The sequence below is a fragment of the Cydia strobilella genome, chromosome 2 (assembly GCF_947568885.1).
Source record: "Cydia strobilella chromosome 2, ilCydStro3.1, whole genome shotgun sequence".
Classification (NCBI taxonomy): Eukaryota; Metazoa; Arthropoda; class Insecta; order Lepidoptera; family Tortricidae; genus Cydia; species Cydia strobilella.
This window is the reverse complement of record NC_086042.1, coordinates 7,065,549-7,353,906: the sequence shown is the minus strand read 5'-3', so window position 1 is coordinate 7,353,906 and position 288,358 is coordinate 7,065,549. Positions and strand designations below refer to the sequence as shown.

Sequence of the window (288,358 nt, the reverse complement as noted above, 5' to 3'; positions counted from 1 at the left end):
ATTGAGGTATTACCTTGTAACCTATCCTTTGTTCATGACCATAGTCGAATAGGTAAGGTACTTTAAAATAATTAAGCCCGACAGATGACATAAAATAATCGTCCACTATAAAGAAGCCTTTCTGAAGCTCACATAGGCGCCCCTCGCCGGAACTTTATAAAAACGTTATCATCTTTTATTTCTCACACAATTTGCATGTTCCCGAGATGATGTACTCAGGAATTATGCCGCTTATTTATGAACCATAAGCTAATTAGGTTCATTAATATTTTATGGTCTCAGCTCCTCCGCATGAGGGACTTTAGGTTCGTTAAGAGGAGAGCGTTTTACAACCTTTTGTTTTACTATATCCTTGTATCCAAATTACATTTGAATTTGTTATTGCATTTCAAAGGAATTAATCCTACTATTTATTTTTTATTGTGTTTCTGTCTTACTGAACTTTAGAATAAAAGTATGTACATAGTTTATTTTTTTAACCATAGCATAATGCATAATAAAATAATAGTTGTAATAATATGTATAATCTAATTCCATTCATTCATCAAAACTTTAGACATTGACTCTTCGATCGACTTGATGCTAGAAGGGATCGTCTAGCTGTCAACTAATAGTATTTATACAGATCTACGCAGAAGTGTGTAAGATGTAGTCTCCCTAAATAAATACAGTCGAATAGATAACTAATCCTAGAGAAAAAGGCGCGATATTCAAATTTTCTATGGGACGATATCCATTCGCGCCTAGAAGGGATTATACATTTTTTAAATTTGCCGTCTTTTTCTACTGACAAGATTTGCTTGACCAACTATAAAAGCAAATCTACGCATGTGAAATTTGATCATTTTACTCAATAAAATAATATTAAATAAATATATTTTTTTTATGTTAGAGATTTAGCACACAAAATGTATAATAGATTTAAGCACTTTTTCTTCTTGAAATAAATAGAATTAAATTTATTTATTTTTTAATCAATAAAATTCACACCAGACTTGAGAAGATTTTTCTTATTTCACATATTTTGTAATTAATAGGTACTTAATAAATATTGATTTTACACTTAAGTACTAAAGTCTCTGTAAAATGCTAAGCTTCTATCTTTATGCAATTGCGTATTGTGCCATTTGTCACACAATTAAAATATAGAATTACACGCAGGGACAATCTCGACGATTCATTAATAATATTATTCGTTAGATATGTCAACCCACTTTTTTGAGCGTTTGCAGTCCAGAACCAATAATAGAGCGCATATCCTTTCTTTGTCCCCTTCTCCCCTTGTGATATTAATGAAGCAAAAAAGCAGGTAGAAAAGAAGTGCCAAAAATTACGTAAGTAATGTATATCATGGTGCATGTTATATGAATTATAATATGATACGACTACTAAAAACATAACATGGCATGAATGCCTATAGTGCAACGGAATGTAAAAGCAGTAGGTACATGCATTGCTTAAGTCTATCATAGAGTAACTTATACTAGAGCGGTACTGTCATAGTAAATTTTGTAACCCCAGTAAATTCACTGCCATCTGTCGACACACTTTAAAACTAAAAATGAAGATTTATAAAAATACGATAGAACGTATTTAAATATAGGTAAATGATTTTTTTTATTTGCATTAATTATTTTTATGATTTTGACCCATGTTCTTTCACTGATATGCGTTAAAATTGTTAAATAACAAACGAAACCGTCAACGCCATCTATACGACTGTAGGCCAAAACTAGTAGCGCCCTCTGAACGAGAATCAAATTTTCTTGATTTTCGAGGCACGTTTTTTCCTTAGACTGTATCCATCTATTACGGAGTTATATCTATCTTTGAGTCTATTAATATAGTTATTTTAAGCTTTTCAAAACATGAATGACATCAACAGACGTTCTGGATGGAATTTGTTTAGGTATTATGAAGATTTGTAAATTAATAAACATAACTGTAGAACGACTCATAAATCATAATGCCATACGAATAAATAAATTATGAAGATATTTAAATATTATATTTACCTACATTTTATCATTCCCTTCATTACACAGGAATAGTCTGTTAGGGTATGAGTACCTAGGTACCTATACCTATGTACATGAAGGCATGAGCCCTAGCAGACTATATAGACAGAGTACCTACTCATGCCCTAACAGACAACCAGTATCAATTTAGAGTATGTATTTACTGTAGTTGCACTTCCTTAACCCGGCGGCTACACCACAACAAAATTTAAAAATATATTTAGAATCGGTTAATATTGTCTGGACCGCATCTACCCTTGTGTTCATCTCCGTTAAGGTTTGGACCATAAATCTGAGACCGTAATTTTAAATTTATTCGCAAGTAAAATGTTCAGTTTGTTATTTCGTGAATCACCGGTGGCCTATTTCGGTGATTACTTTCGTGACATTACCGATTAACTGTTATTTTGTATTAATGGATTTGTTTTTAGGCTCGTAAACATTTGATATCTAAAAGAGCATTCTCATTCGTAAAGTTAAGTTTAACTCAAGTTATGTATAAGTATTTAAACCACCCATGTCAGTTTTGTGACATAAGTGACAGCTTTTGGAACATTGTCAGTTTTGTTCAACCTGTTAAGAATACACCAATAACAACAGTATTATTTGAAATGAAAATAATTGGAAATAAAAATGTGGTACAAGAACATCTGAATTACACTAAAAAAATAACTGAACTTGAGTAATAAGGAAATAAATTTTGCTAAACATTCTAAAACCGATATTGTAACAAGTAACACATAGTTCGTTAGTCCCATTTTTTGTGTTAGTAAGTAGTAACAAAATAATTTGTTAGGTATGTAATATTAAAATGCAAACATTTCTTACAGTGTAGAAAAACAGCAAATTTAATTACTTACTAACTGACTTTTAGTTACTTACAAACATGTTCTTTGTATAACAATACTTTTTCAATAAAATAAACTCTTAGCTATCGCTATATTTGGATATTCTAATTAAACTTATCAACATACAGCACGTAACACATCGAAAACTCTCCGCGACATGTACCATTAAGAAAACTGTCTGTAAAGCGCATACGAATGAACAAACAAACGAACACCGCGTTCCAAATTTAAAATTTATTACCTCTCAGCATAACCTCACCACTCACCTTGAGTATTCGACTGGTTTTAATGTAAGGACGTGACATGGCGACTATATATTAACTGTTGAAAATTGGCAATGTGACAATAGAGAACTGTTAAGTATTTTGGATCGCGTATTTGAAGTTTCTAAGATTTGATGAGTTCAATAACTTGACAGTTCTCTTAGGTTTGCAAGTACTAAGGTGGAATCATACCGTTTTTTTTGGCAAAGGTACCTTAGATGCTTCTTCTTCTTCTTCTTCTTTGTGTTAGGGACTATATAAGGCTCCAAAGCCTATGTATCACTGCGACCATCCCTGATCTATTGTGATCGCCACCTACTACAAATCTCGATCCAAACCTGCAACTTCAAACAGCTGCAGGACCTTAGATGCTTAGTCGGTTACCAAAAATGTGGCATCTTCTCTGTCAGTTTTTGAGAAAACTTGACTTTATGATAATATGGTGAGAAAACATTACCTGAAATTATGATAATGATAAAGTCTAGGCCGATTTTGTTCACAGTACTGCGTGTAGACTTGGCTTTAAATATTATTACATTACATATTATTTAATCTACGGGGTAGCAGAAGCGGTAGTGCAATTTGCAACGACATTAAGGTCAATGTGGCGAAGATTGTCTATAAGCTTTTTTGTCGCTTCTAACTTGCGTTAGTTACACATACTCGAATCCACTTACAGAAGATCGGTAGAGAAGAAGGAGCGAAACTTTTTCTTTCTGTCTGTGTCTGAGCGAAGTTCGAGAGTTCTTGCCCTATGACGGTTTTCCCCATCAAAAATCTTATATGCCGGTCTTCACCACATTGACCTTCTTCTTCTTCTTCTTTTCCTGTTACCCCCTGCTGGGGTGTAGGGCCCGAATCTTGTCTTTCCATTGACTACGGTCTTGGGCAGCTTGGGTAACCTCCTCCCACCCCATCCCCATTACACCCAGTTCTTGCTCCACAGAACGACGCCAAGTGGATTTAGGGCGACCATGTTTCCGCTTGCCGGGCATCTTCCAGGTCAGGGCCACTTTGGATAGGTGGGTGTCAGGACATTGACCTTAGGTGAAATTTATTTATCGAGTCTATTTATCAAAAGTCGTCTACCAAAATCGAACACCGCTTGTTTCTGACAAGTTGTCAGTCAAGACAACAGTCACGAAACATCAAACATTCTATTTATATCGTCCTCAAAGGCGGAACCTTCAAAAGTCACTTACTTAATATTACAAACCGGCTCGGCTGTAAGTAACCAGGACAAATTATCTCCCACAATTTAATCTGAGTCGGTTTAGCTGCTGCATGTGCACCATAAATTATTATGTGCGAAGAATCTTAATAAAGCGAGCACTGGCTATTTATAATAAATGACGAAACAGAAATAAGTGCGGAATACTTAATGCGCTTAAAGAGGTTACGTTTGCTTGGGCTTGTACGGGGACATACTTAGAGATAGTTATTTGTCATGAAGAATAGAGTTGGACTAAGATAACTCTGCATGGCTTTTCCAATGACAAAGTGTGGACAAAGTGTTAATAATGACACTCCCTCACATTGTTCTGGTGCAAAGTTAGCTTAGACAGTCTACATGTACACCTTGTTACAGCAAAGTTAATAGACCGCAGTACTGGGCGGACATTTAACTGTGTCTTTACGACACTTTAATTGCTTTGTTTGTTTAGCTAAGCGACGTCTGGTCACTGCGGCCGTCTTAGGCTCATTCTGGTGCAAACTACTCTTGTGGCCGAAGAAAAATAATGTCTTACCATGCACATACTTTAATATTTGATTTGAATATTTAGTACCACTGACTGGGCTTATTTGAAACTGTTAGATTAGCTCCTAAGTATTGAAGCCACGGGTTGTTTAAATTATCAAAAAGTTAAAAAGCTTATTTATCTGACTCCAATCAGTAATCATTAATTTCAATTCATATCCTTGTTTCTGAGAATAAGTACGTGAAAATCGGCAAAATAACGCTGCAGAGTCAACCGGCGTAAACATGTTTACCGTTCCCGCTATGAAAACCGACACATAAACAAGCTCAAGCTCAGCTACTTGGCTTCTAAAAGTGATGGACAAAACTATCTATACACGGTGAAATTTTATCGGTGATCAGGGAGCCGATTTTTGAATTTCGGCGCTCAATTTCGTCACTCTAAAATCTGTGGAAAACGGCGAATTTATATATTTTTTAAATACGAACAATATAAATTAGGAATCTAGTGGTATCGACCACTCGTTTTCAATTCTATTAGTAGAATTTAAATGTTTAGTAATAGAGATATATTGAACGGAGGCACGCGAAATCGAGCGCTCGAAATTAAAAAATCCCCCCCCAGGAACCAATTGCAAATTTGCAATTTATCGAATTCAGTAATCGATGACGATCATATTTAAGTAACAAACTAATTTTTTTATCATACCTAATTTTTAAGTTGAAATTTAATTTTAATTGAAATTTATTGTCACCCTACCAATGGTTTAGTCTAAAATGTTTAAAACTTCTTTCCAAACTACTTAAGAGTCCGCAGCAGACTCGGCCGAATTTAACCTTCCTATACAAACGGAGTTTCGTTTTTGCAAATTTGCACATTACAATGACATGAGGTATAGGCCTGTAATTAGTTTAATATAGCTCCAGTTTATTAAAACAAACGAAAAAGAGCAAAAACAAGTTTTGTATGAAATATTTAAATTCGCTGTATTTTTTAACTCTGGTATTAATTTGACACACAATCTTTCAAAATAGCCTTAAGTTATGTAGGACTTCTATTGAAAATCCCCAGATACCTGAAAAAAGAAATTTCATTTACAACCTTTATTTAAAAAAAACATAAGTAATGCTTATCAATATAAACAATGATGATTACTTTTTAAAAATTGAAAACCTTTTTCGCTCGTTCCATTAATCGGCTTATACATTATGGCCTTTTTATTTTTCCTATCGCTCCCGAAGTCACTTTAGGTGTGTACACAAATTTAGAAACAAGAATTTAATTTGTAATAAAGTATAGGGTTTTTAGAGGAATGTTACATGCTGTATTACTTATATTCGTGGGAATTAATGTAATCTATTGGTTGTTGTTATTTGGAAATAAATTATACCTAATCTGTCGCTTTTGTCGTCTTACCTGACACATATGTCTGCATTGACCATTACTTTATTTTTACCATTACTTTTATTTTTATAACAGGCATTGTCACCCTATTTATAGGAGATAAAGATGTCTGTGAGAAGTATAAATTTATTCGCTATTAGTGCATTCGCTGATCTGCTCACATTTTATGAGCCACATTTCTTTCGCATTGTTAAGGTGTATTCACTGAATAACTAGACTGCGATAAAAATGACAGTCGAGGTAGTTAAACCGACAAATGGCACTTTGCCGTTGACAGGAAAACTAAACAGTTGGCGTGCGGATTTAACTGCACTTGATAGTATTAAAATTTTGGTAAAAAATGTGATTATTAATTTTCTCAATGTTGCAGTTGTTGGTCAAAGTAAAAAATCTGTCACAAGGCAAGGGTAGGTAGATGTCCAATGTCCATCTATATTTCTATAACTATTATAGTTATAGCCAGCATGCTAAAGGAATATGGTCGGATGGTTCTAAGAAGACCTTGGTTCTTAACTTTTAAGATAGTTTAAATTTTTTTTTGGTGTCATATTTCTAATTACCTATTAAACCGATATTCATCTATTAGTCATGTAAGAGATGAAATTTAATAACATGGTTTATACTTCAGGCGATATTTTACAAACGGCTTTAGATTTGTTAGAAGAAAGAAACAAGAAAAACAAACATTAATAACAAATAAATACAATTTTATGTGACCTGCTGTAAGCTATTAATCAAAGCCATGGCTCGAATCTAATACGCGTCCCCTAAATACAATATTTATGTATTTTCAGACAGTTTCATACTTTGCTCGCGATGTCCGCTCAGAGTTCCACTATTCGACCACTATAGCTGGAGCCTAGATGAAGCTTCGTTCTAACCCGTCGGACTCTCAGTTCAAGGCTTAAAGGGAGGGTTGATAGTTCAACTTGGCATGGTGGTACTGGTACGTCGAGTGGCGAGTATGAATAATGCATTATTGTTTTGGATTTTTATGAGCAAAGTTATGATTATTTTCAGTTCGGTACGAAATAGGTAGGGATATATCACAGGGGAGCGCAAGACTCTTCGATACCGGCGAATAATTGCCAGAATTCTGCGTAGAAAAGGTATGGATGCTACGTAATTTTCCGAGGAGAAAGTAATTTGTGCTTGATATATTGACGTAAGTTTCTAATTAGGTAAATTATGGTTTCTTTGGGTTGGAATAATTTACCTATATTGCCATAAATTCATTTGGGCTGCGGAATACGCACAGTGAGAAGTGGAGGAGTTGAAATTATCTGGTTTGGTTAACGTTTCGTTATTTACAGCTTGTTTACAAACAGCATCTGTAGTTGCTGACGCAAATTATTATTTGTCTTGACTAAGTGTTAATTGGTTCTCATAAGAAAAGGAAAGACATTATAAAAATATGGGTACGGTGGTTTCATATAGTGAGCAAGATCAATGCAATTTTTCTAATTTTATTTTATTTTTATGTAGGTTAATTACGATAGCAATAGTCCCAGTCAGCCTTCTTCGGTCAGTTTAGTTTTGACGTTAGTAACGAGATGATTCGAATTTCTGTCACTCTTTGCTGACAGTTACGTGGTTCTCGGTCTGGTACCGGTCCAACGACGAATTCTCAGAATAAACTCAACTTGATATGCAGCTTTCGAAAGTACATATTTTGTCGGTGAAAGACGAGGTTATCCTATCCTTTTGACGAATTAATATAACGATGGCAGGGTAGGTACTTACTGATTAAGAAAAAAAAACATGTTGCAGTAAGGTCAATGCGGTCATTTCCGTCAACGGGGCATTTCCGTCAAACGGCGTTTGCGGCTATACAACAACAGTACACACTTACTGACTCGATCGGTAAAACAGCGAGAAAATTTAATACCCGCAGTCAAAAACAGTTGGCGCTGTCTAGCCAGTGAAGGGAAAAAAAACCGCTTTCAAAGTTTAGTTGCGCTCCGAGCTCGAACGCGAGTGTAGTATGCTACTGTGTTTCGTGACGGTGCGATGAGAAAATGTAAGTTACGGCTTAGTAAGTAGGTTTATTATATAGTTCGATATGCATGCTTGCTGGTAGTTTTATCAATTTTCAATTATAAGCTGTTTGTGAGAAACTATGGGTGGTTAAATATTCGTATTAACAAAATGATCGAGCAGACAAATCCGTCAATTGCGAAACGGGCAAAATCGTCATGTGCCGGAATTTCCCCATTTCATATATTGCCAACCTTTTTGATTTGACTTAAACATAAATAATAACTATGAAACTAAATACCGAGTTTAAGTCTCGATTTAATATTAATATCGTCGGCTAAAGTCGCAAACCTCGTAACTCAACCTGACCAAATTTTACAGGAGGCACAAAAAACTTCATTGTCGATTTTTTTTATGCAGACGCTTAGTGTTTTTTTTACAAAATGTTAACTCAAATGAAGCCGTCAGATTTATTTATGTATTTATTTAAACTTTATAGCACAAAATACAATTTTTTTTACTAATGATTGTTCACATTTATTCAATAAAAAATGTAATCTGAACCCAGAAAATATGGAGTTACGAGTTTTTCTTAAGGAAATCGTAAAACTATTATTTGTATATAATGGGAGTCAGGAGTTTTGCCCAAAAAATTGATGAACATCTTTTAATCCGAACAAGTTAGGTATTGTAGATTTGTAAAATAATAAAAATAATTCAAATTTGTGGGTTTGCTTAACACAGCTATTTTCATGCATGTCTACATACACATCTGGTATGACTGTATACATCTTAGCATGTGTTGATTAGTCCATATACGATTATCATTATTTTGTGGACTTTTTATAATATACCGGATTATATCGTAAATATGAATTACGGTTCAACAATCATGTCAGGGGAGTTAAGAAAAAGAGGTGTAAAACTAAGCAGGTCGAAGGAGAAAGTTATTAAGATATAGTGTTATTGTATGTATTAAATATGATTTGTAAGTAATCGAATTTAAACTGTTGTGAGACATACTAACATTAAATAATTAGGAGACCTAGGCTCTCCGAAACATGTCGCGCGAGTGACTAAAACAAGTGAATCTAAACCGTGAAATTATTTAATGATTTGTAAGTAATTAAATATATTGTCGCGCCCATAATTACTTGGACACTGTACTTCAGACCTTACTCAACAGTGGCACCAACTGGTGATCACAAAAACAGTAGTTATTAAATTTTTTTGGGAAGTTGTTTTAAAAGGTTTACTACTCCTGATCGTAAAAATAGGCCGGAATTGCCCCAAAAAATATACTTTGAAATACAATCGAAAATAAAGCTTATATTGAGTTCGCTAAGGTTTAGTTTCGATTAAGAGTATAGCGGTATTTGTTCACTTGAAGGATATGTTTGTAATACGTCACGATACAAGAAAAATCGTTGGTTGACGGAATAGTCCCAAACCGTAGGGAAAATCCGTCAACTGACACGTTTTAAGTAAAAAAACATATTTAAATAACCAACGTTACTAGCATTTTAATATGAGTACCTTCATATAGTTAAAGAAATGCTTAATCTATTACAGTGATCAGGTTTATTAAAAAGTAAATATCATCATAGTTATGACCGGCCAAAGTGAACTAATGAAAAAGTATGACGGAAATGCCCTCATTGACCTTATTTAATTTTGTTTCAGTTCAGAGACGACGTAATAAATCATATTGGTATTTGTAGACGAAATAAATCATACAGGTATTTTACAATGTACATCGATGCATATAGGTAATCAGATGATATTACTATTATTAGCATATAGGTATACATATCAGTAAGATCGACTAAAAATATCTATATTTTTAGTCGATCTTAATGATGTAATCAGAAAATATTAGTCAACAACGTCAGTAATTTACCACGTGGAAAGCCTCTATAGCATTGCACTCATAAAAAAGAATAGGGTAAAACATCATCTAATTGGATAATTAGTTTATGGCGGATAGTAATCGGAGGGGTGCCAACATTAGCTACATCCCCAGGAACAACAGGCCGTCAAGCCCACGTCAGCGCCCACGCACGCTAAACATCGCGTTCTCGTTCCGGTATTCGTATGTTAAGTCTGTTTGTCTGTTTATTTGCTCGCCGGTAGTCGTGTTAAGTGTTCGTACAAATCTGATAAACATTTGAGCTCGCTCACGCGATTCGCGCGATTGAAACTGGCTAGGTTAGCCGTGAAGTCAATACCTTTCGTATCGTATCGTATCGGCTTCAGAAATGTGTGTTTGTCTGTTTATGAATCAACAAATTGTAATTTTATGAAAGGTTTAGACAATTATTGTCTTAAAGGAAATGTTCCATATAATAATAGTTTGCTGAGGTTAAAGTAATAAGTACAATTATTATAGTTATAATCTTATAATAAATGGTGCTTGTTCACTTTGTTAATCATTGGTGATTTTTGTAAATTATTATGCTTGATTATATTTTAAATTGTTTTTGTATTAATGAAAATGTAATAAACAATTTTATTCCAGAAATTAATTAACAAAATTTTGTTAAGAGCATGATATTAATTTGTTTTTTAGGAAAGCTACAGTTAAACTGGTCATTTGGAATTAAATATTTTATTTATTTCATTGCAAGTACATACAAGATTAAATCAATATTCAATATATAATCATTCAAATTTTTTACAATATACACCTAACACCACCTTAAATGATACAATAAAAAAAACTACAATTAATCCAAATAAAACTTAACCTTATGTTATTTGAAATTACAGTTAGAATTAGGAATTTCGAAAGTCATAAATATTCTTTAGGGAAAATATCACGTCTACTCGTATAAAAAGAGATTAAATTAAAGGAACAGATTTTTTCTCTCAAAATTATTGACCACAATCCGGTTCAATATTAAAACTACGGTCCAGCATCCACCCACTTTAATTCACAAAGATTGAACGATTAAACAAGTAATTAAGTATCGCCGCTGATTCTGTACGCTCTCAAATTTGCATGTTAAACGAAGTTCACTTTTGGTTTATTTTTGACCCCTTATTGAGACGCGCTCGCGTGCGTAGCCCGGGGACACTTGAAACCAATTCGGCAATCTTAATCATGCCAACAAAATAACCTTAAAACCATTGCATTTAAGCTTAGAATTCGGCATTTGGCTAGTAAATGTCTCTTTGCAAAATGACAGTTGAGACCAAACCAACCACCTTATTTGGACATCCAAAGTCTAAGTTAAACCGTGGTGATAAAGCTCAGAACTGGAACTGGCGAGTGTATTAGGCAATTGGCAGAGTAATCTACTTTTTAATTGTGTTGTTAATGTCAGTGTTAAGGCGTAGAGATCGCTGGCTCCGATTCGAGGCGTGTCGATTATTTGAATTCGATAGCTGTTTGAAGACCAGCTCTTTAGTACTGTTTGCGCTATTTCTATGTTTACAAGCACATTCATATCCGAAAACATATGTTAATGCACTCCTACATGGAATAACTGATAAGCAATGTACATTCGTTATTATGTAAGCAACAGTATTCCACAAAGCATCATTATCTTGGGAACTACTACTAATAAAGGATACGTGAAATTATGAGTAAGTCCTGAGTTGATTAAAATAAATAAACAAATCTAAACTTACATCACTAAAAAGAGAAAATATTTAAACGGCCGAATAATTTATCTAAATCACATTTTCGTTTGAAAATGGTCCACAACATTAAACTTGTACTGGAGACGTATTCTGACTGTAATAACAGATTATGAATTTGATCTCGATTTGTTATGGATATGATCTGCCAGTGCCAAAACTCAAAAGTGACATTTATTCAACAAAAAACTTCACTTTTTACACTGACATATCATATCCTTAGCAAATTCAGTTTACATTCAGAACCTGTTATTACAATCAGAATACGACTCCTTGCCTATAAATAATCGTACCTATGTAACGAATCTAAACCGCGAGCTCACAATATAACCCGGAAATATCCAAAGCACGTACCTATTAGAAACATTTCAGCGGCTTGGTTTTTACTTGCCTTTACTTAACGCTGTTTCAGCCACCAAGAAACCATGTACCTCGGCCATAACTCTCCAGCGAAGGGAAATAAATTACCTACTTACGTCGGTAAGCCATATTAAGCGACCCCAATTAGACACAAAATATACGTAGTTATAAAATATACGCATTGTTTGGGGCCTACGGTCAAGCATTAAAATATTAAGGGGCCGCTAATCTACCGTGATTGAATTTGCGTTTCCTGCCCCATGTGCTTATATAAACCCTATGAGTTATGTTTTTTTGGACTGTACCATGATTTTTCGGTTTGGATTCGACCAGTGCTTTTGAATCAGTCAATCACGAATTTAATCAATTGGAAATATTTGTCAAAGTCAAAGTAACAGACGCGAGGTAGCGATTTTGTTCTACGACAGACTATAACTGTTGTCATTGTTATATTATTGAGCACTTACGATCGCAAAAATTATAACCCGGGTGCCACATATTTACAATTTGCTTTAAAAATTATTAAAATGTAGTTTGAACCTGCTAGTAATTAACCTTTCATATGTGTGTGGTGGTAAAAAATCGTGGGTTCAAACTTCAAACCTCGGTTGTGATGTATAAAGCAGAAAAAATGGCTCTCGAGAAAAATGCAAAATTATGACTACAAATTCGACATGACAGATCGAGATGAAGAAGATGGGGTTATAAGATCCTATAATAAACTGAAACTTAATTCAAAATCAAGCCGTAAAAGCCCATAAGATGTACATATCTCATGCACTACCGGCGCTATTTGACTTCGGTTTGAGCCACTAATTCGTGGTTTGAGCACCGAACAGCGCTGTTACTCACCAGGCTTACGTCCACGTCCGAACGAGTACCCCGGGTAAATCGAGTCAGAAACGAGTACCCGGAGTAAATCTCCGCCATACGGTATAAATCTACAGGCTGTACACAAAGCGTGCGGCGCCCCGATAGCGGTATCTAAAGCCGGAGGAGAGTACGAAAATTTGCATTTTAATAAATACACACCCTTTGAAACGCGGGTACCCCACATAAATCCAACGGGATCTTTATAATCAAATTCAAACACATAACTTTTATTCTGAATGCCTACATAAGTGGGTTAGGTTTTGGGAAACAAATTTACGAATGTAGGTGTACATTAGTTAGATTTAAAAAAACTTTTTCGTATATTTTACTAAATCGTACTCTTTTATTTGACTTACTTAGTAATGTTTAAGTTAAACTTATACCAATATAGGTACCTAGAAACGAATTCGTAAGTTTCACTAGACAACTCCCCTGAGACCCCCCTGAGTAGGTCGTCAGTAGAGACGATGCAGTCGGTGCCCCAGTTGAAGATCCTCCAAAACATCTTCAATCATTCAATAATTTTAAAAGAATTTGCGTCTAACAGTATCATGTAAGCCAGCGCGTATCAACGGGAGTCGCGATGTCACGAATTTCCGTAAGAAAAAAATAGCAGAGGTGCTATTTTTTTATTTCTTATGGGGGTTGCGTCAGGACAAATAATGAAAACTATTATTGAGAGGTATGAAAACATTGAAAACGTTTTTTTTGAGCTCTGTCGGACCGCGGACGATACATTGTCCAAATCAAAATGTATTTATGTTTAACATAATTGTAATAATCTTTCTTTCAATTAATCTTTTATCGGCCAATTCCTTCTAATCAACCTTACATATATATACATATATATACGTGACGCAAAACCAAAATAGCTTAGAGCTAACTATTAAACTAAGCGAGTGGCGCGGTCATCGTAATCTTGGATAAGGGCGGGTACATAAATCAGGGTGACGCAGCCCCGCGGCCTTTATCTACTGTAACACAGATTGGACCTACAGATGGCACTGGAAGAGGTAAAATACCCAAGACACCTTACTTAATTCAGCATCCTAAATCAGTAGGTAAGTTATGAAATAAAACTATGAAAACGGATTATATCGCGTATATTGAATTTAGTCGGGATGTATTATAAATTCAATATACGCGATATAATCCGTTTTCATAGTTTTATTTCATGAGTAACTATCGCGGTAACCGAAGACAATATTCAGTAGGTAAGTTATCAAGTTTAATCGTTGCTAAACGAGCAAGTAAGGCTGCCTTTATACTGAGGCGGAGATGAGAGGAGACGTGCAGGAACCAACTAATAGTATTGGTTGTAGTCCAGCGGAGCGGAGATGAGAGCAGACGTGCGGGACGAATTAACCAATACAGCATTGATTGTAATCCAGAAGAGCGAAGTTAAAACCAATGCTTTTGGTTGATTGGCGCACGTCTCCAGCTCATCTCCACTCATCTCTGTCACTATAACTAGTACCTTTTTTGTTAGGATGCTATTGCTAGTTAGGACGACTAAATTAAGTAGGTGTAAACGCGAAAGTTGAAGCGCTGGATCAAATCCAACCTCGACCACCGGTGGCTTCTGTCTTTTGTCATTTTTTTCTTTAATATGACAGTTATTTTCAATTCATGACCTGGATCAGGAGCCGTAGCAAAGATGATACTCGTAACAAACGCCAATCGAAAAGTAAAAATTTATCTTTTCATTTGTACTTTGCCTCTTTCGCATGTAATGTTCTTAAACGTGATGGTTTTTCCTTTTGCATACTTCAATTATCTTTAAGCGTGCTCGTCATTTAGATCTATGAGTTGGACATCCATTGTCGATACATCCTTGTTATATAATTGCTGGCCGCCCCCTCCACTGTACACCTCTGACCCGTCCTGAAACTTACAGCCAATCGCGATTTAATCAAGTTTCTTATTTAACTTAAATAATATCATTAGTTCTCTTCCGTTACTTTGTTTATACTATCTTAATCTTTTGGCATGTTAGTTATGGTACTTAGGTATGGTAAAACGGGGTGGTCTTTTAATTTTAATTTTTAAGCCACAATATGTTTTCATGCGGGATTTTTGTAACTAGTTATAATTCAAGCATATAATGAACAGCCGTTTAAAAACTATTAAAGTAACGTTAAAAGTTACGTTATAAGTTGGCATACTTAAAATATTTAAGAACTATTAAATTATTTGATTTGAATATAAATAAGTGTACATCTGTATTCATATATTTTTTATACCACGTCGGTGGCAATCAAGCATACGGCCCGCCTGATGGTAAGCAGTTACCGTAGCTTATGGACGCCTGCAACACCGGAGATATTACACGCGCGTTGCCGACCGTAACACTCCTCTCCCTCGTTGAGCTCTGGCAACCTTACTTACCGGCAGGAACCCAACACTATTTTCAATTAATGGCTGAATATCTGGGAGACCAAGCTTTGCTCGGAAAACATATAAAAACTCAAAAATGCGCGCTTTCCCCGAGATAAGACCTAGCTCAATTTTTCGCCCCCGAAACCTATAGAAAATTTCATCGAAATCATTGAAGCCGTTTCCGAGATCCCTGAAATATATAAATATACAAGAATTGCTCGTTTGAAGGTTTATTTGTTTGTTTTTTGAAGATTTATTTACAGTTTCGCCAAAAAGATTGCAACCTGAAATATAGTTTTCCTCAGTTTCTAAGCGCCACTTGCACCATCCCAACCCGGGGTTAACTCGTTAAACCGTTAATCCAGTGTCAAATTGTACTGGTAACCATGGTAACTCCGGGTTTCACCGGCTAACCCCGGGTTAGTGGGATGGTGCAAGTGGCGCTAACAATCATATGTAAGGGAGGTAGGGGAGCATTGGGCAGTCGGGAGGTTCGGGCGCCACCTTGCACTCATAACCGCCTATTTTTATTTAAAACTACTTCGGCCAATTTTATTTTTATTTTTGGTAGAATTAAATACAAGTTTTTGTAATATAATCATTATGACACCGCACCGTACCCGCCGTATCTTTCGTACCAACGTCTATGCCAGAGGGTCACAGGACATATTTTTCTGCAGCAGGTTGTAGGTATCTATCTAATGACAGCAAATTAAGAACTCCAAAGTACTTTCCTTGTTTCAATTTTGCCTCAAAACACCTGCTAAACTAAGTTCGGCGCCACGTTACAGCCTTTAAAAAGTTTAAAAAATTAAAGCTAATACGGAGCGATAATTATGTAGATAGTCTTCTTCTTCTACCTGGCGTTATCCCGGCCTTTGCCAGGGTCCGCTTTCCTACTTGCCTTTCTCCACTGAGTCCGTTTACGCTCATATCGGCTTTCACGACATCCAGCCATCGCTTTTTTTGTCTGCCCTGGGGTCGGGGGCCGTCAAGGGCTAGTTTAAGGGATATGTTTCCTACGTAGTCAGCTGCCCTGCGACAAACGTGGCCAAACCACCGGAGGCGACATTCTTGGAGCTTCTCCGCTACGCCACAGACTGCGAGACTGCCACGGATCCGGATGTACTCGTTACGGATGCGATCAGCGCGCGTAACGCCGCACATCCACCGCAGCATCTTCATCTCTGTAACGTGAAGCTCCTGATCGTGGCTTCGTGGTGGCTTCCTAGAACCGGCCACGTCTCCTCGTCATAAAGTAGGACTGGACGAATAATGCACTTATACACTAGCTCTTTGAGTCTAAGCGGTATTCTGCGATCACAGATGACTCCTGTGACTCCCGCCATTTAGACCAAGCTGCGCTGATTATGTAGATTGTAGATATAGTTGGTCAAACCAAATTGGCAGTAAATAAGAACGAAAAACTATACTCATCCTTTTCTTTTGGGTGCTAGTACTAGTGTAAGACAAAGATAGTATGAGTCTCTCTGTCTTTGGTTGAAATGAGACAGTCCTTTGAATAGTAGAAAATCTCAATTTTTTTAAGAGAGCATCATTATACTTTCTACATATTTAAAATCTCCATATCTGATGGCACCACCAAATTTTAATCCGCCGTTGGCAGAGGCCCAAGGATGAGGCGTGCCGGCGTATGAAAGTTATCGACGCCCGCCGATAGATGGCGATGACTTACCGAGGCGACAGAGTACGAATTCATGTTTGTCCTGATTTCTGGTCATCAAATCACTAAAAAAGGCTGGAAACTAGAACAAATGTGCTATGATTGCTTCACCTACGTTTATTATCGTTTATATATTGTATTTTATATGCTAAATTAAAAGGCGCTTTGAAAAAATAGCATTTGCTTCAAATACTCACATAAACGTAATGGCTTTGTTATGAGGAAGTTTTTAATTACAACCGAACACGTTATAAATACTAGGGTACATAAATGCAAAAGCGTAGACTTATGTTATGGGTTCATCATTAAGGTACCTATTAACTACGCATTATACCCATTAACCAAGTTAAGGCTCAATAACAATCCACTGCACGTCTCTCGCAACTTTTTTCGAAAGGTCATCTGTTTTTATGTTGTACCACTAAATAATTCCTCGATTTATATGTCGTCCATCCTAGTGTGGACTAGCTAAAGGCTCAAAATTAAATATTATACCAATAAAAAGGATAATAATGGCCGCCCCTGCATCCGGGCGCCGATAATTCCTCGCCTCGACGCTCAATAAATATACTTTCGACGTTTTCAAGTTAAACAGAGCTGGTATATATCATAATAACCTGAGGCGAGACAGGAACCAGGCGGGCCGCGGCCGGCAATAAAGGGAATCCCTTCAGACGTGCTGGCCTTGTCCCTTCCACTTATAAATATCAATTTATCCGCGGTGTCAAATACGAGCAAAGCCTGGCCATTTTCACGTTACGTATTGCCCGCGATCCGTCTTCGCCGGGCATTTTATCTCAATTTTTTCTTAATTTTTATGTAAAACAGACCGCTCCGTTCATCTTCAGAAATGACGTTAATGAAAAATGGTTGGCGGGGCACGACCATTTTTTGCTGGAAAAAGTCAACATCAGAATTGTATTTTTCTTTGTGCCACGCTTACTTAATTATGGAATTACAAAATGGAATCGTCCAATATAGTGAACTGAATGAATTTACCTTTCCGAAGCGCCGCAAACCCTTTCCCATGCTTACATTACTTTAGAGAACAAAACAAACGACAAAATTCCAAGCGACATTACACCAATTGCGAACCGCGAATGCAAGTTAACATTAACATTCATTAAATACCTCGTCCTCGCCTTAAATTTAGAGTCAACCAACAAAAATAGAGCGATATATTACGAGGATTTACGGTACAAATATATGTAAAGTTTGCCAGATATATTATTTGGGGTTGGTCCCGAGATGAGGGGCTATACGTGAAAACATTCGGCTACGTGCCCTCGCATAATGCCTTCCTTAGGGCGCTGAGGAGCTAAGCTTCCGTAATTCGTCTTGCAGGAATCCCTAATTTGAAATGTGGATGAGTTTCCAAATATGCCGGAAGTTAAATTGTATGAACCCTACGCCATCTTCTATTTTTGGGTCAGTCCACCAGCACCCTCGCAGGATCGGGCCAGATTTTGAAATTTGTATTCAAACTGTCACAAAAGATATATATGTAGTATTCATTTTTGATCCTTTCCGTTCATACACAGCCCGTTCTCTTGTCTAAAGGGGCCCACTGACTATCAGTCCGCCGGACGATATCGGCCTGCCAGTTAGAACAAAAATTTGACAGTTTCGTACAACTGACAGGCCGATATCGTCCGGCGGACTGATAGTCAGTGGGCACTTTAAAGGGGCCCCTGACTATCAGTCCGCCGGACGATACCGGCCTGTCAGTTGTTCGGAACTGTCAAATTTTTATTCTAATTGACAGGCCGATATCGTCCGGCGGACTGACAGCCAGTGGGCCCCTTCAGAAACATAGAACAATCACTGAAAAATTGAGGAGCCAAAGCCGTGTTATACATTTACAAAATCTTATTTTTTCTATACATCATGCATTCCAACAGTCTTGATGCTATAAAAAAAATCAATATAGCATAAAATTTTTGGGCAGTCAAAAAAGTATAATGAAACATTTTCTTTAATTAATATTTCCAACCAATATTTCCATCCTGCTTCTACCGTTATTAGACAACTTTGATTGGTTAAATGTTATGTTATTTGGGTGTTGCCTCAAAAGTACGTAAATAGAGCAACAAAAGATACATTTTATAGTTAGGGATGCAACAACTTGCATTACTTAACCAAGCATACGTAAAGAGCAAAAAACGCCAAGTTTTTCTTCATTACAACGCTCGTGTTGGATTAAAAATTTTCGCTTGAAACTTGTTAGCAGATTAGCGACAAAGCAGCCCCCGTATCTTTATGTACATCAGCTGTAAACAAATTCTCGCGCTCGCCTCACTTATTTATGAGTTTATTTATCATTAAACGAATTACGAAAGCGTACGGGGAGTTTTTGTCGAGATTCCCTGGTACCGCTTTAGGTTCCGTTTTTCGATTGTTATCAAGCTTAATTGTTTGCAAGTAGTTAAGTTTTGGGTACTTTTTATAATGACTTTTTTGTGTTTTAAATATCGCTTTGTTAACTGGTTTACCTTGCGAAAATTGCAACGCTAATCAACAAATAATTTAGCAAAATATTTTAAAAATTAATGGTTTGTGATTTAGCAAATTTGTTAGTATAACTCACAAATTTAGTAGAAAGTAGGGTAGTAGGTCGGCAAATTTTTCAGAAGCCGCGTTATAAATCGGTGATAATTATGAGATTTTCGAAATTAAAAGAGAAACATACATATACTCGTAATGATTTGGTCCCTTCGAATTGCTGTAGATTGATGACGTCTAAAGCTTAGAATAATCTTATGTTTGTGGCATAATATACCGATACCTTTTTGGTTCAATTGGCGTAAAGGCCAAAATGCATGTTTTCAGGAGACGCGAAAAACAGCGTTTTTTTTTTATGTTGATATATTTTTGTTGTGTATTAGAAAAGTACTCAAAATGTTAAGTCTCTTTAACCGTAAATAAGCAAAATATTTATATATTTTTTTTATATATAAATAAAATTGCTTATTTATTTCTTAGTTTTTAGGTATTTATTATTAATCGTAAAATTTTTGATTTTGACATTGTATTTCTGTGTTTTATTGAGAATAAACAATATTTACAACAATATTTATATTTACGATAATGTCTTTGAAATTCTAATTTATAACTGGTAATTTACGTCTCTTGAGCTAAGCTGTTTTTTAAAGCTCATAGTGTAAAAATTGGGTCGTAAAGGCAACTTTTTAAGAGATATCGAAATTGTAACTATACAGAACGAAAGCGCTTGGAATTTTGAACAAAACTGTATATATCTCATTTTCGCCAAAATGTCCTTTACGCCAATTGAACCCAAAGGTATCGATATATTTAGGTTATAGGTACGTCCACTGGTACATGTATCACCCTTACCTCCTGGTATCACCCTCAAGGGATTTTGCCCAAAAATATTTAAAAACTACTTTTTTAATACAGTTGCTCAAAAAGTGCTACTTTTTGTGGCTGTTTAGCGTGCGGAAAGTTGGTTTTCGCGAACTAGTGCTTTTTACCTTCCCAATTTTTTTAAATTTTGACTTGTTCCAATTGATGACTACTTATTAATAAGTGTTAATATTAGTTTCCTTTAAACGTCGTAATCAACATAAAAACCTACTGTTAATGTAAGAATACGAAAAATATGCATATTTCATATTTTGTTACTTACCTCTTCATCGTTATAAGTATTATAACACGTTTATTTCTTAATGTTAAAAAACCGTTCTTAATAAGTTGTCTGAATGGAACGGAACGCCTGTCAAAGAAGAGGTGTATTTTCTTACTGCAAGAATGTTTTAAGTTTCCAAAGGCAACATTCGATATTGTTTTTATAAATATACGATACACAAATAATCGTAAATAACGATATTTAGGTAATAATAGTACAATGTTTTAATATTTACAATTGTTTCTGTCTTATAGAACACGCATTTGAAAAAAAAAAACTTTCATTGAAGTGGGTTCAATAATAATAACAAAATCTATTCTAGTCGATAAAAGCTAGAAAAACACCTCTTCAGAATGTCAATGTCAATGATGTCAGTGTCACAGAATTAATAATATAAAAGTTTCGAATTCCATTCCTTACTTGTTGCTTTTCTTATTTTTTCGCAACTGTATTAAAAAACGTCGTTCGATACACGTGCGGATATGTCATTCTTCACTCGTCCCGAGATCTCGGTACTCGTGAAGTAATGACATACTTTCCGCACTAGCATCGAAATGTACTATTTTCGTTAGGATGTTCTTTGCAGCACTTTTTTATCGCACTTCTAAATAATGTATGTAATTAAGTAAATAAATAATAGTATGCAAATGCCGAGCCCTATTTCTCTCTCATAAAAAGACGATTTAAACAGTAGTTGTTAAACCTATTTTTACCTGTCCCAGTGCATTATCAGTGTGCTAAGTAATTAAAATTTTTCAATCTAAATCCTATAGATTCATCTTCTTCTTACGTTTATATTAGTCGCTAATGTTTTTCAATTACGCAGCCCGCCCAACATTTTCTTCCGAACAACATTGCCTAACCGTTTACCTCCAACGAACGCGAAGCCCTCTCGAGGGCGAATGTTCGCGATACAAGGAAGCCCCGTTAAGGGCAACAATGCCCCATCTGCTTGCGAGATTCAATTTAATTTTTACTGGAGATTATCACGCGGACGTAAAGCTTGCCTGAGGCATATTACGTGTTGTGAACGTGCTAGAATCGCCGCTAGTGATGCTACAGAAGGAAGATACTACCAAATCTTATACTTGACAACTTAGACTAATTACGCACGTGTAACTAGTGACAAGTGTGGACACGAAAAAATCTTCTCATGGGTGATATGGTAAATCTTTGAAATGAATGTGGATTTCCAAGCATTTTATGTTATTTTTAACTGGATTTTTGTAATTATACATTATTAAATACATTGTCCTTTAACAATTTAAAAGAAGTGCTGCTTGAAAATCCACATTCATTTAAAAGATTAACCATATCAAATCATACATGACCAGATTTTTTCGTGTCCACATTTTATTTAAATATATTGTTATTCGTGCAATAAGCAAGGTGCATCTACACTGCAGTTAACTTTTGTGGAGCAACACTATGCCACACAGTAACAAAAGGTAATTTTCCTAGTTATACTTACTGTTGCACAGTGTTGCTCCACAGTTGCTCCACAAACTGCGGTGTGGATGCATCTGAATATTGACAGGCAGGCTTACTTACAGGCCAAATCAAACCGTTTCTCTTCATAGACAAACATAGTCACCGTCTAGCACATTTTACTGTTTATGATGTACAAGGGCTTTCCAAATTGTGTCTTTTGACAGGTACAAACTGGGGATGGCGAAGCTTCCATCAAAATTCTAAAAATACAGCTTGAATAGGTACAGTATTTTATTTTTCAAGGGCTCTTTCACAAGTCAATACAACATTTACAGTGACATCATATACTTAGTGACATGAAAAATACGCAATATTCGTTTTTTGGTGAGCAGTAGTCGCATAGTCTAGACTGTCTGCAGAACTTGTAACAAGGAAAACAATGTTAAATTTAATAACAGCATATTTAGAATCGCTGATAAGATAACAGAAACCATTAAATCTACACTAAACATTGACGTTAAACTTGTCAATTTTACAATATACAATACCAAAGACAAAATTTTAACTTTCAACATATTTCCTTTGCTAAAAGCTATCATAGACTTCCTTCTCGCAATAAACTCCATCGCTATACTCGTACGCTATGCACACGTAATAAAGCACGAGCTGTTTACGAGGAGGCCCGTAAATGAAAAATAAACATGCGCCGTTAACAAATCTTCGCGCACGTATTAAAACTGTTTGTGTCGTCTAGAGTACGAGGCCGATTCTAAAATCAAATTGTAAACATGTATTCTGTAGGTAGGTCTCAAGAGCTCTTTCACAAGTCAATGCAACATGATATAAATGCAGTAAAATCACATAGTTAAAATGAAAAAATTAAATCATATAAATACAACATCCAATATCTGCGTTAACATTTCAATACATTACAATAAACTTTAAAATTAAATAATTAATACAATATAACAAAGATATAGTCTCTAGGGTATGATAATACTATTACTTTTTCTGTGTCTACGGTCTGTTTTAACAATTTGATGGTTTTCATGTCATTTAGATTTTAGACACACACACAGTACCTACTACTGTTTTTCGTCAGCACTAAAGCTAATTAGTGCTCACGGTCAAGGTCGTATCAAAAGATGATAACCATTTCACTTGTTAAAAACGGGATCGGCCTCTTGGTGGTAGTTAGCGCACTTTGTCGTTATAATTTCTACTAGGAAATATTTGGATGTAGAACGAATTTGTTTTCTTTTTGTAACCCGTGTTATTTTGTCTTGTCCGCCTGTCCGGCTGCAGCTTTTATCACAACCCCTAGTGCAAATATCGGGTCTCTATTATTTGACATAATTATTGAAAGTCATAATGTAATGATTGTCATATTATCATTAGTCATAATTTGGTTTTTCTCAGACACGCGTAACTTTTCAGGATTGCCATAAAACAAACCTAACCAGGAGGTTAGGTTAGGAAACCTATCTATAGGATAACCCGAGGAAAATCCTGAAAAGTTAACGGTTTCAGAATTATGACTAATGAAAATATGACAATCATTATATTATGACTTTCAATAATGATGTCAAACAAAGGGACACCGTAAATCATTCAATAGCGTGACGTGACGTACGCGTTTGCGTTAAGTGTCATTTTGTATGGGATTTTGAACAGCACGCCAAGCGGGACGTTTTGGAAACTTCAAAATCCCATACAAGATGAGACGTCACGTCACGCTATCGAATGAAAACACTAGGGGTATAGTAACCTATACAATAAGTAATCATTAGGTATAGGTATCATAATTATAGGTTTATTGGAAATTTTTACAAAGACGTAAAACAATAGTAGGTACCTACATTGTGCAACATGGGGCGTAAGTTAAATGTTGCAAACGAGAGTATAGTTAAATAGTTCCCGCTAAGCCTGCGTGCAATTCCACATTTACTAAGCGAGTGTGATGAAAAAAAAATTATCGCTCGGGTATGAAGGCTTTTGTTCATATCAAACCCAGTCCAGCAATTAGATATAGGGCATTTTTCGAAAGGCCTTAAAATTGTACGGTTGTAGTAAATTACTTTACGAATCAGGCATTATATTAAGATTTATATTGGCAAATTTTGCTGAAGTTAAGTGTTTCCCACCTCAGAGTCCTCACTCGACTACTAAACTTCATGTATACGTCCACTTAAGTTTATCGTCTTTGTATTATAACTTCGATTCTCTTTTTACAGCGCTGGAGATCATATTTTATGTCTGAAACAACATATACCTAACTTAATACAAACACTAATATCTTTATAAGCGAGCGAAACCCAAAACAAATTACCATAGAAAAGAGATTCAAAAACTTTTCCTACACTCATACCCATTATAAGTTTTCGAAGAAAAACACTTTCTGTGCACACGTCGCTCCGTTTTTTCTCGGCGCACTTTCTAAGTGCCATAAATCTTTCACGTAAATAATTGAAACGATATTTTATGCCAAAACATTCCGCGGGTAGGGGGTTGTCACGGGCCCACCTGCCTCCTCCTAACTTGTACCACTTTCCCACTTTAATTTGGTTTTGTAATGTATTTTCAATTACGTCTAAAGGAGCTCTGTGATTTGTGGTCACCGCTTAAGGAGATTGAAGAACAATTCTTTAACCTAATTTAAAATCGAGGGCGGATAAGGGGAGTAGCTCAATGCCTTTCTGATTTGCGTCTTTAATTCCGTGGGAATTTTCCGTTACATTTCATCACATTGAATATTCACTTCTTTAAATACTTTAAATATATACTGAAATAATAATAATAATTTAATTTGTTCTTAGAGTACTTAAAAATATATATTTTCCCAGTCAGCTCTTTATATTTGGGTACCTACCTATTCTCATCATTCGCTTGCCCTTGTCCCATTCACTTGGGGTCGGCGCAGCATGTCTTTTTTTTCCATACATCTCTGTCACACGTCATCTCATCATTCACTTGCGTTAGTTTCATATCATCTTTCACACAGTCCATCCACCTTTTCCTCGGTTTTCCTCTCCTCGTACTTCCCTCCACATTCATTCTTAATACCTTTCTCGTCACATGACTTTCATCCCTCCGCATCACATGCCCGTACCATGCTAGGCGATTTGCCCTTACTTTTTCTGTTTACCTAATCTACCCAAGATAAATTCAAAGAAGTTTTGTTGCAGTACAAAACATTCAGACATGTCACAGCAAGCGTAGAAGTTGTACGCCATTACGGTTAACTTGTACAATGTGAGAAAACAGATAAATAAACCGATCACTCCTCCCATCTCGATAAGTCAAAGATGGACTTCGGAAAAACTTTGACTTCAGTTTCTTCTTCAGCTTCAGTTTGCAGGGGCGGAATTTGTAATATTAAAGTTAAATATTTTATGATGTCACGAAACGCTTTAGCCACTTTTTACATACGGCAAATAATACTCTATTTATTTACATATCATATGGGATACCAACACAGTATTGGCGGTGTAATTGTAACAGTTTTTTCATGTGTAGTTTGATTAGACAGAGTGCCATAAATTTCATTAAGTAACAGTTTCTTCTGAATACTGCAATCGCATGGAAAGGAAGGACAAAATGTGATAAATATTCGTTTAAAAATACAAGAAGAATAAATTACGTAGGTATTACGGATATGGCACCGAAGGCCGGATGGTCCAATGCCCCCGATGTCAAAGAGCAAAACACACATTATAAATGCAAGCCCAACATCTGATAAACTTCTGAAACCACGATACACTGCCGTGTCATAAATAAACCCACTTTTTCACATCGAGTAGGGAATTTATCATTTCATTCGACATTTTTTTCTTTTACTCCCCCTTTTTGTACATCTTGGATCACACTTTTGAACGCCATTTATTTCTCGATTCGACGTTCCGCGCTTTACGAGGTTTGATGGAGGTATCGTTATGTGATACCTGATAATAAAACGCTTCACTTGCTCCCCATCGATTTGCATGTTGTTTCATTTAAACAATTTAATTTTAGATTTCGTTTTCTTAAATAATTATTTCTTAAGATGAATAGAGTCTTATGATATTTTCTTAAGCTGCATTTTATCATTGTCTACTGTTAAAGGTCACCCTCAGATTTACACTGACTTCTCTTTTTTCACAATATCTTTTCAGCTAAGGAGTTATTTATCATATTATTCATAATAGAGGTTATTTCAAAGATATTTTCTACAGTTCATTAGATTTGTCAAAACACTTTTCATTTAAAATATTTAAGCACGCTCTATTAAGCATTGATAATCGATTCCATACATCTATTAACGCTGCGTTTAGTTTTTTGCTAAGGTTAATCGGCTCATTCATTTTCGAACCCGAAACGTGACTAACGATGCGCAATGCGTTTTGTTCGACGCAGCTTGTTTTTGTAAATCGAAAACTTTGCCTGAATGAGTCGATTCCACTCCTTTGTATCCTATATATAAGTGCATTATAAATTTTGTCTTCTCCGGCCAATAAGTCATACGTGTAATGAATAAGGGCGATTTGTTTTGAATCCATCCAAATTTATGGGCGATATCGGAGCTTTTTACAGGCGTTTTTCTCCTCATTCCGCCATTGTTATCGCCTTTTTCTGGCCCTTTGTCCCGGCTAAAGTTTTTTATTGTCCTCAACACTGACACTTTACGAGTTATTAATTGGTTGTCAAGAGTTTATTTATTTCTCTATTTTGACAGCGGAACGATTTTCGTCGTATATAATTCTGGGGCCGGATTGAAAATCCATCATATTCAGGTTGTCGTAAATTTGCCGTGATGTAGTACGTTACACGGTAATAACTCTGCGAACGCCGCGCGTAGTGCGGACGGCTCGGACACACACTAAATAATGACGAGTTTTATTTGCATCGCTCGATATTAAAATGGCCGCGGAATATGACGTGCTCTTTATATAACTGAGCGTAGGTCATGGGCATATTACATATATGAGTATTTTACTTGATGCATTATTCACTCATATCATTTCGGATTCAAATAATAAATCATCCCGTGTTCTTTAGGTTCGTTTCGTAACAGAAACACATAGGTACTTGCAACATGCGTATGTAGAGAGGCGTTCTATATGCTATTTCCCCGTCTTATGTAGGTTCCTTTTTTCCGCCATAAAGCATTGTTGGCTGCTTTATTCCTTGATTTATACGAGACGTTGGTAAGACAAATAGCTGGATTGTGTTCCAAATTTTTAAAGCCACATTTCGTTTCGCGCGCCCGCACCCTTGGAGTAAATATCTACCTACAAGTTATCCTTTACATCTTATATCTGTAGTTCAATAGTTGTGTTAGACATTTTTTGAAAAGTAATTAAATGGAGTTTAAAATATAGATCAATTATTTTTTGTTTGCATTATAAGTATGTCGAAAAATCATTATATTACAATGAAAAGACACAAATGCCATTAAATTAAATAATATAATAAAAGGAAAAAAAGTCATACTTTAGCACAATTATATAAAATCTAAAAAGTCAAGAAGACATATTTCTGCTATGGCTAAATATTCAATAATCGCGGAAAGTAAGCCAAACTTCCCCTACCTATTAAAAAGCGTTATAAAAACTTAATCTAAAATCTGATCCATCTCTCCCGTAAACATTTTCCAGTTAGCCGTTGATGGTTGTTTCACTACCCTTATTAAAATGTGTTTTCCCGGTCCCGCTTAGGCGAGCGCCACCTATCTGCCACTTGGACAGATTTAGCTGCTCGCGGATGGCCCAAAGAGTGAGCGGAAGCGATGAGAATGGCAGAGGAGTGGGGTGTTACAACATACTTTTGTATATTATTGTGGAAAAGAAGATAAGTGACCATTTTGAATGCTGTAGAATTGTATTTACTTCATTTTTGCGTAGGTATTCTCGGTTACTATACAAACTGATCTCGATAGAATCTTTTAGCTGTAGTTTAATATAATTGCTAAGCAAGTTGTGTTTTGCAACTTCTTTGTGGAGAATAAAGGAGACATGTGCTTGCCATTTGTTCATTAATTAATTGATTGCCCGGTGATAAAACCTTCTTAGATGTTATCATGGTGGTACGTGCATATTGTAATAAAATTACAACTATGTAATATAAAATTTCTGTTTAAAAAACTAAGTCATGAGACGTCAATTCCTTAAAATATGTCTGCGATTGATTCAGATACTATTTTAAATTTTACAAAGAAATAAATATTATTTATTAGGATGGAAACATGATTTTAGAGTTACACCAAGATAAGTTTGCTACGATTTTGATAGCACACGCAGTGCAAGTGTTGTTTTAAACTTCTATGAAATTATGACGTATAAATAACACTTGCACTGCGTATGCTATCAATATCGTTGCAGACTTTTCTTGGTCTAACTCTATTAAGTAAAGATTAATGAGTTTGCTGCGGATTAGAAACTCACTATTGAAGAGAACTCATATTGTAATTAATCACAATACCTAACTTAAGTTAAATGATTAAGTACCTACATAACACAACCAGATTAGATTAAGATTAGAATGTTATTAGTTATACGAACGTTTCGTGTCAGTATTTTCACATTGATTAAGCTATTCTCTCAGTCGCTGTTCAGAATTTTAGTTATAGATTCGCTCTTATAAATAAAATTTTTCAAGCTTTTTGAAATTTATTTAAATAAATGACACTGTTTTTTCCCTTTCTCTTGTTTTTATAATTCTACCGTAGCAAGCCGCAACATCCGTTGTGATTTAAATGATTGACAGGAACGACTTAAAATTGTGTGTTTACTGTGACGCCTGCGCCGAGCATAGAGTTGTAAAAAAAATCCTATTTACGAATTTTGTTATTTTTAATTCTAGTTTGATTTTATTATTTTCACTAGTGTAACCGCTCGCTAACATCTATGTTGGCACATATCCTAGAAAAGTTAGGTTAGTAAGGTCCCCACTAAAAACCAGCGCTATAGCTTGCCGTGGCAGCATGCTGAGATGGGGATCCAGTTTGACGTCCTGGTGTCTTTCATGTGTGTGTGTCTGTGTTGTATGGTCATTCTGTGACGTGAAACAAAACGTAATAGTATGTTCATTCAATTATATCCGATATTTTATATTGCGATTCCATTCCACTTGGGACCACTTCCGTGTCCTGTCTGTGCGTTGTTTGTTTGTGAAATACTTATTAGTAATCCAGTGTAAGCGTATCGGCAAATTTTTCGCACCCGCTACCGCTCTTGTCTCGCCCGCCCCTCCGCATTAGACAGATTTAATGGGGAATTCTCTCATTTCTATCGGGTCTTACCGCTGAATTTATACCGGCTCCGTGGATCTTTTTTCCATACGACTGTGCTTCCTCGGATTTATACGACCGAGCTGAGTTACCGTTCGAAATTTAAGAATAATGTAAGGTTTTTTAACGTAATCCTGCCGTTATACCTTAATACATTAGATTGTTAACTATTTTTAAAGTTAAAAAGCTATTTTTGTACATGAAAATTGCATTTAAGTAAGTAAGTAAGGTTTGACAACAGGTAGCTACGATTTAAAGTCTGTCAGAATGATTTCTTAATTACTCTAGTACCTGTGATTAGACATAAGCACAAAAAATATTGCCAACAAAATAACAGTAAATTATTTACCCATTAATTAATTACCCACTATTTAAGGTACTTATTAAAAAATACTAAAATAATTTATTTCAGATATTACTCTCAAACAAGACACTTAAATTACTCCCCAACACTAAACAACCCCTGTAAATATAGACCAATGTAAAATCGTTTAAAATTCGCAATCAAACCAATTGAAAATCAACACCCGCACTTCGGTGACTTAATTTTTACCCCATAAAGGAGGCCCGCGAATCGCGATACGATATGGAAATACGGCGGCAATATTCGGAGAGACGTGCGGCCCGCACTAAATTGCCTATTTATTCTTAACTTCATATATTACTTTGCGCGTGTTGTCTGCCCAAAGCGATATTTATTGTTTGACCGTTATTGCGTCAAATGACGTATTGGTTAGACGTATTATCGGATGTTAAGGATAGTGCACGCGTGACGTAGCGTGGGCGGCGTGGCACGTAGACAAAAGACGGTCAGTACGAGTGACATATATAATTTTAACACTTACTTTTTAAATAAATCCTGGCACAAACATGTAGATATTTATTAATATCTTGATTTTATAGTTAAGAAAAATACTTGCATCTTTAAGGTAAAATCTGTAGTTTCGTTCAAACATAAAATATTATGATTACTGTAAGTTAATTTATGGGATATTTCCTGTGTAAAAAATAATACTAAAATAGAAATTTCACAAACGTACCTAGTGCCAAGCTATTTATCTTATTTTCTACATTGCCTTAGGTATAGTTAATACCTACAGTAGCAGCAAGTCCAACAAAATCCAATTGTTCGTTAATGGTGACTTATCAACAACGAAACTTATCTCCACCGCTACCGTTATTAAACATTTTTCTCCAACATTGGGGGATTCTAATGAATGCGTGTTATTTACGATCTACTTACAGACGACCGATAGCGGCCCTCCCAATATCATAATACCATTACGTGGTTACTGACAGAAATATTTACTGATTCATCTTAGGGAGGTGTGGATGGCAGTGAAAGTGGCTTCTAAAAATACTGTCTCTGAAGGATATAACTACTTAATACGTTTTCTGTTTTGGGGATACTCGATGTCGATTTGATAAAATATTCGATTATTAAAATGAAGGCCCGCTACTAATCAACACATTCAGTAGAACACATCTCATTTTAAGAATGGTTTGCCCTTTTCATGCCTTTGAGTTTAGGTTGTCAAGTAATAATCAAATAGTCTATTTTTAGAACAGGTACCTACCTACCTATATTTATATGTACTTTATTTACCTACATATAACTCCTAATACATGCCTAAGTAGGATATGTGATGCAATTTGCCACTATCCTCTGAATTCAAATTTATGTGAACATAACTGTAATTAAAATAAGCAATTGCGTATTTTACTCATAGTCCTTTTATGTAGTAATCACAACCACAATGATTTACCTGGCACAGGAGCATAGTGCACATTAATAACTCACTATTAACCGCAATATACATAAACTGCCAAGTGTTAAGCAGCCACCAACCGCTAATCCCACCCCGCCCGTTCAGCGTGTTTACAAATAAACATACATTTTGTATAAAACACACCCATTTCACGTAAAGGCGAAAGAATACGAATAATAAGTTGACATAGTCTTCGTCCCGAGAATTATGTGCCTCAAGATAAACGACGCGGGCGAAATGAACTCGCGCCCTCCCCCCGCGGAGGCTGCTGCCTCACCCCCCCGGCCCCAAGCACAAGCGCCCTCTGGAGGCGACCCATGGACATAAATTTTGAAAGAAAAATCGACGACGGTTACGCTCGGAATGTGTGATTTGGGTTTTAATTTGAATTGCGGTTACGAAGGCTATTTTTCATAGAGGCTGCTTAAGGAATTTAAAAAGGAGCTTTATTGAAGTTACGGAACACGGAACCGCCATTTATCAATCTTAGTTTATCATTTTTATTTTTGCTTAATAGATACTACCTAACATACTTACCAAAAAAAATAACGATTGATAAAACATAGGTTCATTATTCAAGCGAGAAGAAGAAACTTTTCGTGACATTTATTTACGCACCTGACTTTCAAACTTCCAGAGGAACTCAGCTTAGTTTGAATGTTCAGAAGAAATAGGAAAATGTTACCGCCTATTCGCTAAAAGTAGATATGAAAGGAAAGGATATTATCTGTATGGGAATAAAAGAAAGCTTTTATCCTATTGGTTAGTAGGCTGATCAATCACTCCTGTTCTTTCACATTAGGCCATCAATCTACTCTTTCCCTGTTTTTCAACATTAATAACGGGCTACTATCTCCTGAAAGGAATCTATTGCTGAGCTGTATTATTGTCATTGGAATATTTACAGCGCTCATTTATTTGTCGCTGTCCCCTCTTATTTTCCGTTCGGGCCAATCGGATAGAAAAGTCTGTTGAAAATTTTTCGTAAGCAGCAATACATCTTGTTGAGTCCTATCTCTGAGCGAACATTCGACGGTCACCCCGCCGAGTGCCAAAGAATAAGCACGGGCAAGACTATAGACAGATAACCTAAATAATAGCCTAGTCAGTATATTGACCCTGCTCACGAATCAGGAGGTCCCGGGTTCAAATCCTATGGGCATTTATTTGTGTGCGTATCATAAAATGTTTTCTATGTATAATTATAAGTAATTATATATAACTATATTCTATGTATAATATCGTCGTCTAGTACCCACAACACAAGCCTTACTGAGCTTACCGTGGGACTAGACTGATCTGTGTAAAATTGTCCTATAATAATTATTTATAAGTAAGTTTTTGTCATATCGCCAAACAAGTTGTGATATAACCCCCTTGATCATAAACGTCTAATAAAGTTGACAAGCCGCTAATAATCGTTTGTCCCTTTCTGACGTATTGGTATGATGGAAAGGGACAAACGATTACTAGCGGCTTGTCAACTTTAGTAGACCATAAAACTCCCGTGAGACTCAAACATATTAGATTATTTTAAACCGGGTCACTCACGTATTATTAAGTCGAATAGCTCGACATGTTTCGGTCCAATTTACGAGAACCGTCTTCACGGAGACACGACACGTCTTCACTGGTCGAGGGCGCGGCGTGTACTCATGTACTGAGTGACACTCAGTGACCCGGTTTAAAATAATCTAACTTTAGTAGACATTTATGAATAAGGGGGTAAGTATGTATATTCTGTAATTACACAATATAAACAATGCTGTTGGCTTGCGTAGAAACTTAGGGACTCAATGCATATAACTGGTAAGTTGTAGGTGGGACTGCAAATGTAGCTTTACATATAGAAATTGTCATTCAAACAACACAATCACCTTTTGACCGCCATTTTCCTTATCCAGAACTGTCACGAAAAAGCCAACAACAGTGGTACAAGAGTTTAAACTAAGCCTTACTTGAAAGTTTTTTTTTTACAGTATGCGATATACGCTGTACGCCATATACCTAATATAACCAACTCAAGCAAGATCCTTTTTGACTTTTGAGTGTTCTAAGCTAAGATCGATACTACTATTAAAACTTTGTCTAAAAGTAATGATATTAAAATTGTAACCGTGTAATTTTGATCTTAAGCTTCGGTTAGACCAAAATATGACAAAGCCTCGCCTAAGATTTCGCCTACCAATCCCCCTGTATTTATAAAATCTGCCTCATATAGCTACTTCGAACGCATCCACAAACGGGTACCAGTCTTCCGCTTATTCTCTGCCGTCCCCCGCCCCACCGATCCCCGCGCCGCCTGCCGGCTAAAACCACTTGTGCCAATTTTCTCGGGGACTCCTCCACTTTACTTGAGCTCCCACTATTCCAACACTTATCGACGTAATTACACAACACATTCGAATCGATATGAACCCTATTTCGTTTGTTTTAACGTCCATTTTCCATTGGATATTTGATGGGTTTTAGGCGGTTGAAAGCGTTTTCCAGTAGCGGGTATTTCGGGTACATTTGGTAGGCTCACGCATTTCTTTTCCGTCCTCCACTAATGTCTTTCGGTTGTAATGAGATGATATTAGTGCTAGTCCTTTATTTAATTTGATTCGTGTCATGTAGAATTGGTGTTAGTAAAGTAACTTTTTGTGGCCATTAATGGTATTTTCTCGAGGAAAAGTTCGTGTTAACCGCAAAATGTATGATATGAGTGATTTTAGCATTATTGATATTTATAGATTTTGGGAAAAAATTATAATCAGCGACAAAATCAAAAAATTTGACAATATTTTTTGATTCAATCGTTTCAATTTCTACCCAGGATCAAAAGTTTCTTCGAGACCAAACCTAGGTTAAGTTAAGGCACTAGAAGTCGCAAAGGGGACAAAATGTTTTCCATTGGAATGTAGGTAGATACGGGAAATTACATTAAAAATACTATTTTTGAGAAAAAGCCCAAGTTTTTTTATCTAAAACATTTATCCTTAGATAATATCCTGACGGCAGTATAGTCCAAACCTGTATTCTATTTGTTCTTGCTACATAGGTAGGTAAATTATATGGAAGCGTCATAACTCGGGCGACCTTAGGCCGCGGCCACACCGAGCGCACTAAATCTCAGCCGTCAGGATCAGGTGACACCTCCTTCTTTATGTTTTTTCCCAAGCCGTTTTACGGAAAAGATAAAAATCTTAACACGATATATTATTGTGTTTTAGGGCTTATTCTCAAATTACGCGTGGTAATACGGAGAATATTCTAGTTTTAAGAAGTGTAGGAGTTAATAAATAAATGTCGGGGAAGAAATATGATGACAAATCAGTGTTAGATAAGGGACGAAACAGACCTCCAAGTTTTAGCTTAGCGCTTGAAAATTATTTTTGTCGAGATAATCTGCGTTAATTTGTCATTTGAATAGTAAACATTAATCTGTTTCAAGATAAAACAGCGGTGAGTAAAAGTGTAGGTCAGCAACGATTTCCTAAGTTATTATACCTAATTTGTAATTGGAGTGTAAAGGAGCCGCCAATGTCAAAGAACGTACGAATGTTAATTTGTAGTTGAATATACAACATACTTACACTAATTTTGAATACATTGAAAAACTGTAAATCGGTATGATTTTGATTTATTTATTTCAGTAATGCGCACGGATAGGTATTTGTTCCTGAGTCATGGGTGTTTTCTACGTATTTAAGTATTTATATATTATACATATATATCGTTCTCTAAGTACCCACAACACAAGCTTTATTGAGCTTACCGTGGGACTAAGTCAATTAGTGTAATAATGTCCTATAATATTTATATTACGAGTAATATGAAATTATAATATAAATATTTTTTACACTAATTTATACGAATTTATATTATTTTTTATTATGATCGTCAAGGACGTCAAGTAGGAATATAACAATTGATTATAATTATACAAATGTCAAGCAATACACAATTTAAATACCATTAAATAAGCAATCGATGAATTATTATTTTTTAACAATGTAAATTTTTAATAAAATGAATTAAACAATTCACACATATTTATATGGTTATTGGTTTATTTATAATTATTATAGGTATGTATTGTAGGTACGATATACCTACGCATAATAGGTAGGTAACAAAAATAACTGTGCTTTAAAATTTTGTACGTAGCCTTTTTTTTCTTATAAATACTATTTATAATTAGTAAATACTCCAAAACAGTTTTTTGCAAGGTAAACTCTCTAAATAGGGTATTGAATTAAAACTCCTTTACGGACAGCTGGTGATCAGATTTTATTTTTTAATTAAGTCCTAAACTTATTACCAATTATATTTCATTTTTACAAAGTAAAAGGAGGTTTATGTACACGTGGGTATTATGTAAGTAATGTGTTTTAATTAAGTAACAGAACTGTTGCTAATCTTCATACCACAAATGCGCTTTTCATATATTATGCTTCGAATATAAGTGTTGAAGAATAAACTGATTAAGAAAATGCATCACGAATAAATCCGTTATACCAAGGAAAATTTTCAAAGCCAGCAGACTTGACGCACACTATGTATAAAACATTAGTGAATAGAAGTAGCGAACTGGCTGTCTATGTACCGCACTGGGCAAAACGAAAATATATTACTCTCCCGAAGATTTAGGAGTGTTTGGACCGAACAATAATGTCCAGCTTTTGTGGAAAAAGATAGATGGCAGTGCATGCAGAGTTTTTCTTTTATGAACGAATGAAACTTTAGCCGCTGTGGCCGTTATTAATAATATTTATGTAGCGATCTGCCTATTGTGGACGATCAGAGATTTCATGGGGTCGTTTTTCGGAAGCATAAATGCAATTTATCTTAAACACTTAGCGATAACATCGTGTTTATTTAATGGCTGTTGAAAAGGGAATGTTTCTTTTATTGAATCACTTATGCATCCATTTTTGCATGTAAGTTTGGGAAATCATAACTTTATTTTACGTTCATTTCAAGAGTTGGTGCAGGCGGAGGAAAAATTATCCCTACTAATATATTATATGATACGTGAACGTGTCCTGACTGATTGGCTGTCTGTTACCTGTTTACGCTACGGCGGCCGTGCCGATATGGAGATAGTTTGAGGCCCAATAAAGACACATTTTACCTATAGTTTTTATCAATCTTCATTATCATTCCACGCAAACGAAGTTGCGGGCAGAAACGAGTACTTCATATCTCTGTATAATTTCATTGAGGGCTAACTGATTGGAACTGAGATCTCACCAAATGGCATCTAAAAGATAACCGATTTTTTTATTGATATAGATCTTAAGTTTTTACTTGCCGGAACACACTGCAATACAAAATGCACATTGCAAACTGCATAATAAAAACCTATAGGTAAATTTATAAATCTTTAAAAACCCATGGATTAATTTTTTTACTAAAGCGAATCGAATCCGTGGCTGCGTTGCCGCGTGTTTACACACTATTAAACTCGCATCTCAAACAAAAATAACTCCATTGCATACCTAATTCAATTTATGGTTTCCTAATGCGAATACCTTTAAATCTCTCAAAATATACCTATGTAACGAATGGCGTCCGGCTACCTACGAGTATTTCGACATGCAAAACTTCGTTGACGGATATCCGATGTGAATAAATCGGTTCTAATGAACGACTTATTGAAAATATTAGATATGGTTGGATTTTTTCAAGCTTCCCTTGGATATTGAGGCTGGGTCTGTTTTGAAATGAAGCTAGAAAAGTAAGACCAAGAAAAGTCTGCAGCGCAATATTTTGACAGCCAATTAAAAAACTATACCGGGTGTGTTCTGTAACAGGAGCATTCAATTAAGCTGTAGGCTGTACCTACTCCTCAAACTGACCAACGTTTGTTCAGCAACTTTTAAAAATAACTTGTTTTGATTTTCATTATTCTTTAAAGTTTATTCTAAAACGCAATGTATTGCAAAATTTGTTATGTTTTAGGGGTGACTAGCAGCGTACATTGAAAATAATATTTAATTAGTATGAAAAAGGTATAATCTAAAAATTTCATAATTTTAAAAAGTTGCTGAACAGATGTTGGTCATTTTGAGGCGTCCAGCCTCCAGTTAAATTTATTGCTCCTGTTACAGAAAACACCGTGTATATAGCAATGTATTTTAGCAGTCACTAAACTACCATTCACATGGCATGTATATTATTGTCCGAATCGTTTAAATAGTCGTTGTGTTTTATGATAAACGGGACAAACATGGTGAAACCTTACAAAAGCGGCTTGCGGGAGTTACTTTTCCGCATGACGAATAATTTTTCACTTAGTAAAAAATCAGCACGAGGCGATTCAACTTGATTCAAGCTCAAAAACGACAATGTTCACAATATTTGGAGTTGTAAGTGGAATTAAACAATACATTAATATTTGCACCATATGTAGATAATATAATATTCTGTTTAAGGTTTTACAGCAAATTTAACACACCTAATAGGTATACTCGTATGGCATACTTACTTTGCATTATGAACTTCGTCTTTGAGTTCCACATTGATGGTTTAAATGTCGATGCCTGTATAATTAATAAATGCCTTTAGAAAAGTGAATGAAAATCGTTAACATTATATAAGTAGATAGGCTAAAGGTACCATTTCTATTCAAACTGCACCAGCATTCCTGCTGTAGTATTACTGCGGCGCGACATTGCTGCTTCACTGCCGGTCGAAATCAATGTTGACGGACGAATCGTTGACATTTTCGGAAGCAATGTTGCCATACTGCAGCCTGTAGTCTGAATCTGAATCGTACCTTTGACAATTAACAACAGTGACAACTCATTGTCTTTTTCGTGCTTTGTGTCAGCTTAATGCTGGAGTTCACTCGTCAACCAAACCTGATAACTGGTTCGTCCTCCAATCTGACCTCTAATAAACCCTCCCTCACTGGCTAAATATACTCTGGCACACCCACTTCGTCAGTGGAAAAGGCGGCAAATTTAAAAAACGAAGATACTTCTGGTGCTCACTGTATAGACTGCATTTATCACAATTTTTACTTGCTTTGCACTGTTTGCAGGGATAGGTTTTCGCAACCACAATTTGGTTTATGAGTAACTTAAAGGTGATGTGGTTCTTCCTAAATCTTTGCCGTACCTACTGACCACTGTCCGTGTCCACCATCAAATATATACCTAAGGATTAGTGACCTTACCAACAACAACATTCCAGCGCAAGACCAAGACTACCTACCTAAACGTATTCATAGGCCAACAAAAACGGTACACCATAAGAGGCCGTGCGGGCGGATGGAGTTAATAAGTATATTAGTACACAGAGGCGCTCTGCATGCGACCCTGAGGTAATGGGCGATTCCGCTGCAAGTCACGCTGTGCTTGAGTCCACTGGCGACGCAGAAGTGAAACCATGTCTGTTTCGTATGGTATGAACACTATACTGGTATGAATACTGATTTATTAGTGTTATACATGTCTCCAACTCTCCAGCAATATCTAGAAACGCCGGAAGAGAATTCCACATTGAGCCGATGCAAGCACAGATGATCTTCCAAATCAAACAGGTGTGTATAGGGTAGGTACCTACATAAAGGAGCTCTATAAGTAACTCTAGGAGGTAACGGGTGATTCAACTGCAAGTCACGGGGCGCCGGAGTTTTACCGACGCCAGCGCTTGGTGGAATGTTCGGTTGGTAAACAAATAGACGCGACCATCCCAGACCCGCGCACCTATGAATGTTTCGTAACTGAAGGTGTCCTTAGGCGTTTTGTGCCATTCTCAGGTAAAAGATACCGACTTGTTTGTTTACTACTCGTATGCTTAATCAAGTATAAAAGTGAATGAGCTTACAAAAGCCTGATGGTGAAAAGTTTAATATGGACACAATATAGGTAAGTAGCCTGAAAACAGCCGACCCAAAGAAAGAAACTTTGATTTTTTACCTATAAAACTCCCGTGAGACGCAAACATATTACATTATTTTAAACCGGGTTACTCACGTATATTAAGTCGACCAGTGAAGACGTGTCGTGCCCCGTGAAGACGGTCCTCGTAAATTGGACCGAAACATGTCGAGCTATTCGACTTAATAATACGTGAGTGACCCGGTTTAAAATAATTTAAATTTTTTTACCTGTTCAGATATAAGATCTGATATTTTATGGGCAGACAGACGTATTTGTAAACTGCACTTGCAGTCGGCTCGTGAGATGCCTAAGATAATACCAATTAAGGTAAGCGGCTGTTTTATGCTTGTTGCATTTCGTCATATAAATCTTGATAACACCTTAACTTATAAATAATTATGCAATTTTATTGCAAACAAGGTGTTGATTTTTGCTTACGGGGGCGTATTATTATTAAGTTAAGTATGATTAGACAAAAGTATGACACATTAGGTACAGGAGTATAAACAATATTCAGTGTTTAACATCTAGGCAAGGCACCACCAGCAGGATCTTGATGGTCTGCGCCGGAATCCTAAAATTAGTAACAATCTAGGTATAAATATAATAACCTATATACTTCTCATCCAGAAGAAGAGAAGGGAGGAGAGCTTGGAAACAGATTAGGTACATCAATATTGACACTTGTGTTTTCTGTATGTATTTAAGTATTTATTTACATATTATATAGTATAGTACCTATTATAGAGTACACAAGCCTTCTTGAGGTTACTGTGGGACTTAGTCAATTTGTGTAAGAATGTCCTATTATAATATTTATTTATTTTATTTATTTATTATGAAAATCTTTTTCTAATGCCAAAAGGGACAAAAAACGAAATGGATATTGACATTGCCCGAATTGGCGTCAGCAGTATCGTTGCACTAGTACTGCTGTTGCAGTCGCAATCCGAATATGATCTTTACGATTCATTTGGATTGGTATTGGCAAAGACCATCTCTCTGTTTAATCGATTCGACAATCAACCTTATTGTATACATAATAAGATTCAAATATAAATATCAGGTTTTCATAATTAAGTAAGAGTACGTGCACATGTTATTCCAAATATGTAATACCTACTCAAATTAAGTAGATAAATTAAAGTAAATTTACCCTTACCTGATTAGGTATAATCCTTACTGTAAGTTTGCCTGTTGTTTTAATGAGTGAGTATGAAATAGTAGGTATTAGGTATCTGGGGGTTTTCAGAAAAAAATGGTACCAATTACATTTTTTCGAAAAACCATTAACTTTTGGGTTAGGTATTTAGACTCAGAATCACGAGTACAAAGAAAAAAAGTGTTCCCAGTTTTTCATACAAATTTTGGGTGGCAGTTTTGTAACGGTCCATACAAAATGTATGGTTACAAAACTGAAATTTTTTAGGGACACATTTTTTTTAAAACTCGTGATTCTGAGTAGAAATAACCCAAAAGTTGGTGGATTTTCAAAAAAAAGTAAATTGTACTGTTTTAAGTGAAAATGCCGATCTATGACTGCGTTCTAATAATTGATTCTTTATTTATTTTAATTGATATTAGTTTCAACTTAGGTAATTTATCTACAACTTTTCTATTTCAACTTTGACCACCTTATTCATTAACCTAACCCCTAACGAGTAATAAATCCTAATTATCGTAATGAGCAGCCAAGCTAGTGTGGACCATCATTTAATTTACGGCCAGTTGTTAGGGCCGGGTCACACCGTGACACCTGTAGCGTCCGCGCGTAACGAGCTTTACGCGCTTTGTGCGATTGGTGTGAATCTGTGAATGCCGAGGTGAATGGGACTTTAAGGCAGTGAACATAGGGTCGGGTTTTGTTTGGCATTCATCATTCTTTGGTTTTTAATATTGATTATAAATAATTTTAAACGAGTCGATTTTTATTTTTATTTAACTATGATCATCAAGCATTATTGGTATTTACCTTGATTAAATTATTTTATTAAAACTTGAATATTTTTTAGTAATTAAAATTAGATCTCATTACAGTGACCGTGATAATCATATATTTTTTCGTATTTATAAAATCTACAGAAATCTTTTTTTACCCAAAAATCATGCTCGTCCTTCCTTCCCGGCGCCATATTCAAGACTAACTCCCCCCGCACAGCACGCGCCCGCCCATAAACATGTCACTTCTAGACGCACACCGCGAGTTACGACCTCTCACTCTAACGTAGCCATAACTTTACCAAACAAAAGGGAAAGCTATAACATTCATCGGTCCCATGCGGATAGTTTAAATTACGCACACAGACGTAGAGAAATGAGTTGGTATGCTCGCGGTTACAGTATACGCCGAGTTGTGAGATTGTAAACAATTATGAATTATTAAAATTGCTGGTCAGTGTGATACGACTTACTTTTGATATCTGATTATAAATATATGGTCTTCGTACAAATACATTGAATAGTTAACTCGGTAATGAAATGTCAATTAAAGAATATTTTTATCCAATTTTGAAATATTTTTTTATACCAAATTTCCTTATTTTACACCAAGTGCGTATTGAAACTATTGAAGTAATATCCGAATGTATCTAGATCATAAATCAAAATCCTATGTACAGATGTAGTGCATAATTGTGACGTTTTCAACTAAAAGGTAAGTCTATTGCAATGTCGGTTGTCGATAAGGTTGATTTCAAATTGAAGCTTTATGGAAATAGCGTCTTATGGACGACCGACAATAAGTACCCTTTTGGTTGAAAACGGCACAATTATTTTCTATCGTTTTATTTTTACGGAAACGTACGAACGTCTTTGCCATTTCAGTCAGTCTCGGTACAAAAAGTACTGAAAGGTTGACTGAAGTAGCGTGACAAATACGAACGTTTCCGAGAAAATACGATGGAAAACAATTATGCACTACATCTGTACTACGTGCTAGCATGACTCACGACACAGATAAATTATTTTTTTTAATTAATATTTTTTTATAAAGGCAAATTGTGAATTTAGTTTACCTACACACTCATTCTTTGAAAAACATGAGGTCCAAAATGCACTGTGATTATTAATTTAAGGCTGCATTAATTTAAATATGTAATTCAAACATTAAATTTTCTCGCCTCTTTCGCCGTGTACTGTGCCAGCCTTGTCCTCCGAGTATGAACGGAGCCGCTACGCTCAAGTTCGGCGTCGGTGGAGAGTTTAATATTCTTATCTCCCTCTAACACACAATTCCCAGATCGTAAATCTCGAAATGGCCGCTTGTAGGTTACGCACGCCGTCCGCGCAACTCCAGTGGGAGCTCGTAAAGTATAGTTTTCTCTGTTTTATTACGTGTTCCACTACGCGATAAAGGAGACGAGAGTATATCGGGGAAATCAGCTGTTTTAGGCATGCTTGAAACGTGCTGAGGAATGTGGCGAACGAATTGTGCAGTGCTGTCGACAGGAAAGTTGCTCTACTTCGATTTTTTTAAATTGTTTTCGATAAGTAAGTTTATGCTAACATGTTAAATAAAGCTGTTATACAGACAAAGACGAGTTTTAAGGGAACGTAAATGGTAGTAAGTTGTCTAGTTAATAAATTTATATCATGTAGTAGGTAAATTTTACTTTGTCGTTAGTCATAACTCAATAAATTAATTACTGTTATTGATGTTTATGATAGTAATTGTAAGCATTTAAGACGTATACGTATGTAGTATGTACTCCGATGACCTTGACCATATTGTGGTCAGTCCGTCATCGCCTGCGCAACTTCACATTAGCACGTGAAAATGTACTTCTAGCTTTTTAAAATTAATAAACTAATCGTTTTTTTTATTAAATTGCATTACCTAATTGCCTACTTTAGATTAGATATATTTATTTCACAACATATGATTACAGTACAAATTACATTAATGTCAATTTATAAGAATGTACATTGTGATCGTCAGAAATAAATTTAAATAATAGCAAAATAATCCAAATAAATTAATTTCATTAATTATACATTATATAAAATATTTCCCCTGAGAAGGCTCGTCAAATAATAACAATAATTAATAAAGAAAATGTCAAAAATGGTATGCGATTATAAATGATACAGTTATGTCATGTCAAAAAATTCACTTATTGAATATAATGGGTTGTCCACTAAAGTTTCTCAATCGACGCTTGAATGTTGTATCGGATGTTTCCGTCCTTATTTCTGCAGGTAATCGCTCATAATAAGTCGGACCGATGACACGCGCGTTCTTTGCTGCAAGTGCTACTGCGACGTGGAATTATTCGTAATCGACCAGTTTAAACAAAGATAAGTTATTTCTAACATACACAATAATTTCGAATAAATATAATGAGTATAATGAGTAGTGTGTCATTATTTTGTGCGTCGCAAAAAGGTCTGCATGAATGTCTAGGCTTCACACCCGCTAGCGTTCACATTGCCTGTTTTTGCATTATAAACACTCGATTGGCACCCGTAGAGTTTCCCCAAATAAGTACACCATAGGTACGTCATTAGTGAGTGGAAGTGAGCATTGTAAACCGTACGTACGAAATAAGGGGTTTCAAGTAGTTTCAACTTCCGCAACGCAAATACTGCACTACTCAATCTATTGCATAGCCGGTCAACATGGCACTTCCAGTTAAGATTCGAATCCAAAATAAAGCCAAGGAACTTCGTTTCACTGCACATTGGCAAAGGGCAATTTACTACACATGGGCTCACAGTAGTCATCCATCCTGAGAATAACATATAACGTTAGACTTGCTGACGTAAACAGCAACCCATTTGCAGTAAACCACCGTTTTAACTGCCTACATGCCTCGTTGATGTTCTCACCAAGCTGCTCGTACGTTTGCGCGCTGATTATGACCGTAGTATCATCTGCAAATAGTACTGACAGCCCGGTGGTGATGGCAGATGGGAGATCATTGACGTAGGCTAGAAACAGAGTACTTCCAAGGGCTGATCCTTGGGGAATGCCTAGTTTGATGTGGCCAATGTCAGACTGGAATCGCTTGCCATTTGAGGACAGTTTAATCTGTTGTCTTCGGTCCGACAAAAATGAAGCGACTAAGCGATGCGCCTCATCCGTCACGCCATAGCACTTTAAAATAAAAATAATTTTGATAACAATGTATTATGTACAAGAAATACAGATGATTTGCTACAAACTCATAAAATAAATCTAAGATTCTCCTTTGAAAAAATATAAATTACTTAAGTATTCATAATTAATGTCATTACCGGGTCTAACGCGATTAAATTTCATTATTTTACATAATAATAATGGCATTAATGGTAATGACATTAATTATGTGTACAAAACGCGAGAGTTTAAAGTGTTATATAAATTAAGTATTCTTTGAATAAATATAAACACAACTAAAATAACAAAATCAAGTTTTGTGAATCAATTCTTCTCTTTTGTACTTAGTGATTATTTGTTTTAGCCTAGGGGTAGTGCAAAACTGGTTTTCAGGAAGCATTTATTTTTTATTAAATAACTATTAGGTACAAAACGATAGTATTTTTGTTTTACATCGAAGTTCGATAATTCTTCTGTCAAATGAAATTAAATCCATTCGTAATATCTACGTATCTACGTTTATTTCTTTCGTTTTGTGCAATTATGTCTGAAGAAGTTAAATTACGGCACAACCATGAATCTAAATATAATTTAGATTTTAATCCTTCAGTTTTAAATTTTACGATTGAATCCCGAACCGCACTCATGAGCCTATATTATCACGCCTATAGATAGATAGGTACCTACAGCAAAAGGTAAGTAACAACAATAAAAAAAAACATGATTTAGACAAATAAAGGTGCAAATTTCAACTTACCTTTTTATCTTTACAACTAGGTATTTCAAATCCAAAATTAAGCTAAATGAAACCTTGAAAATATATTCACTTTCTGATAAGTTACAAACATAATATAGTCGTACCTTTCATATCAGTTTTCATTTGGTGTACTACATGCTAGCCGTGATGCCCGTGATCCATCTCCCTGTCGTCTGCGCTCATCTGCGCTCGCTGCGGGAGGGGAAAACAAGATGGCGACCGAATAACGCGTTCTCATTGGTGAACAATTTCGCCGCTTTGTAATCTGTCAAACGGTTAGGGTGTTTGGAGCTGAAAGGTTGCTTTTGATTGTCTTGTGATCTTTACAATTTGTCTTTGTCTTCTTTTGATAGGTATTATTCATTATTTTTAGGTTGATAGTAGTAATTACCTACATTTTAGTAAGCATTAGAAATCTCTGACATCTGTGTAGGTAAATTATAACACTTTACTTGTCCATACTTGTTTTTTTTTTTGCTAAGAATTTATATTCTATATCTTACTTATTTATTGTATGTTTTGACCTTAATGTTCTTCATTTGATTTGACCTTTGCATACTTACTTATTTTGTACCTATACCTACTATTGTTCTCAAGCTAAATGTAACAATATCAAATTCGCAATTTAAGTGCCATTTTTTTTTAAATATTATACATAGTAGTTATACCTGTTTTAAATAATGAGTCACGTAAAATAATTTTTATTGTTATCAACTTTAACACATTCTGCTATGATTTTACACCTGACTGAATGTTTACAGCTTTGGTGCAAACGCTTTACCAATAGATATATGTATAAGTATCAATATAATTTTACTTATGTTACGTACCTGCTAGATTAGCTTATTTATGGATTTATCGTGTCCTAATAAGTTAGATATAAGTGCCTATCCCTAGTTAGATAGTTGTTACTAGTATCCATATGTGTGTCACTGTACGTTCCGCCACTTCTCTTATGCCTCCTCTACACGATGGCAGCAATACTTATATCGGCCACAACCATATAACTTCGACATATCTAATACTTAGGTACATGTTATGGTTAGGTAGGTAGGTACTACATATAAATAAATAACTAAATGATATCCATTTGAATATTGCGAACCACACTAATGACAGCTAAACCTACATTTAACATTACCATCCTACGCTTGGCCTTGCCATCGAAAAAGCCGTTTTTATAAAACGGTCGCTTTAAGCTTAAGTGTCGTCGCGCTAGAACCGAGGGCGGCGCGGCGTAAGTCGGCGCGCGCGCCTATTGCTGACAGCTAGTAGTACCCAAAGGTCATTGAACTTTAATGCGATAAGATGCTAATAATTTAAAATGTAAATGTAGTATTATAATTCCAGTTATACTGTGATGATAGATTAACTTTTTATGACTGAAAAAAAAATGGATGTTGTATTTTAGTTAACGAGATTAGATTTCGATATAAGTTTTTAATGTCTCATAAATTTTAATCATTGGTGAATAGCGGGTAGTTCGTGCCGTTGCGAATCAAAGTGGAGTAACATCCCCGCCGATCGGCGTATCAACGTCTGGTGCATCGAACGATACACGAAGAAACTTTACGAGGCCGCACTTGCCGGGACCCGTGCTACCGGCAGCTACACCATCGCGCTGCGACTGGACCCAATTAATCGCTGCGATTATTGTCTTTCCGTCAATGTAACCGTGGCTTAGGGGTGGCGTCGTCAGTCGCAGATTTAGTGCGCCGCGGCGTCGTGCGGGGGGCGTCGCGTCGTAGTCGTAAAGCATCGGCACACGCCACTGACGCGTCGCTCCGAACAAACGCGTTGCGTAACACCATAAACACTTACCACGTGCGATATTACGTATTACACTCATGCCTTAACACACGTGACATAGTGGAGTGCTTTGTGAAGAGTATGCCGTCGGCGCGAGCCTGAGGTGAGTTTATTGCTTTATCCGCGCGAGGGTCCGCGAGTTATGATCCAAAACAAAGTTGCGAGCGCGGCTCTATTGGGCCGGGTTTGGGACGAACCTTTACTACGTGATACAAACGTTTTAGGGCATGTAAACTTAATTCCTTGAGTTGCTTTAACCTGATTTTGAACGAAATTTTGGAAAAAATACTTATAAATAATTGCAAAATTGTAATATGTCAAGTCGAGGATATCAGGCTTTAGTAGCACTTATTTTTGATAAGATTCATTTTAGTTAATTATTAGTACAAGGTAGGTAGATGAAGAGTTTAGAAATTTGTACCATGAAATTGAACATCATAAAAATATTCATGATAACGTCTTAATTAACTAACATCATTTGACAGAGCAGTAAAAATACTCAACTGTTACTGAAGTGCTTACCTACTTTATAAAACAAAAACTCACTGAACTTGTAATATGTTCTCCAATCTACCTATATGTTAAGCTTGCGAAGAAATCTAATATCGAACATATTTATAAGTCTGAATGAGATTTGCAAACATACATACTTAGAAAACAATTTTCATATATGTAGAAAAATATTCTGACAAGAAATTGTAGAAATTAAAAAGTGGCAATACTGTAGTGATCAACCTAAGAAATCGGGACGATATTACAGTATTGTCACTTTTTAACTTCTTGTCGGACTATACATTCCCATCAACAAAAAACTACCATCCTCAATTAGTGTCACAAAAAAAATGCGTAAGTGAGCATTTAGAACAATACGCAAAAAAAAATGAAGTGTTAAAGTTACTACCAGTGAAAATTCGAAAGCTGCAGTTTAAATTTGGACTCTAACCCCCTTGTGTTAAAACACGGATTCGCGCAGCGGAATCACAACCGTCGTAAAATTTAACTGCCGGGCCGTTAAGTTACCACGAGGTGTTGAAGATTCTTCACTAAGGGTGACTAACGATTTAAATGCTATCAAATAATTTACGAATTGCTACCTTTTTGAGATATATTAACTGTTAATTTTATTACTTAATTATTATGTGACTACATCGACATTAACAATGTTCTTTGGATTTAATTGTCCATAATTGTGCCTGTTATCCTGAAGCTAAAATTTTGTGGTTATATGAGTAATTATAAACTCTATATATTTTAATGCATATGTAAGTAATACCTATTAAATATTATTCATGTTCTGATGTCTAATTCTGCTAGCAATAGAATTTAACAATACACATACCTTCCTGACTAGGTTCATAATCTCTTAAGCTTCATGAAATAAATGACAATTTAATTTAATTTAATTTTTATTTTAATGAAATAACTCAGTTCAGATAAATAATAGGGTAGGTATGCCAAATACCGTCCAGTGCCAGTTTCCGTCCACTTGACGGTATAATTTGAATATAGGTAAACCTACCTTACCGCACAATTTTGGACTTATTGCAATCTTTAATGTCTAAACAATATATCTATTTACATAAAAAATATATTTTGCAAGTAGCGAATTAATAAAAGGACTTATTAATTGCAGCTCCGCATCCGTGCCTTTCAGAGGTCATAAAACCAAGAAAAAAGTTTAGGCGGGAAATTTTCATGGTAATTTTATTAACTGTTCTAGCTATTTTAAGTAATATTTTTAGCACGTATGTATACTTAGAAGTATGATAAAATCAAAAATTATCAGTTTTAAGAAGTTTTTTTAAAGAAATCATAGGTCGTAATCATAGTGGACGAAAACTGACATAGGTACCATGAAGTATTTAGTTTTCGTCCACGAGCGGACGGAAACCCAAATAGCTAAGCGAATATTTGGTATGGTGATTTTATTTAAATATATCTATTTATTTAAATAAATACATTTGGTTTTTCCTCTCAATATAATCTGTATCGCAAGCATTTTTATTTACTTTCCTTTGTCAACTGTGTGAACAAAGTAGTATTTTGTACAATTGATTCTGGACCGATTTCTATTAAGGATTGTTGAATTTGGTATGAAAATAGCTTGAGTCCCAAGGAAGGACACAGGTTAGGTTTATCACGAAAATAATCATTACACGTGGTCGAAGTCGCGGGCAGCACCAATAAAACCAACAAAAAAAGATTTATGTATTACATAAGAACTAAAAATGAAATATATAATCTATTTTTAACTCGTATACGTGGACGGAAACTAAAATAACACAATTTTTTCAAATTTTATTTTTTATAAAATAAACCGTAGATATTATTTGAGGTCAAGTAATATCAACCTAAAGTAAACAAATATAACACATTTAAGTAAGAGTACTTTAAGATTTTTTTTCGCATTTCAAATTTGGCGTCACCTACTTATAATAAATGGACGAAATCTGACACAGCTACCCTATATCATTAGCACGCCGGGTATCATTAACATTGAATTTTGTAGAGTACCTAAGTAAAAACGTAAGAAAGGTTGGAAACTATTCATACCTAAATAAAATTAAAATTAAATAGTAGGCACTTATAAAACAATTATTTGAAAACTAACTTTCCCACTTTATTGCAAATTAGTAATTACAAGTTATAACACACATGTCATACAAAATAAAACATTACAAAGATCTTAACCTAAACTAGAACCTAACAAACACAAAAACTATTCACAAAATGCGCCTTGCGCCCCTCCAGATGGAAAGGAGCCCATCACGCTCGCCGCGTTGCCACGTTGAACAGCGATGGAAAACTATTATTATCACTGATACGTTATAATAAAATAAAAATAAAAACATTTATTGCACATGACATTGATCCAGATAACAAGATTATTTGATGTTGACTGATTTTTATGTAACCTTATAGACTAGCATACACAACTTATAACAATAAAACTGTTTTGTTTTGTGCCCCCACAGGCTATCATGAACTAACTTTATGTACATAAATGTAACACCTTATTTTATTATGTACCAATGCATTGCATATAACAATGCAATATTGAATAAATAAATTATATATCGCTATAATTTTTAGAAACACGAAATTGTTAGACATGTTTGATTTATTAGAACGATAAACATTCATATAGTTTTTCTTTTTTTTTTTCAAATATAAGTACAATATATACACCTATTGCAAATAATTAAGTAAGTAGGTACATATAGATAAATGTAACTTTCTGGTAAGGTCACCGTCTCTCAATAATTTATGATATTCAAATTCCTAAATATTTACTTGATTAAGTATAAAATTGCAAGTACTTAAATGCAAAAAAAATATCTTTGTCGCAAATGATAAGAAATTTGCATAAAATTTGACATAACATCTCGAAATATTTTTTTAAATTTTATCTTCAATATTACAACAACATTTGTAATTTTAAACAGCCAAGTGTACCAACTTAAAACCGCTATAAAATTTAAAATCCTTACCGGGGTCTTAGCGTTTAATAGTGTCCAGAAAAAGTAGTGGACCCCCCTCACTATTATCTGTATGTAAAAATAATATGAAATACCTACTACTATTAGGAAATTGTACTACCACTTTTAGTTATGCATTTCTGTCCTGAGTAGGTGTAATTTAATGCACATAATCATTCGTAATTTATTTTAATTTAGATTAAACTGTCATTAAATGAATTGTTAAGATTTTCTTTTGAATTTACTGCCAAATTTTAAACAGTGCATGTAAACCTTCCTGTTAAAAGCACTGTTTCTCCTTGCCATTTCCAATGACTACCCTAATATTCCACTTATACCTATAAAACTTCTATAGGTACTAAATAATACACTATTAGCGTTAGATATAGGTATTACATAGGTATTTTTTTATTGGTTAGTTATTTGTATCTCCTTCTGGATTTCACGGGCCTATAAATCCCGGTCTTTTGATAGGCTTGCGTGGGGATATAGATCCAACACGTAGAGGCCCCTTGGAGAGCTTTAATGTCATTGGTTTATTGGTTAGTTTATTATTAGTTAATTTGGCAAATAGGTAACATGCACTTTGTAAGGTGAGATCAAAGTAATAGAAACATTGGGGCGAGAGAAATTGTTTCTCTTGCCCTGAGCAAAATATTAAACTTGTTTCTCTTACCCCGCGTGACTTTAAATAGAATAGTTGACCAATATTAAATACCTAACAATATATTTTTTCTTCAATATTGCCACAAAAATTGTAGGTTGTTAATTAATGTTAAGCAGTGCAGCCAGCCACTTTCTGACTTTAAATCCTGCCACTTCCTCGATTTTAGAAAAAGCAGTGGATCCACCGACTGTTTGTCATTCCGCTCATGACTCCGCCATATTTGTCTTATTTCACCAGCTTGCTTGTTAGATCTCTATCTCTGTTTATTATTCACTGACGCTTGTTCTGAATTTTTGAAACGAGTCACATACTTAATACCTACGAAATAAAGATCATTGTTACAACATTATTTTAAGTGAATCTGTTTTATTCAGGTTAAATGCTCAATTTTTTACTCCATGTTTGTAATTTGTAATTGCTGCGCTTAACTTAAATTGTAGTAATTATTAACAATTTGGTGTTAATGCAGAATTTAACTTTTTATATTTTATGTTAACATGTAGAGACCACACACAGTTTAAAATATCTTATCTTTGTATATTTCTATACTTTGAAATTTTAACTTTTAATTGTATAGGTAATAAATCGATCACTCGTTCTTTGACCATTCATTTTTAATTTTCTTAAAAAATACATTTATCCATCCCTAATGTTTGCCTCATAGCTTATTCAAAATTAGTAAATTTTATATTCAAATTTTCTACGGTTTATAATGAATATACCTTTGTCCTCTTAAATTAAAAGCCTAATAATGTAGGTACTATTATTATGTTTGAGATCATTATTCATCAAAGTATTGTTGCTGAAATAGGCATTGTTACAATTTTCATTCATCTTTCGAACAAGCACTAATAAATTTAAAAGTGGAAAAAATACTGCCTTGGGTGAGACTTGAACTCACGGCCTCTGGACCCCACCCAAGTCAGTATGTCAGTCATGTCTCACCCAAGGCAGTAATTTTTCCACTTTTAAATTTATTCTAAGCATCATTCGCAGACGTTTCTGCTTGTTAAAAATTAATTTAAGCACTAATACATTCCGACATCTATTAATCGTGCAATTAAAATCGCTTATTGATTAGATTGACGACTATTCGTGAATTTCGTGATGGTTTGATGCATAGTTAGCTTAAAAAATGGCAACGCTTAAGAAAATGTGACTATACCTATACAAGTCTCACGCTTGTACCTATAGTTTTTATCACTTTTTTACTTGTTCAATTTCTAATAAATAAGTAAGGTTGACATTATGTATGATAATATACATAACATGTTCATCATTTTTCCTTTTGATCTACAACTCTATAGGCACATCTATACCAAAGGGTCCCTTCTCCCCGTGTATTTTATTTTTCGTATAAGTAAATACAATTCCATATAAGTAATAAGAATTCACACAAAACACACAATCAATAACTATACTAATTTTATTATTGCCCTTTTTATTGTTCTTGCGTCAACTAGACGCGTAAAAAGCGCAGTAAATTCGCTTAGGTCTTCAATAGAGTGCATGAAATTACCTCCCTTAGGGTCATAAATTATCATCTTAATAAGTTAATGAGTAATTCCTGCGATAGTTGCGTTTTTTGTGCGCGCCGGGGACAAGTGTCAGCGCGCCCGCGCCCGCTACCGGTCCGAGTCGTTATTCCCATAAAAGTCGCGCGCGCGCATCTGCCTTTATCGAATTTGATTAAAGTTCATGTTTATTTATCGTGTATTTATTTAAACAAGGAGTCCGTATTCCAATGCCATTTAGAGTCAGTAATCTTGGCTTTTGAGTGTACACAACGTTTGCGTCAACGGTTTTTTGACAATAATACCTTATTCGGTTATAGAGACAGACTAGAATTCATACAGCTTTTTTCTAATAAGTGGTCTAGACTCTTTTAGTCACGCATGCCAATCTACGTATAAGTATACCCCAAAAAAGTGTTGTAGGCGGTCGCTGTTGTAAAGACTTTCATAATTATAATAGCTCTCTTCGCAACACATTTCTTAGAATGTTCAAGTAAATTAAAATGTAAACACATGGTCATAAATTAGCGGGCAACTGAATTACATTTTTAAATTCACTTTAGCTTTACGTAGTATTATGTGGAAACGTTTCGCGTTATTCAATTTTTGTCTTCTTCGATTCGGCTCACGTACGGCCGATCGGGCGCTATCGAACTTTTAATTTCAGCAAAAAATCGATACGAAGCGTCAAACATTACGGAGTAACAGGTGAACGTCTACCTCCCGCGCGGACCACGCAAAAAACCTACATCTGTTAGTGAGAAATTTATGCAAGCATCGGTCGTACACACGATCATATCTACTTGAAATACGTCGCTGGAGACAAATTGCAGTCACTTCAAACGTGGCGAGCGAGTGTCCCGACGCCGCTACGGAATAAGCAAGCAGCCGATTGTTTCGCTCCGCGGCCCCGGACCGTGCGGAATCGATTCTACCATTTTAGCAACAAAACGCAAAATCGCATATCGTTAGAAACCGTAAAGAACCGTAGAATCGCCCGTAAAGCACCGCGCTTCAGCTTAAATCCGCATAATTATCGTATAGGCAATAAATTGTTCGGCGTGCGGGCGAGTGTCGTTTGTATTCCCTTCGCCTCGTTACCTACTTGCAAATGCATCATATCCGTAATAAAAAAAACGAAAACTTGAAAACTAGCACCCTTTAGTATTAACCAGTGCCCATCGTATATACATATCCGTGGATTACCACACCTTGCGTTGCAGCTTGAATTTCTTATCGATTACTTTCCTTATAGCCAGCAAAACTAGATAAAATTTCGTTGCTAATTAGTTGTAGTTCGAAGAACGAATATAAATTAAAGCGCCAACAGAAACAGTTCTACTTTATTTGCATAGATAAAATAAATGTCGTCGTCATTAGAATCGCGGTAATAAGGTAGGTAGTATTAACGGTACGAATGAGCAGACACGGTAACATTTACTTAAACATTTATCATACTCCATGATTTACAAATGTTATGACCTCAGCGGTTCGATAATGAATGAGCCGCTCGTAAACGTCGGAATCAAGAGAACATTATTGTCAATAAAAAAGCCATAAACTCTATTAGGCGTCATAAACCACACGCATCTGGCCGATGAACAGCGTCGCGAACAAATAATATTAATTATTCAATTATGAGACAGGTTAATAAACTGTAATCAGATTGAGATCGATCAACGAAGTGTTGTGGCAAATAAAACGTCGCCAACTTCAAACATGAGCAAAAGAGCAATAAAATTGAGTAGTATAATTTTGTTTCTAATTTAAATTGAACATTAATACTTTTAATCACATATTCTTGACAATAACTGCGGGATGTATTTTATGGGTCATACAAAAGATATGTATGTGTATGTAAATGCGACTATACTCATGATAGTCTGTGCGGAAAAAGAAGAGTTGTGGAATTTAAGGGAACCAATACATTCCTTGACTCTTCCCTTTCTGCATAGACTACTGTGAGCATATTTTGTTATAAGAATAAACCTGAAATAAAAAAAAACATTACTAATTAAGTGAGACTGTTTTCCAAAAATTGATCTGTAAAACGGCAAGATGAGAAGACGTGCTAATAGAAACCAGTACTTCTTATTTCTATTACGTAACAAAAGGTGTACAATTTCACAGACTAAATCTATCACTTTTACATTTTTGCAACTAAAATCGATAACAGGCTCTTAATAATATTTATGCCCAGCGTCGACCTCAATGCAGTATTACGTAGAATGATAAGCAAATGCCGATAAAAACACGGAAACGAGGTTTTGTGTGAACCTCACAAATAGAACAATAAATTACCGCAAGGTGTTGTTCGCTCAGCCTTTGGCCACAATTCTCCAAACATTATAGGTCCGTATTAATTCGTTGTCAAAGCATTAGCATGATAATTGGGTACCTGCTTACTTAGCAGGTGAATAGCTCTGAGTGAGCTTTTGTCTAAGCCTCCTTTGTCAATTTGTGCAACGCTCGTTGTTCCGTTACATTGTTTCCCGCGTTGCATATTTTAGACCTTTCTTTGCCATTTTTTATAACTTAACGGGCCTTAAAAGAATATCGTAAACATAACGGGCTCGCATTACTTCATATTTGCATCTTTTCTCCCTTTAGCATCACAATAGATGAATGCGGAGTGTTTTGTGCAAGCTCTCGTCTTTTTGTCTAAGCTTAAAGTTGAGCATTGGTTTCGAGAATTCTGTAATTTTGAGTTCTAACACATGTTCTTATTATGACTACTGTTAATTTTTAAAACAATATGAATTTGTTACAGTTTTTCCATAATACCGTTTTTGGGCAATAAAAATTGTCTTTTGTTTTGCTACTGTTTCTTTTTAAATGTCATTCAATTGTTTTATGAAACGTCTTGTCGTTTTTATGATAAATCGGTTTAACTTTGATTCTTGATATATAGTTGTTCTAGCGCTTACTTTCATTGGCAACACATTAACTGTATCTAAGGTGTTATTAAACCGTGCAGATAATAACTCTTGGCTAATAGTTAATTATCGCGACCGTTGAAGCTGATCGTCAATGAATAGCTAATATTACGTTTCAAAGTCATTACCGGACTGCTATCATATTTCAGAAGCAACATGAATAATAGGCAAAGAACAATAGGGAGACCTATTGGTAAGATGATGTTTTGATGTAGGTAATATAAAAATGTAATATACAGTAGAATTCGTACATCTAAGGGAAGTGACAAAATCGTCATACTAAGCGAATGTCACATGTCACATAAAGCATAGTTAATTAACTTTTTACCACACTACTCTTCTTATCAAATCAAATATTTATATATTACATTTACATCACATATGTTAAAATTTATATACATTTTTATAATCATAACACCGAAATATATAATTATCCTCTTATTGTAAACTTTATAGTATGCATTTTTACACACTAACACACACACACGCACACATAGACCCACATACATACAAACAAACACTCGCACACACGCAGCTTAGAAATAATAACATATATGTTAAAGTATGCATAGCTATCTGTAAGTTTCAATGTAACTGCACAATTTGTACCAATATATACCTAGATTAAGAAACTAGTATAACGAAACTGGGTCCTGTAACACAGGGTTTCCTAGCTCAGGACACAGGGCCGTGATTTACTGTATGTTTAAATTTACACAATAAACTTTTTTTCATTTTTTCATTTTCATTTTTGTTAACTTTTCAAACTTAATCTCAAAATCCTTCGTGAGTGATGAGTTTTATAAACCTTGTACTATTATCAATTTGTCACTGAGAATCAAAACTAAAACAACATACACGCACACACCAATCGTCCTCGCAGGGTAAGACGGACGGCCACGAAAACCAGCGAATATGTCCGGACGGAATAACCGGACATAATTTCATGAAAATAGGATTTATAGGTCGTAGTAAGCGATTTGTCACTATAAGTGAAGTCATCTTATCCGACTTTGTCACAAAGAATTTTGTATGAAAACCAAGCTTCATACAGTAATTACGTCATAGTAAGCGGTTGGTCAGTATAAGCGGAGTCATAATAAACGAATTCCACTGTACTCTGTCATTGTTAAAAAAATATCTTTAGTGTCTTTTTGTAGCTATCCATCCCCATTTCACTTCAGTATACCTACACCCAGTTTTTTTGATCTACCAGTACCTATACCTACTATACATTCAGTTCCACCTTATGTCACAGTATAAAAAAATGCCAAATTGTACCTGTTTATTTATAAAGTTTACACCGACACCTATGGGTAGGTGTATAGGCCAGCTTTTCACATGCCGAAGTTAACGCTCAACGATATTGCACAATTTTGCAAGTCAAACATCCTAATTTCGTCGAAAAACTTACAATGTAGTCGCCCAGCACGCGGGCGATGGTGCGGCTCGAAAATTGTAATATTTCAAAATTACTCAAGAGTCGCGTTCGCTTGAATAATGCGATAAGTTTTGAGTTGGGGTGGTTTCCCTCCCGCCCCTCCCCCCTCCGTGCGTGCCGACTTACCCAGGGCCTTGTTTTTGAACTTCTGCCTTGGTTTGATCAAAATATACCCTGGCTTCATTTAACTAAGACGCATTCAAGTTTATTTGACTAGGGAATACTCTGCTTGCGACTTTTAGGCTCTCTCTGAGGGATGTGTAGAATTGTTGCATGCATGACCTTTTAGCTTACCAGGCTTGCCAACTTCTAAAATCTTCTGCTCCTAAGTGCATACATAGATACACACACTGTTTAAAACTAATTGTTTAAGTCCCTACATGTACCTATATCTGATTTACATTGAAGGCGAACAGTCATCTTCTTAAAACGGATGTAATTTATTTAATCTTCAAATTAATATTTGTGTAATCAATGTATTTTATTTGTATATTGTAATCTCCAAATTTAACGTCCGTCTTACAATGCTTACTGATGCAATTTGAAGAAGTATCGGCTAGTACTCTTTTAACAACAATGGAAACTACAAATTTTTTAATAATGGAGTAAAAAGGTGTAAATACATGCTCACTTTTTTCTCGTGAATATGGCGCCTGAGGCGGTAACAATGTTAGCGTAAGCGTCAAGTATTTGAGAAAGCACATGGATGTTTAATTAAAGTACCTGTAGGGCGAGCCTGGCTACTAGATAACCAGTTGATTGCGTCCGATAATGTTGCTTTCACTCGACCGGCTAAAGTAAAGGTTCATTACGAAGCAGATGTTTCAATAAGTTGTCTTTTAGAATCAATTCCCATTTTGTAGGCTTTCAACATATTTGAATAAAATAGGTTGACTGGCCTTTTAATTTGCGTAGAATTATATCAAGCTAAGTCTGCACAGACCAAGTCGCAATGAACGCTTTTTTTTCTATGAAATATATATGTTGTGGCTATCCCACACTTTGCAACGTCAAGGTCAGACAGCTTACACGGGCTCTAGTGAGTTTAGTGGAAGGAAAAAATTAGTACATGGTTATTGGCACATAGGTATGTTGTGTTTTGTCGTAAACTTAAAATCGATATTCTCATTGTTACTGATTTATAAAACCAAATGTTGATAGGGGTTGCTCCAAATGTTCAGAGCTTTCGTTGTAACTACATAATCTTACAAGAAGGCAGAAAGATGAAATTTTAACAATCTGTTGGCCGCTCACTACCAAAGTTGGCAACTGTGGTAAAGTTTTGGCGTAAGTAGTACCAGGTGTCATCTGGTAGGTTGGCTTTGGCTCTAGGTCAACAGATCGGGTTCTGAACCTACTCGATATCATTATCATCATCATTCTAAATTCAATTTATAGGTAGTTATACATAATAGATACACAACATAGGTACGTTAAATTATTACATATTTTCCATCTAATCTTATGCTTAGTATAAATTGTACTAAGTAAGGGTTGCTAAACGATGATATACATTCATACATAATGAGTGCATTGAGATTAATGTACCGAGAATTTAAAAATTCGTCTTAACGTGTAAAAGTGCCCTTGTGGCCAAATAAATGTTTGAGTATTAGTTACACTAAGCTAGGCTACACCAGCTCAAGCCTAAAGTTCTCCTGATATTTGGTTCTACAATACCTACAAACGGGATTGAACCCAGGACCGCTAGGTTCCTAATATATACCTATAGCCAGGATCACTATACCATGTAACTGAGTTAAAACCGTAATCGTTTATTTATGTTTATCATCTTTGTACCTCGATTAAAATGTGTTTAGTTTCAAACGACTGTTTTAAGAAAATTGGTACCTGTAAAAAGAAGGCAGAGCCAAAATATTCTTTAAAAGGTTAACTCCGCATAGCAACAGAAATCCAAAATCTAAAGAATAGAGTATCTATATCTCATACATATGTATACCGCATTATACGCAGGTATATGGCATCAGAAGTTTATTCCGGAGGCCGCACGTGGTTAGGACCATGTGACAAACCGGTCTTGGGCAAGCCTAGTAACCTCCAAACGACTTCATGCCAACACCAGTACCATAACGTCACAAATTCTTTGAGTCAATAAACTTTACGCTGTTTTTGATTAACATTTCCATGCCCAAAAGTGTGAAAGGGCGTAAGTCTCGCCAATCCTTGATTCACTTACATCTTTTTTCAGTTGATTATTTAAATCAACTGTGTTTTAAAGAGTCGTAACGGTTCTAGAATGCGAGTGAATTTTGCACTTTGTTAAATTTGAAAATTGAAAGGTTTGCTGTTTAAGGATTCCGATTCACTCTTAATGTTTTAGTTAGTTGCGTAGTGTGGGAAAACTTGGATTAATGCGTGTGAATAATTTTTAATGCGATGCGTTTTCGTCGTATTTGACCGTTTATGTAATCAATAAACTGAATTGAATCTTAAGAGAAGGTAAAGAAAAACTTTTTTCAACGAACAAAAAATAGCCAGTCGGCCTGATTCGAACTTTAATATACGTCAAAAATTTGCCCTAGATACGATATGGATCATATATTATTATGTCACTGTCAAAAGTGACTTTTTTGTTGGAAGAAACGTATCTAGAGCTAATTTTTGACGTATTTTAGGAATGCCTAATCGCGAAATTTTATCACAATTTATCTCGCAATATACCTACATAGGTACTAATATTGAAGTATTTACTACAACAACACAACTAACTGCATCAAACTGTCTTGCAGTTTGGCAGAAGAATTAATGTAAATAAAAATAGGGTTTATTTCGCCAGAATAAATGATTTATTTATTTATTTAATTTTAATTTTAATTTTAATTTTTATTTGGTAGGGAACTGTCAATTTTATGGCTACCATTTCACACAAAGTGACACAACAGGCTTTCGACCGTTCATAGCTTATAGCTTGCTTAGAAAACCAACTTGCTTTCTTCTATATTTCTAACTCTATCTTCAAGCTGATCCAATAATTAAATCGTAAGCTCCAAAGAGTCCAAAACTCCAAAGTTTACCGCGGCTGCTTGAAGAATCCTTAACTCGGAGTCTAGGAACTTCGCCATACATAGCGTTAGCTTTAGCTGCAAAACCTCTTTTTATTTATGCCTTTACTTTATTCAATTCGTGTTACCTCATACTTATATAATTTATGTGCGGAATTATTCAGGTTTATATTGTAATTATTTGGTGCCTGTGACATTTTCATGTAGACAGGCAAGTACCAAATAGGTACCTACTCGTTCTGATGCCGAACAACTAAATGATGAATTACCTAAATACAACAAATTACAAGTTAGACTTTTGTTAAATAGTTAACAGACGTGACTACGGATGTACCAAAATAAAAATAAATAATATATTTAAATGTATACTCATGGACTAATGTAGAGGAACGCAAAAAAAAGCTTTAACTTAACCAGGTAGTGATCTAATAACTACCACATAGCAATTTTTTTTTGACGAGCAAAGACAGCGACCACAAAATGTCATTACCGTAAAGTCTATAAAAGTGGGCGATTTCCGAACGCAAAAAATGGGAGGACGTGTCAAAACAAATTTCTGAAATAATAATAATAATAATAAGACCCCACACTGCACCCTAGGTTAGGTTTTTTATAATGTGATTATATATTTTTTGTAATGTTTTGTAAGTGTTTTTATATTTTACTTTTATACTCATATTGTATAAAGCCTAACTTAAGAAGAAAGTTAAATAAAGAGATAATAATAAAATACATAGACATAGAACATTTTTATTCAATATCACACGAAATGGCAGAGTTAACAGATAGCGTAGTAAGTACATTTTTTACGGGTAAACCTTAAATTCAGACTTAAAAAACTAAGAAATTGAATTGCTCATATCAGAGAGAAATATTCATGTGTGTTAAATAGGAGCTTGCCTCAGCATAATGTTGCAGTGTATTTACTACAACGCTGGTTGAAAGGCAGACCCTTGATACATTATCCCTTACTCGCTGTTAACAAGAAATTAGTTTTCTTTTAACGTTATTGTCTACCGAAATCAGGAACCAAAAGTAAAAAATATTGGATTACAGCACCTAAAGTAATTTCAAAATTAGTAATAAAACTTTGCGTTCCTCTAAATTTGTCCATGAGTGTAGAATTTACCATACCCATGTATAGAATACATTATCCAGGAGCATATCTCCAGTTTTTAACCATGTTCATTTATGGCGAGACATCTTTGCACGGCGCGAAGAGTTCTCGCGGCAGGGTTAGCGGCTTTAGTGGTGAGTGAAAAAGTTGCTACTCAACACGAGTGATTTGGGAGATTATTGCGGTATGAAGGACTATGAAAGTTAACAAAATACGTGTGCCTCAAGAGAAATGGCAACACTTAGTTTTAACAAAGCGACCTAATCCATCAGCTTTACGATAATCATTATTCTCAGAAATTGATACATGTAATGAGCGATGCACCTTTTAATTACAAAATCGACAATTTACTCACCTAACGCCGAGTCATGGCAGTAATGTTAATCATAAAACATCCAGTATGGCTTTCTAGAATTCCAGCCATGCAATTGTAAGGTGCCGGAAAAACGTCGACAATTCCATGAAAATGCATGCGAGCAAAGAAACCAGCCGCGAGCGGCGGAATGCCACATGTCGTCTCTAAACCGTTATCAATAGAACCTTCCTCATCGCGATCTAAATTAACCCCTGTGCCTAATGACGTAACGTCAAAATTTGGTTAAATATCAGTCGGCACTTCCGACGTTTTTGACCGTCGATGTAATTGTTTCGAGTTTTTATTTGAAAGCAAGGTGCAGATACGAAATGCGCTCTTGCTAAACGTATCGGTAATACCGCCTGCCTATACGGCACAAAGCGAGCACAACCGTTGGCTTGCATTGTCCATAAACAAAAGAAATCGTTCACATTTAATTTGAAGTAGGTAAGCAGTGTATCGTAACACAGAAATATGCGAATTATGCAAGAACGACTGACGTTAATCAATAATTTTTACTTGTGTATTCATAAATAACTATATAACAGCTCGCAATCTCGCCCGCGTAAAAATAGTTAAAAACTTTTAATCCAATTTAAATTTTGTTTCCTTGGGGTTGAATTTCAAAACCAATAATACATCTAAAAAATAATAAAAACGCGGTAAGCGCATAAGGTAAATCCTTTACAAATGTGTCATAAGTAAAATCCCGTCAACTACTCAACAGTTAACTCACGACGTATGATGTCAAACGTATTCAAATACACATCTCTGCCCCTAATCTCGCAAGGGCACAAATTAAATCCAACTAGGAGACCAATTCTGATTCAAAAATATGTTAAAGTTTTGATACGATGTTGACAATCGCTTACGCCTCGCGCCCGCGCATCGCTTACACTTAGGGCCTGTTTACACAATACATTAATTAGTGTTCATACATTTGCTACTCTACTACTCTACTTCTATTCTGTCTTTATTGGTGCGCTTGAGATGCACTGCGAGCCGTGTCTAGGTCGTGTCATAACAAGATCAAAAGTGTAACAAATCGTTAAATAAGGAATTCGTCTCCAGTTGAAAACTGGCGGTTATCTATGTGGGTATCGGAGCTAACAATTACTGAATGCGTTTAGAGTACAATGGAGTGAATTGACTGCCTGCTTCAATTGATTAGGTGAGCGGCTAAGTTAGCGCTTGGTGGTGGATTTAAGAAGAAGTAATGTTTATTTCAATTGCATTGGTGGTATGACCGGTATGCCATCGACAGTGCTTAATTTTGAGAAAGGGGTCCGCAGCAGTGGGATATTTAACCAGGATGTAAAAAAGTTGTGGATATGGATAAACATCGCAATGAATGATATTGATACCGACAGTGTAATGTATTACCTCCATATTTGCATCATTATGAGCACTTGAGTAAGTAAACTATGGCAATTTTTTCTTTATAACAGTAGAATAAAAATACTTTACTTGTTTTCTTATGAGTAGTGATAAAAAAACAAGATGATTTTCTTTGCTTATGCTCCAATGGCCAAACTATACCTATTATAAATAACATAAACGTAATACAAACGAGAGTGCGAATATACCTTGTTATTGTCGATTTACTCCCATGTAATTCTGTTGCCTTTTTTTAGACAACAGAACATTGTAGCAGTTTTTATATGGAGTCTATAAAAGGCGATAAAAACGTGCATTTGCTATGCTAAATCGAGCCCACCCATGTGATAAATGCTAACTAAGCTAGATAGCGAAAGATTAATAATACACAATAGTCGCCGATAGAAGCGAAAGACATAGTGTGTGTGGTGTAAGCGGTTGGTCAGAGGTCAAAATAAATAAATACTGCTTTTTGGTATTCACTGAAGAATATGTACTCAATCTACTAAATTACTCTTTGGGCTGAAATTAAGATAAAATAACACAAACTACGGTCTTAAGCAAATTTTGTAGAATAATATCTCTTCTACTCCTATCTCTTCTTTTTCGAATCTTCCTATTTTATGTGAACTTACGAAAATTTACATGAAAAGACAGAAGAGAGACGAAAAAAAAACAAAAATACCTAAGTAAGTTATCAACATCATTATGTTACTGTGGCCAAAAATAATCATAAGGTGCCTATAGAAGTCTGAACGTTCCCAGTCTGAGTTGAAGAAGGAATATTTAATATAAAATAAGAAATAGTATTACCCTTAATAAACTAGTAGCATTTTAGAAACTTACTCGCCAGCGAATGAGTGCATTGGTACAGGGCTTACACACTTGATTGATGGGCCAAAGGCTGCCGTAGAAATTAAAAAAAATAAACAACCGGTCGGCAACAATCTTCAATTAAACGCATTCTTATTTTAGATAGACAGTGATTGAATTGAAGTACAAAATTAACTAATTTTCATTGAATAGGACATTACGTCAAGTTCGTATTCGATTTTAATTTTATCGGTATAATTGTTTATGTTGGGTGGCAAACAAAGATAACATTCCTAGTAAAAAGACTTTTATTCTTTTTATCAAGTTGTGTCAGTAGAAAGGGACAAAAAAGTTTTGCAAGTTTTGCAGACAAAAAGTTTTGCAAGGAAGTAATCATTTCTGAACTGGGGGACTAGCTAGTAATGGGTGACAATAGTTTGTAGAAAACGCCAATCGAAATCAATTGTCTATTTGACATTTCGTTAGATCCATCATTTCGATACATTTTTAGGGTTCCGTACCCAAAAGGTAAAAACGGGACCCTATTACTAAGACTCCGCTGTCCGTCCGTCAGTTTGTCACCAGGCTGTATCTCATGAACCGTGATAGCTAGACAGTTGAAATTACCACAGATGATGTATTTCTGTTGCCCCTATGACAACAAATATTAAAAACTGAATAAAATAAATATTTAAGTGGGGTTCTCATACAACAAACAAATTATTGCCGTTTTTTGCGTAAATGGTGCGGAACCCTTCGTGCGCGCGTCCGACTCGCACTTGGCCGCTTTTACTTTTCGATTGGCATTTCTCGTCAAACTGTTGTCATCTTGGGTATGCTTGTATAAGCAAACACAGAACTACGCATAAGAGTCTCTAGTTATAACTTGGTAATGTTTTATAACATAATAGTTAAAGATCTCAAGGCCAGACTGCGCATGTTACCTCTCACTCGTCAATCGGCTCAATCTGCGCCGCTTCGAATTAAATGCTTGCATTGTATAAACTCAAGATTATCTTAGAAAGGGTATTTAGAGGATAATAAAATAACATGAAGCTTTTATTTACTTAAATACTTAGCTTAGTAGTTTACTTATGACAATATTTAAGAAAAGTAAGCTATATCACGATGCAGGGCATCGTTCTTAGTTAAATGGGCCTTCATTCAATATTGTTTTTTTTTTATCGTTGTAGGGACATGGCGGTGGTAGGTATAGTTCAAAGGAGTTGTCCAGTCAGTTGCTTAGCGCAAGGCATACAGTGCGCACATACCTAACTAATATGATACCGCGGCACCGCCTGGCCCGGTCCTGGTCTTGTATAAATCTATATTATACAAGACCAGGTAACCTGATATACTCGTATATTTGGAGTCGAAATAAATCGGTGTTATACAGTGAACTTTGTTTTACGTTTTACCCCATCTCCACAATAGAGTCACCCATACCTAAATTATCAATGCATTTCATATTGGCTTTGGCTTAGTTTTTAGGTTCGAAATGGCATGTCAATTGTATGTGTAGGTAGTAGAATACAGGTAAAAAAATCTCGATAAGTACTTACTTTATAGTACATTTCAATGCAATTGTGGAAAGTGCGTTATTATTTACAAGTCCCGAGATACGGGACAAGTAAATAATAATACTTTCACACGTACATTGAAGGACGTTTTTAGGGTTCCGTACCCAAAGGGTAAAAACGGGACCCTATTACTAAGACTTCGCCGTCCGTCTGTCCGTCTGTCACCAGGCTGTATCTCATGAACCGTGATAGCTAGACAGTTGAAATTTTGACAGATGATGTATTTCTGTTGCCGCTATAACAACAAATACTAAAAACAGAATAAAATAAATATTTAAGGGGGGCTTCCATGCAACAAACGTGATTTTTTGCCGACTCGCACTTGGCCGGTTTTTTTAATACATTTGCGAAAAAATCACAATAAAGGTAGCACTTTTTGAGCAACTGTATTAAAAACTTTGTTTTTATATCCCAGATACTACAAGGACAGTTCAATTGCCCCAATTTATCAGACCGATTTGTCATTTTAGTACAGTCGCCATCAGATATATCGGAGCTCCCAAAGTGCTCAAAAATATCTAACGCCTTGACAATAGAGGCGTGTTCAGATATTTGTGAGCACCTTAGCGGCTCCGATATATCTGATGGCGACTGTACTTGAGTAGGTACAAATCGAAATTAAAACTATCGTGAGACATATTTCATGTTTAGTATTGATCACTACGAGATGCACGGAGTAGAGCCGCCGCTGACAGCCCGAAGAGTCTGAAATATGTCGCCAAAAGCGACTAAAAATAATAGTTAGTGAAACCGTAGTGATCTAAATACTTAAAGTTGTTGTTGTTGATAGTAAAGTTGCGCCTTCGACAAACCATCATAATGTAATGTGTCTCTGGCATTGCAACCATGGCAAAACTAGCAGCAGAGACGTCTCACTTTCTCATCACCGCCTCAAGAAATAAGAAGAAAGACGGCCGACGGCCGCTGACGGACGTCTTCAGAGATGATTTATGTGATTTATACTGCGCAAAGCTCGCCTAATTAGGCCGTACGCCGTACGTGCATTCTATGTAAATTTAAACTGAAATATATGCTGCTACTAACTATCCAAACCTCATATCTGAATCACTTCCGTTTTTGCAAAAACAACCTTGAAGTTAACTCCATACGCCTCGTTTTTGAACGTCCGATAAGCGCATAGACCGAGATTACGGAGGCGTCGTATTTGATTCGTAAGTGCTTTCGTAACCACCTGTCTGGGTTTTTTGTTACCTAAAAATAGAACTTTAACAACAGGAGTTAAGAGTTTATTTTTGAATCGCGCCGAAGCGTATTTTAGGAGGTTGTGATAGTTACTGCCTATGTTATTTTTATGTCTAACATCGTGTAGCTAGGTTAAACAAACATGAATTACTAAGCGAGTCGTGATTGGAATTGATAATTAATTATGTACCCGAGTATTATGAATATTGTGTGTGGGTTGATGTAATGTTAGCAAACGGTGGTTGACTGATGAATTATAGCGGCATACATCTGAATTTTTTAGTGCGCTCATGAAGAAAAATATATATTCTTTTAATTTATTCCGGAAATAAGTTAATGAGAAATACACCGTGCCTTTTTTTAGGAGGTACAATCAACATCCTAAGAGATCAGACTACGCTTCAAGGGTATATACTACTGTACTGATGTACTCTAATACTAGAACGCGACTGTAGAACTTTATCTAGTTGGAAAAGTATTCCAGGGTGGCGTCCATAAGCGCGGTGACCGCTTACGATCAGGCGGGCCGTATGCTTTTTTGCTACCGTTATATTGAAAAAAAAATTGGTGCGTTGTTTCATCCGCTAATATTGATGCTGACTGTACAAGAGTTCAAGCGTATTATTTACGCATATTGCATATATATTATCGTATAACCAACAAAACGCGTCTATTACGACAAAATATGGGCGCTAGGTGGCGCAAGCGCGAACAGGCGTCCGTTCCGTAGCGTTGCGCGGCAACTACTATGGTTAGACACCAAAATTGGTTTGGGTCGCATGTACTTGTAGCGACGCGAAGAAATCGCGGAGTGAGCCGCGCCTGGTAATACATACAATATATTTTATATTATTTATTACCTACTGATGGTTTAATTGCAAAATGCAAATGTCGGTAGTAAGCACGATCAATGTCTATTAGGGAAGAAAAACAAAAATACTTTACAACAAAATATAAGAATAGCATATAGCTGCAGCATGTTTTAAACGCGTGCCGTTTTTAATTTTATATATCTCACTTCACCTCCTTACAGGCAGTTACATAACGTGGTCGACTAACGTCCTTCTAAATACAGCAACCACTCATCATTTAAACATTACCTCTCAATTCCTGCATTTAAAATAAGATAAATAAATTTAAGCGATTGTTAATTTTTAAAGCACATTCACGATGGACCTTGTAATGAAATTTACACGAATGAATTCTGCGGAGCATCAGACCAGCTGAAAATAAACACCCCGTACTATGCAAAAAATCCCTCGTACCACAAAATTTCAGCAAACCGGCTTAATTTTCAGCGGTATTGCAAAACTTATACAAGATCGAAGGCTCTTGGTACGAGGGCCTGTACTACGGGATTGCAAAATGGGTAGATATCGCTTAAGCTGCAACGTATTCTCCCAAATTCGCCCGTGACAGTGGTTTCGTGGTAGGGAGGAGGACGAGTAATGTTATGAGCAAGCCATTATTGTCTCGCCCCATACCGTAAAACATTACACAGGACTCGACCCGACGAGTATATTACAGGAGCTGTCGAAACCACTACTAAACGTATATTTTATAGTTTTGTAAACACTCAACCTCAACTTTACTTTTAACAGGTAGGTACTGTAGAAGATTGCGGATTGAATTACATCTATGTGTACATATGATACATATGATATGTGCATACATTAAATTATTTTATTGTATTACGAGCATGCGTCCTCCATGTGTTGTAACATTTAAATAGGATTAAATTCGGCGATTTTATATGAGTAATGTAAGCACTTATATCTTTAAATCATAAATTTAACAAGAGTCTAGTTGTGCGCCTATAAATTTATAAGCTGCCACGATAAATTAATTAGCGAACAGGAAACGACACAGTGGACAACAAAGTGTGTAATAAATAAGCATTCTCGATATGACTGTAGTCTTTTTCGTTTTATCAGCTCCATGGAGTTCCAGCGAACATTTTAGGATCATCTAGAGCAATCTGCCAAACAGTAAAAGATGCTGTGATCTCTGGGGGATAAAATACTTATCAATAGTTTCCAGTTTTATTGGAATAATTTAGTTTGTGGGCAAATTTCACTTCGTGTTATGTTGAGAAGGTTTGCTTGATATTTACGGCACTTTAAAAGGTGAATTAGTATGAATTAGCTATTTAAATATAAAGTTAAACGATTTATTTTGTATATATATTTATTGTGGCATTGTATATAATTAAATTAAGCCTATGGACGACTGAGGTGTACGATCGAAATCAAGCATAAGGCTGTTGTTTCGTCTGCTTGTGGGAGTATGTATAGTGACAGATTTATGATTTTTTATGCATTAATTGTTGTCTTTTTGGAAGATTTTAAACCGTTATGTATATCGGAAGTTCATAGCCCTTTAAACTGCCGCGCTTTAGGTCCATCATCCACGTGAAGCGAACGAAGCTGATGGATCGCACCGCACCGCAGCAGGGGATGGAAGCAAATCTACCGCACGTAACTCACTCACGTAACGAAGCGGAACTGAAGCGGTGATTATAAGATGTAACATGCAGAAGTACATAATTTTGATTTTTTACACATCTTTTCAATGAATTAATGACAATTTCGACAGACTGGTTCAGTGGTTAGGTTATCTACTCCACGGTATATTTACTAATCTAATCGTAAATGAATATTCATTTGAAATATAAACCAATGAAAAAAAAATGTAAACCAATGTTGATGACTTTTATATTTTTACATTCTTATACGTAAGTATATTAAAACCTTTTTGATTATTTTACTGACGTGTTTGATATTAATTAAAAATCAATCTTGAAGTCAACCGCCCAAACACAGCAGCGCTTACAGGAGGTAATACCTATTGTTTAACTGTAAAATAAACTCAATTGTTGACTCCCAATTTAGGTTCTTCGATCCTAATTCATAAAATAAATCTCAATGTGATTACTAAACCATCACTATACCCTACATACTAAATAAACACCTCAACATTTCTAATCCTATCTAAGACTAGTAATAAATAGACGGCTTCTTTTGGCAAATAAAGGAACCTGTCTCAGCAACGGCTCGGGTCTCGACCAATCAGAAGTCTCGCCTTAATTATAGTTTTGTTCAAATTAGGAACGTCGCACGCGCACGATAATTTGAAAATAGAATTTGCAGATTTATATACTTGGGAATAATTATCTCGACTGTCATTTAGTTGTTCTGCGGTTAGTTATTGCAGTTTGTTTATTAGCCGTTTAGTTGAGGTGTTTTGTACAAGGACTAATTTAGGCGGAGAGCTGGGTAATTGTCATTCTTGTCTACTGTACTGCTGTTTCCTTAATTAATTTTAGGTACCTACTTAATAATTTTGATTATTATTTGTACTACTTGCACATGCACGTATTGTACCTTAGACAATACTTAGCGACAACTTGTACTGCAACAAAGCTTTTAATAAATAAACATTATTAATAAGTAGGTACCAAGTGCACCTTAAATTAATAAGTACATTCACACGAGACATGGAAACAAATGAAAGCCCATCCGTATTAGGGTTACCAGCTAAAATACCTGGCATTGTCGGGTGCCTATCGTCATTTCTGACTCAATTAGGTATTTAAAAACCGGACAAGTCCGAGTCGGACTCACCCACAGAGGGCTCCGTACTTTTTAGTATTTGTTGTTATAGCGGCAACAGAAATAATTCATCTCTGAAAATTTCAACTACCTATCACGGTTCACGAGATACAGCCTGGTGACAGACAGACAGACAGACGGACAGACAGACAGACAGAACCCTAAAACCGAACTGCCGTTGCGTGCGCACTGCGTCCTTGTCGCGCGCTATCTCTGTCGCTCTGTGCTCCCGTGTCGCCGATAACCGAAGAATGTGCCGGCTGACTTCAGTCGGCGCTCATAGACAATTTAAATTGGAGAAATTGGTAGCGAAGTACTTCATGGAACTGGTCATAACGGTCTAGGGTTACCAGACAACAGGATTTTTTGACATATTTCAGGGTTATTTGAAAATTTAAAAATTAGGATTTTTTTTCAGATAACTTTGCCTAATGATCAGGAGCTCTATTAACATAGTCATTTCTTGTTTTTAATTTGAAATGGGTACGATCTGTCAGCTGTCAAAATGATGATCTAAATATTATTCTTTGCAATTTCATAGATATAGGTACAAATTATGCTTTATGTACTCTCAGCATCATTTAGCGCTGCAGCGCTATATGATCATGATACTCACTGTGCTGTGTGCTAAAAGTGATTTTTGTTTTATAATATCTGTGTGAATTTAGTAGAATATTCTTCCTCTTACTAAGGTAATTTCAAGACGTTCATCATTATGTTATTCTTGTCAAGAATACTAGAAGGATCTTGTCAAGAATACTAGGACCACAAGGATTCGGTCAGGAGTTAAGAAATTATGTATGTATGTAAACACTTTCTTGTACATAAGACAGATTATAAACAGAATAAAAACAAATTATATACAAAATTAGTGTCTGATAACCCTATAATTTAACGGTCTTTAGTCGATGGCAAGATAAAAGCATGACATGTGTACGGGGATGGCGGGTATTTATTCCATAAATAGTTGTAATAACTGATTGCGTGTATTGATTATTATCGTACAGCAAGTATCAGATAGTGATAAATGCAATAAAGTATGAAGGATTCAAAGTAAATAGTGGACTAATTGTAGATTGTGTTCTGACAGTGATAAGAAGTAAACTTTTACTTTACTACTAGTTTTATTTGTTGTTATGTATTATTATTGTTTGTCATTTCATCTGCTAACTATTGATATATGTTTTTTTTTATATAAAAGTACAGGGTAATCTACATTATAAGTATCTAAGTACTCCAATTAGTTTACTAAATACCTGTAAAGATAGGGTCATTTCGCTAATTTCCGTCACTAATAACTAAACGTACGTAAACTAGCGCAATGGCCCTATATGTAGACAACATATTGTAATATAGATACTGTAAATCTATAACGCAAATAGACAAAACACTAAAAAAATACAAATGAAGAACACGCGTTAAAAACAAGTCGAAATTTATTCCAATGGCGCATAAAGAGAAAAATCCGGGAGACGGTCGAAAAGAAACAAAACTAAAGCGTTTACTTCCCGAGAAAATTTTCAAGTAGTCTTGAGTTGGTATTAAGGGGTAGTATAATAAGGCCCTGGATTAGGCGGGCTCTTGAGTGAGAATAAGCCCAGGGGAAATCCTGGAGCGCAGCTTTCCTGGTAATTTATTACTTCTCCAACGCTGGCCTTTGTATCGGATGCGCTGGATGAGATATGAGGATGAATTAGCACTCGCCACAAGTAATTAGGATATTTTCGTCATGTTTTGAGCGAAAATATCACAATGCTACGGTCACGAAACATGAAAGTAAACGTTTAGGTCATAGAATCATGTTAACAGCTATTATTGTAGCAGGCGACGCTTTAATTTGTAAATCCAATTGTTTAAAATATGGGTTCAATTAAAATGAAATCTTTGAAAAGCCTTCTTGGCATATAAAATGTTGCTAATTATAAGTCTTTTATCTGTGGTAGGAATCTTTAATCATATTTTATTTCTACAAAAGTATGGTATCAATTAAGTAAAGAAAAGTTTTAAAAGTAAAATGTATTTATGGCGGCTTAAGGCAAATCTGTAAATCTATTTTAAGTTTTACAGACCATTTCGGATCTTGTTTTGTGGTACATGCAATTGGAACACGGATCTACAGGTGTACATGTATTTTCTCATTTAAAAAATATAACCAGAAACTCCCGTTAAAACGCTGCATATAAAACAGTTTGTTTATACGATTTAAATCGCCACAGCGAAATGAAAAGGCAAATAAACCGCGCTTTTTTGTCAGTCTACTAACTCTGCACCCTACGAGTACTGTTGTTTTATGCGGGCGTCAATTACTACATTGCAGATGTTTCTCACTAAAAAGCATTTAGAACTAAATGGTTATCAGTAACCACTCGATATTAAAGTTAATATGTTGATATTGAACTAAGAAGATGACAAGATAAGATGATCTACCACTACCCCTAACAGACCGTACAGAGTCACGCGGTTGTTTCGTCTGAGTGACTTTTAGTTTACCTATATCTATTAGATATTACCTATTTTAGTATGAATGTACTATTAAGGATGACTCACGCTGGAACGGTCCGGGTCCGGGCCGAGGCGTCCAACAATTAATTTTTCTATAGAAGCGTATTAACACTTGAAATTACCTATACGTTATCATTATTTAACACCTACATAAGTGAATATGACACCATAATATCTAACACCTAATGGGGATCGATTTAAAAGCACGTAGCATCCCTAGCGGCTTTCCACAATTTAAAGCCCGCTAAGTGCACTTTAAAAATCGACGCACCTTAAATCAGCCCCTAAACATTAATCTTTTGGTCAACAACCCTTTTTACTCAACAAATAGCAGAATCAGTTTGGATTGTAGCCATCGGTGACAAAGAGATGTGCGCGATACATTACTGTCCTCTAAACGAATTGATTTAATGAGTTCTTATACTAATTGGATTTACGCTTGGCTGTATTCGTCGAGATTAACGCACCTTCTGCGCGGCTAAGTTATACTCGGCTTGCACTGTAAAGACACGCTGTCGGTGCATAAATTAGGAATTATATACGACATTGTTTTAGTGTCAGCTTTGAAGATAAACACTAGCCTTTTAAACGCCCCGGTATTTAAATGGCCTTACTTTATATTTACGTCTCTATTTCGCGAAGGAAATGATCTTGCTTGCGATTTATTTAGACTTTAAATACGAAGATTTGTGAAGTTTTTTTTTTTTCAATATTAAACTCCTGTTGCTTTTTACTATTTGTTTTAGTTTAGTAAATATAACTCCCTTTCAATCTTGATTTATTGCCAACATTATCAAAGGCTAGAAATATGATTGATTATATGCTACCTGAGTATACGCATTTTGGCAACGGCAACTGTTCTTTATACCTACATTTTGCCTGCATGGAATATAGTATTTCCTAGTTATTAATTCATTTTCATAAATAATCGTAAATAAATGTGACTCTTAAAATAGGAAGATGCTAAGTATTGTTCAAGCCTTAAAAATTCCACGCAATGTATTTCTCATTTTCTTTACACTATTTCATATCTTAACGCGAAAATAAAGACGCTAATGCAATAATAAACTTCATACGCAGAATGAATACACTACGATAATTCTGTTTTAAAAGTCGGCTACTCAATATTTCAGCAGTAAGCAGCGGCTGTAATAAGATTTCTATTCATCCTACAGATAACCCGGCTATATTACTAAGAACAATCAGTATATATCTCGACCAGCTTGTTAGAATGGGAGGCCTGCCAAAAATTTCGACCGTCTCGACCGTTAGTTAAAATTTAGTATTACATTTCTTATTTCTACCGACGTATTAATAGGCGTTTTCTGCAAATTATTTGATCGAGTTTTGTTAAGGCCAAAATTAATAGCCTTTCTAAAACTAGAATATATGATCACTATTATACACAACTTGTTAACAAATGGTGCCTGTGATTTTCCGTTTAAAAATGTTAGAATATTTTTTCCGCGGATCCAAATATTTATCTGTGTCAATCTAACTTTTCTTTCACTTAGTCAAATAAATTATAATCTTAGATGTTTGGTTCATATAAAATAAAAAGTTAAAAACCTGTTCTGTCTGATATTTTAATTCAACAGTTAATTCTGTGTCCAGCTCGACCCAGAAATCGTGTAGTTTGTGTCAACTTTCCCAAACTTTTTGAAACCGTTGCGTAAGTCTGTTTTCGGTTTTCGGCCAGTGATCGAGCATCCTCCTATTAATCGCGGTAGTGAATTAGTGCGGCGCACACACGTTTGTAGTGTACAGACACTTAATTACGGGGGCAACACATAAATCAGGACTTCTAATATTAAACGTGCCTTGGTGGAATGGCTGTCTGCGACCGTGCGGTTTGGTCGCCCTAGCGGTGATGAAACGATGAAAGGCTGATGTTGGGATGAAAACTGGGAAAATAGTTAGAATGAAGATCGTTGTACATATTTAGTTAATGAGTTGTCTTACGTAAGTAAGTAATTATCTATGATCCACAAAATCTAGAAAGCCTTAAATCATTTTACGGTTTAGACTCACTTGTTTTAGTCACTCGCGCGACATGTTCCGGAGAGCCTGGGTCTCCTTTCTCAAGCACTAATAGTGCGAGCACTAATAGTGTTAGTATGTCTCACAACAGTTTAAATTCGATCTAGAAAGCCGTTTGAAATAAACCAAAACATGCTGTCAACTCCCTTATATGGATAGGTGTAGGTGGCGTACAAAACAGTTTTAGGTATGTACCTATTTTTAAAATCTATCTAAATATCGAAACGAGTACCTACCCAAATTCAACCAATAACTCAGCCAATGTTGCTCCCAATTTATTACTATACTATTTATTGATTTTTTTTTACGTAAACGTGTTTTCTTAAGTAAAGTAGAAATCATTTGTAAATCTCCAGTAAAATGTAACAGATTACTTTTCTAATTCAAACGCAGCAAACGCTCTCGTTATCATTTCCATACAATTAAATATTTTTTTCTTGGCCACCTCCTAAATTAGATTTTGTAAATGTTGAATGTATTTATATTAATTTATTTTTTCCAGTGTCGAGATAACTCGGCCCCTCGCGGATTCCTACTAATGTGAATTTAATGTAGGTAGGTACTTACTAAATGATGCTTTCCGTTAAATATTTTTTCTCAGCCTACAAATATACATTGTAGTAATGTACATTTAGTTAGGTATATTATCATGTTTTTTTTTAAATCATTTACTACCTACTATTTTTTAATATATGGTGTTTTTGTACCACGTTCAGAGCAATGTTGGTTAAAATGCAAAGAAACAACAAATCTTTACTAAGCGCCACTTACACCATTCCACTAACCCGGGGTTAACCGGTTAAACCGTTAAACCAAAGTCAAATTGTACTGGTAACCATGGTTACTCCAGGTTTAACCGGTAAACCCTGGGTTAGTGGGATGGTACAAGTGGCCCTTAATGTTTTTGGTATGTCAACAAATTCAAACAAGAAAAAGAAAACAAAAATTTGTAAAATGTGCAATTTATATTATTTTTATCTTTTTTTGACACTATCGGCCCCTCCCCGGCTGCTCGCGACAGGGGCGTATCTGGGGTAATTTAGGTTTTGGGCCCCTCTGACCCCTTAAGAAATATGGGGGCGACATAGGGGCTCGAGTGCGCCTGTGGGCGCCTTAAATGCGTGTTCGATTAATCGGTTATGTCAAAACGATTACTTAAATTGGATTTTTGGTGATAAATTTAAATATACCTAGGGTTTAGTCAAATACTTGCTCGTAAAATGTTATTGATTTTTTTGTGTATCTTTTCAAAGATTGATGCAATGGTTAACGTCTGAATGTTATTGAATCAAAATCCTAACTATTCCAAAATGAAAATTACTCAAGGCGAATATACTTTTGTTTTAATGCGATCCATCCAATCGAATCGATGCATCCAATATTATTTCCCATTTATATCGACTTTGTATTTTGTTTATTATTTATTAATTCTAACATACCTAGCCTGTAATTTTTGCTCCAACGCGACCACACACACAATTTCATTTTTCATCATTAGCACCCTTCAATAATTCATCAGCCTTTCATGTTTATACATCGATCTATTATCAATTGACGCTCGCTCATCCGTCAAATGTAACGTAAAATTGTATGTATGAAATAATCGAATTGGAAAATTTTGTATGTGGAAATATTTTTTCGCGCGTTATGCACAAGTGAACCAACACCCTTATGATATATGGTCGCGTTGTCAACGGTTAGCTTTCTATGACACTTTTTTTTAGGCAAATATATAACACTTTTGACCCTTGCCATCATAAACATGGAAGAATGTTGCTTTTTTGCGACACTCTATTGTATTAAACATTTTTCCTCGTAGCGTGTAATAAGGGTAATGCGCACACATTTATCAGTGTGAAGAGCTAAAAAAATATTATTATGATTTATATGAGATTTATTACAATTTTCTGGAATGATGTGAGGAAATCAATAATTTTTCATGGTGGTCAAAAATCAAACCTAGTTTGTGCTGTGTAGAGCAGAAAATATTTTTTTCTAAAGAAATGCAAAAGGATTACTAAAAATTAGGTCAGGATCCTTATCGTACACAGACGAGAAGTTAATACACTAATTTAAATATAAAATCAGTGTAATGACATTATAATAATTCTCAGGTGATATGGCTAAGCCCATTGTACTCAACCTGATAAACCTTTCACTGTACCGGCATGCCAGTTTCCTCTGACAGACCTACTAGTTAGATTTTAAACAGACTTTGGTTTAAATGGTATTTGTTCGATTTGGATATACCTACTTTACATAATGCCTTCCATGTTAGTCATTCACGGGGCATTTGTAGGTAAGTTAGTTAGATGAAAATGGGGACAGGATTTTAAGATAAAAAGAGTGATACTGCATTTATATAAATTGAAACTTCTATGGCCCAGCGCAGCCGTCATACAAGAAAAAAATATAATATTTGCCAATGAAATATGAACCTAATGAGGAAATAGGGTTAATTTTGCGTAGTTAGTTTGATAACTGAACGAGACAAAATGAATGCAACTCTATTCAGATAGAAAATAATTAGTATTTCATTTAAAGTTACTAAATACTATAAGGTAGGACCGTAAGCCTTACGAAGATGACGTCTTGTTTTTTTTTTGGAACATTGATAATCAAAACCAGCTATTGGCCGGACACCTCATAAGGTATAGTTACAAAATATTTTTTAATAATTAAGTTTTTATACTTGGCAGTACAAGCGAATTTATTACTATTTATTAGGTCTACTAGAAATCTAGGTAACTTCTCACATCCACATACAACCAAACCACTTCAAATTAAATATAACAACAACTCAGATAGAAACTTGCTCGAAGGGCTACAAAGTTTATCAATGTACCCGTGAATGTACGGAGCGAACAATAAAGCAAGTCTGTGCGTGAACGTGAACCAGCTACAACTTCATTAACCACCGGTACTTACAGGGTGTAGTAACCATCGCTTACCGAGCTAGAGACGAAAGCTCAGCATAAAAGCCTCCTAGCCTAGCCGGTACCGACCCTGAGCCCCATTCAAATTCAACAACATGTTATGTAATAATTATAATGCTATTCGTACAGATATTCGAGATTTATGAGCAAAAATCTGACACAATATGGTACCTTTACCTTCAGGACACCCTCCAAGAAATACATTTATTTGCTAGAATGCAGGTCAAAAATGGTACAAAAAGGGTAAATACATTCCGCCACGTAATGACATGCAGAATTATTTGCATTATTAATTTAATTCTAAGCTTCATTCTAGGAGCAGTTAAATATTAAACATTAATTCAGTCTAGGTGTGCGTCAATTATTTTAAATTTAAACAAATGTCAAAAAAAGAAGTACAAAAAATACATTCAACATGCAAAGTTTTTAGTGTGACTGCGAGGACTTCTAGTATGTTCATCTGGACACCACTAGGTATAACTGTACCAATATACAAAACTAATCGAATTATTTCTCCTGTTTTATTAATTTTCTTGAACTAAAAGTCGCGCGTGAAATGCGCGTTAACCACCAAGACGATCATCAAAGTTGTATCAAAACCAGTTCAAAACCATATCAAATTGTTATTATTTATAAATCACTGCGTTTACGCCTAAATAAATGGACAAGATTTTGGTGACATATGTATTTACAATTCATCACTCCATATTTTGCTAAAGTTTCAAGGCTTTTAAGCGTCGTGTTCACTGAGTAACTGACGTGGGTACAGTTGGTACATTCACGTAAATGCGTACCTATTATACCATGTTTCTGATCCGGTTGTTTCATGTGTCTGCGAGCTTATACAGTGACAATGTCAAAATGAGATCTATTTTCATTGCAGACCTCGGCTCGCCCGCAATCGCTCCATAAGGGGAATACACGGTTAGGGAGCTATGAGTAGTCATAGCTTGAGTATGTTCAGCGCAGCGAGACCTGCTAAGGCTAGCTTTATTCTCTTTAAATTAGCTGCCTGCTGAACTTTGTCAAATGAGATCAATTTTCAAACTCTAGAACTCGACTCGCCCGCAATCGCGCCACAATATGAATACATGGTTTGAGCTACTCGTAGCTTGGGGTATGTTCGGCGCAGCGAGAGCTAAGACTAGCTTTATTTTCATTAAATTAGCTAACTTCACTGAACATTTGTCAAACGGTTAAAGCTTCGTGACAATATTTCACTACCTTTCATAAACAATGAAGTAAATTAGGTACACTTCAGTATTTGACGAAAGTTAACTACTACTTCTGTTATTGTCATTTAATCCTAAATCTGTCCAAAAAATGAGATTGTAATCAACTTTTTACTAAAAACTGTAATAGATGTCATATATTAAAGAAAAAGTGACGAAGCCCTCCAGTGGTGAAGGCCGGATTCAAACCGGCGTCTTTAGCTATCGCGGCTAACGCCATGAACCCCTAGGCCACCCCGCCACGGCGGTGCCCGTCCGAATTTCTCGACTATATGCCATCTTAGTAAGACTAGGCGTCTTTGACCAGCTCTAAGGGCAAGCAAAATCAAAATATTTAATAAAATAATTGTATTTGTTCTCAAACTTGTTCAACTTTTTACTGTTTTTTTAGTATGAATTAATGTTATGTGTCTTTCCTGTGGACAGCATAAAATTAATGGACTTTAAAGCCTAAGCACATTCAGGCCTTCTATGTCTTAAAAGCTGTATTATTAAAGCTTTAGTAAATTGTTCCCACGTCAACTCTTATAATTATTGTCTACAGAAAAGACGTCCGTTTCCCTGAAACTCACTCACGCACTCATTTATTGACCGAAGCGTAGCGAAGGTCTACGGTTTGACTCGGGCGTTTTGCTTTTGTATGTCTGGATGTTCTCCTCTACAGGTCGCAATTCTCAACCGATTCTCGTGAAATTTTGTGACCAAATTTTATGATTAAATAGAATTTTTTTGTCGATCCGGTTTTTGGAAATTGTTCAAAATGGCCGAGTCGTGATAGCTCGCGCCTAAACAAATAGTCGTATCGATATTATAATAGTATTTTCTTTTTGAGACATGTTTACAGTTTAAATATCGAAAAATGCAAATAATTTGTATCACTGGTTTTGGCGGTATTTAGATATTTAGTTTTTACGCGAGAATGAGTAGGCGAATTTCGTTAGCTTATCTAAGAACTATCATGGCATGTTTTGCAAACATTCGCTTTTTTTGTTTGCAACGTGTGGTCCCTGGTTCGATCCCCAGTGATTGTATGCTGCTACATAACTTTTTGTATTTTTTTTACACTTAAATTTCGTATTGTTTTTAATTATTTTTTATTTTTCTGGTTTGAAAAAATAAAAATAAAAACTTATTTTTAATTGAACAAGCGCGGGCTGCGTATTCGTTTAATTTTTACTTAACTAGCTTTTATTTAACTAGCCCTAAAAATATGTTTTATTGTTATTTTAATTTTCTAAAGTGTTCTAAACGGCGGAGCCATACATTTATTCAGCTTTAAGTGGTTCTCCTTATTATGTGAATTTCATACAATATTAATTACAGTTTTTCTCTTAATATGTACGTAGAATTTTTTCACGATTAACTTAAGTAGTATATTAGGTATAGATTCGTTTGTCTAATTCGTTTGTTTATTGAATAATTCGTTAAAAAATTGAGAAATTTTTGCTCAAGGCCTGTTTGTGTGAGTGACCTTTACACTATCCATGTCAAACAAGATGGTGAAGTTAAGTTTAATAATAACTAACAAAGATGTCAGATGTCACTTTAACACAGGTGACCTAACTAAGTAGTGCCTAATTTGCTCGATAGGTGGTGACATCGTGAGATTCGTGAGGTAGAAATAGAAACGGGCCCAAAGGGTAAAAACGGGACCCTCTATTACTAAGATTCCTCTGCCCGTCTGTCTGTCACCAGGCTGTATCTCATGAACCGTGATAGCTAGACAGTTGAAATTTTCATAGATGATGTATTTCTGTTGCCGATATAACAACAAATACTTAAAAGTACCGAAACCCTCGGTGGGCGAGCGCTTGATTGCGTGGGGCTCCCTTCATTATATCTCCACTACTAAGCATTTCATTACTTTTAGAAATTAAAAAATCAGCCAGGTATACGGGCTGGTTTGGGTCAGTGAAGGCAGCTACCAGATCGACGCGAAAATGGTCTTAGAAGACCTTCCCTCAATTTCAAATGGGGTTGGCCGGTCGAAGTGTTTAGCAAATGGCGCCAGCATAGCTTGCCCTGTCAATCCCTAGAATTGCGTCAAATTTTTATGCCCTGGCTGGCAGCCTTTTAAGCCAAATCTCATAGAAAAAGGGGCAAGCTATGATGGCGCCATCTCTGCAAACCTTTGAAAGTTGCCAACCCCATTAATGAAAATAATTTTACAGATTTTGGAAAAAACATAGGTACAAGGTGCGAAAGTTCATATTTGACAAACTTTTTTTTGACGTGAAACGTAAGGTGAACGTGACACATCCATCTTAAGCTATGCTCGCGAGGTCTACAGCTCACAGAGCCACTAGTATAATAATACACTAATGCCTCCAATTACTTAAAGTTATTGCTCCATTCAGTAAACACAACAAAATCAAAAATAGAACAAGTTTATAAAGCCCACAAACACACGGCACATAAATATTACGCACTGACTACGCTCAAATTTCGCCACCGTCTGCCTTATATTGATATATTGTATTGTTTATGGCACGGCTGAATCAAAACGTGATATATTGTGTTGCGCGCGGTGCTAGCGCGCAACTTTCGTATTTGGAAGGTTTATAGAGCTATTGATTCTAGATGTGGCTTTTATTACAAGCTTTTTATTAACTTGCAATGCATGTTTGTTAGGGTCAAATCTTGCAAGTTCAATTTTACCCACTTCCCAACTTCCAATGCAGCTGAAAATTTGCATACAAATGCAAGTCGGGTGACAATGTAATATTATGGTACCATCGAGCTCATCTGATGATAGAGACACGAGGTAGCCATAGGAACTCTGTGATAAAACAACGCAACCTAAATGTATTTGGAGTTTTTAGAATTGTCTCGATGAGTATTTAGTTGCCTGTGGAAAGAAAAGTACAGTCAGCGATAGAAGCTTGTACCAAAAATGAAATTCTTTTTGGTGTTACCTGAGTTTTTTTTTCCTTTTATGAAAATAGGTATGTTGCTTCAAAAATGTGACAATCAAATAATATTCACACCTGAGCGAAGATATTCGAGTAAGTTTTGTACCATGGGAGCTAGCTTTGGACTAAAGTTTGGTGGTTTTATGGTACCTTGAGACTTGACACCTCTTCTCGTTTTCGCTTAGTTTGAGACATCACTTGCCACTTCCATTACACGTAAATTCGCAATTGTTAGATACATGGCGCGAGGTTCGAGTCAAGGGAATAGTTGGGATGAAGGGATAACTTATTGCTTTCTACAACTATGTGTCTGCACCATGTGTTATGGCACTGTTTTAACTTACTGCGGGAATTACGGCGTTATTTATGATTGCACATAACAATGTGTGTATGAGGTGTTAAGACTTATAATTTAATAATTATGCTGTTTGCAATTCACTGTTTGGTTCGGAAGTAGGTAAGTAACTTATAGTTACTTTAATTAACCTTTAAAATAAATATTTTTATAAACAAAATCACTTGGTTTTGTTATGTCTGACCATAGTCCTAGGGGTGAATATAGTGAACATAGGTCATACTGATGTTTTTTAGGTACTATGGGGCCAACTCAGAAAACGCAAAAAGACTGCTGTTCATACATTTCGGCGAATCACAACAATCACATATCTATGAATATGGATGTAGATTTTATTTTCACGAGATCGGGATCGGGAGTGACTGAACTGCCCGGGTGGGGTGACTGTCTCCCGTTGACCACGAACGCTGTAAAGGGTTCGAAACGTCGGGAATGTCGGGATGTATTATAAATTCAATATTCGCGATATAATCCGTTTTCATAGTTTTATTTCATGAGTAACTATCGCGGTAACCGAAGACAATATTATAAAAGTTTAAATTTTTCAGACTTAATATTGTCTTCGGTTACCGCGATAGTTACTCATGAAATAAAACTATGAAAACGGATTATATCGCGTATATTGAATTTATAATACATCCCGACGTTTCGAACTCTTTACAGCGTTCGTGGTCAACGGGTGACTGAGGAAAAATTACAAAATGCAAAAATACCCACATACTAAAATAATGAACAATCATAGACTACAAACTTTAAGGCTGGTTGTACATGCAAAATCGGTTCATAAGGCTAGTTATACACTATAATTATTTTTCAAGTAAAGATATATATATATACGCGATAAAAATAAACTATGCCGGCTCCAACCCTACACCACGGACCCGAGAAGATTTAATTCCCTCCTAAATTGTAGGAGGGTATCCCAATATGGGACCGGCAACAAACTCGGCGGGACACATCTTTTCAAAACATCAGAATGTCCAGCATCATCCAACACTACGGTCTCACAGTCTATGTCTCGCTTGCTCCTTTATCAGGTGGACTACAGGATCCCAAGCTGGTGGTAGAGAAAAGCCATCTTCCCTATTAAAGTTTGGATATTTCTTAATCTCAATGGCCTCGCGCAGCATTCTGGGTATGTAACGCTTCTCCTTGGCAAGAACCAGAGGCTTATCAAACTTGATTGAGTGATTGGCTTTATCCATGACATGCTCACAGACAGCAGACCTAGGTCGACGGTGCCTGACATCAGCTATGTGTTCCTTCACCCGAGTGGAAATGCTCCGTTTCGTCTGCCCGACATATGATAGGCCACACTCACAGTCCAGCCTGTACACTCCTGCAGTCTGTAGAGGGGTATTGCATTTTACAGGCCTCAGGAATTGTGACATCTTCTTCATTGGCTTGAAATATGTTTTTATAGAAGCACGCTTCAAGATGTGGCTGATCCTGTCCGTGACCCCCCTGACAAAAGGCAGAATGGCAGGCCTGCGCTCGACTGTGGGGATCTTAATGTGGGACCTCTGGTTGACCCGCGGTATCCTGAGCTCGTTTGCCTGGAGCGCGCGCCTGGCATGCTGGAGCTCCGCGGCCAGATGCTGGTCATCACATATCCTCTGGGCTCTCTGAAACAAAGAGTTCGAAACGTCGGGATGTATTATAAATTCAATATACGCGATATAATCCGTTTTCATAGTTTTATTTTTCAGACTTTTCAATTAAGTCAACGGTATGACCGTATATTATATATGCGGTTTCTAAGACTGAGCCCTTAATTAGGGTCATTTGGTCCAATTAAGGTGAAATTGTTAAAATTTTTCTGTTTAATGCGAATACCATGTAGTCCGTGTACCTACGTGTAGGGCCTCGCGGCTCCGAACTTGAGAAAGTTTTAATGCACTGCGTTCCCTAATGAGTCATTGACACGGGTGACGAGAATTGGCCTTGGTGGAAAAAGTGGCAAGTACCTACGGCTGTGAAATATTATTGTAACCCCTCGGCTGTGATCTGAGTTTTTTTTGTAGGAAAAATAGATTTCAGTCCTACCCAACTAGCAAATTATGTCGAATAAGCTTCACTCTTTCGACTATTAAGTCGAAAAACAGTCGTATGAAAGATCTCTCGTTATCAAATAGCCATATAAAAGCAAATCTCTCGACTGTTTAGCATTGAACGCTTTTTTGTCGCATAAACTTGTCGAGTAAACGTGCTCTCGACCAACTCATATCGCTTTTACTCGATAATTGTACAAAGGTATCTCTCGATCGCTTTCTTACGACTGATATGTCGTAAGAAGGTTGTATAAAAGTAACCAAATTGCTAATTTGTCATCAAAACAGCTTTAATAGCGCCATCTTTCGACATTCAGTTCTGACAGCAGAATTGTTGAGTAAAGGCGGTTCATTCAACCAAATAGTCGTATAATGGCTGTCTGCAAGACTTTCTTTCGACTTGAATATTGAGGTCGAGAAAAGGCTGTTTTGATGGCTATCATTCAGCTGAATTGTTGAGTAAAAGCGGTTAATTTAACCAAATAGTCGTATAATGGCTCTCTGCAAGACTTTCTTTCGACTTGAATATTGAGGTTGATAAAAGGTTGTTTTGACGGCTATCATTCAGCTGAATAGTCGAATGAAAGCTATTTGAAATCTTTTACAACATTTAATCGCCATTTTGTTAATGATAACAATAAAAACCGCGTTGGCTTTAGTTCAATTTAAAATGGATTACAACAGGTGGAAAGAAATTAAAAGAAGTGGTGGTTTCCGACCTAAAGTTTATAAATTGTACACTCGTATGATAGATCATACAACAGCGACATTGGGTGCAGCCGCGGGTGAAGTGCCATCAAAAAAATTGAACGAGGGTTCAGTAGAAAATATTCTCGATATTTCTGAACATGATTTCTGAAGCGTCTACTAGTTCTTGTACCGGAAATATCCCCATTAATCAAGACTCGGATCCTAATATTGAAAATAGTGATAATGGCAGTGAGAAATCGGTTCGGACGGAGTACGTCGCTTTCGGAGTACGTCACTTTCTGAGTATGCCACTTTCTGAGTACGTCACTTTCGAAGTACGTCACTTTCGGAGTACGTCACTTTCCGAGTATGTTACTTTCTGACAGTGACTGACTTCTGAGAAAGTGACATACTCAGAAAGTGACGTACTCCGAAAGTGACCTACTCAGAAAGTGACCAACTCCAATAGTGACCTACTCAGAAAGTGACGAACTCCAAAAGTGACCTACTCAGAAAGTGATCTACTCAGAAAGTGATATACTCAGAAAGTGACGTACTCCGAAAGTGACGTACTCCGAAAGTGACGTACTCCGAAAGTGACCTACTCAGAAAGTGACGTACTCCGAAAGTGACGTTTTCAGAAAGTGACATATTTAGAAAGTGACGAACTCCAAAAGTGACCTACTCAGAAAGTGACATACTCAGAGTGACGTACTTCGAAAGTGACGTACTCAGAAAGTGACATACTCAGAAAGTGACTCCGCTCGAACCGAGAAATCTGAGTTTGAAATCAGACGGTCCCCGCCCAGTACGGGCTGGATAATAATGGTTTTACTTTTAACATTCACCCTAAAGACCCCTACACCCTACTAACACAAAATGTCGCTACTTACGTTGAAAAAAGGTATTCTCAATTCTATCTTTCGACTAAAAAGCTGAAAGAAGGCTTTTAGGATGACAAGTGAGATGACAAAATGGCGAATTCATATTAACTTTTAAATTAATATTATTTCTGACTAATATTCCATTGAATAATCTTGCGGCCCATGAAAATTTTAACTAACATTTAATAAATGTAGACGAAAACTTTAATTCCGCACGTGAAAGTAAGACCTACGACTTAGTGTCGTCAAAGTTACCTAATATCATTATGGCTGGCGTAAAATTTAACAAAGGTATGTTGTGTTATTTTACTTTTATTTTCTGTCACTCCAATTAAATTTGACAACCCGGCCGTCACGCGGTAGCTATTTTACGATAAATAAGTCGAATGAAAGCGATTCTGATGACTATCTTTCAACTATTTGGCTATTCAATGACACTCTTACGATATTCTTTCAACTAAAAAGCTGAAAGAAGTGCGCCAAAATCGCGTCGAGAGAACGTCGTCGGATCCTTCTTTCGACCATTTACACAGCTATCTCTCGACCAAATAGCTGAAAGAGAAACGTAATGGTGCCTTTCTTACGACATAATTTGCTAGTTGGGTATTGCCGGTACTGCGGTACTGCCAACTGAAGTCAAAATGCCATCACTTCAATAAAAATAAAAACATATCTTTCTTAGCAAGGTTGAAAAATTGTTTAGTTCCTTCTGCGTGCGAATTCTCGGGTAAGCTTTGGTAGCTCGGTTGGTTAAGAGCGATTGAACCCGTGATCTAAAAGTCGATAGTTCTTGCCCGAATTAAGTTTATTTTTCGATTTTCCCCTTAAATTAATAATATACGAGTACATATGTAGTATCGCTTGCACAAGTATTTGCTTGATAAAAAATCGTTTCCGTCATCATATTGCTAGTCGAACTGGGATTCTGTCAATCTGTAGCCTCCGCGAGAAGTAATTATATCCAAGACTTACAGGGTTAGAGCGTGTTTGCCCTATATCTATATGAAAATACTATAAACTAGGTACATATTCCCTGCTCCAGTCCTAGTTGATCAGCGCGAGCACCATGTACCTACGTGTACGCCGCGCCGCGCCGCCGCTACACGGGCTTGTTTCTAACTTTGATTAATTCCGTGCTGTTCTCTTGATTACTTCAGCGGGTTTGAATAAATAAATAGTTGATTTGTAAAATATCTGGGATGATAATGTATTTGTTTCTGAGTTGTGGTGTCGTATGTTCTAAGTATGTATTTATAAGTAATAAATATAGTCACCTAGTAAACATAGTACATACACGCTTTGCTTAGTTTACGGCTAGATTGACTAGAGATATGTTTAAATTATAATGTTAGCAGAACTTCTACAAATAAAACGGTATATTTATGCTAGGAGTTACTTTGCTATTATATTTTTTTATTTTTTCGTGCTTTCATTAGGTACTATTATTTGTTTCAATTTCGTTACTCATTTGGGTCGTTTGCCCTTTAGGTAGGTACCTAAATATATATTGGCATGGCTAATGACAACACCACATTTAACTTTAAATATGTCGTTGAATATTTTTATGCTACAACCAGCCCTTGACATCCAAAAACGCGATAAGCATGAAAATGTAATGCAACACTTTATTTTTATCATCAATTACTCGCAATCGATTTATCGCTAAGCAAAATCGACGTGTGACGACACGTGACACGTCCAAAGTTATCTCGCGAATTACACGAATTGAAGGCGCGATTATAATTAATATTAATTAGAGTCTGAGATGTCCGGAGCGCGTATCGCGGTTAATAAATCCTGCGCGGGCGCACAGCTCTTGATAACCGCCTGCGCCGAATGTGGGGACAGGGGAATAAATATTGCTTACATAGGGCACAGGGAGGCCAATTCAAACATATATTTTGACATCAAAATGATAAAATTTTGTTATCATTGCATTGGCCCGTGCATCTTACTCGCTCCCATACGGACAAGTATGAGCGACATGCTTGCGCGGCTGATACCTATGATATCTTTTTTTGATGTCAAAATTGCGTTCGAATTGGCCACAAGACCTCCGTTTAGAATATTTTTATGACAGCTGGTGAAAATTTAAAGGCGAGAGGTAAAACTGAACAAAATATAAAAGTTAATAATGCCAATAGGAAAAGATTACACAAAGTGAAGTTAATCTGTAAATTATTGAAAATACATTCAAATCAAAAATAAAAGCAATCGTCAATTAGAAACTCACATTAAACGTTTTAAAAAGCGTATCTACTAATTAAATCTTTAACTATAACATAAATCATTACGTATTATGGTCCATACGACAGTTCATTTTTATATGAAGTACCTAGATCAGGTAGCTGTCGCGTAAAATGTTTGTAAAACTTTTTTGGCAGTTTAGCACATTCATCTATTTATAAATGTAACGTTTAATTAATAAAAATACGGAAAAAATATTTCTACAACAATTTTTTTTAAATAAGGCAAGCCCAGGACCATCATTCGACGCGAGAGGTAATATAGGCAGTAGGCACACTATTTCAGTTTCATATAATAGCTTATCGTTTTACCTACTAAATTTTCAGTCTCAATGAAATGAAGTAGGTAAAGCCTGACCAGTAATATTGTCAAGAGGGCGCTGTTATTCTCATGTATAGGGTGACAGTTCAGTATAGTATGATAAAATTAGTTCCAGTGCAATTCCGCAACATGGCGCGTGATCATATATTCCTGGTCAGGCTTTATAATTATGCCTTCCTTTAGATTTTAGTACGCTGTTCCCATTTCAGGAGACAAATATATTTGGGTGCATATAGCACATAATAATGTATTAGGCAGCTATTCTGCATAGTTCATTGTATTGTTGCGGCATGGCAGGCATTGTGAACAAATGCTAATGCAGCTATCATTGTAGGGTTGCATTTATAATAACGCCGCGGGCTTGGTTTCTATTCGTTGTTAATTCCTTGGTGATAATTGTAATGTATGTTTGAATGTACGAACCGAACGACAAAACTTTAGTTTTATGATTTTCTGAACATTTTAACAGACAATCGTATCCGTAAAAGTATATTTACTGTAAAATATAAATGAGAAACGAGAAACTACAACTGAAGAAGGAGACATTTTACTACCTAGTTTTTGAATTTGGAAGTACTAGAACTACAAGATACTAAATAAAATTGTAATAAATTGCAGAATATGTCTAAATCTGTATGTAGTGTACCCAAACCTTTATTATACCGGTGTTCAACCGGTATTATTTTGGTACCGAAAAATTTCGAACGTATATAGCCTTGACGACGAACGTAGCCTGACGATGTAGTTGTTAGTACTCGGCGGTGGGAGCAGCGATAAAGCTGCGCACCGTAGTGCGTAAGGTGCGGACAGAGGACTATTTTTTCGACTATATTTGCTAAGCCTTTATGATTTATTTTTTCATTCTTATAAATATTTTTCGAAAACTTAATGCTTGTTATAAATCAGCCCGAAACGTACTTGGCACAAATACTTTTAGGGTTCCGTACCTCAAAAGGAAAAATGAACCCTTATATGATCACTCGTGTGTCTCCATCTGTCACAGAAATTTTTCTCCGAAACTATGGGGCAGCACACTAGCAGATGGTATTTTATTCATTTTGAAGTAGCTTCGGCCTGCAACGTTATCTGCGTAGAATAAATACTTCCTTATTGCACTTCCATAGAGTTACTCCCCCCTTTTCACCCCTTAACCCTTAAATGCATAATGATGTATATATGCATCGTATATTTGATGGTCCGTGGCTCAATATGCAGCTATCCAAAATCACATTTATTACTTTTATACAGCATGACACATCTATTTCAATTTATTAAATAGTTATACAAAAAATCATGCATTTAAGGGTTAAGGGATGATTTCAGGAGTAAAAACTATCTAATGTCCTTTAGCGGGATTCAAGCTATCTCCATACAAAATTTCATCTAAATCGGTTCAGCGATTTAAGCGAAGGGGTAGTAGATAGCAAAACAGACAGACAGAATTACTAGCGCATTTATAATATTAGTAGGGGTATATAGCAAAAGCAGACCAATAGTATATTACATCCGACCTAAAATTTTAAATGAAGCTAGTATGAAAACTTACATTACTCCCAACAGTCCGAATTGAAATTCATTTACTTTACGCAGACAAAAGCCATAAATTGTCCCAAATAATAAATTATTAAATTCTCACACACCCGGCACCAATTCCGAAATAAAGGGTTAGGTGTTCAGACGGATTAAGGCGAATCGTTTTATGAAAATTAAATACGGGGTCCATATGACCCCCAGCCTATGACCACATGTGGTTGGGATATGCAAATGATGTATCGGGGATACAATACATATCTGATTAGGTTTGGTCTATGTATTTATTATATGCTTGTGTGGTCTCAAATTTCTTTGCTTTGTTGTAAGTCCAGTTCATTGATGTTTTGTCTTACTATTTTTGTAATTTATGTGGTAAGAGATGTGTATGTATTGAAGATTATTGCATAATTTTAAAAACAACTTGCTAATGTGGTTAGTTGTTATTAAATAACGTTTACAAATTATACCAAGTGTTTAGTAAATATTTGAGTTTTAGGTGGATAAGGTTCTAATGAATTACCATCAACAGAATGTGTTAAAATAGATTGTATTTCAAATGTTTAGAGTAATAAATAAATCCACGGCATGATCTTCCACTTAACATTCCACAGCTATATGACAATATCATTTGGTTGTTGTGGAAACCAACACAACTTAAAATATATTTTTTTTGTTCCCGGTTCATGAGTTATCCTTGTTTGTAGTAATTGTAGTCTAGACAAAACAGGAAGCAGGCATTCTTGTTTGTTAATAATACAGTAACTTAAAGATTTTAGTAGATTGCGATGAAAAAAAATCATGGGTATTTTTTTGAATAGACACTCATTGTGGATTTCATAGAACTGAATCATGTAGATAAAGTATTACTGAGATAGCAAGACGAAATTAAAGCTTTATTTCGAACTCTAAAGAAAAAATGTACTCAAATAAAAATATCTAAAAAATGTGCATTAAAATGGCTTTCAAATTAAATGTTCTAGCGATCAAATTCCTGCATTACTCGGCATCACACATTTGTCATTTAGTAAAACGCGCTAAACGTGTTTGCGCAGAACAAATAACTCATTCTGTCAACTAAATGCGTTTTGGTTTAACTAAAATTGCATGATAATTTTGATTTTAGAATCCACCCCAACCGCGTTGACAGATGCAAAAATATTGCAGTCCATGCGCTGCAGTAGGATTTATAATCGGAATGCACCGCGAAAACAGATCAAATTATAATGGTGCATATACTCGTAAACTATCCATTTTCATAGCGCAGCAGTCGTTTTCTAAAATGAAAACCCTATTTTTACAAATACTGCAACTGGCTACTTGTCAATGGTCTACATTTTACGAACAGGCAACCGTTTCGAACACAGGACCACTTAAAACTGGCCAGGTTCAGAATGGCTGTGACATGAGATACATACGTTTTACAATAGTACATAAGTTATTATTGTGAAAAGGTCTAGTGACTTGGTTGACAGACAGATAGACTAATTTATCAGCAAAGATTGTCTGGGAGGGATTGAAGGCAGATTAACTGTCGTTCATGTAATCCAATAGATAGATGGCCTATTCTGGGACGGATTGTATTGGATGCTTGGGATAGAAGGTATCACGTTAAATGATGGACTACAAGGTTTATAATGAACGTTTCGTGGTGAACTATTTCGTAACTACATTCTAAGTCTTTTTTTTTAAACAATCAGCGTAATGATATACAAAACTGTATCATACTAGAATGTTACTTTACAGAGTGAATTCGCAAAAACTTCTAGATATAGAAGAAGACAACCCAATACAACTACACCGTGACAAGGGTAAATGGCTAAGAAAAGCAATGGCAGGCATAATATACACGCTGGCTAAAAAATAAAGGCATTCCCGTTGCCAGGGAGGTTTTGGGATTATACTGCTCAACTTTTACTATGGGACCAACACAGAAATCGCGAAAAAAAAATTGGCTGTTTTGTACATTTTGGCTGGTCCATTTTCTATGGGAGGGTTAATTTTTTTTCGCGATTTCGTGGTTGGTCACATACTAAAAGTTGCTCAGTATAATCCCAAAACACTTGCCCTGGCAAACCCAACGGGAACGCACTTATTTTTTATCGACCCTGTATATTAAACAACAGGAGTCTAAATCTGTTTAAGATGACTCTTGCACTTCATCAGATTATCTTTCATCACCACAGACTACACAGACACCGCATTATGAAGCGTTTACAAAGGATTCAAGGTCACCACACAGGTGCAAGTATACTTGTAAAATTCTACGATTCGAGCAGCACAACTAAGCTGAATTCTACATTACGTTATACTATAACAGCCTAGGTACCCGTCTTATTATTTTTTTCCTCCTGTGATCTCGAATGTCTTATGCGCTCCGCCCAGTAGGTAATTGAGGTAGTCTGTGTTCATCACAGTTCCAGTCCATTAAATTTACACTTTCGCAGAGATCTCCTTAAGTCGATTAAGATATCAATCGCCAGGCTGACGAACTGCATCTGGGTAAATAGAGCGAGATGCCGTCATCTCGTGTCGAAGCGAATTGAGGAACCCACGTATCAAGCTCGTTGACGGATCTCTGATCTCGTGATAAATCATCAAAAGTTACACAACGTGCTGAAATAGCGTGATTGATGGCCCCGTTACTCGGATTGCTAATTGCATAATGTAATACCGTTTTCAAATGGTTAGATTAGGACCGTATTTCTCTCGGCATTGTCCTATCCTGTACGTATACACCTTATACCTACACACTGCAGTTAATTTTTGTGGAGCAACACTGTGCAATGTGCAACACGGTAACATTAGGTAACTTACCTAGTTACTAACTGTTGCACAGTGTTACTCTACAGTTGTTCCAAAATGTTAACTGCGTTGTATGTGGGTGGATGCACCTTAAACCCCTTAACTAATGCGAAGCGACATGTTGGCCAATCCGATCGCGAGTGTGGCTAAATCAAAAGACAGTTGGCACTTATGACATCGTAGGTATTTACTTATATCGCATCACTTCGTGTTGTCGTAAAAATGATTAGTTCTTCTTATTTAATTTAATAAAAGTAATAGGTTACGTTACCTATTGAATATTGACGGTCCCTGAGGGCACATCTCTGGTACCAACATATTTATTGTTTATGCTCCTACTGAAATGTAAAGGATATAAGTTTGGTAACAATATATTTCATTTCACCCTTTTACTAAAAAGCTCTGAAACTCTCTGAGAAAAACAATTGAAGTGATCTATATGCTTTTATTTCTGACTACCCGGCTTCGCATATTGGGGTTGAACGCACTAACGCTCCGTAACCTTAGGAATCTAAAGGACGCGAAACGATTTTTAATACACTCAGCGCCCCATAATGGCTGTTTTCGCACCCCCCGTCTGTGGTGACATTTGAGATCCACCGCTCTATGAAAAAACAAAGCTCGAAATATTATGCAAATGGCATTATGTTCGTATTTTTGTACGTTTTGTGAACTTTATGAGCCGTACAGAAAGGGTTGAGGGTTAAGACAATACGCAGATAACTTTTTGATACCAAATTGTATCTATTGTAGTTTCAGCCTTCGCCTCCGTGGCAGGTAATAAATAATAGTAAATTTGTGTATCAGAATTAATTAACACGGGGCTGGATGTTTAATTTATTCTTTTGATTTGTGGCTTTTTGGAGTGGAAGCGCTTAATTAAAATTAACTGGGCACAGCCTGCGTTATGTGATTGTATAATATTAACGATATTTAATAGTGATAGTAAATAAATTTATTTTCAACCAGTACATACGATACTCATATGTATAGTAAGTATCTATACATAGAGTAACAATAGAGTACATATATCTCTGCTGTTATTTCTCCAAACTGCTGCCAATTATTTTAACATAAATGCAGATGCTAGATCAAGAATAAATGACAATACACCATAATTATTTTAAAGATAGGTAAAACTCTTACCGTAAGAGTGTCCCTAATTAAAATAAAGAAGGAAATAGTAATGGTAAAAAATACAGTTTTCTACTACAGCTGGCAAACTAAGCTTTTCAGTATTTTATAGTTAAACTAGCTTCTGCCCGCTCATGATGATTGATAATCGGTTTAAGCGTAAAGAGGTAACGTACAGACAACCTTACTTGCAAACAGTTACTTTCACATTTAGGTATAATATTAGTAGGGATAATGATTTTCATACAACACTTGAGACCTAAGTCTGCCGGCATTATTCACAAGAATGCGGCGTATTTCAAGGCTTGCGTGGCGTGTTAGCTCCTCAATAGAAAGGGAATCCCAATCTGTGGCGGGATCTCTGCGACGTCAGCGCGGCAAGGTTTCTCTTAGCCGGTGAAGTCTAACTTTAGATAATTTTAACATGCAATTCGGTGCTAGCGTTGTTAGGTGTATATATACTTGCTATGGCTTGGAAATAATTCGGCGTGCTGTTTGTTAATGGGAAGAAATCAGTTGCCGGATCTTGTGATGTCAGTTTGGCTAGGTTTCTCCTGGATTAATATCTTATGGATGGTGGTAGCTTTGAAGATAATTGTGCTTGCCAGCTTTTTGTTATAGGCATATAATTTGTACCTGGATCCTTTGGTGTTGTCAGTTTAGCTAGGTCACTAACACTTTAAATTCTAATAATATTACTAATATACTTACTTAATTTTATATGTAAAGTTGTAAACTACTTAGTTACACAGAAATTCGGTGAAGAAGTCCTTTGACGCTTATTATTGTGGTGTGAAGATAACTTGATGTCTATTTTCCGTTGTATTTAGGGGACGTGAAATAATGTACCAATGCCTAATTAAATATGGGCAAAAATAAAAACATCCGATGGAAATATTTTAAACTCCTTGCAATTTGCTTTAAATATAATATATACATAATATTAATAGTACTGTTGTCGCAGTCATGACGATTTTTAATTGACTGCTTTAACTTCGGTTTAACTACATTTACTAGCAATGGCCGATGTGATGTCTTGTGACACTTGTTCCTACACAACCAGAAATTTTATGACCGTTATATTTCTCTGTCTCAGTTAGATGTAAAATTAAGGATAGATACGAGATTTATAGTAATACCTAAACGATAAAGGTGTAAAAGTAACTTCGCTTAGTATTTTATATATCAGGGTCATACACATTTTATAATACTTAGTGTCGGTTGCACCAACTGTTTGTCATCGTTAAAGAGTTCGCTAAATTTTATTGTATAGGAAGTTTCATAGTAAACCGCCGCGGCACGCCGGCTGACATTGATCAGTCTGTCAAGTGCGGATGGTGCAACTGGCACTTGTACTTAACTACCTATTTACCTATGCTTAACTTGTTCGCGTCTTTCCTGTAGACATGGAAAAGTTAAGGGAATCTCAAGCTAATTACGCTACACCCTTACAGGCGAGATACATTTTCTCAATACTTGACACTCAAATAAGAAAAACGGGATATCTATGTACCAGAGCCGTTAACTTTTATTGTATTGTCCATAGAAGTGACCTTTTTCTAAAATGTGTCTGACCCAACAACCTTTCCGCCTTTTAAGTAGCGACGTTCGTTGTTTTTGATTGGAATGTTGTCATATTTGGAGCACGGCTGCGCCTTTTGATGCCTCCATCGACAAAGACACCCGCTAGACTAGAAGTCTACACCGGAAGTAGTAGTCGTTCCGGCAATAACAGTTCCGGTAGCGACACTCGGCTCGCTTCCGGCATCTACAGCGAACGGCTTCCTCTGGATTGTTTATGGTTTGACAAATACGCTGAGTGGCTCTTCAGTTTTTGCGGATATCTGATTGTATTTACGTTGTAAACAAGAAAGTCTAACCCTGCAGGTGGGTTTACTTTACATCTTTTTAATAGTTTTCAGTTGGTCCAGTAAACAATATACTGACTATAAACTGAAATAGATATCATACACTAAAGAAAAAGTGACCAAGTCCACCGTTGGCCGAGGCGGGAATCGAACCCGCGTCTACAGCTTACGCAGCTAACGTCCTGACTACGATATACTGACTACCGTTATAATTTGTGTTATATAGTAGCAAAGTCAGCAACGTCCACAGTAAATAGCAATGTGACAGACAGACGGTCAGAGTCGCACTATAAGGGTTCCTTTTTACCTTGTTGGTACAGAACCCTAAAAAGTGGATGTACTGATTTTGTTTCTATTTATGACCTATTTGATAAAGTTAGCCTCACTTCTTGTGCTCACTGTTTTATTTTTCTCTTTACTTTATTAACTGCTCACACCTTGAATAAAGAAACTGAAATTTTATCCATATATTATGCCGTTCAATTTTTATCGTCATGGTGACTGTGTCTAAGCTAGGACCTGTTAGGAAAAAAAAAGCACAGACATCTGAAATTCTTTATCGTATTTTTTTTTGCTTTATTAATGATGTTCCCAACATAATGCATTGACGATTTATTGTCATTAGAGTATGGAAATGGCGGCGCAAGCTGCCGAAGAAGGGCCTCGGGTGTTTTTAATTTGGCTTTTTCATCAGCGCGTTTTCCAAGTAATTTGGTTTCGCTGTTTCCGCATTCGCTCTGTAGATTAATTACTTATTTTATTAATTACACGCTCGCAGTTGTTTGCTGGGTTTTTAAATGGCGGGATGGAAAACATTTTTTAATATATTAAATATTTTTGCACTTGTTTAGGGCAATTTTCCGGCGTTGTAGGTAAATACTGTTTGAAAATCTACAAAAGGACTACCTTAACTATTGGTACAAATAACATGTAAAGAGTCTGAGAAAATTTTAACGATATCTCCCTAAGTAAATACGTGTTTATATTTTCCACCCTATATACAAGGAAGCAAACAGCACCCCCGAAAAAAATCAATAAGAACAATAATAAATAACTCTTATCATATTTCGAGTATGCTCCTGGGCGCATCGCGAGAGATCCGAACCAATATATCACCAGGAATTTACGAGGCAAGATACGACAGGAAAATTGCAAGAATGGTGGCGCAATCTATCTTAGTTGGGTTGCTTGGGGAGGCTGGGGTGGATTCGGGGAGAGAGGGCCGAGGGGAAACTTCGAGAGGTTATTAGTCCAAGCATCTGTTGTTGAGCGGGGGCGTGATGAAAGTCCTCGGGTACAAGCTAACAAATCTAATTGCTCAGTAGGCGCCATGTAGTGCTGATAAATGGGCCGTGTGGTAACGCGCGGCAATTTGTTCGGGCGCAGGTGACCGTAGTTTTTTGAGCGATGACCGGGAATTTTGACACTTTTTCGGGCTTTGTTCAGTTTTGTTTCGGGCCAGTCAGTGCTCAGTTGCAACCTGAGAGCTGCAATTTTCGGGACACTGTTATTTTTACATTAATTTTCCGAATCAATCGAGGATAACCTTTTATAATCTGAAAGAATCATATGACTAATCTTAAAACTATGCGTCTTGTAATGTTAGAATTCTTGGTGGTTTTTGACATAAATCCTGCCTTCTCCAAATGATCTCCAAACGATCGATGGCATAAATTATATATTGATATATCTTTTGAATTTAAATTAAATTATTAAAACAAAAACTAATTAGTCCCTATATACACGTCAGTAGATAGTAGGAACTGGACGCTATCTTTAGCTTCGTAGAAGCGCGTAGGCTGGATTTTTTAAGGCCCGCTTGACACAAGATAACAAAATACGAAAAGTTTAGTTCTACCGTGTACCCACCTCATACAATCTTTTTATGCTTATCTTTCGGTGATTTATGACTTGTTCGACGTCCAACAACGGGAAAGAAATGAGGTAGACAAAAGTAATTTATTTTTTTGGTTTGTTTTCCGTGTCTTTTCGTGCGTGCTGTACTGGCCGGGCAAACATGTTTTTGAAGTAAGCGTTTTTGAGATGTCGCAATATGATTTATCAGTGACCCAGCATGTAGGCGGTGCTTAGTCCGATCGGTATTTCGGACTTATACGAATAAATCATACAATATTTATAAATCTTGAATTAAGTGTCTCCTTTTAATGTTATTGATTTATGAAGTTACGCGAAATATTTCAGGTTGTACCTATTCGAATGTGGTTTCCACGGCAGATGAATAAATACATGTTATTAATTTTAATGTTGATTTGTCATTATTGTACTACCTTTTGTGTATTTTGCACATTAAAACTCTTAAAGTGACATGATTACTTATTAGAATATAGCTCTTATTGCAGCTATATACGGTTCTTACATCATTTATCAACTTCCGTATATATTACCTATATCATGGTACATGTATGTAATACGGTCAGTATGTGTCGCATTGTGAAAAACAAGGTGTGTTAAGATTCGACATCGACAAACTCGTCTTGTTCTCTCAATTAAGCGAGTGGCCCGACATGAGCGGGACGGAATAATTCATGACGTGACCAAGCAACACATCATTCGGTCGAAATGATTTATACAATCTTAACACACGAAAGACCAAATTAAAAAGATTTGTTCCTTCTAAGGAGCAACTTGAGTAGATATATTAAGTAAATATTGTTTTCTTGTTCACAGGTACGAATCAAATCTAGTAACTGGAATGTAGAGTGGTATCTCAAATGTAAGTTTATTTTAAATTCATAAAAATTCGTTTGTCAAACAAATATCTATTTGTATCGTGAGTTAACTTATTTAGAAGGCGCAATGGTGTTATTGAAGACGTCCTTATTGAATAAGGACTGGATATGTAAAAATTGAAATAGGACCATAGGGGGCTAAAAGTCGAAGGTGCCTCAATAACCTGACATTCGCTGACGATATTGTCATGATGTCAAACAGGCCAAGTTGTAGTTGAAAAAGTCAGTAAGCATGTGTATCTGGGACAAGAGATTGTCATGGGTAAGGAAAACCAAGACAATGAGATAGCGCGACGGCAAAGACTAGCATGGGCAGCGTACTCCAATTTAAAATTCGCCTTTGAAATGAACCTCACAGCACTATTACAAAAGGCTCGCATATTTGACCAGTGTATCCTACAACTTACGTACGGAGCGGAAACTTGGGTCTTTACAAAACAAATCTTGCACAGTGTACAATTAACCCAAATAGCGATAGAGAGAAGAATGGTAGGAATCTCAAACAAGTGGCTTCGGGAACATAGTAAAGTCACTGGTGTAACCAGACGAATGGCGAAACTGAAGTGGGAGTGGGCTGGACATGTGGCCCGTAAAGACGGCTTGTGGTACAACAGGCTGGTGAAGGAGACCTTGGCGAGATTCACGCCCAGTAGGGAAGCTAAAAATGCGTTGGTATGACGACATCAAAAGAACAGCTTGATCAAAATGGATACAAAGTGCACAAAATAAAACAGAATGGCAAAAATTGAAGGATACATCTGAAGGATTGACAAGGGCTAAAAAGAAGAAGAACAGAGTGAACCATGCAGTTTTGTTAGACTCAAGTATTTTTTATGCTGTCTCGATGCAAATAGAAGACTACATACAGTTAAAAAAATATTTTTCGGTAGGTACTTATTTGCACCAAAAGCTGGTGGTTTTCACATTACATTTCATTAATTAATTTTGAGATATTCGCTTGTATGAGCTATGTTTCAATCAAGCCCTTATACCTAAAGCTCTACCTCTGGTTATTTAAACGCGTCCAGGGTAACAGTGGCAAACTAAAAACTCTTACGTCACAACGTCCAAAAAAGCCGCAAACGTCCGCAAAAGTGCATGCATTATGAAGATTGCACATCTAGCCAAGCCAAGTAAGCCTAACGTACTGTTGCCAAAAATCACACAATAAATAATACCCGCGCAACTGCATGCATTATAGCCGTACCTTATCTAGCGAATTTGAAGCCAAGAATTGCCCATTAAATATGCATTAAAATTACCTGTCTTCTATGAAAAATAAGCGGATTTATGTGCTTCCAAAGCTTATTATGTTCGAACTGTGGTTTCTGAATTAAGTAATTATTGTGTACATGTCGCGTTTGACTTTTTAGCCGTGGTTTCGCAGTAGCGGTTTAAGATTGGCTATAATTATTGGAACAGTATTCTTGAATTGCAGTTCAAATCGTTTCGCTTATTCCGAAGCAATAATTAAATTAAACGCCGATCCAAAACGAGATTAAAGTTTTCGCGATCTCGGGGCGAAACTCGTTCATTTACCGGAACGGAATTCCACATGACTTAATCGAACCATAAATAATGAAATCATAACAATTCCTTTGTATCTTTATATAACCCTTTGACGTTACAATTAATTAAGTCTAAATTAGAATTTGCTGCATTTTGAGAAATTTTGTCAAAGTTGACATTCAATAGGTACAGTACAAACAAGGCATATAGGTATATTTCAATACGGTAAGTGTGGCATTCGGATAAGTGTGGCTGGCCTTCATATTGGGCCTGTTTACACATTGATTTGTGTTTATTGCGAGGTCATACATTTGCCACTAAACGCGAGTAGCGAGTAGCAGTTGTATGAACTGTAAACAGGCCCCAATGAGAAGGCTATAGCCACACTTAGCCCTATGCCACAGTTACCCGTATTAACCTTATTAAGTAAGTACATGTATAATATTGTCTTCGGTTACCGCGATAGTTACTCATGAAATAAAACTATGAAAACGGATTATATCGCGTATATTGAATTTATAATACATCCCGACGTTTCGAACTCTTTACAGCGTTCGTGGTCAACGGGTGACTACAAGTTTTTATCGCGTATATATATATATCTTTACTTAAAATAATTGTAGTGTATAACTAGCCTTATGAACCGATTTTACATGTACAATCAGCCTTAAAGTTTGTAGTCTATGATTGTTCATTATTTTAGTATGTAGGTATTTTTGCACTTTGTAATTTTTCCTCAGTCACCCGTTGACCACGAACGCTGTAAAGAGTTCGAAACGTCGGGATGTATTATAAATTCAATATACGCGATATAATCCGTTTTCATAGTTTTATTTCATAAGTACATATATTTGGTACATTGATTATTTATTATAGATATGATTTACAAATAATAAACCGGTAACTGCAACTATGAGAACTTACTTATGTTCCTTATACGTATATATATATATATACGTATAAGGAACATAAGTAAGTTCTCATAGTTGCAGTTACCGGTAGTTACCGGTATATATATATGTACATATATTTATATATTTCGGGGATCTCGGAAACGGCTTTAACGGTTTCGATTAAATTTGCTATATGGGGGTTTTCGGGGGCAAAAAATCGATCTAGCTAGGTCTTATTTATCTCTGAGAAATCGCGCATTTTTGAGTTGTTATATGTTTTCCGAGCAAAACTCGGTCTCCCAAATATTGTAAGTATGAGATACTTTTGATCGTGAACTGTGGGGATTTATCTCTAACACTCCCGTGAGACTCAAATATATTAAAATATTTTAAAACGGGTCACTATTCGACTTAATAATACGTGAGTGACCAGTTTTAAAATAATTTAATAGATTTATCTCTATTTGTAAAAATATTCCAGGGTGGCAGAAGTACCTATGTACTTTTAGCGCGTTGTTTCATGCGCTAATATTAGTGCTGACTGATGCTGAAAAAATATATGTTCTTGTACCCCTTAAGATACAAAAGAGCTTTTCACGCGATTTTTTCTGACATATAATCGCGGGCTTTGGCTCGGTTGTATTTATCTTCTTGCCCTATAAATTTGAATACATTTTCACCTTCAAAATATTTATTTCAGTGCTTCAGACTCTGTCGACTACTAATAAATAATTGAATATAATTTCCCGTGTCTCCCCGGACCGGACACGGATCTCCGTCCGTCACCGCTGTCACTGTCTCCTGCTCCCGTTTCCACGGTTACGACGTTTCTTCGATTACTTGTGGTACTCGAGAGGAGTTAAATGTTAATACTTACTTACCTACTTTATGACAGAATCTGAGAAAAGGTCTTTTGATTAATTATACCTATTGTTACTAGAGCCTATTGGGTAACCACATTACTTCTACGTATGTTCAAGGAATTTAATTTCAGTACTATTTCTTACCTTGTCACAGTGACAATTATAGTATGAGGTCTCTAGCGACTTTCATATTGATTTTCACTGTGACAAGGTACGAAAAGGGCGGAAATTAAATATTTTGACTGTATAAATAATCTGAAACGAACTAGATAGATGAAGGACATGTCAGAAAATCAACGAACATACATTTGATACACTCAAAGGTATGTATAAAGTCACCTTATATGAAAATTTACATTAAAAAGTGTGGGATTAGAAAGCAGCAATGGTTCGGTACACTATATTTCGAAACCAATATTAGGCGAGATTCTCCTAAAATATCGAAGTAAACCATAAATGGCGGCCACAAAACCCGCAAACATCGTTTTTAGGGTTCCGTACCCTAAGGGTAAAAACGGGACCCTATTACTAAGACTCCGCTGTCTGTCTGTCCGTCTGTTACCAGGCTGTATCTCATGAACCGTGATAGCTAGACAGTTGAAATTTTCAAAGATGATTGGATTCTGTTGCCGCTATAAACTAAAAACAGAATTATATAAATATTTAAGTGGGGCTCCCATACAACAAACGTAATTTTTTTGCCGTTTTTTGCATAATGGTATTACGGAACCCTTCGAGCGCGACTCCGACTCGTACTTGGCTGGTTTTGTTGTCCATTGTATGAAACTGAAAACGTAATTTTTTTAGAACAAGCACAATACAACTGAGCGAATGCTAAGTTTCCAAACTTCTCACTAGCAATCGTGGTAAGGGTAAATGTGCCTGTCAACTACCATCGATTGTTATTCACATTCGCGCATCGGCCGGGCGCGCGGAATACCCGATGCGGGCATTTTCGCATGTCCGCGTTTCGCATGCCCAGTGACGGCTGTGGACTTTATCGAATGGATGCCCATGCCCATGTTGTATTTGTGACATATTCAAGTTTTGTGCATTATTTAATATTATTGAGAATCACTAAAAGCTGAAAGTTTAATAATTTATACATGGGATACAAGTTGACATTATTCTACGCTACTTAAAAAGTGTGGTAGTTTCTATGTGTTTTCTGTTTTAATAACAAATCTTCCGTGAGACACAGACATATTAAACATATTAATAACGGGTCACTTACGTATTTTAAATCGAAAACGCTCGAAATGTTTTCTGTTATTTGAATAACATGCCATTGTTATGAAATGTGGCGATGTAACCCACACCCATGTATTTAAGTATCATAAGTTGATATTATTTAAATGCATAATTATAATCATGGTATCTCTATCTATGGTGGTCAATCACAAAACGAGTCATGAATATGAATTGTAGAAAAATGTATTAATTTTCAAATGTTCATCATCGAAAAATCTACTTAAAAATATGAGTAGCTTAAGAAAATAGGGAGCCGCAGAGATCTACGAAACCGCATCAAGAAACCATGAGCTACGAATGCCGAAATTCCAAACCTATTACATAAGAAATGTCTTCCGAAGTCGACGAACTATAAACGACTTCTGCGAATACATAGGAAAAAACAATGCATTCAAGTTTAAAGGCTGGCTTTTTTTGTTATCTAACAAGAGACAACACTGAGCTAGCGGGGAAGGTATTTTTCTAAAAAATATCCGACAAAGATTTGATACTTAGAATGATTATCATTATTTCATTCGATTATAAGAAACCTATAAATTGTTTGGGTTCCATAATGATCATTTCGTTTTTTTTTAATTTGCGCCTTTTTTGAGAAAAGCACCATGATTGACGCGGCTAGAATGACATTCGCTGGTTTTCTATTAAATGAACAAACTCCCAAAGTCTTCCATTTAAAATGAGTATTAAAGCCAGCAAACGCCTTCACCCTGACATTAATGTAGGTCCTATTAAACTTCAAAATCTGAAGTAAGTATAACTTTTGAACTCTATCCTTTAACATATATTTCATAGAAAAGTATTTATGTACATACGTTGATGCCGCTGGAAGATTTCCTATCCCTTCATGATTATTTTTTGCCAATTCAATATAATTAATGAAACTCGATTATTGTTTATATCTTTTAATTAGATGTATTTCTATCGTGTTACAAAACTATATATCTAGCCCTTTGCATGGCTCATTGGAAAACAATGTGCATACCAACCATCAATATCGGACATACCGTTACCATTTATATGTTGATTTTGGCTATTAATTAGACCGTTCGCTACTTTTATAGGTTATGCATCAAATGCTTTTTATTCTCATTTATCAACGCTTTAAGATAAACACTATTATGAACATGGCACTAATAAGTAATAATGAAACGTAAACAACAAATCCTGTATAATATGGATTTAACATCAGTTTATAGACATTGACAAAATTTTACCATAATCAAGAGTTACAGAGATGCTAAGCACGTTTGATGTTTCATTGATTTCGGTCTGTTCAAAATAAAATTTAAATCAAGACTAAAAAATAGTTTTAATTTGTTAATTATTGTAATTTTTCAAATATCAAATCAATTAGTAAAATTATTTTAACAGTAAAATGTATTAATTTTGAAGTTTCTGGATTGACTTGTTAAAGTAATAACGAAAATACTATAAAAGAAGGGTAAAAATATTTTACATAAAATCAATATCTATGGAGAAAAATGGGGACTACGTATGTACCGCAAACCAGTTTTCTACTATCGTCTTAATAAGATTATAATTATTTAACCATTAAGTTGCAGTGTCATTATAGAAAATTGTAAAGCATTAATTTAATCTCCTATTTAAGTCCTCGGCTGTCCTAGTCTAACGTCCAATTCAAGTGCACCCAAGTTGTCCCACCCTGTCTCTAGTCCAACGTATGAATGCAGTATTGAGACCGAACAGACTGACAGATGTATTCGTTACTGACCATGTACTCGTAAGTGTATCACTAGTGATACCTTGAAGTTTGATGTCTTGATGCTTGTTTAACATGTTAATGTACATAATGTTAACACATTAATTAATATGTTCGAAAGTTATGTAATTATATGAGGAATTCGCTATTTAAATTGAAGCGAAAGTTTATGTATAGCTAGGAACTTAGCTTTCAGAGTTTCAGCAATAATTAGAACCTTTGTACCGTTAACGGCACAAAACATATATGTAATATAGCTAGAATATTTCACATGAGTGTTAATAATATCGTTTATATAATATAGAAATTCCTATATAAAAAATACAGATTCCCATGCGTTAAGTGTCTTGATTATCACAATATTATTTTTTACAAACCTCAACCACAATAATGGGTATGTTTTCTTCAGGTACTTACGTTTTATAAACCGTCGCATCTACAACAAACAAACAATTACGTTCATTTAACATGAAGACGGTAAAGCATATAAATAACATGAGCGAATAATAAAATCATCAAACCGTATCGACATTTAAAATTACAATCGTGACTTTTATTCGTAGGCCGCGGCTTAAGGCGATGTAGGGGTATCGTTCCAAATACTAGTTCTCGCGGGCGAGATACCTGAAAACCAGTATAATATCACTCTGTCATCACTCATAGTTTATAAGAACCTAGAGGTCATATTACTCTGGTTAATCCGTGAACTCATCAGGCCGGCGTTCGCGCAGAAAATGGAACCACGTGGCCAGGGCGAGGCGCGAGCGTAAATCATGGACTGTCTCTCACTACGATTGTTCGATTATACTTCAATAATAAAACGCAAATAATATAAACCTAATTGCGCTGCTCTGACTACTGGAGATGCGTCTTTTTCTTAATTTCGTGTGAGAAATAGAGCTTGGGATGTGAAGCGATCACGTTGATATCATCTTACTACTGTATTCATCTTTGTTTTATATATAAAATCGACCATCATTATTATCTACATGCCTTTTTTTTCACGTGATGTTTTTTTTTATGTATGACGTAATTTACCAATATGTATGTGTAACAATAACAAGTGACGGTAAAAAGATATGTTTAAATGTTGCATTGGTTATTTGTTACTGAACTTCAGGTGAAAATGCGTCAGATTAACAGCAGTAAGAAACCAGAATGGCTCCAAATATTACTCACACGGTAACGGTTAAGAGCACTTATGTGAGAAAATCTGTACCGGCATTTCGCTAATTATGACCCCACAAAAACGGTACGTATAAGCTTAATTAATCTCATTTGTTCCACGCCGTTATTATCATCGAAATTAGGTGAAGCCAGTTATCTGATTGACTGACACATTAAAACCGGAAAAGACACTTATGCGTCCATTACAGATTCAGCGAAGTGCAAAAGCCGACGCGAAAACAATCGATTATTAATAAAGTGCCGGCAAAACATTCGTTCGGTCGAAAATGTCGATAATTGTGCTCATAGTGCATTGGTGGCACGTATGCGCCTCATCAGGAGTCTGGAGTCAGCGGTGCGCGTAGGGTTGACGATTTTAACTGAACGAATTAATAAGGGTCCCCGTCAAGCTCGGTTCTCCATACAAACGTAGTTCCGCTCCCATTTTAAAACGACTAGCTAGATTGCTCTGAAACTTTGTGCTGACAATAGGATAAGGTACTTATATCTATAATAATAATAATAATTAGGTACATACATATTAAAGATCTATGTCTGTAATTATAGTTTATGTAGCTTCAGATACCATAGTTAAAAAAAATAACAGCGACTAAGTTTTTCATACAAAACTTGTTTTTGTTCCATTTCGTTTGTTTTATAAGTAAACTGGAGCTACATAAACTAATTTCAGACCTAGATATACCTCATGTCATTGTATGGGCAAAGTCTCATTACAATCCAACATGTAGTTTTAAAATGATAGCGGAACTACGTTTGTATGGGAAGGTGCAATGCGGCCGAGCTTGCCGGGGACTCTTAAAAAATAAATAAACAAAAAGCCTTGATATTGGCAGTGATCATGACTATAGATCAATATATTCATACCTATGTTACCGTAAAAATAGTTAAAACGTATTAAATTATTAGTGAACACTAGTGTTCACCAAGGAACATCACTTCACTTTTCACCGAGGCGATACAGAAAACTAGTTTTAACTAGGGAAAACGCGTTTTCACTAAAAACGGGTTTTACTGTGTCATATACAAGTACACGTTGCAGCAGGTTATTTAGATATAACAGTCACAGTTAATTTGGTTAAACGGTCAATTTGGTTAAATTTGAATGAGTAACATTGAACGGCTCAAAAAAATACGATTACATAAATGTAAAGTAAATTGTAATTATGCCGAAAATAGCACTGAAGATTATACAATAATAAACTTAATATTGTGATTGTGAACGAAGTCATCTGGAAACAATGCAACGTCAATTTTTCTGGCTTGTTCAATGTTACTCTAAGAGCATTCAAAGTTACCGACCCGAATTGAACCATAGTGGCATTACTTTTATTAGATGTAGAGTTTGCTACTTATATGTAACATAAATATTTTATATTTTTTTCTTTTTACCAGAGTTTGTGTCCAGGCCTCGAGTTTTACTCCTTTTAAGGGTTCCGTACCCAAAGGGTAAAAACGTGACCCTATTACAAAGACTCCACTGTCTGTCTGTCCGTCTGTCTGTCACCAGGCTGTATGTCATGAACCGTGGTACCTAGACAGTTGAAGTTTTCACAGATTATGTATTTCTGTTGCCGCTATAACAACAAACACTAAAAAGTACGGAATCCTCGGTGGGCGAGTCCGACTCGCACTTGTCCGGTTTTTACTTTTCTGTGCCAGTCTTTTGAATAAAGTAATTGAATCCTGCAAAAACAATAACACAAAACAAAAACGGGTTATACTTATAACCCAGACTTAATTTAATTTCCGCACACTCATAAAGACCAGCATTAAATTTCAGAACATTAAAATCGTATCGCTCGCCAGCCCTGCGTCCAAAAAAGCGATATTTAATTGTTGTTCGGTCCGCAAGCCCGATGTCTTCATCAATATCTGATAATTTATGTACAGCACGATCGCTACAAGACGAAATTGCGGCCGCCGGCCCTCCTTTGTAATTACTGGAGAATTATAAAGCCAGCACCGCAGGGTTGGGGATCGATCGGAATATAACTGTCTCAATAGTAGGTACTGTGGTAAGTACATTTTCAGATCACATGCGCGTGGTGGTGTAAGAACGTATTTTTTTTAAAAGATGATGAAACTTACAAGATATTAAGAATCAATCAATCAGTTATAGGTGTTATAGGTTTTGTGACGTCTAAGCTCCGTTGTATTTCGAGGTGGAGGAGTATAAAACTCAGTTGTGCTTGTGTGCTTTGCGCCCTGTCCGCTCGCCATGACAATTGACAACGGAGTGTCTCCTCGCGGGTAGTTCGCTTTGCAATATTATTGTGTAAACGTCTCAGGTTTGAATCATCATTAAGTTGTAGGTACAATTTTTTTTACAAATGAGGTTTGTAAGTTTAAATGAAAAAAATAGCGACATGCATTGCTTTATAACAGACGTTTCGTTCAAAAATCGCTTTTTATCTTTACATAAAGTAACAGTTAAAATATGACACCAAATTAAAACCCAATTCCATGTCAATATAAGTCATATCATTGTGGCGTCGCTAGTCTTTCGCCACCGCTCACGCTCGCGCCATGCCTCACAAACCATTAAAGCACTGTTTTCATTCACCGAACTTGGCCCTGTATTTACTCTGTAAAACTTGATGGATGTCTATCATTAGCCGGCATGGCTGTTTACCAAAGATAAAACCGGGTACTCGAGATTTTCGGGGGCTATTTTTAACGAGCTCTTTTATTAGTTTTAAAAGAGGCCGTTTAGATTAGTTTGAGGGCTACGGTTGAAATATTGGTAGGATTGGTGCGGGAAATATTGGTACTGAAAATAATTTCGGGTTGACAGATAGGTACGTTTGGTACATTTAATTACAAGATACTATTACATACTAATTTGTTAAACGTGTTTAAAAAAATGAATTGTGAGCTTGAGCAAAAAAGCACAAATATTTTTATTTGTTGTTTATGTTTTGTACGTCAAATTATTAATAGATACAATTTCTTTGACTTATTTTCTTCTTTTTCATGACTTGAAAGTGAAAACAAACATAAACATGTTTTGTATCCTAATTGTTGTATGTGTAAGTTACTATGCTAAATGTTTCCACCTTCCACCATTTCGAAATAGTCTGGTCGCTACAGCTCCCATAGCGCTTATGAAACCCTGATTCTAAATATAACAATACCTACAGATGTATCTATATCGGGTCCCGATCCACAAATACGACAAACCGGCTTTATAATATCTTCATCAAGAGGTGTGTTCAATCGGTTATGCTGCAATATTCATAACCCGGTACATATACAATGTAAATGTAACGTTGCATACTGAGGTCAAAAGAATATCACTCTAAATGCCACGGCGTTTAGAGAATAATTCACGTGGCTCGATAGGAACTCTGCATTCAGTGACGCAAGCGCCGACTGTTTAAGAGGAGACTGGGTTTTTGAACTACCTATTTAAAAAAATGGAATTTGAATTAAATAGTTATATCTCACTAGTCTTGTTTGAATACAGATGAAATATGGATGCAAAGACTGTCGCTATGACAGATTTTACCCACAAAAAAAATGTTCATAGTCCCGTATTTTTAAATACCTAAGAGAAAAATAGTTTAAAATAAATTTTCCTTTTGTATTATTTTATTTGAAAATATTCGTGAAATATAGATAAGCTGAGAATAAAAATAACTATGGGAAATTTTCGCAGTGCATTATGCCTACAAACTACTACTGTTTTAAAAACATCCAAAATGCCACACATTTTAAAAATAATATAATTTTATAAAATGCGGTGCCGAGAAATGACCGCACAGTGTCCTCTTAAAGGGCCCGTTGGATTCGAACCTCGTAAGTCGTAAGTACGTTGATTATGTGTCTGAACGAAGCACGTTTTGCGGTTTCTTTTAAAGGCTCGCTTCAACTCTTTGGCATTGAGTTAAAACCAGTCATAGGATATGCAAATTTTGAGCTAGAGTAGGAAAATCTGGCAGTATTTATGATAATTATGAGATGCGTATCATGGTTGAAAATTAAAAAATATACTTATATTAGTACAAAATGATACTCTTCATACAAAAATATCACTTTATTAAATTATATAAATACACGTCATTCTAAAATAACCGACAAAAATAAAATCTTAAAAAATAATCTAGTTTTATGTAAGAAATCCGCAACGCAGACTCCGTTGGGTGGCTACAAATGCAAATCAGCAACATGCTTCGTCTCAAAAATTTCAATCACTCACAAAGTTCCTGGCCTCCAGAGCCCAAGGTCCCGTCCCGCCGTCTCGACTGCAACTAGCACAAAGTCGTACATTGGTTCCATACTATACTATTGGTTGGTACTTGGCATGCTTCATTTTGGCGGCATATTTACTCCGTGGCTGTCCCAGCAGACCTGACAGTGAGACTATTGCTTTTAGATTTCATTCAAAATATAACAGCCACCTATTAAATCGAGTGACCTAAAATTTATTGAAAGAGGTATGTCAGGATCGTAGCAAGTGGAAATCCGTGGTCTCTGCCTACCCTTCCGGCAAATAGGCGTGATTATATATTGTACTAGTTGTTGCCCGCGACTTCGTACGCGTGAATTTGTATGTTGGTGGTTATATATTCTACACGAGCATAATATAAAACATTATGCAGCAAAATATATCAGTAGGGACGGTTAATCATTTGAATTGAATTGAATTTTTAAGAACGTTGAAATAACTTTTTTGGAATCTTTTACAATGCCTTTTTAAGAAGTTTCAAAGCAATTGTAATAGATTCACTTTCAACTCCTTTTTAACGCTTTTAGGGGATGAATATTTAAAAACGCTTAAATTACTTTTCTTGTATTCTAATAATATGCCTTTGTACAAAGATTCAAGTCCCGCACTCAAAAAAATATTTGATCTCCATACAAACTTTCAACCCCTTTTTCACCACATTGGGGGATGAATTTTTAAAAAACGCTGAAATGAGTTTACTTGTTTTTTTATTATAATTAATAAACATTTATATTATAAAATTTGAACCCCAAGACAAACTTTCATCCCCTTTTTAACCCCCTTAGGGGTTGAATTTGCAAAAACGTCAATATTACTTTTTTTGTAATCGGCTATTATGCCTTTCTAGGAAGTTTCAAAGTATTAGTAATGGATTCAAACTTTCAACCCTTTTTTAACCCATTTAGGGGGTGAATTTTTAAAAACGCTAAATTACTTTTCTTGTATTTTAATAATATGCCTTTATACGAAGTTTCAAGTCCCGCACTAAAAAAAATGATGATCTCCATACAAACTTTCAACCCCTTTTTCACCACCTTAGGGGATGAATTTTGAAAAACCCCTTCTTAGTGGATCTAACGTCATAAAAGCTACCTATTGTGAAAAATTCAGCTCTCTAGGTCCAACGGTTTAGGCTGGGCGTTGATTTAAGTGAGTCAGTCAGTCAGTCAGTCAGTCAGTCAGGACTTTTACGTTTATATATATAGATGTATGTAAACTTGATGGTCCGACCCTACACATTATTATACATTTTCGAAGAGAGTATTTCATAAATATTCACTTAATCAAAAAATTATTCTGAAAAAACCGTAAAGTTATTTTGAAAGACCTATTGAATACAGACATACTACATGTTAATAGGTACATATTTAAAAAAAAACGTTGTGTCAGTATTTATTTTTTGCTACGGAACTCTAAAAAGGTAATCATGAAATACTAGATACAATAGATAGGTACGTTAATTATTTCACCGGTTTCATAAATTCATTACCATATGTAATAGGTGTCTGTTTTCTATTTATTTGACAGCTGTATAATTTTCTATGCTGTAATGAATAAATACATATAAAGTAGGGTGTAAGCTTTTCAATTAAGTACTACTACCTGTTACAATTAGAAATTAAATTACAATAATTATTTTTACATTTTAAAGTACTTTTTCGAAATGAGAATGTGAATGAAATCTTATACCTACCTATTAATTTTCACTTCTCTCACTCTCGTCTTGGTAGTCTAAATTTGTTAAATTGGAAGAAAGAGCTACGTGATATTTAGTTGTGACTTTCAGCCGCTAGCCAAAATGACAATCGTCCCTACATGAACAAACGCCAAACGAAAAGAAAAAATGTATCAGGATCCAGGTTGACAGATGCTACGAAAAGTCACGTGACTATTTCCATACATTACTTATTTAAGTTTCGACTAGCGTTTTCTACCAACGCTTGTCATCTTGGCTCCCCCTGACCTAAGATTGCTATTTTTGCATCAGTTTTTGCTCGATAACATTTTGAAAAGACGTCGTAATTATTTATTTTTATTCCACGCGGCGCGTTTAACCCTATCCCTTTTATGGATCTTCGAATTTAATTTAACATTCTTATGGACTAAGTATATTGGCTTGCGCTGTATGGGAAACAGTCATCATCGGAATTTATAATGTGCAATCTTTAGATCCTGAGATATTCAATAAAAAACCGGCCAAGTGCGAGTCGGACTCGCGCACCGAGGGTTCCGTACTTTTTTAGTATTTGTTGTTATAGCGGCAACAGAAATACATCATCTGTGAAAATTTTAACTGTCTAGCTATCACGGTTCATGAGATACAGCCTGGTGACAGACAAATGGACAGCGAAGTCTTAGTAATAGGGTCCCGTTTTTACCCTTTGGGTACGGAACCCTAAAAATGACTGTAAGTGTAAGTCATTTAACACACTCCTTACCCACACACCTTAGTATAAAAACATCTAAAAGAGGAATTGTCATATGCGACTTTTATTCAATTAATGGGAATAATGGGATTATATAATTTGTGAATTCACTTTTATATTGTGTTTGTATAAGAAAAGTTAAGTCAGTTAAGTTTTTTTTTCTTCAAACGACAATATCAATGCAGTGCACGATAGCCCAGTGTTTTATGTCGCTTAAATTAAATTACCAGTGTTGATTATTGTGACAACGCTTTTTGTGTGCTCAAATTTATTACAGCGTTAAAATCATTTGTATGTAAGTACTCTGTTTTTGCTTTTAAACGGTGTAATTTACAAAAAATCGGTCAGCGTAAATCATGAGCCACGCGGACAAAGCGTAGTCCGACGCCCACGGTGCCGTAATAAAATTATATTCCCATAAAAATCAATATAAACACCGTAAAAATCTATAAAAAGCTCCACGATTTAGCTTAACGTCTTCATTAGGCGCAGCACGACCTCCTGCGCAGGTCTCGGTGCAATTTCGACTCGGCCCTCGGCTGTGCCCGCAATTTGCGTTGTTCGGGTCCCGATTTGTCGGGGCGCAATTCTGAAAAGCGCCCGACAATTTCTTGTACGGCAATTTCCGAACGGCCGATTGGCGCACTCGCAGGCCGTTGTAATTGAGGCTGTGGGGCAGGTCGCAATTTTAAAATTACCGCGATTGAGTGCTCACCTCTTATTGCATACTTGCAACGAAACACTAAGAGCTTTTAAATTTACGACCGATTCCAGTAATTTTCGTGGGAGATTCATTAAATTGTTGTTAAAAATGATGAGTTGGCGCAGTTCTATATTATTTCCTTGCTACATTGCCTTTATTTATTTTCAATTATGCCATTTTATTACTAGGTACTATGATGTTGAAATAATCTATGGATATAGTTATGCATTTCTTATCTTATACATAGCTATTTTAATTTTTTTGTGTACCCTATTTTTTTTTGTTTATTTATATTATTTGCCTACCCTCCTTGGATATCAACAACAGTATTTCTTGAAATTACTGCAAAAATTTAGCAATTAATTGCCCATTTAGCAATTAAATATACAAAAGGACCTAATAACTTAAAAAAAGCTTAATCTAAACAACAGTGGTGCGCCTGCGGTTCACATTCTTGCCGGTAATTATCTGTTCTTTTCAGCCAGACCACTTCTAAACCGCTACAATTTTCTATTACCGTCACCTTTTTTTATGAAAGAAATATAATTGTACAACCTGAGCCGGTGCGTACAACAAGATGATTTATAACTCGGGGCTAGTTAATTGTATTTTTCTCTCAAAAAACGTAGGGCATTATCTCGGGGCGCTCGACAGGTAACAAATCTTGCTTTTTAAATATTATTACTCATCGTATTCGATTTGGAAGCGAGCGCGCTACGAATGCTTTATCACCACCTACTCGGCGTCCCGTGGCTCACGATCTTTGGTCCCCCTAAACTTTATTCAAATGCGACACATATTCATCCAGCCGTCTCTCTCGTGCGCGCGGTCATTAGTCACTGCCCGCCTATCGCCTTCTCGTACTCCACTAAAATAGACTGTGTGCCCAAGCGCAAAGTGATCGTGTCAAAACTTTTGTATAGAGCCGGGTAATGGCTTACGAAATTTTTCCCCTACCTCGTGACTTTTTTTGTACAGTCGAGCTAGTGTGCTAGGGTTGTAAGGTTGTGTAAGTTAAAAAATTGGGCCGCTTTTGATATGGGGTCCATTGTGGTGTAGGTTTTTGTGCGATGGCGGGCAGATGCCGTCTCCGCGCTAGGTGAGTTCGGAACACGATTCTTGTATATGGACAACAGTGTCAGTTGTAAACAAGGATTTGTATAGGCCATACGTATCGGACAAGTTTTCGCGGCACGAGATTTATCGTTCCTATTACTCAATTAGAATTTAATAAGAGGACACTAGGATGATCTACCAATTGTTTTATAATTTATAGTGTTCCAACTAGAAACCAAAAAGAATTTACAACTAATTAACAAGTGTTTAAGTGGTATTGGAGATTGTTTATTGGTGAAACAGTGTCAACATAAATCAATAGTGAGTGGATGAAGATATTTAAGAGGATTTAATTACTCGTGAGTACATATTAATTAATAAAATAATTTCAATTAATATCATTGTAATAATACAATAGTTTGACAAAGCAACAGGTTATATTGTACGTTTTACTATAAGGGCGCGAAATTGAAAAAAATCCTAAAATGTAATCTGATTTTAGGCAGCTTTTACATAAATCAAATTTGCGGCCTTTTTACTGACGGAAACGGTTAGCCAGACTATGTATTGGTCCTATAGGTAAACAATAATGAAACCTTTTTACTTATGTATATTATCTATAGTAACACTTCAAAAGACTAAAACATTTTTTTATAAGTAATTAATCCTAATAATCATACCTACTATCTGTAATTAAGCAATGTGTAGGTATTCACATCTTCGTTGATACCTATCTATGCGTTAAACAAGTAGGTACATAAGGTATAGCAAATCTTTTACTTAAATGAATATTATTTAGTAATATCGAAATGCAATAAATAAATAGAGCTCAGCGGCGCGGCTCGATGATCCTCTAAAAGAGCGAGTAGGAATGCATCGCGATAAAGGATGTCATCCGGATTCTCAGACCTAAAAGCAAAATCGAACCATATTATGTGAATCATTGTCCTAAGCAACAACCATTCTTATGCAATAAAAATAAGGTTTAAATTCGCACGGACGCAGATTTTATTTTTTCTACCGGAGACGAAGGCAAAGGTTCTGACCTAGCTTTGGGAATTCATAAAATCAAAGCTGCGACCGATTCGTTTCGTTCTTCGAAGTTTGCTCCTTTTATTTTGATATCCTTGTTTAATATAAAGACTTACGACATTGGACTTGCAAATACATTGACCAGTTTTTAGGATAAAACTGTTTAACTATGCAAATAAAATATTATTTGACCTATATGATCGATCGTCGCCCATATCTATAGATATTTTGCTATCGATTGATTTCTTTATCCTTTTTTTTAAGTACCTACTTCAGATTAAGCACCTACTTTACTAAAGTAGGTACATGCATAAAAATACTTAAAAACATACCTGCAATATCAAGCACATCCCCAAGCCGTTTCGGAATTCAAAAAGCCGCGAGCACAATATTAGCAGCACCTGAACTGAATCCAGTGCTTTTATCATTTCCTCAGATAGCGAATTCTTTCTCAGCGGCGAGGAAATGAAATTCTTATCGTGCCTCGGTTGAAAGAAGCCCACTTCTTTCTGTTATCCGCGAAGGAAATGTATCGGGGGGAACACCCAGCGCGCCTGCAATATCCAACATCTGATTGCCAAACGGAATCAAGGGAAAATCTCGAGCTCAACCTAAAAATACATCGCACTGTAAATATTTGGGGTGGATAAAACTGAGTGTATTACTCTGATAGAAAACGATTTTAAGGATTCTCTAGTCCATATTAAAACTTATCTCGATCTTGTTCAAGTCGGCGATGACAACCAACAAATATTGAGTGGGTATTATTAGCGTTAAAATTTATGATGCTATCGGAATCACAGGACGCGTTTTAAAACTTTTTAACAATGATGTCCCCTTTTTCATCCTGACGCTACACTAAAATTTACGATCGGTCCGCGCGAGCAAACATTGCGTGCCTGATGTTTCTAAAAATGTGTCAAACTTTTTACAAAGTTCTTTCATTTAACGGCGTCCTGCCTTTCACTGCAGCCTTGCGGGCTTTTTCTTGTTTGTTTTAAGTCTCTATTGAAATGTCGCCAGAAGAAAAAATTTTGAGCAACGACGTAAAAAGTGGACACTCCGTGAGATAATGAAATTTCTTTATTCAGCCGCCTTTTGTTACAGCCTTTAATTATTCTTGGTACATCATTTGAGAATAGTATTGTTTCGATGCACAAAAAGAACTTTAAGACTGATTAAAGTTGCACAATTCGTGTTTACCATTTCCTTTTTTATCACAAGGTCTTAAATCCAGTTTGCCTTATCTAACTAGTTTATTTACAAATCGCGACAACACCGATCGGAAATTCTTACACAAAGATTGCGATTGAAGATTTATTTCGTATATCTATCGACATGCACACTCGTTTAGCATAATCGGTTTATTTTAAATTTATAAAGTGTCCCTGGCCATTTGCCGTGGCGGGCAGAACCGCTCCCAGAATTAGGTTCCCTTGACGTCCCCGGAGCCCGGACCGAGAGGAACGCACGGGAGACCGTGCGGTCGGCTAACTAATGCAAACAACCAAGATTATCTCGTTTCGATTTTTAGCTCTCAATAAATAATATCTAGAAGGTCAAGATCGTTAATAATTATTATGATATGAGTGTATATACATCCTTATTAGACAACTTGGAATTTCGAATGGCATCGTATGTTAAGATGATTAAAATTTCAGCTAGGTACTATATTTTTTACATAAATTAAGTATAAGCACAGTACCTACTCTTACTTCATGAAGATATAAATAGACCGGAAAACTGATTTTTACTTCAAAATCAAAGCATAAGTAAGAGCCGCAAAATTAACATTTTATTCATTTTCAATCAGCTATCTAAATTAATGAATGTGTCGTAAATGTCGTCAAAGCAGATAATTTCATTTAATTCTCACTCTTAAGACTTCGTTTATATCTGATCGAAAACACCATCGGGTTGCGATAGACAAATTTATGTGTTTATAATATAATAAAATCTATCAAATTATGGCCCATCGATAGAAGAAGGTACGAAAATAGTTACAATGTCGTAAAGTAAAAGCGGAATTAACGTCGCCGAAAATGGATATTCAATTTTTAAATGCAAATTTTTCGTCGATACGAAGTGGTTTTTAATACAACTGGCCAGTGCTTGATTTTCGTCGTTCAAATTTTAAATCTAAAGACGCGTAGGCGCACGTATTAGATTGCTTTAGAGATTTTAATCTGTCCTAAATGTGGGAAGTGAATTATAGTTCTTTTTTTCTATAAATAAATTCTAGTTTCTGTTCTTAATTTATCAGCTTCATTAGCAGTGGAAAATAGTTTGTAGTTTTTGTACGTAGGTTTTTGCGTCTAGATGTCATGATATTATTATTTTTTTCGTGCGGAAATTCAATATTTTATCTATATAGGATAGGATATCTTATCGGATATAAGGGCGGGTGTACATAGAAGGCCAGCGAGCAGCTGTCTGGCCTGTTAACTGACAGCTTTTAGATTAGGGCCGCAGCCCCTCGGCGCCCCTCCCAAATTGAGAGCTCCGCCGCCGTTCTAAATTAGTAACGGTTACCAAATTGCTTTTTAATTTCAAGCAAGCTATTATAAGTTTTCCATAAATTTTTACCCGTGATTTATATTAATTAAAAGCTTCGCGGATAAAGTTATTTGAAGCCGAGCATTCTAAAATAAAACTAAATAATAAAGCATTGGCCAAGTTCAATATTGAGTTACAAGTAACAAGAACAACTGACATTAAGAAATATTTCATCTCATCGTTGTTCGGTTGCGCCGTATGTTCGATGTGTGTTTTGGTTCGTTTTTTTGCCGGCCCGAGGCGCGCCCGGCCCTGCCCTAGCCGCGAGTTTTGAGGCCCAACCCTAATTTTAATGGCTGCTTAGACCGCTCACATCCGTGCTAACTAAGTGTGGAGTGGACTTCTTTATTAATTTGGTATAGGCACTTCAGGCCAAAAGTATCCATGGAAACGAGCTTACCTATATGACAATAAAAAAAACTGTGATTTTCATGCGATGGATTTTTGTACCTACTGCTCATTGATAATTCAAAAACGAAATGTTTAAAATCTACTTAGGGTGTGTTATTAATATTTTGGGGTTGCCCAATGTAAGTTTCTGGTTACCAATATACAATACTAATTATATTAACATGAGATATTTAAGAAAACAACGTTGTTTTCATACTTTGAGCCTTGGGTGTATAGGTAGACTGGTAGATAAGATACAGTCTACCTTGACTGGTAGATAAAGTCAAGTTAAATTTCTTTGATCATGGAACATAGTTAGACGGCATAAATTGATCGGTATAATATTATACTTTAAACAAGTGAATCTATCATAAAACTAAATATCTCTTAGGCCTTTAGTGATAGTTTCCGTGTCATTAAAATACAATAACGCGTTAGCTCAACACGTCTGTAATGCTCTCGCGCACGCGACTAGATTCCGAGATACTCCAGTCAATGAGGCGCTTAACCTCCGAGCCAAGTATTCCATCTGATGGGCAAAAAGTGCAAAAACTCATAGACTGTCCATTATTCTAAATATATGCCTAATAATTTATTAAATTGTAATTGCTTTAGTTAAACACATGTGTATGTGATAACTATCTTATTTTTTATTTTCAATTAGGCAGATACATATTTTTAGCGATCGAATCTTTTAACATTTCATTACAAGTTTGTAATAAAGTAGGTACTGAAGGCGATTTTTAAGTAGGTACTCATTATTATCAATGTCAAAAAGGCTTAAAGTTTATTTTATTCTCATTAGGGACATATTTATCTTTTAATTTCCTTTTTTCCTCCACGTTGATCAGCCTAGTTGTTTAGGTATCACTGATGATGCTAAGATTGTTTGCTTACGTACAGCGTGACTAATTGTTTTAATTAAACTGCTATAAATCAGCCGCATATCACTCGTGTATCCTCTGCATAGCGGGGTTTTTGCGATTAATTCGCTGGGAACGATTGCGACAATCGTGAAATCGCAATTACTGTTATTATGTCTATACTCGTTATTATTGACGCGCTTAGTGGGAAAAAGGGAAATTACTTTTGACAGCCGCTTATGTGCTGGTGTGTAGGTTTGCCCGACTTGGCTGGGACACTTCCATGCTTCTCAAATTGTGAATTACGGAAAATGAATGAAAGATTGTGCGAGGCAGGGAATTTCTTCATAGTGGTGTATAAAGTGATGTGCAGTAATATCTCTACCAATAACTAATAAAAGACTGATTAAACTTATATTTCACGTAAAATAATCTTTAAATAAAAGACAATAATTAATTAGTAAGCAAAATTAGTAATTTTAAATGCAAATAATCCTTCAACAAAGGTGGTGCTAAAACTATTTTTATACAAAAGTTCATTGACCTGGCGGGACTTACTCACTTTTAATAGTAAAGTCGCCATAATAACTTTTAACCTTGATCCTTACTGGCACCTTTTTGTCATTATTAGAAAACCAAAATCTTAAAAGAAACGCTCCACCCTACTCTCTATATATACTTCAAAAACTGATGCGAAAATTGCATTGTATCTACAAGTGACATAGTAATCTGATGCAAATTTTGAGTTGTTTCCTCATGTTGGCTGGTAGAATTGACTTAAGTGATGAATTTAAAAATGTACATATTTAAATTACTTATTTAATAACGTTCATTTTAATTTGATTTGTGATGTTTTACTTTCCTCACTTTGCGGGAAAAATATTGTTTTTCATTCGGGAGCAACGAACAACTTACCTTGGCATGATATTCGAAATACTGACCCTTCAGTAACATTTCACCATTACCAAACAGCTAATAAATCGTTCAGTGAATAATTAATTCAATTAACTAACTTAGAGCCCGATCGCATTCCTATGTACGAGACGTATTAATACAAACTATAAGTCACTGCACTACCCTTCCCCACAAGCTGATGCATGAATAACGTGCGCGGGTCATGGGTGTTCCAACGGCTTTCCGGGGGCTACCAAGCCGATAGTTCATAAAAACCAGTGGAAGAACGCTCTGACGAAGACCCATAGTTATAACGGCTCTAGGGGTCAAGCCGTACTGTTTGAGTAAAGAAGTCGAATCGCCCGCGTTTACGCAGCCAATGACAATGAGCCAGCGCGCGGTTCCACCGTGCTTTTTGTTATATTCGACCCGTAATTGCTGAAAACTTTTCACGCCGCGGCTCCAGTCACGCGTATTTTATTACTATGAAATTGAATAATTTATGACCCCACACCCGGCTGACCATTGCACGGGCAGAATTTTAATATCGGAATTATGTTGACGCGAATCCGTGATTAGCCCGCATCATCGTGGCATGACTTATCAGCCTTAATTGCGCTCCTAAAGCTTCCGAGATTTATGTATATTCAATCCCGGTCACCTAATCCCGTTACCCGGGTCAATCCGACCCCGGAAAAGGTTTTCCCGGTTATTTTCCGTAGAACTTTTAATCCTGCTGAATACCGATATATATCATAGCGGATTAAGAGGTTTAAATTGGAAGTAACCGACGTCCGAAATAAATTTAAATCGGCTGGCGTTCAGTACCTATTGTGATACCGGCGCCGATGCTAAATGGGAGCCGATTTTATCCCTCATCTAAATCTTGCTAAGTTCGGACTTGGAACACTGCTTGAAAGATTTTTTGGCTTTGATTGACTTATCAGACCGTGCAGATAGGCAATTTGGTATAGAGAAAAAACAGCAAAATGTACAGGAGTTAGGTGGCCTACAAATATAATGTAGCCTAATATTATCAAACTACTAAAATCGATGATAAATCGTTCGAAAAAGAGATTCTTTTCTTTTTGTAACGGTTCAAATTCGTATACCTGCACTCTCAATCAGATTTAGGTAAGACCTTTTTTATTTTATTTTGATCCTATCCCAAATAAACTTTTCACAAAAAATCTTATAAGATAACTACAATCTTTCAAAGTCCGAAGCCAGTGCTGTCTATCAGGTAATGATAGTATAGTTGAATAGTTGCTGTCGAATCATAGTTAGAATTATAATTTTGAAGGTAGCGATTCATTAAAATAAATACATGTAGGTGCAAAAACTATGTTTGCAAACACATGCACCGTTATATTATTATTACTACGTAACGGATATTCTATAGCTAATGAGAAAAAGCTAAGAGACCATTAAAATTAATAACACATCAAGTAACCTATATATTTATGACCTTATAAAATATGTATAAGTTTCTTTTGTATTTTATAAGCACTTGGAACAGTTATTAAATTGTTCTCATTACTCATATTTTCTATTTTTTCACACAATGGGTAATTTCATTAAATCTATTATAAGATACCGTAAAAAGCTGTTTAAGTGAAAACCCATTTCTCTATTAAAAACTAGTTTTCCGAAACACCTTGGTGAAAAAACGTTTTCCCTAGTTAAAACTACGTGCAAAACTGTTCTAAACTAGTTATGACCAAATGCGCTTTACAAAAACTAGTTCTAGCTCCCATCAACACCCATCCCACTAGTCTTCATCAAGCTTAAAACGCGTTATCACTAAAAACAAAATGGTTAAAATAACAGCCAAAATCGAATTCCTATAAGTATCAAACACTTTCTGCCCCTATACTAGGTTATAAGTTGGAATAATCGCACAACACACGTTTATATATCAGAACAAAATTAAAACGGGTGTCCAGATAAATCACAGGAAAGTGTCGAGTCGGTTCGAACCCGCGACCCTTTGGAGAGCCACCTGACCTGCCAATGTGGGGGCTCTAATAAAAACGGCGGATTATCAAGGATGCATTTTATTACCCGGAAAATCAATTTCATTATGGTCACCCTAATACCTATACGGAACATATAGGCGGTATTAAATGCATCTACTACATATTTTGTATGTATCACTACTTGTAGAAAACCGTGGTTAAAATGTCAATAAAGATATTTAAGAGGTACGTTTTGAAACTTACTTTAAAACGAATTTAAGAAAATCCAAATAGGTATCTACTGTGCAATATGTCTGGCCAAGTTCGACGAAAAAGTAGAATGAATTGTTGTATAATATTAGTTAGTAGGTACGGTGTGTTTATATACTTCATTGCAGCATATTTCATTAAAATAAATAAATCTATAGCTATGAACATGAAATAATGATTACATAGTAAGAAAAATAGAATGCGACTAATCCAGCGGTCTGGCAGCTATCCCGTTTACTTGTTGTACTAACAATAGCGATGTCTGCCACACACGATCAAAGATATCGTTCAATTGGCATCCGATAGTCCAGTCAGCAGGAGTTAGAATTATTAGATATAGACTTTCTACAAAAACAAAGTATTTTTATACTGCTTTTCATCATCATCATCATTATATATTTAAGAGTAAGACTCTTGTCGGTTGAGCAATTTTCATGTTTGGCGGTCCTTTGCCTTCTCTTTGACAGCCTGATACGACACGACGTTGAGTTTTTCCTTTATTTGATGTATGTACGCTCTCTTTGGTCTTCCCTTCTTCCTCTTTACACTACTCTTTATACTGCTTTTAAGTATATTTATTATTGATTAATTTATTTATAATACTTACTATTTATTAAACGTTTTTCTTTGTCTAACAACGTATTTTAACTTTCTATATTATAGATACCTCATAGATGAAAAGTACGCTTAGTAGTTATAAATTAGTGCAGACTAACGTATTGAAGACATAATAAAAATATAACCCTAAATCCACATGTAACTATCGAACATAAATAACATATGTACATCCATAAAACACGTCTGTACAGTGTGTCCCTGTATATACCTCTGCTTGTAGATACATAGGTTGGTGTGGACGTGGAATTGTGTACGTAAATCATTAATCAGGTGCGTCATTTGTTCGCCCGAAATAATTAATGGGTGGCGTGGCGCTAGCTTCGCCTCTTTAAAACGCAGTTACCGCCTTCTGCTCACACGGTGTAGTGATTAGGGGTTGTGCTTTGTTTAGATAGTAAGGTGTAGTAATGAGAATACTTTTAATAAACAAAAATGATTTATGAAAATCCCAGAATCGTTTTATTTCTAAAACAAGGCAATATTTCGTTGCTGTACTACTTTCAATTTTCATTATCTTAAATCTATTGTCGAATTTAAACTTAAAGCATTATTACTACATTATTAAAGCAGGTTATTCTTACCACATAAAACAAATAAGCGTTACAAATATAATAATGTGTTATGCCCAGTTTTTTCTACAAAATTAACCTGGGCAATAATAAAATAACAGCCTTTATTGCGTTCATGCCAGATTGCCAGCCTTGGAAGTACAATGTGTTTTTGTTTTAAACGTGCAAGCAAGTACTCATATACCTTTATATCCACTTAGGGTTTTCTTTATTAATATGGGTCTACGGTATAATGTTTATTATAGATTTTAGTAGGCTCTCTATAGTCTCCCATAAAGTTTTAAGTCATAATGTATTGTTTGTCCGCAGTTTCGTTAGTCATAATTAGTTTTTTCTCAGAAACGTGTAACTACAGGACTGCCATAAAACAAACCTAACCTACGAGTAACCTCTCTACCTATATGATAACCTTACGAAAATCCTAAAAAGTCAACGGTTTCAGAATTATGACTAATGATAATCTGACCATCATTATATACACATTATGACTTTTAATAATTATGTCAAACAACCCTTTGTTAACTTGTATTTTTATTCACTTATGTACATTCTTAATATCACCTCTAGATTATGCACACCTCATTTGTACCACAAAACAAGCACAGTTATGTTAAAAGGCTCTTATATGTAGATCATCGCCAATTAGGTACCTACTAGAGTTTGTGGTACTTATTTAGTCCTTCATTTTACTGCTAAATATACCTTACTTTATTCTCTTTAAAGATTTTTATTGCAACGAACTATAGAAAAATATTATTTCTGTGATAACTATACCAATTCCTCTTTGTCTTGGATAGGGGCCAAAAAAATTTCTTAATTAAAAATACTGCCCAGTGGAATACAATTTCACGGTTTCAACGGTTGTTTAAATAAATTTCCTTTTCATTAATCTTGTACAAGCCGTTACAAAACTATTAAATCTGCCAAGAATTATGTGATTACGCATAAAACAAATAACAATGCCATTATTCAGAAGTCACTTTTGTTTTTATCTTGAGTAAGATTTCAGATAATATAAACATCGTTAGGTATTCTTAATACCGCATATCGGGTCGTATTTTGACAATGTTATTATAAAGATGAAGAGTTATGTCAGTTACGTTACAATACTTATTAATAAATATACGTTTGTATTTCATTTGTTTTAAATTAAAGTTGTTTGCTAGATGTTAAGTTTTAATAAAATATTCTGAATACTCATTACTCAATACTCAATGTTTTATTGCAAACTCACAAAGTAGTGGTACAGGTGGTAAACTTATAAGCTAGGTCTTTGTGAACCCTGTTGGGCACTGCAATATACTATAACTATAATTTACAATTCCAAGGAGAGGAGAATTTGTAATTAATTATCTTAACAAACAATAATTATAAGCAAATGCAAAAATAAAAATTATATTTATGTCAAAAAAAAACCACTCTTCGTGTATGAAAAAATACATTCTAATTAAATGAATAGTAAACAAGAGATTGTACATTAATCATAGGGACTACTAATAATAGCCAATATTCCCTACTTCGTAGTTATTCATTAATACTTCTATATGCTATGTATCGGTAGTATACTTACGAGAATACATGTTTGTTAAATTTACGTCTTGTAATATAAAAAATACCTACATATATTCGTAGTCATCGTATTTTCTGTTTCTGAATTTTACCGACCGTAGATGAAAAACAGAAAAATAAAACAGCTACTAATGTACTAATAATACGACAACTGCGTTCAGAAATCTAAAAACTCCCGTTCCAACTTCCAAAACACAACACAAAAGGGTAAAAAGTAAGTTACCGCGCCTAATCAAGTGCGGGTCTTTAGGCGGGAGGGTGTAACAAAGGGTTGCCCGGGGCAATATCCACTGGTCTGATTAATGGATGTGTAATTGTTCCCCTATAATGTACAATAGCGCATAGATAAACGCTCAGCTGTCGATGATGTATGTGCGAGAATTTGAGGATTTGGTTTTAATAAACTTTAAATTAAACCTGGAAGAAAAAAATAAGAATTCGTGTTGCGATTTTAATTCTACGTTTGTTGAGGTATCTCACAACAGAGGAGCTAAAAGGTTTTTCCAACGTAAATATATTCATAATATATTTTATAAAGATCATAATGTAAGTACTTATTTGACTAGACTACATTAAAAAAAAAACATAAAAATTAATGAGAGTAGATTTTTTGTCGATTGCCTGTTATACTATAAGTAGATTATAAGTTAATATTTCTAATAAGATTCCGTAGACATAATAGAAATGTGCCAGTTGTTAAAAACACTTAATTGTCTACTTATTTAAAACTTATAGGTAAGGCATTAACAACCATGTCAAGACACTTAAACAGTTTTATACTAGCTTTTTCGCCTTCGACGATCATTTTTTTATAGGCGAATACTTTCGGAATGTAAATATACTTTATAAAAAAATAAAAAGCAGAAAATGTATGAACCAGTACTACGCATACTTTTCCTACGTGCATTTTTATTTTATTTTTTAAATAAGTATGTAAATTAAATAAAGATGATGTTATATGAACGGGTTTAGTTAGACATCATACGGAAATCACGAACGTGTGCAAAAAAAAACTATACTCAACTATGTATTTAGATTGTACTGATTGTAGGGATCAACTGCTGATAGAGTTTTGTACAAACGTACGTAGTGTAGTCTTACGCAGCGTACTACGTAGGCGAACAACAAGCGAACGCGAAGCGAAGCAATACAGCGCGGGGTGAATGAATCCTTTGATACCTATAGAAGTGTCCTATGTGGGCGATCTCGTTGCGAACGCGAACGCCGTGGGCCCGCCGCGCCGCGCCGCCTCGCTTCGCGTTCGCGAGTTGCTCGCTTACGTAAGACGCTGCATTACACTGCTTACAAAGGGTTAGTTATCTCAGCAATGATCTGACCACGCACTTATTGTCAACCGTTCACGCACCTTTAATAAAGCGAGGCTTAACCTTACATCGCCTCCACAAAGGTGAAGAACGCAATTATTACCTCACTTAGATGTAGGTACTAAGTACGCTACGAGATCGCAGAACGTCGTATAAACGTTCACGTCTTAACCTCACGTGCACCTTTTATACAGCACCGTGGATTAGTACCGTTTTATCGCTGTAAAATAAAACGACGCAAGTGTACTAGATTGAAAAACATACTTGAGGCATTTGAGTAGCACGGTAGCGTTCTGCGCGAGTGCTGGGTGGGCGCGTAATTGCACTAATTACGTCAATACCACTATGTTATTAGCAATGAATTATTGATGTACAGTAACGTGATAAATGATGATTCGCTCGTTAACTAGGTACGGATGTAAAAAGTTTCAGGTAAAGCTTGTTTTAAAATTTTACCTACTGTATATCAATTTTCATACACATTCCTCGTATTTATTATTTGCCTTGTTGGTTCTATTTTATGGGAATCAAAGGTTAAATAAACTGATTTCACACGATAAAAAGATGGTATTTCTAAAACTTGGCCTTACACACTTCCGGGCATCTATAAAGACGGATGCGTTCAACGCTCCTCAAAAAACCACTAGCACTTAGTTCATCTACCCACCGTTAGATGTCTCTGTTAAGAAATTGTTCGCTACCCTAAACCGGCGGCTATCGAGCGCAATATCTCTCGTTTTATTGTTATCAACAATGTTTATTGACATTCTATTACAAGACAGTAAATAAACAAGCATGTAACAGTCATAAAACTGCCATAAAAGTCGTTTGTCATCCGGGCGAGATTGTGACGTAGCGGAGAAGCGGTTCGGTGGTGCGGCGATAGAGGGCGCTGTTTTATGTCAACATTGGTGTTGGATGGACGATTATGAGGGCATTATTTTTTACGAGGCATTAAACTTGATTTTAATGGTCGTACTTCAAATATTTACTTACTAACACGTGGTTATTGGTTAAACGAATCAGTAATAAGTTATTTAAAACAAATAAAATAACTTTTATGGTTTGGGTTGAGTGTATTTTAAATATTTTAATTTTAAGTCTGATAATTTATTAGGCTATTCATTTTAGACACGTTCCTACTTAAATTCAGTCATTCATACTTAAATTAGTTATCATGTTAATGCTTGAATTATTAAAAATATTAACAATATACTTATTATGTACCTATATTTTATCACTACCAACAATTATTTAGAACTAATTGTTTATTTAACGTATGTTTTTGTTTCGAACCACATTTTAAAGAAGAGAATATCGTTTTATTGTCAAACATTAAACGCCAACCAAAGAAAGAACTATAAAATTTCATCACAGAAGTTATTAAGGCGACCTTAATCGAATCCCTAATGTCCTAATAGAAAAAAGCAATTACTCTTACTATCACAAGTATGTTTCATCAGTTAGGTATTTTATTCGTTTCACACTCGAATAAGTGAGAATGCTCCCCACCCCTAGACAAATGACAGCGCGCATGGCGGGATGACTAATGGCTGCCGATCGTGCAGCGGCCATTTTAATTTTTAGGGGTGCCTACCCTTGCTATTATTAACTTTCTGTGCGGAGAGATAAGAGTGGAAAGAATAAGCATGGCGGTGCATCATTGTAGTTTGCTGATTAGGTATTTCTTTACTGAGTTTTCAAATTCAAAGTTAGAGCTTTGTTATAATTTATACTTACTCGTACTTAGGTAGCTAAAAAGAACTCTTTTTATAGTGAAAAGGATAACGCTAATAAAAAACAATACATACCTACCGACTTTAATAATAATAACATAAAGACTACCTACTAATTTTAATATAATAATCCATACTAATATCATAAATTTGAATGTGTGTCTGTCTGTTACCTCTTCACGCTTAAACCGCTGAACCGATTTACATAGTTGAAATTTGATATGCAATTTCGAATTTGGTTTGGTTTGGATGGTTTGGTTTGGTTTGGTTTTAAATTCGATTTGGTTTAGTTTTTATCAATCATTATCATTATTCTACGCATGCAGACGAAATCGCCGGCAGAAGCTTGTAAATACTTTAAAAATTATGTAATAACAAAGAGAGTAGAATATTTATTAATAACATACCTATATGCATAATTGTAATTTGTATACTGGCTTGAAATAAATATTTTTTAACCTTAAAATATTGTTTTAAGTTAAATATTTCCTTGATTTACGTAATTAGTGTTTCTACTTGCCTACATACTTTCCCAAATCTATGTTTATGATACACCGGCACCATAAGTCAGCAGGACAGGTTCAGCTACTGATTACGTTTCCAAAACACCCGTTATTTGTTTAAACGTAAAAGCTACCATATTACGTGAGCCACTAGGTCCAGTTTTTTTTAAATCTATTTAATTTTGTGCTACATTTTAAGTTCGTTGTTTGTCAGTGTTTGCGTGAGAAGAAGTAGTTTCGGAACGCACCGCACGCATTCGTCCGAAATTATTTTAATAAGCCGGCTTTGCTTTGATTTCCTTTTTTCTTTCTTAGATATATACGTAGAATGCGTATAAATTCATAATTAAGAGATTAATAACCTTTACATATTTCTTTTACTTTATTTATTTGTATGTACAAACAAATAAATAAAGTAAAAAGTTATTTATTTGTACGTACCTACCTAGATTCCCCAGCAAGCTCGATTCTCCATACAAAACGTAGTTACGCTCTCATTTTAAAACAACTAGATAGATTGTTCTGAAACTTTGTACTTACGAGTACAATAGGATAAGGTATATCTAGTCTAGTTTATGTAGTTTCAGATACCATAGTTAAAAAAATACAGCGAATTTAAGTTTTTCATCCAAAACTTGTTTTTGCTCTATATCATTTGCTTTATAAACTCGAGCTATAGAAACTAATTACATGACTAGATGGCATTGTATGTGCAAAGTTTCATTACAATCTAAAACGTAGTTTTAAAATGAGAACGAAACTCCGTTTGTATGGGAATGTGAAATTCGGCCGAGCTTGATGGCGAGTTACGATTTTCATATATCTTTAGAACTCATCAGATTATAAAGGCTCATTTATTGTTGAATCTGTATTTGGTTTATTAATTTTCATACAACGTAAACTTTAATAAGGTTTTAGTCTTAATTAGGTATCATTCGTGAAATAAAACTATGAAAACGGATTATATCGCGTATATTGAATTTATAATACATCCCGACGTTTCGAACTCTTTACAGCGTTCGTGGTCAACGGGTGACCACGAACGCTGTAAAGAGTTCGAAACGTCGGGATGTATTATAAATTCAATATACGCGATATAATCCGTTTTCATAGTTTTATTTCATGAGTAACTATCGCGGTAACCGAAGACAATATTAGGTATCATTCGTTTAAAATATCTTCTATTTTTATGAGGCTCACATAAGAAAACTATTATAATTAAAAACCGTGAACGGAACCATAAAACTTAAACGTTATTAGTACTACAGTGTTTTTTTCGGGTTATTTGAGTTCATCGTACCAACACGCACAAAACATACTGTAAATTTTAAATATTATAAAGAAATCCTTTTGCAGAATGTTAGTAATATTTTCACCTAAAGATTTTAATACGGAAGGACGCGCATATATCTTAAATTTTCCTACCCAAGAGGGACCCAGTCATGCGTTTGACTTATCCACTTTGTCACACCGGATTTATGGCCTTGCTTCAGGAAGAAGCTGAAAGAGTTCTTGACTGCGATCCAGTACAAACAAATAAAAATGTATTTATAGAGAGTCGATTTAAGACATCATCACCAAGGCGATCAAAATTATACTAGTCTGATTTTTTTTGTTTTGTCTGCTAACGATACCACAATGTTTGGAAATAAAGGATAACGGAAAAACTCACTGTCTCGAGCGAGACTCGAACTCGCGTCTTTCTACAACCTTGTAAGTCTTACAAGGTTCATCTACGCTGAGTCGCTGAGCGACGTAGTAGGTAGCCAAAACAGTTTTCCAGCTAGGAGGCACTTACCACCACAATCACGGTTAATCTTTGACTTAAAATACCTACTTGAGTGACCCGTTTTCATATAAGTATTTAAAGAAAAGTAAAATTTTGATAATAACCCATGGGACCTGGTTTAATTACATAGGTGTAAAAAAGTATAAATACGAGTACTTCCGTACTACCAGAAGTCTCACACTTACCTAATATTATCAACTAATATTAAACTGGAACTAATAGATGATAATTATAAAGATAATGAAACCTATGGTGTAACCGAATTCCCTATTATTATTAAATTAACATAAGACGGGACTTGCATGCGTGAAGCTAACCAATTCATAATTAAAACCAGAGCTAACCAAAGAGACTCAAAAGACAACTCTATCTTGACAATAAAGCATTCGCATTCGCAATGATTATTATCTCTAAAATAAACTTAATGCTTTTAAGGCTAGTAGCGACACGGTTTAGAGACATTTTGCCTTCTTCCCGTCCCTATTTTTCATCTACCGTAAGCTTTATATCCGTTATTTAAAGTCTACATCTCCCTGTTTATTCGCAGTTTCAATTTTGTCTGCAAACAAAGATATTTCTGCGTTCAGGCTGGACTTAAGCCACTTCAAGTTAAGGGTGGTTTTCAAGTGGCCGGGTTGAGAAGTTGTAAGAATAAATAGTAGAGTACTAGTCGTGATCGGGGATCGTGATTGCGACACCGGGCTGCGTGCCCTTTGAACACGGGTTCCGTAGCCGTGAAAAATCGCTGGAACATATGCAAGCCTGCCAGGCGCGACGGTCTAATCCAAGGAGAGATAGCAAAAAAGGAAGATATATGGCGCTGTGCGGGTCACGATACTTAGTACGGCGGTGTTTTTAACCTAATTGTATGAATGTTTTGCCCTCGTTTCCTAGTCGGCGTCAGTACAACATTATTCTCTGGTTGAACAGTATATGTCTACATAGAGTAGACAATTGAAAAGTACCTATCTAAGTTTCTTATATCAGTAAGATGATTTCACAAAATACGGCAGTCTAAAGACAATCTTGATCCACTTTACATTTACCAGAAGATTTAGGCTATTAAGTAGTTTGGCATAAATCATATGGCTAGGTTCAACGATATTTTAGTGAGTCTCTCCGTGAGTGTAGGTACTTATGTACTCTATTACAAGCAATTTGTATGAATAATTGCTTAGAATTCTCATAAAAAAATATTTATCTAAATTGCTGCTAAAGGTTAGAAAGTATTGTTTTTTATTACACATGTTTTATCATAATAATTCTATAACCTTCTTTTAGTGGTTGAGATTCAACGCGGTCTAATCCAAACCACAAAGAGATCGCGTGCTAGTCTGTTCCTATCCTTTTAAAGACGATTTTGTGCACTGTACAATTTAACAATACTGCAAATAAGCATTTTGTATGACACGCAAGCATTATGCAGCTATCTGTAGACTATGCATAAACGGGCCTGTACCATATACCTTCGAATATTTTAGATGGAAGTCGGTTTCGGACTCATTTCATTCATAGATTTTTAACAAGTAACAACCTTCACATTTTCGGTCGCTAAGTTGTCTTTAAAATAGAAGTCTAAGTTAGGTAAGTCTTATAAAGATTTAGAGCATGCTTGTAAAACTGAGAAGGAGTCTGCAAGACAGGATTAAATAATATGAGTAAACAATGAAAGAAGCCTGTTTCCATAATATAAGTTTTCTACGTGTACGCGCGTAGCATATATTTTTATAAAAATTACATAACTACTAGGTAACATAATAGCAAAAAATAGATCATATTAAGTATTGTATTTAGTTTTTTATTTATAAAGCCTTAACTTTAGGTTAATTTGTAGTTTATAATATTATTATTTTTAAGTTTATTTATAGTTTACTGTTATGTTCTGTGTAATCTCGTTTAATAATAAAAATATAGAAATTAGTATTCTTTTCATTGTATCGACTGGCATTAGAACTGTAGACAGGAAACTAGCATTTTGTCATCCTCGCTTATAGAGCTTAGCTAATAATTTGTTTTGATTCCTAAAGCCTTTCGACAACCGCTAGAATTAATTATTTATAATTCGAACACCACCTCCACCAGTAAGGAGTACAAGGGATCATAAAATATTATGAGTCTATTCTATTCGGGTACGTGCGGAGTGGCCAGTCCGGTGAATGTTAATACTGTGACATCGATAGTCTTCCGGGACGTGGCACTGGATCACGGACTCCTGGTTCAAGGCCCTGTTTTGCTGATATATCTTGTCCAAGATAAATACACCTTGGACTAAGATAATCTTTCTAACGGTTCAAGAATGTTAATATCTCAAAATTCAAGATTGAGTCTTGTGGCAAGAGTTTTACTACTCGGGTCAAGATATTAAATTAAATTAAATTAAATTAAATTAAATTGTCATTTATTTCAGGCCTAATGCACCCATATGTGATAGTAACTTACATAGCTAATAAAAATAATGTTAGTGCAATTACAAAACAAATTAACATGCAAATTAACTAATAACTAGGAGCTAACTTAGGGCTAGGACACACCGGATGAGCCTTATAATTTAACATATCACAACAAATTATCATCATTTTTGACTAGAAAATGCAATATATATGTTTGATTAAAACAGAACTGACCTTTTTAGGGTTTTTATTTGATAATTTGTTATTTGATTAAATAAAGTAGTTCTTGACACAAGATCTAACTATAATAGGTACAAAACATTTTATTTCTTGGACGAAGACATTTTCGAGTTACCTTATATGAATATCGAAATGATCTTGTAACAATATTTGTTTTTTATCTCTGTTAATATTGTCCTACCTAGGTACCGTTGTTATTGTTACTTATTGATCCGGAAATGTACAGAAAATTGTCAGTGGCAGGTGACAATTGTCAGCGTGTTGAAATACGCGCCTGATGCAACAATATCCCCTAGGTTACCGAATTAACCGATGTACAAGTTGCAGAGAGTTTCCAAAATGTTAGAAAAGTACTCGGATTACTCTTGCAAAATTTCATAGGTATTAAAGTTTCCATTTGCAACTTTCTACCATAGCAAGTTTTGAGAAATTTACAAGATCTTTTCACGTAGAAAGTTACGAAATTTGTAATATATTTCGTCGACACGTAACCTACTTAGTAGGTTACTATATTATACAATTGCAATGCTAACTTTGGAACAAGGAGAACGATCCGTGGAAGATTATGATATTGTTAATAACTTATTGTTTTTATCTAATCTGCCTGTTTTTTAATTTTTTATTTTTTTTTTGTATTTTAAAGGTGATGAAAATGTATTAAAATTATAAACAAATGCAAAAATTATTTTTTAAGTTTTTATACATGCAATATTTTTGCAATATTGACCATTAATTCCAAGAACGTTTAAGGAAGCATTACATAATCCTGATCGCACGGCACATTCCTTTCTTCACAAACCAATAAAATTAGTCCGTGATTGAACTCCATAATACAAGCACGTGGCACTACATTGTTGCCCAGTTTTATTGTTTTATACCAATAAAACATGAACATGACTCAATCAATATCTCAATTTCTTGAATCACATCTTATAGATTCCCTTATAAGCATACTCCTGATTGTCGGTGGTGTGATACGTCGAAATGTTATTATTTAATCTCGCCTCTTTAATCGACAAACCGGGTTACGCCTCCTATATTAAAAATGCAATCGCTAATTATGTTATTTTTAAGCATCATAATACTTAATACCCACCCCTACCCTAACCCTCCCTCGTCCACTGAACGATTTAAGCTTGGATGGTGGATGGGAACTCAGAACAAGATGTTGTTTAAGTAATGTCCGGTGAAGGCTCTTAGCGTGATCACTACACCTTATAAAACGAAGTCCCGCGCCGCGTCTGGTGTATGTATGTTCGCGTCTGACTGTGTGTATATAAACTCAAAAACTACTGAACGGATTTCCATGCGGTTTTCACCTATCGATAGAGTGATTCTTGAGGAAGGTTTAGGTGTATAATTTGTTAACCCGTCCCACTGATGCAATCTACTCATACAATGTACAAACAAACCGCATTGAAGTTAGTAATAATGAATCTTCAGTCATTATTTTTATTTTATAACGTAGTTTTATGACAATCACAGCTAATAATATATCTTGTTCTTCTACAGCGTTATCCCGGCCTTTGCTATTTGCCAGGGTCCGCTTGCCTTTCTCCACTTTGCGCGATCCTGGGCGTCCTTTCGTGAGAGCCTGTTCCTGTTTACGCTCGTATCTGCTTTCACGACATCCAGCCATCGCTGTTTTGGTATGCCCTGGGGTCGGGGCCGTCAAGGACTAGGTTAAGGCATGTTTCCTACGTAGTCAGCTGGCCTGCGACAAACGTGACCGAACCACCGGAGGCGACATTCTTGGAGCTTCTCCGATACGTCACGGACTGCGAGGCTGCGACGGATGTACTCGTTACGGATGCGGTTAGCGCGCGTAACGCCGCACATCCACCGCAGCATCTTCATCTCTGTAACGCGAAGCTCCTGAACGTGCCTCGGCGCCATAAAGTAGGACTGGACGGGTAATGCACTTATATACTAGCCCTTTGAGTCTAAGCGGTATTCTGCGATCGCAGCTAATATGTGTGATAAAAATATTTAAGCAGTGAAATAATAAGCGATTTCGCGTTCATAATTCACCATTTACTGTGTTATTAAGACATTCAAACTGCGAATACGAGTATACGAATACTTAGGATGTATGATTTCAATTATTTCACCAGCTAAATTCCAATTTAAATCTAGTCTGCATTAGATTAAACCTATAGCGTTAGGTTAGCATTCGCACAGCTTTGCTTTGATGCTGCGTTTGGTTTGTGAGTGAGTCAAGTACTTAAGCTTCAAGTGTTTCATTACTACGACTTCTGTGAAGTGTAATGATTGGTAAACTGGTTTGAATATTATTTCAGTGTAGCTGAAATAAAGGGATTATTAAATCAAAATGCATTGATTAACCTATACTCTGCAACGCAAAAAAAAATACAGATATTTACATTTCTAATACAAAGTAACATTTTGGCTGGTAAGTAATTAGTGGGGTTCAGAACCATAACATCTTTAAGCTTTCAAATGCAATTAATAAGAAGTTAACATGACGTTTTAAAGCTTAAATAGTTTTATTTAACCACCGTGCCAGCGTGATGCCGACTCAAGTTTCTGGTGCTAAAGGTACCTCCTATATGAGGTCTACTACGCCGTGGGCAGACAGGCGGATGGAAACGGGTTAACTATAAGAATTCATTGTTAAATAATTAATTAAACTATCGGATACTTAACATGACAAACAAAAAACAAATCGTAACAATTGGATTTAGAATGATTCACTAGATTAATCATACTTACCCTACCAACTTGCAAACAATGACTCTCCTTCTAAACGCAGCACAGATCTAAATCTGTACCTATGCCTACGCATACATAGTTAATCATTCGTTAGCATACCAATCTGCATGCGTAACGTCCCGCACCGATGCGCGATTGTCATTAATAATTTCGACACTTGGTGATTAACATTTAGAGGTGTTCGTATTGGTCGGCGTGGGCGATCAAGCGTATAGTGTCAAGTGACGATGCGCATTGATTAATGTACCCAAAGGCTTCGTTATTTACGGGAGATGATATATTATGGGAAGCTGATGTTTTTGGTATATATACCATTATAAAATATTACCTGTACGGGACCTATAATAAATAAACAAAAAGATATATAAATGATGCACAGTCAGATCAAAAATTTAATTTAAATTTACCTGTCTATGTATAAACTAATTGTATTGATTGAATTGCACGATGTATGTAATCCGAATGTTATATACTTCTATGGTCGAACTGGGACTGTGTGTATTTTGTTTCGTCACAAACGAGTATTAGCCACCAAAAGACGTACGAGTACCAAACAAAGTACTATAGTAACCTAGTATAGTAATCTTGACCTGAAATTTATATCCATACTAATATTATAAATGCGAGTCTGTCTGTCTGTCTGTCTGTGTGTTCCCTCTTCACGCTTAAACCGCTGAATCGATTTAGATGAAATTTGGCATAGAGATAGATTCAGTCCCTGAGAAGGACATAGGATAGTTTTTATCCCGAAAAACATCCCTTAAGAAAGTGAAAAGCGGGGTGGAATTGAGATAATTAATGAAGTGTCTGCTAATTTGTGTGCATAATATGCTCAAATTGAATAATTGCTATAAGATTTTCTCCAGGCGCTATTCTTACTCTAGCTGGGGTTACTAAGTCCACGCAGACGAAGTCGCGGGCAAAAGCTAGTTACCAATAAAGTATGAGTATGAATATGAGTATAACTAATAGTCTAGATAGGTACATGGTGGGCCAAAACAAGTTAGATACACGTTACGTTAGCAAAAAAGTTTACGAATGTTTTTCTTATTTATATACGCGTTATTTACAAAATGTGATCAAATATTACAAGCAATCGTTTAATTAAAACAAAACGTATTTTTTAAAATACATAATCTCTTTTATTTTACATACACAAAAGCATACGTTTGTTAGAATGATCTACAAATTATGCAGTAAAAAAAAATGTTCTGAAAAAATTACAAAAAAAAACATTAAAATTAAAATGAAATTGAAAATTAATATATTTTTTTCCTTTTTTTATTGTGGGACGTACCACATTATTACAATCTAGCAATTGCGCAATTGGTAACGCATTGGACCGGCAATCCAAGGATGTGGGTTCGAGTCCCACGTTGACCAGAGTTGATCATCGTTGATTTTTTCATTGTGATTGACATCTGTATATACAATTTATAGAATGAAATTGAAACTTCGTTTATAGTACAGGCATATTTACACAAAAAAAGTTGATAAAAATTATTTTAGTCGTTAAATATTTTTTCCTTCAGATAAGTATCTAATCTATTTTCGCATCAACTGCACACCTAGACTTCACGCATCGTCGCGCGTCTACGCAAATCCCGATTTGAAAACTAAAGCGTCCCAACTCAAAAACCGCATTTATTCCCAATTCAACTTTATTCATACGTCTTTAAAGTTTAAATTGGATTAAGATTAAGCTTACTTGTTAAATTTTAATTTAAATGCGTAAACATCAGAAGAGTTAACGCATCGTGAACTAAACGCATTCATAAATTACACAGTGCATTTGATATCGACTTAACTGCAATAGTACCTACGAACAAATGATACCTAACTTTAGAATTGAAAGACTTTAAGTCTTATTTGAAATCAATCCAAAATCAGTTTTAATGAACATTTAATTAAGTCTACAATAATAAAATCTTACTTTGTGGTTAGTTTTTTATTTGGGTTTGAAAGATGAATTTAGATACACTATTAGGAAGTTATGCTGGCAGTTGGTAGGTTGATTGATTTTGATTAGTTACATCAGTGATTAACGTTTGTGTACCTACAGTAACAACAATACATGTACTAAATTTAGGAAGTAGAAAAACATCTTAAGGTGCCGTGTTTATCAGAGAGCGGAGTTTTTGAAAATCATAGGTACCGTTTTTTTTAATTACAATACGGTAGCCAAAAACTTAATTAGCAATCTTGATGATTTTCTCTAGTAATTCATCGATTCGAATCCTGAGTTTTTGACTTTCGCTCGATAGAAAAAAAATCACGAACATAGGTTCAAAACGGACTTTAAAAATTTGTAACAATTTATGCACACAAGCTAAAAATATGAAAATTGCGTCTAAAAATGTGCAATTTTATTTTTGGGGGAACTCATCGATTACTTTGTTTAAAATTAAAATTTCAAGAAATTGAGATTGAAAAACATGATATCCGCGGTCCCGAGCACGCACGTTCCATCTCGCTCACGCTTACGCTCAGTGAGAGTGAGAGAAGAACAGGACCCTACCGGGCCTTAATAAAAATCTTTTTCTTAAAAAAATAAGACGGAACTTGTAACTTAATTAAAATAATAAATATTTAGACCTAATTTCTTATACAAATGTTTGGCCTTCCAGTTACATACATAATGGTATGTTTAAAAACCATTAATACAACAATTCTCAGAGACAAAAATATTTATTAGGCTTTATATGTGATAAATTTCCCATTTATGTGCTGAATAGTTCCTTTTCAATCAATACTATAATATAAATCACGATTAATAATTTAAATATCTAAAATATCCAACAAAAGAAACGTTGTTTTTTTCGTTCAATTTAGCCGTTCGCATTGATATGCGAAATGCCTTCGCAATCCGCACGTCGCATACATACGATTAAAAATCGACGCGGGAGGTGACCGGTGCGTACTCCGCTTTAATTTAATAGGTGTTGTGTCCCATCAGGACTTCTAATTGGCTAATTTGAGGCGAAACCAGCGTGTTTGACGGCTGAATGTCTGAATTAGACGGAGGACTTTCTTTTGGCGCGGATATATCAAGGGCTCGTGGCGAATAGCAAAGAGCTTTGTCGAAACTTGACATACCTGCGAGTACATAGCTAAACGGCTTATTGAAATCGTCACCTCTTTTCATTAAAGATAATGATCCGCTTGAAACACAAGCCATGTTGTGGCTGTGGGAGTCCATCCAAAAATTACACAGTATCACTTTTAAAGTCACACTTTTTCAAAAATTCATCATCAGCTTTCAGTCAGTTTTGTAGCACATATTTAAGCAATTATCAGTTATAAAACAAGTTTTTTTTTAATTAGCCTATTTTGGTGTCCCACTGCTGGGCAAAGGCCTCGTTTTCTGCACACTTTTATTTTTCTCCACATTTTTATTAAAAATGTTATTTTGACGAAAATGTTGTAAATTGCATAGTCATCCATTATCCTAAGGGCATACTATAATCGAAAAAATATAATTGAATAATGGAAATAGTCATGTGACTTTTCGTATCATCATCCCGTTTGTCGATGTACGATTGCTGTCTTAGCTAAGCCTCCAACTCCAACCATCAGGTTTGAACGTGACATGTTAGTCTTGGTCGCTATAGCACAAACAATTGAAGGGCACGCCACCAGCAACTAGCTGTGCTGGTTTTTCAAAGTATATACCCGCAATTGGTCTTGAGTAAACGAATATCTTGAAGAAGTTAGAACGACTCTCGCTGATCAGTATTCTGCATTCGATCATGGTGTTAACTGTTTTGGAAGAGATAATTTTTTGTACTTATCGTATAAAGTATGACATTTAGCTAGAGTTAAGATGGCAAATATTCAAATAGAGTATTTCGAGGCCCGCGTAGATTTACAACCATGGACACTGAAACCAAAGATAGATATAACTCCGTAATAGATGGATACAGTCTAAGGAAAAAACGTGCCTCGAAAATCACGAAAATTTGATTCTCGATTAGATGGCGCCACTAGTTTTGGCCTACACTCGTATAGAGGGCGTTGACTGTTGAGTTTGTTATTTATAATTTTAACGCATACCAGTGAAAGAACATGGGTCAAAATCATATAAAAATAATTAATGCAAATAAAAAAATCATTTATCCATATTTAAATACATTTTATCGTATTTTTATAAATATTTATTTTTAGTTTTAAAGTGTGTCGACAGATGGCAGTGAATTTACTGGGGTTACAAAATTTACTATGACAGTACCGCTCTTGTATAAGTTACTCTATGCTGAAACTATTGAAACGGTATGTTTTTGAATTAAAATATAAATGAAAATATAAGTGAAATAAGTTCAAAAGTTATGTCAGGTGTTGACGCCATTCAAGTAGGTTATCTTTTTCATATTTTAATAACAAAACTTCCGTGAGACACAGACATTTAATGTGTATTAATTATATTACGTGAGTGACCCGTAATTAATATATTTAATATGTCTTATTCATATGTTAGAAGAGTGCCGTCAAAATTACCGCACGCAGGTTTACCATTATATGTACGTAAAATATTTTTGAAACCTTCTCTTCTAAACGAATTACCCATTTTCATTGGTCACTAATTTAAAATAATGTTTATGCAGTGCATTGATCGTAATAGGAAACTTCAGCTGGAACTACTTATCTAGTCAACTATGCAGATTCCCTGTTTAATATGAGCATAGGCAAACAATATCAAAACCTAACAGCTAAGGGCAAAAAGCAATCAAGTGTATCTATTGTCATCCGACCTTGGAGTACATAGAGTATAGACGCATTGCTATTCCTCGGCGCGCCTGGCCATGTATGTTGGATCGCTATGGGTGGCCAACGCGAAAGTTTGAGCTAACATGTACCTACATCGGATGCCGAATACTGAGTGACTGAGGCTTGCTTAGTTAGTTATCGGACTTGTATCTACGTAGCTCAGTTTGGGTAGGGCTTCATTCTGTTTGTTTTAATCTAATACGATAAGTTCCAGTTAAATCAGATTTTCAGTCTGTTACGCTCGCATTTACACCGCGATATGGTATCGCGTTAGCGGAAGCAGGTGCGCTTATTCTACACGATTGAAGTCTAATATCAAAGCCAACACTATTTAGATTCAGAATTTACCATCAGGTCGGTGAACCGTATTAGTTCTACTAGGTGGCAAAGTTTTAAATTCATCGCAAGGACTATCTAGTATTTTGGCACTACCTAGTAATATATGTACATATTTATTTGTTTTTAGAACTTAATCGCATTTTATCTTTTTCCTGCCATAAAGTATAACCATAGAGCCGACATACATTATGACTGGAAATAATTGCATACATTAAAGTCGTGTAGGTAATTAAATAATATGCACCCTTTTTATTGTTGTTCAATAAGGTACTTAAGGTACAACCATTAAGGTCGATACATGACTTGGTATACTTAGTTCAGTCGAAACTTTTGACTTTAGTATAAATAATGATATTTTCCAAACAAATGAATAATTAATAAAGGTGTCTAATTGATTTTACGAGTACCACCCATGTTAACAATATCAGATAGCGTCGTTATAGCGGTCCTATCACTCTACGTTGATTTATTGAGTCACTACATACTTAGCGACCAGTTGTTCCTTAAAAAACCTGTCACGTATACCATTAAATTTATAACCCAATGTTCCGGAAGGCTACGATAAACAATATTTCAAAAGGAGACGTAAAACTTGACCCAAGAAAATAAGAATTGCTCAGTGATTTCCACATAGCAATTTGTCAAGACAAAATACATAATTCAAACCAACTTACCGAAACTGAAAACAAACATGTTTTCTCAGCTAAAATAAAGACAAAAGACGACACTCGTAAATTTCCGCTGAAAAGTAACCAAAGCATTATACAGTTGCATAACAGTACAGTTACAGTAAATAAAAAGTGGTAAAAGGAGCAAAACATTGCACGAACTGTGCGCTTTTAAATACGGCCGACGTGGAGCTCGGGCAAGGCAAAGACATTTATGTTCACTAAACAAGTAGTAAAAGTCACTACTTGAGCGTTTTTATGGGACTCATAAATGTCAGATTGCGCGCCGGGCTTAGCGGCGGGCCGGATCGGCGGAAAGGCCCGATTTATTCTCCACTCGCGGTGCCTTAATTGATTTGGGCCCATTTTTCAATGCTCCTTTAATGATTTTTTTCACACCTGCGTTTATGGCCGTTGTTTACATAATCAATTTTTTTTCAGGTAAACATACTACTGTAAATCAATTGCCGAGTCTCTTTTATGGTAAGCTTTTACATTTACAATGTAACGTATTTAGTAGGGTTTTATTACCACTAAATTTCGCACAGCCTTTTTAAATAATTGTTGCTAATTTAGCATAAGTAGCGTAACTTAGACGGCAAATTATAGAGTTATACTACGTCGGAGTAAATATAATATGGATACACGGTTGCTGCCTTAAGGGGCTACTGGAGGGTTTCATCGATTTTTGACAAGTTTTGAATCGTATCTCCTACTTTTGCACTACAATATGGAATTATAAGACAAACGGCTATCGGTTCTTCAATATTTTATCTCCATTTCTGTCTACCGGATTTTGAAAGAAACTTATTTATTTAGGTTTTTTTTAACATTGTCTAACAAAAAACACTTTTCGTATCTCGATTGCTCTGAAAGATCTTAAACGAAATCTACATATTTGGGTTCGTCTTTGACGTCTCTAAAAATTTATCTAAGGTTTAATTTTAAACTAATTAACACAAAAGTTATGGCCAGAAAACCAGTTTTTTGGGCTAAAATTGTTCAACCTTGATGCCAAATATCTCGAAAACAATGAACTTTGAATTAAATATGGGATACTATATCGCTTAAAGCCGTTGCCGTTAATATGATAAGCTACAAAAAACATAAGAAAACTAAGGGATTCAGATCGAAGGTAATTGGGGCATGGGATCCCCTTAAGGCTACTAAGGATACTTCCACGCTAAAGAGAATTCCTTCCTATAATGAGTTGGCATGAAAAAAACAACGCGTTTGTCACATTGGCGCGATATTTTAGTGACAGCGTAACAGCCGTAACAAGAAGAGCCCGCGCTCTAAAAGGCAACTTTACACTACACGTGACAGCTGATGCTGGTTTACAGAGACAGTTGATGTGAGAATAGGTCTCCAACGGGCTTCTATGCAAATTATTGCATCATTAAACACCTCGTTGCGTTGTGCCCTGACTGAAGCCCAGCGCGATTTGTATGACCGGATGCATTTGATTGGCGTTAGTTTGTTCAATTATTGTAAGAAAAGCCTGTTTATAAACAAGAGTTTAGTTGACAATGAAGGGCAGTTCAGAGCCGGGCGTCCATTATCATTGACTAGCATTTATTATATTTAGCTTTGTCCATCAGTTTCCGAATCTTTCATTGTTATAAATAACCATTTAATCCGAAATGACTTCAAGTTCTCTCCTAAAGGGATGCTTAGCTATTCCCTAACCTAATAAATATGACATCTAGCTCTCTTTAAGGCCTAAATACCTACGCCAAACTAATGAGCGACATCGTTGGCTGTGTCGTCATTTCTCATCAAGCGTTGTAGGCAAGATGGCAATCTTTTATCGGACAATGTATTTGGGATGATAAATGTGAGGAAAAGTCATGCCATCCTTTGTTTCTATTCATGTTTATATACTATAAACGATTTTCTCTTGACTAGGCACCCACAGAGATAGGGTCAATTGTGTTATAGTAATAGTAACTAATAAAGTATATATTTTATGTCATCAATACCTGATATAGGATACTTTTTATTTCCTAGACACCTGACACTGACTAGAACACACTTATTTCAAAGGATGTTTTTCGAGATGGTGCACGCGTGGTATATTTCAAAGAATATCTATTAAGCCAGGTATACACGTGGCCTGGGTTCGAATGTACCTATGAAATGACGGAATCCGTTTACAGAAAGTTGCATTTACATACCTTAATGCGTGTAGGTAATACAGCACACGCAGGGTCATCACTTTTTTTTGACATTCATTTGATAAAATTGGCGTACAAAAACCATCACCACTTTATTATTATTTCGACTTTTTTTTGATAAAAATTTGCTTGCTTACCAAAATACACTTTAGCAATTTGTGTTCAGCATCAATAATTAGCTATACTTGTAGAGATAAAATAGATTCGGTCGACATCGCAGGGCTGAAAGTCTGAAACAGTTGCATGTTGTTGTTGTTTGCCCTAGGGCACCCTGGAGGTGCATAGGGCCTCCACAAGGTCCTTCCACGCCTTCCAGGATCTAGCTCAGTCCTACGGCTCGCAGCTTGTTCTCTACGCTCCGCCTCCAGGTGTGTACGGGGCGTTTGCGGGCTCGCTTTCCGTCCTGAGGCCGCCACTCAAAAGCGATACTGGCGTTGTTCGCAGCTCCTCTTCGAAGGGTATGTCCGATCCATCTCCATTTCCGCAGCGCTACTTTTTGAGAATCTTGGGCGATGGAAACAGTTGCATGAAGGCAGCATATACCTACAACTGTTACATAGCGTCGGGTGAGAATACGTTTGTGCCATACGCCACTTACAAGTATTGGTTTGCAGGAGAACTAAGGTCTGGCTGTTACCCTCGGATCAAAAAGTTTGGTTGCCCGTGGTTTAGAGCAGTAAACGTATTTCGACTTGTGCAAGCAATTAATATAATAATAATAATATTTAAGCCTATATACGTCCCACTGCTGGGCACAGACCTCCTCTCATGCACAAGAATCAAGCAATTACATAGGCAAAATTTATAAGTGTTCCGTTTGTCAAAACAAAGTTTTGCACGGAACACTAATAAAATTTTAAAAATCAGAATTTTATTTAAAGAGGCTCCATAATTTCAATTATAGAGGTATTTTAGTCCTAAGGGACTGGGACCGGACTTTTGGTTGTAATTATTGAGGTTTCCCATTTATCCAGGTCCCAATTAACCAGGTTTTTCTGCCATAATCGTTACCCTAACTAAGAACCATATATTTTAAAAATCTTACCATCAATTTAAGTATAATATCTAGCAGCCCTAAGGGCCCGTCCACCTGCTGGCGAAAAGGGACATATGTATAGTGGGGCTGTGACTTTTATTGACGCTCGTGTTTATTAGGAACGCTCGCCTTCTTCGGGCCCGGCAGGCGACAGCTTGGTGTACAGCGGGCCTTAAGCGATAAGAGGAGAACGGGCGGGGCAGATCCTCCTTGTCAAAGTGACAAACTCGGCAGGACATCGCGATAAAGCGACAATCTTAGATGCGACTACATACGAGTAAGACAAGTTTAGTGGTTACTGTATTTACTGAAACTGTGTCGCCTAGTATTCTGACTATTGCTTACAACAGCTATTAGGTTCGGCCCGATTTTATTTTGTTGTAGGTTTTTATCGTGAGATTTAGATACAATTTGGCTGGTTTGAAGAATGTCTCATTCTGAGTTGAATAAACAGGAAATAACATACGTTTCTGTAACTTAGTAGAAGATGTTGAGGACATACGGTGAAATTGCGGTTATTATTTATTTATATAATAGGGAACTTGCTATCCACCAAACTTTATCGAAATCTCACAAAAAATCTATAAAATATAAAATAAAAATCGGTCCATTTAGTACCTACTGCCCATTTGAAACTTCTTACCTTATTGATTATTTAAATTCTAACTTACCAACTCGTCTCCTATGTACAAGTGTAATTAATTTCTACATCGATATCTCAGGTAGTTGGTTAGTTGCGACATTCATTAATTACGTAAACAAAACTGTTTATTGCATGTAGCACGCTAAAGTAAATGATACTTGCAATTTGATGACTTGGCTAAATGGCTAACCTTCTGATATAATTTGCAAAGACATTTAAAAATAAAAATAAATGTTTACTACTAATCTATTTATTATTTACCTTCCTTTAAATACACTGTTACATGGGAACATTGTTAATTTCGACATAGTGTTTACCGTCGAAGTTACTTGGTTATCAATTTACATGATGATGATGATGATGATGATCAATTTACAAAAAAAAGCTGTTTGAAAACAATTGAAATACACGGTTAAGTTGTTGTCACTCGTAGTTAGATGCCCACGTGTCATTACATCAGATGCTTTCTTTATCTATGTATAATTTTTCAGTGATTTGTGGTCCTTGTCCTTACTATAGTTGGAGCAACGTATTTTACCTTTATTTATACGAAGCTGAGACCTACCGTATCTGATGACCAATTGACCATAAGCATCATATACATAATGTTCAATTCATAAATGTCAAAAATCCAATATTATCTGACAAGATTTTATTTTGGCCTTCGCCATGTTGTGATGTTGTGGAGCTTCAGTGGTACTGGTAAGGAGACTTATTAACAACAGACTGGAAGTCACCGAATGTCACCGATGTAAAAAAGAAGAAAATAATTTGCAATTGTAAACGATTTTACAACATAAATGATAAATAAGATTGTTAGATATGCAAGATTTTTTTTTGACTGGGTACACAAAAATATTGACATCAATAAAAGGACGAAGGATTGCTTAGAATAAAAAAAAAAACAATTATATGAAATTAGCCGTTGCCATAACCGGTAGGTACTGACATTTCATAGGATACGAAGGCAACCTCTTGCGGCCGTAGCACGGTCGCATTTTTATCACCTGTCACCATGCCTGTCACGCTCTAACAAGTTTAGTATGTAAGTGCGAAAGTGGCAATCATAGTGACAGGCGATAAAAATGGAACCATGCTGCCACCGTTGGTCGCTTTTCCTTGGACCACACGTTTCCATAAAACTACCGCCACTGAACGGTGAACCCGGTTTATGGCTTTTGAATTACGAATGTTAAGTGGAAAATGAGCCATGGGAATACTGCCTGGTTACGAAACTGTGGGAATGAATACCGCCTTGAGGTGAAAAAGGTTCAGAGAAATATTGACTTTATTACAAGATAATTGCAGTTAATTTGATTATTTGTTTTATTTCAAGATATATTCTACAATTCTATGCGAACACACAATTTAAGGAATTTGCCTTGATAAATAAAAATCTTTCTAAAAGGTAGCATTGATTTGGCATTTTTTGCCGGTTGTGGCAGTTTATAATTTATAAATTATCAATTACAAACGGATTTTTTTGAGAATTTATCTTTTAAGAGTTGACGCGTAACTAATTACGATTAATGTGTAGTCTTTAAAAAGAAGTAAGATATAAACTTTTCCTTTAAACAATATCCCGTAAAATCATTTCTGCGTGCTTCGCCGCCAAATTAAAAACTTACGATGACAACAGCTACTTAATAGTAAACTCTATAAAAAGAATTATAGTAAAGTATCTAGATAAAAGATTTTTCCGTCAAATACTCAGTATCCCGTTAGACTATTCCCTCGCGCTATAACCCTCTCGCCGCGCAAGCATCACAATTAAAAATTTACACCAAAACAAAGCGTTAACAACGACAGACAAAAGCTACGATATTACAATAATGGTATCGATTATAATTTGCGTGCGATGAAGGCGATAGCAGCGGAGGCGACAGACGCGACAGGCGCTCGCAATCGGCGTCGCGATCGCGGCGCGCGCACAATGCTATCCGGCGTTGCCATCGCGCTGCCATTACGATTGGGGCTGCGCGTACGCACCTAGGATTAACGCTCTATTTTTAGGATTGGTTAATTAAATTGGGTTTATTGAGGGGGTTTTAAAGCATTTTTAGGTGATTTTGAGTAATTAGGTACTTTGGTACATAATTTTTAGTCGCTCCGCATGTTTCGATCCGGTTTGAGGATCGTTCGTAACCCGCTTAATAAAAAAAAAATATGCAATTTTATTTAATACGTTCGAGTTTCACGGGAGTTATGATGAAGTTAAAGTATTTTGAGTAGTTTTTGATGTTGTTAAAGGAGTTATTATGGATTTCGAAAGATCATACGCAGCGCCGTATCTTTTGTGATTTCCGCGGGCATAGATACCGCAATTTTTATATAATATGTTAAAAAAATAATTATGTGGCGTAATACCAAACATATTAGCTTGTCATAGTCTACTGCTTTTATAGCCTAAGCTTATTCCTACGTATTTTAAAATAAGGTGGTCGAATCTCGGGCAGTCCTTAAGGATATTTTTAAATTATATAAGTAATAAAGTTTCGTCTAAAACTTCAAAAATACGTAAGGTCCCCCATAAAGCCCCCCCCCCCCCTTAAAGCTTTGTACCCAGGTACTAAACGTGTATATTCTGATACTTACCTATTCAATTTGTGTCTATATAATTTGTAATTGTAATGTAACTACTCATTAAATACATATTAGTTACCGATAATTGCTATAAATAAATAAATAAAAGAATTTTATTTCGGACATAAATCCATAGTTGTTAGTTAACTTATAAAATAGTGTTAGAATAATTACAAAACTAAACACACACATAAACATTATATAATCGGATATAATAATATAATATGCTCTTAGGAAGCCGGTAAAAACCCGTGCAATTCATTGATAAGAAGTCCTCATAGTTTCACCTCTTCCATTCCATATCTCAACATAATCCGTCGAGCTGTCTCATTCCTTGTTAAACGTAATTCATCAATTGAAGCGATTAAGTTAATACTTAATTGATGGCACGATCATTAGTAAGGCCGACAACGAGACACCGCAGGTGACATCACGACAAAAAGCTGTGTACTTACAACATCCAACCTAAAACGTCATATCTCGCTGCCTCTTTCACTCGTAGTTATTTACAATGAGAGGGAGAGAGAGCGCGATGAGACTTATGATTCGATTTTCAAAGTACAGCGCGCCGATTTTGGTATTCGGCCGTTTTTGGCACGCGAATCGACCAGCTCCGTACATTTTGACGTTATTTTTAGTAAATCGTATCATGTTGTGTTGTGTTGTTGGAAATACAACTTAAGAGTTGTGTAATAAGGTTGTAACTGTAAAGAGGCGGAGGTATTTTGGATACGCTTGCGAAAAATATAATAACATCTCGCTACTGCACTTAAATTGAACGCTGGATGATTATATTGATTATTCTTTGGTAATGAGTTGTGACAGACTTTAAATGGATATATCATAATTAGTGACATGAATGGGCGATGGATTAAGGATTATGCTAAAAAAAATCCAGTTTTTAATGTTGTTAATACAATTTGAGTGAATAATTCTTGTCAATGCATCGCATGACGAGAATGTTGATAAAACGATGAAATGATGAACGTTGAAAGTGAATATATTGCTTTAAGTAGTTTTTCAGACCAGTTAAGGAAAGTATGACTACATAAGAAATAAAGTGTGCAATTAATGATCCACACTAAATGATGAAGATTAATTATAGGTAATTAAACAAAGAAGAATCAAGCGGCATTTAATTAACTACGACTTGCATAAAATATATGGTTGTTTTTTTTTTTAAGAAAAACTTATGAACTATAAAATTTATGCTGTTACTAAACTAACTTTTACTATAGTATTCCGATCGAGTAGTAAACTAAATAAAGCAACTCATTATGAACTAGGTATCAGTCTCAGTTACCGGAAAAAAGTCATTGACCAAAGCGCAGCGCATTCCATACTAAATTTAAAAAAGTTAAATAGCGAGTCGTTGGAATTTTACAGATGTGCAAGTAGGGGAAGGTTTCAAAAAAGGTTGGAGTGTCTCAGAAATTTTAGGAAAACAGGAAACAAAGAAAACTTTCAAGTCTCTGAAATTTATCCGTATGGAAATTTCTCAATTGTGGAAACTTTCCGAAGGCACATTAGTAGTGGAAATAACGGGTGTCCCAAAAAGGACGCAAGATTTCAATTTGCCGCCATTTTTGTATTTTAGTGCTGGCAACCCTAAAAAAAACTATTTGACAGCTGAATGTTTAGGGTTTGTAAAAATGGCGGGTTATACGAAAGATCAACGCTTTTTATTATTGAACAATATTTCAAAAGTAATGAAAGTTTGGCGGGTACGGTTCGAAAATTCCTAGTCGTGTGATCTCTCGATTCGGTGATCAGAATTGGCCCCCTAAATCATGCGATTAAACGCCTTTAGACTTCTTTTTAGGGTTATTCAAAGTCTAAAGTCTATGCCAATACCCACAACCAGTCATGCTTTAAAAGAGGAAATTCGACGCTGCATCGGAGAAATTCAGCCGCATCTATGCAAAATGGTCATAGAATTTTTTTACAAAAGAGTGCGTATGTGCCAGCAAAGCCTAGAGGAGGACATTTGCCTGACGTATTATTCCACAAATAACCCTATTTTATGTATTTCAAGATTTTATATACAAATGTATTATAACGAAAAAAAAAATTGTTTTTCATCAATTTCAAATCTTGCGTCCTTTTTGGGACATCTTTATATATTTTAAGAGTTTTCTACTTTTCAGTCTCCACACTGATACGATTTTATAGTATATAATAGAGTAGACTAGTAGAGCCGAGTTTTGGGACTAAAGCTTGAACATGCCATAATTTGGGCACATATAGGTCTCCTGGAGCGAAATATAATATTGAATATAGTTGAAAATATTGTAGTTTATCATGCTAATATACTAGAATTTCATTTCAGCCTCAGGATTTAACATGTCTCAGACTGTGATGACCAGCGAGGGCAGCATGGTTCCATTTTTATCGCCTGTCACTATGCCTGTCACTTTCGCACTTACATACTTGTTAGAACGTGACAGGCATGGTGACAGGTGATAAAATGCGACCGTGCTACGGCCGCAGGACACAGACACTTTGCACGACATAATTACCGTATGTTTAAGTTGTCCAAGCCAGAGTTTTTTGTGGATTACTTGATAATATAATTTTAACAGGTGTCTTTTTCAAATATTCCTTGATATGGGCCCAGTCCATCTGCCACTGTTATAGTGTATTGACAACACGATGAATGTTACTAAAATAGTAACTGTGAGGTGTGACTTCTTAAAAATAGGTTTAAGTCAGTTTCACAAATATTTCTTGCATATATTTCTATGGTTGATGTTCCTTATGCGAATCAATTAACGGCGGCGCTTGATACAATCACAAGTAGCTTGCTGAACCACTTTATAACTTAGCATTATTTTTATCTTGTAATCTTCTGGAATGTATTGGCAACATACAAGTCAAAGTTTTTAAGTTTCCATCCAAAAAAATTAAACCACCCGTGAGCCCGTGACAAAAATGATATACAAAAAGGTGTGCCCAAGTATTGGCGTGTTCAAGCTTTAAGTAATACTGGTTTATATTTTCATTTTTACTTAACATAGTACTAATTAGTATGTAATTAGCTTCTGTCCGTAGCTGACCATATAACTTCTTACCAACCGCCTCAGTTAAACGGTAGACATATACATAAAATATTGTTTCTCGATGTGTTTATCTCTTCATTTGCGAGCGTTATGCCCACGGCACGGCATGTCGTCTAGATCTTGGATTAAAGTGTCAATTGGTATTTTGTTTTATTTATGAATTAATTATGGCTTCTAAATCTGTAGCTAAAGAAGTGGTAAAAATAATGTTGTTAAGAAAAAATAAATAAATATTTCGTGGCAACAGAGAACAACCTCGCCTTGGACTAAGCAAAGCTAAGTATAGTTACTTTAATGCATGTTATATGTATACCTATGATAAAAATGATTACAATATGGAACAACAAAAATAAACGGTAAAAATTATCGTAAATAATGTTAAGTACCTACTTAGAACATGACTCTTTAGGGCATGAAAACGTAAATGTGAAAAGAAAAAATGTGTATGTATATTTAACTGTTTACACAACTCTCAATAGCTTTATTTCTTAAAACAAAAAACATTAATATATTGGTAAACACATAATTTTTGGTTGACAAAAGGTGAAAGTCCTAACAAACGGGGTTAGTGTGCTAAGACGCCAGCTGTTACATAAAAGAGTTTAACGGCTCGCCATAAATTGACGACATAAGGTCAGGGTCCGTATAAACGTTCAGCGATGCACTACACCGCAAAGTGGTCATTCGTTTCAAATAAATTACCATGTAATAGCCCGTTAATCTGCATACTCTGCCCACCGTTAAAAACTTACAACCTGAAAACAACTCTATTCTTGACACATAAGATTTATTCTCCAACACGCCAAATATTTCATTCAAGCTTTCAGATGGTGCTGCCGCGGCGGCAGAGTGCGGAACTTTTTCGAAACTGCGAGCTTTTTTAGAAGTTCGTGCTCCATCTCAGAGATGGCGCTGCGTAGAGGGTGAAAGCTTTCGCATTTTGGGGTAGCTCGGGGGTTGTAAATGGTTCAAGTCGACGCGAGTGAGGGTTGTGTTAGATGCGATTTAGTGATGTAAGGGTGAAACTGTAGATGGCGCCAGTCTGCGGTGCTTAAAAGTTTGGCTTATAAAAGGCTTCTTCAACAACGAAAGTTTTGCTTTTAACATATTATGCATTTAATTAAATAGTTAAACGCCACTTGCACCGTTCCACTAACCCGGGGTTAACCAATTAAACCTGGAGTAACCATTGTTACCAGTACAATTTGACACTGGGTTAAAGGTTTAACCGCTTAACCCCGGGTTAGTGGGATGGTGCAAGTGGGCCTTAATGGCCTTTAAACATGGTACGAGTAAAAATCAAGTTTATTATTTAATAGTAATAAATCATTTTTAATTTATAGCAAACAGTTGTCGTTTTAATTACCTTATCAAACCTTTTACTACCTATCATAACAACTTAATCCGGATATCATAAATTGACATGATCTTAAAAGTTATTGCATTAGAAATTGACCAAAAACTGGTTACGAAACCACTCTTATATTTTAATAACATTAAGCGATTTAAAAAAATAAGTAAGTAGTTTACGCAACATACCATTCTAATCCTCAAAAGAAAAGTGAAAGCTAAATTCATGCAAATTTAAATTCGCATAAACATTTAAGTCCTTCCACATTGTAGTCAGTTATAATAACAATGGTAACAATATAAGCCGTAAATTTTGTCAACTTACCTGTCTCTTGTAGTTTTTGACTTACCTACCTGCCATTCAAAGTCGGAACGGTAGCTAAAAGACATTATGTTGAAAGTCTCTTTGTCAATTTTTGTTGTGCAATTGTGATTCTTTTCTGCATTACGAATTGAAAATTATTTTATGTTTCCGGAGAATTAAATACCTACATACTTACAATTATCATGCAAGAAAACAATGCATCGGAATTGGTTTGAAGTACCGATACTACTTACCTAATTCTCGACTAGAAATTCTGATGTTCCAATATCACTTAAATAACTCAAATTAAGGGCATACCCATACATAAAATGATGTAATTTTTTTCCAAAATCTCAATAGAAAGGAAAATGTTGTATGTAGAAGTGTTTGTTCTTGCATAAACAATATACTTATATGCTTGTTATGGTAAATACTTGCACAATATCGTAAACTAAGTATAAATACTTATACCTATAAAAAATGCAGAGGCCGGTGTCGATTTTAGTCGCAAAAATGTAAAATTGATAGATTTAGTCCGTGAAATTTTACACCTTTTGTTACCTAATTGAAATAACAAGTACTGGTTTCTATTAGCACGTCTTCTTATCTTACCTTTTATCAGATCAATTTTTTGAAAACAGACTCACTAAATTAGTAATGTTTGCTTTTCTGATGGACGTTTAGGTAAACGCGCATAAAGCACTGATTTTGTCGCTCTTATTTGTAAATTTCGTAAAGTTTGGACGGCTAAACATAGTAATTTTGTATTACACATATCCTGTACTTGACGTTTATCAGACTACATTTTTATTATTATGACTTTGAAGTAGTGTAAATGAAAGTTAGACGAAATCAATTTTCTCCAGAAATTACTTCAAAACAAGTGACAATTTCTCTGAAAATCGACTTAATTTCAACGAAATTTTGATACTTAAACAATCTACAATATTTGCTGAAACTATTCTTATACATAAATTTGTATTATTTACCACCATGATTTTTTGATGAATTTTTAAAAACTGCCCCTTCTCTTTATGCATTACCGGTGACGCACGCTCGCGACCTTATTATTAAAAGGCAAGATGAGAAGACGTGCTAATAGAAATCAATACTTGTTATTTAGATATTACGTAACAAAACGTGTATAATTTCAACGACTAAATCTATCAATTTTACATTTTTGCTCCAAAATCGACTACGGCCTCTTAAGTAGTTTGTTACAATTGTTATTGGTATAATTATTGTAACTTACAGTTCCGTTACTGTTATGGTCTTATGGTCCAATACATTTTATGAGGTGTTTAATTATTAATGCATGTTAAACTAAGACTTGCCTGATGATTCTACACTGTTAACATACCTCTCTGATGTATTAATTTTTTATGCAAATGCACATGATTTGTTTATGCTAACAAAACAATTTTCGTGGCCTGCTTTGTGTTATGTATATACTACTTTTTTAAGCATTTTTGGTAATAGATGATCAAAAAGCAATGTCATAGGTACTAATTCAATACTAATTAATTTATAGGTTGATTTACGAACGCTGATATAAAATAAAACTTCGTCAAATATTTTAATCGTTTACCGTCATTTCAACCCCTTGCAACAAGAAACATATAATAACGAAATAATGATTTAAAATAATGGTTGATTGGTTCCATATCATATACATAGAATTATACATGTCTAGCTTACACCAGTATGCCTCTAAGCCACATCCAATCCGGATCCCAAATGAAGACATCACAAACGTAGATGATTTATTCTACAACAGAGCCCGTGACGTTTCCAGGCCATAAATATCTGCCCAAGGCGAGTGGACATATCGGGCCGCAATGAAGCCTGTACTCGTCGACAGGGATGCGAGACACTGTCGTTATGAATTGGTAGGGTGGGTTGCTTGTTCGAGCGGTTTTAAGATGTTTAAAGAAGGTTTTAAGATACTTTGCCCAAGGCGAGTGGACATAACGGCCGCAAGGAAGCCTGTACTAGTCCACAGGGATGCGAGACCGTCGTTATGAATTATTAGGTTGGGTTGCTTGTTCGAGCGGTTTTAAGGTGTAGTTCCTCGATTTGTCGTTGTTCAAAGGTAATGGCCAAAATTCCAAATGATTGTATTGTATTGTAGTACGGGCGATTTTCCGCAACTCGACGACTGGCGCCTATTTTGCGTTACATGGGGGGGTGGGCTAGTCCTGCCAGCCCAGCTCCTCGAGGAATCCTATCAGACCTTTGATGTTGAGTAGGACCTCGCGGAGGTCTCTCGGGGATCCGAGATGTTTTGCCCTGTATGGGGCCACTCCGCTGCATTCCAGCACCACGTGACACAGACACCTGTTATAAAAAGATGTTTGTTAAATAGTCCATGACCTGTTATGACACTGGTTACCATACTCAGTCTGGTCTTCCCTAGTTGAAGGAGCACCCTTGTGAGCTTACCGTTGATGCCAGGCATGGCTTGTTTGGCCTGCCTGCATCCAGTCTGGTTTAGCCAATGTTCTGTGTGTAGTTTCCCTGTACGTGCCAGCAGCATTGAGCGTACCTTGCTGAACGGTATCGGGAGGATCGGTTCTGGGCCAATCAGTCCCGCACTCGATCCTTGCCTGGCAAGCTCGTCCGCAGCATCGTTACCCCGGGATCGGCTGTGTCCTTTGATCCATTGCAGGGTGATCTTATTGTTATGACATACCTCCATTAGTCGTTCGTGGCATTCGTGTATAAGTTTGGATGTGACTATATGGCTTTTTAGAGCCATCAAGACTGCTCTACTGTCGGAAAGTATGCGGATGGAGGAATTCCAAATGATGTGTCAATAACTTGTGCCTTGGTATCTGCGGTTATTTCAAAGCTATGTCCGCATCCTTAATTACGCGCTACGCGCCTATTCACATCTCCGCTACAACTGAGCACGTGCCTACTACATACTGACACAGGCCGATACACCCGGCTACGTCCGTAACCGGTAGGTACCCGGCGGTATAAATCTGCCGGCCACCACGCCAGTAGGGAGTGACGACGATTATTTACCTAATATCACGTTTCAGTCTTACCGTCTTTTTATTAACTTAATAATTATCTTCACAAAAATCTTTCTGCCATTACCTAAGACAGCACTGCGTACACCTCCGCTACAACCGAGCGCGTACCCACTACATACCGTCACAGCCCGGTACACCCGGCTACGTCCGTACCGGGTAGGTACCCGGGTATAAATCTGCCGCATCCGGCCGGCCGCCGCGCCGGTAGTGGCGACGATTATTCACCCAATATCGAGTTTTGGCTTCACTTGCTCGCTCCTAATCTTCAGTTTCGTCGTGTGGATTTATGTACCGTACAGTACCAGTGTGCAGTCGTCTTGTTGCGTTGCTTTATGCCTATGCTTGTATACCTACGCATGCAGATATTATAGTCTGTTTCGCAAGTACCTGCATCAATAAATGAATTGTACCTACCCTAAAAACCGGCCAAGTGCGAGTCGGACTCGCGAACGATGGGTTCCGTACCATTACGCAAAAAACGGCAAATAAATCACGTTTGTTGTATGGGAGCCCCACTGAAATATTTATTTTATTCTGTTTTTAGTATTTGTTGTTATAACGGCAACAGAAATACATCATCTGTAAAAATTTCAACTGTCTAGCTATCACGGTTCATGAAATACAGCCTGGTGACAGAGGGACAGACAGACAGACGGACGGACGGAGGGACAGCGGAGTCTTAGCAATAGGGTCCCGTTTTTACCCTTTTTAATGAGAAACTAGGTAAAAATATGGTAGTATATAAACTATTATTAAAACTGAATTGCGTTTGATAACTCCTAACTAAGTATTTAAGTAGGTTGGCAGGCACGTAAATTGGACCTACCGTTGGGCTTAAAAAAAACTTTAATAACCCTGATGAAGGGTGTCTAATATGAAAAACAAATTTATCCTTAGATCTTTATTATCTATTCTTCTAATAGTGACTTGGCAAAATTCTGTCCGTGGTAATCAAACTTTCATCAACACTTTACAACTTTTTTAACAAACCGTCAGCGTCACATTAACTTTTGACCCTAAAGAAAATTTATATCTTTAGGTACACATTTTTATATCCTTCTGCTTTCAACACCTCATAATTAAAGAAATAAGAGAAAAATACATTTACAGTACATATGGTGCTACTTTCTCGCACTAGTGCGTCAAATAGCACTTTTCGTGCATATGTCGAAAGTTTAAAGGGCCATAATAATATGTACTGTAAAACGTTGTACGATACACGTGCGAATAGGTAATTCGCAACTCGTGTCGATTTAAAACACTCCCTGCGGTCGTGTTTTAATTTATCGCCACTCGTTTCGAATTTCCTCTTTTCCGCACTTGTATCGTAAATAACTATTTTTTAACTTCACAACGTAAGTAATACATAAGTAATAAAATATGCACACGTATTAAAATTGGACGCTAAAATAGAATACCCACTTAGCATACCTATTACGGCTATTGCCTTGGTAATTCGTGGCGCTGGTTTTCAGTGGCCACCTGGCTTAGAGCTATGAATTAGTGGCGTCACACAAAAATTAATATAACATATATACAGGTTGCCCAAATAGTATATTTGCCACAATACGCAGCTAATGCGGCGTTTCATATAAATCACTTTGCCATTTTGTTTTCAACGCACCGATAACTCTTTTGTCATAGGGTGATGTAGGAGTAGGGTCGATAGAGTTATTTATAAGGCCATGTTTTCTTTGGTAGGAGAAATTTTCCTTTCTGTTCGTTCACGGGTCAGTGATCAGATTCGGCAGCGGTGGCGCAGCGGTGCTCGTGGACTTGCGTGGAGAAGGGTGATATTGAAAATTTCGAGTGAAGAACAAGTCAATTTTTTTTTGTTACAACATAATATGTCAAATGTAAGAATATATACAATGAATAGGCATGAAATCGTGAGAAAAATAACAATAGGAAATTATAATAAACTAATATATACCTAATAGTATGTACCTAATAATTGCAATTGCCTGTGTTAAAATCATTAAACAACACATAAATCATTGTACTAACTGTTTCTGTTTACAAGCGTGCAAAGTTATAATAATGCGTAGGGAATAATAATTTTATTGCCACTCATCTTAGGTACATAAGCTGTAAAAGAAATAGGTGTGTATCACCTAATACAGGGGTCGGCAGACCGCGGCTCGCGAGCCGCATGCGGCTCTTGAAGGTAAAATTGCGGCTCTTTAAGCCACACAAAAAAAATACATTTGAGAATTAGTAGACCACTTAAAACAACACTTGTGGCTCTTTAAGCTACATATTATTGTTGATTTTTGCTGCGCTAAAAAGTTTTCCGATCCCTTAATAATTACAATTCCTTGTGTTAAATTATTAAATAGCATAATAAATCTGTATCTGTTATTTACATTAAATATATTGCCACTCATCATACAAATGCGTTATAAAATGCAATGCATCAATCCAGATCTGAAAAAATAAATAGGTGTGTGTTACAATTCCGTGTTAAAATCACACATTAATCTTTGTCTTAATGGTCTTTGTTTGCGAACGTGCACAATTACAATAATGTGTAATTAATTATAATTATTTTTCATTAAGTTTATTGCTGCTCATCATACAAATGCGTTATTAAATGCAATGCATCAATACGGACCCGTAAAAACAAATACCTACTTAAGCTTTAAGCTAATTTTGCGGTTTCACTCACGTAACCGAAAACTCGAAACCGCAAAATTATTTAGCTTAAAGTTAGTATGTCTCACGATAGTTTAAATTCGACCTACTTAAACGTAAAAAAATGCGCTATATGTCGGAATCGGTTCCAAGTACCTACTTAATATTTATTTATTTAACAAGGGGGCAAACTTGTTGTTTAACCCTTAATACTAATATTAATACACAATCAATCAATCAATTATTTGCAAAAATACAGTAACAAAAGGTTTCGCATGCACAAAGTTAAAAAAATAAAATAAAGGTAATGATAAGAATAGAGATAATAAGTAATTAAAAAAGACAGTCCATTGGCGGTTAAGTTAATTTATATTACAACTTACGATATGTTAATCAACAACTACCATTTTCCAAATTTCTCATGAATCTAATAAAATTCTTAATTTTCCATTCCGTTCTCACAAACGTGGGGCCCCAGAGCGGATCCCCGCGTCGCAGACACGCGCTGCCCCCTGCACTGCGAGGAAATAATTGTTTATTCTCGACGGCCACATACTCGAACTAACGTGTACCGTCCCTTCAGCGGTTGACTTCATTTCTATTCATGACATTGCTTTATATCTTCAGTACACATAATGGACAAAAATGCCTGATACGCTTTGTTTCAATGCAACATTACATACGGCAAAAGTGACTTTAGGAAAAATGACAAGTCCTTGCAATTAAATTAATCCGTTTTTTCCAGTAGGTAGGTAATCCCTACCATACGTAATCAGCTTCTTCCCTTTACCTACAACGTTTTGCTAACTATAAAGAATGAGCAAAACAAACATTTAGAATAAAGTACATATGGTAGTAAAATGGTGACGTGTACTTACATATTTTGTTTACAATAAGACCAACTTACTAAACACTAATTGCTTTTTCTCGCAAACCTCGATAATTTGTCTCATTTTGTGAAATAATGAATAATGTTTGAATCAATTTATAGGGTTAGAAGGAACTACAAGTATTCTTTAGTCGATCTATCATGGCCAAGAAAGTAATTTTGTCTTCTAAAATGCATTTAAAGTGAGCCCTCAACTCGGTAGCCACAACTCGTGTAAGCCGTAAGACCGTCTAATTTCCTGAGCTACACAAGCTTTTCAACACGCTCTATGCTCTATGACATAAATAACATGGCGGAAAGCGGGGCATAGACACAATGGCGAATGTCGGGCTCACTCGCGAGCATTGTAGCGTGGCGCGGGAGGCGTTACGAATCAATGGAGGGAATTATCGGCACAAGAAACACCGTGGAGTAGTCTGTGTTTTAATAAAATTTAATTATGGTTTAATAATGATGGAGCTAGTCCGAGCTAAAACTGCACTGACTTCGCAAGCGACATAGTGTGGAAGTGTCACCATGAAAAGAAAGTGAAAAATATGTTAAATAAGTGCAGATATAGCTTAGTTAGACACATGCGAATAGATTTGGGTCATTTAGAGGTAAATGACAATGTTAATTGTCAATTAATCAATACTAGCATAAATATGAAATTAAAATTCGTCTTTGTTAACTATTAACATGATCTTTTTTTTGGCTAGAAACCATCTTTTTTATTTTCAAATAATGAGCAATATTATAACAAAAAATGTAAAAGACGTGATGTATGTACATACTCGTACCTCAACGAATGATTCTAGCGTCCTTGGAGTTCAACCCCGCACAGTCAGTTCGAGGATTTTTTGCAGCACCATACGTTCAGTCTTTAATGAATCAATAATTATATAACAAGCAATCGATATCATTAAAAAATTACGGACTTTTCGAAACGCCCAAGAACGCAGGGTGGAATAAAGGAATTTTTTACTTAATTTAATATGATCTTATTTCACTACGAGTTTACTGTAAGCTGTAAGCTTATGTAAATTAAATAAACGTGTTCGTAAATAATAAAAATATCAATTTTATACGAAATACTTTATGGTACCTACAATACAATGCAATCAATGTTATTATGAGATCACATTAGACACGAATGTTTGGTGAATGTAGTAAGTTTACTTTAACGTCTTCTCTACGCCATTCCTTATGCCAGATTAGTTCGTCCCACACTGCGTATCGGTTGAAGAGGTAAATGAAATGCTATTCGAAGGGGAAAAGTTAAATTACCTACCAAATTTGAGGGTCAAAGAAATAAGTCTTCTGCAGGCACAACAGGGAGGCCGATTGATTTAAATGTGAACTACTCGTATTGTCTAAGTACACAATAGGTGCAGAGGTTAGGGGGTAGTGGAACTGAGTGCAAGCGAACGGAGTTGTTTAGAATGGTAAATGTTAGTGCGTTTGCAGGAATGATGGTAAAAATATTGATTGACGTAATGAAACTAATTTAGTAGAAATGTATTCTTATAATTATTTTACTTAAGTAGGTACATTTAATTGCACAAATGTTTAGTACCTACATATCATAAAATATGTACAACCTAACGCTGCGTCTTAAGTAAGCGAACAACTCGCGAACGCGAAGCGAAGCGGCGCGGCGCGGTGGGCCCACGGCGTTCGCGTTCGCAACGAGATCGCCCACGTAGGACACTTCTATAGGTATCAAAGGATTGATTCACCTTACGCCGCATCGCTTCGCTTCGCGTTCGCGTGTTGTTCGCCTACGTAGTACGCTGCGTAACTTTATGAGCTACAATATCCAAAAAATAGGAATTTTCAACGCGGGATTCTCTTTGGTGTGTTAATTAAAAGAACCAGTTTTCTGAATAAAAGTAGGTCTTTCAATAAGTATATGTGGTGCTTCGTCTTAAATACCTACTTATTTGTTCCTAGATGGAGTTTCGAAAAGTGTAGACTGTAGTTTCAAATAACCCAGATGCTACGTAGTTACCAAATCTTACAATGATTGAGCTGTACATATACATATCACGGTATATTTATTCATTTCCCCTTGTATCAAAATAAGTGGAGTAAAACATTACTCTTCGCCGAAAACCTCCAAACCAAAACCAATCTTATGATTGACTTGTGAGAATTTAATGTTGTATGTAGGGTTTGTGAAACTTTTTGTTTTTCTACGTATAAGTGGTCGATGTTCAATTTATGGGAAAGCAGCTTAGCAGAAGCCCTTGGGGGTTTCCCACTCTATTTCTTAAATCGTTGTATTGTTATTTCGTATGAACGAAGGGAGAGTTTTTGTAAATGTCCAGTTACCTTACTAGACTGGAGTAGACTAAACTTTTACTCGACATTATTCAGTAATTTCCCATTTTTTTTATTAATACGGCATCAGATGAAACTAAAATCCGATCTCATTATTTCATCCGAAAAAAAAGCCGCCATTTTAGTACATGCATATACTTACTCAATATTTGGGTTTTTTAATACCAGCGCACAGATCTTTAACTTTATTCAAGGAGTTCGAATGACAAATGACATCTAATAAAATAGCGCCAAAAACATTTAAAAATGCTGCCGCTTATTCTGACAAATGCATCACATTACTGCAATATACCTGTGGGTCGGAAGGGTCGTAATGACCCGTTTAGCGCTATCTGTGATCTACCACAGGCCTTAAAACGCCGCCAAATTTAAAATTCGAACAACATAATCTAAGTCTCATTTAAAAAAGTTAACCATCGCTTACCACTCACCAATCTAATTTGATCTGTATTGTTTTTGTGACAAAGTTCAATATCGATTGTTGTTTTTGTGAAGGACTGAACATCTGCTTGATGCGTCCTGCTTGCGCACGGGCATGTATTGGTGAAGGAGACGCGAGAACAGATGCGACGGGATTCTTGGAGCAGATGCTTAATCCTTCGGATGTCTAGGGTCTTGACTTGACCGATGATGACCGGTTATTATTGCTACCTTTATTATGGTAATAATTACGTTATATCATTGGACCTAATAATTATTTACCGAACAACAAATAAATACCCAATACATTGTATACACTTGACATTTTCTATAGCAAATATTTCGTCATTCCGTCATTATTAATGACAATTATACAGATACTAATTAATGCAGATATTAATTCGTTATAATCTAACTTGTAAACTGTTATATTCAACTTCATGTAGTAGTTTTCATGGAATGAACTCGTGTAAACCAACTTTAAAATTTCGCCAATGACATATCGTTTATCGAACAACACACATTAAACATTGTAACCTACGTAGCATGTTATCAGTCATACATTTTAAGTCCTACGCAATTTAGGTAAAAGGATCCAATCCACAAAACTCATTCATTTAAATGACAAAAATCCCTTTCTCTCAATTCCAGTTGTCAGTAAGAATTAGGTTCTTGGCAGACGCGTGGTTAAAAGGCCCCTATAGACTAAGTACCGCATCCTTTGTTTTTGTCTGATTCCTTAATAAACGATTGACCCCTCCGCAATGCGGGCAGCTCACACAATACTTATTATACTTACAAAATAGAACAATTACTTGACGTTTTTAGTCACCATTTACGGCAAGACAACTTTTATATGACTTTTGTCGTATATTTGATCAGTTGACAAATTGTTTTTTTTTTGTTTAGACTCAATTAGATTCTACACTTCATTTAGATGCAATTTAACACCTGACTTGATATAGAGATAACCTATACGAAGTATACGTCAACCTACTGTAACACCACATGGCGTCGGAATGACAGACCGAAAACTTTTAATAGCTTATTGCGTTATTCATAAACGCGTTACATGCCTGAATTAGCTATGAATCGTTTGTCTTTATCTGTCATTTTGAATAATATATTTGTAAGAAAGGGATAAAACATAATTTAACTAAATCAGGCCCGTAAAGTTTTATGAATAAGGGGGTAAGTCTGTGCGGAAAGAGAAGAGCCATACGGCCTGATTCGAACTGCCTGGTACGTCAAAAATTTGCTAAAGATACGACATGGATCGGGTATGTCAGTGTCAAAAGTGACGTTTCATCAAATAAAAACGTCACCTCGCTCGTATCCCGTATCGTGCTCGTATCTTTAGCAAATTTTTGACGTATCTTAAAGTTTGAATCAGGCCGATGTAATGTGAATTGGTTCCCTTAATCCACGAATCTTCTCTTTTCTCTCTTCGCACAGACTCTACCATACATGACATTACCTTAACATTAGTTAGACCATATATTTTTGGTGTAAATAAAAAAAGACCATATTTTTATTATCTATTTACAAATAATATAATGTAAGTACATTTGCTGGGACCTCTCTTTAGGCTTACAGGGCCTGTTTTGAAACGTCCCGCTCTTCCAATAACCGTAATTATTAATAGGTACTTACGTAATTATATTACATTGCAAAAAAATATTACCTATTTTATATACAGTTATTTTTATTTTATATTTAGAACACCATGGTACGTGTGTGTGTGTACTAAAATCTATATGAAAAGCGTCTCTGCTTTAGCGTGATTTAGACCTCGATCCGATAAGCAACAAACGTTTTTCCACCAGTGTATCCACTTCCACTCATCGGAACTAATCGCCAGCCGATTAAAATATACGTTAAATAATATGTAAAAAATCTCTAACGAACTCTCTAATTGAATGTATTGTGATTCTAATCGATTTCACGGACGATTTTTACGTTCATGGAAGTCGCTTGTCTGCTCTCCGGTTTAATGTGAACATTTAATTGCATACACACATGCCAGCTTGTAAATTCTAACAAACTGACCCACCATTTTTCCTTTTCATTACAAGCTTTTATTTAATTTCACCTGTCCTGTAATCAAATCTTGCAAGTTACATTTGACCCACTTCCCGGTTTCCGATAAAGCTGAAATTTTGCATACTTATGTAAATTGGATAACAATGCAATATTATGGTATCTACCATCGAGCTGATCTGATGACGGAGACAGCTGGTGGCCATAGGAACTCTGATAAAACAACCCAACTTAATTGTGTTTGGGTTTGTTAGAATTGTCTTGATGAGTACTTACTAGTTGCCTGTTGAAAAAATATTAAAGACAGCGATAAAAGCTAGAATCAAAAGTGAATTGTTTGACAAAAAACTTATTAATTAATGTAATGTCAGTGACGTGGCAACTGTGAAAAGGTTTCACAGCGGGCCAGGATCAGGAACCAAGTTATTTGATAGTACATCAAAATTAATATTTAACAATTATTAAGGAATTCAATTGAACAGTTAGTTGGTACATGAATCCGTAGGTTTATTTTTATGAGTCGTTTAGGGAATCACTTTTGAGTTGTCTCTTAATGGTCTGGTGGCGCTTGAGTTACCTAATGTTTTGATGATTAAAGTAATTTGTTAAATTAATGTTACGTTAATGTAATTTAATGACAGTTTATCAGGAATATGTGTTTCTTATATGTCAATAATAGTAACAATAAAGCAGTGGCCATTAGCTTTAAAACAAACATTATTAACTGATACCTATTGCATGTTATAGCTTTAATTATAAATTACAAATAAACTGTTAAAATACAATACATGAGCCGATTTTATTTTGTTGTTTTTTTTTTCCGTTACATTTGGATAAAATCTGTCTACATCAAAATCTTACGAACCTTGGAAAGCTCATTCTGGGCGGGATAAGTACGAAAACACAACTAACAAGTTTATAAATGAATACAATTTTCCGTCGAGGTCGAGTTACGAAAAGACCATACAATTTATTACATGCGGTGAAATTGCGCTTATATTGTACAGAATAGGGATATCTATCTATGCACCTTTACCTAATTTAAATTTGACGAAAAAAAATTGAAATAAAACTAAAAATCGGCCAGTAAATACAGCGCATGTTTACAGTACAGTTCAGTTTATTGCACAGAAGTACAATACATATCTATATATATGCAATGTGTATTATAAAACATCAAAAACATGGAAGCGCTTCATACTTGTATCTTATACCTTTAAACAAGCAATTCTTGTATATTATATACAATACAATACAATTACTCTTTATTGCACACCTCATTACAGAAAACACTACAAAGAATATACAAAAGAAGGCTAAACAGAGGAAGACGTTAAACAACAGGCGGTCTTATATACATATAGACCGGTCTATATGTACTATATAGGTATATTTCGGGGATCTGGAAACGGCTCTAACTATTTTGATGAAATTTGCTATATGGGGGTTTTCGGGGGCGAAAAATCGATCTAGCTAGGTCTTATCTCTGGGAAAATGCGCAACAAAGCTCGGTCTCCCAGATATTTTTACTTTTAAATTCGTACAATGATGACGTCAACACTGAGTAGTCTCTAAACGAGCATCGGCTGATATCGTAGACAAACGAAACAAATAGGCTTGCATTTGTAACTAAAATTCATAGGCACAGTCGCCGTCAGATGTATCGGAGCGGTCAAGGTGCTTAAAAATATCTAAACACACACTAGCGCCTTGACAATAAGGGCGTGTTTAGATCTCTGTACTAATTGGAAGAGACATTTTAACTAAATGATTGTACCCATTTTATAATTTTTACAAATATTCTAATACTTTGGCATACTAAGTGTTAAAACTTAAGCTCTTGACCCCAAGTTATTATAGCGAGCAAGTTCACTTCTTCAAAAATTCGTAGCTTCAAAAACATCGGGGTCTCGAATTTGGATTCTACCTGTCTAAGCGTCACTTTATACCCTCCTCAACTTTTAGTTTTTGAACTTATGCCTACCTATGCATAAAACGTACAGAATGTCGAGATATGCAAGCCTACATGATCTATGTTCCTTCCTGCATGGGTTGTTCCCACCTCGACCTACACATTTGTTTATGAGTTATGATTATGAAGTCTCATAAGGGTTTATGCATTTTCATTCTTATTGTATTGAACGGTTTTGGGTTTCAAAAAATTGGTAATAGTAAATTAAAGCACAGTAAAGTTCTAGACTCGAAGTCCATATGATCTATGTCGCTGCTGCTGCGGCCACTCCGGCCTCGCCCTGGATATAATATTATTAATTATGTAGGTTAGTACGTTTTCACTCTTTATTATATTTAACTCGTTAGGTTATACATAACTGTTAATCTGGGCTTTGAATATTCTCCTTGACGTCAAGTCCATGTTAAGTCAATATTTGTATTCATCGAAATATAATAGTTATGAGGATTAGTGCGTTTCCAAAATTGTGTTTTACTAATTCGGCTGAATAAATCAATCATAATTCAATTCAATTCAATTTTTTTATTTAAAAGACAACAATGTCCCATAATGGTTAGTAACAATTAAGATTAAAAACTAAGTGTTAGTGGAACAAAAAACAGAAAGCGACAAAACAAAAACAGACAGCAATAACAATAACTATCACCAAATAGCGGTTATGACACACTCAAAATGCTGCATTATAGGTGTCGTATCGGCCCGCTACAGTAGCCAGGATGGGGTTGGAGCTGGACCGCACTCTACAGAGCAACGAGGCAAGTCTCTTGCGTATTATGGCCTAGTAGTCATTCGTGCGTATAATAGCCTAAATAATACTCCTAGTCGTCAAGTACATACGATCTATGTCATTGCCGCCACGGGCGCGCCCTGGATATAATATTTATGAGGGTTAGTACGTTTTCACTCTATAATTACGTATCGATTCGAGCCCCTCGTGACGACGCCCAAATATTATTCATAATACGACCTCTTCAATTACTAGTTTGTAGGTGGGTCGCCGGGAGCGGTTATTTACTGCGTTGTTGTTAACAAAGACAGCTAATTAGTAAAGATTGGTGTTTGCCATATCTACTGGTAGTCGCCCTTTACCTATCAGCACGCTGCTGTCGGCGGCGAAAATGAGGTGACTTGACGTGATGCATACCTACAAATTATAAAATATTTGTAATTAATACCGTTTTGTCTAAATATATTACATGATGTATTCATTTGTTAAACGGTTAGAATTTTATTTTACGAGGAAAAAATTCACCGATTGAATGGCATAAAATCTCCGCTCTGTAATTTTAATGAAATTCTATTGCTGATTTTTTTCCCCGGTTACTTCTCCGCTCCAGTGGACAGGCAACCTAACTTTTAGAACCATACTCTAGCGGCGGTTTGACGCCGCAACGGGTCTCTAGTTTTATTTTATTTAACATAAAATTAAATGGAAAGTAAAATACAGCTTAAGTTTACTAGCAGTTTGACACAAACAGACTATATTTTACACACAAATGAAAATGATCTCATCCCCAATTTCTCACTCACTTCAACCACGTCAACGTCGTCAATTTCGCTTTGACTTTCAGCTTAAGGGGCCCACTGATTATCAGTCCGCCGGATGATATCAGCCTGTCAGTTAGAATATAAATTTGACAGTTACAACTGACAGGCCGATATCGTCCGGCGAACTGGTAGTCAGTGGGCCCCTTTAACAACGTCATGCTGGCGCGATGGCGCGGAAACTGTAAAGTTGAGGACAAAGCACTACAAAATATATGGAAACTATGAAGACGCGTGTTGGCACAATCTTACAGATATTAATAGTCTTTATTATTTACTTGTCATCGTTGTTACGAAAGATTTCGACTGCAAATGAACGGAAGCTCAGGATCACGCAACTGAAACAGGTTCCAAATATGTATGGTGTATGTAGGTACCTAATAGTACGTAGTTTTTTTGGTATACATATATTTGTAATATGTATTTCTAAACTGTTTCTCATTTATTGGCGGTATTTTACCACTATAGATCATATACTAGTTATACGCCTAAAGTTCGTTTAAAATAGCCAGTGTAGCAATATGCAAATTGAGCTAAAGTAAGGTGCATTGGGGTAACTTCGAATGCAGGGTAAATTTGAAAATTGCAAATACTAAACTAGAAGCAGAAAGTAAATTGTTATTTTGTTAAAATAATAGCAGTTTGCACAATGTTACATTTTATGGTTAACTGTGTACAAATGTACTAGATAAATGTGGAAGAGCGGGGCTTCCTGTCACAGGTATTATACATATACATACTTACTAGGAAGTCCCAACCATGAGAGTGTTATGTTATGATGTACTATTTAACGAAAGAAATGCTTTTTTTTTTTGATTTTTTGATTTTTTGAGAAGCAATTTCTTAGCAACAGAAAGCAAGATGCCTGGGTAAGCGTTGCAGTAGCGTACTTAGCGTAGTCTTACGTTTAGTCCAAGCAAAGATAATATATAGGATAGAGGTACTATCATAGTAAATTTTGTAGTCACAGTAAATTTACTGCCATCCTATCGACGCACGAATAAAACTAAAAATAAAAATATCAAAAATTGTAGGTATATGTATATAGATAAATGATTTTTTTATTAGGATTCCGTACTCAAAGGGTAAAAACGGGACCCTATTACTAAGACCGCTGTCTGTCTGTATGTCTGTCCGTCTGTCACCAGGCTGTATCTCATGAACCGTGATAGTTAGAGAGTTGAAAATTTCGCAGATGATGTATTTCTGTTGCCGCTATAACAACATATACTAGAAAGAAACAGAATAAAATAAATAATTAAGTGGGGCTCCCATGCAACAAACGTGATGTTTTTGCCGTTTTTTTTGGTATGGTACGGAACCCTTCGTGCGCGAGTCCGACTAGCACGTCCGGTTTTTTTGTATTTATTGTATATTTATTATTTATTTATTTTATTTCACTGATATGTCTTAAAATTGTTAAATAACAAACGAAACTGTCGACGCCATCTAGCCGAGAATAGGCCAAAGGTATTGGTGGTAGCGCCATCTGTGCGTGAACCAAATTTTCTTGATTTCTGACGCACGTTTTTTTCGTAGACTGTATTCATCTTATACGAAGTTATACATAGGTCTTTGGTCCAAGTATGGAGTGCTTCTGGTTTAGTAGATATTAGCGATTTCAAAATTATTCCGCCTTCAAAGTTACCCCAATGCACGTTATTAATACTCGCAAACCCAATCTTCCTCAAGTTTAATTTAGCTTGTTTAAAATATAAATAAAAGTTATTCGCGCGACCGTTGCAATGGTTTTTGTTTACATTTTCGTTGCTATCTCGGAGTTCGTCGCCCGATTCCAGTAGCTTGTTTTAAACGACATTGCATTGTAAAAGATCAATGCACAAAGATAATACGCGAAAGTGAAAGCGCCCGCGATATTGGGTCCTTATTATTCCCATTGCTAAAGCAAAACCAGTATAAGAGTAAAACTCATGAATATATAAAAAGTGTTTGGGGTCGGAGTTCCTGCTTATACTGGTGGAATTCCAGTCCCGTTGGCATACCTGTTGCCTTATTTACGACCCAAAACAAACGCTTTATCTCGTAAAAGAGCCATAAACCTGGCTGTTACCCTCTTGCATAACACTTTTGTTTATAAACAAAACATTTCAAGGTCCATGCGTAAAGCGAACTTTTGTATGAATTTGTCGCTGTTTTTACGTAACTTTTGTTTAAAAACAATGTCATTTTCAAGGTACTGCCGACGCGATCGCCATAGATTTTAGTGCACATTTTTCGGCCGCTCGGTAAAGGTGCGCGGAAACAGTGGAGTCATTGAAATAAAATGATAAATGCTTTATTAAAATTCAGTGGGTACACGAGTCGTTAGCGAGTCCGATTTACGATATAGCTTAACTGGTTTACGATATTGGAATGAAATCGACATAAAAGACAACGGATGGGTTGTGATTACGGTTTTAATATATATTATATGGAACTTTTGAATGGGTTCGATGGGCTTTGAGCCTGTTGATGTGATAAATCTATTAACGAGTGAAAAAAGTGATGTTAAGTTTTTAAATGTGGTGTAATGGATTGCAACAAATATTATAGGTAAGTGACAGTAAGTATCAGTTTTAAGGAAGAAATATTATCTTTATGTTGTTCGTTATTAAGGCAATTAGCGAAAACTTCTAGAAAAAAATATGGTCTATATTTGTGAATCTACTTTAAAAACTATTTTTAATAGCTGCGCTGTTTACACTTTATTTAAATGTAATTGCGTTTTCAATTCCTTTTCGTCATCAAATACCGAACCATAGGTATAGTGCGACATAAAAAAGTAGAAATTAAATAAAATGGAACTAAAAAATTCCATACTAAATTATTGCCATGTTTTAAGCTTTTTACGTCAAAAATGTGACAGTTACGTAGGAAGTGGCGCCCGCAATAATTTTCAACCAATTTCTTGTCGGACTATACATGTGTTGTTATCGAGGAGACTTAGATTTATGAAAGAATTTACCTACTGCTAACCAATTTACATAGTTAGGTACAAATTACATATATAATAATATTATTTATAGTACTTCTGGTGCTTCATTACGACACCCTGAGCTATAATAAGCACATTACGTAACTACTTCGACAATTTAAAGGGCCAATAAGAAATTCGCAACGAGTGGCGAATTTTAAAACACGACCGAAGCGGGATTTCCTATTTTTGGCCATTGTATCGTAAATAACTATTAATTGATGGTGAGATGGTGACATATAAAATCCAAAAATCTAAAAATAAAACTTCCCTCCCTCTTTGTAACCAATAACCAATCGTATGTCATTTGTTTATTTTTATAAAAATAATATACCTACATTTATTTTTTAATAATTGGGTTATAGTCGTTATCGAATTTAAACCATTGCGTTAACACAAAATCTACATAATACATGAATTAGTCAATAATTCTATTTATTTTTTAATTACTATGTGGACAGTTGGGTATTGGTATCATTGGTATTGTTTTGAGAACACTTAGGTACCACGCAACGTTCCAAACTCAAACTTAAATTCAATCCCGCCAATCGCCACAAAAACTCATCTCCACAAAAAAAACACACAAAAACCGTTTCTAACGCCAAAATGGCGGCCAGCGAGTAGTGGGGAGAGCGGGGACAAAAAACTAATAATAACAGCGTGTCACCCTCTCGGTCCCATGCCGCACCTACCCGTCACGAGAATGTGGCGTTTGAATTTTGGATGTGTATTAGATTACAATGTTTGTCTAATGAGAAGATAGATAATAAGGTTAAATTGATACTATATTGTGCTAATTAATATTATTAATATGTGCTAGTTAAATATAAAAACAATAGGTTGGTGTTGTACTTGTGGAATTTAACTAAATTGCAGGCAAAGCATCGAAAATGATCTATGTACTTATTAGCTTAGGAGCACACATACATTTATGACACAAAACATTAATCCACAGACCACATTTTATTATGTTAAGATTAACACTGATGTTTATTAACCAAAGGTGAGACGACACCACGCAAAGAAAAGCGAGAAAGGTCATAATAATAGCGACACAATTTGTACTTAGTATTTGTTTTATCAAAAATCAAGATATAGAAATTGTATCTGAGTTAAGACGAATGTTTGTACCTAACCTTTTATGTAATAAACTGTTTTTTTTTTTTTTTACATCTAATGCTATTTGTAATCGATCGTCCGCTCGCACTTGTAGGTTAACAGACTGTTTATGACCATGTTTATGAATTTCATTAAAAATGCTTAATAGGTGGTTTAGGTAAATGGTTAGGTAAACCGTTCCTTTTACAACCGCTCTGTCTGATGTTATAACAAAATATTTATTTGGTACCTGTTTACTATGTAGAGAGTACTTAACATTGTATTTTCAAATAAACAATTTATCATACATCAGATGAAACTAAAATCATGTAGCCCCAGTAATTATAAGCAGTGCTAGCGTGGCACAGTCACGACGTGGCCTATCTAAGGCGGGGAGGCTAAAAAGTGCTTGTTAGCCGGCTATATAGATATAAGTGTAGGAGTATCGTGGACGGAATCTGATTATATCATCGCGGCTGCGTTGGGCTGGCGGCACACGGAGAGAATTCGCTGTTTTAAAATACATATTTATACATATTTTTATCGCACACTTCAGGTACATGGGACCTAGTGAAAACAAATGAAGCAAACAGGCGGATAATCACGATTTCCTATCATGTAGGAAAAATTAATTTTATAAAAAACAAATTACCTATTTTATGTCGACGATAGGATTTCATAATCATGTGTATTTGTTGCCGAAGATGACTAAATTAGACTTATATTGACCGGGATATAGACCGTGATTACCTTTTGTATTGTTTATGAGCTCCCGATATTCAATATAAGTATGTATGTATGTATGTAAGTTGATATTCCCGGTCAATATAAGTCTAGTGAAACTAACCGTGAATCATTCAAAACTCTTGACGACTAAATTGTCCAAATGGATTCCTCTACCAAAATATATTAAGCATATTTTTAAGAAGGTGGTGGGATGAGTTTAACAGTTTTAGTAAGAAATGACCATAACACATGGACCAAGGAAGTATGTACCCAAGACAATACTGGTGAGTGGTGATAAAATTAGTTGTATTTTATCTTTAAAGAGACTTTACCTACTAACCGCAAAACCTACGGTGTCAAAAGCTGTTAGGTATTCCATTACATTTTTCAAACTTTCCGTTGGACAATCGGGTGGGAAAAGCTAAATGTGTACATTGCGACTAATAAGCAAAACAATTTAAAAAAGTGTCTCATGCCATTAAATATGTAGCTAGGGTCTCATAAAACAACAAATGATTTTTATTTGTAGTAAATGTTGCCATAGAAATATAAAGAGACGTGACAGTTTGACTACTTTGACTCTATTTAATTATGACATTAAAACCTAACAATGATGTATGATACACGTCACTTTTAATATCATTTCCGTCACCAATTCCTTTAGTCCCAAACTAATTTTAACATATCCGAACCTGTAATTTGCCCCACTATGCCCCCGACCCAGCGTTTAGACCGTGAGTTAAGGCGGCGATAATCCGGGATGGTGAACACGCGAAACACGATCGCCCCCCGACCGGCCATACCGCCTCTAATGTTGAATCAGTTCAATTATTTCATAGAAAACTTAAATCAATTTAATTTTCTAAGAACATACTTTAATACAGGTACAGAATACTTTTTATGTGGAATTCGACCGCTAGGTAAAGCCAATTTACATGGCCGGTCTCGTCGATGGCAAACATTTTGTAGGTAAACAATGATATAGATACCTTCCCCATTGGAAAGTGTGGTTTCATTCGAGTCGTCACTTTGGTGACACATGTTTCTAGAAGTAGCAACAGATTTTGTACAGTTGCCATCACCGTCAGATAACTCAGATACCTATATTGGAGCGACCAAGGCGCTCACAAAACCTTCTAAACACGCCTCTGTTGTCGAGGCACTAAAGTACGCGTTTAGTTATTTTTGAGCACATTTACTGCTTGAATATATCTGATGGCGATTCTACAAGAAGTATGAAATCTTTAACAATGCTTATTGTATTTTGTAGATTTGTAAAATAATCAGCAATGTCTATGTCTAATTTGTTAAAAAAAAAGTTTCTGAACGATTATAAACAAATGAAATGAAGTGATAAAATGTGAAAAAGTGTTTTATAATCATCTCTGTCATTCGAAGAATCTAATCATGTGCAATGTGTCTAAATGATTCACGGTTAGTTTCACTAGACTTATATTAACCGGGATATAGACCATGATTACCTTTCAGTCACCCGTGAACATGATGCACGTAGGTAACTGCGTCGAAATATCGGGAGCTCATAAATAATACAAAAGGTAATCATGGTCTATATCCCGGTTAATATAAGTCTAATGTGTCTAAACTTATTGAGTAGGCATAGTAGAACATCTTTTAACAGTAAACATTATCACAGAATAAATAATACATTATGCCCGATCCCGACGCCATCATATATGTACATATATCAAGTTTGCTGTAAAAGCTTAGTATTAATGGTGTAACTAGGACAGGGTATGTTTTAAAAATGAATGATGAAATAGCCATTGGCAGCGAGTGTAAAAATACAAAAAAGTTAATATACACTTGTGTAATATTAATGGTGGCGTAGTTAGTCAAATTAACATTGTAACATGTCAATATTTACATACACAACTACTGGGTTGAGACGCGATATTTAATTAAGTAGTTATTATTAGTACAGTAACCGTCATCTAAAAGTGATAGTTTACCGTTTTTGGAACTTTTTCGTAAGGTCAACCGGGATAAATGGGTCTCTTGTGGTAAATGCGTCTTTGAAGATATCTTCGAAACGCAACATATTATAAATTATAACTAGTATAGCCGTCTGCATTTAATGTGCAGTGACTACACTTCGAACAGAGAGGGTTGCAAAAGTTCTAACATGTTCCGTTTAGAGGCAATCTTTAAAAGACGCATTTTTGTCAAGTGCGTACCGAACCGAACAACACGCGAACGCGAAGCGAAGAGATGCGGCGCGGGGTGAGTTAATCCTTTGATACCTATAGAAGTGTCCTACGTGGGCGATCTCGTTGCGAACGCGAACACCGTGGGCCCACCGCGCCGCGCAGCGCCGCTTCGCTTCGCGTTCGCGAGTTGTTCGCTTACGTAAGATGCAACGTAACGTAGATGACCCATTACCTATATGGAAAGGGTCTAATTACTACAAAAATGTATGATCGGTTAATTTAAATGCGGAAAAACCACGGTTTAATGAATTACCCAGGAGAACATAACCATGACAGTGTCAAAAAAGTTTACTAACCCATTTACTAGGTACTTATCTACTATTTTTGGTATAATTTCAATGTTATTGATGACATAAATGTAAAATGTTTCATCTTAGCCGTTTTACTTCGACATTTATCAACACAATCCTTCAATGTCAAACAAAATTGCCGAACCACTGTAGGTAACTATCGTTTTTAGGGTTCCGTACCCAAAGGGTAAAAACGGGACCCTATTACTAAGACTCCACTGTCCGTCTGTCTGTCTGTCACCAGGCTGTATCTCATGAAACGTGATAGCTAGACAGTTGAAATTTTCACAGATGATGTAATTCTGTTGCCGGTATAACAACAAATGCTAAAAACAGAATAAAATAAATATTTGAGTGGGGCTCACATACAACAAACGTGATTTTTTTGCGTAATGGTACGGAAACCTTCGTGCGCGATTCCGACTCGCACTTGGCCGGTTATGAATAATTCGATCAATACATCATATTAAAAACATGTAGTTATAGAGAATTTATAACTTTAGCATTTTATCGATACAAAAACTATACAATAAATCGATAGTGGATATGTACAATGTATAAGCGCAACTTTGTTCACTGTTGCATTTCCTTTTCTTTTATTATTTATCGATTCATATTTCATCATAGAGGCGTAAAACGTCAATTGGTGAAGGTGAGGTGAAAATATGACTGACTAATTAATCATGGAGCTTTTTAAATTCCAATACAAACGTACTTTACAACAATCGTTACGCTGCGTCTTACGTAAGCGAACAACTCGCGAACGCGAAGCGAAGCGTCGCGGCGCGGCGCGGCTGGCCCACGGCGTCCGCAACGAGATCGCCCACGTAGGACACTTCTATAGGTATCAAAGGATTGATTCACCTCGCGCCGCATCGCTTCGCTTCGCGTTCGTGTGTTGTTCGCCAACGTAGTACGCTGCGTTAAATTAGAGGAGTCCGTCTAAGCTAACTTTTCACCGGTTTTGCAGCGACAAAGTATGTTAGTGTCACTAGTGTCACTGTGAACGTCATACTTTTGTAGAAATTCCAAATTCTGTCGATTGCCAACATAGAGTTAGCTTGGACTGATATAATGTTGAAATTGTAAATGTTGAACTTGGCAATTACACTAAAAAGGCTGAAAATAGTTGAAATATATGGCTGGACATACTAAGTAGGTATATCGTAATGGCCAGTGGCGTTAGTTACGTATAATTCTATATAATTATGCAAGACTTTTTTTGTTTTATGTAGGTTTCACTATGCTGACTTATTACTTGGGGACGCCAATCAGTGCTAAATTAAATTCAAATATCGATGGAAGTCGCCCTTGCATCTCGATGAAATTTCTTTACTTTGTCGAACCAATATCTTTGCATGGTTCATTTTTCCCAAAACCAACCGTAATGTCATAGATATAAAGTCGTTAATAAGTATCATCTGACACATAAAATATGCCTTCGTGTAAGTAACCATTTGATTTATTATATTTGTTCTACGCTTATTTTATTATTGCTAGGAGGGTGCGTTCCCATTAAACTTTTTAAAACTGGGTGCTAGGCTTTGAGGCCGTATTAGAACGTTTTAAAACGCTGCCATATGTTTTAAATGGTTGATGATATTGATAACAATTAAATAAGTATCTCAATGGGCATTACATAGGTGTTTTTGATGACTATTGACCCACTTAAGATACATTTTAAATTTTAGTAAAAAAAAACTTGTGCTTTTAGTTATTGTATTTATACTAACCTACTTTTTTCTCATTTCAGGTAAAATATTTCATCGCACAGCTTCACTAAAATATAGGTAGGTATAAAATACGTCTTTAGAAACACGCATTTAGAAGTCTCAAGCTATACATTATCGTGATTTAGTTGTACCTATAAAACAACTTTACGAAGTCGAAAAAAGTAAGAAAGCTTATAACTCATCCTCTACTTACCCCAAAATCCTTCAGGGCTGTACACGGGCTATGTTTCAAAACCAGACAACCCGAGAGGGTTAAAATGTTATGTTAATAGAACGAAAATCGTTTTCAAACTGTAAAAGCGCGCAAAAACTTTTTGATGGCCTCCAGGCGAGATTACAGTACATTTACAACTCCAGAAGCTACAATTTGTTTTTAAAATTTACTGAAAAACGCTGTCTAAACGTTTCCTAACATGAAAGAACATCATACCACTCACCTACATTTTGTCCCTAACGTCAAGGGTTTCCTATGTTTATTCTGATATTTTTACATATACACGATATCAGTTGACAAACATTTATGAATAGAAAGCGATGAATGGATATCTGTCTCCTTCACACTCGCGAATAACTTTATCAATCTTACACGAATCGAACAATAGCGGCGCATGTTTGATTTACTTATACAGTCGCTTAGTAGAAACATTACGGATAATTATACGCCGACCGAGTAGACTTAGTCCTTTCTGGAAATGGAAATAGAAAAACGATTTCGGTTGTGTAAGGGCTACGCAGGTAAATAAAAATTGATATTTTAATTGTTTAATTCTTGTTTTGAAATTTTATTTGCATCAATAATAGTGTAATATGATATAAAGAAGAGTTAATGTTTAGTTATAGCATGTTTAAAAAATGTCTGTTTTAAGAATTTAAATAAGAATCTTAATAAAAAAGGCGTGTTGTGCTAGTTAGCTAACAGTTAGGTATCTTAAAAACAAACAAGTACGTAACTATTAAAAAACATACTAGTACCTATTGTTGCAAGAGCCATTTAACAAATTGTTCGCGTCCCTATGTCAAATTTTTCTTCTCTCTTATGTAACTAATGCAACCTAAAAATGTATTGCTAATCATACAACTTAGCAAAAGTCTGTTAAATTTTGTCTCCTTCTAACAAACACAATTCGCTCCTTGAGAAACATAGTGTCACTAATGTCACTATACAAAATTAATTACCATTCGAATGTGACGTTGTGATTTTTTCAGTTGAAGTTTCAAGCACAAATCATTTTGTACAGTGACACTATGTTTCTCAAGGAACGAATTGTTAAAATGACGGCGTAACTAACAGCCATTTTGAAAATTCGGCTAAAAAATTTAATCCAATAAAAAAAAACAATAGTTACAACAACCATTACAACAAAAAAATCGCATATCGAGCTGTCAATTGGGCAAATCCCAAGACGTCACGCTCGTGCTACACGTCCACAAAGCCGAACAGAAGTAGGAGCTCAGCTCGAGGGTGGGGCGGGGGGTGACTTGTATTGATTTAGTGCCGTCGTCGGCTCGTGTTAGGTGGGTACGGTCGCTTGATGCGCTTTCTTTATGAGGTATTGTTGCGTTTGAGGTAGATATTAGTTCAGCGGTCAGGCGCGCGAATTTTAAACGTGGATGAGTTCTAACTGGTGCATGCTAATGAGTTTCGCGGACTTAAGAACAAAAGAGGAACATTATGAAATACTAGGTCTGATTTCCTAAGTCAGATTCAGATGCTTTGATATTAACTGACGCCTGCAACAAGTCTTGACATACCGAAGCCCGTCGGCCCGAGTGTTAGGTGGGTGGTGGGTACTGTCGCTTGATGCGCTTTCTTTATGAGGGGGCATACCCCCTCAATCTCATAAAGTCATCGCTACACCATAGTGTAGCGATGGTTCAGCGGTCAGGCGCGCGACGAAAATGGTTAACAAAGCTTCACACTGGTGCAAGCTAATGAGTTTCGCGGACTTAAGAACAAAATATGAAATAAAAAGGAAAACATTATAAAAAAACTAGGTCTAATTTCATAAGTCATCATTCTGTTGCAGGTTATGATGCAATTGCAACTACGAATAATAGGGTCCCGTTTTTACCCTTTGGGTACGGAACCCTAAAAATGAGTTTAGTGCATAGACCATATTTTTGTCAGTCTAGGTGGGTGGTTCAATTTATAGCTTGGTGAGCAATGCGCGTTTTATACGCGTTCCACTTCATTATGACCATTTTACTATTCGCATGCCCATAACCCATTAAATCTATGTCTGCCAAATATCAATGCACATTCACGTTCAAGAACATATTCAGCAGCTATCTATACGATGTTCCTCGTAATTGTTCAAGACTGTACCTAACTGGAACATAATCCAATATGCCCCATCTCCAGCGAAACGCTTTACGCCGCTGCACCGCTGGCCTCCCGAGGGGCCACGCAGCGTCGAAGATTTAAATGGATATTTAACTTCAGTCTCTGAGAACCTACGCCATTGTTCTGAACGCCTTCTAAGCATTGGCGCGCTTTTGAATCGAGAGAACCAGCATACTTACATCCTAAAACAAGCAGCGCAATTAAAGTTCTAAATTATACTGGTTTTGACGAGGCAATTACTCGGTACTGGTCGGTCTGAACTGTGAATAGCTTCCCTAAAGTCTATTGCCTCTTCTTTCCTCTTTTTCCCAGTTTTTTCCGAGTTGTGAAGCTTTTAGCAAATGTTTTTAAATCGTCTGGATTTTTAGCGCACCTTAAACTCGTAGGAAGTTTTGTTTTGTATTCTTTTATTTTTAAAGAGCTCTAGAATTATTTACGACGTTTGAATTTGTCTTAACGGTATTTCGTAGGTCCGATTTCGTTGAATATTGGTTAACGTTCGTACCTACTCAAAGAAAAACATTTGAAAATTCTAAGATTTTCATGTTATCAAATTGTTTTAATAATCTTGTAACACTTAAAATGATGATGACGTAGTAGTACCTAGTAGTAAAGCACTTTACTAATAGTACAAAATAACATAGCGAGAGACATAAGTATACTATGAGGTGTATAAGAGGGTGCTTAATTGATGTTTGCGATACATTTTTAACAGGTGCGTGTTTAACAGACCCTGTAAATCTGAATTATAATCTTACTAAATTAATAATTCTCGTTTCGTAACTAATGAGAGTGACCAAATCTGATTTATATGTTTTATAATACGGAAGTTGTCATAAATAACGCGTAGTGAAAGCAGTCAAAGGAAAGCCGAATTACATCGTAGTTTCGATTCTCAGGTTGTATATTAGTACGAGTGTGTAGTCGGGCTATTACAATTCATATTATACAACTTCATGCAACTTTATAGCTTGCTTTCGTTAATGGCGTAGGTTAGAGATTAAACAGATACTAACATTGTTTTTTTTTTATGATATAGGACTAGGAGGCAAACGAGCAGACGAATCGCCTGATGGTATGTAATTACCGTCGCCTTGTCCGATCCGATATCGGATGTAGGATCCGATCCATAATCCGCGTAGTCAGGCCGCGGGGGCGGCAACAAGCATTACCTACACACAAACAAATGTTATCGGTCCGACAGCTGACGGGGAGCTCCGACATGGCTGATTTTTTTATTGGAAGCGCCTTTCCAATATCGGATGTCGGAAGGCGCCTATGACAAAAACAGCTGCAGGCGAGTGCCATTAGCATTAAATCCGCTTTTTGCGTTATTTATCGTTTTTTTTTCAACATATATGGTGAATATATCATCCGGAAGGTACTGGAAAATTGGGACAAGGGGTTTCCCATAGGAGGAAAGCGGATATCAAACCTGAGGTATGCCGATGATACGGTCCTTTTGGCGACGTCTGTGGAAGATATGCAGGAGGATATGCTGTTTCAGAGACTTGAGACGGAGAGCGATCGAATGGGTCTCACAGTAAACAGGAGCAAGACGAAGCTAATGGTAGTAGACCGTGCCAAAAAACTGCCCAGAATAGTTAACATCGTCCCAGGGGTTGATATCGTGGACCACTATGTCTATTTGGGCGCACTTATCTACGAAGATGGCGACTGCGTACCGGAGATAAAAAGGCGTATTGGTATGGCTAAGGAAGTGCAAAGTGTGATTTGTCATCATCATATCAAATTCATTATCATCAAGTTATCTTAGACGGACTCTACGGACGAAATGAGTTTGAAAGTGTAATAAGAAAGGGGATACCTCTGTGCTACACCTTAACCTGTGTCCGCATAAAGCATTTTACGATCCTTGCTGCTTGCTCGCGCGCACGTTTACAGTCTGTTTCGGGTTCGCTTCCTACTTATTTTAATTACCATTTTAATTGTTTTACGTCGAGCGATAACCATCGTAGTTTTAACACTATTGTCTAAAATCGGATTCGAAAAAAATGGTGTACTCAACAAGCTTTTTTATCTGGGATAATTTTGTTTCTAAAATACGGTTGGAAATGCTTTACTTGATGTAATGTCTAATTTAAAGTTGCTGTTGCCTAGGAATTTAAATGTATAAAACCAAAAAATATGCCTGCACACAGCAAAATACACCCTACATAAAGTCATTTAATAATCCCACAACACAAGCCTTCTTGAGCTTACTGTGGGACTTAGTCAATCTGTGTAAGAATGTCCTATAATGTCCTATAATATATAATGGTAAACATTTTTGACTCAGAAAGTACCAATACCGCTGACTTTTTACTTTAGAAGGTATGATTAGACACGATACTATTATACCTATACGATATTTTTATAGCCAATATGTATAAGTTATTCTACTCGGTAGATAGGTACCTATAATGAATTCACTTTGAAAATACCTGTGGATAAAGTGGATAGGTATATTAAAAAATATTCACCAAACTTACGAAGAAGAAGCCGGAAAGCCTAAGAGAGCGTGTCACCAAACCTACTTAGTTTTAACTTATACGCCTAACTTTGCACAGACAGGTATTTGCAATTCATACACCGCACCGACTCCACATTTGATCTTTTATTTATGACATTGCCCCAACTTTGTGGACGATAGTAAAACGGTTATGGAATTCGACTTGACAATCTGTCCTAATATGCTGATTATATTAAATGCAACAATGGCTTTCTCATGCTTAATTTTATGCAGAAATTTTACATTGTTTTGTAGTTACTGTATACCTACTTGTAGATAATTTTACTAATACAAGTATGTTCTTAACTGGAATTATTTCGTTTTAAAACTCGCAAGAGACAGACACATAAGTGATACCATAAATGTTTGTGAACTTGTTACAGCTTGCAATTGGGCTTGTTGTCCTGTTAATATTAAGATATAAAGGTACATATATATTCTACGTATAAGATGTATCATGTATTTTTTCTAATTAGGAAACATATTTAGTAAAATATTTACTACATAGATCATAGATTACTTTACACCCGTACCGAGATGTACCGAGTCCAATACCCATTTTACAATTGAATTAATGTAATTGCAAGTTATATATAGCAACAGAACTGTTATAACTAAAATACTTTCATACCTTGTTATATTCCAAGGAACTTTCAATCCACGTGCGGTGTGCCCCGCACCTCATTTCCTTCTTTTTGTGATTTACACAACTTGAGTCGTATTCGGCGGGGCGCGCTGAAAGCTTTATACACCACATCTAAATTTATATTATTTTAAACGCCTCCCCTAATTCTGTCACGGTTTTTTTGCCTAATATTCTAATGGAAATGGATGATGCGAATGTTGTTTATTAAAAACATGAATATATTTGTAGTATATTTTGCCAATGTAAAAAATCTAATGTCAACGCTTGATGGGAATTTATGTTCCCACTATTATTAATACTATAAATTTATGTTTAATGTATGTGTATATTTTTTTGAACGCTTGCAAGAACTATAATATCAATAGGTAGTTTAAACTTACGATAAAAACAAATCATTTGAAAGAATTATTTATTACGCATCTTTGACGATTAATAATAATAACGTGAGATCGTAATTTTCGCTGTCTATTACAGAACCTACCTCCCAATGGTAGCAGTAAACTGCACGTAATAATTATCCCACTCGAGAACGAAGTAAAAGTGAACAGGATTCCTTTTCCCAGTTAGTTTTCGCTCGTCGTGCCAAAAAGAAAGAACCCACGTCAGCTACGTGTGCTATGCTCGGAACACAGACCACCTCAACTACTTACTAGTCGGAGCAGAGGCACATAAGACAATCGGGGCCATCACTCATCACACATAAGCGCTCTTTTACAAATTTAGTATGGGAGCACGACCGCTTATTTTAGTTGCGCCCACAATTACGACCAGCATTCATGTAAATTATAAATATATACTTACAAAAATTAGGGGTAACAGGGGGCCTAGCCAAGATGCCATTTGTTAGCGCTACGAGCTACGAGTGCTACGACAACAAAACCCTTTCTCTCTATCACTCTTACATATTAGTGCCATAGAAAGAAAGATAGCGTTTTGATGTCGTAGCGCAAGGATTAGCCCCTTGGCTAGGCATCCAGGGCTGTTATGGTATAAAATGGTGTAGAATACAACTCGGTTGTGCTGTTCGAATAGCATTTAACAAGTAAAATTGCACCTATGTGTGGCGGCCTCATGCTCTTTGTAAACGCTTCATAATGCGGTGTCTGTATAGTCTGTGGTCTGTGGCTCAGGGTTTCGACAATTCTCGAGTGCTTCTTTAACTTAGTAGGTAAAGTACTCACTGAAAACAAAACAGTATCTTTTATGTAGAACCTAGACTTTGTTCCGTTCTTTACAGATAACAGAGTAGTAGGTAGATAGTCATTGTATTACTTGGTTATGGTAAATGTAAACGCAGATTGGATAGAATTGTTTTTAAATAGACAAACACACACACACACACACACATACACACACAACTGCTCTTAAAATTTTTGAGATCTAAATTGGCAGGTAATAGGTATGTAGGCGGGCATTACTTTTTATTACTAAAAGTAATATTTATCAGGATATACATTTTATTAGATTTTATTGGAGTTACAATTCTTTTTATTCTCATCTGTCTCTGTACCTAATATTTTTCATATACATATATATTCAACAAATCATACCACCATACATATACTTACCGTCCAAAACAATGATAGATAAAGCACTAACTTTAAGTAAAACCTGAAGTCTCGAAATTGGCTACATCGAAGCAGCTATCACTTTCCGAGATTTAATCGTAATCCGCGCCTCGACTCCAAAACTGACTTACTCATCTCGAAATGAGTTAATAATTCAATTAAAATTTCCCTTCGACTTGTCCTGGCTTGTTTCAAATTCGTATAAATCTTAGGAACCGTCGACGGAAATAGCACTCGGCTGAACGTAAATCTCAGTCTATTTGAGCATTCCTGGTCGAAAAATCAGAAATAAGCAACCAAGTGTCACTTCGGAAATACGAACGGTGTTTTACGAATTTAAATAAAATGCGGAAACATTAGTCAGATAAGTTTCATTAGAATGCTTGTTAGCGAAATGATAAGTTTTTATTATAAATTATTATGATGACAGTCAATAATCTAAGTATTCATTAAGGAAGTAAACCGTAAGCAAGATAAGCCTTTCTGGTCTAGTAAGGTTTACTAAGGTCATATATTTAACCCTTAATAGGGCACCGGTCATATACTTACCACTTTGTTCTGTCAGGCACAGATTAAATACAATTTGACTTATGTGGTGGTTTGATAGGTTTATGAACGCATACATAACCTGTCATTCATAAAAAAATATGTTGGCAACACTGTGAAGTGTCAAACGTAGGTTCTGTACTGGCTAAGCAGAAAATTTGAAAGTCGAACAATTTTTATGGTGTTTAGCGAATATTTGTTATCAAAGTGTTCTAACAAGATTCCGGTAAGTGGTTTTTGTTATTTTTATGTAGTAATTTGTTATTTTATCTGAATAATTACGTGCTATCCACCCTAAAATACATATTCCCACGGTTTCGGAAGATAGCAAGTAGTTGGTGGTAAATATTTTACCAAAGCCCGTTACGGTCATAAAAGTACGGATCAGTTTTAAAATTATATTTTTTATTTTCTTGCTTTCAGTAAATATGTCTAGAAAAAAGAAGTTAACCGACAAAGATATTCAAGAAATACTTGAAAATGATCTTTCCGGCCTTGAAAGTGACTCAGATGATGACATGGGATACATTTCTAATTTCGTTAATGAGTATAATTACTATAACCAAGTTATGCGAGGGTTATCAAAAATTTTGAGTTCAGAGGTTGCCGAAGAGCATTGTGTTGACAGCAGAGATGATTATCTAGAGGTAGATGATATGGCAATAAGCGAGACTACCCCAAAAAATGCTTTAGATACTGGTGAACATGAGAAGAAAACATGTGATGGGGCCCTTGATCGGTCTTCCGAAGATATTTTGGAATTAGTTGACTACGTAACGATGTGACGTATGCAAAGTGGCTTTATGCGCCACGCCATGCTTTAAAAGCTTTCATTGTGCATCCACAGACGGCATGTCCATGCTTCACCAGTCTGAGGACAGTATTGCCTCATGCAGCACGAAAGGGCAACGGTAAAATACTTACCACTTCCTAAAAACCATTAAGAGGTAACGGGCATATAGTTACCACCATGTTTTTCATGAAAAATGATTTCCTGAAAAAAAATTTTTTACAATCATCTTGATTGTGGCTACAATAAATATCTAAATCACTTACTCAAGTTGTTTTATTTCGAAATTCATATCTCTGCCCTATTAAGGGTTAATATGTTTTTTAAACCAAGTTAAAGTCGCAGCAATTACCTAGACATCTAGAAATTACTAGACTTTCCCCTACATATTATTAACATGTGATCGCCCCTCTGAACTATCAGTATATATTTACATATGATACTTGCATGCGTTTCGCTTTGAGTGCAATTTTGTGGACAAATGTCTGAAATAAGTACCTAATTAAGTAGTTGATTGACTGATTGAGAACTCGCCCAGGTACTGCATTAGTTTTATAATAATAATAAAAGTTCTTTATTTAGATAACCAAGATCCACATATTATCCAGCGATGTCAGCATGGTTGCATTTTTATCACCTGTCACTATGCCTGTCACTTTCGCATTTACCTACTTGTTAGAACGTGACAGGCATGGTGACAGGCGATAAAAATGCTACCGTGCTAAGCCCGCTGATGTGTAATCATCCTAATATTACCGACCTACAAAAGCGCACAGAAAATAATCAATATAAGATATTTTATTAATTTGCGACGTTAATATTCAATTCTAGCGGCTCTATTACAGCTTAATGAATAATCTAGACAGTCTAGTGACCAATTCCGTCCGACGCCATTTCTCAATTAACCGGTTACTCTTTTACGATATTCAAATTGGATGTCTAGGACATTTGGTTGCAGTTTGGTTACACATGCCGTGAGAAAGCTCGTTCCTAAACTGGTCTATTAAATTGTGCAAATAATTTGTTACAGATAGGTAAGTATAACTGTAAGTAAGAATCTAAGTCATAAATATTTACTTATAAATTTTTTGATCACATTTCAATGCGTTAAGGTACAACAGTCACCTTCAGATTTTTTAAAGCGGCTAAGGTTCGCGCAAACACGCCTGTAAGGCGGAGTTCCCTTAATTTTAAACACCATGATCTGATACCTTTGTTACCTACTTATCTGATAGCGACTATAAAACACGGGTAGAGTAACAAAACACCGAACGCTGGAAAAAATAAAGACGAAAACTAACCAATTTAAAAAAACCTCTGAAAGTTATGTTATTCTTTCATATTTTTCGTAATGCATTGGATAGGTACCTATAACATTTTGCCAATAGTCTGACATTCAACAAAAAGTATGCACATATATTCCCCATACAACCGCAGGGCTAAGTCGGTTAATTATAATGAGATAGGTGTGATAGGACACGGATACGATTGCTTGCACAACCAAAAGGATAACAAATGTAACTGTGAACCGCTAGAATACGTAAACACTTATAGGTATCTAGGTATGCATATTGATCATAATTTCAACTGGAAAGCACACATAAATGTGGTTTGTTCCAAACTACGCTCAGTAATGAGCAAAATGTACTACTTACATAAATTAATTAGCAAAAAAACTATGCTTGTAGTGTATTACGCACTAGCGGACTCAGTGATAGGTTATGGACTTAATGTATATGGCAGAACCTTCCAAACGTATATATACGTATATATATCCTTTCGGACCCGGGGTATGTCCTTAAACTACGTCCGGACCCGGGTATGTCCTTAAAGTACGTCCAAAAGAGAGGTATGGGCACTGTGAATGTCATCTCGCTTTGTGTGGTAGGGCACAACACAGCGAATGTCATTCCAGATCTAGAGCAGAGCCCAACTGGGGAAGTACCTCCACCTTACAGAAAACCGCAGCCAAATAACACTAGACCCTAATCATAGTGTTGTGTTCCTGCCGGTGAGTAAGGTTGCCAGAGCTCAACGAGGGTGCGGTGTGTTGACGACGGGGGACCTACGGAACTCACGGTACTGCATTTGGTCTGTATGGACGCGGCGTACAGGTGCGGCGATCAGGGAGACCCGGTGAAACGGCTGTCCGCTGGCCGCCCGCAGGTCAGTAGGGTTCCCGAACCCAGGGATTACTTAATCTCCGCCCTGGGAGGCTGAACCACCAACCTCGCGTAAAATCCTTGATGTAGTAGTCGTGCCGGAGAAGGAGACCGGAGTGGACCCGGCTGCTGCACCAGGGGGGGACCGGGGGCCCTTCCGTACGCCGTGCCTGTGAACCGCACTACCTTACATATTCCTTTGGCAGATCTGTTCTGTTCTCTTGTCCCTTAAGCTGTCAACGCCCCGAACCCTCTTTGTACACTCAACAACAACAACACATGGCAAATAAGGGTAAAAAAAGAAATGGTTTCTCAGCGGCATCCCCTTCCACACAAGTGGACTTCTGCAATATCAGGGGATTACACTCAAATTTGAGCGCAGTCCATTACCACCTGGAATCTGCGCAGCCGACCATCCTATTTCTAACGGAGACGCAGATATCCTGCCCGGCGGACACTGCATACCTACTATATCCCGGCTATACACTTGAACACAAGTTCATGAGACGCGCTGGTGTATGCATGTATGCCCGGCAGGAGGTCTGCTGTCGCCGCCTCCATGCCTTTGAAGACAGGGACCTGTCAGTTCTGTGGGTGCGTGTGGACTACAGCGGCCACACTCGTGTCTACGCGTGCCTGTACAGGTCTCATAGCGGAAACACGGAGACAACCCGGCTCTTCGAGCACCTGCAATCGACGACTGACAAACTTCTAGAGCCGTACCCTTCCGCAGAGCTGGTGATTTTAGGGGACTTTAATGCCCACCACGTTGAGTGGCTTGATTCCCGGTCCACCGACCACGCGGGGAGGTCTGCTCACGAATTTTCTCTGGCCTATGGATTCTCGCAACTGGTACATTCTCCCACGAGAATACCAGACATCGAGGATCATACTAGCTCTTTACTGGACCTCCTGCTGACTACACGTCCGGACGGATATTCCATCTCAGTGAATGCACCTCTCGGTTCGTCCGATCACTGCCTCGTCCGGACACAGGCGCCTTGCGCGCGGCCCGATCCACCACGGCCAACTAGCTCGCGACGCGTGTGGCAATATAAATCAGCAGATTGGGACGGACTGCGTGAATTCTACGCTTCGTACCCATGGAGGCAGCTCTGCTTCACATCAGAAGATCCTGACTCCTGCGCAGCCAATGTTGCCGAGACCATACTGCTGGGAATGGATTGTTTCATTCCCAACACGGTAATAGCAGCGGGAGCAAAGCGACGACCTTGGTTTAATCGGCCTTGTAAAGAGGCTACAGTTCGCAAGCAAGCCGCTTACAGGGCTTGGACCAAGGCCGTAGCTAATAAGGATCCGAACGTTTCTGATGTGAAACGCGACTTAAACGCTGCCTCGAGGTCCAGTAAAAAAGCCATTGCCAGGGCTAAATACGATTTCGTCGGCAGAATTGGCGACAAGCTAGCGGGCTATCCCTCTGGGAGTCGCGCGTTCTGGTCGCTCGCCAAAGCTGCCGAGGGAAATTTTTGTCAGTCGTCTTTACCACCTCTGCGAAAAGCTGATGGTGATCTGGCCCACAGTGCAAAAGAGAAAGCCGATCTTCTTGGTACTCTTTTTGCCTCGAACTCGACCTTGAACGACGACGGTAGCGCCGTGCCGCCCACCATCCCGCGGTGTGCATACTCCATGCCCGAAATCTCATTCACGCAGAGGGATATTCGGCGGGAGTTGCTATCCCTAAACGTTCATAAGTCGAGCGGGCCAGACGGCATTCCAGCACTTGTGCTTAAGCAGTGTGCTCCTGAGTTATGTTCCGTGTTGGCGCGTCTCTTCACACTCTCTAGCAACAAACGGCATGTTCCATCTTCGTGGAAGACGGCCCTTGTGCACCCTGTGCCTAAAAAGGGCGACAGATCGGACCCATCGAATTACAGGCCTATCGCTATTACCTCCCTTCTCTCTAAGGTCATGGAGCGTATAATCAACGCAAAGCTCCTGAGATACCTAGAAGAACACGACCTGATCAGCGACCGTCAGTATGGTTTTCGCCACGGTCGCTCGACTGGTGATCTTCTAGTGTATCTCACTCACCGCTGGGCTTCGGCCATTGAGAGTCAAGGTGAGGCATTGGCAGTTAGCCTAGATATAGCGAAGGCGTTCGATCGGGTCTGGCATCGGGGTCTCCTGTCGAAGTTACCATCTTATGGATTGCCGGAGGGACTATGCAAATGGATCGCTAGCTTTTTGTCTGGCAGACGCATACGAGCCGTAGTAGACGGAAGCTGCTCCAATAGCATGGACATTAACGCTGGCGTTCCGCAAGGCTCTGTGCTATCCCCAACGCTGTTTTTGCTGCACATCAATGACATGTTGTCTATCGACGACATTCATTGCTATGCAGACGACAGTACTGGGGATGCCTATTACGCAGGCCGTGCCAACATCCCTCGTTCCGTGGTGCTAGAGAGTCGTGAAAAGCTTGTGTCGGATATTGAGGGCACTCTATCCAGAGTTTCGGTGTGGGGCCGGGACAATTTAGTGCGATTCAACCCCACCAAGACACAAGTTTGCGCGTTTACCGCTAAGAAAACCCCATTTACTGTGGTCCCACAGTTCGAAGGCACAGCCCTTACCATGTCAGGGAGTATTGGGATCCTCGGTGTCGACATTTCCAGTGACGTCCAATTCCGTAGCCACCTGGAAGGGAAGGCTGATCTGGCATCCAAAAAACTCGGTGTGCTCAATAAAGCACGGCGATACTTTACTCCGGGGCAAAGACTGCTGCTATATAAATCGCAAGTCAGACCCCATATGGAGTACTGCTGTCACCTTTGGGCAGGAGCACCTGGATGCCAGCTTGGACCCTTCGACTCAGTCCAAAGGCGCGCTGTACGAATCGTCGACGATCCCAAACTCACAAGCGGTATCGAACCTTTAAGTCTAAGGAGAGACTTCGCCTCCTTGTGTGTGTTCTACCGCTTGTACAATGGGCTGTGCTCTGAAGAATTGTTTGACATGATGCCAACGGCCGCTTTCTATCACCGCACCGCTCGCCATCGGCAGGGTGTTCATCCTCACACCCTAGCACCTAAATGGTCGCGTACTGTGCGGTTTAAGAGGAATTTCCTCCCGCGTACGCTGCGGCTGTGGAATGAGCTCCCTGCCGAGGTTTTCCCGAGGGGCTACAGTATGGGGTTCTTCAAAAAAGGAGTGTACAGGTTTTTAAAGGGTCGGCAACGCGCGTGTAATATCTCTGGTGTTGCAGGCGTTCATAGGCTACGGTAACTGCTTACCATCAGGCGGGCCGTATGCTTGATTGCCACCGACGTGGTATAAAAAAAAAAAAAAAAAAAAAAAAAAATCGATAAAATTAAAAAGCTCCAGATAAGGTCACTGAAATACTTATTGGACAGCAAAACTAAAAATAAGTTGAAAGGCGAATACGAAAAACTTTATAAAATGTATAAAATATTACCTGTGACTCAAAGAGTGCAATATTTGATAGCCATAGATAATTACTGTAATAATAAATTTAAAGTCCCTAAACAAAGCAGCTATACTAGAACAAAAAATATTAGATTAAAGAAATATGTGCAACATTTTGTCAAAAATTATTATGGTAGGAGAACAGATAAATTTTTGGTCCCAAAAATATATAATGAAATAGAATGGTTAAGAGGAGAAAATAAATATAGCATATTGGAAGTAAAGAACAAATTAAAAAAAACACTTATAGATAACTTACCTTGACTTAGCAACCGTGTATTATTATTTAAATTATATTTGTTGTTGTTTGTTATTTTAGCATAGTGTATCCTTTAGGTAGAAACATTTATTTGTAAAAGGATGCTTTATTACTTTATTATATAGGTATATTTTTTCTAAGACTAACTTTAATGTCAAACTTAGGGTAAGCATAGTAAGATAGCAACTTAAGTAGGTGCATAAAATTGTAAAAAAGAGCGCTTTCTCGCCAACAAACTGCATACGCAGTTTGGCGAGTAATTTTGAAATTAATTATGTATATGTGCCTTTGAAAAATAAATGAAAAAAAAAAAAAAATCTTAGTAGTCTGTTGCGTGAGAATTAAGGAGCCCGTTTCTAAATTAGTGTAGGTATTAAATTATTTGTTATCTATCGATTTAAATGTATCCGAGCTGTTTACATACATAATGAGCTGTCTCCATTGATGATTTCGCACGGTGCACGCTGGGTTTTATGACGCTGTATTTTATGGACGTTTAGCGGGACTTTTAATGCGCTAGTCGCTATTGTTGGCCGTAAACTCTTACTTTCTAGAGTATATAAACGCATGATCTACTCATACTCAAACGACAAAATATCTGCAAAAGATACACAAATACGAGTATAGCGCCAACCGCGCGCCTCTGGGCTGTAGCTTTTTCTTTGAACCTCGTTGTGGTAAATTCACGTACGATCGCAGTGAGCGGGGTGCGGGTACAGAGACCCTGAGACGCTCAAGGACACATCAGCGACTATCGTCTTAACTGAGATGTGTTTTCGAAAATTTTCCAGGTGTCAATAAGGAATTTTGTTTCTATTAGTGATCTTATTATGGTCATTGAGGCTTATTTAAATAGTGTTTCTTTGTAGCAGAAAAAAAACTTGTTTTAATTTACGACTCAAAGGTAAAGTTATTTTCTAGTTTGTTCCGTGAATATTATTCTTAAAATTGAGTGAAACTGCCAGTCAGATTTTCAGACTGACAGTATCAAATTTATTCATAAGCTGAGATGATGAATGTATACAGCCTAATTTAACGGCCAAAATCACAAGAAAAACATAATTGTAGACATCAAGTCAAGATTACACCGGTTATAAATTAAACGAGTCATAAATTTTTAAAGTAAACTCAATATAATCACGTGTCTTCACTCGAACAATCAGTCTTTCGCTATCGCAAAGTAAATTGAACAAGCAGATTGATCTAATTAGTAACCATTAAGCTTCTGATACATATTAATTAATCAGACCACATGCAATATAATTAAATGTGTAACAGTTTTTGAGCCGCGAATGGTGGGAGGGCGTTTGTAAGCGGTGAGTTTAGCCTGTGTGATTGTGACGTCAGAAGGCAATGGATAAAACATGTCAATTGAAGTTGATTGGTTGCCACACATTGACAGATACCCTACAGTAAACGAAAATGATGTCATGTGATATTTGAATACAGACAAAAATATAATTTGTTGGTTTATGTGGATGGTATTTATGTTATTACTAGATAGATGTGTGTTACACAGAATAATCAGCCATTTTAAATATTTTCATTTCTAACATAAAAAAACCTTAAAATTTAGCGTAATTTAAGCCCAGTATTTATTTGGTACGTACATACCTACTCGTACCTTCCTACCAACTATTATGTAGTTGATTGTGTGGATTTAGGTGTAACAGAGTAATTTAATCAAATTCAAACCAGTGAACATTGCAAGCCCAATCAAATCATTGCTTAAAGATAAGATAAGATAGAGTAATTAAATAAAATGCAGTAGCAACTACAGTTAGCAAGTAAACGAGGCCTGCGGTCGTTCCTTAATGAAGGGCATTAGTCGGCCTCTTACGTATGATAAACAAATTGACTGATAATGGTTACGCTACTAGGCTATTGTTTACTATCATCATTTGTACTAATTAGCAAAATAAACGCGAATGGTCGTAATCAGGATTAATCTTTTAAACCTCGCTCTGGCTCATTTTAGTTCTAATAAATGCCTATTTTACGTGTCAAATAATCATAATATTTGTAAAATAATATGAGCAATGCTATGCGTATAACTACCATTTTTAATTATAAAATACATGTTTAACATTACTTACATTAATTTTATTTTCCTTTTAATTAAAAATGAAAAATATAAACACTTTTAAATAAACAAAAAAAAACAATTACGTGTTAACACAACACTATTGCAACAAGAAAATAAAAGCGTATTATCAAAGCGCTCGATAAAATCCAATCGATAAAACTATCGAACGAAAATCGAGCGCGGCACCCAGTTAATCATGTTGGCGCACCTGCCTGCATACATATTCATTAGCGAGCTATCGCTGCAGTCGCTATCAATGACTGTTGCGGTGCGTCGAATATTGTGGCGAGTCGATTGAGGTTGGTTCGAAATGTGGGAGGTAATTGTGAAATTGTATGTAGATTGTAAAAATATGACTTAGGTATGGATATCGCCTGATGGTAAGCAAGCACCGTCGTCTATGGCACAGGGCGGACACGCCATACATCAAAAAACATTTGCGTTTCGATGTGTGAACGGCATGTCTGTATACGCGTCATGCGTCATTGTGTGAGTAAGTTGCTTAAAAACAGAACCGAGCGTTCGCCAAAAGCTCGTCAATCTGCTGCTACAAAATTACATAAAACAACACGAAGACGATAATTATTCTAAAGTAATAAAGAAATGAATTACACCGGTTTTCAATTTAACCCGTTCTGATTAGCAATACGAAACATTAACAGCAAAACTTTCCGCCGAAAATCCATTTCTTGTTCAAGCACCCTTAGACAAAAGTAATCGCCTTTTCATACAAACGTAGTCCTCATTTTTCTCTCTGGCTATTAAAATTATTGAAAATATTTTGACACAAGTAGTTGTATATCAACCACAGCTATGCCCCTACTTTTGATTTTTTCGAATTTTTAAATATTATAAGAGTTAGGAACATTTAAAAAATGTATGAAGTCTGTTTTTCGCTCCAAATTTTTACAATAATCATGATATCGAAAGAAGTCAAACGTAGGGGCATAGCTATGGTTAATATCCATCAAATTGTATAAAAATATTTTCTATAATGTCAATATCCAGAGAGGATAATGGGGACTACGTTTGTATGGAGAAACGGCCGTCCCCTTTCCTCTTAAGCATTAATACATATAAAGGGGCAGTCAAATTGAATGCATCCCCACTCTGTCCCACTCGGCCGTGTGTATCGCCCTTTTGATTCGCCCTGATAACGCTACTCGTACCATCTATTCGATTGTGTCAATTTTAAATGGAATGTCGATCGAGCGACAATAAAATTAGACATAGAAAAATATGCCATGTCTCTTTTCCATTTATGTCTTGAGATGTTAAGTCGTGATTGACTTGAAAATTAATCAAAGATTTTCGATCTTCTATACAGTAGTTTTTTGAAATTGGTACTTATATTAATCAAAACAACATGCAGGCAAAACTATCGTCAAAGATCTTCCTGGATTTTTAGATGATTTAAAAATAATTGAGTACGTCCATTAAAAAACCCGGTTTCAATTTGTTTAGAAATGTCCGAGAGATATAAGTAGATAAGTTTTTATAATCGTTTGCCTTTACATACGAGTACCTACAGTATATTCTAGTCTAGTATTAATACAAAATTATAATCCTGGTGTTACAGGTGCACTGTCGTAGATAAGTAGGTGTATAAAAGTCGATTAGGGTAGCGCTTTATTGCATCACGACTCGAAAGTAGAAAAAACTCTTATTACAATTGAAAGAAAGAAACTAATTTGCAAAGAGCCTTCGAGCCACCTTAAGTCTCTGATATCACGCAACTGTATCGATTACTCCGTTCTTTATTTATAGTCGTATTTTTCTTAGCGTAACGCACTCCAATCAAACCGGAACAATAGGAACATGCAAATAACACCAATTAGAAACAAAGAAAAATGCAAAGACGAATTCAATTTAAAATGAGATCCGACGTTCCGCCCCGTCCCGTGTCGATCGAGCAAAATTGAAAAAAAGAAAAAACCGTAGTACGGAATAAATAAAAATAGAGATCCCGCTACAGCGCAAGTCTCCGTTGAAATGAAAATAAAGCAAAATAGCTTTTGTGGACGAAATAAATTAAAAAGTGTGTCGCGATTTTGCGAACAGCGTCCGGTGACGTTTTGCAGTGTTCGCTCTATGACTATCATATTTTGTTCGTGTACGTTGTTTTGTATGTGTGGGTTGTTTATGCATGCGTTCATTTGTTTGCTTTGCATTTTGCTCTGTATTGAATTTAGTGTAGCTTAGTTGTAAATTAACTAGATTTTAGAGACTATATTTTGTGTCCTGAACATAAGTAAGTAACATGAAAAACTTAAAATAAAATTGAATAATTTATTTGCGGGACAATTAATACTTTAATGTAATCAAAGTACATATGTGTCGTTTTCAAGCAAAAGGTACCACATTGTCGCTTGCCAATAAGAACGCTCTAACAGGTTATTCATATAAAGATGCAAGCAAATTTCGTCCTCATTGTAAGCGACAATAGCTTTTGCTTATTGTGCTGTTATTTCTTTTTCTTCGAACAATTTTGCTCTTGGTACTGTTAATACCTACCTATCGTTTTTTTAAGGTAGGTACTTAATCATATTTATATTTATAACTCGTCTAGATCATACTTCAGAATTCAGATAGATATTCGTCCAAGTATTCGGGCACCCTAGCAAGATCTCCAAACATGCAAACTTTTAACGCATATTAATGCCCTGCATCGCCGATGAGTAGGCAGCGGGGGGAAAGTTTGCCAAATTATATTTGTGGGTCGTCACGGTAGCGGGGGGAGCCCTAGCGGCAGAAGGGCGGTGTGTGTTAGGGCTCCGGTGGCCCTTACGGCGCTTCGAAGGCGGACGGACACATAGAGGGGTCCTTTGTGTAGGGCTAGAACGGTAGGTATGTGTAGTGCGGACTTGTTAAAAACTGTGTAAGGTCATAACGTCGTAATTTTAAGTTGTAATTTTGGTAATAGAATAAACATAATTACTTTGTGGCAGATGAAAAAGTAAATTTAGGATCTGTTTAGTGAAGGAGCGAATTAAAAATTGAAAAAAAAAAAACTACTTTACGTACGTAAACTCGGTTCAGTATAACTACCTATGTAATTGGCATGTTAAGTGACTGTTATATTTTATGTGGTTATTTAATTTGTCACTAGATGTAGGATTTTATTGCTAAGTCAACAAGGGTCGTAATAGATGATACCTTATGCTCTAGAACATAATAAGCAACTTTATGTCGTCTACGCACGACTTAAGTCGAACTTTACGAGAATGAGAAGTGAAAAGGCCTTTGCCTAATATATAGGCCCTTATAAAAATTATGTACTTAAATGATACATTTTCTGTTGGTAGATGCTAGATATTAATGCTATTTATTTATTGTAGTGTAATAAATGTAAATAAGTACTAGGTAAAACTCAAAAAATTGAATAAAATTTAAAATAACGACATTATGTCGTAAGTAGAGTAGATAGTATAAACTTTTTGGGGTTAGTGCAAATGTATACCTTCAAAGTAAGACGCTCGTAATTCTGTCAGCCGAGTCTAATTTCCTTACTTCAATATTTATTGTCGATTTCTAGCAGTCACCATAGGGCCAAACAGAAAAATGTCATGGTGGGTGCAGTGAGAAGCGTCTAGAAATAGATAAATAAATATTATAGGACATTCTACACAGATTGACTAAGATTGGTAAGTCCAAGGAGGTTGTGTTATGGGTGCGCAGACAACGATAGATATAATATATAAATACTTAAATACATAGAAAACACCCATGACTTAGGAACAAACATCTGTGCTCATCACACGAATAAATGCCCTTACCGGGATTCGAACCCAGGACCATCGGCTTTACAGGCAGGGTCACTGCCCACTAGGCCAGACCGGTCGGTCGGTCGTCGTGTAAAACTTATAATTAAGTAATATTGTTGTTAGTCCCGTGGTCCTGACTACACATAGCGGTCATTTATAATCCGACCAGCACTTAAGTCGTGGGGGCAATCGGGCGCCACGCATTCCCAACCTTTACTAGTTTTTAGTTTCGGTAGCTGAAACAAAAGTTGCCGCAATCGGTCACCTTTCAGCGGCGCTTATCGTGATTTGGTCGGCTTTATAAACGGCGTACTAAATACTAATGAACTTAGCAGTCTAGATAAAAAAGGTAGTGAATAATTTTGTTGTGTTTTTGTAATGTTGGTAGGCTTAATTTTTTTTACATGTTTAGCACGAACAGCCTAAAACTAGGTTAGGCTAAGTTCGTGCTAAATCTGCCCAAAATTGTCTAAATACACTTCTTCTTTCAATAAATAAAAAAGAAAACTCAATGCATCTTGGTTAGCCTTTTTAATAACTAGGTATGTATTCCAAATTAAAAAATCGCTAGCGTAAGTAGTTCTCGAGATATTTAGAAAGCTATGTGGCAGATAGATTGACGGACAGAGCTGCACCATAAGTTCCTTTTTCGTTTTTCGTTACGGAACCCTAAAAATCACGAGACAATAATACCTTTCCAAGTGAACACTAATGTTTACCTTGCTCTCACATATAGGAACCTAATGTGTGTATAGATAGTGTGTCATCACTTTTATAATTTCAACGCAAATTAATATGTTTGTTACATAGCATGGTGCTGTGTTGTTTCCTGGGAATATGTCCTATTAAATAACGTTGATGGACGCCATTAGTGTACGATTCCCTGTCGGTTCCCAGAATGAATCAGAACTAGGTTACGATTTATTGCTTCAATCACATGTAATCTCATACCAAATGTGCATTAGATACTTCTAAGATTATACTATTCATGTACTAATTTTGTAGGTACCTCGTAAGTCGACCAAAATTTTTAAAATTTAAGTGATAAATCATTTAATAAGCGCTGGTGGCCTAGCCTAGCGGTAAGAGCGTGCGACTTGCAATCCGAAGGTCGCAGGTTCAAACCCTGGCTCGTACCAATGAGTTTTTCGGAACTTATGTACGAAATATCAATTGATATTTACCAGTCACTTTTCGGTGAAGGAAAACATCGTAAGGAAACCGGACTAATCCCAACAAGGCCTAGTTTCCCCTCTGGGTTGGAAGGTCAGATGGCAGTCGCTTTCGTAAAAACTAGTGCCTACGCCAATTCTTGGGATTAGTTGCCAAGCGGACCCCAGGCTCCCATGAGCCGTGGCAAAATGCCGGGACAACGCGAGGAAGATGAAGTGATAAATCATTTAATTTCATCCACACCAAGTGTGGTGTTGTCTAGTGAGACATAAAAGTCAATAAAACATACAGCACTACCTTGTTTAAACTGTATACTTGCTTATGTATTGTAGCTAGGCATAACAATTAAATACCTACGTCCTACTTGCTAGAATGTGCGCAAAGATATTCGAATACTTGCTTAACACTTATCCAATACCCAATACGTACCTACCTACAAAGACAGACTCAAAGAAACCGTTAAGGCTACTATCCCAACAAAGTTTCACGAAGAATTTTTAATCATTCGCGCTGGGCGGGCGGGGCGGGGGCGGCCAGGCCGCGGCAGTGCGCGCCCGGCGGCCGACGCGCCGCCCGCCCAGTCGCGACCGCGCCATGACACCACGCGCGACTCTCCGCCCGCCCGCGACAAACGCACGCGCGACTACGCGACTACTACTCTTGTAGCCTTCTACGGCGACCCACAAAACTGAATAAATTCGACAAATCATTCTCCTACCTGGACCACTATATAGACAAGTGTTTTCACAGTGTTTTTTTATTTCGTGTCTATTATTTTCGTAGTACAAAAGTCTTGTAATTAAATTAGTATTTTTATTATAAAGTACAAAATAATGTAACATAATAAATTAGCAGCACGGTAGAGATTTTAGAATACGAATTAATACAGGGTCAGTTTTGTATGAATTCAATGTGATTGTAGTTTAAGTCGCTTAATCGAGATCGATTACTGTTCATAACGCAAATTGCCGAGACATATTTAAGGTAAGTAAACATATTTTAAAGGTGTAAATAAAAACATGACAAATATGAAATACTAGCTAGCGACTTCGTCTGCGTGAAATTAGTTCCAGCAGTTAGAGTAAGTATAGCGCCTGGATAAAATCTAATGGCAATAATTTTGATCATAATATGCTTAATTGTTTACACCAATTAACAGGCAATTCATTAGGTTTCTCATTTCCACCCCCTTTTCACCCTCTTTAGAGATAACTTCCGACATAAAAACTATGTCCTATGTCCTTCCCCGGTACTCAAACTATCTCTATGCCAAATTTAAAGTAAATCCGTTCAGCGGTTTAAACGTGAAGAGGTAACAGACAAACAGAAAGACAGACAGACACACTTTTGTATTTATAATATTATTAGTATGGATTTGCGCGGTTAAATATTTTTTACATTATTAAAGGAAAATACCTATGCCTATATATTATGGAACTTTTAAACAAAAGTGAGTAATAGCAACATAAGTACATTATTCACGCCAATTCACTCGCATCAAAACAAAGCGTAACAAATCATAAATATCAAGTTCTCAGTGATTCCCTCATATCAGCCAGCAGCGAGTGCAGCAAACGTATTCCGGTTCCCGAAGACAAGACAACTATGATTTAAATCCGCCGGCGTCGCTAAATCACGCGGAGCGGCGCGACAACACCTCGCCCCGCTCAATTCTCAAATTGTTTATCCCGCGCCTAACGATTTAAATATAGAACGAACGAATGCCGATCGAATCGAACGCAATTGTTTCGACTCAATAATGAAACTTAGCAGCGACAGCACTGTTGCTCGGTGCAGTGTCTAAACTGATTAATCCACGCTCTAATTTCGGAATCTGCAATGGGAGCACTGTACACAAAATTTCGAATTAAATTCCCAACTCCCACCAAGATTAACATAACAAGAACAAGTTAACTAAAATTTTACGAGTTTTCCATGACAAGCGGAAGCAATGTTTTCTTACCGAACGACTATTAATACAAAAGCTACACTATAAAACGGCGACAACGCGGCATAGTTTCGAACTAAGAAAATGTATACAAATTTGAATTCTCACATACACATTACCTAATTTGCAGCTTAATGTTTCATTAGCGGTATTCAAAGTCCATGGGAATTGCTCTAGACCTACAGAAAAAATAATACAGCCTTATCTCGTCTACAAAATAAACAATGACTTTTGACACGAAACAGTTTTAGATAACGCTCGTAATTCTTCTATTTCAGAGCAATTAGGCTTTTAGTCTTGTTAAATTGATCGCTTAGTTATAATGTTATTAGAGTCAATACCTAAAATAAAGCTTGCATTACCATAAGCAACACAAAATGAACAAAACAATAAGTAAACTAATAATACTTATTGGTTATTGTTTTACATCTGTGGTTAACTTTAAAGCATTTTTATTTTTCAAAGTTAAATTTTTTCTCGTTCAGACTAATTGTTCATAACAACTGAAAAGAACATTGTAAATCAATCTACAACTTTTTAACACTACATTTTTAAGAAACCCTAAATCATATTGGGCCTTTGTTCGTAGACAAAGAAATTTGGTCAACTTACGTCTTTTTATAGTCTAACGGTACTCCATGTTGCGATCCCAAAACGGTAACAGCCACAATGCGAGTGAATGGTCTTGCGCAACGTCTTTTTGTCCACGATATTTCGTGAATGCTCCAAACGCAAATTGTTTTTTTCTAACCGTTGCCGGGGTGGCCGTAGAAAGCAAGTCTTATTCAATTTTTTTCAACCCAAAAGAGAAATCTACTGAGATATGAAATACTTTTAAAGCGTTTAGCTTCTTGGAATTTTGAGTTGCTCTATTTCCATATGTACCATCGCCCACACTTTTAACTGTCCATCGTTGGACCTTATTTATGCCATTTGTAATAAGGTCCACTGATGCATGGACAGTTAAGAGCGTTGCTGTTTGTACATAGTTAGGTTTGCTATTGTATATAACGGCCTACGAGAATGTCATTATGTTGTTAAAGAACAATATAATTTCGAAATGGGTTTTAATGAATAAAGTAAACAGTAAAGTATTAGTTTTAAAACAAAGTCTTGTTTGGATGATATTTGTCGTATCTAAATATTTTACAATGATGGCATTCTTAAATATTTATTCACTTAAATACCTATAAAGATAAGATCAAAATTAACTAGACTTGCAAGAAAAATAAAACAGTCTCAAAATATAAATGCCGTAAGGTCGCGATTGATATTAAAAGACATACGAGTATGCGTAATTAACTAGCATAATCGATCAACACAATCCGCCACACCGTTAGGACCCTAATTAAATAAATGTAATCTACCACCACCTACCTACCCCGTCAAACTGGTGCGGCCACATGTCGTGCATGATCTACAAACGTTTGATCACAGCCATGGCCTGCTTTTATATGTCAGATTTTCTGTTCGATCGTGTCTAAGCCTCATAAATGTCTCAACAATTTTGATACACTTTCGAAACTTTTATAGCTTGTATGCAGCTATTTATAAGGACAACTTTTATATCGTTTAGTAGGTAGTGGGAAAGGTTCATTTGATCGTCGTTTATATGGTTCGCTTTTATACAACATTGTTGAACCTCTTTTTATTCAATGCGTTTTATAGACTCATAAATTATGTAATTCAATCACAATTTCAACAAAAAAAATCAAAAGTAAACGAGAGATATGAATGAACGAATAATTCAGTAATTAAAACGCAATACGCTTTTAACTTTTCATTCAAACGTACCTACTTACCAAAAAACATTACATATTCACACTTAAAAACGAGTAAAAAACTTAACCGCAACGGCAGCTAGTGCTATTTGTGCCTGGGCATGACATAAATCATTCTTGAAACGAGTAATTAAAATACTGGTCTACGCCAGAATCAGGCGGTCCGAATTTACGCCCGCCAGCCGAAAAACATGAAAGTGATATTGCACGAGCGTTCACAAATATGGAAATAGTGGACTGCAATTGAAATATTGTTTTGGATTTACAGTTGCGTTGTTTTTGGCCTGATGCGTGTTTTGAGTATTTGCAAATTAGGTGCTGTCGTTCGGTGATTTGTAACGTGCCAACCGTGTTTTGTTTTTGTTTAAAGCTAGAAAATATTTTAGGCACGAGTTTTTTTTAACTAGCACACTGTCAATAGCTACTTATACCCTATCGTATTTAACCCACGTCTAGGACATTAGGTACATTAAAATTCTACAACGACCCACCAATTTATTATCATATTTGATAATCAGATGATCAGAAGTCGATTGAATCAGTCATTCGTGTGTCACACGACTACAATCGTGTTAATAGTTTACGACAGGCCGTTCGGCGTCAAAAGTGTTAATAATGAGGCACGAAAGCATCTTGTCGAGTGTTGGCCATCTTGGAAATTACAGGCCAAGTCCTATATAATAAGCACTTCTTGCTAACGTAAAGGTAGGGTGTAATTTGAACGCTGGCAATTTTATTTACGTTTTTATTTTTTATAGCTAATTTAATTGCAGCTACCTAAATACATCCGCTGTTTTAAAGTTTACGAAAAGTATGGTTATCTGCAGGTAAAAAGTGTTTTTCTGCTCGTCGACTATATAATAATGGTTGAATTAAGATTTCGTATACCAAACTATAATTGCGTACTTTTCATGTATGGGCTCCCAACTCAACTATAATATTCATCTCAAAAGCTCTCTATTATATCACGATTGTATAAAATACTATTTAAAACAGTATTTTGAGTGATATGAGCTTTCGCGGCATTCCACAACGGGACGCACATGGCGGCTAAAATAACTGCAGAAATCTGTATTAATATACCGTTGAGTTTAAAGTTAAGTTACTCGTATCAAACGTTAACATGCCAAATATAAGCTCCTTAGGTTTATCCTTTATATAAAAAAAAATAGCGTCACGTATCCAATATGTTTTTGGAATGCCCCTTTCGAAATCACTTGTAAATGTAGGAAGTACAAAACGGAAATCAATTGCTCTAAGCGTCTGTGATCTTTAAAAGGGCCGTAAAACAAGCGATTACGCTGTTATAATCTCAATATGCCAATTAAGGTCAGTTACGACTGTGTAAACGGCGCTGCCGCCGTAAGTGCGTCGTAAAGCGGGATTTAATGGCCTCGGCTGCCGAGGGATTCCCTGCGCTGAGCTATGAACTTTTACATGCAACTTTGTTAGGATGAACGATTTTTATATTTATAAAAGAAAATTTGGCGAGTAAAGACGTAAGTTGACGAAATTAATATTTTTGAGACGTAAGTTGACGTAATTAATATTTTTGATACGGATTTGTAGGAATGAAAAATAATTGTATTTCAGTAAATTTGAAAATATTATTTCGATCAATCATTTTTGTTATATTATTCATACTTTATATTTATAAATACCTTAATCCAACATAATACACTATTCCTATTTAGGTAAAGATACGTAAACTAATACCAATGTATGACAAAAATATAGTTTTTGTATGCAAATCAAAGATATGACATTTCAATCTAAACATTCTACTTTTCTGTGAATCTAAAGTTTCCGAACATCTATGTTGTAGGTAGGTAGCTATATAGGTACTTTGTAAATGTGAGCGCCAAGTAAACTTGTATCGCTGTAGACAAGATTGTCTCATAATGAAGCAATGAAGTATGTAGACGAGTAGGACGCTCGCGTGACTGACGGTGGAATGCTTGTACCGAGATAACTATGCAAGACTTAAAATATAATTTAACCACTTAGAACGACTTAAACAGACAAGTTGCCGCTTTATTTGCTATGATTATTTTTAGTACGCTCAAGCATGATTTAGACATATGTACCTAGTTACAAAACGGAATGCATAAAACAAGCAATTTTCGCTATAATATTCATATCGCAAAAAATATGAGTCGTGTGAGAAAATAGTTATTATTAGAGTTTTGAATGATTCACGGTTAGTTTCACTAGACTTATATTGACCGGGATATAGATCGTGATTACCTTTTGTGTTATTTGTGAGCTCCCGATATTTCGACGCAGTTACATGCATCATGTTCACGGGTGACTGAAGATAGCGGGTGGGTGTCAAAGTTGTGTAGACAGCGCTCTGTCTACCCTCATTCTTGCGCGTCGGCTGCGTTCACTTTCAACGTTACCAACGGTCGCATTCACACTTGTTGGTCCGGTCGCGTTCACACTCGTTGGTCTGTCCAAACACACTACACTCACGGTGTCACTACGCATGTTTGATTCGGATATCACTGGTTTTTTACACAAACAAATCACAGGATTCCACACATTTGACAGTTTAAACCCATCTTCACGATTAAAATTTTTGTATTTGTGAATTTCAACGGCTTCTCTTACCAATCTTGGTATATAGTGGCGTTCTGTCGAAATGACCTTGGGACTATGCAACTCGATCCAGTGATTTGTACCCGACTCAAGGAGATGCTGAGCAATAGCTGACTTGCGAACGTCATTGTTCTTGACCGCAGCAATGTGTTCTTTAATTCTGCAGGCAATAGTGCGTTTGGTCTGCCCAATGTCATGCGAGTCATGGGTGTTTTCTATGTATTTAAGTATTTATATATTATATATATCGTTGTCTGAGTACCCATAACACAAGCCTCCTTGGGCTTACCGTGGGACTTGGTCAATCTGTGTAAGAATGTCCTATAATATTTATTTATTTATTTATTTATTTATTTATGTACGAACTACCACAGCTGCACTCAACTTTGTATACACCAGGTTTTTCCAGGGGAAAATTGTCTTTAGGCGACCGCAGAAATTGTGCAATTTTCCTGTGCGGGGTGAAGATAGTTTTTACAGAGTAGTTATTTAGTATTTTTGATATCTTGACTTATATTGACCGGGATATAGACCGTGATTACCTTTTGTATTATTTGTGAGCTCCCGATATTTCGACGCAGTTACATGCATCACCCGTGAACATGATGCATGTAACTGCGTCGAAATATCGGGAGCTCACAAATAATACAAAAGGTAATCACGGTCTATATCCCGGTCAATATAAGTCTTTTGATATCTTGTCTGTCACACCCTTGACGTACGGCATAAACGCTGGCTGTCTCTCAACGCGATGAGTGAGGCGCTTGGTTTTTGTGTCCCGCTTGTCAATGTTAACTCTGTAGCCATTCATCCTCAGGACACTCTGAACATGGTTCAGCTCCTGGTTTAGATGTAGCGAGTCACACAGAGCGTGTGCTCGATTAGTCAGTGATGCCACAACCGAGTTTAACTGTCTGGGATGATGGTGCGAGCTCGCGTGTAAATAGCGGTCCGTGTGAGTCGGTTTCCTATAGACTGAGTGTCTCAGCATGCCACAACCTGTAACATTCAGTCTCACATCCAGAAACGCAATACTCCTTTCTTGTTCCATTTCCAATGTAAACGACATAGATCGGTGCATGCTATTAAGGTGTCCTAGCATCAGTTCAGCTTCCTGTTTACCACCCTTAATTATGCAGAACACATCATCCACGTACCTCTTCCAAATTTTAACGGGAACTGGGGGCGCAGAAAGGGCTAGGTGCTCAAAGTGTTCCATCCAAATGTTAGCCACCACTGGAGCCACCGGACTGCCCATCGCTACTCCCTCTGCCTGTATATAATATTGCCCGCGAAACAGAAAGTAATTAATTAAGATTTACAGTAAGTAATTTGTAAAACCTGGTGTATACAAAGTTGAGTGCAGCTGTGGTAGTTCGTACATTGGGCAGACCAAACGCACTATTGCCTGCAGAATTAAAGAACACATTGCTGCGGTCAAGAACAATGACGTTCGCAAGTCAGCTATTGCTCAGCATCTCCTTGAGTCGGGTACAAATCACTGGATCGAGTTGCATAGTCCCAAGGTCATTTCGACAGAACGCCACTATATACCAAGATTGGTAAGAGAAGCCGTTGAAATTCACAAATACAAAAATTTTAATCGTGAAGATGGGTTTAAACTGTCAAATGTGTGGAATCCTGTGATTTGTTTGTGTAAAAAACCAGTGATATCCGAATCAAACATGCGTAGTGACACCGTGAGTGTAGTGTGTTTGGACAGACCAACGAGTGTGAACGCGACCGGACCAACAAGTGTGAATGCGACCGTTGGTAACGTTGAAAGTGAACGCAGCCGACGCGCAAGAATGAGGGTAGACAGAGCGCTGTCTACACAACTTTGACACCCACCCGCTATCTTCAGTCACCCGTGAACATGATGCATGTAACTGCGTCGAAATATCGGGAGCTCACAAATAACACAAAAGGTAATCACGGTCTATATCCCGGTCAATACAAGTCTAGTTATTATTATTGTTTTTTTAATTGATTATATGATTATAAAAGTCAGTGATCATGTATTAATAATTAAATTTAGACCTTTTTATAATACGAGCTTAGTCTAGCTTATTTATTTATTGCAGTTATAAATTTAATGAAATAAATAATTACTAATTTTATTGCTGCTGTATATTTTATGAGGCCTTGTAAAACTGTGCACTTAAATATGTAGATATTTTTTTATTCAATTTGAATGGCACTTCACAACATCATACAAGTCACCTACATTTGCTTATAATTATTATACAAATTTTTTTTTAGAACCAAATGTAATCCCACAATAAATATTTTGACCACAAATCTTATGCCAATATCTTCAAAGTACATTCACGAACGATTGTCAGCCAACCCAACCCATACAAGTACCTACCAAACTTTGCTAGTTTCACTTCCGAGCCCTTTTAAACCCTTTTAAAAACAATAATCCAACCCTCTCACTTCACACGCGTTATACTTTTACATACATTTCCCGAAAAGCACCGATTTCAGAAATCGCTCCCGCAATCCAAGAAACTGTGCAAAGCTGTATAAGTAAGTAAAGAACATTTTCGAGGCTGCTTGCTATGCAGGGCGCGGCCGGTCCTGATTTTTGCCGTTGTCGACACTGGGAAAATGTATTAGTGGATTTAATGCCTACGAAATAAGACCGATCGAACTGTGCGGGGAATTCGCTATTAAGAGTTACTTGGTTTTGCTGCTGGGGGTTGCTTGGAATTACTGTTTGACTCAGTTAATTTTGTCGGTTTACAAAATACATCATTTAAATATAATTATAACCTTACAAAAAAAATTATTATCGAACTATGACTTTAATTTGAAGTTTAAATGCACTTTGCTTTGCGAATAAAAACTAATAGGTATAACATGTAGTTTTTTTTCTTAGCCTATTTGAGTGCTGTCCCACTGCTGGGAAAAGGCCGCTCCCCTGGTTCTCCATAACTCCCGATTTTGTGATTCCTCGGGTCAGTTGTAAAGGAACGTGTCAAAGTCGTCTCGCCATCTTCTCCTGGGCCTACCCCGCCCATGCTTCTTTACCGGCACATGAAACATGTACTTATCTAATTAATATTTTAATTAAAAGTACACAATCTAATACCGTGTTCACCTGTTGCCGTAGAATAATTGTGACCATACCGGGGACAAATATAAATAGGTAGGAAGTGGCCAGCTTATCGCTTAAAGCGATCGATGTCAGCGCGTCCGTTAATAAATGCCTAATGACTCATTAGTAATGGAATCGCTTTACAAATATATACAAAACACGTAATATTGCATTAAATTATGTTTTCCTGCAAATAAAATCAATATGACTGGACGAGTATGGTATAATTTTAAGTCACTTTCTTATGTTTCAAATGAGTTACATGAACGTATATAATGTTCGTAACTCAGTAAGTAACATTTATTAATGCTATTAAAATATTTGTATACTTACGAGTAGGTACCATGGTATACCATCATGTAACTTTCATGTAAAATTCTACCCTTACGGAAATAATAATTATACATTCATACGTTTCCCTTTCAAGAATTCAAAGCACTGGAATAACTTAATCCGCAAAATCCTTCAAAGGAAAATTATACAGCCATTTTTAATACGTAATACTGTAGCTAGTTATTTCATGCCGGCATCGAGTGACGGGCACGGAAGCGAGGGCGGGAAACGGGACGCCTGTTTACCTACTGCATCGTACGCCGTGGAATACATGGCTTGCGAAGTAGGAATTTGCTTTAGAGGTGCCTTTAGGAAAATACAGGTTCGCTAAAATTAGACTACATTTAAGTACCTATGTTTTACACGCATGGTCGATGCAGATTTCATCCATTCAATCGTGATGCCATAAAATTGGTGCATACCTTAAAGGCTACTCAGCTAAACTTTCAGCCGCAAGAGAAATATTTCAGCTTAATTGGGCGAATCAACTTTTAGATCAAACCTAATCTGTCCACGACATCAAAAATGTCTCTTCTAAATGAATATTACTTTAATATAATTGTATATAAACAAGCGAGTTGCTCTCTGACTGACCTAAAATTTAGAAAAATATTAAATTGAAAACATGATTTCTTGGTCACAGATATTTTTGGGTAACGTCAGAGACGTGAAAAGTGTCGATCTTAAAGTTGATTCGCATAATTTTTAATATGATTTAGACGTCAAAAGTCAGCAATAACTCATGTAAGTAATTGCTTACAAAGAAAGGTGCACGTTACTAATTTCCCATCGGATGTTAATTGACAAGAAATCGCAAATCGCTAGGTACGTCCGCACATTCCGCGCCGCACGTGCTGCCGATGCCACATGCTGATAACCTGTAAAGTCGGCTCTTCCGTTTGTTTTCTTAGCTCATGTCAGAATTTAGGAGCAATTTTAAAGGTGCATGGTGCACATGTCGATCGAAACGCCTTGAAAGCTACATACATACCTACGTAGCTAGAATTTGTTTAGAATTAATTTTTCCATTAAAAATTAAGTTGACAATAAATTTAATAGGCAGTATAGGCCAGTCAAATTAGATTTTTTCAGGAATTAATTCCCAGCAAGCTGGAAATCATGTTAATACCTTCATTTGGTTCTAAATTAGGGTAATCCGAGTTTGCTCCATTCCAGGAGGTGTGGAATTTTTCCACCAGTGTCTGATCCACAACAACCTTGCTAGTAGTGACATTGTAATTGATGGTGTATTCCTTCTACATCGAGTGGTTTTGTCAACCCAAGGTGAAATGTATCTCCCAAGGCTCCCAAAATTTATCCACACTTTTTGGGATTGAGTAAACTCAGATTATACGCATATAGGAGCAGATGAAGGTATTAAAATGAATTCCTCAAAGCGCTTTTTTTGGATCTAATTTGGCTGGCCTAATAATTAAAAGTGTACTTACAAAAGTAAAATAGGCTCTGGCCTATTCTGTTTCATTTCACTGTTAATCTTATTTTTCAAAGTTGCCTTGCCATAAGAGCCAAGCCAATATACATAGACGCCGCTTGAAATCTCACGTCATAAAATTCATTAAATCAATTTTCTTCATAAGAAAAATCACTACGTTATCTAATTAAGTACAGCCACACACGACGACCGAAATGCGATGGCTTCGGCTTCATCACTGTACTTTCGGCTCACCCATTACATTAGTCACGCAGCTTGAATGATAGGAATGGATACCGTGTTTAGATGCCGATACCGAAAAGAGTTTACGCAATCAGTGTTGTTATAAGTTGGCTACGGAATTAACCTATATTGGGGCACCCCATGAGGTACAAACGAATTTTATTTCGTATATTACCTAGAGACGGACAAAGCTAACTCTGCATGGCATTTGCAATGACAAAGTATGGCAATGTCATCTTTAATGTCGGATTTCAAGGAAATATGGACGGACTCATTTTTTTCAACGTTTCACTGAGCATTTTTACTGAGCATTTTTCGCGTTGAAAGAGTTACGCGACTATGCAGACCTTACTATTCTTCGAGCGGATAAGGTAAATGCGACGGAAGTAACTTCAATATTTTATTTATTTAAAATATCTATTGTACAGGTGGTTTACTCGTAAACCAACGAAATTAGAAATGGTTTTCTTTAAATCGCCGGCTATTTTTTACTGTTTCTTTCGAACCACAATCATTATTTAATAGTAACGCAGCCTTAAAACGATGCCTCCGGGATCGCGGACATTTTAGTTCGTGTTTTTACTTTTTTTCGGGGAACTTCGTACTGGCCTGTGCGAGGCGAAACGGAATAGTTTAAATTGGTTTTGTTTCTAATTCCTGAATGCTTTTCTTGCTTTAGGTTAGGTCTATTCGTTTCGTGTTCCAAATCGTACATGCCTTCAATTTTGATTTAGTATGTTTGAATACATTTTTATTTTATTTAGTAGGTAGGTTGTATATGTAAGGCCAATGTTATTTTTGTAGACTTTTTCTGTTGCAATATAAAAAAAAAATTGCGCTATCGTTATACATACATACCTACGATATTCCTATATATAGACTTTTAAGAAAAATATTTATTAACTTTTCCACCGAATTAAGAAAACACAATACATTTTAGTCACTCAGTGGAAGAAATTGGAAGATGTCTTAATAATATTAGTGTTTAGCTATTTATATTTGTTAACTAAATTGCTTTAGAATTAAATTCACTTTTCTTCTTAAAATATGTAGGTATTATTTGTTTAAGTGGGGACTTTATACTTTGTAGTTTTTTTCAATACGAGTAAAACCAGTAGCCCACCGCACCCTAATGCGATGTTATCGGAGGGTCGTCGGCGCTCTTTACCACTTAAAGCGACGCTATTTATATCTTCGGACGGATTGGTCGGAGCGGAGCATCTGTCACGTTGCATGCTCTTAATTCAAACTCTGACTAATGAGAGATCACTTGAATATGGTTCAAATTAGGTTGCCTTTCGCAACTGTGATGGTTATGTATCGAAAGGACTGACCGCCGGGTTACTAGAACTGGCTCGGATAAATGTTTTTTTCTCTAATTGAATATTTATTTTTGTCAAAAGACGTCATAATATAAAGGATTTTACTTTGCAATGAATAGGTACTTACATATTTGTAATTTAATCAGTCGTTATAGTTGTTATTTGCTGTATCTATGTATGGGCTAAAACAATCACCTAGTTGGTCCCAAGACAAGCTCGGTTGAAAGAGGTAAAATAAAAATGACAAATATAAAAATATACAATATTATCATTTAAATTAAATTACTTTCATTATAATTTAAATAATAATATCGATAAATAGAAAACTAACCAACACACAACAACATGCGGACCCCAGTCTTTGATCCGTGGCAAAAAGCCGGGAAAACGCGAGGAAGATGATGATGAGATGCATAAAATAATTATATTTGTCATATCTACGAATGTGATTCTTAATACAATAGGTCCTCATATACATATAGGTGTACATATTATTACATCTACTGTATTTTTAATACAATACATATATACATCCACACTAAATAACACTACATAAATAGGGCAGTTGGTGGCACAGCTTTACTGTGAGAACTCGCTAAGATCATAGACAGGGTATTCATCGGGGCCAGATGTGACGTAATGGCCGCGATATCTTATCTTCCGCTACTGGGTCACTGGCCTAAATGGAACGTTGTTTATTAGTGGTTGTGATATAACTTTTTTGCATCAACTATTATTTTGAGGACAATATTGGCATAATAAATAATTTCTCCTTTCCTATTTTAACAGTAGGTACATCATTAATCTTCTGCTCCTTAGTTATATACATTACATTTCTAAATGATAAAAAAAACTGAATTAATTTCAATTATTTGGAAGATGTTGCTAAAACTATGTTTAATTTTATTATCTATCGTATAATTAAGTATAAGTAAATAAAAAAAATATTATATTTTAATCAGCTTATGTTATTTTGTTTCAGGTACGTTGGCGATGTAAATAAATAAAATAAAAAATATGGTCTTATACTAAATTGAAAGTAATAAAGTAGCAGTGCTTGTAAGTACACAAGCAAATTAAAAAGAAAGTGTAATTCATATGAAACATATTATATTAGACACTAAAATGGGTACATAAATTAAAGATATTATGAGAAAACACATGAAATGTCACATTAGTAGGTAAGCAAAACTGCATTAACGCTAAATTGTAACTACATAAAAATGTTTTTGCTCAACTCACCGTGCACCGTGGGACGGGCGGAAATTAAAGAAGCTCTATAATAATGCAACAGTGCGAAATCCCTTGTGAAATGCACGAAATCTTTTTAAACAACTGCACGAAAAAGCGTTGAACTTTTACACAAAAGCTCTCAGGTAACGCCATGATACGTATAGAACAGTCTTAACCAACGCTCGAGATGGAGATAGGCTTATAAGTAAGTGGGAAGAGGATAAGTAGTGTTAGATCGGCACCGTCCTCGGGGCTTTCGGCTCAGCTGTCTGGCACGCTGTGATGTTTGAAACACAGGACAGGCGGAGCTTAGCCACAAATCACTCAATGTCACATTTTGACATTTGAGATATTAGGTTTTTTTTTTCTATAACGCCGCCACGCCATCTCTTATTTCTTAGTTCGCTTTCGGCTCTATTTCGGTGACACTTTCCCTGTGCGTAATTAGATTGAATATACAGTGTGTAACCTTCTTTATACCTATAAATATGTAAAACCTTTTTATTGTTAATTAGACTTTTTCATATTCAATTGGACTCGTCACAATACTCGTAAACTTAACGACCGCCGTTTACGCTATTTAAAATTCGAAGAAAACAAAAAAATCTAAATAGTTAAAATGTTACCAATATACGAAGAGCTCTCACGATATTCCCATCTTCCAAACAATAGGCGGAATGGGCAATTACTTCGATTTCACGAAGGTCAGGGTTAAATGGTTGGTCATGGTTCAAGGAAGTGCCATCAAATTGGTCAAATGAGGCCATAAAATTCCCGCTGAGTGATGTTTCAATGCTGGTGTCGAACTAATAATATTTTTAGGGCCTAATATAATGCTGAAAACAATGGTGGGGTGATATGGTCAAATGACCGCATGGGTGAAACGGTAATAAGCGGTGATGAGTTGATGACTCAATTGGAAATGGCCTTGGCACGACTTTACTCAAATTTGGACGCCATCAATAACATTTACGAGTACCTATCCTTTGGTAGCACGTTTGTTATTAATGATTTAGTGTAAATTTTGTCATAAGATATATTTAATTGACCGAGCGAAAGCGAAGTTCTCCGTTTTAGATTTGGTAAAAATGCTTTCATATGTCCGGAGGTTTTCCTCAACTGGTCGCATTTCTTAACTATTCTCGCGAAATTTTGTTAGTAGGTTTGATAATTATGTATATAGATTTTTTTTGTCGATTAAATTTTTTGATAATTATCCATTTGCAAAGTCCTCTAATTCTAAGATGTAATTTAAACAATTGTGTCACTATGCCTTTTTGCAGAATTATAATTTATAACGTGAACTCGAAAAGGAGAAAAATAAACAACGACCCAAAACCGTTCGTTACTCAACGGGCCCCCATTGCCCCCAATTATGAGCGCACATCGCAGAGACAAAACGTTTCAAAACAATGACGATTCTATTTTCGAATAAAATTACGCAAAACGTCCAAACAGAAAATTTCGGCAAAAGAAACAATAAAGCCGGGTTTTGTTTGCATAATTAATTCTTGGCCAAAACCAAAGCTCGAAAACGTTGGACCACATGATCCCCTTACCGTTACTCTAAACTCAGCGGGCTTCGTGAACGCACAATTTTACTTCCACTTTAATCCCTATTACATCGAATAACGGTCTACAATCCCGTAACATGAAGATAAAAAGCAATTTGGTAAATTTACTAAGTATTTACATGTATCTTCGCCCCTAACACGACCACAAACAGTCTAATTTTGAACAACATGAGGTAAAGATGATTTTGTAATTTTGGACGAGGCTTTTGTTTCACGCATTCAAATTCTTTGCGTTTTTTTTAACATGACAATAGAATGCTCGTCATGATTCATGATCATATAACTAATGAGTCGGTAATTGCGTCGCTAGTTTTTCATTTGATATTTTAAAAAATAACAATTCACTGGCATATAAAATAAAGAAACAAGAAAATGGATATTAAGAAAATATATTTATGCGTGACATAATGGGAGGTGATTGACTATCTATTTTTTTATGATTTTTTGTAAATAATATCAATTAACTGGTATATAAAATTAACCAGGTGTGGTGTGGATACTGTGGATATAAAGCAAATGAATTTTAATTATATAGACAACATAATGATCGTCTTGAATAACAAAATGAGAAGTTCATTGAGTAGCTTTTTGTCATTTTATTTCAAATAAATCAATAAACTGGCATAGAAAATGAAGTAGGGGAGGTAGGGCAGCATTGGTCAGTCGGGAGGTTCGGGCACTACCTTGTAAATCGGGACGTGTAGAAAAGTCGAAAGTGTCTAAACCACCCAATCAACAGGGTGGTTTGGGCACTTTTGACATGGTTTAAAAAACTTGCAATTTTAGGAGTGCTTATAGATACGTATAAGTACTACGTTCTTAGTACTAATTGAAGCCAAATAGATGTGCTACTAACATATGAAATAAAAAGATAATTTTGCTAAAATGTTACGTTTTTATCACGACTTAAGTAAAAAGTGCCCAATGCTCCCCTACCTCCCCTATGCACAAATATCAAGCAAATATTTAAATTACCGATTTGATTGCCTTTATAACGAACGTAACATATCTTTCTTTAAAATAAAAGTTCATTTTGTTATTAGGTATATGTACAAATTAATAAAAAATCAGCTATTAAAGTTACACCAGCATAAAGTGACCACATGTGATACATATTAATAAATATGTACGAGTATAAGAATTCAGTTTCGACAGTTTTCTTATATTTAATGCTTTACTTAATAAATATACTATTAATATACATTAATAGTAATTAATACGAGTATATACATGTTCCGTGCTCAATAACGCACTTTAACCAGAATTATTTTAAAACACAATCTGATCTAAAGCTTAGAATGAATTATTTTATCTTGAATGCCTGTCAGCAGTAATAAAGATTGATATCATAAATGTAGAGAATGTTGAACACGTTTTAACCAACTACGTAATCATGATACTAGGCAGAATTCCAAGCCAATGTTTTTTTAATCATTATATCACATTTTTGTTTAATTTAGTGTATTTGCGTAAACTAAGTATATTATGTACTTATTATATTTCCTGTAGCCAAAAGAAATTAAAATGAAATTGAAATGAATTAAAAAAAATGAATTAAAAGAAAAATAAAATTAAAGATACTGGAATGAATTATACAATAAAGTAATGGATAATAATCAAAGTAAAACTATGCACAAAGTACCTATGTAAAATGTTTAATCATTAAATAGTTTTTTTTAATAATCATTAATTTATAATTCGATTATTAAAAAAAGGAACCAATAATATTTTAATCACTTGCATAATAGGATTAGGTACCTATAGAAGTTATGATTAAGTAGTTAAGTATTTGACAATAATATTTTTTATAGAATTACATAACGATAACGATTAATTAATGTTTAATGTACTTTTGTTAATCATTTTTAATTTGTATTTGTTGCCTAAATTCTGTATGTTTTTGTGGGAATAAATGGCTATATGTACTATATTTCCTGTAGCCAAATTTAAAGATAGAAACTGAAACTAAGCCATTTGTTCGAATTTACGAGTAGTTTTTCGATTAATATAATTGTGTGTATAGGTATTATAATTTTGTGTCATGCTATAAATATTTTAATATCAGACATATCGGACCGGTCAGGTGCTCACAAATATCTAAACGCGTCTAGGTGCTAGCTAGAGTTTTTGTTCAGATATTTTTGTGCACCTCGGCCGCACCAATATATCTGGCTCCAATATGGCGGCTGTATAATGCACACAAAATCTTGTCATATTATGTACTAACATAAGTTAAAGTTTAGACCGTGGGTGACCGGAAGGACCATAATTTGGACGCGTGGGACCACCTGCCTGCGAAATGTTATCTTTGAGGGCTCGTATCTGTAGGATCTTTGCTTACTTTCTTTTGAAATACATGGACAAATTAAGTTAGAGCGATGTAGAGATTTTTAACTTGATAAGCGTTTAAATAATCAAGCGCATGTTTGCATATACGAGTTTAATTACTTATTTTTGTAACTAGCTTAGCTCTTCTTTCCTATTAAATTTTCGTGCAAATAAATATTTACTAGGTATTGCAAGAAAGGTTCACTAGCAAAAAAAATCAAATATTATCTCGCATATTGAAGGGTAACTAAGAATATCCTCCATACGTGTAACTCCATTTCAAGGACATTAGGATTAGCAATTTTATTCAATAATACCTTAGCTTGCCGACCTTTTAACTCCTTGGAGGAGATTTATATAAGAGGTTTGCGACTTTAGCCTACGATATATTACTCTTTGTCTCTATATTTTTTGGTCGTTTCTATGTATTTTTGTTACTTAGCGTTAAATTATTGTTGCACATATTATCTCTCTCAAGTTAGCACTAAAAGCCTGTTGCGTACTAAAAGAACCGACTTTAATAACAAAACTTCCGTGAGACACAGACATATTAAATATATTAAACTGGTCACTCACGTATTTTAAGTCGAACATGATCATATAAGATTTTTCGCCTTCTGGCTCAGGGAACCGCCTTAAAATACGTGAGTGACCCGTTATTAATATATAAGAACCGACGTTCTGTTTCTCTGTTTGATTTCATTAATGAATTTATAATAATAATATTTCATTAATGAATTTATAATAATAGGCACAAACTTTTTTTTTAATTACTGGCACAATTACTATTACATTACTACCAACCAACCAATTTCTTTAACTTCAAGTTACTTTATAAGTTAATTCATCAACTCAAGTTACCTCTTAGGTGTAATCCAAGTTATCCAAGTAGATGGACATGTCTGACGAAGGTTTTCTAATACAGTCGCCCCCCGGAGCGCTAAGACTATGTGATGGACGACCACTTTATTGAAAACCAATACCTAAGTGTCTCTACATGGAGCGTGAGCACGCGAGGGGCCCTAATGGGATTATAGAGCATGTGGGCAACAATTAGACCTGGATGGTCTCCGGAAGTAATGGGAGTGAAATTTAATTTGTTAGCTTTATTGTACAGTTGGCCTTAGAACTAGATGATTATTTATTTTTCACCGCACCAGCTGGTAAATGCTCGCTTGATTGAACAAAAACTAAGAAAGTTGCGTTTTATTCACATGTGAGGCAAAATAATCAAATGCAAATTTTGAGTCGTTTTCTTATGTTTGCTGGAAGAATTGACTTTTAAATCATGATTTTGAATGATAAATATTTAATAACATTAATTTTCAATCGATTTGCTTTCATGTTGTTTAATATTTTACAGTTAGTATTTTCCTTTGTGTTGGTGTGGTGAAAAACTTTGTGTTTCTTTCGGTTGCAATTTTTTTTTAACTCTCGTGCCTTGAACTTGAAACCCTCGCAACGCTTAAGATTCCTTTTTTTCTCTTCTTTCTTTCGAATCTCGCTTGCTCGGGTATCCCTATTAGCACGAGAGGTTAAATAACAACTTTGTCCCCGTGTAAAACAAATAACTATTTGCGTTTTATTATCATTTTATTTGTCCACTCAGTGATGAAAATTCATTATGTGTTTATTGCATAATATTATATTTAGGATAATATATTGAACATTTTTAGTTTTATCTTTACACCAAAGGAGTTTTCTAAAATACTTCTGAATATATAGCACTCGATAGCAAAGTACTTGTCTTACTTACTTTAATTATGGTACTTTTAATTGTGGTATTATTCGAGCTAAATTACGAACCAAAAGTAAAATAGCGTAAGACTATTTTAAATAAATCGGTCTTTTTAAGAATGCTCATTCCTATTAGTATTTATTCACTTTACATATTTATAAAAATACTAAACGAATACCAAATAGCTTACCGTGATAGATAGCCTGACTGCCCATATAAGTACAAAGGTAAAATAGTCCTCACTCAAACTGGTACTTAAGGTTACCATTAAACAGTTAATAGAACACTCGTTATCCACTTTACTTTGCGGTAAAGGTGCCATTACCCATTACACTCAGTTGTGGTTTGGTAGCTTTGTTTTTGTCTTTATCACTTGCGTCTTGTTTGCTTGAATTTTGTACGTCGAGCTTTTTAATAACTTACAATTTTGTTCAGGATATATGTTAACTTGTTTGACTGTGAGCTGTGACTGTGAGTTAAAAAAGCTGTTACAAAATTTACAATGCATGAAGATCGATCAATAAAGTATATTGTAGTAAATTGTGTTATAATGAATAGGTATGAATGATTAAATCGTGTCACTAAAAGGTATCTATCCCATCTGGTGGAATTTCTCTTGTAGTTGCACAAATTTACCTATGACATGATATATTATCTAAAACTAAGCACCTTCTAAACTAGGTACCAACACCAACCCACAGATATGAGTTCCTGGTAAAGTATTGTTAACATGTAAAACCACTTTTGTAATGTGAAACCATTACAAACCTAAACAAATCATACCTTTACGCACTTGCGCAAAAATACCTTACCTCACGCTGTTTATACATCGTGTTTAAAAGGTTGTGTGGAAAGCCGCCGATAATCAGCCGGTCCAACGCTCTTAAGGCCACTTGCACCATTTCACTAACCCGGGGTTAACCGGTTAAACCTGAAGTTACCATGATTGCCAGACCAATCCCGGGTTACTGGGATGATGCAAGTGGCGCTTAGAAAAACAAAAAGAGATTACTCATACTCATCCCACGGCCGAACTCTATGTGGGCATTCCTCCTCCGAACACGTAAGGTTAGCACAAGTATTATGGAGCATTCCACGAACTTGTCTACCGTTGTCCCGGGCAAACGCCAGTGTTATAAAGATTTGCAGGATAGGAGTTCCTTTTTATGTCACAAAGTATCAAAAAATTCCTTTGAAAAATATTTATAGCCTTACAACACTAAAAAAATAATACTGATCTTGGTGCTTACACGAAATAAAATGTGTTTGTACGGGACAGCCCATGGAATGCTTTTTAGGTTACAGGTGTGTATTTTTTGTAAATATATAGATGATGTTATAACCCGTCAATAATTATATTGAGAACCGAAAGTTATTTTTTTTATACCTACATTCAAGCTAAACGGATTTCTATACAACTATCAAATAGGTTAATAAGTAATAGTTTGGCCAAATAAACGAAAACAAAATGTAGGTCTGGGTTTTTAATTTATTTAATTTTTTTATTTTAGTGGTTACAAATACATCTAAAATTTATTTTTATTTTACATTGATTAATTCAAAACTAACTGATCCAGACTGTATACATGTAAGTATCTATGTATATATGGCCGTTACACAACTCGATTCCTAAAATGAGTTCCACGATCATTTTTAATTTCACGCTCATTGGTCCCTCCAAAAAGGTTAACAATAATAACATATCTCGGTGCACGCATGGCGACGAACCCTCAAAACACCGCACGGAATGAAAAATGAATGCCTAGTTAGTTGCTATCCGTACCCACCCTTAAGACCGAGAGCGCAAGACGGAGTACAGAGAAAGTTTGAGTGACGTGCCCCCTCCGCCGCCCCCTTTTCTCCTTCCGAGGATTTATGGCGCCATATTGGATTGGGACAAGATGACACGACGCTCGGATAATTTGGGCAACGCTATCACGTGACGGGCCCTTAGAACGGCTCTTTAATTATGATACCCGAGCTTATTCCAGTTGCCGATTGTTCTCAATAGTCCGTTAGCAGTTGTATATTATGATCTAATTTACACCCGCTTTCGAACTTGAAGCATGAAGCCATAAAAATACTGGTCATTTTATTGACTTTTTACTACGAGTTTAAATGAATACGATAGTCAGCTGGTTATAACATATTCATAAGCTTTTTACGAAGTTCGCCGACGAATGGTAGGTGCTATAAACAAAGCTACATAATTCGTTGATGAGGCAATAAATAACAAGCGGCTGAACGCACTCGCGCGCAGTCTGATGGCCGGACACGCATGCGCCCTGCGCGCTGCGTGCCAAACCACACGCATTCTACTCAAGAGATTTAGAATAGATATGAAAATAAATCCAACATTTTCCTAGAACCAGTAACAAAATATTTATCTGATGATTGATTTCGCAAATAACGTATTTCCCTCGTGTCTTTCGCCATGTATTTCGATAAATGTGCTGACGCAATAAGTCTAGAGACAAGGACGTCACAGAACTGTTAGTCGCCAAACACTCGAGGGTGCTAATGCTGCAAAAACAGAAATCTCGTTAAGATGACAATTTATGGGTTGTTTTTGCTAAATGAAAATAGTCGCGGGCCGTGAACCGGGCAGACCTTTTTTGATTTTCTTAATGGAATCTTTCCGCTTGGGATTTGTGTCGAGCGATGCGTTAAGCTCTCCCGTTTACTTATATTACGACATAGTTCCAGTTTCGTAGGCCTCTTTTTCCCGCAGCTTTCCGTATTTTTCATCCCTACACTTAAATAAACTTCTTTGCTTAGGGAAATAATAACTGGGGCAATATTTACTCGCTATTTTTGTGTAGACAATGCTTACATTGATATCTACTTGCAAACTTTGTACCAGTCCGAGCGTTTTATGATTTATCACAAAGCGAAAATTTTTGTTTCCATTTCTCTTCGTTCATTGTTTTTTTTTTATTGTTTTACCGCAACTAGCAGCTTTCAGAGAAAAAAAGTCGCCGTGAAAAGTCGCTTTCGCTTTAGCGGAAATGGAAAATGGAGGCGAAAATAAAGGAACGAAACGGTCGCATATGTGCTGCAAGAAACTTTAACGTTATGACTGTGCCATTTGGATCCACCGGCGTGTTGGCAGGGTTAACTCCGCTTCCGATTGTAATAATGAAATTACCCGTACTTTCGCAAATCCTTTTAAGAACAAAGGTGTTCAATTGTTTTTGTTATTTTCTCCAATAACGAAAACGTTTTATCGGTCAATATGTAAGCTTCGTTTTCAATAAAATAAACAAAAGGGAAACGTTTACCTTTACAGAAAATTCCAAACACAGCACCTAAGATAAGTCGCGTTCAAAATAAATAAAACAGTTTGCGAATAAGAATTAGCCGCGGGCACCGCTAGAACTTGCTGATTTCTGATCTGAAACAGTTTTAACACAGGCCAGGCTCATTCAAATTGCGTCACGATTCCCCTAGATTAACATTAACCGGCATTAATATTTAAAGTACTTATAATGCCTAAGCCAGGCTGGCCTGGGCCTTATTCCCATTCCTTGACCAGTCAATAGCTCAGGTGGTCCAATTGTTGTTAATGATCTTAAGGGTCAAAGTAACTAATTAGTTACTTTGATCCTTGAGATCATTAACAACAAAGCATAATCAGAGAATAAACTTATACCGAAACACCCTCACACATAACTGTAAGGGATAAGAATATTTCTCCAAGTTCCCAGAGGTTAGAAGCGACAGTTGTATCTCCTTTCTTGATACGCTTCTTTCTCTCTTACACAAACGCTTGAAGCTCTGAGATTACATAATACCTATAATTTGATCATAGTGACAGATGAAACGTTGACAATGACAGATTCTGTACGGTTCGAAATGAGTAAATATTGTATGATGCATACCAGAGCCTATAAAAGTGTTGAGAAAGGAAATTATGTCTCCATGACCTCCCCAAAGATTCTCCATAGGGACCGCTCATACCCTTCCCTCATCTAATGGTTTTCATCCTGTTGATCATTCTTTTCGTACACGTTGTAAAGATAACCAATATGCGCGCAGAAAACGTTCATGCTCTATAAGGTCAATTTGGGGAAACCGTCTATCAGTTTTCCTATCACCTTTCATCTAGAAGCTCTTTCGATGCTTCAAACTCTGGCGTTTGTACACATACTCCACTTACAGAAGGTCGGTAGAGCAGAAGGAGCAAAGTTCTTTCTTTCTGACTGTGTCCGAGCAAAATACGTATATATGTACTTACGTACAAGAGTTCTTGCTCTATGACGATCTTCACAACCAAACAACTAGGTTTTAAAGACTTCATTCTTATCCTAATCAGACTTGCAAAAATTTTATAAAACAATTTTACTCCAGACAGAAGCCTATTATTATTTTACAAAGGAAAGACTGGATTAACAGTAAAGTGCCACCTACGCTTTTTCGTGCTTTGTTTCGTATCCCGCTGTTCCGGCTCGCGACTTTGGTTAGTTTTCTCTACCATAATAAATAATCTCTATGTATTTACGAGGTTACGCTTGATGTGGTTGGCTGAAGTCTTAAATATGGTTGTAACCTATTTAAAGTTCATTACGTATATTATCTATTGTCAGCGTATGTTTGGGACAGACTTTTCCATACAAATTAGTGTTTATAATTTTATTAAAACTACCATAGAGTAACTTATACTAGAGCGGTACTGTCATAGTAAATTTTGTAACCCCAGTAAATTCACTGCCATCTGTCGACACACTTTAAAACTAAAAATGAAGATTTATAAAAATACGATAGAATGTATTTAAATATAGATAAATGATTTTTTTTATTTGCATTAATTATTTTTATGATTTTGACCCATGTTCTTTCACTGATATGCGTTAAAATTGTTAAATAACAAACGAAACCGTCAACGCCATCTATACGACTGTAGGCCAAAACTAGTAGCGCCCTCTGAACGAGAATCAAATTTTCTTGATTTTCGAGGCACGTTTTTTCCTTAGACTGTTTCCATCTATTACGGAGTTATATCTATCTTTGAAACTACCTACTACACATATACATATATATATATATATCAGGATCACAATTGTTTCAGATTTATTTAAACATGAACAACATGCCATATTTTTGTCAATAAAGTAACTCTACGTTCAGTAATAATAAGAGAAGATTTCAGAAAAGAAAAAAAAATTAAAAGGAGATTATTATTTATTGGCCAAAAGTATTGTAAGATTTAAATTAGAGGTGGGCCGAATATGGACTTTGCCAAATACGAATATTCGGTGGAACATTCGTAACCGAATATTCGGTTGGGCTAAAACTGCCTTAAACTAAATGCTCAAAACAACTTCATACCGATCCGCGGTCTGCACTCCGCATGTGTTTGCGATTTCTGAAGTTATAATACCACGTGTAAATGTGCTCATCAAATATTTGACAACACTTGGAAATAATTACCAAGTCCAACACTTCTATCATGAAGAAAAGCTGCTAAACTAAACTCGAAACAACTGAACTAAAAACTCGATTTGAAAGTGCAAAACAAAACTCGATTTGAGGTTCACATTAAACTATTTCACCGCCGAAAAAACACTAACATTACACAGACTACATCAATTTCCACTCAAGAAAAATTTTGTAGCTGTTTCGGAGAAAGCTACCAGTGACAAACGGAAATAAATGCTAAACGTCCCCTTGCAACGGTATTGGGTAAGTTAAGTATTTACAGGAGAATCTATAATGTTTGTTGCTATTATGTGTAACAGAAACTGTAAATAAAATCTGATTAACATATCTTATTAATTACTTTATACAATTTAACTGCATTAATTTAATGATATAGGATATATCTTATAAATTATCAAAACATTTGCTCTTACTTTTAAAAATAAGTTGTTTATTCGCTAAATATTCGGCAAATCGAACTGAACTATTCGGCCGAATACAAACTTTGAAAAATATGCCGAATACCGAATAATTACAGAATATTCGCCCCATCTCTAATTTAAATCAATAAGGGCCACTTGCACCATCCCGGGGTTAACCGGTTAAATTTGGAGTTACCAATGGTTACCAGTACAATTTGACACTGGATTAACGGTTAACCCCGGGTTAGTGGAGCTAAAATATGAGATTTATTTATTTAGTGATATCTTACAAATCTAATAATAGGTTTAACACCATAACATCAACATCCATTGCCCTCAATCCATACAGAGATCGAAAACATTTTTAAACGGCAAGCTTATTCTGTCAACGGCGGTAATTTATGCGAACCAGCGATAATGTCACTTTTTATGTTCAATCAAAATGCACTGTAAATTAAAAACCGTAAAACCGATAACCACATTTTATACATGCAATTCTGATTTGATGAATACTGAATTGATATTCTATTAAATGATATTCTTGTGCTATCTAATAATAAATGTGGGCATAATGGGTCTGGACGCGATATATCATTATGGTATAAGGGAGATACTGTCACGATCCGATTTTTCATTGATCAACGCTGTTTGGCACGCGTTATATGTTTCCGATAGATAGGGATGAATGAATAGTCCTGTCAATATAATGATTTATTATGTATGAAGCGCGAAATTTTGTTCTAAAACACGCTTTTTACTATTGTCTTGTATTAAACGTAGTTCTATGAGGCATCGATGAATTATGGCTCGTTTCGTTGAAATGTTTACGGTGCTAGTTTTAAGATTTATTTATTTTTAATCAGTTCTATTATCTGTTACACTGGATATCAATATGCGATAAAGAGTAAATGTTAACGTAAGTACTGTTAATATCGTTTTTTTTAGTCAATCAATATACTTTCTGATGTTTTGAAAAGATGTGTCCCGCCGAGTTTGTTGCCGGTCTCATATTGGGATACCCTCCTACAATTTAGGAGGGAATTAAATCTTCTCGGGTCCGTGGTGTAGGGTTGGAGCCGGCGTAGTTTTTTATCGCGTATATATATATATATATATATATATATATATCTTTACTTGAAAATAATTGTAGTGTATAACTAGCCTTATGAACCGATTTTGCATGTACAACCAGCCTTAAAGTTTGTAGTCTATGATTGTTCATTATTTTAGTATGTGGGTATTTTTGCACTTTGTAATTTTTCCTCAGTCACCCGTTGACCACGAACGCTGTAAAGAGTTCGAAACGTCGGGATGTATTATAAATTTAATATACGCGAGATAATCCGTTTTCATAGTTTTATTTCAATCAATATACTTAAAAATGAAAAATAAGTTACTATTTTATAAACATAAACTACATATCTGATTTTTATTGTACAGAGAACATTAAAAGAAAAAGGAAGGAAGGTTGTTAAAGTTGTAGTCTAGCCTTAAAAATCTTCCCACCATCTAAACTCAGTTCTAATCAGGTTTATAATAAATAAACAATATATCTCCCCAATCTGAAATCCTAGCATCGAACATTAAACTCGCAGGTCGTTTGATATGCGAAAGAATCAATTTTATTGGCGAAACAAGCGACGTCTCTTATTTATGCGCTCGGAGCGTGCGCCGGTGTCGCCGTCCTCGCCTCTAGAATGTTCTACTAATGTTCTTTTGTTTACATTTTCGACACGTCTTCCTGCGTGAAAAATTTCCAATGCTAGATAATTTGTTGAAAGATTTAGCTTGTGAAAACTCATTGGTACGAGCCAGTATTTTAACCCGATCTATAATGTAAATAAATTAAAACTTATTCCCACCAATGTTAATTCACCCAGGTCTGTCCCCTGTGGGAGGGCGCCTATAAGCAGAGGATATAATAGGATAGAGCGGTACTGTCATAGTAAATTTTGTAACCACACTAAATTCACTGCCATCTATCGACACACTTTAAAACTAAAAATGAAGATTTATAAAAATACGATAAAATGTATTAAAATATGGATAAATGATTTTTTTTATTTGCATTAATTATTTTTATGATTTTGACCCATGTTCTTCCACTGATATGCGTTAGAATTGTTATATAACAAACGAAACCGTCAACGCCCTCTACACGAGAGTAGGTCAAAGGTAGTGGCGCCATCTGATCGAGAATCAAATTTTCGTGATTTTCGAGGCACGTTTTTTCCTTAGTCTGTATCCATCTATTACGGAGTTATATCTATCTTTGCTATAAGGCTGGGCTCCCACGCTGAATGGCGATGCCAATTCTTTGGTCTAAGAATGTGTGTTCAAGCGTCTCGACTCACTGCTTTGCAACGCAAATGTCGCAAATATGTATTAATTTCCTATAACAATATATTATTTCAGATAAAATCACTAAAATGAAAAGCATTGATGAAGCAATAAAATAAATGAGTTGATGCACCTAATTATGAAATACCTTCATACAAATACAATGCAAACTTATAAACAATGCCACAAAAAGAAATGCGACTTACTTAGTAGGAATGAAATACAGTGTTTCAGTGTAAGTAAATACACTATGTTATGGTAAAATGAGTAATAAACATGACTCACCTTGTCATTACAAATATAAACATGTGCTTAACATAGTTGATAATGCCATTAAATGATTATTAACGACCCCATACAGGAAATAAAACTACATACATACATTACCCCATACAGGCATTAGATTACATCTACGAGTAGGCAAATTATTGCAAAGGCATTGAAGGGAATTTGCTATGAAACTAATAAGTACATATATTAACGGCAGGTGAACCATAAAATATAAAGTCAACCGTCCACTACCATGACACTAATCTACAATACAAACATCATCACAGTCCGTTTATCATGTTCGGTAACTCCGTTTGTATTCATTTGCTCGCTAAAGCACCAATTTGCTGAATTTTTACAACAATTCGTCATTAGCGAGGCGCAGTAAAATTTTACTTTCCATTGTATATACTTTTTTTTACAACAAATGTACAATGTTGAATGTTGGTTTTTATTTGATGTTCGTTGAGCAAAATTACTTGTAGTTGTCTTGTCTAATTAAGCGGTGTGGCATTAATTCTTGTAAAATGTACAGTACTGGTCGTTTTGATGCAAATTTTCTTGAATAAGTTGAATATTATGCTATGCTGAATACGTGGTTTAGACTAAGTGAAATGTGGGTAATTTAATAAAAATTTACATTGAAACTGATATTATTATAGGGAATATGAGATATATTATTGTTTACAGTAAGTACGTAGAGATTTTATTCAAATTGCATCTTGACAAAAAAAGTCGGAATGTAATTATAAACGAATTGGTAACGTATTTTTTTCTGGACACCTACTACTATTCATACACAAGTCAGCTTCCTCAAAAAAACACAAAATACTATTAACAAAATTTCAACAAATTAGTAACGTTAATTTTGTTTTCTTCTACATCCTCTGCTACACTTGTCAGATTTCTTAAAAAAACACATAACACTATTAATTAAATTGTCCAATGTTGCCCAGAAATATCTCAGACGGGATCAGAAGGATCACGTATGCTGCGTACCGACCACTATTCGTGCTATTGCTGCGTCATGTTTACATGACAGGTCGGGAGACAATGGTACATGCTAACATGTGTTTGGTCTAGGCTAGGTACCGTTTGCTTGCACTAAGATATGCTGGAGCTTAAAGCTCGCACTTCACCTCTATTTACCTGCCCTTTAATGGAGGAGATATGGGTCAAATCGGTCTTGTGTTAAATCAAAGAGCGTAAAATCAAATTTGCTCTACCTACTCATCTTTAACAGATACCTTTAGACAGAAGCTTTAGAATATATTTTGGAGTATCTCTCTGTCTTACAAACTATATTTTGTAATACACATAAGATCATTTATCACGATGTATGAAGTTGATTGGATGGAGTGGATTTTTTTTTTTCAACATGTCTCGTCCTTGAGACTAAACCGTAAAAAGTGGATACTGTTTATTAAATGTTAGTTACAAATGATTTGCGATATCTTGCTATAAATACAAATATAACATATCACGAACAGAATGAAGAACTACCACAAGAACCGCTCAAAAAGCACTAAATATCAAATGACATTATAATTGGCTATCAAACACACAATGTTCACAATCCCCAGTTTCGATCTAACGGGCCACCGGGAACTGTTTAAATCATGCGCCTGCGCTGAAAATAACTCGCGATCACTCCTGCGCCGCGCCGTAAATTCAACGCTAATTTACTGCCTCTCGATGTTATAAATAAATAAATATTCGTCCCCAGCCACATTGTACGCGTGGCGCTGTCATAACATTTACTAGTTTTTGTCTTGCTCTTTGGTCTATCGACTTGGGCTGTCTGTAAAGTCGTCTTCATAATTTTCTATATTTAAAATTTATCTAATATTACCTACCTACATTGTAACACTATCCTGACTAACATCTCTTTACTCTTGTAAGGCTTTTTATTGAAAAATTTGTTAGAATTTCGAATGTGTGTAGTTGTACTACCTTTTACCATATTTTACTTCATCAATCTCTTATAATAACAACATTACATCAATTATGTAGTAATCATAGCCTACAACTTCCATAACAATATACACACAATATCCAACTAAATCTTGAAGTACATTCGCATGTGATTTCTTAATTACATTGATATTTCCTAAATAGGAGCCTTTTAGTGACATCACATGCTGATGTAAAGCAACATATGAAATCTAACAACTAGAGCAACAGACACCGAAACTCGTTTCGTAAGCTAATGTCGTAATCATTGGCTTGGAAAGTATATCATAGATAAATCGTAAGTTTCAGCCTTTTTCAATGCTAGTAAATATTTGCCGGTAACTCAATAACATTGCTTGTTTTATTATTGCTTATTGCCTAGGTTTGAAATGGATAATCGTTGTGGGACTTCCGTAGCCATGCTTTTTTTAAATTATTATTACACACTTTTATTTAGCTTTACTGGTCGCCAAAGGAACTTCTCGATGGTAAAACACAAACACGTTAAGTTTAGGCTTATTAGAAAGGTCTCAAGAAGTACTCGATAGACATGCAAATGATAAGAAGTACAGTCAGAAATAAAAGTGTCACAATTTTTTTTTTGACAGTTACATGTTTTTCAATATTTCGTTCGCAACATAATAACAACACGTTTAATAAGCCCAGCAATCTATTTAATAGACATAGGAGTAACAAATTATAGTGGCAGTCGCGTGAAGCGAAAGTTATTGAGTGCCAAGTGGGGTGAGAGCGCGGAACAGTTGCGCTGACGGCTTGCCAGGGATCACTGCTGGGATCGCATTAGACCAAATTCCCACTAGTTGCTAGCGTCGACTTAGGTATCCAAATCTTGAACAAACCAATAAAACATGACCTTGGGACTCATAACAAATATGCGTTATGAGAGAGCAAATGTACAACAATTGTATACTAGCTAGCTCGATATTTCGACTTGCTTGTTTAGTAGCCAATTGGAATGACACCCCCGGTATCGTGGTACAAATTCCAAACCGCTGATACCATCACTCTTCTTGCCGAATTTCGAAAAGAAAAAACAAATGAGACTTGTAAAATTGCGTAGGATCGAGAGTTGGTACGTATCGATGAATGAGCTTCCCTTGATCGTTTCGTTATTTGAATTTTTTCGTGTTAATTAATATTTTTATTAAGTAGTTTTTTTTAATAATTTATATTTTTCATATTTATTCTGTAACTGTCCACGTATGAAAGCTTCCTAACAAATTAGGCATACAAACAGTTTTAGCACACTGGACAATTGCAACTCCTGACTCTATTGATCAATGGCTTCGCTTATGAGACGTTATTATTATAATCAAGACGTACGCGTTTCAATATAAACAAATCACCAACGCTCGTGTTTTGCAACAAATTAGTATCGATAAAGTTTGTCGTCCATCACTAGCTTCGCTCTTGCCAACGGGACGATCTAGCTGAGTGTAAGATAAAATTCAAGTATGGCTCAAAAAGTTACGACGGGAAACTTGTGCATAGTTAGAAGTAAGTTTGACTTTAATACTTTTTGCTTATTTTATACACATAGGTTTTCGCGGGCTTGGTTTTCGCAACTCGACGTCATATAATGCGCCTATTTTGCGTGAATACACATGCTAGAGGCACTTTTTAAATTTCTTTAACTGCATAAGTAGAATTAGGACTATTATACTATGTATACGTCTACAGATTTTACATATACCGATTTTACTATACATTTTACCTCATCTATTTGTTTGGAATGCAGATCGTATTGCTCTCAGTTCATAAAGATGTGTTAAGTCGTACCGCCATTGCATCAACTTGCAGCTATCATACCGTACCGTAGACAATAAGTAACTTTCAGTTTACTCTGACTCCAGGTGCCGAATAATACTGATCCTAAGTCGCCTCCTTGGTGAAAGCCTTTCCGCATTTGAAAAGCATTGAGACAGACATTGAAAAATTTAAATTCCGTTACCAATGTCATCATACATATACTCTAAAATCACAGCAATATAGATTCTGACTGGAAAGTCCAATTTTTAGATGAATTGAACCTACTGAACATGCTGCATTATTTATTAAAGTCCAGACCACTTGTAGTTTCTTGAAAAGTCCAGACTGACTAGTTTTACATAAAGTACGTAGTACTGAATATCCAAACGATATCGATAACGAATGTTCCGTCACTAGCACTCTGTTGCCAACGGGAGGAGCTAGTGGTGCCAAGTATGGCGAGCTCGCTAATGTAGCGGCGGTGCGCGCGCATCTTTTTATTGTCATCGGCGCAGTCGCCATTAGTTGATCTATGTGCTCGCCACACGCCGTGTTAAATGTTTTGTCTTGTGCATGATAACATTTTTATGACAAACAGTAATTTATTTAGGATTAGTCAAATGTTAGTTTGCTGAAACCGACATTATCGTTATCTAATCTACCTAAATCTATCTTTTAGGGACGTTATGTGCAAAAAAAATGGTTGTCTGTAAAGTCGGTTTACGGACGATAATTTTGCGTGATAACGTCATAATAAAACATTGATGAAAAGGCCGTAACGTTACCATGGAGATCTGTCCACAACGTTACCATGGAGATCTGTCCACAACGTGACACTTTTACGTGCACGCTACCGGTGTCCCTTCATGGATTTATAAGAAGTTATCACGTCAAAAATGTCTTTTGTCCCAAAAAACAATAAATTAAAAAACATATATCTAAGAATAGTTTAGACGATTTTCAACATGACCAGCATCATCAATCTGAAACTATTAAAATGTTACGTCCAATATTAAAAATATGTGAAATTGTTTATCAACGTTCATCAGCTGCAGAGTTAACTGACCCACATGTAATTTGAATTAACTTGTAATCTTAAAAAAACTTTTTTCCTTGCATCAGCTTCATGCAGCCAAAGTCATGGGTCGTAGCATGTATGCCATAAATCTTATCAAAGCTTGTACACATACACAACTTGTGCAAGGACCCTAATCAAAATTATTTTTAACTTTATTTTGTTTCGCGTCATTGTACCCCATGTTTCTCTTACTTTTCAGTCTCTGCCGTCGTGTCATTTCTTGAATCACGATCGAAGTTAACATTCTGAAAGCTGATTGGCTGTTACATATTTATACGGAGTGCTCTTATACAGAACGCTCCACATTCTCGAGATTTGCCGTAAAAAGGTGTGACTGTCCGAAGAAATGTGCCAATAAACCTGAAAAATTGTGGAAACATTTCAAATGACTTGCTTCTCTGTTAATACTATTTAGAAAATTGGTTAAAAATATTACACATTATCATGCGTGATGAGTGTAATGATGGATTTGACAAAACGGGTTTACCTGCTAAAATTAAATAAACATTGCTTCTTACTACGTAGAAAGTCCTAGATTTTTACTATATACAAAATATTGATTTATTTTATGAAAACCCATATTTCTTAAACTCAGAAGGAGAAAGCGTTTCAAATCAGATCCGAGTCAAGATCTGTTAACATCAACACATATGTACGGGAGTCCATATCGTATCTAAGAATACGCTTTTCTCACGTTCTTATCACACTTTAACACCTTCTTGAAGTTTGAACTTTACATAAACAGTGTAAGGTCGTCTTTTGTAAATAGGTAACCTCATAAGATATGAGGATGCTATATTATACCGTTCAGTATGTGTATAAGGGAAGGGCCGTCATGTTTTATTTATTCACGTTGGACCCGTAATAGAGTCGTGCCGTGAGAGCGGCGCGTTTTTTGCCCACCGTACGCGTATTGAGACGTCTCTGGATGCTGATGTCTTGTTGCCTGTCTAACTATATATACCTCGTGCGTGGACATGACGGCGACATTGAATTTTCCTTGTTTACAACAAAAAAACTAGGTTTTTTTAAACCAGGGCTGTCACATCCACATTTAATCTCTGATAAAAGGCTATTACAAAATTTCATATCGCGATAAAAAGTTTTAACGTATTTAGAAGAGCATTTTTCATCACGAGACCTTCGAAACCAGACAGCTGCAGGAGGATATTAAAAATCCATTCATCACACTGACAGCAAAAAATAAAAATTCAGATTCACACCCGAACACGGCGACTGCGAAATCTGGAGAGACGAGGAGGTATTTCCATCCTACCCCCTCCCGACCCCGGGGCCGCCTCCCTTTTGACAGGAAATGATTGTCTAATATTAGCTTTGTTATAAGGTTCCTCTTTAGGGATTTGAGCGCGCTTTCTTAGAATGTTTCGCCGCGATCCGATCTGATATAGGTTCTCATTTATTTTATATCCTTTCCGATTGGCCGTTTCGGTGAGTCACTGTCGGCTATTTGCGACGTGAAATTAAAAAACAAGATTAGTTTTCGCTAGCGTCGCAAATTTTCTCTAACATTTTCTCTGTGACAATTTTAAAATTAGAGATCGATAAATTTTAGAGGAATTTCAGGTCAACGGCCGAAGAATAGACGCCATCGTAATAACAACAAAAGTTTAGGTGGTTGGTTGGTGGTTGGTGGGTGTTTTATATGGAATTTGTGTGTCTAATTCTGGTCGATTTTCGTCAAACGTTCATGAATAGATTGTCCTACGCAGTATTCCGGAACACGGGCTAACTGTGGGTTCCACTGACAGATTTGTGCGTTACAGACGTAGGTTACACGGGCGCGGGAGACGTATTTTTTACGTTGGTTGATAGATGAATTTTAGTAGCGTTCCCAACGTGCTTGAGGGACATTCTTTTGAAATTAAAATCATGTTGGTTACAGATGTTTATACGAGCATCTTACTTAGGTCAGGATTAGTCGTAGTAGTATCTAATAGTAGTTAGTTAGTTAGCATCAGTTAGGTGGAATCGACGAAAATAATTCTATGAATTATTATGCTACATATTTTTTCAATCGCAATTTTTTTTCGCATTTAGCGATTTTAATTGTAGAATTGAATAACGTGACCGTTCGTTTCTATCAGCAAACAATATCAGCCGGGCGCTGAAAATTCAGATAAATTAAAGCCCCGAAACAGATAATTAAATTACCAATAACCGAATGCCACCGCAAAATATTTTTGTCGGCACGGCAATAATGTGGATCTCGCATATTGCGATCAGCGAGTAGATAGCAGAAATAATGGGGTTCAAAAATGAAATTAATTCCAGGTTGATGATTTCAAATTGAAAAGTCACATCGGCTGGCGCTATAACTCATGAACTGAAACGTGTCCGGGCCTGCGTCCGACGCAGGGTTGCCTGCCGCCATGATTTATTTATTTCCTCCAGGGGTTTTGCTAAGCAATCGCGCTTAAGTTTTCCGAGAATTAGACATATGAGTAGTGTACTAGTGTTTCGTTTAAAAGCCTGTTTACAGCTACGCTACGTGACCTGTAAGAGTCCTAGCCTTCATCTGATGGTTCCGCGAGCGAGTACAGAGGCTTATGGAGAATAAGTGTCAGTTCTCCAAAGTGTCAGCATTTACGATAAATTTATATTTATTAAAAGGGTTGCCCTTGGTTAAACGTTTTTGTCATTGTGACTGTTGATTATTTACTAGTAATCCGCCCCTAAACAGTCAGAAAACCCAAGATTAGCAATTCAAAAAACATATTACTCTTTGTGTGTAAAGAATTAAATTAAAAAATCTAACGAGCTTTTTTCTCTAAGCCCTAAAAACCGCGCATAATTAAAAAGTTCTATGAGTTATGAGGCCTATTCACGGTATGAAAAATGCAAATATTTGCGTTTGGCAACCCTGCGGGCGCTCATTGTCGCAGTCCTTTGTCGGAGGTCTCTTCCGCTTCACCACTCGCGATATCTGAGAGTGAATGTTACATGTTATGTATATCGACGACAACAACGTACAAGGTGCAAAGTGCTAAAAGGTTCGAACTACGTCAGCTGTAGCATAATGATCTAGAAGTCGAAACCTATCGCCTGGTATAAGAATTTTCTTAAAATGTCACTTAGTATAGATTTTTAAATGACGCATACAGTGCCATCTGAGTCGAAAATCTGTATACTAACACGAACACCATTCCAAGTGCCACATCGAATCTTACGCGATGAATGCCATCTCACTCACTCGCGCGTACGGAGCGCTATTTACCACATCGCACTCAGTTCGCGGCCGACCGGCTAGTCAACGGTTGTGAATGCTTCGATAGTTTTCTAGAAAATATTAACATGTTATTACGTTAATTTTGTCCTAATTTTGAGTTTTTGTAAGAATTTTGTTGAATTCATTCGATCGATCAATTTAACACAAATATAAAGTTTGTTAATCATGACGGAGAAACGTGCGAGATGGTTGGAATCATTAAAATCAGGAGCAAAAAGATCGGGTACGGATTACATCAAAACAGAACTAAATAAATCGACCACAATAAAATGGAGGTATGTAATATTTATTTACATTTTCTGTATATTTTTGTGTTTATACGTTTAAAAATGTGTAAAGTGTTCGATGTGACATATAGAACTACATACGCGAAAAGTATTATTTAAGAGAACTACGCACGCAGGACTATCTGCCACTTAGAACTGTTTACGCCATTTAATCAGTCACTTAGAACTATTTACCATTTTTTTATTTGTTTTTGAACACACTCAAAATAGTCATATCTTTCATTGCAAGTGCTATTTTAAATATTAAAAAGCGTAAGCGTAATATTATGTTATAATGTTATGCTATGTGTAATAAAATAACTATCCTAGATGAAGGTTTTATACGGGCAGTTTTGTTGTACCTATAGCTAATCCTTATTTTGATCACTGTTTACATTGCACCACTAATATAGCTTTACGTATAAATATATGCACATAATGTTAAAGCTTAATCTATGTTGCTTTTAATATGCATGGTAGGTATTTGACTTTCAGAGTCACCACTAAGGATGGACGAAGCATCATGCGAGGAATTATATTTAAAAAAAACATTGTCACCCCAGTTAGCAAATACAGTTCCAGACAGGCAAGACAACCAAAACTTTGATTGTATGAATAATTTTGAAAATATTAGAGATCCTTCTTTGAATGTCACGAATTATGTATTGTGGCTTGGCCGTTTCGCTACCGTCACATGGACGGAAGGTGAAAAATTTATTCATTATTCTTTATTATACAATAGTTCTTGTAGTAACGAAACCGCCAAGCCACATAATTTGTCTAAGATGTAGGTGGAGATGTAGAGTTTATGAAGTTAGGGCAAGCCCTAACTACAAGTAGGTCTGCCCACAAGTAGTTAGAAGCTTGGCTCTACAAGAGATCTGATATTAAGTTTTTGACAGTGCGAGCCTTATGGTTTCTTTCATCTTGGCAACATTTTACATAAAAATGTTTTTGGTGGGATTTCACTTCTATTTGTAAGTTGCGTATGACAATTTTCCTTCCCCTAATTTAAAGGGTTGGGAGTAATTTACTATTAAAAATCCTGAAATACGTATCTGAAGGCATATTTTCCACAATCTGCTTTTTACTGATTCCCCATACAAAATTCAGCCCCCTTTTTTCCCTAACGCTCTTTTCCACCCCCTTACGGGGTGATTTGAGGGTTGAAAACTATTTTATATCCTTCCCCATAACAAAAACGATCTACATACCCAATTTCAACAAAATCGGTTCAGCGGTTATTAATTCCTTATACAAAATGCTACCCCCCTTTTCACCCCCTTAGGGGCTAAAAATTTCAATATTTTAAATTTTTCTGTTGTTTGTGTACTAAGACTATGTTATATACCAAATTTCAGCTTCCTAGGATTTCCGGAAGGACCCTAAATGTTTTGATGATCATCAGTGAGTGAGTGAGTGACGAAATTGTTTTTTTTAGATATGTATAAAATCTATAGTAAATAAGAGATGTAATTGAAAGTGTTTATGCTTACTAAGTCTACTAATGACATTATATGCCGAGAATTTTATTTATCTGGTATAATCTAAACCCAAGTAATGAGGGTTCAAAAAAACGACAAAGCGCTTCGAGAAAAGGTAGGTAGTGCGCTTCGCTTTGCTCGTCTTTTTATTGTGAGACATTATTCATTTGATTGAATTATGTCTCACAATTGATTGATTCAAAGACTTGTTTGAATACGTAATTTTGTCAGAAAGACTGATAACTCACGTGATATTAAAGAAGATTTATCAATGTGATAGTAAACCCTAAGGTAAATAAGTAAGAACAATGTTTAAAGGTGCTCCTTTTTTCCTGACTAATTCCGTGATGTAGACTGATATGTAAGGTTCTAGTAACAGGTTTATATTTTTATTACATTTTATTGAATAAATAACACATCTAATAAATTTTAATAACAACTAATAAACTTTTACTTTCATTTAGTACTTCCTACATAATTATTAAGTTATAAAACTAATGTCGAATATGATTCTATCTGCAAAATGTGTCAAAATTATAATTATTCAGATTTATATAAAATAATTATGCAACCATAAATAAAATAAAAAATAGTGCGTTAAAACTATGTTATATAATTTAAAAAAATAATCAAAATAAATGACTTCAATTTGATGACTTACTCCACACATAGAATCTTTTACAGTGAGTCGGACACTTTTTTTACCAAGTATAATATTCTAAGTCCCAGATAGACCTACATACGAAGATTTGATAGAAAATTACAACCAAGTATAATGTTCTAAGTCCCAGATAGACCTGCTTACGTACTTCTTAAAGAAAATTGAAACCAAGTATAACATTCTAAGTGGTAGATAGAACAGTATACACAACGGTGAGCAAATCGTTATAACTTAATCTAGTGGGCTATCTGCATTTTCTCGAAAAATACCATTAAATTGAGTTATATGAAAATAAAATAAGCAATAAAATAAAATTATAATCATGTGTGCCAAATTTCAGTTTATTATCTTTAACACAAAAAAAAGTATAAGGATTCTACTTCTGATTTGCTCTCCTGTAAAGTTGTCATTTTTCAATTAGAATCATATACGTTGTTGTCGTCGATATGTCTATGTTAAACGTAGATAGGCACACGACCGTTGTGAACTGATTCACGAGTATTGTAAAAAATATCTTTACTTATGTATATTTTTTCCTGAAATGTACTCTTTTTTTTACCTCAGAACTTTCTCCGTGAATATGAACATAAGGGTTTGTTCGTCTAATTTGTTTTGATACAATGCCGTCGTATACTTAAAGGCCGTCTTCTTAGAACATTTTGTTCACAGAAGACTGCCATTTAATATCTGATGGCAAACATATGAAAGTACCTACACATCATATCCTTTCATATATCAAAATAACAAATTTGATGAAATTCACAAGATTATCATTGCCGCAAAACATTTTGGTTTTCTATTATTGTAAATTATTTGAAAAGAGAATTCCTTCTAAAATATTCCGCTGCTCGAAAAAGAATTTTCGTGAGAATCCATGTTGGCTTTTAATGCCAACGTTTTCGAAGTATATTCCGTTAAATTCCCACGCGGTCAAACTTGAATTTATAATGATAATATTTTGTATATCAGGTATTATAAACGCTTTAATTCGTTGATAAAACTAAAACTTACGACGTTTTATGTGACCATCAATTATTTTATGTAGTCATTCATTAGTGACTAAAATTAGCCGCAAAGAATTTTTAACACTACATATTATATATGATACATAACACCTTTTTGGCAAATTAGGCTATTTACATTCCACTTTTTTTTCTTTAGCTTCAGTTAGGCTTCGTGCACACTAGGTGTTGCGTCGGTTAAGACGCGTTTCCCTTGGAGTCGGTACAGAAAGTGAGTTTTTGTACTTATGGTAATGCTTCGGTGGCAGTTCATGTTTAATGCAGCCGCTTGTCGTGAACATTTGTCGGTTGCGCTATTTCAGTTTCTTCGTTCACAATTACAAATAAAAATGTGGTTTGATAAACTTTCAGACCAATTCGAACAATGAGATACGACATCTACTAGTCAGACAAAAATGTGTCAAACAATAACGTCATTTTTGTCACTGACATATCTAATCCATATCGTTTCTAGAACTAGTAGATGTCGTATCTCATTGTTCGAATTGGCCTGTTTGAAGCTTTATCCAAAATAATATTTAAGCCTATATACGTCCCACTGCTGGGCATAGGCCTCCTCTCATGTGCGAGTTTATCCAAAAAATTAATGATATTTTTTCGGATTATTTATATACAAGGTGTAACAAAAATAGTGGTGATCCGTGTAAGGGAATATTCGGTATCGTGTTCCGATTAGGAAAAAGTAGAAGACATTTTTTTTTGTCGCGACTTTTTTTGGCCTTTGTATGGAGGGTTGGCCGACTGTTGGCTGAATTTTTACTCTAGTTTTACCTAATCAGAACACTGTTCCGAATATCTTCAATGGATAACCACCGTTTTTGTTACACCTTGTATGATCAACCTTGTAGTTTTTTTTTGTTCTTAGGTACCTACCTACTTGTCTGAGACAACCTTTAAATGTGATTTATTTGCGCATTCTAACCAAAATGTTGAATCTCATCTAATCAAGATACACATTTTTTGCTGTAATTTTTTTCCAAAAGCTTCCGTTTCGTCGGCATCTTTAATTAACAATGGAGGTTCATAATAAGTTCCGTGACTTTGAGAAATAGGATGGGCACGTCCTTGTTATATGTTAATCCAACTAATTATTACGAGTTAATTATAAAAAACGATATAAATCATTCACATGCCTAAGTAAGTCCTGTTTTAAGTCTCGCGGCTTTCAGCCAAATACAATGACTTAGTCTCGTCTTTATCTAACCTACGAATCCAAAAAACGTGTCAGAAAGAGAGAACTGTCTGTGGGCGCATTCACGAAAAGGGAGGCCGTAATTTGCCTGCACGAAAATTTGATAATAAATCATAATAGTTTTAGACAGATAAGAGGTAAAAAAATAAACCAATTTGGAAAGTGAATTGTAAGGCACAGCGCGCCCGCCGCGGCCTGTTATTAGAGCAATTATGTTATTATGTTAGCCATATCTAATCCGAAAAACTAAATTGGAGTCGGCCGCTGCCGGCGAATGCCCGATAGCTTCAATCATTGACTTGTGGGTCGCACGAAATTCGTTGCGGAAGCAATAAGAAACACGAATAGTCACAAATTATACATAGTTAGACGAACGAAAGAGCGAATTTCTCTCGAAGTCTCGATCAATAAAAAAACGGGCATATTTTCGAGACCCTATTTGCCACGGTTCATAGTTGGGTACAAATTAAAAAGGGTGCTGTGTTGCAGTACATATTTCAAAGTTCACATTTCATAAACAACCCCGCTTTGCCCTTTGATGTCCCTCACTTAACTCATATTTCATTCAATATGACCATAATTGAAGCGGTGCCTCGGGTCACAATTGAATAAAACTCTTATTTCTTCGATAATACAGTTCACAATAATACAAATGGTTATCTACCGATAAGAACACATCATAATACGTGCGATTGCCTCTTTTACAATTTGTATCTTTACCATTCCCACTTTGGTGGCGAAACAGGTTTTCCTTGTGTAAGTTACGGACGTTTTGTGTTTTCATTTCAAAGCGCGTCGGTCCTTTGTGATATCAAAATATCAAATATGAATACCAAATAAGGGTTGGGACAAAAGAAAAACTGACAACTTTTTAATTTATGCGCGAACCAGTACATGAAAACGTAATAATAGGACGTGTTGGTAAATATATTAATGTAATAACTCTCCGAGGGCGTTTTGAAGTCGGCTCGTATTTTTCTAAAATTTCACGGTAGATACATCATTCTGCTGTGGAAAATTGGTAATATCTTCATTATGGATGTCAAGTGGTTTTGAGAGCTTTATTTGTGTGACAATAGCGGAGTACTGAAAGCTGATGAGCTCCGTTGATTTCGTTGAAGACCCGCTTGTTTTGAGACAGATGTGCGTAACGTTCGATAAAAATAGCCTCCTCATAAAACGTTGTAGGTACCTACGGGATTGTTTATACTCCGCTATCGTCTAGTACCTGTTTATTTTTCAATAATTTGAACATCTAGTCTGAGTCTACGACGATTTTATTTTTTATTTATTTTTTTAATAAATGGTGGTATATTTTAAACTTAAATTAGGTTCGCCAAACTTACGTTTAACGGCGAAATGAGGCACTCATTTTCAACGTTAGTACCTTAATCTAAATTATGTACATGATTAACTTATATTACTTACTAAGGTTAAAGGATAAAGACATACAATTAATTTTTATTGATTCCGTAACCCCGTGTTTACAAAATTCTTTGCAATTTTATCATTTTAATTAATGTCTTTTCCCTGATAATGCACTATGGCTGTTTATATTTTTTTTCAATAATTTATTACCTTTGCTATCTCTATACAATTAATCACTGCATTAAAAGTGCATATTTGGGTTCAGAGTAATTAATTACTTTGTCGCTAGATAAATAGTCTATTGCGAGTAATAAATAATAATTGATTTGCCTAATTTATTTGTTGTGGATGTAGGTAACAATGACTTGTTTGGAACAAATATTTCCACTAACAATGTTATTTAAATAAGACGTACTATATTATACATACTATGCGTCTTTAATGATATTACTTACTAGATACGATATTTAACAAGTAAAGCAGATTTTGCGTACATATATGCGGACCTAGTAACATTGAAAGATAAGCGAGCCCAATGCCAGCGGATGAAGTGAACTTGGCAATATAAAAAGATTCCTCATTCTATTGCAACTGACCCACTTATCAGCTGGACTCTTGACCCTGATATCGTCACATGAGCTAAGCTGATACTACGGGTTAAAGATATAAAGGCAATGACTTTTTGAAAACATTTTTCCTGGACTCCAGATAGTGCATAATGAATGGCATTGTACTGTCATATCTACAATTCCGATTCAAGAAAAAATATTAAACAGTTTCTTTTTATGGTTATGCTCGTTAATAAATAAATGTAAGTTAATTATCGATAGCAGTTTATTGATTACTAACGACATTGTCATTTGTTTCAGGTAAGAATACCGCACGTCGCAGAACGAAGCGTGGAATCCGCGGAAATGGAATTCCAAATTCAAATTGCGAATCGTTCGTGTGTGTGTGAAGTGATCGTTTGTTTTGTCACGTGCTCGCCACGCGATTAACGGTTCAATCGCGATTAACATAAAGTCGTACTTCAATTTCGCGCGGCCCCCACGTACCGAGTCGGTTCGAAGTTCGAATAAGCACTGCAACAGTGTGTGTAAGTAAGCGACAGCTGAAAATCAAAGGGAAGTTTTGTGAGTCTTTTTTTGTTTCCATGCTGATGGGTAGTAGTAAATATATGTATATATAGGTAGGTATGAAGCTTTATCACAGTTATTTAAAATATTGGTTACTGTTGTTATCAATCATACGGTACTTTTTCGTGACGATTTTAATAGTCGGCAATTTTTTTCTTATCTATAACTTTAATTAAAATACATATCTACAATAGGTATTTACCAGATTTAATCGTCGAGTCGTAAAGTTACAAGTAGGTACGCAATGAATTGTTAAAAAGGAAGATATTTATATCTTAATTATGATATCAATCTAATTACAACGTTCACAAATGAAATGTTGAATAAGAAATCATTCGTCCGATTTGCATCGCAGAAACGACGGATCTCCGTAGCGTTTCCCGCCCATCCGTAGCTTACATTGCATTCACACGCATTCGGCTAATCTCTCATGTGATCGGCCACATAGGCGCGTGTAGTCGCGTATAACCAGCCATTTTGTAAAACCGATACACACTACGCTCCCTTTTGCAGTTAGGCATCATTTCGTCTGGCCGCGTTAAAAGCACGCTGCATGTTCGCACTCCCACCCGTCCCTACACAGACGCGCGCCGTGTATGATTCATGACGGTGGATGTGTGCGTACGTTCGCGGTCCGCTGGAGCCTGTCAGTGTGTTGGTGTCCATGGCTGCACGTGCACGTGAGCATGTGTGCGAGCCCACTCATGGCAGCGGACTATGACGGCCCGTAGATTTGACAGCTAGCTCAATGCGGGTTCAGACGTTCATTATACATCGGCCGTAATTTTCGTGAAATAATTGACGGCGACAAAGTCGGTTGTCCCCGCGAATTTGCAGTGTTTTGTTTTGACGGTACTTTCGCGCGCAAACTTTGTTTTTGATTAGCTCGGATTTCGCGTTTACCGACTGTTATGTGACATGTGGGAGATCAGTGCATGTAAAAAAAGTTGTCTATTATGTTGCCAATTGGATGCTTTGCGCTTGAGATTAGTCTGCGGGGCAGTATGATTGAAATATCGCCCATTTTCCTTTTCCAACTAGAAAGAATAATTTATGCGAACACTGAAAAACTCAAAAACTATACTCTCTAATGAGATACCGGAAGACAATAAACTAAATCAATTATGTCAAAAAAGAGGTGATATATTTAAACTTTTAAAGCATTTATCTATATATAAAAGTTAACGATGTGTAGTTGATATTGGATATTTTCGGAGCAAACTGTGCCTATTTAGTGGATGAGTGACAAGATTAATAGTGATTCGGTATTTACTTTGGAAATGTGTATTGGTTTTGTAATTCGGAATCCAGTTGGATATTACGTGAATTGGTGAGTGTTTACAAAATTATAAACTATGTATGTACGTTGTTTACGTGATGGTTTTCTACTTTATTAATACTAATATGTATATGTATATTTATTAAGATGTATATTCAATTAATTAATGAGATACAATTCAATGTATTTCTTTATTTAAGTAGATAGAGCCTAATATAGAGCAGGCCGTCACAAATTAGCTAACTTTAACAATGTTCAAAACATAACTAGAGAAATTAATACTTTGTTCATCATAACTTTTTTTATACAATTTATCTGCTCTACATGATTTCGCAGAAGTTCAAAACCTTCCCACAAAACTTTTTTTCTTAATAACACATCTATTTATCTGTCAAACGCGTCGACAGTAAAAAAAGTGGACCAAAATGAAAAATATCCAAACGGAAATATAAAAATGCAAATGAAACAAAACAGCTGTGTCGGTCGAAATATAAAAACTAAGGTGCACACGTCAAAGAGATAAATAGAGACATTTAACACGAATCAGCATATATTTTTGTATATCGGATCTTAAGCAGGTACTTGGTCATTAATCAAAATGGTAGTCGACGAAAGCGGAGATGGATTAAGTTGTTGGTTGTTGGGCCGAGGGTCCGCCTTAGAGAAAGAGACCGCCTTTGCCCATTTTTTGTGTACGTCGTTAGATACCATTTTGTTGCGATTAGACACGGCAGCACGGCTCTATCTAATGCGAGCGATTGTACGATAAGTACTTAACGCAAATCGAAAAATAATAGGGTATTCTCCTACTAGTCAAATCAGTTTCTTTTTTAGAACTTTCAAAACGATTTGCTAATATGGAATTTGAAGTATAAAAAGTAGGTGCTATCTATGTTTTTCTAATAATTATCTGGTGCTTTATTTCATGCATGGTGTGAAATAATTTATTTTAAATACAGTGTAATACCCTATTGTTAGTGCTTTGTGCAATACAAGTAACACCTACGAGCGAAATGGCAATCGAAACACACTGAATGAAAAATGTTGTTTATTTTTATTTTATTTCAGCTTAACTGATTGATAATGATATAAAATAATAGTATTCACAAGTCACCAAAATTTAAAACCATTTTTTTATCATCAATAGTAGCATGAAACAACATCCCTAATGTAAGTACCTGCCACCACCGAATACTTTTCCGAATAGAGAGATAGGGTAGGTGTGTCAGATTTCGTCCACATAGGAGATGCCAACTTTGAAATGCGAAAAAAAAATCTTTATGTACTCGTACTTAAATGTATTTCTCTAAGATTTCTTTAAAAACTTCATAAATCTGATAATTTTTAGTTTTATTATACTTCTAAGTATAAATACGTGCTAACATTTTTACTTAAAATAGCTAGAATAGTTAACAAACTTACCATGGACATTTCCCACCTAAACTTTTTTTCCTTGGTTTTATGACCTCTTAGAGGCACGAGATGCGAAGCTGCAATATTTTGTTTTTAATTCGCTATTACTTGCGAAATATCATTTTTCTCTAGATAGATCTATTGTTTAGACATTAAGGATTGCAATAAGTCCAAAATTGTGCGGTAAGGTTGGTATATATATATGTACTCAAATTATACGCAATTCAAATATAAAAAAATACCGTCCGTCAGTCAAGTGGACGGAAACTAGCACTGTACGGTATCTAGCACACTAACCCTATATCTCGACAGTTCACATTCAAAAGTATATGCAACAGTTTAATTGTTTTATATATAGAGACGTACATATTTCATTTTGTTAAGCTATCAGAGAATGGTAGATAGGTAAGTACTTTTAACGCAAAGTTACGCTACTTTTCATGCTGTTTGTACATACTTATTATTAAAATCTAAACAATATACTAGATTTATTTTTGAGTTAAAATTAAATGACGAATGAAATAGGATTCCGTTAATTTTTATGCCCCGCAATGTAAAACGAATAAGAGGCTCATTAGTTTATCGTTTTATTGCTAGCTTCATACCCAGCATGAGGTCGACATATTTATACTTACTCCACTCATAACTTCAACTAGAAAAGTTCCCATTATTATTCACCGTGCTTGTAAATTTACATACACATAAAAACTAGTTTAGTCATGTTTATGAGTAATCCTACTTAATTTGCTCCTTGTTCTCTATGTAAACCTTTCACGTAATATTATACTGTTAAAGAATTAACCAATACAATTTGAAAATTGCAATTTCTTTCATTTATAATGCCGATTAAAAAAATCTGCTATCGAATCAGAATTAAAAAAATATAATACAAAATATATATTTATAACATCAATTTCAGAAATAACATGTAAATTTAACCAAACAATTAGTGTTAATATGGCTAAATTAATCAATTAAACAAGAATGTATAATTAACATATTTTAATTGTACCAATTTGATAGCAAATTATGAATTGCTGCTGTATAAAAATAACTAAGTAGGTAATTGGAAAACAAAAAATACGAGTTGTAGAAACACTTCTGGAAATAAGATTCGACGTTTTAAATTAACCGGTTTTATTCTCGAATTAGCTTTGTTTTTGCTTAAAAGTAGTAATTATTCATAGACTATGTGGAAGATTTTTATACTGCACTGGTAGACTAGGTAATAAAAACCGGCCAAGTGCGAGTCGGACTCGTGCACGAAGGGTTCCGTACCATTACGGAAAAAAACAGCAAAAAAAACACGTTTGTTGTATGGGAGCCCCATTTAAATATTTATATTATTCTGTTTTTAGTATTTGTTGTTATAGCGGCAACAGAATCTGTGAAAATTTCAACTGTCTAGCTATCACGGTTCATGAGATACAGCCTGGTGACAGACAGACAGACGGACAGACGGAAGGACAGACGGACAGCGGAGTCTTAGTAATAGGGTCCCGTTTTTACCCTTTGGGTACGGAAACCTAAAAACAATTGAAGATAGTTTTAGCCTGGAACAGAATTGTAACATATAGGTATATAAATGCTTATGTCACTCGGTCGGATTAGAAGCAATAATGTAGTCATTGTTACTGCCTAATTTAATGTTGGGAATCGTGTTTTCCACATGTTTCGGTATGTTATTGTGTGTGAGACCGCTTGAGTTATTTTAATTTTGAGTTATTATTTCGTTACATCAAAAAGGTTTATTTAAACTAGTTAGTTACGAACTGAAATAGATAACATACTCTTAAGGAACACACACTAAGTACAATAAAGGAAAAGTGAGTGAGTGAGTGAGTGAGTGAGTGAGTAGTTAGTTACGGTTTATAAACAACCATCAAGACATTCCTTAATTAGTCGCTCTTTTTATTCTTATTTATTTTTAGGGTTACGTACCTCAAAAGGAAAAAAAGGAACCCTTATAGGATCACTTCGTTGTCCGTCCGCCCGTCTGTCCGTCTGTCCGTCTGTCCGTCTGTCCGTCTGTCCATCTGTCCGTCTGTCCGTCTGTCCTTCTGGCCGTCTGTCCGTCTGTCTGTCAAGACCCTTTATCTCGGGAACGCGTGGAGGTATCGAGTTGATATTTAAACCATATTATACTCAGGTCTACGGTCCCTTGAAGCTGTTAAAAAATCAAACTTCTAAGTTAAGATATGTTAAGATTAAAAATATACGGCCGTTTATGCGTTTAAAAAACGTATATTTCGACACTCTCATGGGAATCAAAATTTATAGGGTACTTCCCGTTGATCTATAAAATTTAAGAAGTAATATCGTCTTACACTACAAGGACAAGGAAAAATCTCAAAACTATCTAATTAACAAAAATAAAATTAAAATAAAAAAATAAAAAATGTTAAATTCTTACGGAACCCTCGGTGGGCGAGTCCGACTCGCACTTATCTGGTTTTTTTACTTGAGATAACGCTCTGAAACAGATACGAAATCAGCTATGTATCACTTAGGTATATGACAGTTTCACTATTAATAATAAAAATATTCGTCAAAGTAATTGCACTCATTTAATTACATCAGTATTTTCCACAGCTGTTATCTCATATTCTCGCATTAATTACAACTTACGTCATAAATAAATTAAAGCGCGCTATTGAAATTCATAATTAAAATCTACATTAAGTACAATAATAAACAGCCAAAAAGTTTTACGCAACACTGGCAGCAATCTGCTCTACGCTCATGAAAAAAAATTAAGCTGTCAAAACTAGCTCCATAAATTGATCCAAATACATGGTCATGAAATTTTTAAAACGAGATAAAGATAGTGGCTATTATTATAACGGTCCCTTTCACCGCTATCTAGCTGACCATCTGATGAACTGTTTTTAAAGCGAATGTACAAGAGTTTAATGCGCAGCGGAGATATTCGGTGATGTGATAATACTCCGTGACCGAGTGCACGACTTTCTAGGAGTTGCGTTCGGCCGGCGTTTTTCTTTCTTTTATTCAAATTTGGAACGGTCTGCCCTTTAAGTATGGTAATAAAGCGAGCGGTTTGTTGGCGATCTCAGCCACGCGATAGATCGATGAAACTTAGATAAAAATAATTGTTTACGGCCAGTCGTTGAATATACAAATGTACCTTTTAAAAACGATTTATACAAGCTATCTAATAGGTAGTTCGTCAACACCTAGGTGTTGTCGCAATCGGTTCAGGTATTTTGGTATATACGAATATGACGTCTGGGGGCCTAGCCAAAATGACAAACGTTGATCGAAAACACCAATCGAAACTTAAGTAGGATACGCTCATGCGTTTTGTACAAAAACTTCCCATGTCTGGTAGACATTTTACATGTATTATAACTAGTTATTTTCAATTATTGCTTGCCTATTTCTCTACTTGCATAGCATAATAAATATATATAATAGTTGACAAAAACATTTACGAGTTCTTCTGCATCTGTTTGATGACGACACCTTTCAACGAATTAATTATTTTCTGTTTCCCACAATCAAGTTAATTGCTTATAAAACACCAACCAATTCGTCACGAGTATTGTCATAACCTCTCAACGCTCTAAACGTCAGCGTCACCGAGACGCCCACCACCTCGGCAACTTTAATTTAATATCATTTGTTCTTGTCTGCTCCCACCGACTAAACTGGTATCTCATTAAATATTTTAATTAACTTTCCAGTCATGTTATATGTCAAAAGTATAAATATGTCCCTCTGGAGGCTGAAGTATGTGGAGAATAATAGAATAGCAACTGTTTTTAATGCCACTATCCGTTATTGCTTGTTTTCATTTCACCGATTGATAGCCCTGTTCCAAATTTAGAACGTTTTATTAAAATTTAATATTACAAAACGTATATTTAAATGTTGTGGTTGTCTTAAAAATGTAAAAACACATGAGTATGCTTTCAAGATCATAATAGAATCAGACCACCTTCGACCTCTTGTGGGTGGCCGAACGATAATGATGATCGACATAGCGAAATGTTCAGATTTGTTAGTCAAATGTTTTAACAAAACGACAAAATTTAAACATAAACGACTACTCGTAATGGTTACCGATACGATACAATAAAAAAAGGATAAGGATTTGGTAGGTCAATGTATTTTTTTTTTCTACTTTGTCTTACAGTATTTTTCAAACACGAAGGGAACGGTGACAGGAGTCATCAACATACTATTTAGAATCTTTAAACGCCAAATCTTCTAGAATTGTGTTAAGCTGACACCTGTCACCTTACTCTGCGTGATTGAAAAATACTATAACTGCTCACGTGCTTAAAAGTTACACCAAAAAATATGGATAAACTATAGCATCAAAAACATAGGCACGAGGCCATAAAAGCTAAAAAAATGGTATAAAACAAAAGTAATCGCTACATTGATAAATTAGTGCGAAATAAAGATAATCACATGCGAATTGGCGGTTTGACATGCGAACTTTATGTTATTAATGTGTATTATAGGTTGTTGAGAATTTGCGAAATTATCGGGCGGCTTGAATATTTATCATGCGCAGGCTCGGAATTAGGATGTGATGACCCTAGCGGCGATCGGGTTTTGTTAACCAATCAATCGATTGTGAGATAAGAGCTTTTTTGTTGCGGTTTATTGTAGGGCTGCCACTTAACATTTATTAAGTATTTTATTGCTCAGACTATTAATACATAAACAGGTGCTTCGCTACGAGTATACGTTTTAAGATGGAAAAGCACTATCGTTACCTACCTCTCGTATATAAAAAATGTTTTAAATATCGTTCTCAGGCAAAGAAGCAGATTATCAGTAAGTCGATACCTATTTAAATCCACACTATTTCCATCTGAATCGTATTTCGTACATTGACCAATTACTAGCTAAGATTGAAATCGATATACCTATTGGTAAGATTCCCAAACCAATTATTATCTAGCCTAAACCTATTGTAGAGGTCGCCCGCGGCGTTTCGTATGTAATTTTTTCTTTTTTATCGATCGCAGCTGATTGCGGCCGATTTGTACCGGCCAGTGATGTGTGCATGATTTATATCCTAATAAAAATTGGGATCCATATCAAATTGGCTGTTCGAGGAAAATGGCCGGGTTTTTTTTAAAGAACTTCCATTGTAGCAAATTCTTCCCTTTTTATTTTTGACGTGAAAATGTATCGAAAACTGTATGATGCGGTCGCTTATACCTTAATTGCCACTAAGGAGCTCGCCTGCGATCTTCCGATAATAAAACGTCATTCTTTTAAAATCTTATACTTTCGTGACGCTATCATGACTTACAATACGATATATACAGAAATAAATGTCACATCGTATGCTACATTTTTTTTACTAGTCATGACTTTCTCTTCGTCTTCTTTCTAACCTGCCTTTGAAGACGCACCTGGTTCTCCTTAAGATTCAGGAAATGTTAACTTTAACAGTTTTAGCACCGGAGGTAAAATAGTTACCAACATAATAACTCTTAATAACTTAAATAGTTCGCTTCATAGTTTTCTAAGCATGAACGAGAACCTATACTTAATCAGAACAATATAAAAGGGTCAAAAACATTTAAAAAAAAGTGTCACTTCCGTGGACAATAAAATAAAAGTGAAACGACTGGTACACATAAGTATATCGCGTTTTTCTTATTTGAGTCTCAAGTACTTACCTACTGTAAAAACGTGTACCCACCTATTCCATCTGTAAGGGTGCAGCGTAAAGTTAGCTTTAGATTCCCTTAACTTTGCGATGCCTACAGGAAAGACGGGAACGAGTTAATCATACTATAAAATGTGTACACTTATTTATGACTATTTTTTTAACTTCGAAATGCCGCCCCTTGGTCAGTGTAACTTTTAAAATAATCTCACTTTTCAAATAAATAATAAAACCCCCGTATCGCTTTTACCCGCAGCTGAAATATATTTTCGCTTATTCTAGTTTTTCTAATGAACCCTGATTTTCAGGGTAGATCGGCAGTATGAATAATGTACTAGTGGGGGCGGGCGAATAAACAAGGTCACGATAATGTCGTCATTGCATAGCTACGTTGAATGTCAGCACCTTTATCTGTATCATATATTTTTATAATCCTTTTGACCTTCTTGCCAGTTTATTTTTTGAGTCACATTTATTGTATAAAGCATTTAAATAAATGATCTCTTTGGGGAGGTGCTAAAGTTTAGCATTTGATAGTTCTGAATTACTAAATTCTTAATAGGTCAATTAAGAAATGTACTGTAAGTACCAATGCTTTAACGATATCGACACACCTTAAGTAAACTTTTTTTAAATAGCTTTCTATATCGTAATGCATGCCTAATAATGGCAGCTACGTCCTACGATATCCTAAAAAGAACTTTTAAGGCTTCCGTACCCAAAGGGTATCTGTCCGTCTGTCTGTATGTCCGTTTGTCTGTCACCAGGCTGTATCTCATCAACCGTGATAGCTAGACAGTTGAAATTTTCACAGATGATGTATTTCTGTTGCCGCTATAACAACAAATACTAAAAAGTACGGAACCCTCGGGGGGCGAGTCCGACTCGCACTTGTCCGGTTTATTTTATTTGTTAAATTGACATTTACGGGTTTTTAAAAATCGTGTTATTTAACATTTCTTATGCCAATCGAACTTATTTTTAACAAGAGTCAAAAGCATCTTAGAGACCAACCAAGGGTAGTGTTGCAAAACCCATAAAGCTTCTATTTCGGTGTTTAGGCGCTTAATTTCATATCAAGGGTAAAAATTGTAATAAAAATAAATATTTTAGGACAGTTTTACACAGATCGATCTAGTCTAACAGTAGGTAAGCTCGATAAGGCTGATGACGATATATGTAATTCAATTCAATTATCAATTATTTATTTAATTCGAATCATTTTGATCCATATAGTGTTAGTAAGTACAACAAAACTTAAAATGAAATAAGGTTAGTGACATGCAATTACAATTCACAAAACACACACATAAATTATAAAATAAAATACAATAACAGCTAGAATAAAATCTAGGCACTCTAGATGCACCATTTCTCAACATCTGTTGCGGCCACGTGTAGACTGTTCCAGTGTTTGAGTAATGGTGCATCCATCTTACCTGCTAACGTTTTCAGGATACTATTGTTACTGCCACACAGTCTCCGCATAAGTGACGCCGATCTGTTGCGTATAATCGCAAAAAAGTCGTCCGTGTGCGCCTCCGCGAACATTCCGGACGCACTACAGTAATATATCGTTTATATTATTAGAAAACATCCATAACTCAGAAACAAATATTTGTTACATCATCATCATTAGACCTTGTGCATCTTTACAGATGATTTAAGCAGCATCTATGAATTGTGTTATCTAGTGACAGCGTGGCTCGTGGCTATAAAACCCGATCCTTGAACGGCACAATCGTCCACATTAATGACAAAAAAAACGTTGAGGGTCCACACCGAGGCGACCCTCATCGCGCATGTGTCTTATTGCCCGTTTTCGGGCTAAGTCTTGAAACCAGGACCTATCATTGGTTTCGCGACCTCTTAACAGGCTGTTCTGACAGGTTGTCCACTCAGCCCGGTCTGTTGCTAGGTCTTCCCATGAGTCGCAGTTGATGTTAAACGCAACCATGTCGCGTTTTACGCAGTCTGCCCATAAATGCCCATACCAGGATTCGAACCCGGACCTCCTGCTTCCAAAGCCACTGTCGACTAGGCTAGGAGGTCATCAAATAAACCTTCAACTAGTTTTCTAATTACCAAATACATACTAAACCTTGTATTAATTTCAAGGTATGTATGTATATCTTGGCATAGTTGTCTGGCGCGAGACAACTGTCCAAACAATGCGTTAATCGCGGTTATAGATTGTTTGTTTTGTTCATTCGTTGTTGTACTGCACTGTTCTTGATTAAGCATATTCGTAATTAGTTTTTATACTTTATTGCTATTTAAACAATTATCGTTATTAGTTTACAGTTCTTGACATTTAAAGAAGGAGTAAAATTGAAATGTCAGGCAATAGACTGCCTGCTTCTGACTTTTTCAAATTTTAGAGTTTTGTAGTATTAATAATTAAAGTTACCAGTTAAAGTAGCCATAGAAGTAAGTTAGCTGATTCATCTGTTATCTACAGATATTATTTTCAAGAGAAAACCCTAGTAAAAATCCTACTTAATTTACAAGAGAAGCATTGTTACTACTCTTGTAATTTAAGTAGGAAAGAAGGACTTTGAGACCTAAATCGTTGCTAACGTTTCTATCCATGCAGTTCCCGGCTGCTTGTTGTCAGCAATAACTTCTTGATTTCAAACCAGGAATTATCAAAAATAAAACCAGCAAGTGTGTGATATATTGTGACCTGCAGTCTTAAATCTAGAACTAAATTCTAGAAATGTTATGTCTTAAACGATGCGATATTCAAGAAGATGTTCTTTTCAATCACTTACTGGCAAGAAAAAGTCGTTGCTAAGTAGGTAGCTACCGGCTTTCCATAATTCCTTGAATGAAAACATGGAACTGAGAAAAAATATTTAAATGTTTGGCAGGAAGAAGGCGTAGCTTTAGTGATGCGATGTGCCATGCTGCGAGGTGTTCCCGCGCTAAGTGTATGTATTGTGAACTACTTAAGTCTAGATTCTAGACAAATTCTCATTTGAACGATGGGATAATATTCAGTTTAATTTCGATTCAGCTCTTTCAATCACTGACTGGCAAGAAAAACTCGTTGCTAAAGTAGCTACCGGCTTTCCATCGTCAGCAATAACTCCTTGAATTTAAACGTGGAATCAAGAAAAAAATATTTAAATGCTGGCAGGCAAGCAAGAGGCGTAGCTAGTGATGTGATGTGCCATGCTGCTAGGTGTTCCCGCGCTAAGTGCGCTGTGGCACGCAACGCACGCTCCGCCCATCGGCACGCTTGCTAACGCTTTTTAGCGCTATAACGCTGTTTTTAATGTTATTATTGGTCGCATTTCAAGAATAATGAATAATTTATTTTATGTCAGCTTGGATTAGAACATCGTGTAGTTGTGTCAAGTTTGATTGTTTGTGTCATCTTAATCGGTGCGGTGTTATACATCAGTCACATCACTAAGTCCAGACGCATTTACCAAATTCATAACTTCAATTCAAAATGTTATTAAAAATATATGTAATGGTCATATTCCTAGATTTTTTTGCTTCCAATATAACATTTAAAACTCGCATTTTGAACACATATTAAAACATATAAAACAACGGACAAGTGGGAGTTGGTCTCGCCCACCGAGGGTTCCGTACTTTTTAGTAAGTATTTGTTGTTATAGTGGCAACAGAAATACATCATCTGTGAAAATTTCAACTGTAGATATCACGGTTCATGAGATACAGCCTGGTGACAGACAGACGAACAGTGGAGTACCGTTTTTACCCTTTGGGTAAGGAACCCTGAAAATAACAGTATAATAGATAACAGCAACTTTAAATTGTACCTACACTTAAGGCAGTCATAGTACTGAATATACTTACAAATTTTTTGTTTTACTAATAGATACTCATAAATAGTTTCGCACTTCTAATATCAATCCTGACTTTGTCTCAAATCAGCACCTATCAGTTATCACCCGTCAATTGTCTTAACAGATATAGTTCAAGTGCAAGCTAGCTGATATACGGCGGCCATTGCACGGCCTATTATGAGACCGTGACGTCACCGCCCCGCCCACCTCCCGCTTCAATCAAACGGGGAACCCTCGTCATGCCCCCACCCCACGTTCCGCTCTACTGACTCCGCATTTTTTCTCATAATAATAACGTCGGAAAAAATCGCACAAAAAATCTCGACAGACGAACATCCCATCCCTATCGGCCGGTCCTTTTTGGATCGATCGACGGAATTCCAAATTTAAATTTTAGGGCGAATGGATTATTGGCTAGTCACGTTTCGTCGTTGAATTAATTAAAATATGTTTAGAATTAAAATTCATGTAAGATTATGTATCTACAATTTATTTTTTAACTAGGTACAGTCTGTAGTACTTTATTGGGTTTATTTTATTACATAACCTATTCTGTTTAAGTACAAAATAGGAGTAGGCAATTCTTCTTCATTCCACCACCTAAACATACCAAAGAAATATTCTAACAAGGTAGCAGGACTACTAGTCTAATACAAATAACGTTTTAAAAAGATTTTTCCCAATTAGAAAAAATATCTCGAAAACATTGGGCATTCAATATTTTGAAGCTAAACGAATTCAGTATTTTCTTAATACAAATTATTAATTTACGTGTTGAAATATTTAAACAAATGAACGAAATTAACAATAATGGAAGGTCACGATGATCACAGGTGTTGCAAGACAATGGGAAGCAAATATTCTTATTAGATAGAGTCGAATTTCATTGAATTAGTTCATTTTAATTAGTACGCAAATTCTTATAAGAACAGAATTAAATAAGACAAATCAGCGTCATATTAATGCATGAGAAATGTTAAAATATAATTATTTGTTTCATTACCTTTCTTGAATATTTTTTTAGAGATCTTAAAATAGCCTTTTTCTTGAAAACTGTTTGACTTATTAATGCCATCTAGTATAAAGTAGCAGCGCGTGAGTCATTTACAAAGCTACTTAGTTTAACTACTCACCGACAGAGGTCAGCAGCGCGCGAGTTTTAAAAGTTTCGTAAACTACTTTTCATTTAGTTCGTCAAGCACGTCAGAGATGGTGCTGGTATCAAAATTCATATGGCATTGTACTTCTATTGAAGTTTGATTTATTATATGTATTTTAAAAAAGCTTGCTGATTTTTATGACGATTATTCTATTTATGTATAGTTTTGATGATAGTTGATAGTTAAATATTGGCCGAAGGTAATAAAGTCTTGTCTGGACAGCCTATTTAAATATTCTGAATATATTTTTCTCGATGTTTAGGAATTTACCTTGTAAGTACCTGCTTACTTTTTTCAAATGTATGTATCGGAGCGCTGTTTGAATGAATTATTTTATTTATAGGAAAATTACAAATTTTAAAGGGAATGATATGTTGATATACTATTAGTTATTTACGATACAAGTGCGGAAAAGAGGAAATTCGAAACGAGTGGCGATAAATTAAAACATGACCGCAGGGAGTGTTTTAAATCGACACTAGTTGCCAATTACCTATTCGCACGTGTACCGTATAACGTTTTACAGCACATATGGTGCTACTTTCTCGCACTAGTGCGTAATAGAGCACTTTTCGTGCATATGTCGAAAGTTTAAAGGGTCATATGTACTGTAAAACGTACGATACACGTGCGAATAGGTAATTCGCAACTAGTGTCGATATAAAACACTCCCTGCGGTCGTGTTTTAATTTATCGCCACTTGTTTCGAATTTCCTCTTTTCCGCACTTGTATCGTAAATAACTATTACAGTACATACAGCCCTTTAAACTTTCGACATATGCACGAAAAGTGCTCTTTACGCACTAGTGCGAGAAAGTAGCACCATTAGTACTGTAATAGTTATTTACGACACAAGTGCGGAAAAGAGGAAATTCGAAACGAGTGGCGATAAATTAAAACACGACCGCAGGGAGTGTTTTAAATCGACACGAGTTGCGAATTACCTTTTCGCACGTGTATCGTACAACATTTTACAGTACATATGGCCCTTTAAACTTTCGACATATGCACGAAAAGTGCTCATTCCCGCACTAGTGCGAAAAAGTAGCACTATATGTACTGTAATAGTAGATTGTTAACCAAGGGATGAAAGGCACCCATTTCTGCCGAGGTTGTTTGGCGCTCGAACGCAGTGAGAGCGCCAATAGCCCGAGGCTGAAATGATGCCTTTCACCCGAGTTAAACACTCTACTTTTCATTTCGAATACGAGGTAAGTAAAATGCATGTGTTATTTTAAAAACATGACTAAGTATACATTTTTATAGTATTTCTTGAGGGTACTTTCAAATAACAATTTAGGCAAAAGTATCGTTATTTATGGAATATGGATATTTATATCAGAATGGAAATTTTATAACTAATTCATTTAAACCCAAAATTTCAATTGCTTATTGTGAAAAAATAGAAAAAATCGTACTTGGAACGTAAAATGCTCTAGTGCAGACACGTATCATTTTCTGCACACCTTTTAGAACAACAATGACCCTCTTTCAGAGCATGAGAAATGAAAAATATTTTGTAGCGTTACAGATTTAAATCTGGTTACGTACTTTTTTTATCCCCATTTTAGTTGTGCCAGAAATACATACATACGTAGTGCATAATTATTTTCCATCGTATTTTTACGAAAACGTACGAACGTGTCTTGCTATTTCAGTCAGTCTCTGTACAAAAATACTGAGGTTGACTGAACTAGTATGACAAAATACGAACGTTTCCGAGAAAAAATGTACGATGGAAAACAATTATGCACTACATCCTGTACTTACTTCTTCCCATTATACCGAAATACGTAGTGCCAAGAAGAACTACCCTACAATAATTCAAAGCCCATTTATAATTCGAAATCACGCCAAATTCTAATCAAGTTATTGATAAAACCGTGTGTTTACGCGAAAATTTAAATTCCATAATCGCGAAGCTTAACCCTTCTCAGTTTGTGACAGTGTCTAAATTAATAGTGCGTGAAGGGCCGCGCAGCTATTTGGCTGTGTGACCTTAAGGGCGATTTAATAATAAGATTTATGGCTGTTAATACCAGAATACCTGAAACTTGTTTTCTGTCGACCTATTTCTAATTTGCTGCCCACGTTATACGATATCATCAAGAAGATTGGGCTTAACTTGATACCTATATACCTATTGCTGGCGTTATTGATAAACACGCTACAAGCTTAAATTTAATTTGCTATTAATCGTTTGTCTTATTCTGTCATGTTGACTTCTGTATTTGTAAGGTGTAGTTGTAAGGTATACCTACTCATCATTCGCTTGCCCTTGTCCCATTCACTTGGGGTCGGCGCAGCATGTCTTTTTCTTCCATACCTCTCTGTCACCCGTTATCTCATCATTCACTCGCGTTCGTTTCATATCACCTCTCACACAGTCCATCCACCTTTTCCTCGGTTTTCCTCTCCTCGTACCTCCCTCCACATTCATTCTTAATACCTTTCTCGTCACATGACTTTCATCCCTCCTCATCACATGCCCGTAAGGTAAGGTATACCTACTATAAAACATAAATTAATGAATTGAAGCTTGGAGAGTTATATGATTAAGAAGTTTTAAGTTTAAATGTCATGGACAGATTACAGTGTCGGTCTAAAAGTTGATGCGCCCAGGAACCGTTGGCCTAATTTAATAAAATGTGTCATATTTCGATCTGAATTGAGTATTTTAAAACAAAATTCGATTTTGCAATGAGTAACAGAAAAAAAATAGCGATATGATATGTGACTTAAATTATTAGCAAATAGAGCACACAAACGAAATTTCTTTCCCAAAATCCATTTTAAAAATATAGAAACGCTATCAAACCTCAACGGAAGCTGTCCGTGAGTGAGTTAATTTACGCGCTGGGCAAGCGGGCGGTATCTGTGGACTTCCGGTCTGGCGCCGGAAGTGAACGATGAAAACCGTTCATCATCGTTCGGTCGCCACGCTTCCACTGAACTAAGAACTTATTGAGCTTTTGACAATTGAAACGGTGTAAGGACGTTTCATTTTAGATTATGTGCATGCGATGTTTGGTCACTTTCGTTACGTAGCATGTAAAATTGTGGCAGGAATCGGCTCGCGTACAATTTAATTCATTTAAATTTGGAATTTGATTAATTAAAATAAAATCGAAATTCCTTTAACTCAAAAATGACGTATGCCACTTGACAGGTTATATCAAAGTATTTTTTCATGGTGCCAATGGAGCCTATTTGGGAAAGAGCTGCGAGCTGCGACACGAATACTTGGCCAGATTATTAGGTCCTAAATATGGCCCGTGTAAAAATAAGCAAATTACATTAGGATAGGTATTTTAATAGTAACTATGCGTTCAAAACACGTTATTATATTCTGTTGTTAAATTTTATGTTAATTTACTGAAACTTGTTTTTTTGCTTAACTAATTATGTTAAAATCTTAAACGATTTTTAAAATGGACAGTTCTGTACGAAAAACATCCACAGTCGAGTTATAGATTTAAATATTTAATTGTTATTTACGATACAAATACGAAAAATAGGAAATTCGTAACGAGTGGCGAATTTTAAAACACGACCGAAGGCAGAAGGGGTTAGAGAGGGGAAGGGAAGGGAAGGGAGGGAGAGAGGGGGTGTTAAATCGACACGAGTTGCGAATTGCCTATTCGCACGTGCATAGTACAACGTTATACAGTACATATGATGGCCCTTTAAATTTTCGACGTAGTTACGTAATGTGTTTATTATAGCACCCGGTGTTGAAATGTAGCACCAGATGTACGTAAAACCATTTTACTTACTTGCTGTAGCTTACAAAATTATTAAAATTCTCCAATTGAGCATTTTTTTGCCATTTTTTTATGTTACCTTTTTTGCAACTTTTGTGTTATTTCTACTCAGAATCACGAGCTCTTTCGATCCTAATGGGATAAAAAAATGTCCCAAGGTTTTTTCCTATTGTGTTACCATTTCCCCATATGCTCTGTATGGCGGTAACAAAAAGGAAAGTTTGAAAAATATATGGAAATTTTGGGACACTTTTTTTCTTCTATAAGGATGAAAAGGGCTCGTGATCCTGACTAGAAATAACACATAAGTGGCAAAAAAGGTAACATAAAAAAATGGCTAAAAAAAGAAACGCTAATTTTAAACGACTTAAAAAAAGATTAGTTTTTAATTCGTTGGCGTCATTTTTAGGGTTCCGTACCCAAAGGGTAAAGACGGGACCCTATTACTAAGATTCCGCTGTCCGTCCGTCCGTCCGTCTGTCACCAGGCTGTATCTCATGAACCGTGATAGCTAGACAGTTGAAATGTTCATAGATGATGTATTTCTGTTGCCGCTATAACAACAAATACTAAACTTGTCCGGTTTTTTATTTTATTGTTTGGTGTCTGGACCTTGTAAAACTAATAAAATAACTAATTCTTTTTAAACTATTTAGGATATTAAGTATATAAATTAAATATATGTATACTTGAATTATTAGGTACTTACCTACCTTATGTCTTACTTTAATAGTGATTGAAATGTCGATAAATTTAAAGCACTTCATAATTTTTACAAACCCAAATTACATGTATTCCTACAATACAATAAATAGAAATAAAAACAAAACTCCCAACAGTTACCCAAGAGAAAGCAAACGTGCGTAGGGTTGTGCCGGCATAGCCATTCAGAAAGCGTTCCGAATTATTCAATGGAGCGGGAGCAGTCCACGATCGGAATTTTAATCGACTTTTAGATGCTCTGCCTTCCTGTTTCAACTTTCACCTTCTCCTTAAAGGGTTGAAGTATTTGTTTAAATCACATCCGTCGCCTAAATATAAATGTCTAAATTAATCCTTCTTTGCATATTTGCTGAGCTTGATAATTATAAGTAGATTTGTATTTGTGTTTCTAACAAGATCTAATCGTAACTGAATTCTTATAAAGTCACATTAAATCCTACCGATATATAAAAAAAAAATTGATCATGATCATGGTTTATTCATTCTGTCACAAACAAATGTTCCAAAAACAATATTTCGACTAAAAAAAAACAATACGCCTCTAGTATTATCTGTGACGCGGCTCAAACTTAACCAACGAGCTTTTAAGCTCACTTCGAGACACACAACGCGGCATAGTTAACTAAACGATGCTACCTGCATATCGAAAGAGTTCTTATTAAATACCACAGATGGAGCCTCTCAAAAGTTAAGCCTTTTTATAACAGATGGCGCTATAATCAAAGCTTTTCGAGAACCTGTAATTTCATTAAAATGATCATTAGGGTAAATTAGTGATTATTAGTGAAGTTGCTTAGTTATTAATTAATTCGTGTATTTTTAGTAGCTCAATGCAATAGCTTAGCTTGTCAAATAAACGTAGAACTATCTAAATAACTTTCAAAGCCTCGTATGACGTTTCTTCGTGAGCTTAAAAATTTAAACTCTAACAGTAAGTGACAGGGTTGTAATTTGCTTGTCACAAATTGGTGCGATGCGAGGATATCCCCGATACTGTCCGCGCATCCTATTGTTCGAACGTATGCAAGCGATGTTAGAATGCTGCAATTACAAAGGTGTCGGTGTCCGTAGGGCCATAAATCAGCTCCGCACGATATAACAATTAGCTGGTATGATAGCAATGTTAATTAAACGAATATGATTCGGGCGCCGGCCTGGCGGATAAACTACCATGCAAATTTGTAGGAGAGGCCTGCTTAGGAGAAGCTAGCCATGTCGCCAAATTGAGAACTACCAGGTTTGAAATTGTGGTGGCGATTAACAAAGTAAGCAAGACCTAAAAAGGTGCCTAACATGATGCGTCTTACTTGTATGGGTGCTCTAGTCTATTCTTGAAAATAAGCAATAGATATTTTTGCTTTTGATGGCATAGCGTGGGATTCTTTCATACTACGTAGATTATTTTCTAGTGGATGTTCCTTACTTCTTAGCAATGCAGGGTAATTTGAGTTGCTTACCAAGAATGTCGAAACCAATGTGCTCAGGTACTGAAAACTGCCCATTTCCCATTTCGACGTACTTTAGCGCGTAACCTATATTCTGTGACAAAACGTAGTAAAAAATCAACTCCATTCAAGCAATCCATTAAAAAATTACTATCACTTAATTGAAACACTGCTAATCCAGGCCGCGATTAAATTAACACCTGTCAAGCTAACGTGCAGTAATTAGGCCTTATCTAGTTGTAATGCAATTAGTGTGGTGAACAGATACAGAGCTTCGTAATTGCGCGATTAACACGTAAACGTTACTTATCCTATTAGAGCTAGATCAATGGGTGTTTACATAGTTTTTTTTATTTGCACTAATGATTCAATTGTCAATACTTATTGACTTACAAAAACGCAATAAAGGCGCATTGGGGTAACTTCGAAAGCGGGATAATTTTGAAAACGGAAAATATGTAGAAAACCAGAAGCACTTATAGTTTAGCAAAACATACGCTACTGAAACGCTAACCAAGGCGTCTTGCTTACGCAACGTACTACGTAGGCGAACGACACGCGAACGCGAAGCGAAGCGATGCGGCGCGGGGTAAATCAATCCTTTGATACCTATAGAAGTGTCCTACGTGGGCGATCTCGTTGCGAACGCGAACGCCGTGGGCCCGCCGCGCTGCGCCGCGCCGCTTCGCGTTCGCGAGTTGTTTGCTTATGTAAAACGCTGCGTTGCTGTAAGAAAGTGCTTTTAGTTTAGTAGCAATTTGCCATTTCCAAAATTACCCCGCTTTCCAAGTTACCGCAATGCACCTTACTCTAGTGTCACTTTTAATATCAGAAATAATGATAGCAAAGCATTCAGCCGTGCCGCCGTGCGGCTTCAGAATCGGAATAGAACCATACAATTATGAAATCTTGTAAAACTTACTCGTAAATTGATAGGTACTGAGCATTTCGGTCTTATTTAAATATTCATATAAGTACCTACGTGATACTTATTGCGGACATAAGTAGCCTCATTTTTCTATGAATGAAGCTCTCGAAACTTTACTGATTGATGCACTTACTTAGTTCAAATATTAACAAATGTTAGCACTCACTCGTAAACTTTAAGAAAACCTAACTTTGCAATTTTACTCAGCATATATGTGATAGGTATATGGTTAAAAATGTAAAGTTGTACTTAAATACCTAAGCTATTCCATTAGTCATGTTCATTCTTCATCTACCTGTGTAAGTATATTATACTCCAATCTATTAACGACCCATGTTCACAAAATCCATTATGTGTGCAAGATATCGGACATTACCTGTCGGATATTACCTGTGTCTGACGCGCCTTTGATGGCAGGCCGGGAATGCCCGCCATTTTGATTGCTGCCCTTAATTGATCCACGCGCTTTGATTAACAGATTCCTGCTGCGTTTAGGATATTTGCATCCATGTGTTATGTGCCGGATGAATATGCACTGTGTGTTACGGGAAGGGCAAGACCACGTAAAAATATATTAACCGAAACATCAATTAAAATCCAAGATTTTATTGCCCAAAAAATTACAGGAAACAATTAGAATTTCATGTAATATCGAGACATAAATAGGTAATCACTAATCATTTGTCAATCAATATATTACCTACATTTCATTGTATACCTCAAAATAGAAAACAATAAATGACACATATTAAAATAAGGAGCCAGCAGACGATCTTATTGCTAAAGAACGATCTCTTTCAGACGATCTTTCAGTATAGCGAAAAACCAGTCAAATACCTACAATCTCAAAATAAATCTGAAAATAAGTAAAGGGTATTATCAGTTCTATTTACTTATTCACTTTACAGTTTCGACTAATTTAGAAAAAAATAAATTTGGTAAATATTCCATAAATTATTCCGAATAAAATGCTCACATGTCAAAAATTACAACAAGTAATTTCAAAACATAAATCACTTTTTCAGCCCACATGCCTAAAAATAAAAAACATTACAGCGGAATTAACACTTCGGGCGGTGACAGTTTTTTCGTCATCAAAAACTCGGCAACGACCCCGCCGGGGTCCGCTGAGTGAAATGCCGTGTTACTGTAATTACCCGCCCAACTTCTAAATTTAATCAGGCAAGTTCAGTAATTTTGAGGTTCATAATTTTTCATGAGGCGAGATTGAGTAGATGCGTGTTTTTGAAGAGAGATAAGGCTTAGTACACTGATGTAAATACTTCACAAGTTATTAGACATGTTTATTGTAAATAACTTACGATAGGAACCAATTACGAAGATTCTGTTATGTTGAGCATTCATGGCATATACAACATTTCCATACACTTCAAATACTTCTTATCCCGATTCGTCAATCAGCTACTGCTTCGCTTTTTCATTTTTTTTCCGCTTACCTTTTCGCAAGATGTCTCCGCGGTTCCCTCTTTTATGACCCCATTGTAATGGGACTAATATATCTGCTTATATAAGAATAAATCAAAATCAATTAAATTAATTCAACCAAAATAAAACCCGGAATGGAATTTCCGTAAGGCGCAAGTAGGGTAAGGCGCAACCTGAAATAAGCGGCAGATTCCTGCAGCCGACCTGTCTCCACACGTATTGGCTCGTCTTTCCTGTGGGATAAGACAATGAAGCCGAGAGGGTAATGTAGGTGCTGGGCATCCCTGCGTTTCCTTAATTCCGTCCCAGGCGGTGTAATGTATAACACCATAAATCGTCTGCAATAGACGCAAAGGCCAATGAAATACCTTATGGTTTTAACATATTTTTAAATAGTATTTTCATTACTGCGTTTTCATTTTCCGAAGAATAGTTTTCATTACGTTCCTTAAGTTCATTCAGTGAAAATCTATGAAAACAGGACAATGCGTGACCGCACATAATGTACATATGCAATTTTAGTTTATATGACCCATCGCAAATTTGTATACAAGGAAACATGATGAACAGACACTTTCGGTAGTTTCCAATACTAACCGTAAACCGTCAACTCATACCTAATTGATTTAAATTAACATCAGGTACTGTTTACTTATTGACTTGGCTTGTTCTTCGCAATGAGTATAGTTGACGAAAAATAATTTCCTTCAATATCATTGTAAGTGAAAAAAAAAAAAAAACTGTAATAGATGTCATATATTAAAGAAAACCGCCTTCACCACTGGAGGGCTTCGTCACTTTTTCTTTAATATATGACATCTATTACAGTTTTTAATTTATATATAGTAGTGTGACTACTTTAAAAAACACAAATCAAAATATTTAATAAAATAATTTGATTTGTTCCCAAACTTGATCATTGTAAGTGCTTAAAATTTGCAGTTTCCTTAGGATAATTTTCTAAAAATATACCAAATGTTATATTTCAACTTAAGGGTAAAATATTCAGTAGTTTTATCGCACGCATGTGTATTTCAGACATCTATTAACTTCGCGGTAAAATTAGAAACGTTCAAATACAACCTCAGGACAGTATAATTAATAAATTAGTCGAAACTGAGTCGAGAGATAATCGGAGGAGATCAGAAGAGACGAAAGGAGATTAATAGGAGTGCGTGGCGTAATGGATGTTCCCACACTACTGCTCTTGCTTGAGGGCTGGAGCCGCGGATACAGATGCGTTTTTAGTAAAAACTAACTAAAAACTTTTTACTGACTTGTAATATAAGTGTGTTATACCTGTCATACCGATGTTTCGATGTTCTATAAAAGTTGGTTGTAAATCGCTAACTTAGCGTCTCGTCTTTGATTGCGTGAGTAGACTAGCTATGGTATAAAAAAATTGGTACTTATGTAAAAGTTATGTGGTAGTCTGAACATTCAAGTTATTGATAGTAATCCGTAATCTGTAATCAATAGACAAGTTCAGAAAAATAGGATAATTAAAACTAAATTTAGGTCACGAAATCAGTAGGTAGCAGAATAATCTAATGAAAATAAACTATGCAATAATCATTTAACAGTCTTTCTAAACTTTTTATACCAAACTACTACACTGATCGTAAATAAAAGGAAGTTTCCGTGCTCTTTCCACCGGCAACTCGTTCCAAAACCGATACACAAATAAATCAGAACCACTTTGTGCTCCCACAATAGCTCTTTAATTGACAAATAGTGGAAATGATAAATACAGGCGCTGGGAATTTCCCGAAATACCCCCTTTGATCATCCTGTGATTAACAGCCCCGGCCCGACTTACGCGAAATCATATTAATATTCTTTTTAATTTGGCCGCGAGTCTATTACACGGCCTTATTTTAGTTGATTTATCGGCCAGATTCTAAACACGATGTACGACGAGTTATCGAATATTTTAACAATTTTTACGTCGCTCGGACTATTTCAAATGATATACTATTCCTTACTGAAGCGGATAAAATAGATTTTTGTATATAAAAATTTAATCGAGCGCATACATTTGGGTTTAGTGTCACGTAAAAAATATGTAAACATTTCATTCAGCAGATACATAAAACACTTAAATTTATTTCCCGTTGATACTTTTTATTTGCCGTCGTATTTCATCGCTCCATAATCTAGTTGACATGACAATTCTGTTCTGTGTAAGACACACATGCACAGTTATTTCTGAAAAAGATAATTAGATCTCTCGTAGAAACCATAACAGTTGGCCCTCAAAGATCATGAGAACAAGTGTCCGAGAACCAACCCCTAATAAATCAAATGCGGTCGCCCGTTATCAAATTACCAAAATCACGTGAGACTGTTAATTTCACGTGCGCTCGCACCGCTAAAGACATGTTCCTTGAACCGCCACGAGATGTTATCGGCGTCGTAATAATTGCGGACTAGAACATTAGTCCGTGTTCTAAAGATTAAAAATTGTAACCGAGATTGTGCTCGAATTATTTAACGGCCAGGCTCAAATTTAAGTGCTTAGGAGTAGACCTCCAACGGGTTTTTGTGTCTGTAGGTAACGAACACTAAACATGAGTCAACCCCGATTACGAACATCGGAATTATGTTAACTAATCGAAAAATTAAATTTATTTATGACGCGAATTGACACTGAACTAAAAAGTTTTTGAATTGAAACATGAGTGAATCGTATTTATGATTATTTTCACTTAGTACAAGCGTTTTTCTGTTGTTTTTGCAATATTACACGATGGCATATTGGCGTTATTAGCCAATATGTTTTTCTTGCACTGCTCCAATACAAATTAAAGAGACAACGAGGCATTTCAAATAAACAAAAAGCCATAAATCAGCCGCTCGTCTGTAGGTACCTACGCAGTAGGTATTCGCAGATTGGTGTGTCCAATCTACTTGGTGGAATGCAAATGGAAATTGAAAATTAAAAAAATCGTGAGGGTTGTCCCGCATGGAGGGTGGTAAAATCGTAAATTTAAATTGTTCATCCCTCAACATGCAAATTTACGAAATATCTAGCCATGGTTTTGGTTGGTAGCTGGGGAGTTGTGGCTTATGAATAAATCTGTAGACTTTTAGGCAGTGCCCATGGTTTTAATCATTGTTATGTTAAATTCATCATCAACGTTTCCGTAGGTGACTACTTCAAAGTGTTTGGAAAACAGCAATCAATCTGTGTACGCAAACCTGGAAATGCTTGCCAAGGTCTTGTATTGTACGATTTCAAGTTTAATGTGTAGGGATAAATAATGTTAAACAAGCATTTTGTTTGATTTTTCCATGACACTGTTATGAAATAAACAGTAGCATGTTTTTTGTAGGAGTAGGAACATTGTCTCAGAGTCTCCGCCATCATTAACGGGCGCTAATGAAGCTTGAACTTTGGGTTTTAAATAACTTACGCCGGCCCAAGGGGCGGCACCACTCCAGCAATGTGTTGTACGGATTTTTTTACTTTTGACATAAGTTTAATAATCCATGTCCAAAACACTTTGATGTGACTTTGCCGTGTTGTCCCAAAACTCCCCAGTAAATGACGTCGCGCCAAACATAACAGTGTGTTTCTACGTAAACAGACATTTGCATGCTTCTACTTTTTGTACTTGCTACTTGGTAAATTCTGGTAGCTGTCACATAAACCACGTACACAATAAATTTTGTACTTAAAAACCTGTTGCACCAGATCCCACGATAACGCCGAGGTAATGGCGACTCTAGCCTCGCTACAGAAATTAACGTCCGGGTAAAGTTATGTCGTCGGGCCAAACGCGGCTGTCACTCATGCTCCATCAACTGCTGGGAAATGTCGAGGCTATGACGGCGGGTCAACCACATGTACGCGACGTGACACTATGTCATATCCCTGTCTCATTTTCGGAGACGGTGTTCCGTCAGTCAGACAAAGACGGACTTCGAACTTGACTCGCGTTTCTAAGAATGCGCCGCTTAGTTATCTGCGGTAAACGGGGGCCCGTATCAGACAGGTTGTCGCTAATAGGCGTTTTACTCGGAACATATGAGGTTTTATGTCTTCGTGTGTGTCCCAGCTTTAGGACACGTGTCAGTCTGTGTCTGCCGTCAGGCGGCGGAGTGTTGACTCTGGCACATCTAGCCGCGAGCTCGCCAAAGCAAACAATCGATCGAGAATCGCCTCTCGATACCTGACCATTGGAAAAATACTTTAATAATAGATCGACTAAGTGCGTTAACCTTTCCATTCCAGATTCGCCGAGGATCCGATGAGGAGACACCGTCCGCCGCGTGAGCCGCAAGTGAGATCGATCGTGCCCGTGTAGTGAATGGAATCCGAAGTGTTTTTGTGGTGATCGAACGGTGATAGTGTCGGCCCGGGTGGCCGAAAATCTGCAACGGAAGATACGGACGTGAGCCGCGCGGGCTGCGGGCCCGCGATGAGCGCTAACAGCTGCGATAACATGGCATACTTCTCCAACGCATACATCCCGGATATGCGGAACGGTGGTCATGAGCACCAGCAAGCGCACGCGCACTACGGCGCGGTGCCGCAGCAGGGGCACGAAATGGATGGCTGCGACCAGCAGCTCCGGCCAGCGCAACACCACTACCCGGCCCAACCGGCGCCGGGGATGCCCTACCCTAGATTTCCACCTTACGACCGGTTGGGTTACTACCCGCAAATGGAGCAGAACGGCTACCGGCCGGACAGTCCGTCCCAGATGGGCCATATGGGTCCTAAAGACGGGTACGGTCCGAACGGTCACCAAGCGACGCCAGCGTACACGTCCTGCAAGCTGCAAGCGGCGGCGGCCGTACCCGCGGGCGTGCCGGGCAGCCCGCCGCTCGAGCAGGCGCAGCAGATGCCTCACCACATGCACGCGCAGCAGCACATGGTGCAGCATGGGGTGCCGCACCAGCAGCACCTCATGTACCCCGTGGACGACATGCAGCACCAGACGCAGATGCCGCCCATGCACCAGCAGCCGATGCATGCGCAGCAGCCTCCCCCTCAGCAGCCCCCGCCTAACACCAACGCATCGCTGCCTAGTCCACTCTACCCCTGGATGAGAAGTCAATTTGGTAAGTTCACCACCTATTATTTATACTAAGCAAGAATATGAGTGCTTTGGTAGGCGTAACAGGCAAATTCTAGTTTTAGTTATTAGATCTGTTTCCAATATGACACTGATAGAGTTAGACCAAGAAAAGTCTGCAACTATTTTGATAGCACACGCAGTGCAAGTGTAATTTATACGTCATAATTTCATAGAAGTTTGACGCATAAAATAACACTTGCACTGCGTATGCTATTAAAATCGCTGCAGACTTTTCTTGGTCTAACTCTATGATATTGATCTGTCAGTGTCAAAAGTGACATTTCATCAACCAAAAACAAATTAAAACTAGAATTGGCCTGTAAGTTGGTATCCACAGATAATTGATACCATTACATGCGTATGACTAGTAACTACGAATTGCTACGCCGCTAGCGTAGCACACCTTACTAAACAGTTCTGTTGTAGGCTGTAGCAAAAGATACCTGCCTATAATCTGACTGTCAGATTGTAGAGAGCAAAGGTGTAATTTCGAAAATTACTGCATCGTTTTCCGTTAACATTTCGTAACTGCGGTACAAACGACAGATAACCGATAGGATTTCGTAATTATGATTCAGAGCTCAGTTTCGAAACCAAAAAAATTAGATATCACATTCTCAGTACTGCAGCGGCAGGTGGCTGCAAAAAGTTTAAAAGTAAAAGCGGATTCCGGTGGCGTTTAATACAATTAGTTTCTGCAAGTTTGCACAATGTAGCGTCAGCAAAAACGTTTCGCAAGTCGGGAGACAAATTTCGCCTTCGCATTGATGTGAAACAATAAGTGCCAGAAACAATGCCACGGTTCCGGGATTACGTTTTATGGGTCGAAGTGGTATTCAAAAGGAATTTCACTTTTCATGAAATTTACAACTCTGGAATACAAAGGCTCACCTTCTGTTTAGCCACCGATCGGGAACAATGAGCCGAGGTACGCCGTCTCCTACTGTTTTTGAATTTGTCTGAGAACTGATTTATGGTGGCTCGCCTGATTTAGGGATTCTATTGTAATTGGCGAGGTCATTCAAATTGCGCTCGAGTTTGGAGTTGCGAATTTTGGAGCGTAGTTGCGCCGCGGTATTTGGAAGTGCCAGGAACTATTTTGCAGTGCTAAAACCGTTTTAAATCATTGTAACGTAGAGTGTATACTTAATTTTGGTATATTTGTAAAGTTTTCTGAGTGGAATTATTCTTAAACAATATATAGATTTTATGTCAATTTTAAAAATTTGTTAGTGTAAAGTGCAAAGCAAAGTAAGTTTAATTAGCTAGAAAAATGTTCTTAAAAATCTTATTTGAATCGTCTCTCTCCTGGCGACTGTGCTACATTGTTTCAATGTTTTGAACACGATAGGTGATTAATTTCAAATGCCAATTAGCTCTTGGACGTACTATAGATATTTAATTAATGTTAACGCATAAATTTAATTATAGTTTGACACTGTTGCTACCCCTACTTCAGGGCAATCTACGCCAACTACGAAGTTCTGTCTGGACCCGTGTCACTGAATACGTAGCTACCCTGTATAGTTAATAATCTATCGGTCGATATCTTCCAAATATATGTAGATATAAAACGTATTAAGATGTGCGGTAATTATCTACATCTATTATAATAAAATAACATTATCAAAAGCGATGAATGTAAATTAAAGTCTATATAAGTATTTATAATACCTTTACATCAATCAGTACGTAATGAGATGTATTGTATTGAGATGACATATGTCATCGTATCCAAGTTGTTTGAAAAATAACTATAGGTAGGTAACTATACCTACTTCATATGTCAGAGTGGCCAATTTGTTTCACAAATATCCGAACAAAGCCTCTGATCTATTTTATACTAGTTATACGTTAAAGGGCATGTTCAGATATTTTTGACTAGCTCGGTCGCTCTGATATATCTGATGGCGACTGTATATTTTAGACTAGGTACCAATGTTTTTTTCACACCACGAGCCTCTAGCCAGTGTTTTAATTAATATTAAAATTAAATTGAAAGTTCGTTTCTAATGATGAGGCAGTGATAGATTATGATTGCGTGAGCTTGATGCATGGCTACGAGAATAGCTCCCAGCATCTGGTCCTCGGAAGATGTTCAGTCGTAACTACTTAGTTGCAAACGTAACTACACTATTAAGAGGTTGTTATAGTGTATGTACTTAGTATGTAGTTTATATGTGACGTTTTCAACCAAAGGGTACCACATTGTCGCTTGTTGATAAGGTTGTTTTCTAATTGAAACTATATGGAAATAGCGCCTTACTGACAAGCGACAATAAGTACCCTTTTGGTTGAAAATGGCACATATGTGTACTTTTTGACATGCGCTGCAGTCCAAACGGATTGATCATGGATTGATGGACGTGAGTGACATCAATCTCTAGGCTATACGTTTTGTAATCTTTAAGCGAGGTTTAGACTAGCAAGAACTTGCATGCTATTTACGTTGCACTGCCGACTACTAAGGCAAACTGCATTCAAAATGTTTATCAGATTCCGCAATATAATGAAAATTGCATGCAAGTTCTTGCTAGTCTAAACCTCGCTTTAGAATTTCATTTCATTATCTAATATATTTTGTAATTTTGAGTTGTCCATAAAAATGGCAAGCTGACAGTGAAACTAATGTGGTGTAGGTGAATATAGAGAGTGTTTGTCAAACTTCTAAAACATGATGGGTAGAAACGGACGGACAATATTATCTATATTACTGAGATCCATATTAATCCTAAGTAATTTAATATAACATTATTATTTTTTTCATTTCATAGTCGTCTTCGAATAACATAACATTAGAATTTAGTCCATCAAAAACTGTACCTGTAAGTATTTTTATAAGAGCACAAGTAACTCGTTACCTTTATCACAGAAATATTGAAATTTAATTTATATTTTAACATTTACCTGACATCACATAATAATTATAAAATAATATATAAGTAGTATATCAATAAACTGAAGCATCTCCTTACCAGCAAATAACCAGATAGTTAACGCATGAAAGATGGGCACCACTTAAAAGTCTTAGAACCCAGTAGCACTTGCACTTACCATCTCTCGTTAGCCCATGTTATCTACTTGAAACCATTCGCCCATTTATCTTCGAAAATCGGTTGCCATCTTTAAAAACCCGGCCAATGGCAATGCTCTTAAAAATAGATTCGCTGTCTCGGCTGAAGCGGATGAGTAATTTATCATTCCCGTGGTGTATCCTATGGCCATTAATAATGTGATTCCATGTTTTAGGCATCCTATACGATTCTTGGATGCATTTTACATCATTATTTATTTACAAAAGTATACTGTGATCGCAGATTTTTTCGTGAAAATTTAATAGCCAATACGAGTCGAGTCGAGTTATTGATTGATCATGTATTTAAAAGCATTTACTTCTACGTACTAGCACATTAGAAATACTTGTTAAATCCTTATCAATTAAATTACGAATCCATACTATCCCTACTAAATGTATTAAATGACAAAGTAACTATATCTGCCTGTTATCTCTTTACGTTAAACTGCTGAAGCGATTTAGATTGAATTTGGTATGGAGATAGTTTGAGGCCCAGGAAAGGATAGGTTAGTTTATATCAATTATCATAATTTCAAGCAGACGAAGTTGCTGGCAGAAGCAAGTATGTAGTAAAGTAAGTAATATCCAATGAAAATTATAAAGATACTCCAATTTATAATATTACATTTCTCCTTTCTTAACAAACCAATGACGTATACCCTGCCCAACGGTACAGAAAGATAGACTCACCTAGTCCGAGGTAGGCCGCGATAAGTCCCGCGAATCGAGGTGGAAATGGAAATATAATGCCCCCCCCCACCTACACCCCCTTAGGTCGCGTCACACAATGGGGAATAGACGACTTGTTACATTTCATTGTACAGTTATCAGCCTCCAAGCCTTTGTGAACAACCGATGATTGAATACGAGAATTTGTTTTGGTGCCTGCTCCTGATTTCCCCCGTTTGCGTTGAAAGAGGCTGAATAGAGGGCGTATGTATATAGCCGTATTTATTATGGTGGTTGGATTGTTTCTAATACGATTTTCGGGAGGTTTTTGTCATGTCAAAAACCCTTGGACCGAAATTTAACAATGCAATGCTTAGTCATATTCATTTTAAAGACAAAATGAGATCATATTAGGTTATTAAGTTCATATGACAAAACTTAGGTTTAGTCAGAAACTTCGTAAACCAAACTTAAGTTAAATACGTAAGAAATGTTACTTTTTTTTGTTTATACCACGACGGTGGCAAACAAGCATACGGCCCGCCTGATGGTAAGCAGTCACCGTAGCCTAACACTGTGGTGTTAGCATTCATACTACTCATACCAACATAATGCCCTTTAGAACTAATTATCGAGTTTGATTCACCAATATCATGTATACGTACCATCTTGATCTTGACAAACGAAGCACAGCCTTAATTAAACATACAATAACCTCAACATTTAATTCCTATGGTGACTGTACATAATTTCCCTGTGATAGGACATAGGACTGCCTAATTCCCAAGTCTTTACTTCCCTACTATCTTTATTCAACCTCAATGCTTATCTAAAACACTTCAATTTTCCAACGAACATTTTCACTAGCCACCGTGAACACACTATTGTTCTCATCTGATCATATATTTCCATACCTTCTCAACATTGGCTTAAGACTAACCAATATAAATTTGACCATAACATAAGAAGAAACATGAGTCGAAATCAGCGAATGCCCTCATATGAATTTATGGAAATCTTAAAAACCCTGCTCGTGTATTAAGTATTAACATTACCTACTTACTTACTAAAGCGAGGGCGATCTTTCTAATTTGAACCGGCGTAAGGTAACTCGAGATCCGTAACAAAACCATATACAATCGCAGACCGCGTGTATTCTGGTTGGTCCAAAACGATAAAGTCCGCCCCTCGGCAAGCTACTGATATGGCCCTGATCGATTATGGAACAATGTCGATAAATGCACCGATAGATTGGTTCCGACGCCTTTTGTGCCTCGCATCAATGTCGTCGTGCCATTCTTCCCTAACTGATTTTTCCTGAAATAAGAATTCTAGATTGGTTTGGCACGATTTTTCTCGATTTTCCCGGATATACTTAGATTGTCGCGAATGAATGGCTGTGCTCTTTCGACTCTAATAAATACCGACTAACTAGGCATATTAAAACACGAATTCATATATTTAATTAAATCATTCGTTGTAATCATACAGTAAAAATCAAATCTAAAGTAGCATCTAAAATCTAACAGAACTGACTTTGACTTAGACAGTGAGTGAGAATAAGGTCATGGTTTTAGTATTAACTACAATACTGTCTAGTATTTATTTAAAAAAAAACTATAGCCATTTATTCTCTATCCTTAATTATTACAGGTCGCTTTTATTTCGCTCCAGAGATTTGTCTCAGGAAATGAACAAAGAAGAATCCATTTCACTTCCCCACTAAAATACATAATTCTTTTGCGCAATTAAGTTTATGATCCGCAAAAAACAACGTCATCTTAGATTATGCACTAATTCGTCGCTCTCTTACGAAAGCTATACCCTAAGAAAAGAAACCCCAAATGTTTATTTATTTAGAGCACGAAAGCGATATCCCGATTTCCCCCTGTATTTACATGTGCTATTATTTGCATAAACTTTTTTTTGGAGGGGACTGAGGTATAAAAATATATTTCTAATTCTGTGCGGTACTGAGTTTCCGGTTTAGGCGGTAGTACGCGTGACTTTGACGGATGGCATTTTTGTCCTTTGATATTTTTACGGCAACGCGGGAAAGGGAATTTTCGAACGCTTGTGCGGTTTTAGACAGAATTTAGATACCTATATCTGTTTTGTTTGGATTAGGTTCGTCGGGACTGGCTTTAAAATGTAAATACCTACCTCTAGTTACTTTCATGCCTGTTTCATGTTAGTAAAAATAGCAATAGGTTAAAAAACTAATTACTCTAATTAGTGTCCCTTGTTTATGTAGTTAGGTATAGGCTCTCGTAGTCTCGATCAAAACGTAGATATAAGCTTATTATATATAAATACTTGAATTTATCCTCCGTCAAAATATCGAACTTTATTAATTTAAAGGCATTTTAAAACTTATTTAACTAAATGTTTCGGCTCACCGCTCATGAGAGTCATGAGGTACGGCGGTGTGGCGACTGTGGCGTCACAGATTAATAAATAGTGCGTACAGTAACTTTGTACTAACTTTAAAGTTCCGCCTTTCCCACATAGGTGGCGCTAAAGTAAATATGAGCTCTGCTGTAATGTTTATTATCCAGCGATAAGTGAATATCAAGTAAATATCCGTAATTAGCCCTTTTTGCAACGCCATGTAATTTAAAAACATGCAATTTAAACCACATTAGTTATCTAGGCCACAATTTTCATTAAAAAATGTGCTGATATTATTATGTAGAGACAAAAAACTAGATTACATGCCAAGAAGTGTACAAACTAGTAGGGTAAAAAAAATTGGGAGCTTATTAAAAAACCATTACGATCTTATAATTAACTACGCACACCCACGTCCGTATCCACCAACCCCATTAATACATGTCGACTCACACACGAGCGCTCGCGTCATACGAGTGTTACCCACACATTGACGTGACAGTAGTTTTGAGTGTGTTGTGATTGGAGTTGCCAGTATAATGAAGATTGACATTTTAGTGGTAATATTATTTTGTGGCAATATGTGTTCTACTGTTAATTGTAAATTTTATTTTAACGTCTATTTTATGATGTTTCTAAGTAATGAAATTAGGTACCTTACAGGCAAAACTAAATGTGACGAAAACCAAAGCCGACTGCAAAAATGCCAAAATAGGACTTGAAAGTGACAAAATAGCTGTCGTCGTCGTCATACTCGTGTATGTATTATATCTATTTGCTCGTTGATGTTGCAAGAGGTCTTGCAAGAAACTGTCGTGAACTTAGTCGCCTGAAGTATGCTCTAGACGTGTCACATTTCATTTCCACTGGCTTAAATCCTTCATTTCCCAACTAACTTTTCCCTCGCAAGTTGCTCCTTGACTTTGGACCTCTAAATTTCCCCCGCTTGCGTTACTTGTAAACTTCAACCTGATTAACTGGCAACATTTCCTATCTTCAGAACTAAGAAGGAGTTAGTCGATTAACATGCGACTTCCAATTTCAACCATTGTACTTAATAAATAAAGTTCAAAGTTTTAGTGATTGATTGTTGTTCTGCAAGCTCTTTTGTTTCTATTATAGATTAACGAAAAGTAGTCGTCCCTTTTCGTCTCGCTTGTCCCTGTCTGGCCCGAGGTGAGGTCTTGGCGGACATTAATTAAAGCCCGGGATAGGACGCCAATCAAAGTTTGACCGCCACTAAGCCGCCGAAGCCGAACTTATTATGTGGTATTAAAATTCCATTTTCAAACTCTTACCATTTCAAATTGAAATAGATAATGGACGATTCGCTGTCCATTATCGCGCATTGTAATGCACGCGAGCGTTTAATTTTACCTTTCTACTTAACAATTTACGGTGAAATAAGAAGCAAATTAGAGTAGTAGATATTAAATTTGAAATCTATTATCACATGAAACTCATTAATGTGATATTAAGCCGGTTCATATCATTAGGCGGGTACAAAAAGCGACGCATCCGATGCCTGCACATGTGCTGTGAGTCGGTGGCACATAAATCATAAATGTATCTTTATACTTATATTTAAGTATAGGCGCGTCGATAGAGGAACGGAAAAAAGGCCCCCCTCCCCCGTTTCCTGCTCGGTATCACACATGACCGGCCTGTCTATCTGCCAGACCCGTGTCAAATATTCTCTGGAGCGGAGACCGCCCCCCGTTCGGGGCAGGGGAGCCCCCTGGGGCTCGCTGTCCCGCGGCGAGGCTCATCTTGGAGCCCTAATGCGCTCTGAGCTGAGCATTACGCCGAGATGAATTTTTAGGCACCTCTCTAGCTTATTTATCTTGCCGCTATCTATCTAGTTTTAATAAGAGATAATTTCAGCGATGTGTGTAAAGAAAGCCTATCTTAGTTAATCAGCTGTACACCTAAGGCAAATAAGAGATCCTGCTTACTCTGGTTATACCCTGTATCTGTTCAAATAGTTAATTTGGTCAAGTACCTATGTCAATGTCCAAAAAGAGTATAAACGGAACTAAAGAAAGCTTCTATCTTAAAGCCCGGAACTTATAATTAATTTCCTCTGATTGTATCTTGAAAAATCAATGAATGTATTACATAGCTTTTTAATAAAGCAGGAACCGAAGACGCCTGTATGGATAGATGCCTCTCGAGCATTTTTGATTGAATATTTTCTTTTTCATTAAGATTTTCACTTTCATGGCTGGCGTTGAAAAATCGCTCTCGCCGGCACCTTTCATAACTTTTCACTTCGTGATCCGACGCAATTACTCACTTTCCATCGCCTTCTCAAATAAAATATTCATTCGTGCTTTTCCTGCAAATTATAGTAATGGTCCAACAAAACTGGTAATTAGGCGGCTAGCCGCCCACCTCCGCGCGGGGAGGTTCATTTTTGTAAGAGCCTGGATGATTCGGTTTTAGTTTTTTTTGTTGATTAGTTGATGCCTTATGAATTATGGATTTCATTTAGGTAATGGGAATTGATAATTTAGGCGGCTTGGTTATTATCGCAATTGGATCATTTTAATGTGCCGATGTTATCATGCAAGTACCTTTGAATTGGTGACGCAAGATACGCAACGCGGTAACTCTTCATAAAATAGGGGCCTATTTTATGACTGGTGCATATGGCCAGCCGCGTTATCCACCTGGTTCTAAGTTCTAACCCACTCTATCGTAGTGTGAATTGAACAATTCGCGCAGCTCCCGCAGCAGGGTCTGTTGTGATCGTTGTTTAGCCGAGGCGCCGACAGCGCGGGCGGAGCCCCGCACAAAGCTCGGCCTAACAAAGACGTCACCGGCCGTGCCGCCGACGTCGAGTTATGGCACCCATTGTTACCGACAATGCCCAACAAACGAGTTTGTATAAGCTATTAGGTACGCGCATTAATATATATTTTTTGTTCGCCCGAAAATTTAGCATTCCATTACGAGGGAGAAATGAAACGCCCGCCGCATGAATTATATTAAAATATATTTGAATATTTCATTTGACACCTTTTTTGCGGGTGGAATTTGGTTCAATCCCCGACCGGGACCGCGTAATTTTTGGCGTATACCGACGGAATTTAAGCTGAATAACATTCCATTTCGTAACGCGCCGCGAATCAGTGCCGGCAGCCGAGAATGATGTCTTTGTGTTGTGTCACATCATATAAATTATTTCTCAGCAGAGCGGTGGAATATGAAAGGGGAAATGGAAAAATATTACCTAAATGCTAATGATTCAAAATACATTTCTGAATGATACTCAAGTTAAGCCAGTAGGTACCTACCTACATATTTACCTCTACTTGTCTCTACATATCAAATGACTATTTTATTTAAAAATTTAGTCATTAGACGTAACAGTGGATAGAATCAGAGGCCGGCCCACTAACGTCGCTGTGGCCGCCATATTTGCATTTTTTTCATTTCCGACCAAATAAATTTATCCCACCTACTGCGCTGTAAGAACGATTAACTTATTTTCTTTGTATTTTAGACAAAAAATATTATTTTTAGTAACTTTTCTAACCAGACCATTTCGTAGTTATGCGTTGGACTCGAATCTAACCAAATTAATTATAAGTTAAAGTAAAATGAAAGTAGCGAATCTAGAATTTGAATGCAAGTTATTTATAATTAATATATCTTTTAGAAAGCGAGTCGTTAAAAAACGCAACTTTATTTTAGCTTACCCAATGTATCTTCACAATCATACTTAGAACGTAGGTACCTACCTAAAGTATCTAGAGGTTTAAGTAATTACAAAATAAACTGTCCATACAGATGCCATTTTTCTATATACACAAGTAATTCAAGCTATCAGCCGGTAACATGGTTGTTAATGCGACAGTTTCAGATGGTGCCTGTGCTACTCCAAATTCTACTTTGTTTCTATACCATTACCAACAAAGTTCACTTGTCCAAATATTATAGTCGCGTTTTGTTTTTCTTCATTACTCATGTAAGGGTAATTATAATTATGGTGTTGCGTGTTTTGTCATCCATCGTATTTGGGCGTAGATGTTATCATGACGCTCACAAATTGGTTTCCTAGGGTTGCCAGCCTGTGTATTTTGGCTCGTTGTGCTGCTTGCTTAGTGCAATTGTTTTGAAGTCGAATGTACAACCATTAATTTATTATGTTATTTTGATAGTCGCAGGACATAATTTACACTCGTGCAACATTTCAGCTCTCACTGAAAAGGATAAATTAAATCGGTCTGGTCCAACGACGGGACTAAATTGCTACGACCTTAAATGTAAAGCAATCAGGCTGTATCGAGGCAGTATTTTAGGGATCCTTCGAATAACTCTCGATTATAACGAGCACATCAAATGTAAGGCGTCTTCATATATTTAACTTAATGATATGTTTACATGTAAAATTTGTATATTGACATATTGCTGAATTATTATGTGAACGATCTTTAGAATTTCTCAAATAGTATTATGGTCGTCATCATCTAATAGCGTTAGCACATAATAAGTCATGCTGCTCAGAATATACGTCTAAGAACGTCTTTGACAGTAAATATAGTTGTTCATATACAATATTTATGTTATCATCATCCGGCCGCTGAAGCTAAGAGAAAGTCAAATTTTACAGATAATAATGCATTATCAATTAAACGTATTAACCTCACACGGACCTTCGCCGAACAACGTCGGAAACCAGCAATTTTATTTATGACGTGCAAGCGTTTAAGAGAAATTGCATTAATCTGAATACCCGTTTGATATCATGTACGATGTTGCAATACACTGAGTGGTCACAGAATGTTAAAAGATTATATTTCGCGACCGCAGTCATACGAAGTTCGATTTACCGCTGTAGCGTTTAAGGTGGGCATTTTACTAAGGCTGTGGGTCACGATGTGATGATACCCTTGCGTTGATATGTATGAAATTGTACGACATGAATTATTGATTGTCGATATCGCTTCAAGCTGTCGCTGTATTTTTTTCGTGTTCCTCGGGCGCTGCAACGAATTAAATTAAAAGCTCTTTTCACTTGTCATCCCTTGATGAATTTGGTATTTAGGCTCGCTCGCTATTACGCGCTCTTTTTGCACGGCGGAATTTGCGGTTGAATATGTTTTGCGTTTATGTTATGAATTCATAAATTCAAAATTGCTAAAAACAATGGTAAGGTCACGGAACAAAACGTGACGGTCTTTTTATTAAATACCTAAATTGTAATGTGCTGTAATGTTGACAAGTTTAATTAAAACTAGATTATCTATGGATAGTAAATAGGTACTAATTTTTGTCATTTTAAGATCTATCGCTGTGGTTTAAGAAGTCACGTCACGTATTGACAAGATGTAAGCAGTGACAAATGTTTTATTTATATGATAAGAAATAAAAACGCAACCGATGTAGGTCGCCAGGGTAGATTCCTATAGAAGTATAGAACTTCAAATCATACTTAATAGTAAGACCTTTTACGCTAAATTGCGTTTCATTCAATGATTTAATCTGTCACCGCCTGACGGATAACCGCCTGTTATCAAGCCCTTTTCGACCCCTGGCTGAATGCACGCCGTAATCAGTACAAATGCGGTCCCAGATAGTAGCACCCAGACCGCTCAATATTTCTGCGCGTCTATCCAGATAAATGTACTCGACCTCTGGTTCCTGGGAATATTAATCCAATATTCTGTGTACCGAGAGGTACGGATTTGTTGATTGTTGCCGAGTTTCCCATGAGGCTTATGTCAATGGAAAAAGTTAAGCTGCTTTAACGTATGTTTGCCTAATGGTGTAACAGGGTTACGTGGACATTATATGTCCACGTAAATACTAAACAAAACTGTATATACTAAATAAAAGACTAGCATTCTCCTACTTATAAAACGTAAAAATCACTAGCTCAAATCTGTCATCTTATAGGGCATCATTAAACTGTGTCGTTCATTACCTTGTGTTGTGAATATGGAATATTGGTTGAATGCGGGTGGTTGTATCTAGTGAAATTTTCTCATATGAGAATTTAAACTTAAATAAATCTAAAAGAAAAAGTATTTCATAAAAAAATATTCGATCTTTAACAAACTTCGCGTTGTGAACAGCAACCATAAATAAGTCCCTATTATTTCTATCGCTTTCCACGATTTCCACTACGGGCCCAAAAAACTTCGCGCATTGTTTCCTTGGGCAGGAAAGTTCTCGAACGTCCACGGTCCGTGTCGTGAAAGGCCCCCGATTTCCCCCCCGGTACCCCGGTCCCCTGCTGTCGGATGATTTATGGGGCCCGACACATGCAGCGCTGCGCCCGCTGGCAAAGCTGCGATTGCGGTGCAGACGAGCGCTTGAGACGCGGTTTGAACACTTGTTTGATATGAAGTCATAGTGACATGTTATGACGATATGTCCTGAAACATGCAGCGCTGAGTTTACAGCTCAAGCTGCGATTTCTAGGCGACGGTCGACCGACGAACGACATATCGTGGGCCAAAACTCTTGACAATTTTGAAGAAAAATCTTGGTAACTCTTGCATGTCAGAGTCAAACACAGCCTGTTTGTATTAGTGAAGAGTATTCCTGGGTTTTAAAAGTTAATTATGAAGAGGATTAGGAAAAACTCAAAACACGAATCCTGTTTGCATACCTAGTTGAGATCATAGCCATTTTACTGAAAAAGCAATCCTAACTAGTTTGTCCTTTTTTTGCTGTACACACTGTACAGGTTCCTAAATATTAACTTTTACTTAGGTTAGGTAGGGAGTTGACTTTTACTTAGGTTAGATAGAGAGTTAGAAGCATAAATTGAAAATTACAATTTCGAATGAAGTAATTCTATTCATAGTGCAATTTAATATTTTCCACGCAATCCGTATGAATGGTACAAGCATATTAGTCGAAATATATTTTACATTAATAATCTAATCTCAGACTAGTCTTAAATAACAAAACGAATTCATGATACGAATCGCAATACTTCCTTATAAATACAGAGTAAGGTACAGCTGTGTTTGATATTAATACGTTACTAAGAATCTTCATAACTGAAATGATTGATGTCCGAGAAAGTTTCAATTCAAATTGAACCTAATTACGTTACCAAAGAGTTAAAAATTACCTAAACTTTGTAAATTGTTCCTATTTCGTACTAATAGAGCGTAGTGTCTCAAAGGCCGGTCCGAACGCGCGGGTAAAGGCGCGTTCATAAAAACGCCCGTTTGGATGCTTAATTAAATAATGGTGTAAGAGATTTTGATTAAAATATATAATGGATATACGGTGCATTCTATGTGATATATTATATGAACAATGTGTTTTGTTTAGAATAAAAAATGTCGTCTTCTTAGGGGTGCTTGTAAAATAAACGAAATTAAGATATGTAACAGCATAAAGAAAATTAACTTGATGAAGTCACATGGATATGTTTAGTTGGTAAGGAGAAGTGACATATAAAGGATGGCTTGTAGTAGTAAAAAAATTTGCATTGGTTCGGAAGTTTGTAAACAAGAAGTTTGTTTATTCCGTTCAATGTAGCTCTTTTACTTCCTTGCTTAAATTAGCTTAACCTATATTAGATTAAGATTTCCCAATTACTTTTAGGTAGATATAAAGATATATATATATCAACAGTTCTTATAATTTTAACCATCCATCCCTATATATTATTAATACTATAAATTAATAACCCAGTCTGTCTGTCTGACGCCTGATTAACCGATTTAGATGAAATTTTGTCTAGAGATAGTTCGAGGCCCGAGGACGGACATAATAATAATTTTTATCAATCATTTTCATCATCATCCCACGCTTAAGAAATCGTGGGCAGAGGCTAGCAGAAAACTAGAAAACATGAACCAACACTGCGCACCAATGTGCCCTCGCCCTTAATGTTTGTTCTTATTACATACGGTTTAAATCTGACGCGGATCATGTTTTATGCATCCACAGCTACCCGTCCGTAGTCGCGTATAATAAAGCCGCTGGGAGCCGCGAGCGCATTACTTGGCGGTTTCGGTAATGTACAACATAAAAACATGTATGCAGTGATTGCAGTGTGCCTAACCCGCTCTGGATGTTGTGTGGGGACTTGACGCCTGTTCCCTAGCGTTGGACTGTTTAAGGTGACATTCGGATGCGTTACCGATGCGACTTTACTGCGGTGGCGATGACGCAGCTGTCATTTCCCTTGAAAAAAATGAAAATGAAAATGAAATTTTATTGATAACAATCGTTACAGGTCTGTTTATGTTTTATACATATTAAACCTACAATCTACATACACGTGGTAAAGTTGAGGTTTTTTAGGCAGACAGTCTTAATGACAATAGACAATGACAATGATAAAATGAGTGACGGATTGATCCCTTTTCATTGGTCTTAAGTCTTCGAGAGGAAACTTTTCAAGAAAAAAATTACCCTAAGTGGGTATAAAGAAACAAGCCATTATGTCAATATTAATGGAAGTATTATAGAGGCCATCAGATAAATCGAAGCTGCCAAAATGCTAAAAAATATCTAAACATGCACTTTAACGTATTGATAATAGAGGCTTTGTTCAGATATTTGTGAACATCTTGGCCGCTCCGATGTATCTGATGGCGACTGTGCTAACATATAGTTACAAACATTTAAAACAACATTAAAAGCCTTAAAACTACAATGGGCTGCATCCTGGAACGCACGGGAGCGAAGACTTATCAATTTGGCCGCAACAAGTGGCCGATAATTTTGAACCCGCTGCAGCCGCCCGATCCGTAGACTCGGGAAACGGGATTTGCTTTTTTGGTTAAATTTACTTAGGTAAATATGTAAGAATGAGCAAGCCAAAAGGTTAGTATTATCGTAAAAGAAGATATGATATATTTTTTTGACTAGTGAGTGCGTTTTCTCCACGTATTAGCGTCCTATGGGATATTTAGCGAAGTACTGGATTACGAAAGTCACTGCCATCTGACCTTCCCACCAAATTGTTGAGATTAGTCCGGTTTCCTCAATATGTTTTCCTCTACTGAAGACTATTTAAATCAAAAGATGTTTGTACGTGAAGCTCCAAGAAAGTCATTGGTCAGTCTGAAAACTTATTCGTCATCGCTAGGGCATCCTGCAAAATACTTACAAATGAAGTCAACAAGAAATTCATCACCATGCTGACACGGGATTGACGGATTTAAAAAGCAAATTACACACAAAACTAAAATTTGAAGGCATAATACAATGCACCTTCAAACGTGATAAGCAAAGCTGTTTTTGAAGTCCTTGACGTTGTTAAAGTCGGTCAGTCACTCTTCTAGATACATATTATTCTTATTGATGAAAGCAAAACATGCAAAAAAGCTATCTCCTCAATCCACTTCGATTCCAAATCAAGACTAATGCGATTCGAGAGAAAGGTCACAATCTGCCCTTACTTATATTGATATATGCAGCCACATTTGTCACTGCAAGTCTTAACATTTACAAAACGATACGTTTATCATCTCATCACGGTTTTTTACTTTTTATGTAGGTACTTTTACTGTCAACATCTGGACTAGAAGATGTTCTGAAAACGCTCTTGTGTCCTAGAACATACGGTACCTACTGGTTTAATATTAGTAATACTACTGACATATACCATAGCAGATACTTAGGTATCGTCTCTGACTGTACATTTTCTTAGAATGGCTGTCACTAAACCCCGTGTCTGATTCCACGAAGTTTTCGTGTCTGTGTGTATATCGAGTTTCGCGTGATGTGAAACCGCGGCACAAACAGTTAACTTTCGTTTTACGCCCGAGTTTCAAACTTCACCTCACCACTATCCGAGTTTAATAGCCCGAAGAATGTTAAATGCTAAAATTGGGCGAAGAATTTGGTAAAAGTTTTGGTATGTTAATGCTTTTAAATAGCAAGTTGAAGGAAAGGTTTCTCAAGTTTTTGGTCCAAATTGTTGCTCTTGTTTTCAATAGTAAACTGTGTTATAAATAAGTATTGTTTCTGAAATTTTGTGCAATGTTATGCTAAAACCATGAGTTAAGAATGATGTCTCTACAATTCAATCTAAAGGATTTGACCTATTAAATCGAAAATCCTTGCTATTTAGAATGATTCATTTGTTAATATTGTCTCATTCATCACTTAAATCTCGCTGCAGTTCCTTTAATACAAATTACAGTTCAGAGAATCTAAACCGTGTATAAAAGGCTTTGCATCTTCTTCGAAGAGTAATGATTACAAAACGAAAAAAGGCCTGCGGCATCTTAAATTATTTTAATTGGCTCCGGTAGCGGATCGCCGCGGCTCTACAAACACGCAGGAGCTGATTTTGTGACGTTTTTTTTAATACGCACCTCAAAATTAATCCCCACTATAACAAGCAATATGGTATTCAACCACTAGCTTAATCGACATAGGCGAAGACTAATCGTAAAGGAATACTAATGAACTAGAATGTATGCTTGCAATGATTGCGAAATATCGCTTTTTGATTCAACTCTACTAATTGGACCTGCCGTACGACCTAATTGTATAAGATTTTGTGCAGTCAATGTCAAAACCCGATTAGCAAAGTAGATACCTTTAAACTAGTTCTCGACAGCGAAGAGAAATATTCGACAAGCAAAAACAATTAACAAATTGATAAGCTCAAAACAATTTTCAATTAACTCCGCCGGGAGTGTTCGCCTTTTACAAATAACCACCATTTATCAGAAATGCCTATGCAGTTTTTAACGTCTGGCGCTCCCAGGGCTGCCGCGCGAATTTTATAAATTAAACCAACTGTTTTCGATTTGAATGTAAATTTTATTTTGTATTAACATGCTACGTTATCTGATTTCAGAAAGAAAGCGGGGACGGCAAACGTACACGCGGTATCAGACGCTAGAGCTGGAGAAGGAGTTCCACTTCAACCGGTACCTGACGCGGAGGAGACGGATCGAGATCGCGCACGCGCTTTGCCTCACGGAGCGCCAGATTAAGATCTGGTTCCAGAACCGGCGAATGAAGTGGAAGAAGGAGAACAAGACCAAAGGCGAGCCCGGCTCCGGAGACGAGCCGGACAACATGAGTCCGCCCACCTCGCCGCAGTAGGCTCGCCCCGGGTGCGGCCACCACGCAGATCTCTGTTTCAGATTCCACTAAGGCCATTGAACAGTTGGTTTTCGGTGTCCATTTAGTTGTAACGTCGAATCTTGAGTTTGCATCAACGAGTGATGAATCTGAAACAATCGATCCAACGGCCGCTGTTACTAGAACAGTTTAATTTGTATAAATTGTATGTTGGACTTTTCATGATAATATTACATTATAACTAGCATGTAACTTAGTGACATCGCATAATAATGATAGTGTGATGAAGAGATTTTTGCAGTTGTTAAGTATAAATTTATTTATAGAACAATCTCAATACCAATAATTACCAAAAAAGCAGTGTATATGATTAGTAAACTGCATCGATATTATGTGATTATTATGCATGGATAATTATCATTTTGGTATTATCTTCTCATTCACAGATTGGCTATTTATTGAACATTTTTTTTGCAAAGTGCTTGATAGTCTTCGTTATTTATTATTCTAACTGCGACATTAATATAAGTTTCCGAATAGCAAATCTGTCAGAATTTCTTATAGATTGCTTCGTACCTTCACGACTAGGTAGAGAAGGTCTTTATTTATTTCTGACATCAAGCAATTTGCAAACAATCTAAATTCTCAAAATTTTCGCATGATATTGAATCACAAAACCATAAGGACCTCTTATAATTAACCATTGATAAGAAGGCAATTAGTAACGATATTGTTATTATTTAATATATTTGACGTTTATTTCTAATTGCTGTCCAATTGCTATTCTGTAAATACGTACGTAATAATTTAAGGGTTTAAATATTGTACAATTGTTTTAGTGTGAATAATTTTATTGAGATTAATTTTGAGACACGACGACTAGTTCATTTTGTTAGCAATCAGGACCGAGCGCTGGTTTTGTGAATCTCAGTTCGGTTTACTTTCTTTTATACATTCTTTGTAGTTTGGGAAGGCCAGTTACACGTGCAATGTATACGATTTTCGATAACACCATATACGTAATTAACTGATAATAAACGTAATAGGAAATATTATAATTAATGTAAAATGTTACGAGAATGACGTTAATAATTTAGAAAATTCTTATCGAGATTCTCAATATCCTTTGATAAAAATCTATTACTCGGACGAAATGAATGTTGTGCCATTCGATGGAGAATAATTCTAAAAGACATTCATTGTAGAAAACATCAGGTGCAAATCGCTACTTAATAATTTATTATTAATGAAACAAAGTTACCTTCAATCTCGTAGGTACAGAGAAAGTTGATATATTTCTTATTTTGAATCTTATTGTGGTATGGGTTGGTACGGAACGTCGTAGGTACATGTACACAGTATACCAAAGTTAGAGAATAAACTGGTGGGTGTCACGTCCGTAGACCCTGTAGCGGCTAGGAGTAGCGAGCGACCCATAATATACAAGCGTCGAGAACACCTCACTCTAGTAAAAGGTATTTTTATAAAATCATTGCTTTACAAAACCGATATACGTAAAGAAAAATATCGAACATTGAATATATTTACTCGTAACAATAGTTTTACGAATATTTTAAAAGGAGAGTGATATTCGAGGGGTGATCTGGTGTCAGGATTCTGGTTATACGTGTTTCGTAATAATGTAAACTATTTGTAAATTGATTTTTCACGTAGGTTGTAACTAGTGAACGTTTTTACTAAGAACCCAGTGAGCCGGTTTCATTTATACATATTTTAATTTTGTGCTGTGTTCGTTAAGTAAATGTAAATTGTAATAATTGTATATTGTCGATATATCCGATATTTATTTATTGATTCACTTAATTTAGTTCTCTTTCGTTGACTTCTATCTTCTCTTGAATCGGGTAAAGTTAGTTTTAGGACTGTCTGGCTAAGGGTGAATTTTGTTGTATAATTTCTACGTTTGCTCAAGAAATAATCTCGTGTTTGTGTTGTACAGTTGTTTGTAGTAGTAAGCGTTGTTTTGTCCGGAACACTTGAAGCTAGAATGTATGTTTTGATGATATTTTACAAATCTACATCTGTAAGAAATCGAATGTGCAATCCTAAAACAAGAACAGAAACCCCTTGCCAGATAGAGGTCTCAATTTCGAATTTGTCTTGGAACATTAAATTTATTTGATGTAAAATTAGGTTTATGAGAAAATTTATTATTAATTTTTGATGTTAGGTGTACTCAGAACTGTCCTTAAATTTTTGGAAATTGAATCATCACTTAGAGAAAATCCCTGGTTAAAACGATATTATTTACCTACCAGTTTATGCCCTATTGATTCAAAATTTATGAAATTTAACTATAATTAGTAACTTAATAAGGTTAGGTGAGACGATATTGTCATAAATATATAAATACATGAAATTAATAAAGCATAATGATTGTATACGAGAATTTTCATTGACCTTTCTATCGGATATTGTGGTCCTAAGTATACGTCTCGCGTTGAATAATGGCCCCCATCACAGTTCATTTTTATATGGAGTAGCTGCCACATATAATGAATGTATGTACATTTATGTAATAAAAATACAGTAAAAACATATTCTTCAATAATTTTTTAAATTATGCCTATCCAAAAGAGACTTAAAGGAACTGTCATAGAGACCATCATTATGCGCGTGAGAGTCTATTAGTTTATGACTATAATTAGTTTCTTTAATATTGTTTAATATTTGTCTATCCTTTCTAAAATAAGAATAAGTGCTTGTGATATGTCTATTAGTGGCAAAGTGATCATAATGTAACGTTTTCCTTGGAGACGTGATATAATGTCTATGTTTTTAAGTAGGTACATATTTCCTTATACAACCCTCGATACAGATATCCGACCATAGTAATCCTTGTTGCAACAAAACAAGAGTTAGAAATAGTTTTTTATTTGTTTCACTTATAAAACTACTTGATTCCGGTAGCATCTAAATTAAACTAGGATTGTTAAATATTTTTGTAGGTAAATTTCGAGTCCAAAATAAAGTCCAAGTCCTAGCCCGCATTACGTCTAATCTAGATAAGTATAAGTCTTTCTCCACACGCTGATCGCGGGCCAAGATACCGACATTATAATACATTTCCCTAACGACAAAATAATGATTCGCGTGATAGAGCCCCGTGGCCGGGTTCCTTCCGTGTCAGTCACGGGTGATTGGCCCCTCCCACCACAAATCTCAAAATTACTTTTTTTCTGTTTCAACACGACAGGGTTATTTATAAGGCTAGGTGTGGCCAACGTTAATGCGTTTTTAATAATCCCCCATCCAATCGCCTTCAGCCGCGCCATTATTTCAACGTAAGGTGAACTAATGCGATTTTGACAAGTTTCAAATTGAGGCAATTATGGGTTTGCTGCGTTTTAAATGGCAGTATATGTTTCCACGGATGTTTCACTAATGTTGGTCAAAATGCCGCGGAAGTCATTTGTTGATTTTTGATTTTCATTGTTGCGCTAAGGTCCTCTATTGTCGCTCAGATTTGTATCTAGTTTTATCTGTTATGGAACTATTCGATCTACGTGCGTTAAAAGCAGTTCAATTGTGTTTATGAGCCCTTTTTCGTGATTTTAAAACATTTACCTAAAATTATATAAGTACTACCTTTTCAAGTTTTAAGAGTCCCCGGCAAGCTCGGTTCTCCATAC

General features: G+C 36.1%; 1 protein-coding gene across 4 annotated transcripts; it reads left to right on the top strand.

Annotated features, from left to right (window-relative positions):
* The first annotated feature begins 46,571 nt into the window (after window positions 1-46,571).
* On the top strand, window positions 46,572-287,107 carry LOC134751195 (homeotic protein antennapedia-like). Of its 4 annotated transcripts, none has more exons than XM_063686593.1 (3): window positions 46,572-46,881; window positions 266,695-267,527; window positions 284,476-287,107. In XM_063686593.1, the coding sequence occupies exons 2-3, from the start codon at window positions 266,882-266,884 to the stop codon at window positions 284,724-284,726; spliced, it is 897 nt and encodes a 298-aa protein (XP_063542663.1). In that variant the 5' UTR covers window positions 46,572-46,881; window positions 266,695-266,881; the 3' UTR covers window positions 284,727-287,107. The 4 variants fall into 4 exon arrangements, with proteins under 4 accessions (XP_063542663.1, XP_063542670.1, XP_063542655.1 ...); XM_063686600.1 differs by lacking the exon at window positions 46,572-46,881 and adding an exon at window positions 141,638-141,677; XM_063686585.1 differs by lacking the exon at window positions 46,572-46,881 and adding an exon at window positions 198,106-198,539.
* Window positions 287,108-288,358: the final 1,251 nt, after the last annotated feature.

Coding starts and splice junctions, on each gene's coding strand:
- LOC134751195 (XM_063686593.1), top strand. CDS start 266,882: ATGAGCGCTAACAGCTGCGATAACATGGCATACTTCTCCAACGCATAC. Junction 267,528..284,475: donor CTGGATGAGAAGTCAATTTG/GTAAGTTCACCA, acceptor ATCTGATTTCAG/AAAGAAAGCGGGGACGGCAA.